Source organism: Lepidochelys kempii, chromosome 2 (genome assembly GCF_965140265.1).
Source record: "Lepidochelys kempii isolate rLepKem1 chromosome 2, rLepKem1.hap2, whole genome shotgun sequence".
Lineage (NCBI taxonomy): Eukaryota > Metazoa > Chordata > Testudines > Cheloniidae > Lepidochelys > Lepidochelys kempii.
In genome coordinates, this window is record NC_133257.1 from 242,971,922 (window position 1) to 243,238,922 (window position 267,001).

The 267,001-nt window shown below is 42.2% G+C and overlaps 1 protein-coding gene across 4 annotated transcripts; it reads left to right on the forward strand.

Annotated features, from left to right (window-relative positions):
- Positions 1–5,194: 5,194 nt before the first annotated feature.
- CCNY (cyclin Y) lies at positions 5,195–233,007 on the forward strand. Of its 4 annotated transcripts, XM_073334457.1 has the most exons (12): positions 5,861–5,950; positions 48,600–48,752; positions 51,061–51,124; positions 153,435–153,509; positions 160,722–160,756; positions 179,622–179,722; positions 183,068–183,103; positions 186,587–186,644; positions 186,749–186,868; positions 204,823–204,989; positions 212,108–212,270; positions 230,494–233,007. In XM_073334457.1, exons 3-12 carry the CDS (start codon positions 51,106–51,108, stop codon positions 230,608–230,610), a joined length of 891 nt encoding a protein of 296 aa, XP_073190558.1. In that variant the 5' UTR covers positions 5,861–5,950; positions 48,600–48,752; positions 51,061–51,105; the 3' UTR covers positions 230,611–233,007. The 4 variants fall into 4 exon arrangements, with proteins under 4 accessions (XP_073190557.1, XP_073190558.1, XP_073190560.1 ...); XM_073334459.1 differs by lacking the exon at positions 51,061–51,124; XM_073334458.1 differs by lacking the exons at positions 48,600–48,752; positions 51,061–51,124 and adding an exon at positions 136,020–136,113 and having other exon boundaries at positions 5,865–5,950.
- The last annotated feature ends 33,994 nt before the right edge of the window (positions 233,008–267,001 follow it).

Here is a 267,001-nt window from a genome sequence, read left to right on the forward strand (position 1 = left end):
AATTCAGCAACAGCATGATGAAGAAATTCCCATAGACTGGTATAGGAATAAATTCCTACAGAAATAGACTCTAGAAACTGAGAACTTTGAGTCCGGTTCTGCTACCACCCTCCAGGAGCATCGGACGCGCAACTGACAAAGACTCAGCTCCACTCTCATGCCCAAGTTACCTGGCTGGTAACTTGGCATGAGCAACCTCCAGGCTGGTAACTATAACAAATTTGCAGGACCTGTGTGTGTGTATGAATGAAAGTGTGAATGAATGTGAAACTGAATGAAATGTTATAGCTATAACTGACTGCCTACTCTGATTATTTTTGTATTCACAATAAATGTGACATTTTGTCTTATCCCCTTTAATAAGATCCTGCTAGTTTTTATTTTATTGGTATAACACAGAGACTGAAGAAATTATACCCTATAAATGAAGCATGTCAAAAATTCTTTCCATTATTGAAATTGAATGGTGATCAAATTGTCTTGTCTTAGTTAAGAGATGACAAGAAGTTTCATTTTAAACTTTTATTTTCAAGGGTTTATAAAACTTTGCTCTGGGGCTAAAATTTTGATGTTTTATTGCAAGTAGGACCTCTGTTCACCATTAGGGGGCAGAATGGGATGGAAGTTGTATGACAGAAGTTTCTATTCTAGCTTATTTTCTTTTCCAGATGTAAATTATGAGCCTGGAAAATGTAATCCATTTAAAAAGATATGGTTGCCACCAGTCTATTATTTATAATGCATTCCTACTTTTTCACTTCTGTCTTCCATGTTATTTATTCTACAGACTGAAAATGATTTTGGATTAAAAACTATCTTCCAGATTCTTGTACATCAACAGTGGTACCTGGAGTCAAAAGACTTCTCATTTTAAGCAATACAATGATCCACCTCAGACTGTCCCAATCATTTACAAGTTTTCATGAACGTTATAGGAAGATCTCAGAGATCAAACCTTATGAATCCCGATGGGTTCCATCTTCATAACTTGACAGGAACCCTCCTTATTGAAGCCCACTCCCCTTCCTGTGGGATAAGCTGTGTAGTTATGCAGGAGTAAGTGCCATATAAGCCTAGTCAGCTCCAAGCAGGCCAATCTTCAAAGGCCTGGGCCTAGTGTTGAGGGGCTTTATGGTTGTTCTGCAGTAGGCAGAATAGAGCTGTTCACAGAAGAAAGAAGCTCATGCTGATCTCTGATCAAATGAAACACACAACAGATCTTCCTTTGAAGTCAATGGAACTTAACCAAGTTACTAATGGTTCAGGGAGCAGCTCTGACTTTACTGTACCAAGAGCTATCAAATAATAAGATTTGCATCATGCATTAGTCTCTAAGGTGCCACAAGTACTCCTTTTCATCATGCATTTGATGTCACTAAAATAAAGTCATTATAATTGAACATCCAAGAATATCTTTTTGACATTTATTTCACAGGTGTTTTGGGTTCAGCTCTTGTGTAGCACCAGCAGGAGTCCATTATCCTGTGGCAATGTTCTCTTCCCTTGACATTATCTTTTAAATACATAATGTAGCACCAGCCTCTTTTATCAATAGACTGCCAACTAAGTGAGATTTGAGGGTGAAACCAAGAAGAATACAAGTCAAGATAAAATTGAGAACACAAGTAACCAAATAGGAAAAGAGAAAATTACATTAATTTGTTCAAAATGTCTTGTACATTTTTAAAGGCTGCTTTTTAAATGTCTAGTTTTAATTGTTTCAAAACTCACCTCCAGTAACAACTTTTGATTCTTCTGTCTTCCATCTTATCTAGTAGGAATTTTGTATTCAATTCTAATAGAAGGTGCCTAACTCCAGATTTACACATGCACAAACTGTTTTTAAAAGGTGCTGAGACACTCTCATTAAAGGGATGAATCCAGCCCATTGCATTTAATGGCATATCTCCTGCAGCAGACGTTGCATTTACTTAGCGCCAAGAGAAACAGATTGGCAAGAGTGAACACACTCTGTTAGTTACTAGCATGTATGGCTAGATGTATGTCTGTGAAATATTTCTGTTTTGTTTATTTAGGTACCATTTTATAAGTGCTTGTTTTTGGCCAAAGTTTCTTAGTGTTATAGATGAAAACACATACAATATATAAAGTTATACAAAGAACCTAGTGTGCCAGAAATGAACTAATACGTCATAATGTTATGAATACTGTTATGTAATAATTGTTAGTGAGGGAAAATTATAGTATATTGGGGGAAAGTGTAATGTTTATTATATGCCTATAATGCTCAAATTCAATGGGTGTGTACAGGAAGGTAACCCACTGGCTTCCCAGATAAGAATACCCAGGCACACAATCAAAAGACAGTAGCATCCATCAAGGCTCCAGGCTGAAATGGCACAGCTGTTTTGCCAGGGTGGGAAAGGATCAAAAGAGATCAAAAAGGACTACAAACTGTTAAAAAGTGTCTTGATCCCTGTGAAGAAGGTGAGGGACTGTCCAGACAGTATCAGTGAGTTCTGACAAGGGAGGCATACAGACAGAGAGAGGCTCCATGGAAGAGATGATAGAAAGCCAGTCCTAACTAGGGTTCTCATGTGGAAGACACCTGCTAGGCTGGACATGTGTAGTGTGTTTTACTGTTGTTAGGTTTTCTCTAATATGCTTTTGTTCTAAAAAAATAATACTTTGCTTGAAGAAAACTATTTGATCAGTGCTTACCACTGTCATTGTCCCAGAAGGTACAGAAATATAGGGTCTGAACCTAAGTCAGACCTGCTAAGGCAACCATGGTAAGTACCAGAGGACGGCAACCCAGGGCCTGGTCTGTGAGTGGGAGAATTGCATGATTCCACCTAAGCCAGATGATAGCGAGAGGTTTGAGGCTGAAAGGTGGGTGCACTTGACAGGACCAGTTTAGCTCAGTCACTGTGACACCTGGCTAATGATGGAAAGTACTAGACATTACAGTGCACAAGCTAACACTTTTCCTAAAAAAGGAAAACAAAAAGTTTTAATTTCTGTTTCTTTGGATGAAACTCAGACATTCACTCCCAATGGAAGAAAATAGGAAAGATGCTCCCATTAATATGTGTTACTAAAGTAAAGTACAAACAGCCATGGGTAAGTAAACAAATAACTCATCAAAAGTTGTGCATTTATAAAGGTTACACACCTTTTTGGGTGCTACTGCAATATTGTCAACCTCAAGCATTCAAATATGAGTCAGGCCTCATAAAATTGTAATTGGCTAAAAGATGAGATTTACTTTTAAAAAACTGGATTCTTTTCCTCTGCTTTCTGAGCCTCTAGGGTGCCTTAGAGCATGTTATCAAAGATTTTTATGCAACTATGAGGTCCAGAAATGTACTTTTTAAAGGATGAAAGCTGAAACTCTCATGTAATCACATGACTCCAGGAGTTGAGGTTTTAAGAACAGTACCAAATCTCATGAGACTACTGCTTTGAGCCACCACAGTATAAAGCCACAAGACAAAACTCTTTTCATAACCTGAGAAGTATAGGTTTCTTCTACCAATGTTGGCAATCCAAAGTGTTCAACAATCATGAATCAGGCCTCCAAAAATCATGAGATTGGCTTAAAATAATGCGATGTTTAAAAAAATAAATAACATTTGGAAATCTACAATTAATTTCTTCTAAACACTCGGCACAGCAATCAATCAACAATAATTCATATAAAGCACAATCTCCGTCTTGCGTAGCACGAAAACCGAGAGTAGTCACTCTGCTGTTTGGGAAAGCTATGAATATAGAGACAATGGAGTGTAGGAAGACAGCACTGCATTGGTTACACTCACTTCATGTTCGGGAGATTATCTTTGTCACCTTCAGGGCTAGAAACAATTTTATGCAAATTAATACTTAAGAAACTGACGGCTTAGAATACTATTTGCCAAAGAAAGTTTCCTACTTGCCATTGGTGAATGTCTGTCGCGAGGTGGAGAGGCAGAGGATGTAATTTGGATTAGGTGGCTAGCCCCTATAGTTTGATCAATCATAAATTATAAAGGGCCTATTTTCTGGTTGAGGTTTGAATGGAAATGACATCTTAAGAATGCATCCGATGAAGTGAGCTGTAGCTCACGAAAGCTGATGCTCAAATAAATTGGTTAGTCTCTAAGGTGCCACAAGTCCTCCTTTTCGTTTTAAGAATACAGAGGCTCTTGTGAGTTTTCTGTCATTTGGGGCAAAAATAGCGGAAGAACAACCTGTGTGATTTCCATGCTGTCAAACCTGACCCCTCGTCCTGATTCACTCCCATACCCAAGCTCCAGCTCTGTGCCTAACTGGACTGTCTGGCTGGCCCATCTCTATTACTTTCAGTTTGTTCTGTAAAAAGAAAAGGAGGACTTGTGGCACCTTGGAGACTAACCAATTTATTTGAGCACAAGCTTTCGTGAGCTACAGCTCACTTAAGCTCATGCTCAAATACATTGGTTAGTCTCTAAGGTGCCACAAGTACTCCTTTTCTTTTTGCGAATACAGACTAACACGGCTGCTACTCCGAAATCTGTTACAATGGGAGTCCTGCACGCCATTGACCAACACTAAACTTAGAGCCAGGGGGTGCTGCTGGGGCACCCCCAGTTCCAGCGCCCCTGAAGCCCCTTTTGGCCAGGAGAGAATCCTGAAGAAATAAGGGAAGGGGGGGGCCGTGAAGAAAATGGGCTCAGGGGTGGGGGCGCTGATTCTTGCTTTGCAGAGGAGAAGCAGCGGGCGCATGAGCTCTGCGCAGGGGGCATGAATCTGACGGCGGGAGGGAGAAGCAGAGAGGGGGTGAGTGCGACAGACAGGGCGGCCGGAGGAGTGAGAATGGAGGGAAGCGGGGGAGAGAGGGAAGCGCGGCGGCGGCGGCGGCGGGATCACTCCCCCGCCCCCAAGCGCTGCCCCTGCCAGCCGCACCGGCGTGTGAGGCCGGGGCGGGTCCGAGTCTGCCCTCGCCGAGAGGCCCGGCCCCGCCAGACCGGACCTCGGTCGCAGTAAGAGCCGCCCAAGGAGCTGGGGGCCGCTGTGGGGAGCCCGGGGCTGCCTAGGGGGGGGCTCTTCCCGCAACCTGGCGGGCCGGGGGCGGGGCCTGGGGGGAAGGGGCGGGGCGGGGCCAAGGGGCGGAGCCTCGAGCGGGGCTCGGCGCGGGTGTGCAGCGGCGCGACGGGAAGGCAGCCGCAGATTGGACAGGCGCGGCCTGCCCCCGCGCGCGCGCTGCCTGCCCCCGGCCGCTCTGTTCCCTTCCAGGGCAGCCGCCGCCGCCGCGGGAGGAGGGGCTACAGCCCTGCGCCTGGGGCTTCCCCTCTCCCGAGGCGCAGCAGCAGCGCCCCAGCTGGGCGCACCCCGGGAGCGGGCGGCGCCGCTGCACGCGCCCCGTGTCTCCCTACCCAGCCCGGCGGGCAGGTGTTGCCGCCACCCGCTTGAACCGGAACCGTTTTTGCAAAGGCAGCCTGGGAGGCTGCGGTGCCGCCGCGTGCGCCGGGGGAGTGGATCCAGCCCGCTCCTGGGGAGGCGGAGGAGGAGCGCGGCCGCTCCGCCGCTGGCAATGGGGCTGTGCCTGAGCCACGCTTAGCCGGCCTGTGCCCTGCCTGCCGGGGCAGGATGATTTAGCTGCTGCGCCCTCCGCTCGGCTGGACGTGCTCGGGGCACGGCTTCTTGGATGAGCCGCCGCGGGGATCAGCCGGGGAGCGCGGCTGGAGGGAGCAGCCGCCACCGCCTCTTCCTCTGCTGCTTGTTGTTTTCTCCGCTGCTGCCCATGGCTTCTCGCCCCCGCCAGTGACGGGCTCCCCCTGCATCCTCCCGCGCCTGGCCCGGCGGCGAAGGAAGATGGGGAACACCACCTCCTGCTGCGTCTCCTCCAGCCCCAAACTACGCAGGAATGCCCACTCCCGGCTGGAGTCCTACCGCCCGGAGCCCGAGCTGAGCCGCGAGGACACGGGCTGCAACCTGCAGCACATCAGCGACCGGGAGAACATAGACGGTAAGAGAGGTGTGGGGGCTGCTGGGCTGGGGAGCTCCCGGCAGCTAGGGCAGCCCCCCCCCACAGCCCCGCTGGGCTGGGGAAATCCCCTCTATCTCCAGCCACAGGGGCAGCCCCCGGGGAAAGGCATCTCCCACAAGCACAGGAATTGCCAAGTGGGGGACACTCGGCTGTCCTGCTCAAGGGGGGAAACATGGAAACACCCAGCCCTCCCTCTCCCCCCCCCAAACACCTTGGGAGCTCCCGTCGCCTCTTCCTTGCCGCTCAGTGTTTACTCACTTCTGTCCCCCGAGGGAATCTCTTCTCTCCCCTCCTCCTTTTCCTGGGTCTTTCGGTGATCGCAGAATATATAGCGAGACAGAGGGTTTGTTTGGGTTTTATGCCTCCATCCACAACTTCGAGGTCTTTGGATGCCCCTATACTTGTATAGCACAATGCAGCATTATTGACCCCATACTAATATGTCATGATGTAGCTCTATTTGTGTGGATTCCACCTGTGCAAGTATGTGGTACACAGTGTTAGGATCCTTGTGTGGATTCTTGCAGTGTACATTGTGCTATGGCATTATTTATCTGCCCTTTCTTCTGATTTGAGGCCTTTATAGTTCTCCCACCTTAGCATTGAATGAAAACCTGGAGTACTATTTACCCCAGACCATACTTTCAAGATCTTTGTGTGTATTTGCCCCCTCACCCAGCGTGGACTGATGTGACACTGTTTACGCTGGTCCACAGCTTCCAGATCCAATCCACTCAACTGTTTGAATTTCAAAAGCGAATTTTGGCCCACCCAAATTTCCTGAACAAAGATGGTCCGTGGACTCAACTGGTTATCTGTTGCTATGTGCATGCCAAAGCCAATCCTGGTTGAGGGATAAAACATAAAGAAAAACCCAGATAGTTATGGAAGTGGGAGGAATTTATCTTGTAACAACCTTCAGTTCCAGTGACTTATTTCCTTCCATTATACTGATGATGAGGCATTGGTATAATGGAGTGATGAATATTCTCTTTCTGCAGTATTATTGGAAAAACTTTATTTTCATTGACTTAATAATGACCAATATCCTTTTGTGTGCTCTGGTTAATTAGAACCTGGCTTATTCTTAGGTGTGATTTTAATGTTTAAGTATAAACTAGTTTCTGATTAGCTGAAATAGTTCTAAAACTTAAGTGGTAAAACATCAACTTTCTCATAGTTTGACGTGAATTTCCTTTGGTAGAAAGCCAAAAAAGTCACATTGGCATACACTTAATTTTTTTCAAAATTTTTTCATAGATTGTGATCAATTGCAAACTTTGTTTTAAACCAGTTCTCACCATTGGCTAAAATTTAGCTCTTAATAATAGAGTAATTTTACCTCAGATTACGATTATTTCTTTTAATTAAGTTACATTCTGGAATTGTGACTGTTGTCTTTAAGACATTTTTGTTTCCACAGTAGCAGAAGTGGACTGTAAAAAAAAAAAAAAAAGTGTAATGGTCAGGTTTGAGAAAACTGGGGAAGATTTCTGAGCCAGTTGTTGACCTGTGAATGGCTGATTCTTGTAACACCAGTGTTGTCCAGGTTGGCAGTGAACACCATTTTGCATGATGGTATGGATAATATCTAGTCATGTTTCACATCAGTAGGAAGAGGTCTTGCTCTATAGTTTTAAATGAGAGGTTTGGGTTTTTTTGAGGGGTGGGGAGTTTTTCTTTAATGTGGTGACAATACAGAAAGTTCTAAATGTCTTTCTTTGTAAACTTACTTTTTGCCAAGAATTCTCTTCATGGTTTGGTTAGACCAGTGATGCTCAACCTTTCCAGACTACTGTACCCCTTTGAAGCGTCTGATTTGTCTTGTATACCACAAGTTTCACCTCACTTAAAATATGCTTTCTCACAAAATTAGACCTAAAAATACACGTGTCACAGCACACTAGTAATGAAAAATTGGTCTTTTTAATTTTTACCATATAATTATAAAATAAATCAGTTGGTATATAGATACTGTAATTATATTTTAGTGAATCGTATATAGAGCAGTATAAACAAGTTGTATGAAATTTTAATTTGTACTGACTTTGCTAATGCTTTTTATGTAGCCTGTTGTAAAACTAGGCAAATAAGTAGATGAGTTGATGTACCCCGTGAAAGACTTCTGCGTATCCCCAAGGGTACACATACCCCTGCTTGAGAACCAATGGGTTAGACCAATTTTCAGATCAGTAACAGTACTCCATGAGTGGAAGCACTGATGGGATGTGTGTGCATGTTGTCTCTGTCCTAATAAATTCTTGTCAGTTAAAGGACCCTGTGCTTCACCAGTGGAACATAGAAAATAAATACTATCTATCTCTGTTTCATCAGGCTCAGCACTGTGGCAAATGAAGTTAAGTTCTCAGGTGGGGGAGTTGCCTTCAACTCTAAGAGCATATAACAAATTTTATGGTTTGTCTCCTTTGCCTTGCTGTTTGCTCAAATCTTGCTCCTCCCTATGATACTGATTAGGTATAGGGTCAGAGGCATCAGTTTTCATTGAGGAGACTGATGAAGAATGAGTTAGTGTTTCTTTGTTGAACACAATTGGGGATCTTATGGATAAAACTAATTTGAAATACTCACTTTTGCATATCTGTTGTGTTGCAGTCAGATCCACTGGAGGTCTTTGGTCAAAGATGATAGACTGATTACAAAATGTAATAAGACTTCTTTTTCTGGAATCTTATTTCCTGAGACTGGGTACATATTTGTTTTTAGATTGCCATATAGTTTCAAGCAAACAGCTGTGGTGACACAATGGAAAAAAACAACAAATAGTGCACTGTAATAATATTTCTACTGTTTTTCAATAACTTGAAAAAATTTACATGAAACAATGAAGGAACAGTACTGTGGTCAATTCTTTGTGTGTGTGTGAAGAGAGAATAGAAGGTCTTGATTCTTCAAGCATCCTACAAGATATCTAAAATCCGTGAAATATTCTTGAGAGCTATTTAGCTCTTCAAGAATTGGATATTTCTTTGAAAACAAACAAAACAAAAAAAAAACTGGTGGTACCACTGTAAATAAACAGTTTGGGTACTTTGCCACTTTGTTTTTTAACCTGTGTTTCTTGCTACCTGTTACTGCAGCGAGAACATCACTATCAGATACAGTATGTTTGACAGTGACGTTCAAGTTCTGGAAATGCTAATTCACTAGCACTGTTTTTTTTTCTCTCACACAAGTACTAATCCGGAATTGCACATTGTGGTGAGTAGCATGAGTTGTTGTTGTCCTCTACCTTCAAGTCTGCCTTCAGTCCTCTTGTGTTAATCAAGATTTATAGAACTCTACCTTTTAGGGTTGGGCAAAGCAACTTTTGTAAAACTACGCTAAACCTTCTCCCATCTTTAAACCAATCTTAATCTGTTACTAAGGTTTGAAAAATGTAACCTCTCATCTGTTTGTTCCCTGCATCATTGCATGCTTTAGTCCAGGGCAGGACCAAAATGGAAATGCTGAAATGCAGTGAGAGAACTGATTATTGTGGCATTTCCAGGGTAAGTAGAAGCTATGGTATCTTGTGAAAGAGATTCTTCTCTTATAGTTGCCCGCCTAATTTTGTTGAAGAAACTGGTTCTTGTAAAAAATGAACTCTTGAGAGCCTGTGCAAACAGAACCTTTTGAGGTTTGCTAGTCGTTCTGTGCTTTGCACTGAAACCATTGCAAATGCTGTCATGAAGTGAGGTACCAGTGAGTTGCAATTCCAGGACCTGATCATGCAGCTCTTGCAGTGGAGGGGCTTGCATTGTCTTAAATGGAAGTTCTGCCTGAGTAAGGAATGTAGGATTGGGCCTACAGATATACCTGCCTGATGCCGTGTTGTCAAAAAGCATCATTTTTGTAAGATATCAGGAACTCTTCATGTCTGTAAGTGAAGGGAATTTTGGAAACGTTTGGGAACAAACTTCTTTCAGAGACTTCCAAGTGAGAAGGCTAAACTCCTTTTCTGAATGTTTTTTCTGCATGGTGGCCATGTGGAAATGCTTCAAGAATCAACTTTTTGATTATCAGTCAACAACACATTTTTTTGAAGAGTTAAATCCATTGAGTTTCACTGTTAATTAGACCATTATCTTCAGGCACAGACAGAGGCAGTAAGGATAACTGGTTATCTGCTTTGCTGCTATATGCTTCCCAAAAGCAAAAGAGGAATTCTAACATAGAGGTCAGAGGATACCCACTCTTTTTAATGACTGATTGCTCATAGAAACTTTTAAAGTTTATGAAATGGTTTAACCTTTAAAATCTTGCTTCAGGAAAGTTATGACAATAGGCTAAGGCAGTGGTTCCCAAACTTGTTCCACCGCTTGTGTAGGGAAAGCCCCTGGGGGGCCGGGCTGGTTTGTTTACCTGCTGCGTCTGCAGGTTCTGCTGATCACGGCTCCCACTGGCTGAGGTTTGCTGCTCTAGGCCAATGTCAGCTGCAGGAAGTGGCGGCCAGTACGTCCCTCGGCCCGCGCTGCTTCCAGCAGCTCCCATTGGCCTGGAGCAGCGAACCGCGGTCACTGGGAGCCGCGATCGGCCAAACCTGCAGACGTGGCAGGTAAACGAACCTGCCCGGCAGGGGCTTTCCCCACACAAGCGGCGCAACAAGTGTGGGAACCACTGAGCTAAGGACTTCTTCATGAATTTGGATGACCCATTTTTATATCTGTTGCTCATCAGGAGACTTATCCAGCAGTATCCTGGCTACAAATATAAGAGAGAACAGTAGATCACTTAATGTGTCAATCTGGTAAATTGCTGTTATTACTTAGATGACCTTTTTTTTTTTTTTTAACCCAGTCTTTTGCTAGACATTGTCCACTTTAAAATTGTTGTAGTATTTGGTTATTGGTCTGATTAAGACATGTGGGCTGGATTGTGTATTCCATTTGGACATGGGGGTTCTGGATTTGAAAATCGCACAATGGACTCTGTAAGGGGCTCAGGTGTTATGGTGCTGGTGCTAGGTGCTGTTATAAAAGCTAGCTCAATAAAGGAAATTTAGATTACAGATTAGCTGTGGTCTAGACTACATTTATACATGATGTCAGCGTGTCTGTTGTCACACAGACAGATCCACTGTTGGCTTAACTAGTGAAAGAACTGAGAGATTGCTGATCTGAAAAAGGTGGCTCTCAGACTTGATTTTCCTGGGTGGCGCAGATTTTTCCCACAGTAGGCTCTTTGTTTATTGAGCTTTGGTGGAGAGAGGATAACCTCAAAGGATATATGGTATGAGACCACTGTCATAACCTGAAACCGACTGAGCTCGTTGAGCATGGGCTAATCATAACTTGCTTTTGGTAGGAAATACAGTTCTTATTGTAAGAAGTTACTCTGTTCCACCCCTCCTTTCCCCCTTGCAAAATCCTTCTAATGTTGCTGGGTCCCATTTTTCATTGCCAATTGCAGATCAGATAACTGCACCCTGTGTGACTACATCCATAATAAACCTATTCAACGCTTTTTGTGGTGGGTTAATTTTTCTGCAGCTGGTAGACAAACTCTTGAAAAACAATCCACCAGGAAAGCAGTTTATTTGTGAAAATGGGTAGTAGCCATGTGAGAACATCTGAATTAAGATTACATAGTGTGCCTCAGGTGTGCTGGACTCTGAGAATCATGAAGTTTTATATGTTACCAAGTACAAAACTCAAGTGTAGTACGGTTTTATAATCTGTCTGGTTTACTTAATGAAGATTTACTGAATGAGAATGTTCCTTTCAGAGTTAATGGTGGATTGTATCCTGCCCTCATTTTCATTTTTTCCAATTTCACTGACCTCAACAGAATTGCACAGGTATAACTGATAGTAGACATTTCAAGCCAAATTCTGCAATTTTAACTGGTTCGTACTGGGATCTAGTGACAGTGTGGGGGTGGATTCCAAATCCATACATTAAAAAGCTGAAGTCTTAAGGCAGTGATACCCCCTTCTCTGTGAATGACTATTGTGTGATTTTGGTGTCTATATTTAGGATGTCTCACGTATAATTTTGTTCCATAGAACCAGTCAACACAAAGATATACATTCATTTGTATCCAGTTGAGTGCTGATAAAATACAACAATCTTCTGAACACCCAGGGCCACGTTTCACGAAGGAATAGACCCAGACCCACAAAAGCAATTTTGCCACTGTCTTAGTTTAGTTTGGAGTGTTTAGGTACTTGATCTTGCATACCACAGACTAAACTGTTTTTAAAAGTGTAATCTTGCTCACATTAGCACCTCCCAATCTCCCATAAAAATGGGCCATATGATTTTTAATTACTGTAAGTATGACTGATCTTTTGTCTTTACATTTCTTTTGAAAAAACAATGTAGTTTAGTACCCCTAAACTCTGTGCTGGAACACTGGTTCAGTACTGGCTCAGAGACAGCTTTGTCATTTACTGACTTTCTAACAGTATACCTTGCAGCACCTACTGTTATTCTTAGAGGTCGTGCATCTAGATATCGCTGATACCTTAGCCTTTAATAAAACTACTGTGTTTGCATTCAAGCTCCTACACTGAACTTGGCTCCTATATTGCACTTTGCTACTGATGCCAGTTTGATGCTTTCCTTTTTGTGTTGGTTTTTTTCCCCTCCCCCTTTCATCTCCGTGCCTTTTTTCTTTCTGATCCTTCTTTGCCAAGTGACTACCAGCAAACTACCAGGCTTGTTCAAAGCCTGCCTAAATTCTCATTTCTCCCATGTCATTTGCAGGAAGTGAGTTAATTCACACTGTGTAAAATACAGTGCAGACCCGTTTATGCACGGATGTCGGGAGTCAAGCCATCACGACCGCGTGATAATGGACTGCGGGTTAAGAGGGCCATGTTCAAAAAATGTCTAGTCATTCAACCATTTTTGCTGTTAGTGTATATTACTGGCAGTTTGGCGCTCTTGAGGTGATTAAACCAGCAGTTTATACCAGTTTCGTGAGTGAAATAAGCTATACTGGTAAAAGCACACATTGTTGCCACCTGATGGTGTGAAACTGTTGAGCCTGTCTTCCAGCTAGTAGAACCTTGGGAGCAAAAGAGCAAATCAGTAGTAGACCCAAGTGTGACAGGTTGGATCACAGAAACCCCCTGGGAGCTGCCACCTGATGTGCCAAGACTATTTCTGCCCGTGCTTTCCCTGCCCTAGCAGCTTAGGACTTCAGTGCCCTCCCTGGTTTGAGCCAGATCCGCTAGCCTGCTGCAAACAAAGCCCCAGGTCTGAACCGTGTCCCCTAATCGCTGTAGGCTTAACTGAAAGCAGCTTACAGAAGTATTTTTGTCCTTAAAAAGAAAAGGAGCACTTGTGGCACCTTAGAGACTAACCAATTTATTTGAGCATGAGCTTTCGTGAGCTACAGCCGATGAATGCATGCATCTGATGAAGTGAGCTGTAGCTCACGAAAGCTTATGCTCAAATAAATTGGTTAGTCTCTAAGGTGCCACAAGTACTCCTTTTCTTTTTGCGAATACAGACTAACACGGCTGTTACTCTGAAACCTGTCATTTTTGTCCTTGGCACTCAGATGCCCAACTCCCTATGGGGTCCAAACCCTGAATAAGTCCGTTTTACCCTTATAAACTCATAAATCGTTCGCCCTCGATAACACTGATAGACAGGTATGCACAGCTATTCCCCCCACCCCCCAAGTATTAATACATACTCTGGGTTAATTAATAAGTAAAAAGTGATTTTATTAAATACAGACAGTAGGATTTAAGTGGTTCCAAGTAGTAACAGACAGAACAAAGTGAATTACCAAGCAAAATAAAATAAAACCCACGAGTCTATGTCTAATAAAACTGAATACAGACCAAACCTCACCAGTTCCAGTAAGCTTCCTCTTACAGACTAATCTCCTTTTTGTCCAGGTCCAGCAATCACTCACACCCTCTGTAGTTACTGTCCTTTGTTCTAGTTCCTTTCAGGTATCCTTCGGGGTGGAGAGGCTATCTCCTTAGCCAGCTGAAGACAAAATGGAGGGGTCTCCCACAGGCTTAAATAGACTTTCTTTTGTGGGTGGAGACTCTCTCCTATGCAAAGTCCAGCTCCAAGATGGAGTTCTGGAGTCACCTGGGCAAGTCACATGTCCATGCATGACTTTCAGTTTTTACAGGCAGAAGCCATTGTCCACATGGTATCTTGAATGTCTTCAGGAAGACTGATTCATAGATAATAAGGTCAGAAGGGGCCATTATGATCATCTAGTCTGACCTCCTGCACAATGCAGGCCACAGAATCTCACTCACCCACTCCTGCGAAAAACCTCACCTATGTCTGAGCTATTGAAGTCCTCAAATCATGGTTTAAAGACTTCAAGGAGCAGAGAATCCTCCAGCAAGTGACCCGTGCCCATGCTACAGAGGAAGGCGAAAAACCTCAAGGGCCTCTTCCAATCTGCCCTGGATGAAAATTCCTTCCCGACCCCAAATATGGTGATCAGCTAAACCCTGGGCAAGATTCACCAGCCAGATACTACAGAAAATTCTTTCCTGGGTAACTCAGAACCTACCCCATCTAACATCCCATCACAGGCCATTAGGCCTATTTACCATGAATATTTAAAGATCAATTAATTACCAAAATCATGTTATCCCATCATACCATCTCCTCCATAAACTTATTGAGTCTAATCTTAAAGCTACATAGGTCTTTTGCTCCCACTGCTTCCCTTGGAAGGCTATTCCAAAACTTCACTCCTCTGATGATTAGAAACAATCTAATTTCAAGCCTAAACTTCCTGGTGGCCAGTTTATATCCATTTGTTCTTGTGTCCACATTGGTTCTGAGTTTAAATAATTCCTCTCCCTCCCTGGTATTTATCCCTCTGATATATTTATAGAGAGCAATCATATCTCCCCTCAACCTTCTTTTAGTTAGGCTAAACAAGCCAAGCTCCTTGAGTCTCCTTTCATAAGACAAGTTTTCCATTCGTCGGATCATCCTAGTAGCCCTTCTCTGTACCTGTTCCAGTTTGAATTCATCCTTCTTAAACATGGGAGACCAGAACTGCAGACAGTATTCCAGGTGAGGTTTCACCAGTGCCTTGTCTAACGGTACTAAAACCTCCTTATCCCTACTGGAAATACCTCTCCTGATGCATCCCAAGACCACATTAGCTTTTTTCACGGCCATATCACATTGGCAGCTCATAGTCATCCTATGATCAACCAATACTCCAAGGTCCTTCTCCTCTGTTACTTCTAATTGATGTGTTCCCAGCTTATAACTAAAATTCTTGTTGTTAATCCCTAAATGCATAACCTTACACTTCTCACTATTAAATTTCATCCTATTACTATTACTCCAGTTTACAAGGTCATCCAGATCCTCCTGTATGATATCCCCGTCCTTCTCTAAATTGGCAATACCTCCCAGCTTTGTATCATCTGCAAACTTTATTTGCACACTCCCACTTTTTGTGCCGAGGTCAGTAATAAAAAGATTAAATAAGATTGGTCCCAAAACTGATCCTTGAGGAACTCCACTGGTAACCTCCCTCCAGCCTGACAGTTCACCTTTCAGTAGGACCCGTTGTAGTCTTCCCTTTAACCAATTCCTTATCCACCTTTCAGTGTTCATATTGATCCCCATTTTTTCCAATTTAAAGAATAATTCCCCATGTGGCACGGTATCAAACACCTTACTGAAATTGAGGTAAATTAGATCCACTCGGTTTCCTTTGTCTAAAAAATCTGTTACCTTCTCAAAGAAGGAGATCAGGTTAGTTTGGTACGATGTACCTTTTGTAAAACCTTGTTGTATTTTGTCCCATTTACCATTGACTTCAATGTCCTTAACTACTTTCTCCTTCAAAATTTTTTCCAAGACCTTGCATACTACAGATGTCAAACTAACAGGCCTGTAGTTACGCGGATCACTTTTTTTCCCTTTCTTAAAAATAGGAACTATGTTAGCAATTCTCCAATCATACAGTACAACTCCTGAGTTTACAGATTCATTAAAAATTCTTGCTAATGGGCTTGCAATTTCGGGTGCCAATTCCTTTAATATTCTTATGTGGATTGGAGCATTCCAAGATGCATTGCTCCTTAAAAAGAAAAGGAGTACTTGTGGCACCTTGGAGACTAACCAATTTATTTGAGCATAAGCTTTCGTGAGCTACAGCTTACTTCATTGGATGCATACTGTGGAAAATACAGAAGATGTTTTTATATACGCAGACCATGAAAAAATGCGTGTTAATCACTACAAAAGGTTTTCTCTCCCCCCATCCCACTCTCTGGCTGGTAAAAGCTTATGTAAACCTGATCACACTCCTTACAATGTGTATGATAATCAAGGTGGGCCATTTCCAGCAGAAATCCAGGGTTTAACAAGAACATCTGAGGAAGGGGGGCGGGGTGTTAGGAAAACAAGGGGAAATAGGTTACCTTGCATAATGACTGAGCCCCTCCCAGTCTCTATTCAAGCCTAAGTTAATTGTATCCAATTTGCAAATGAATTCCAATTCAGCAGTCTCTCGCTGGAGTCTGGATTTGAAGTTTTTCTGTTGTAATATCGCAACTTTCATGTCTGTAATCGCGTGACCAGAGAGATTGAAGTGTTCTCCGACTGGTTTATGAATGTTGTAATTCTTGACATCTGATTTGTGTCCATTTATTCTTTCACATAGAGACTGTCCAGTTTGACCAATGTACATGGCAGAGGGGCATTGCTTGCACATGGTGGCATATATCACATTGGTAGATGTGCAGGTGAACGAGCCTCTGATAGTGTGGCTGATGTTATTAGGCCCTGTGACCGTGTTCCCTGAATAGATGTGTGGGCACAGTTGGCAACGAGCTTTGTTGCAAGGATAGGTTCCTGGGTTAGTGGTTCTGTTGTGTGGTATGTGGTTGCTGGTGAGTATTCGCTTAAGGTTGTTCCTTAAGTGCTTCTTGATTGGGCACTTAACTTTACGAATTCCTTTCTCCAGGAACTGACCAGATGCTCTACTAAGGTTATTTAGAAATCAAGCCAGTACACGGTCAATATTCATAACTTTGAATACAAAAATGATACATGCATAGAAATAGGATTAATAGATTCAGTAGATCATAACTTTACATAGATATGTTACAAGGCATACGTAGCATAGAACATATTCCAGTTATATATATTCATAAGCATATTTCCATAAAGCCTTATGCGGGGCACTGTCGCACCAAGTTTACTTCCAGTGTGGTGCTTTCCATGGTGCATTAGTATTTCAGCAAGGTGATGTATTTGATACTGTTACCGCATTGTTCTTGCGTTTGAGATCTTTTCACAGCCTTCTGATGGATACAGAAATGCATTATGAATTATTCCTGCTTCTCTCTGTGTGAAGGGAAGAATTTATTACTTTTCGCTGTTGAGAAGCAGTTGTTCGTGCTTTGCAGGTCTTGCATAGGAGAAGAAAAAAAAATAAAAAATGGAGATGTGCTTGATCAGAGAACCCTAAATTTCCTTGCTTGCACTCTGTCTCTAGGGAGCATGACAGAGACTGTAAAAGTGTGTGTGTGTGTGTGTTTGTGTGTGGCAAATGGTGATTTTGTGTTGGGAAAGTATGGGTTGTGGATTTTTGTTTCTCCATTTCTGCACAGTTTAATTGTTTGTAGGGAGTAGTGATGTTGTCCTCCTCTCTCCTTTCCCAGCTCTGTTCTGTTTATTGAGAGGGAAGTAAGATAACAGTGGGATCCATGTCAGATGGATTAGTACTTTGACTTTCAGAGATGTGATAAATCCTATATGGCTTTTTACTTGTTCTGTGGGGAAAACTTTCCTTGCTGCAGTTGAGACTGGTGACCGTAAAAATACAAAACCTTCCTCCTAAATGAACAAGTCAATATTTATTTCCTTTACTATGGAACAATTCAGGAGATAAAGAAAATTTCCTGCTTTACCTCTTTATGCCTTCTGCACAAAAATGATTTTTCTAATGTTCCCTGATTTCGTTAAAAATAAAAATTAGACAACTGGTACCTGTAGGTCAGAGTTTCTCAAACTGGGGAGCAAGCTGCTGGGAGGGAAACATGCAATATATTTTGGGGGCATATGAGAAGCTTTAGAGGAAAAAAACAAACATAGCAGTGAATAACTAGCAAAGCTGATTCCTCCTGGTCCTCATATGGTGCTGTGCATTTTGATGGATTTCTGTTAAGGTTGCATAGCATTATACAAAATCATTGCCATCTGTACATTAATCTTTTTGCTGTGACACAGCTGAGATACTCTGTACCTCAAAGTAGTACACTGTACCCCCCATATTGATCACTGTCATATGATTATTATATGTTTTGTACAAAGTATGCCTTGTGAGGCATCATTTTAAAAGTCTTGATCTATTGAATCTTAATATCCTGGTGAGGTTGTATGTACTATCAATGTATGTGAAGTTATAAATTTATTGCCATATGTGATACTGAAATATGTTTCGTGAGGTTGGGAGACACCCATAGCTGTCCTTTCGGTCGGGGCAAAGGAACAACTAGCCCTGGCCAGACAGGCATTGTGGCCCATCAAGAAGAATCCACTCTCCTCGAGATTTCTGAGAGAGGGGACATACGCAATGAGGGCTGCCTAACCCACGTCACAGCAAGGATCTTTCTAACTGCTGAAAGACCGTGTAAAAGAGGGACAGTGACATCATGACAGTGAATTTCAGCCTGTCTTCTTCCCCCATCTCAAAACCTGGAAGATTGTCTGGAAGACAAAGACTTTGAACTGGGGAGATTGGTCCCGGCTTCGAAAGGGAGTTCAGCCTGTGAATTGAGAACTGTGAGCTGCCTGGAATATGTTAGAGTGAGAGACTCTTTGATTCAAATCTTTCTGTAGAATTTAGATTGTGAGGTTTATCCTTATTTCTTATGTAACCAACTCTGATCTTTGTCTGCTACTTATAATCATCTAAAATCTATCTTTCTGTAGTTAATCGCTTTGTATTTTACCTAAAACAGTGTCTTTGGTTGAAATGCTTGGGGAAATGCATCTCAGATTACACAGGCTGGTGCATGTCCACTTTCCTTTGACAAAGTGGTGAACCATCTAATGAGTTTGCACTGTCAAAGGGAGTCTTGAGCAGCATAAGATGATATATTTTGGGGTTCAAGGCTGAGGGCTTGGGTGATGTGCTGGTGCCTCTCTGTATGATTCATGGGACTCAGGGAACATTCATGCAGTTTAGCTGAGTGTGGGGCTCCACATGTTCATGGCTGAACGATCGCAACTCCTGGAGGAGTTTTGCTGCTTGTTGCTGGCATAGCATTATGTGAGAGACAGCCCAGGCTGGAGAGTGAAGGGGGCACAGAGGTCCCTCAGTTCCAGGTTATACCATGGGGATCCTGTCACAGCAGTATGCATATTTGATTGTAAACATAGACCACATTGCTTTTGCTCTTGTTACAATGGATTCTTGGCTCTGTTTGAATCGGTGCCTTAGTGAATTTCATGTTGATTATTTTTTAAAATCGATATATGGCCCTACCAAATTCACCATCCATTCTGATCAATTTTACGGCCAGAGGGTTTTAAACTGGTCAATTTTCATCTGAAATTTCACCGTGTTGTAATGGGATTGGGGAAGGGGTGTTTGCAAAGTTGTTGTAGGAGGGTTTCAAGATGGCCACCCTCACTTCTGTGTTGCCTTCAGAGCTGGGCTTTGAAGGCAGCACCCTCCCAGGTTCCTGTAGTTAAGAGTAGGTTCCCAGAGGTAAAGGTGGGTATGATCTTCCCTGTTCTGCTGAGAGCGCTCCAGCCATGGGCTTCTAGCTGCTAGTCCAGGGCAGGGACAGATTAAGGCAGGGACTCCTTGCCAATTTGGGGAGCCCCCCCAGGAAAAATGGGTGCCCCAGCCCCAGAAAAAGCCCCAGGGGCTGAAGCCTCGAGCTCGGACTGCCCTGAGCCCCAACTGTAGTGGCAAGGGGGGTGGACGCCCCAAGCCTGGGCTGTCTCGAGCCCCAGCTGGAGTGGTGAGATGGGGCGCAGAAGCCCTGAGCCCAGGCTGCCCCAGTTGGAGCAGTGGGGGGAGGCAGAAGCCCCTGGGGAGGAAGCCCTGGACTCAGCACCTGGAGCCACAGCAGGAGCCGCGGGAGGGAGGGAGGGGAAACAGAAGCCTGGAGCCCAGCTCCTGGGCTGCTGCAGTGCATCCTAATTTCTGCGCTGCCTTTGGAGGTGGTCTGATCTCTGCACCAACAGCGACTGTGTAGGGGAAGGGCAACTCTTGTCCCTGCCCAGCCGGACTAGCAGCTAGGAGCCCCCAGCTCCCAACAGCAGGGGAGATCAGATTTCATGGGGGAGGGCTCATTTCATGGTCTATCACACATTTTTCACAGCAATGAAATTAGTAGGGCCATAGGTATACGTACTTGTGTGGCTGTGGGTGGGGGTGTAAACTGCTACAGACATGAAGAGAGGCATGATCAAATAAATTTGAGAACCACTGGTCCAGGTATGTATACAATGTTGTTGTAGCCATGTCGGTACCAGGGTATTACAGAGACTAGATGGGAGAGGTAATATCTTTTATTGGACCAACTTCTGTTGGTGAAAGACGAGCTTACACAGAGCTCTTCTTCAGGTCTGGGACACATACTCAGTTTCACAGCTAAATACACGATGGAACGGATTGTTTAGTATCAGTAGTTCATAAGGTTATAGATAATCGTGAGACCTCTGGGGACGATGTTTTGTTTCTGCATCTGTGGACTGCCAAGATGTTTACCTCCTAGATGTGTGTAGCGATTTGAGCACCATAAACACCTGAGATACTACCTTGGGTTGGGAATAAGAAGTTTGTTTATAATATTGTGTTCTTCTGTTTAACTTAAAGTATTCATGAAACTAGCTGATTAAAGGAGGATATAACTCCAGTATTTTACTGGGACAGTTGGCTAGTAAAGAAGTCCTCCCTACTGAAAGCAACGAGAGTGGTTCAATGGACAATACAAAACTTAGTTCAGTGGAATCAAGGAATATTGCTCAGAGGAACCCACAAACTTCATTGTAGGAAAAAAGACTGTAAGGGGTCTGTTTTGGATTAGTTGACTTGAGTATTGTGGTTGACCACTGTTCAGTTTTATTTTATTTGATCATTGTTCACTCAATGAAGTAAGGTGTTTCTGTGATTTGGGAAATTATGCAAATATACATACTCACGTCTGACTAAGTGTAAACCGTATACTTTCCTGTGTAAAGAAAGCTTGTATCAAAATAATACATGTTTAGTTAGGAATCTTGACTATTATTGAACAAGACAGCCAAAGGTATATAGACAAAACATGTCCTAAGAGAGACACATTTAGGTAGTCTTCCAGATACTTTACAAACATTGAATTGAACCTCACAACAACTCTGTGGGGTAGAGAAGTACTTTGCAAAAAGAAGTTAAGTGATATGTCTGAGGCTATATAGGGAATTCAGTATCTGAGTGGGATTGGAACTTGCACATTTTTGGCTCCCCGTTCTGTGCTCAGACCATTAGATCGTGCCTATCTTTATAGATTGAGTAAGGTTTTCATTAATCAATAAAACTATTTAACCATCATTTGGTTTGAGCAACTGTGGTACTGAGGCAACTCTGTCCCTTTAAAATGAAATACAGGCTAAAGAAGTCTCATAACCCAAAATCCACACACAATCCCAGAAATGATGGTTAGTATTACGTAGATCAGCAGAAGCTTCTGTTCATAGACAGATGGTTACTCTTCGTTGAACTACGGTCAGTGTATTGCAGTGTTAATTCTAAAGGCTTGGCTATACTGCACCCTAAATCGGTGCTGCTGCGATTGGTGCAGCAGTGTCGATTTAGGGGGTCTGGTTAAGATGCAATGAGCTCTTGTTGACTTCAGTACTCCACTTCCCCGATAGGCAGAAAGTAAGTCGGCAGGAGAGCATCTCCCGTCATCCTAGCATGGTGTAGACATTGCGTTAGGTCGATGTAAGCTATGTCCTTGAGAGGGGTGATTTTTTTTCCACACCCCTGAGGGACGTAACTTACTTTGACTTAAGCGGCAGTGTAGACCAGGCCTAAGGTAGACAAAGGTTGCCTTCAGTTTTCGTTCTAATACATATTTATTCTCTTGGCAGACATGGTAGCTTGGCTGCCCTAGTCAGTAAGGGTAGACATTATTATAAATTGGTCTTATCTTCCTTTATCTTCGCTGAAGTCTCACTGACACTAAATAGTATTACATACATTACACTCCCTCAGTATATAGCTGTTAAATTTAACTGCATTTTAATTTTAGAGCATGTTTGTTTTTTCTTAAATACTGTTACTAGCATGATCAATGACACTAAATTGGGGACTAAGAGCAATTATTGCAAGACAAGATGCTTAATATGCAAGGTCACACACTGTTCTACTCTGTACATTGGGATTTGAAACCATTTTTTCACTTTACTAGGAAGAACAATATTTCATGATGCTAACACAGTTTCAGATTCAGCTGTAGACCGACTGTAGCCTTATACAATACCCAAACTCCGTGGGGTGAGTTCAGGATGCAGTAGTAGCCTTAAGTTGAAATTCCCTGACATGCCTTTTTTTGAACACATTTTGAATTTTTTGGTGAATATTAAATCCATGTAGCAATTAACAATAAATAGGACAATTTTTTAGCCATTTTATGCTAATATAGGCTGAAGAGAAATACTAAAACACTTTTCCAACTATACAGAAACTCAAACTGTGATGAGCTTTGAATTAATTAAAAATGTTCTTTGATACATGCTCTTACTCTGTACATTTTAAGGACCCAGTTCAGATATGTTATGTCTATTTCAAGATGATTTAACAAGGTACTTGATGAGAATAGTTCATCTACACTAAAAAAAAACAAAAAACAACCCCACAGCTGTGAGTCTTATAGCCCAGGTCAGCTGACTTTGGCTCCTGGGGCTTGTGCTGCTGGGTTAAAAATAACAGTGTACACACTCCAGCCTGAGTGGGAACCTGTATGCTGCTATGTTTAGCCCTGTAGCATGAGCCTGTTTAGTTGACCTGGACTCTAAGACTTGCTGCTGTGTTTTTTGCAGTGTAGACATACCGCTGAGCACTCTCGAAAGTGTGGTTTCTGCTGGTGACTCATCCTCTTAGCTCTTTCCCTTTGGATTAAATGTATTGTTAAAAAATGCAAAATAGCTGTCTTTAAAAAAAAAAAAATTGAACTATTAAACCTCAACATTTTATTCAAGTGACTCTGGCAAGTGGCTCTAGGATTGTTTCAGCTTAAAACAAAACATCAACCAAAAAAAAATCCAGTTTCACAAGTGAACAGTGGAGTTTTACCCTCACATGTGCACATACAACAGATCATATTTCTCAGCTCTCCTGGTCTCTCTTCCATTGGGTTAGTTATCATTGGCACTCCCTTCTCTGTAGCTTTTTATCGTTAATATTCCAGCTTGACAAAAATCCACCCAAACTATTATTTTTAGCAGTCTTGGGGTTGGTGAGAGAAGGGAGTAGAAAGTTGACCATTTTAAAGTGTTAAATCATACTGTCTGCAGTGGAAAGTCCTCTCTTCTTTCATGGTTGGCCTTTGGGATAATCCTTATAATGTCAAACATATTGCTTTAGCAAAATATATTTACCATCCTGATACCAGCCACAGAAAGAAGTAAAATATGCAATATATGTTGGTGTTGTAACCCTTTTTTGTTTTGTTTTTTTGCTTGTGTGTCTGCGTGTGTGTGTAACATTTTTCAAAGGGCTGAATGTGAGAAGAATGGGATTTCAGTAATTTAGAAGCCCTTAGAGATCTGCGACACTACAAAACCAGCATGCAGTATGAGTTTTAACCAGTTGTTTTGTGAAATTTTACCTTTTGTGTGAACTGGTGGTTTTTTATTTCAATACTTAAAAGGTTTTTTCACTGCAGTCACTGTAGTTTTCCCTTTCTACCCAAGTAGCTAGTCAAATTTCAGGGCCCTGGGGATGTTCCAGTTGGAAGTAGAAATTGTTGGACTGTTGTTTTCTTTGATGCAGTCATGTTTATTTGAAGGAATGTATAAAGTCTTTCTCTGAGTGCAGGAGAAATCAGAAACCAAAGAAATAGTTACTTAACTTAAAGCCCCAAGCCTCTTTAGCCAACAGACCCAAAAGTGTTCTCTCTATTCCAGGGTTACATAGTGCCCACAGGCTACTGCTGGACTTTCTCTTGCTTTTTGACTCTTTCTTTGTTCTTGTCTCTTCCCAGTTTCTGTGTGATTCCACACCCCCCCACCTGGGCACAATGCCCAGTGGAACCCCTTGCCCACAAGGTGTTAGTTTTTGGGCATATTCTGTTAGGCCTTGTTTTAGGTGTGGCCCTTTAAGTGTTTCTCTCATTTGTTTTAAGTGAAGGGTATATTCACATATCCTCTTGAACAAGGTTTTTAATTCAGCTCACAAAATGGTTTCACCCAGCTCATAACAGTACAAATTTTGCACCCCATGAAATTGTCTGCTTGGCAAAATTGAATGTTTAAGTTAAAGGGACACAGTCAGGTTCCATTTAGCTGGAGATGGATACTTTTTTTTTTTAAAGTAAGCTTTTAAGAAACTTAGCCAGGTTATTCTTAATATTCTAGTTGACAGTTATTTCTAGAATAAATACTTGAATTGCAGTGTGTGCAATCCAAACGTTAAGGCATTGTGGTAGGCCATGAGAACCTGAAAGTGAACTTGAGTGACTAATGTATTTTTTTTTTTTTTGAGAGCCTGACCTGTTCCATTACTGAGAGAAGAAATAATTAATGCTTAAATAGTATCACTACTCTTCCAACCTTCTCTTAGAATACAATGGTCCTTAACTCCGCAGGATGCTATAAAAGGGTGTTCTGTTTAATGTGTCACTTCCAAAGATACTGTTTCTGTCAGTGCAGCACCTTTCTGTCTACTGTGCTGTAGTGTTAGCAGTATAATCTTGAGACCTGGTCTGGGATGTGAAATTGATCCCTAATTCTCGTATTATCAAAAGGTAAATAGGATTGTCTGTCTGATTAACCCCCTCTGTTCATGCGTTAGTTTGTATATCTCTATCATACTCCCTTTCCAAACTCATCCTAATCGTCTCTTTCTCTTTACAAGGACATCTTTCCAAGTCTCTCATTTTTTCTCATCACCCATCTCTGGATCATATCTATTTCTGCTATACCTTTTTTGAGATACCATGAGCAGAGCTGAACATAGTAGTCTAGGTGAGAGTGTATTATTGATATATTTTGATGGCATTGTAAATTTCAATATTGTTTTGTAGTCTTATGCATCCTAACATTGTTTACATTTTAACAGCTGCTGCTCATTCCTGGTTCCTATTGCTCTTGCAGGTTTTATTGCAGGGGCAATGGTATTGATCCTTATTTTCTCAAGTCTATACAACATCAGATCAAACAGCTGTGTCTACGGTGATAAGAATTCATATTTTTGATCTTTGGTGCCTTCTGACATGAAATAGTATTTGTATTTTGAGCATACACTTTCTCTAGTAACATATATATGTGAGTAATCTGCTTCGTTGCTATGCTTTAAATGGAATTTAGTTGTTTTCTTCCCTGGCTTTAAGAAGTACTGAGCCGTGTAGGCTGCTTTCCTCTTGTTAAAAAAAAATACCAGCAGATACAGTCCATTAGTAACAATGTTAAGACCTGCAGTTCATGGAACAAATGTCTCAATTTCTGTCACTGTCATTGGTGCTCTGCAAAACTTTAATACCTCCAGCTGTAAATCTTCTCTTGCTACATATTTTTGCATTTCTCTTTTAATGTAAATGAGAAATCTCATTTCCCTATTGGGACCCCAAACCGATCCATTTGGCAGTTACATTGCAAAACAGGTTACATTGCTGAGATGGGGAAGTTTTTTCTTTTGTCCCCTTCTTCCTCCTAAAGGGAGGTAACTTACATGAGTGTGTTAAAATAAAATTGTTGTGGAAAGTTGCTGAAATTGTCTGTGCTGTTGCCTACGCCTACCTGCGGTTACAGTGTTCTGTTGATCTCATCATCCCGACAAGCAACTTGTTCTGTGTAATCATACTGTGCTAATCAAACAGTGGGGGGGAATGTCACATACTGAGTCAGCACACCAGCCAAACTTTGATAGTATAGTCAGCTGTATAGCTTGGCCTGTCTTATTTACTTGACAAAAACTAGCCTAGACTGCAAGAATGTGTGCCAACCATCTTGGTCCCGTGTCAGTTTTAGGAATGGGTTTTTAATCTTCCTTGCATCTTGGTGAAGCAGTCAGTGCAGGTACAGCAGGAATAATTTAAGACATTCAGTGTTTGCTAACTGCATTATCTCAGACCATGATCTCAGTCGGAAAATGGTACAAGGAATTTGGCGTGCAAGTCCTCAAATCAGCAAGACGCACAACCATGTACTCAAGTCCATTCCATTATACAAAACACTTAAATGCATGCTTACGTCCGAAAGCACTTCAGCCTGTGCTTAACTCTCAGCAAAGAGTGGGACTTAAGCACATTCTGAAGTGCTTTGCTGAATCAGGGCATGCGTGGGGATAATGTTGGCTAAAACCATTGTGTACTCTACATGGAGTCCTGCAAGATGCTGAGCAGGTGAGCATATGTAACATGAAACTCGTAAGTAGTCCCATTGACCTCATTCTGCTTTTTAATTTAGTGTTCTGTTTCATTCAATGTTCTGGTTGCAAAATTCACATTTCCTAAACTTTGTTACAGTGTTACCTATAAGAGAGTGCCAGCAAATACCACTGGTATTAAAATAGCACATGATAACATTTACTTTGATGGTATTGTCTACATTTGAGGTTGTTGCAATGAAGAATGGAAGCAAGGAGAAATCTAGTTAGATTGGTCTACAAACATAAATCAGAACCATGATTGGTTGGTTGGTTCTCCAGAAAGATCTGTACATCAACTTTAAAGAATACAGTCATAATGTTTGTGTGCTTATAGCTGAAATAGATACAGATCCAGGCCCTGATTCAGAAAGGCATCTTGAGTTTCAGCATGTATTTTAAGTCCCATTGAATCTTTCCCTTCTTTGAGTGATTGCACATGTCTATTCCCCTTCAGGTATGTGCACACCTAGTATGCTGTTGTCAGAGACTTTTTCCTCAGCAGTACTCGTCAGGGTGGGGCTTGTGCCCTCTGCTGCCTCGTGATGGTATAAAAGACAAAGCTGCCCCCAGTTACCCCCTTAGTTCCTCCTTACTGCCCGTAACAATTGTTGGAGCATCTTGTTTTGCCTTTACAAGCTTTCCCAATTTGTCTGTTTTGTAGCAGTTGGTACTCATTTAGCTGTAGTTTTTAGTGTTAGGTAGATTTTAGCATTAAGTTTTCCTTTTAGAGTGTTACGCTCTTCAGTTCCTTTGGTGGGTTCTGGTAGTGGAGCATGCTTCGGTCACAAGGCTTCAAGCCTGTCATTCCTGCAAAAGACGTTGCTGGTAAGTGACTCCCATTCCAGGTACCTGAAGTGTCTTGGAGAGTCTCAAATTTGGGATAAGTGTCAAGTTAGTAGGGACTTCAAACCAAGGACCACAGAGGCAGAGTTGCCAGACTTAAATTTCTACTGATGCAAGCAGTTCTGCACCCTCTCTGAGCCTTCCCACTCTGAAAGGCTGCCAAACACATGTGGTTCAGTTAGGAGCATTTACCCCTGTGTTGGCTGACGCCGGGTGCCAGTCTGCTTCCCAGGCACTGGGGAAGAAACACTTCAAGTTGCTCTTGAAGGATTCAGCATTTAGGGGAGAGAACTCCATCTGTCTGCAAGCTTGCTGACCTTTGGTGCCAGGAGGCTGAGTGCACTTGAATTCAAGGCACGCCCCAAGGAAGTCATCTACTTGGGCAGATCTGTTGACTCTGGTGCTGGCACCGTTGAGACTGGCCCCTGAAGTAGCACTGTTTGAGCCCAATGGTGCCGCCTGTGGTGTCCCACCAGCAGGAGGCTTTCTCAGTGCCATCAACTCTAGAATCTTATGCTGTGGCATGGGACTTACTGAGTCTGTTGGTAGCAGTTTCACCAGCAGTTGAGGAGTCGTCTTGCACGGAACCTCTGACTGTGGGTAAAGCATTGCCAACCGCTATGACCCAGCATGTGGTACCGGGGCACCTCCGGATCTGAGTGCTTCATCATTCAGTGCTGTACAGAGGGAAGCTGGCAGTGATCTTTTTGATGCTGTCTTCTCCGGGCTGTCAGCACTGATCACCAGCGCCAAAAGGAACAGTCCCCCCAGGTCAGAATGAGCTGTTGGCTCGTGTCTTTCAGTTGCATCTCATCCCTCACTGTTCCCCTCCAAGGACTTACCGCTACTGGTAACCTCTGGAGGGGCCCATCTTGTCAAGCCAGTAGAGATCCATGGCCTGGAAGGAATTGGGCACTAGGGCCTTAGCCCAGTGGCTGTTTTGGAATCCTTGGAATTTCCACCTGCCTCCAGGTTGTCTCTATGCCCTCCCGACTCTGCTTCTTTGAGCAGGTAGCAAGACCCACCCCACCAGGTAGAGTTGGAGGCCGGGCTCAGTATCGAATAGGAAGGTGTTACCGCTCAATTGCCAGAGGAGTCTCCACTGTGCAGATCTTGGCTTCATACTCTTCTTCACCTGACAAGGCAGTGGTGTCAGAAGGCTTTGTGTGATAGCTATAAGGCCCATCAGAACCTTTCAAAGAGGGTGGCTTCTGCCTTGAATATCCAGGTGGAAGAGGTTTGTGAGTTGTCCCACAGATGTAGTGACATTTTGGTCACCGTAGGACCATCTCAACTGGCACTTCTGATTAATGAGGCTCTCCTGGAGCCCACCAAAGTACTGTGGCCGACTGTACTTTCCCTTCCACCCACATCACAGTGGGTTAAGTACAGGCATTATGTACCCTCCCCCAGTCTGGGCTGCAATAAATCATTTTCTGGAATATCTGTAATCCATAAAACAAAGTCCTGGCCATCAAGGTCTATCTAGCAACTGTCTTGGCTTTCTGTCCTCCTGTAGCCAATTGGCTCATTTTATCAATCATTTATTGTGTGATGTTATGATTAACTGTCCTGTCATATATAATCATTGTATGCTAAACAGATTTAAATTGTAGGATTATAGAAGCATAAGATTGATTAGTATTTAGGTTGGATTAGATATCTAAGTAAGTCGCGCTGAAACGCTGAGGTCTGTAAAATGTCCGCTTTGCCATACTAGGCCATAGGCTTAAGAAATACTTGACATAAGTGACCAAAGAATGACCCTATGCCACAAGATAATGGGAAAAGATGTGCCAGTGGGTGGTATTGTGAAAAATTCACTGCAAGATTAATTTTTGATTACAAGACACCTGGTAGTCCCATTTTTCTAACACTTGCCCAAGTTGCAGAGTGCACTATGTGCATAATTGTTAATGAGAATAAAAGGAACTACAAATAACCTATGAAAAATGGGTACCCCAATAATCTTGGGGGACAAATAAGGAAGTACAAATAAGGAAAAAGAGGATGAACACTTCATTCAAATGTGTAGAGTGTAGTGTAGTCAGAATTAGAAGATAAAAGAGGGCTACCAGATTGGGTAAAACAAGTTCCCTATGGGAAAACTCCAGCAGGAACCATCCCTCTACTGATGATCAATTGGCAAGGCAGCCATCAGACTCTAAGAAGTTTAGGATGTGAGTATGATTATACTTGTGCATAGGTCTTTATAGGATTTCTATATGCATGGGTAATCATAACTTTAATTGTAAATTTAATAAAACGTGTAAAACAGACTAGACGTTTTACTTGTGAATGTATGTGTAGTCACTGTCTTTGGTCTTTGTGTTCCTAGAGGCTCTAAATCTAAAGCAGGTAGCAGAGGTGACTTTCAGTCTGAGCTTGAAACTTTAGCCACCAGAGCCGAACCTGTGGTGGTGTAATACAACATTACTAAATTCGCTCTAAATAAAATAAAAGGCTACACTCCGATTGAAGATTGTTCTGTTTTTTCCAGTTCTGTGTTGATCATGTTTTTGTAGTGTTTGGAACTGTTATACCCACAGGTGGAGAATCCTGTTCCCCCATAGGATTTAAACTTGATGTCAAAGCTAATGGGTCCTCCCTTTGAACCGCTAGCTATCTGTTCCTTGCTACATCTTTCAATGAAGTTAGCATTTTTGGTGGCAATCAGTTCAGCCAGGAGAGTGGGTTAACTTCATGCTCGAATGTCTGGACCTCCATATATGGTTTTCAATGACAAGGTTTACCAGCGTCCCCATCCGAAGTTTCTTACAAAAGTTGTGTCTCGCTTCCAATTCAATCAGGCAGTATACTTGCCTTCTTTCTTCCTGAAGTTCATAAGGATGCGGAGACAGTGCACGCTTAGGATATCAGGAGAGCATTCTACTTGGACAGGACTAAGCTGTTTAGATCAGCCTCACAATTATTTGTGGCAGTTGCAGATAGGATGCAGGGACTCCCAGTCACTTCTCAAAGGATCTCATCTTGGATATCCTCCTGAATACACTTGGGCAATGTAGTTCCACCAAGTGGGGTAATGGCATGTTCAACAAGGCAGTGGCCCTTCTAGCTTAAGTGTCTATCCGACATAGTTGTTAGGTGGCAATGTAGTTTTCAGAGCATACTTTTGCCTCACATTATGCCATCTCTTAGCAATCTAGAGATGATGCCAGATTTGCATTTGTGGGCCTCCAATTCTTCCTCAGCTAGACTCCGATCCCACCTCCAATCAAACTGCTAGTGAGTGAAGTGGAATGGGCATGTAATCACGCAAAGAAGCAGAAATGGTTACTAACCTGTTGCTTAACTGTTTTTCTTAGCGATGCATTGAATGTGTTTATTCCATGACCTACCCTGCTTCTCTTCTGTATCAGTGTCTGCTCAGTAAGAAGGAACTGAGGGAAGCTGGAGGTGGCTCTGCCTTTAATACCATCATGCAGCAGCATGGGGCTGCAGTGTTCATGTGCTACCCTGATGGGTACTGCTGAGAGTCAAATCTCTGACTGCAGTGCACTGGACATGAACACACATGAAGCGGCATGGACAAGTGCAACACCTCTCGAACAGCAGCAGTTATGGAACAAGTTAGTTACAGTTTCTTAAGCTCTTCTTGGCCATGAAGTCTAAAAAACACTTGATGCCATGGTGTGGACAGTACTGTTTCATCGAGTACATCCCCGCTGCAATAGAAGACCTGTGGCATGACTGCAGCTGGCTCAGGTCGGCTGAGTCGTGCTTGCCAGGCTCAGGCTGTGGGGCTAACATTACTGTGCAGATGTTTGGGCTCTGCTGGGGCTGGGAAATTGACAAGAAAGCCTAGCTCCCCAGCCGGACTGCTGCCCAGGCTCCTTGCATGGAGTCTGGCTGCGCCGAGGCTCCCAGCTCCGAGCCAGGTTCCTCCCCCTGGGCTCTTGGTTCACCACCGGTAGCACAGCAGCCAGTTGGACTCTGGGTGTGGGTCTCCCCACTGGAGGCGGGAAGCCCCGGATGGCTTAACAGGGAGGCGAGAAGCCCGGGGGGAGCTGTGTGGAGTTAAGAGCCTTGGCTCTCAGCCCCCTACACTGCCCCTCTTCAGTAAGTGGAACCACTTCTAGTAAGGACACGCACCACCGACAGAAGGAGAGTAGTGTGGACACTTTCTAGGTTGACTTAAGGTTGTAGTGTAGATATAATGTCTGTGTTCAATATTTCCAGCTTCTTTGTTACTTTGGTTGAGAGGGTTCATTATTACCTTAATGTGCAGGGTGTTGACCCAGCAAACTATCAAGGGTTGGGAATTACCTATGGATGAGTTGTATTATTTTATTTAGTCTTATGATCCTGCTGTTGTCATACTTACCCCTTTAGCAGGGTGTGTCTAAGTGTGTGTGATTTTCAGGCTTTGGTAATTTTTTTGTTTTGTTTTTGTTTTTTTTAAAAAAGCTCAGGCAGCAGTAAAAGGAGAATTGCAAAATTACCTATTCTTTGCCTTTTAGGAAGATGGAAGATAAAGAAAAAGGCCAGGCAGCATTGAGAATGAAAGCTAAAGGAGATTCTCTCATTAGCTTATTTGGCACATACAACATCTGGATCTTGGAAACAAGAATCAATTTCAAGTCAATATTTATTCTCCTTTGCCAGTCTCTAGCATGAAAATATATTTTTAAAGGGCGTCTTGATACTGAAAACTAACTTTAAAAATAATAATAGACCTTTGTTGTTCATAACTGTTGCTAAATGCATTGTGCATGATAGTAACAATATTTGTGACAGAATCAAAAGCACTTCATTCTTCCAACTCTTGCACTGATGATACAATATAACTCCTGAATTCTTCTTAGTATATTTGTGAATCTTCTCATTCAAACAACACTGAAGGGAAATTAACAATTATTGTTAGGAAATGCCCTCCGAAGGGTGGTCTTTCCAAATTAGGTTTGAGGCTTGTTGGTGGGGAAACACAGAGGCCGCTTGCATTGCTACTGCTCATGCTATCTCTGTTTTGTTGGAATTTCACCCTCCCTGGGTTCATTTGTTTAAGCACTTTTCACCAGCACTAATGCTCACTTAAAACTTGGCTTGTTTAGCCTTACCAAAAGAAGGGTGAGAGGAGATATGATTGCTCTCTATAAATATATCAGAGGGATAAATACCATGGAGGGAGAAGAATTCTTTAAGCTCAGTACCAATGTAGACACAAGAACAAATGGATATAAACTGGCCATCAGGAAGTTTAGACGTGAAATTAGACAAAGGTTTCTAACCATCAGAGGAGTGAAGTTCTGGAATAGTCTTCCAAGGGAAGCAGTGGGGGCAAAAGACATATCTGGCTTCAAGACTAAGCTTGATAAGTTTATGGAAGGGATGATATGATGGGATAGATCTTCAACTATTAGCGGTAGATATGCCCAGTGGCCTGTGATGGGTTGTCAGATGGGGTGGGATCTGAGTTACTACAGAGAATTCTTTCCTGGGTGTCTGGCTGGTGAGTCTTGCCCACATGCTCAGGGTCTAGCTGATCCCATATTTGGGGTTGGGAAGAAATTTTCCTCCAAGGCAGATTGGCAGAGGCCCTCGGGGTTTTTCGCCTTCCTCTGCAGCGTGGGGCACATTGTTGGAGGATTCTCTGCACCTCAAAGTCTTTAAAATACGATTTGAGGACTTCAGTAGCTCAGACATAGGTTAGGGGTTTGTTACAGGAGTGGGTGGGTGAGATTCTGTGGCCTGCGTTGTGCAGGAGGTCAGGCTAGACGATCATAATGGTCCCTTCTGACCTTAAAGTCTATGATACTCAGCTGTTGTGAAGTAGGAGGTCACATGCCTCGTAGCTGCAGTAGGCTGAGTATACTGCACGCACCAGCAGCTCCTTGTATCTCTCTCTTCTACCCCATGAGATCCCTGTGTATCACCCTCACATGCCGGCTCTGTTTCAGGGATGACTCCCTGCAACTGTCTCCTATTCCCTCCCAGGGCTTCTGTGTGCTGCCCATACCAGTGTTCCCCAGCGCTCGATGTGCTCTCCATTTCCTCCCCAGCCCCATGCTAGGAGCTCTGTGTGTTCTGGTACCCCATTCTGTTCTCTCCTCCTGCACGCTATGCCAGGAGCTGTGTGGGCACCCACATTGCCTCTCGTGTTCCCCCCATTGTGATGTGTCTGGGAGAGAAGTCATTCAGGGTGTCAACATGTTAAGCTCTAGTGGGAGGATGAGCAGGGGTATTGGTATGCTGGAAAGTATTAATGGATGCAATCAACCCGTTGTTCTGTAGTTGATTGCAAAGGTGCTTGTAACTGTGGCTGTGCTAAACAGATGTCAGGGGCTCCATGTGTCCCTCACAGTATTGCCAACTTCCAGAGATGAAAAATCATGAGTCGGACCCCCTAATATTGTAAGATTTTTTTTTTTTTTAAAAAGATTGGATTGTGTTTTTTAGGTCAGTCTCTTGATTTATTTTATTTTATTTTTTTTAACTCCCCCTGCCCATCCCCAGGGTGTGTGCATGTGACAGTTACTGTTGCCCACTCTCCCACATGTGCTGGGTAAGGTGATTTTTGGCTCCAGCTGCCAGAGCTCTCCCCACTTCACATTTACCTGTCTCCTGTCCAGCAATTAATTCTGTCCAGTGTCCCAGCCCCCATCGACCCCCACTGCCTTCAGTTCACCCTCTCATCACTCACCCCATCTGCTCAGAACCCACCATCAACACAGCCCTGCCTCACCCTCCTCACTTCAGCCCACCTGCAGCAACCAGGACATAGTTCAGCTCTCCCAGCCTCACCTCTGCTCCTTTCAGAGTACTTCACCCTCCCCAGGCCTGGGGGGCGAGGGGTGGGCTACAGTGGGGTCCTCTCTCCCACATCTAGGCTGGAAGGGTAGTGGCCTACAGCAGGAGCCCTGAAGTGCGGGGCTGACAATGGGAGCCCCTCCTTGTGGGGCTGAAAAAAATTCCTGAGATTTGATAACTCTCTTGTGAGATCATGAGTAAAGCGTAATTCTACTTAGGAATGGTGTCTCTCACAATAAATTTGTGAGAGTTGGTATGTCTGTCCTCATTTTCCCCTCTTTGTTTTTCTGCTTCCCTATCTCTAAATCCACACGGTTCTCTTCGTTGGTGCCTTGAGCATTCCCTGAAATTCTGGAATTGATCAGATGTGGCATTCGAAAACTACTGTGTTACAGATAATCAGACAAAGGCAGAAATGACTTCAAGCTGGGAGTAGGGCTTTCGTAGACTAAATTGATTTATACCACCTGAGGATCTGTCTTGTTACTTCACCATTTCTATTAACAGTTTAAAATATGTCTCCTAATTAGCATGGAGTGCTTTGTGCAGAATAAACTCAGGTTACAACGAAAGAAATTTCTTCAATAGGTTGCTAAAGGAAATGTGGTGTTTTAAAACAATAGGCTAGCCAGACAATACACTTTCCAGCATGTTTTCTCAATTCCTTTCCCTTAAGTCATGACTTTCGCCTTTCATGTGCTTTTACTCTGAAAAGGCTTAGGGTTTGTCTACGCTGGCACTTTGTCGGCAAAACTTTTGTCATTTGGGATGTTAAAAAAACACCTCAGAACAACCAAAGTTTTACTGATGAAAAGCGCCGGTGTGAACAGCGCTCTCCTGCCGACGAAGCTGCTGCTGCTTGTGGGGGTGGAAGCTTTTCGTCGGCGGGAGAGCTCTCTCCTGCCAACAAACAGCAGCTACACTGTGCGCCTTTTCGCAGCAGGGGTGTAGCAGCACAGCTGTGAAGTTAAAAGCCTCATAGTGTAGCCAGAGCCTTAGTTTGTTTTATAATTGAATATACTGCTGCTTTTCTCACAGATCATACCCCAAGTTTTTTCCCCAATGGGCAGGCAAATGCAATGAAGTGCAAACATCATGTCAAAATAGGAAATTCCATAAATTGGTTTGTTTTCTAAGGTGCCACAAGTACTCCTGTTCTTTTTGCGGATACAGACTAACACGGCTGCTACTCTGAAACCGAGTTTCACTAGTTATCTAGGACTCTTAGTTGTTGACTTCACTTCAGAGAGCTAGAGATAAAGCCTAGAGTAAAATCCTTGTTTTATAAGAAAAGAAGTGATCTCCGTGTTATGGACTAGAAGACATCACTATTTAGAAAGCACCACATCTTTATATACAGAACACTAGGAACTCTGGGATTTGATTGGTGACTGTCAAGGCATATGGATTCCTAATGTGAACCCATAAATTAAATAGAGCTGCAGCCACAGAGATTTATTTTTTTTGTTGCTTTTCTCTCCCTGCCTCCACGAGCTGTGCAGTCCTGTCTTCCAACTGCTCTGTAAAAAGAAGAGAAGACAAACAAGAATGGGATAAAGAAAAAGAGCCTCTCAGGAGTCAATGAGCAACATAACCACGTGTCCCACTGCTGCTGGGTCCTTAATCAATTGTGCATTTGAAAGCTGGGCACAGTCACCAGTCTGGGCAGAAGGTCATTTGGACATCTCATGAGCTCTCTATCAAAGCGTGAAGGACGACAGGTAGAGAGACGCAAGTGGAACGTGAATGCAGAACCATAGGCTTTCTTAGGGTCGCTTGTAATGATAAACTCAAGCCCAGAACAGCATCTTCACTGTTGAATTTCATATTAAGTAGATTGAGCTTTCCTCTGTCGAGCCTACTGTAACTATATCTCATTACCACTTACAATGTCACTTAGTCACTTTCCTAATAAACTCAGGGTAGGGAAATTTTGGCTCTTTTTTTTATAGTTTTCCATAGTGACAAAATCATCCTTCAGAGTTGCAAGTTTTGTTTCTTTCCCTAGAAAGTATACCGAGAACACATCTCAAATCTGGATTTTCCACTGCATAGAGTACTCATGTTTTTGTATTAACATACTAATGAGATTGGACTTTGACTTCTAGAAAAAGCAAAACTCCTGTTTATCCTCTCCTATCAAGGAAGGGGAAAAAAACAATGGTTTTTTTAAATAAATGCTGGGAATGCTATATTAGGGAAGACCCTTACAGAAGTGAAGGGAAACAAAGCATTAAAATGGGGTTTCCTTTTGACACTGTAGCAAGAGTATGAATAACAGAAAATGGGGAAATTTTGTGGTGGTAAATTTGTAAATAAACAAATGGTAATCAAATACAAAAGCACACAGGCATTAGCATTTGAATGGGAAACTCTTGGAAAGGTACTGGGGATGGCTTTAACAACAACAAAATGTTGGGCAAGATGTATACTGTGTTTTCTCACCAGTTACATACTTTTCTCTCCAGGTGCACTGTTTCTATACAAAGTCTCTATGTTAAATTCGTGCCGCCATCAGTCAAGTAAAGATTCAACTTGGTAGTTCAGGAAAACCCAATGAATATTGGGGTGGGGAGAGGAATAGAAGAGGCAGCTCCTTTCCCTTTCCAGTGAACAGAAGTCCAGGGAAGGGCAGAATAGTAAACACACATCATAATAACAGGAGGTTGCGGTATGGGAGGGAGGGAGGAAAAACGCACACAGATAATGCTCCCTTCCCTGCAGTCAAAGGGTCCTGGAGGAGGTAGGGAGCAAGGATTTCATGTTTATCAGGTTCTTATTAGCTTGACAATGATCCAGATGATGGAGGCTCCAAGTAGGCTCCAAGGATAGCACTCTGATAGGAACCACAGGGTTCTCATCCTTTCCAGCAGAGTGGTTGGAAGCAGTGGTGGTGGCTGGACTGGCCTGTTTACCAAGGTGTTGCCACGGGTCAAAGTAGTGGTTGGACTCTTCTTTAGATTTAGCTTCTGTTTCATAGGTGTGAATGCATTCCCTCCCTCCCCTTCTTAAATCCTAGTTTAGAAAAGGCCAGCGTGACCAGATGTGGCTTCTGCCCCATCCCAGAGTTAACTAAAGATTTTCTGGGATTAGCACACTTCATTTAGGTTAATCTGGGTTGTTCTGGGTATTTCTTGTGCTTGGAGTTCCATGAGGACTTTCTTTTCTTTTGTGGTAACTGTCATCCTGAAAGAGACCCTCATTTCACCAGGAGAAACTAGCTGTGTAACAATTTGCTAAGAGTTCAAACATTCACTTATAATTAAAGTGCTTATGTAAAGTACTACATCAACCACTTTGGAGACTGAACTTTGCTGTTCAGCCACAAAATGGGTGCAGCATAGGGAGGGTTTGTTGCTTGCTTTTCCGCAGACCATGTTGGTTTGCCCCAACCCTGACTTGAAAGGACCGTTTCTTGGGGTGATGTAGTTCAGCCTCCAGGAACATCCAGTCTTTCGCTTCTCTACTCAGACTGCCTACAGAGTGTGTGTCTATGTATGTTGTAGATACCTGCCCAGTAGGAACTGTCCTGAGACCAACAGTTGTTTCCCATGGAGTAGGCAATTGGGTAAATAGTGGAGGGGGATGAGGGATGTTTAAAAAGCACTTGTGTTAAAATGTGTGTTTAATTTTCTGTCTGACCTTGAGCTGAAACCCCATCTTCTTATAAGAAGAGATTTCCTTACCTCATGGCTGTCTGTGAAGGGAAAAAAGATGAATTCAGAACACAAAACTTCCATTAACAATTTAATCTCTGCTGTGCTATTGTGGGTGTTGAAGAAGAGGGTCGATACATTGAGAAGAAAATCAGACAGGAAAGCATGTCAATAAAGAGCCAAGTGAAAAAGCCCTTTCCAGAGAGTAGATGGTCTTACATATATTGGGTAGCTGGATAAGTGGAAAGGCTTTTATGAATTAAAAAATGCTTTTTGTTGGAGGCTGTGGATAGAGTTCACCAAGAGGCACTGTAAGAATCTGACTATTGACCTCAAGTACAAGCTTTTATATTCTATGCTACTTTACACAAGAAATAGGAGTGCTAAGCCCAAGGTCCTTGGGCAAATCCTGTTCTCTGGTTTACATTCTGCCTAATTTATATTTACCGTGTGTCTTCTTCTGTTGGATTAACTTCTGTTGGTGAGAGAGATGAGCTTTGGGGCTTACACAGAGCTCTTCTTCAAGTCAGCATGCACAATAGCTACAGATGGCACTGGTAAAAACAATTCATTCTGCATATATGAATCCTAACATCTTTTTACATATCATATTGGTACTGGGCGGACATGAGTGAGTATACTGTACTTTGTCTGTTCACTACCATTGGTTTTGGGGGGCTGGGGAACATAAGGAAAAATAGGGGGGCAGGGAAAAAAAGGGGTTGCAGTTGGAAGAGGAAGCATATCTGCCTTATGACAACTAAGTGCTGCTAACTAATCTCACATATTTCTGAGCTTTCATAGTTGTGTGGCCACATAGAGATAAGAACGTACCGTAGCCCTCTAAATCTAGTTTTGTTTTATTTCAGTGGCATGAAAGCAAAACCGTGAGAATGAAAATAGTATTGTAACAGTTTGATTTATCTTGCAAATTGATACTAAGTTTTTAATTTAGGAATAAAGTCTTCCTTAATCAAAATAAAGGGTCTTAATATGTATGTAACACATAAGAACTAATCTCAACTAATTTATTAACAGCACACTTAAAAATCCAGACTTATTGCAAATAGCTTTTGAATATATTCACCAATTTTAACTGCATCTCCGTCAAGCGTTTTCAGAAGGACACAATCAACCTAAAATCTAGTTAATTTCAAAAAGTGAAATAAGTCTTTTTAGGTACTGCACATGCCTCACCCACCTTGTTTCTAATATTCTGGGACCAACACAGTGAATGCAGTGTTGTTGCAGCTAACTTATAAATGCAGTGTGTGTTAATTCCCCCTCACCTCTTCAAATACCTGAGTGGCATGGCCTTACCTCTGAGACTAGCAACATTACATTGTTCAACTATTTGAGTAGGTGGCATTTTGATCATGAGTTTGTCCACTGGTTATTTGGGTCACATGGAGTCGAGAGTACTGTTTGCAGCTATCATAACCATTCAGTCTCTTAGTAGACAAGATTTTTGGAAGGAAGCTTAATTTCTGTTTTCTGGGCTCTTTTTGTCTGCCACAAATGTGATCTGTAGAGGATGAAAACTTGACTGCTGGATGTGCATGTGTGTGAACCAGTGAGAGAATGTAATGTGAGTGCGGACGATTAAAAATTAGGGAAGTTAAATAATTTAGTGAAATTGGTCACTTAATGCATAAGCCTAGAATCTAGTTTAGCCTGCTACCTATCCCCTTCCAGCACCACTGCTATAGAGTATTAAACCAAAGAAAGAAGTAGCAGGTTGCTTGTGGGTTTGGAGAAACCTTCTGGTGCAAAGGGGATATTTATTATCCTACCAAAATAATTTACTAAGCCAATATTGCTGGGATGAGAAACAGGAACTTGATCATTAATGCAATTTCCTTATGGGTATCGAAAGTATAAGTAACTTGGCTGTTTCTTTGTGCCCTCTGAGGCAATAAAATGATCCAGAGGATTCAAATTTATAATTTCATTGCCTTTTCCATAGAATACATTAGTTTTATAATGTTTTTATTAAACGTTACTCTCAGGCTAAGATATATATGTAGATTTGGTATTTTTAAGTGTTAAATTTATATGAAAGACTTTCATTGTATTTGCATTGATCAACAACATTATTAGGATAATTGTTTTTTCTTGTGACACACAATGGCTAGCCTTTTCAGCCTTTTGCTGGGTTCTGTAAAACACAGTCTGTTCTCAGCACTCTTTCAGCTGGATTCTAACTTTGGGATTGTTAGGAAATGAACAAACAAAGCTTCAGGATTAACACTTGTCTCTCTATGGGAGCACCAACCTCCTGTTAGGAGTGCTTGTGTGTGTTTTGTGAATCGGTATTTTTGCTTGTGTTGGAAAAGGCTAATCCCTGTTTAACCCAGACCCTTAAGAGATTATTTTCCTTTACTGGATTAATTATTTACAGACTTTTAAACACTTTACATTCTGGCAAATCCTGAAGTCTGATGCTAATTCCAGATAAATAGATGATATGCACTCTTTTATGTGAACACCATAATCCCTTTTAAGGCAACCTGCTTTTTTAATCCACAGGTACCCCTCAGTGTCTCTCTACATTTGCTCTTAATGTGCAGAGAAGCTGATTCTAATAGATAAATGCTCATATAATTAGAACCATAGCAGAATGAAGCCTGATGACTTATTTTACTGTCTGCCGCAATATGTATGTGGTGGACAGAATTTCTAGTGGCACCTTAGAGACGAACAAATTTATTTGAGCATAAGCTTTCGTGAGCTACAGCTCACTTCATGGAATGCATCTGATGAAGTGAGCTGTAGCTCACGAAAGCTTATGCTCAAATAAATGTGTTAGTCTCTAAGGTGCCACAAGTACTCCTTTTCTTTTTGCGAATACAGACTAACACGGCTGCTACTCTGAAACCAGAATTTAAAATGATGTGCCAGTATCTTAATTTCAGTGGAACTAATATTTAGAACTGTGATTTTAAACTGCACATAAGTAATGTCCTTGGTAAAGTTGTGATGTTAGGAAATTGCATACGCATGCTGCGCACTGGAAATGTCTGAAAGATTTCAAAGTGACGATGTGTCATACCTGTAAAGTAGCTAACCCATTTCTGCAGCAGTGTTGATCCTTTGCATAAAATTTGCAGTAAGCAGCTTCCTTTTCTTTTATAAATAGTGGGAGTGTGGGCACAGTGGGAGTATATATTCACATACTCATCCCCAGAGTCTCTGAGAGAGCAGAGAGAATGAACATGGAGATTCTTTCTCCAGCTCATAGTTGATGTGATAGGGAAAAGACACTTGCTCTGCTTCTGTCTGTACTGTAACTGTTCAGTCTCTAGAGAATTTCAGTCTCAGGGACTGTCAAGCCACAGGGCTGGCCTGATAATCCTGTGGGACCTTCAGCAAAATGGAAGAAGTGATGTTTACACCTTTGCAAAATAGTGGTGACACAGCAGTCTATCTGATGTGATGCACATGGGCAAAAGGGGAGCAACCACACTGGATAGTCCCATCTCCAATATTGTCTTTTGTATTTTGCAGTCAGAGAATGCCCCATTACATAAGCGTTGTCAGTCACTGTTTTACTGTAGTAGACTCAGTACTCCTTTTCGTTCTCTGCCATTTGGGCATGCTGAGTTATTGCCTCATTTCTTTTGGAAACTAGTTGGGGATGGGCCCAGAACAGAGACACTGTAGAATACTTTTCACACGATGCTCTCTGCTATTCTGCCATGACCTGAGGCGCCCTTCCCTTCAGACTGAATGTGCTGTTTTTACATCATTCCCAGCCCATTCTGGGACTGACTGGAAGCAAGAGACAAAGAGCAGGAATATGGCGTTGCTACCCCAGCCTTCTCTTAGTCTTGCCTTTTGCCTTTCTCCTACTGTTTTGCATACTTCTGAAGGCTTTTAACTTTTTTTCCTAACTTACGTAAGGTGAGTTCTTTCTTTTTGCCACATCTACTCCCTAAATGCCTTTTCTGGATTAAGAGTTTTTCTGTCTGTGATTGACCAGAAATGATGATGATGATCTTGAGGGAATAGCTTTTCTGCTTTGGTCCAGAATGAGATGTCAATCTGGGAGTGGGGTTGGACAAGCATTGATTTGGTGGTGTTGAAGTGATTTCTGTCTGAAACCTCCTTTAGCATCTCCCATGGCTTAACCTTCATCAGAGAAGATTGAGATGTGCTCTGATGTTTACAAAAACAAACCCTAAAGTTGTTGCTCCATTCTGAAAGGTGAATGGAACCAATAAATGAGAGATGTTACCAGACAAGCTGTATCCGAGTGGAGAATGGACTCCTTCATGCAGCTGCACATTGTCAGGCTTAAGGTGAATATCTTAATTTATGACTGATAGGTGTATTCTCAGATGTCAGAGAGGAGTTCAAATGTCTGGCATGAGGAAAACAGTGGATTCCACCTGATGACAGTTTACAGGTTTTTGTGATAACCTGGTTATTGAAAAGTAATGTACCATTCTTCTTTTTTTCTCAAGCCAGGTTTATATTTTGGGGAGGCTTTAAGGAAACAAAAACAAAAGAACAAAACAAAAACCCTAGTTGAGGATTCCAAAAAGCCAAAGTCTGGTACATTGAATATGCAGTACCATACATGGCTTTCTCAAGGGCTTACTCACCTACGTTTGCGTTCTATGAGTTAGGGTTAAGGACTTCTGTTCCGAGCTAAACAAAATTTACCCTCAGTCAGAACTTAAGGAAGAATCTGTTGCTTTTTTCAATTTTGTAAGATATGGAGCGATCTCTGTGTGAATAATGTGTGAAGTTAGCATCTACTTCACATCAGAATTTGTTTAATTCAGGGCAAGCCTGAGGCACATGCAGAAGGGTGATCTAATTAATCTTTCAGTTTTGACAGCTATAAAGTTTTACACAGATTGGTTAATCATGGACACTTTATGGTGTATTGCAGCACTGAGGAAAAAACTCATTTGAGAACTGGTTAGTGAAAGGCAGTTCATGGCATAAATTGTATTCTAGTTTATTATTCAGGCCTGACATTGAGGGGCAATGTATGAACTACATAAAAATCCTGCCACTTCCAGGCTTGCTGTGCAACATAAGCATGTGCAACATTGTAAGAAAACAGTTCATGTCGTGATTTCTGACAAGGCAGGCATGTATATAGTCTTCGTGCGACTGTTTGTGAACCTGGGAAGTATTCATTTGAGAAACCCATGAGGAGGTTACAACAAAAGAGGAAGATTCTGATGGATTTTCCTCTTATAGAAAACAGTGGTTGTGCAGTGAAGTGGGGAGTGGTATAATGTTTCTTGATTTAATAAAGGAACTGTAGGAAGTTATTCCTACTGGTCTGTTTCTATATTGGACTTGTCCAACAAGAGATTTCCATAGGAGGATTTGTTGTATTCTGAGCTGATAGTGTGGATTAATGAGAACTATTGTGTATTGTCCCTTCTCACTACTTTGAGAACTAAATGTATTTGTCCTATACAAGGAGCTAATACTAATAACAGATTTTCACCCCTCTATTTAGTTTACTCATTGGGTTTGTAAAATTAATATTCAATATTAAAATTAATAATATCCACTAAACCCATTAGGTTTGTAATGTTTTGAGTATGTAACATTTTTGTCTTCCTAGCCATCTATAAAGGCCTGACCAAGTCTATTGGAGTCAGTGAAAAGATTTGCATTGACTTCAGTGAGCTTTGGATCAGGATCTGATGGTGAAACTTCTAGTTTGTGACTACAACTTACAAATTATTTCCCCTCTCCCTCTCATTGTTGTGTAGAGTCCTGTAGTTTTTACAAAACTGAGTTTAAGTAATTGGATTTGAGAAATCACTTAATAAGGGATGGTATATAATTCATTTAAAAAAGTAAATAAGGATCTGACTTCATTAAAAAGGAATACTTTAAATTTGGTATCTGTTCCCAAGAGGCCACTGGAATTACATGATGCAGCACATTTAAAACTCTGTCTCTTCTGTCTTTGCTGCAAGAGGTGCTGGATTTATAGATGTCTGTGAATGTATGTATCTGCAAAAATATTTTGATCAATTTAACTTTGTGGGTGCGCAAAGAAATGATGATCCCTTTTTCCATCTCCTATATAAGACAGTAATTCTTTACTTATCAACTTCTTTCTAAGATGCTTTACTAAATACCTTCTCATCGTCTTGAGGGAGCATGTCCATGGTTTTAACTTTTTTTGCTTTTATCTTCAATGTTGTATTTATGACAGGTTTAGTATTTTAATACCACAATTATAATGGTGTATATTTTAACTCCGTAGTCAGGCCTCTTTTGCTCTGAGCATTTAGGACTTGCCTGACTGATCAAGCATGCTTAAGATGACTCCTTAGTTTGAAACAAACTGCAGAAATTCCTTTATCTCTTAGGGATTGATTGATTGAATGTTGATGAAAACCCTGAGGCCTTTTTCATATGCAAGTGTCTTCTCTTGTCCTAGGGTGGAGGTCAGCGCTGGCCTGTATCATACACTTGGAAGACTGTAAATATAATGCCCTTTTAAATGGGAACATACAATGTAAACAGTAGGATATTTGACCAAAGAAGCTGTTTTTTCTCAGAGACATTTAGAACTCTTCTGCTTCAGCATGTTTGTGGCCAATGTGTGACTTTTCTTGCCTGTAAACAGTCCACTCCTTCAGTGACAGGTTTCAGAGTAGCAGCCGGGTTAGTCTGTGTTCGCAAAAAGAAAAGGAGTACTTGTGGCACCTTAGAGACTAACCAGTTTATTTGAGCATAAGCTTTCGTGAGCTACAGCTCACTTCATCAGATGCAACCGATGAAGTGAGCTGTAGCTCACGAAAGCTTATGCTCAGATAAATTGGTTAGTCTCTAAGGTGCCACAAGTACTCCTTTTTCTTTTCACTCCTTCAGTGTTTGCTCTCCCTGTTGGCATTTACTTTCCTCTCAGACTGGAATCAAGCCAGGGGGTGATTGGCTCTTTGGAAGTATTTTAGTTATAGTTTTTTTAAAAATTTGCCCTTCCTTCTCATTTATAGGAAATTCCAGGACTTACATGGTGGAGAAAGAGTGAGGGAAGTATAACATTTTTACTCTTCTCTCCCCCCCTCCTTCTTTTTTTGCCTAAGAGGTTATGGGATTGAATTTCTGCTTTTCTGCTCTGCAGATGGAATCTTTCTCCTCTCCACCACCAACTTTTGCCTAGTTCTTTAGTAAGTTCAGTTTCACCAACAGAAGAAGAGTGCTTTCCTCTGTCTAATAATTTTTAGTCTCTAAGGTGTCACAAGTACTCCTTTTCTTCAGGAGATAATGTTCTGCAGTGAGTGTAGGGAATCTGCAGGCAATTAGGCCACCCTAAACAGAGGTAGCAGGGATGAATGTGTGGGGTTGTGGGGAAGTTTGCTGTGTATGGGGAAGGAAAATCTAGAGAGGATGTTTGAATGACATTGAGCTGATGTAATGGCAGCTGGATGATGGCCAGCATTCCTAGACTTTGTTGTGGGAAAGCAAGTAGTAATGACATGACTGAAGGCACTAGTCACGGAGGCAGTATTGGGGTGAAAAGAGGGGGAAGGAGAAGGAGGATGTTGAAGGTTGGGAGAAGACTGCGTTGAAATATAAAGAGAGAACTAAGAGAAAAATGAGATGTTCTGCATTAACTCTTGCTTGTATTCTAGCTTCTCCTGAGTCCCCTTTGCTAATATTTGCAGGTGGTATGTAATTCAACGGGAAGGATACTCAGGATTCTTAAATATTACTTATGTCAGAAAGATCGTGTGGTCAGGATAATCCAAACCAGTAGGCCTGGGGCTAGAGATTTTAGTCTGCTATTCTGGAATGGCAGCTGTGTGAACAGTACCACCCACCCTGCTCTCTGGCTAACAGGAAGACCTGGATGGGTGGCTATCTTGCCTCAATGACTTCAGCAACAACAGTAGCGCCAGCCAGGTTTAGGCAGTGAGATGCAGCTGAATGTTAGGTACATCAGAGGAGCAGCATGTGGGGGGTGAATGAATAGGTGGTTTGGGGATAGGAAGACACCAGAGTTGTGTGTGTGGGTCATTGGGAGAAGGGGGGGAAGAGAGGAGGAAGAGGATTGTAGGTGCTAATCAAGGAGGGCAGTCTCTGAAGAGAGAGGGGTTAAACTTGGAAGGGGGTGCTGCAACCCTTTGATCGTTTCTGAGCAATTCTACATTATGATTAAAGGTGAAGAATGGGAGGTAGTGCACAACTGAGGGCCAGAATAACACTGGGCTATTCTGGTCCTACTTGTGGTGGATATGGGTGCAAAGTGGGGCAGGGGGAGGAGAAGATATGTCACTAAAGCACACAACTTTTTGAACTATCTGCAAAATAATCCCGGGCTGGTTATAAATTCAGGCTCTGACGTGGCAAAAAACTTGCATAACTGAAATAAATTAAGTAGCTAAGGGGCATGCCATATTTTGACCTACAATCCAGTTTAAACTATCTTGTTTTTTATTAATTAATTTAATTATTTGTGGAGAAAAGACTGACAATACTAAAGCTTTTGCTTGAAAGGCTTTCTATTATGTGTGCTCAGTCAGACCTTCTTGAAAGAAATTCATTAAGAATGTGTCTTTTAGGCTGTCAGATCTCCATTTACAAGGAGATGTTCAGAAGTTTTGTAGAATAAATATTTTTAATAACATTCATGGTCTTAATTTGGGTGTTATAGATCTTAGGGGTGGGCAAACTTTTTGGCCTGAGGGCCACATCTGGGTATGGAAATTGTATGGTGGACCATGTATGCTCACGGAATTAGGGTTGGGGTTCAGGAGGGGGTGAGAGCTCTGGCTGGGGCTGTGGGCTCTGGGGTGAGGCCAGAAATGAGGAGTTCAGGGTGTGGGAGAGCACTCCAGGCTGGGTGTGGGGGGTGGGTGAGGGCTCTGGCTAGGGGTGTAGGCTCTGGGGTGGGGCTGGGTATGAGGTGTTTGGGGTTGCAGGAGGGTGCTCTGGGCTGGGATCGAGGGAGGGAGGTCAGGGCTGGGACATGAGGTTGAAGCCATGGGAGTAGCTCAGGGGTGTAGGCTCCGAGCAGCATTTACCTCAAGCAGCTCCCAGAAGCAGCGGCATGTCCCCCCTCTGACTCGTGGTCAGAGGAGTGGCTAGGCAGCTCTGTGTGCTGCCCTGTCTGCAGGCATCACCCCTGCAGCTCCCATTGGCTGCAGTTCCTGGCCAATGGGAGCTGCAGGGCCGGTGCTTGGGGCAGGAGCCAGATGGGACACATGCTGCAGCTTCTGGGATCCACGCGGAGCCGCTGCCTGTGCACGCAAAGCAGCCCCCAGCCCTGCTCCCCGGCTGGAGCGGGTCAAGCCCCAGACCCTGCTCTCAAGCAGGAGCTTGAGGGACAGATTAAATCAGCTGGCGGGCCAGATGTGGCCCGTGGGCCATAGTTTGCCCACTTCTGATCTTGCTAGTTCTTGCATGTTGGAAGAAATAGAAATCAAAAAGTAAAGCAGGGAGCTTTGTTATCCATGTTTATTCCTCTTTCTCTTTCTAGCTAGAGCTGGGAGAGTGTCAGCCTTCCTTTGCCTTAGATGAGTTCTTTCATTAGATTTTGAGTCCATCTGTTAGGGATAGCTGGCCTATGGTGATGGGGAAGAAGAGTTTTCAGGGAAGAGAATGAAGTGAAGAGGCAAGCTTCTAATTTGTGTGGCTTTCTCCCAGTTTCCTTAGACTCTTTTAGCATATATTCCATTAGGTCCAGAAGGACAAGAGTGCTCCATGTCAATCACCCATTATCAGTATCTCTTACTACTTTGTTGTCAGGGCCAAGGGTGCAAAAATATAGGCCATTCCCCCCTTGCTAACGTCCCCAGTACAGTTTTGCTCAGACCATGGTGACACTTTCCCATCTCATCCATCAGGACAGACTGAGTGTCTTTCATCTTCCCTTTTACTCCTTGCTGTTTAATGTGAAATGTGTGGTAGACTTGACAGTTGCCTAATAGGTTACCCACATATTTAATCAAATGGCGGTGGGGGGGGGAGAATTCTTCTCCACAATATGTTGCATTCATGGGTAAGGCATGTCAGCTCCCAACAACCAAGCACTCCATTCTTCAGAGCCGGGGACAAAACTGAAACCTGTTTCACTCTTGTCTGTTAAATGAACTTCCCTTGCATAAATCTCTGTGAATGTGAGAGTCCCCTGCCCCCTCTTCCCTGCCCCATGGGTAAAATTAACAAAACTTGAACAATAAGATTTAAACATTTTATCTAAAATGGAATGAAAACTATTCAAAGATAGAAAAATCCTAATTAAGATAAACACTTGAGAGGATGTCAGGTTAGTCTTTGTTGCATGTTTTTAAATTTTATTAGTTTTGTTGAAGTCTTAATTTTTTTAAGCCTAGGTTTTGTTATTTACTCTTCATTCCTGCTGGTTTACCATATGCAGTTTAACTAAAGTGGCATTAATTATAAACCCAGCTAATTATAACCCTGAAGGCAATGAAACGATGACGGTTGTTTTAAGGAATTGAGACCAAATGAAGGCATGGTGTACTGTACAGAAACTAGCTTCACTGTGAGGTTTCCAACACTCTTTCCTACAGTATCCTTATTCAGAGAAGCACAATATTATTCTTTCCATACCCTGTACCAGGAACTGCCCAGTGTTGCCAATTAAATAAATTGAATTTAGTGATGTTGGGTGATGTTTTCTAGGGACTTGAGCTGAGACTGCCACGCTTACTTTATTTTAAACTTTGCAGTGGACTCTTAAAAGTGAACTATCTATCAACCCTCACAGCTCCCATATGGGTCAGTAACATTTAGCTTTTTGATTATTGAGCCAAGCTAATCCAGAGAAGCTAGTTCCAATTATTTTTCTTTTTCAGATGGCTGACCACTGTGCTTCTGTACTCATGATTGCTAAATGAGTCCTAACATGCTTTCTCAACACTTTGAAGTGTGAAGAAAAATCAGTGCTATTCTAACATTTACTTCTGTAAACTTAGAATTTTGGGTCAATGGCTCACAGCTACATAAAGGTAGGTGGGCAATTGATGCTCTTTGGTGACCACTACTTTTTTTTTTTTTTAATTAGCAATTATTATAGATGTTGAATGTTAAGTGTCCCTGTGCAGGAAAAGAGAAAAGAGACTGGTACTTTTTTGTGTCTAAAAATCTTTGATATGCTGTGTCAAGTTTCCTTCCCCACTCTGAACGCTAGGGTACAGATGTGGGGACCTGCATGAAAACCTCCTAAGTTTACTTTTACTAGCTTAGGTTAAAACTTCCCCAAGGTACAAACTATTTACCCTTTGCCTTTGGACTTTCGCTGCCACCACCAAAGTCTAACACCAGTATTATTATTATTAGGAAAGAGTTCGTTTGGAAACGTCTTTCCCCCCCAAAATCCTCCCAAATCTTACCCCCTTTTTTCTGGGGAAGGTTTGATAAAAATCCTCACCAATTTGCATAGGTGACCACAGACCCAAACCCTTGGATCTTAAGAAAAATGAAAAGAGCATTCAGTTTCTTAAAAAAAGAATTTTAATAGAAGAAAAAGTAAAAAAGAATCACCTCTGTAAAATCAGGATGGTAAATACCTTACAGGGTAATTAGATTCAAAACATAGAGAATCCCTCTAGGCAAAACCTTAAGTTACAAAAAGACACAAAAACAGGAATATCCATTCCGTTCAGCACAGCTTATTTTCTCAGTCATTTAAACAAACAGAATCTCACGCCTATATAGCTAGATTACTTACTAAATTCTAAGACTCCATTCCTGTTCTGTCCCCTGCAAAAGCATCACACAGACAGACCCAAACCCTTTGTTTCTGCCCCCCTCCAGCTTTGAAAGTATCTTGTCTCCTCATTGGTCACTGTGGTCAGGTGCCAGCGAGGTTATCCTAGCTTCTTAACCCTTTACAGGTGAAAGGGTTTTTCCTCCGGCCAGGAGGGATTTTAAAGGTGTTTACCCTTCCCTTTATATTTATAACGTGCTGTTAGACTGTGACTTAGCCACTTGAGATTTTAATTCTGTTTTCTTTCTAAATTCATTTTTTTCCTCTCAACGTCTTCAGGGGTGCCCTGGTCACTTTGTTATTTCAGCATGAGTTGTAGACAGCCAGCAGACTTTGATTTAGGAACCTAACTTTCTGTTTCCAAGTTTGAAAATGTGGCTCTGAATGTTTCTGGTTTAATGAGGTTAAACTGAAAGCATTAGGTATGGCTTAAGTTTAAATATTATAAAGGTTGTATTTTAAAATAATTTAATTTTTCTCTTTGGTAAGGCATATAACAGTTTTCCTATATTTTATCTGGACAGCCTGGAAAATGAATCTCATGGGTGGTTTTGTGGCCAGACAGTTTACTGTGCTTAGATGTGTCCATACGGGAGGAGTTAAGTATGCACAATTCTCTTGATTCTGAGATGGAAAGCTATGTCAGGAAAGCTTAGCACATTGTCCTGTTCCTGTTGAATGGGAGCAGGATCTAGCTTTTGGCTATAATATTGTGTTTTGTGTGTTATCTGTCCAGTAATGTCTTCTATAAATGGTTTGCTTGACCAAATACCTATATAGAATAAACGGAGTAGAAGTACAGTATCTGATAACTTTACAAGATAACCAAGTTTTCTTGTTGCAGTCAATTTAGTAATATATAATTGACTATAAAAGTCCCTTGATGCCCTCTCCAACCTGGGAATTTATCTCATGTCCACTTTATGTACTGATGGAGATTAATTTCCAAGAGGTATAAAACAAATATCAGGTGTGCAATTGAGAAAAATGACAAATTGTGCCTTCTGTGCATAGATCATCTTGCTGGACATAGGCATGCTGTCAAAGTGGGATGAAAGTTGTCCTAATCATGGCAATAAAATAATACCTCTGTTTGCCTTGGGTGATTATTATAAAAGTATCATCTTTGAAATATTGGTGGTATACCCAGAAATAAGACAATATGTGCTGCAAAAAAAAAGCTTCAGATACAAGTCTACAGTGTGTTGAATGACCCCCTTTGTGTTGCAACCATGTACACAACTAAGTATTTAAGTAATCAAAATAGAACCTACACTTACTCTTCCAGCTTCCTGTATTCCTCCTCCCCCCCATCAACAACAACAACAAAAAAGTGGCTGCTCTGATAACGTTTTAAAAGAAAGATACCCTAATCAACCTTATAAAAAGCGGTCATGTTCAAAATGAAAGACTCCAAGCTCATTGTCTTGGAGAGTTTGAAATTTGGAAGACAGATATGGGAAGAGGAAGGGGAAAGAGTTACCTTGGATGATGCTTTTTTATCTTGTTAATCTGTTCTTTGTATTCTCCTTAAATTACTCTTTTAGGGACTTGGAAGTGGAAAATATATGGGATAGTACAAGAAGTATCAAATGAAAACAGTATTGAAAGGTATTCAGTTAAGCGTATTCCATTGTACATAACCTGAATTTGTGCAGATGTTCCGAATTCTAAGGATTTGTGCACATATTGTAGGTGTGGGCTAAATAAAGTTATATATGAGATCATTTAGATAAGGAGAGAGAATAATTATTTCAGGTTTACATGTGTCCTGTTTTACTTCTTATGGAATAAGGCTAAATATAAAATCTTTGTAAGTCTAAGTAGAATACATTTCTTTGTATTGTATTATTGGTATTTTATTCCTCATTAACATGGGAACATTCTAAATGTATTCCTAAGCATAATTCCATTCCCAAGTGCAATCCTTGATTTTATATTCTTGTTCTCTGATGCAAGATTTTGAGCCTGTGTCTGCACTATTGAAGTTGTGTGGGAGTTTTGCCATTTATCTCAGTTGGAGCAGGACTGGCCTCCACAGCATTATTCTGTTCTATAAAGGGAGGTGGATTGATGTTAATTTACCATGAAGAAGAAGATGCTGCAGAATTTATTACCCTCACAGCACTCGTCTTCTGCTGTTGCAGCCATGTGCCTCTAACAGCTTCATGTTGATTTTGAGAGCTGCTCAAAATGTACTGTTGTGTGGCGGAACCAGTCATAACATCTGTAATTTTGGATCAAATGGTTTGTGTTCCTTTACTAGCACTGTGGGGAATGCCCTGTTTTTGCAATATGGCATTTTTCAGTTTGATCTTGTAATAAACACAATGGTTATGAACCATTATTCCAAAGCTTGATAGTTTAATCTTTTTGTAAATTGCTGTCTCAGGAAATAGCTTTGCCCTGTTTGGCATCCCAGAATACATGAATGACAACTACATAGAAAGAAATGTGCTGAAGACATTATGCAGTTTTTCTATCTTTGGTTCACCTTTTTTTAAAATTAAAGGCCTGGATAATTCCCTTCACTCTGTGCTCCCATCATAGACTTTATGGGAGCAGACCATCCCCAAGATAGGTAGTCTTTCAGACTACTGTTCTGCAGTGGGTTAGGCTGTCTTCACGGTGCTCTTTTGTCACACGTTCTGCACGCGTGGCAGCCTCTCAAGTTTGAAACCCTACCTCCCCAGTGAGATAATGTATCGGGGGATCCTCTTGGAGTCTTGGAAATCCCCTTCCTCAGATCCCTCTCCCGTTGTGTAAAGGGGGCGCTGATCTGCGTTGAAGTACTTCAGTGTCCTCATTTGTTGGGTTCCATTATTTAGCTGGCAAGGACATGGCTTTAGAAGGGAATGACGAATGTTATTTATAAATCCCCAGAATAAATAATCAGTACAAGGTGAACAGTTTTGGCATTTTATATTTGTAATATTTTAAGTGAGATTTTCACACTTGTGAAAGGATTTGGTTTAACCACTCTGGAAGACAAAGTTAAAATATTAAAAGAACAGGTACAGCACAGTCATTGGCACTGCTAGCTTTCCTCATTGTCCTTGCAGTCCTAGATCTGGAGAGACCACCTCTAGCTCTGGGAAAGATAGTTGGGTTCTATTGTCCGTTTCGTGTTGTGGATGGTGGTGGTTCTGCTATGAGCATTTGTCTACCATAAAATGACTGATGCAGTGAACAGTGCTGACACCTCCAACTCATTTCACCTTCACTAGGCCAATTATCAGCCATTAGAGGCAAGCAACTCCTGAACGTTACCAACATGGTTCAGGTGTAGATAAGGGACCTAGAGGCCAAAGGCTTTGTCTGTACTTGTGGATGTTGTCAGCTTCACTCCAGCAGAAGAGATAACATTGCTAACAGCCCAACTTATATGCTAGGGTGACTTGCCAAAAATGAAACCAGGATGCTTTGTAGGAGTGCATAAAGCCATCTCTCTGTCTTTCACGTCTGTTTCTTTTTCTCATCAGATGGGGCTTTGAAATAGATAGGGATCCTGATAAGTGCACCTTACGTAGCTGATTGTATATTTCAATTCCCTGTCTGTTCTAAAGGGGTGAGCGCACACACAGGGGATAGAGTACGTCATACATGTGTGCAATTATGAAGAAATCCAGCTTTTCAGATGTTTCTTCGGCAGGTTGCCCAGCAGGGAAGTTGGTACTTTAGCAATGTTGCTACCTTGTTTTGGAGAGCTGATATATTTTTTAACATCCAGATGGTGAAAAGTAGAATATAATTCAATGCAGAAAGCTCTTAAAGCAACAGTATGGTTGCAGTAAGAGAGAAAAGTCAGGAAAGGCAAAAGTGAAGGCTCCTGCAACAGGGTTAATTTGACCATGTTTGTGCAGCGGCATCATTTTGTATTCCTGTTTTTTCTTTTTAAATGTTTTTAGTTTTAAATGATATGTCCTTTTGTTTTTTAGAATAAACTTGTGCAGTATGAATAAGTTAAAGCCTCTGTGTGACCCTCTTGCTTATCCTGGTGTTATATTCTGCAACCTTAATGGAGTTTTTGGATGGAGATATATATAATTTATTTTTTTTAAAGGGGAAAGAAATAGACTGTACTTAATAATGATTCTAGCATTCAGTTTTTTCACCTATGCTTTGGAGTTCATGTCAATAAGGTGACTGGGGTGCGGGAGAGAAGTGCCTTCCACTTCTGATGTTATTGCTGTCATCTGGCTGTAAACACAGTTACTGCAAGGCTGGGTCGCAGATCAAGGCAGCAATGTGTGGGTTTACCCTGTGGTACATCAGCCCTGTCTTTCCAGTGGCAATAGAAATTTGTAGACATAAAATTTAAACAAAACTTAGAACTTTCCCCTCTTCAACACAGTCACCCTCTCCTCTCCTCCCTTCCCTCTCCATTTAGTGAAGGCAAGGCAGAGTTTTATTTTTCTTTTGTAAAATTTTGCGGTGTACTTAATGATACATTTGCAATATCTCTAATACAGGGATGCCTAACCTGTGACCTAGGGGCCACTTGTGGCTAGTGACAGCAGCTGTTCTAAGGAGATGTGCATTTGATTACAAATGTAAAATGCATTCTCGGAACTGTATTCTGTGATTTTTAAACAGAAGAATTTGAATCACCCCATTGCTACAGGGAAGAGGAAGAGATACTATCTATCACTGCTTCCCTTGCAGCCCTAGACATAATTTTTGGCCTGAGCTGGGGGGGAGGAGGTATTGTTTCATGGTCTCTGTGTGTATATAATGTCTTCTGCAGTTTCCACGGTATGCATCCGATGAAGTGAGCTGTAGCTCACAAAAGCTTATGCTCAAATAAATTGGTTAGTCTCTAAGGTGCCACAAGTACTCCTTTTCTTTTTGCGACTACAGACTAACACGGCTGTTACTCTGAAACCTGCACTGCCACTGGCAACCTGCTGCGTTGTGGAAGGAAGGGAGGAAGTGTGTTCTTCCGGGCTGTGAAAGGAAGCCCCAGGGAAACTGGCTCAGCTGGCTGTGCCTGAGCCTGGGGAAATAGTAGAAGTTTTGATTGTGGCCCCTTGAACTTCTTGAAATATGTTAGGCCCTAGACTGCAAAGTTCAGGCTCTAATGCTAATTGTCCCTGCAAAAGCCTGAAGGGCAGCTGCTGCTCATTTGGGGCTAAGGCAGAAAGATTGTGCTGTGATGTCTGAAAGGGGACAGGGCTTTATAATCTTCTGCTAAAATCGTAGCTCAGGCTTAGAAACAACCGTAAAAATCATGTTTTAATGTGTGCTTAAACAAATTTATCCCAAACCTAGCAAAACTTAGTTTTTAACTTAAACAGGCTTTGGTATGGCTGTGTCTTTCTTTATATGTTAAGTGTGTCTTTATTGCAACCGTTGTTTGGAATTCTGTGTTGCAAATTTGTTTTTTTTTTTTTTTTTGGTATTAACTGTATTTTTTTCTGTCACTGCACAAACCCTTATTTCAGAGGCTTAGCTATATTAACAGGTGGCTGAGCTTTCTCTTAATCCTTTCTTTCAGATGAAATCTATCCAGATAAGTCAAAGTAACCTTTCTAAGAAATTAGAAGTGATTGCCAGGATAAAGAAAGGCAGTCTTAGGAGGTACAACAGAGTTGCAGTTGATAGGAAGAATTAGGCAGCCAACCAAAACTACTTGAAATAATTCACAAATTATGCAATACTTTGAAGTGGTTTGTTGAATTAAAAAAAACCCCCAAACAACCCCTCCCCCGCAACCTTACACAATGTTAGGAATTGTCTTGAAGATTCTTTTGGGTAGTTAGGAAATTAACTTCTGTATATTACTACAGAATTACAATAGGAGATGATTTCAAAGACCTGGAACCTGCTCTCGCTATTAATGTGTTTTTGCTCTTACAGTGATTCTTCCTGAGAAAAGCAAACAGACATTTGTGTTTGTGTATTATATTTAATCTAACTTTCCCTTATTCCATATTCCCTTATTCCCTAAATCAGTCCTCAATTCCATAACATACAAACACATGTCCTCACCAAAGCAGCATTATCATCAGAAACACATTATATTCCTGATTCATTGTTTTTCTAGTAAACTGTGTAACCAGTTTGGGTGTAATATGAGTTTTATGTTGCTTCTTTACTTGTTGGTGATGGTGGTGAATCTGCCACCCTGACACATTCTCCTTCTCCATGAGCATTCCCATTTGTATTAATAAGACAGTTTGTTTAGTGAGGTATTTCTGCCACTTCATTGTATTAAGAAGTTGGTCATAAGACATTTTCCCCTATATTTCTCTCCAATAACTCTCCTGTGGCTACACTGAATTTCCCCTTTATTATTATTGTCGCTTATTGATTTCTGGAATGTATTTTTCTCCCCTCAAACCATTACAGAATTAAAAGCTGCATACCTGTGAGGATCTCTTCATCAGTCACTATCGGAATGAGCCATTGTTCAGGTGGAAGTTACCAGCCACTATAACAGCACCAGTACCACTATGCAATAGTTTAGGGATGCAGTTGAAGCCTGATTGAACTTTTAAAGATGCAGAATAAAATTACCTAGTTGGAATTTAACCAGAGCACTAGGCCAGATCTCCCTCTTGTGTTAATTTTTCAATTGCAGTAGCCCTATCACATCCATCATTGACTACTGGGTGGGATGGGAAACAGAAGCTTCATTTTGAAGACTGTGTATCTGTCAGGGGCAAGTCCATTTAGTGCTGCTGTTGTGAAGAGATGGCTTTGTAAACAGCGTATTACTTCCTTACCTCCCATGTTACTTCTCCGACGAAGTCAGTTTCCATTAATCACCTTTGTGCCACTTCAGGCCTGGGTCACTTAGGCCACTTACACAGTATTCGTGCACTAAACAGTATACTGCACTTACACAGTATTCGTGTGCCCGCTTACGCACCTGATGTTTGCATACATCCTTGAAAGGGAAGTTGCACGAAGAGCCAGAACATAGATGAATTGCTTTGCCCTATCAGAGCTTCCACATAGAATGTCATATATTTCCTGGACTTCCAGGAGCTAACAGTGTTTATAGTCGGAGGGTAGGGAGGGGAGTAGAGACTGCAGCCAGACATATGCCTTTCTGTCAGACTGTGGGCTAATTGACACTACACTGGCTTAGCCAAAACAGCTATACTGTTATAGCTATATCGGCAGAGCCTCCTAGTGTAGTCAGTGTCCGCTGAGAGAAGAATTTTTTTCTCCCAGCATAGTAACACCATTTCCCTGAATGATACTAGCTGTGCCAACAGAAGCATTCTTCTGTCAGAATAGTTGCATCTACACGGGGAGTTTTGCTGGCATGGCAGTGTCTGCTAAAGGGGTGTGTGTGTTTTAAACGCCCCTGCCTGACATAGCTCTATTGGCAACACTTTGTAGTGTAGACCTGGCTTGAGTATTGCTGCTGTGCACTATTAAATAGTTGTCAGGTTTTAACTCAGAGGCAGCTACATTGCAGCGTTGGGCAAAATAATTTAATCCTCTCTATCAATATATATTTAAAATCAGTCCTCATGTGAGTGGGTGCAACTCCAGTGCAGTCCCTACTTCTGTCTAGGGCTGAATGACTCCTGATTTGTACAGTCACTTAGCCACGTGGGATTCTTTGAGATGAGATGTGCTATAAAAATGTACAACTCCATCAACTTCATAAAAAGAGCATGCACTTTTGTGTGGGTTTAGTACTTCACTGATTGGGTTTTCATGTTCTGCATGGTTGAGAATAAGATGCAGCTGAGAATGAAATCATATGAATTCTTGTATATATGACAAACTGCAGCTCTACGGAATATACATTTCATTCATTTTCCTTTCTAAATAAGTATACAAAGCTTCATTGATATTCAAAACTGGATGCTGATGCCAGAGTGAGTTAACCATTTAATGTGCAGCCACAGCGTTCTGGCACTAGGCCGAATCTCCTTTTCTCATTGGATAGTTTATTGGTTTAAACAACATAAGAGTCAAAGGATGGTGACTTGACATTTTCTTGTTTTGTTCTGGAATGCTTTGCTGCTTAATTTCTCAAGAAGAATGGTTGAAAAGGCTGAGTCAAGATAAAATTGCACATAAAAAAAATCTCTACCTATGTTGTTAATGTGTATTTACATTATTAAAATTGAAACGTTATAAAAATCTAACTCTTTCCCTCCATTCTCTTACTTTGGCATTTCATATGTTTTGGGCAAGGAAGTTATACAGGTTAGTTTCATTTCTTTTTGTGCTTTGCTTCTAGTTATTTTCATTATCTGGCTTTTGTACAACACCTTGCAAAATACACTTACCACTGAGTAAGTAATGATTTTATCTGATCCAAAACTCTGTGTGTGTGTGTGTGTGTATATATATATATATTTTTTTTTTGCCAAAACCATTATAGTGTAGGGTGGATGAGTAGGTTTGGTGCATGGGATAGCAATACCATAGTGCTGTTCGTTCGGTTTCACAAGGCTACAAGTGAATAAATAAAAAACAAATTCTGGACCCAAATTGAATTGAAGGTATTTGTTTTTAATAAAACTTTTTGAAAGGGGAGGAAAATGTAGCACTGATCTGGACATCAAGTAAAAGCAGAAGTTGTCATGTGTCCCTCACTGCTGTTTTATGTACCTAATGACCTATTCCAGTGGTTTTCAACCTTTTTTCATTTGTGGCCTCCTAAACAATTTAGAATGAAGATGCGGACCCCTTTGAAAATCTTAGATGTAGTCTGGGGACCCCCAGAGGTCTACAGACCACATGTTGAAAATCATTGACCTAATCAAATGTATTTGTGGCTGGAGTCCTGTCAAGTAAAGAGACAGATGCATACAAATAGACTGGAGAATCTGGGCTTCCTGGTGGGATTCCAGAGTGTTTATCTCTTGCTTTTTCAGTGTTATCAGGAGGATTAGCTTTAGGAGACAGAAATGAGCTGTACAGTACATGTGTTGCGATATTTGTTTGAATATGCTGTATATTATGTGTTGTATTTGAGTCAGTATGTGCTGTCACACATTTCTGTTGTTCTATTTGGCCTTGGCAATAGAGGGGAAAGGGTGTGCTCCATTGTGGAGTAATGTTTTTCCGTCTCCAGCTTGTCTCCAGGGAGAGGCGTGCCTGTTGTGAGTTTCCTACAATTACTTCCTTTAAATAATTGTGAAGTGTTGTGGGCTGCTGAAAGCTGTTTATGACCTTTTAGAGCTGCTCCTTCACAGTGACTAAACTCTGCAAATCTGATATGTAACTTTTTTTTGTCTACATACATTGAGTTTTCTTCATAAATTAACAGTGGAGTTAATAAGATGCCATAAACATGGCGGTTATTTGTAATGTGTGGTGGGGATGTCATGGCTTTGATTTGTGCATCCTGAGTAGCCCAGCGATAGCTCTGCGGAGCCAGTCTGTTTCAATAGAGGCTATCAGACTCGGCAAGTACTAATGCTGGCAGAATAACATTCAGTATCTCTTTACTTTCAATCTTTATTCAAACAAACACACGTTCACACTATGCCAGTTGTTGAGGCTTTCTTGAGGCTTGGTATGAAGTCATCTCAGCTTCCTTCAGCTAAATGTCTCCAGATAGACGTGTACCGTAAGGGCAATATGAGCATCCTCGAACATAGCTCTGTCTTCTATGGCCTTTCCATACTTTCGACCTGCCAGTTGTTTCTGCTGATCTCATCTCTCTTACCTCTGATGGCAAATTTGACTGTCTCCTCTCTGACTTTGTCCATGTACACCAGTGCCCCGCTTCTCCAAATGTGCCTGAACAAAACCCCACTCACATAGAGCTGCATTGCTGTCAGCCAGAGTCTCCAGGGATCTAGAGACTGGTTCATTTCCTCCTGCACTCCTCCATCCTAAACATTGTTAATGGGGAACACAATTCCTGGTCTGTGGCAGAATTCTTATGGTCTTTTGAGGAATTGGATAGCATTTTTCATGCCTGTGGGTAAACACACTAAGCCCTATTAGCTATTTCTAAAGCCTTCCTCCCGTAACACTTAGGGCTTGTTTTTACTGCTGCGCTAAATCGGCGCTGCTGAAATTGATGCAGTTGACGTTTACGTACGTCGATGGGAGATCCACCTCAACAAGAGACAGAAGCTATGTCGGCAGGAGAGCTTCTCTGACTGCCATAACGCACTGTACACACCGCATTAAGTCAATGTAAATTACGTCGCTCAGGGGTATGGTTTTTTTACACCCCTAAGCAACGTAACTTACATTGACTTCAGTGGTAGTTTAGAGAAGGCCTTAGAGACAGCTGACAGTGCTTCGTCTGTCTGCCAGGGTGATTCCTTTGGTTCTAAAATCCTACAAGTGGTAAGGAAAGCCCCACCTCAGCTTGGTAGGTTATGCTATGTCCATCTGTCCCTGCATGTCTGAGACTTAGAATGGGAGAAACATTATCTATAATGAGGGAAAGTTACGGTAATTCCTTTATCCTCCCATTCCACATCCTGCCGCCTTCTCCTCTGAGGCAGCTATGCCACGATGAAAGAGAGACTAAGGAGGATAAAATACAAAGAACCTTTTCTTTAGGGTTCTGGAAATCTCATTGAAGGGAAGTGGAGCAGACTGGTGCCTTTAATGTAGAGCTTGACTGACCTTTTGCCTATCTTTTGTACTTATATGGTCCCCAGCACTGGAGTAACTGAATGCTTCACACTGTTTGTAATAAGAACAGGAGTACTTGTGGCACCTTAGAGATGAACAAATTTATTAAAGCATAAACTTTCGTGAGCTACAGCTCACTTCATCGGGTGCATAGAATGGAACATGTAGTAAGAAGATAGATAGATATATCTATCTATCTCCACACACACACACACACACACACACACAGAGAAGGTGGAAGTTGCCATACAAACTGTAAGAGGCTAATTAATTAAGATGAGCTATTATCAGCAGGAGAAGGCTGTTACTCTGAAACCTGTGTTAGTCTGTATTCGCAAAAAGAAAAGGAGTACTTGTGGCACCTTAGAGACTAACCAATTTATTTGAGCATGAGCTTTCGTGAGCTACAGCTCACTTCATCGGAGTATGCATCCGATGAAGTGAGCTGTAGCTCACAAAAGTTCATGCTCAAATAAATTGGTTAGTCTCTAAGGTGCCACAAGTACTCCTTTTCCTTCAGCAGGAGAAAAAAACTTTTGTAGTGATAATCAAGATGGCCCATTTAGACAGTTGACCAGAAGGTGTGAGGATACTTAACATAGGGAAATAGATTCAATATGTGTAATGACCCAGCCACTCCCAGTCTCTATTCAAACCCAAGTTAATGGTATCTAGTTTGCATATTAATTCAAACTCAGCAGTTTCTCCTTGGAGTCTGTTTTTGAAGCTTTTCTGTTGCAAAATTGCCTCCCTTAAATCTTTTACTGAGTGGCCAGAGAGGTTGAAGTGTTCTCCTACCGGTTTTTGAATGTTATGATTCCTGATGTCAGATTTGTGTCCATTTATTCTTTTGCCTAAAGACTGTCTGGTTTGGCCAATGTACATGGCAGAGGGGCATTGCTGGCACATAATGGCACATATTACATTGGTAGATGTGCAGGTGAATGAGCTCCGGATGGCGTGGCTAATGTGATTAGGTCCTATGATGGTGTCACTTGAATAAATATGTGGACAGAGTTGGCATCGGGCTTTGTTGCAAGGATAGGTTCCTGGGTTAGTGTTTTTATTGTGTGGTGTGTGGTTGTTGGAGAGTATTTGCTTCAGGTTGGGGGGCTGTCTGTAAGCGAGGGCTGCTCTGTCTCCCAAGATCTGTGAGAGTGAGGGGTCATTTTTCAGGATAGGTTGTAAAACATCGATGATGCGCTGGAGAGGTTTTAGTTGGGGGCTGAAGGTGACAGCTTGTGGCGTTCTGTTGTTTTCTTTGTTGGGCCTGACCTGTAGTAGGTGACGTCTGGGTACTCTTCTGGCTCTGTCAATCTGTTTTCACTTCTGCAGGTGGGTATTGTAGTTTTAAGAATGCTTGATAGAGATCTTATAGATGTTTGTGTCTGTCTGAGGGATTGGAGCAAATGTGGTTGTATCTTAGAGCTTGGCTGTAGACAGTGGATTGTGTTGTGTGTCCTGGATGGAAGTTGGAGGCATGTAGGTAAGTATAGCGGTCAGTAGGTTTCTGGTATAGAGTGGCGTTTGTGTGACCATCACTTATCTGACATCAGGAATCATAACATTCAAAGACCGGTAGGAGAACACTTCAACCTCTCTGGCCACTCAGTAAAAGATTTAAGGGTAGCAATTTTGCAGCAGAAAAGTTTCAAAAACAGACTCCAAGGAGAAACTGCTGAGCTTGAATTAATATGCAAATTAGATACCATTAACTTGGGTTTGAATAGAGACTGGGAGTGGCTGGGTCATTACACATATTGAATCTATTTCCTTAAGTTAAGTGTCCTCACGCCTTCTTGTCAACTGTCTCAATGGGCCATCTTGAGTATCACTACAAGAGTTTTTTTTTCTCCTGTTGATAATAGCTTATCTTAATTAATTAGCCTCTTACAGTTTGTATGGCAACTTCCACCTTCTCTCTGTGTGTGTGTGTGTGTGTGTGTATGTATATATATATATATATATATACGAAAAATATACGAAAGACCACGAAAGCTTATGCTCAAATAAATTTGTTAGTCTCTAAGGTGCCGCAAGTATAATAGGTTAACTTATCTTTGTAGTGTAGATATAGTCTTAGTGACTTGCCCAAGGAAGTCTGTGTCTGAGCAGGGATTTGAACCTTGATCTCCAGTGCTAGACTAGTGCCTTAACCTCCTGGACTATCTTTTCTCTCTGCTGCTTGATTCCTGAAGCTATGTATACATTACACATATGGGCCACAGTTCCTGTCTGAAGGCAGTGGGAGCTACAGGTGCTCAGCGCCTCTAAAATCAGTCTGTATCCATCCTTCAGTGTCTCTGTTCATAGAATTGATAGAAAGGACTAGGACAACAGGAATTGTTGGTCTAATTGATCTTCCCTCTGCACTCTGCTCATTGGGATGGATGTGCCTTGTTAGCTATTTGCTCTTGCCAAATGAAGCCACTGATTACAAGTGTCCAGCTCATCAACTCCCCATCTATTTTCAAATCTCATCTGAAAGCATATCCATTATCTCGGTCTCTGTACCTCTTGATTTCACGCATTCTGCTATTTATTTTAACTTTCATTGTGGTGGTCAACTCTATAAAGCATTTTGGGATAAAATAATTTTAATGGCAGGTGCTATAAAGAATGAAGTTGTATTTTATTCTTTAGACATATTAGGCCTTATTCTGATTTCGCCTCGACGTTAACCCGTTAGTAGTGTTTCTATTTAGAATAAGGCCATGTCCATGCTACAGCCCCTGTAGCCACACAGCTACAGTGCTACATCTATGTGCTGTATCACTGTAGTGTAGACAGTTCCTACATCAGTGGAAAGGGTTATTCCATCTGTGGTGTTTGATCCATCTCTGAGAGACGTGATCACTAGGTTAATGGAGGAATCCTTCTATGATCTAGCCGCATCTACCTACCATCGATCTAGCCGCTGATCTAACTATGACACTCACGGTGCAGAATTTTTCATAGGCCCCAAGCGACATAGCGAAGTTGACCCAAGTTTTAACTGTAGACTGGGTCTATATCTGAGAGGAAAATCATCCCCATTAAGTGAAGTTTTAGTTTCATTTTCTCCCTTTTATATCCAGTCTGGAATGTGTTTGCTTTTTGCCTTTCTTTGCTGAAAAGCTTTTTACGCCTAGTCTAACATCTGGAGACCGTTCAGAGGATTAAATAAATTATCTCCTAACTTCAGTGGTTCTCTTGACCTTATCCTCTCTCATTTTCCAATTTTACTCTTGTGATCTGTTCCCTTTGGTTTCTTAGTCTGTCTTAAGCACTAGCAATAGAGAGAAATCTGCTTTTGGAATAACATTGGTTCTTATCTCTGCAGAGAAGCATGTTTTGCGCTTCAGTATTTAGTTAAAGGACGCCTGAAGAGCAGTGAATGTGACATTACTACTGTAAGTGTGCTTGACATAAAAAATCAGTTGACAGAGGCAGTTTAAGGAGGAGATTGAATATTCGAATTTGCTTTAATAGTGATATAAGTGATTTAAAGAAAAAAAAAAGTTTGAGAGGGCCTTCTGTGTTGTTGAATATAGCCAAGGCAGGAGGCTTTTAAGATAGGACAGGACATTAGGGCTTCGCATGGGCTCTCAGTGTTCCTGACTATTTGATCAGGACTAAAAGCAGGAAGCTTGGCTTCTGTAGAAAATGGATGGACCAATGGATACGTCTATATGAAAAGCAGTAGTGAAGTGGAAGAATTGATTTGAATTAAATTACAGCAATACACAACATCAATATTTGAAATTATAGTGAGTTAAAATCCCCCAAACCCTAGTCCAGTGGTTCTCACAACAGATTTTTTGGTCGCCTCCGAGTGCGGCCACAAACTCTCACTGGTGGCCGCACTGATGCTTTTTCCTAAAATACTTAATTAAATTTAGGGGAAAAAATTAAATATGCAAAGATTCACATCCAAATCATTGTAATTTATGTTAGTAGGATTTTTTGGAAGATTCAATAATAAAAATAGTGCTGCCCCCTTGCCCGCCGCCCCGGTCTTAATGGGACCTGGGGCTTGCTGTGAAAAGTAATATTTATGTATTTGTTAATATCACAGTCTGCTTTGTAGCTACCTGGGAGGCTATGATAAGTGATATTAACAAACACACAAGTATCACTTTTCACAGATAGCTAGTAAGTCTGCTGTGAAAAGTAGTATCTGCATGTTTGTTAATATTTTTCTCAGCAAGCCCCAGGACCCATTAACCCCTGGATGGGGGCAGGGGGAGGGAAGAAAGGGGTGGCAGCAGGCAGCGGCCGAAGGCAATGGCGGGGGATGGATGCAGGGCTGGGGAAGGCAGCGGGGGCCCGGGGCAATGGGGGTGGGGCAGGGGCGATGGGTGGTGAGCCCCACTGTTGCATGGCCAGAGCCAGAGCCTGGTGTCTGCTGCCATGTGGCCAGGGCCAGGACTCAGTGCCCATGGCCAGAACCCGGAGCCAGGAATAGGACCTGCATGGCTGGAGCCAGGGATCCTGCTGCCATGCAGCCGGAGCTGTGGGTCAGTGCCCAGGGCTAGTGCCTGCTACGGCAAAGCCAGAGCCCGGAGCTGGGTGCCGGAGCCCAGGAGTGCGTGGCTGGAGCTAGGAGCCAGCGCTAGCAGCTGTGTGGCCAGAGCCAGGGGTCGGCACACAGGGCCAGCTCCTCTCACTGTGTGGTCGGAGCCCAGGAACAGAACTGTGGGTCAGCGCTTGCTGCCATGCAGCTGCGGCAGGGGATCAGCGCCAGGGCTCGGGCCGTGTGGCTGGAGCTCAGGGCCAGCGCCCGCCACCACGCGTCCGGAACTGGGGGCGAGAGGCCGACTGAAGCCAGAGCCGGGGGTTAGTACCTGCTGCCCCATGGCCAGAGCCAGGGGTTGGCGGCCAGAGCCCTGCGGTTGGAGCCCGCTGCCTTGTGGCTGGGGCTGGCGGGGTGGTGCCTGTGGCCAGCGCCTGCCACTGCATGGCTGGAGCCCGGGATTGGAGCTGGGAGCCAGCACCTGCTGCCACGCAGCTGGAACCAGGGGCCGGAGGCTGAAGCCCGGCAGCTGGAGGCCAGGGCAGCGTGGCCAGCGCTGGGGGTGTGTGTGGCAGTACCCGCTGCTTCACGGTCAGAGCTTGGGGTCGCATGGCCAGGTTAATCAAGTCCTGCTGCTGGAACATGCTGCCCAAACCCCTCCCCCCAACCTGGGTCAAAAACTCACTTTTCTCCTGCAGTGTTGTGCCCCACCTCTCTTCAGGGCGATGCATCAAGGAGCTACAAGGAGGGAGGAAAAGCAGCCGATGCTTTGCCGTTCTCCCCCGCATCACCGCCCAGGAGACTGTCATGGCCGCACGAAAAGCCATGGGTGGCCACATGCAGCCACGGTGGCCGCATTTGAGAAAGGGTTTGGGGGGTTTAACTCACTAAACTTCCAATAATACTGATGTTGTGTATTGCTGTAATTTAATTCAAATCAATTCTTCCTCTTCATTACTGCTTTTCATATAGATGTATCCATTGCTCCAGCCATTTTCTACAGAAGCCAAGCTTCCTGCTTTTAGTCCTGATCAAGTAGTCAGGAATACTGACAGCCCATGTGAAGTCCTAACTGTGTCCTATCCTATCTTAAGAGCCTCCTGCCTTGGGTATATTGAAGGACACAGAAGGCCTAGTCTAACGCCTTTCATTGCTTCTGTTCTCTAGTTAAGGATGCATCCGATGAGGTGAGCTGTAGCTCACGAAAGCTTATGCTCAAATAAATTGGTTAGTCTCTAAGGTGCCACAAGTACTCCTTTTCTTTTTGCGAATACAGACTAACACGGCTGTTACTCTGAAACCTGTAGTTAAGGAGTATGTTTGCTGTAGCTTTGTTGTTGAAGTGCTGTGATGTGTTAGTATCTGTTACAAGTAGAGCTAAAACCTTGATCTATCACGTAGTTGTCACTAAAATGCTGTGCCTGCCTCCAGCATAGAGGGAATACAAATAGTCTTTCCTATGTTATATTGTTTCTCTGAAGGCAAAAAGATGCATTGAAATTCCCTGAGTAGCACATTATGACATTGCTAAATGGTTTTCTATGTCAAGTAGAGAGATACTTATACAATGTTCAGAGGAATTAGGCAATCTTTTCAATCCATTTATCAAAGCATTTGTATTGCACAATTCAAGTCCATTTCTGCAATAAGAAGTGTTGGCTTACAGCTTTTTTAAATTAAGAAGCTACTAGGTAGGACAGACAGACACTGCTGCAAGACAGAAGTTTGCAAAACCATTTTTTCTTCCCTCTGATAGGAAGTGATGTAGAGTCTTCCTCAGAACCCTCTATCTATGATATTCAGAGTATATCTTAGGCCTGATCTAAACACACAGTTGCACCAGTGTAAATAAAGGCGTGATTTGAAACTGATTAGTTAAATCAGTGGAACTTTGTGAACAAATGTTCTTAAATTGTTTTTTTAAACCTGGCTTATTTCAGTTTAGCCTGCACTCTGTAAATTTGCAGGGGCAAATTAAATTGGTAGAATTCTATGCACACAGGAGATTTTATCAGTTTAACTACACCAGTTTATTAAACTAGTAAGAGATTGTGTGTGTTTGTAGATAAGTCTTTAGATAATGTCTATGATAGTATCCTTTGCTTTTGGAAGGATATTTGTGTTTTGGATGAAAATGGATATTTCACAGAAACACCCCCACACCAGAAACACAAAAAGAAGAAAAAATGCAGTGGTTTTTGCTCAATTTACAAAAGTCAGATCTGAATCTAGGTTTACAGCTCCTCAGTGTTTGGGAGTGGCAGAATCTGGGGCTCTAGGTCAGTTATTTTCTCTCCAGCAATGAAACTGTTAAAATGAGTCTAAGAATCCAAGAAAATCTCTTATCTATATTGTGTGTGGAATGAGAGTGCATTATTTTGCTGGTTTGGGAGGGCATCATCTGATACTGGTCATGTGTGCTGACAGCACTGAATCATTGTTTGTATGTCTGTAAACGGGAATTATTATATAAAATCTCAAATGCTCTCAAATGAGTGCTTATGCAGCTTTTGGTAAAGCAAAGGGAAGAAGGTATAGTAAAGATTGCGCTGGATTTGTGTATTTTATTTTTATTGAGTTTATCACTTGCAAAAGATTCCGGCTGGACTGTGTGGATGTCATCTTTCATCACCATATCAGGTTCAACACAGGTAGCAGCAGTGGTAGCTTAACCCGCTGGCCCACAAATGGGTGACAACTCTCAACTGCATGGGAATCATCTGTTCAGGGGAGAGGGAAATTCACTTTCAGAAGTTGACCGTTTTTCTGACCCGCTGACCAGGATGCCATTTATAATAGAAGTCGTGTGATAAGGGTTATCTGCTAGGAAGTCATCTGAGAGAGACTGTTTTCATGATTGCTTGGTGCCATTTCTGCAGAGGTATATTATGCATTGTAATGTTTACTGCTGGTGCCTCTTCCTCTTGTCTGTTGAGTGAACAGACATCTTCTAAAAATTGTGGCCTAGCATTGATGCTGCTGGTACTAGTTTTGATTTCACCTTGGCTGCTAAGCAGCTATTTCAGGGTTACAGCTTCTGAGCACTAAGAACACAGCTTGAATTTGAATAAGTGAACTGTTAATTTCTCCTCACAAATAAATGGGAAATACTAACATCTAGTTTTCCCCTCTTTTAAATGCAAATCTGGAATATGAATTTTCAGAAAAAAAAATAAAACGGGGCTAAACTTTAATTTTCTTGACATTTTTAAGGCATTGTGGTTGCTACATGAATATCAACTGCATTTGTTTTTGTTTTGGTGCTATATATATGTTTTCTAAATTTATTATGTTGAAGCCAGAGCAGGTAGACTTTGCATGGCTTTCCTTTCTTTTCCCATTCCCTAATGCAAAACATTCTCCAGAGATTTATTGTGAAATATACAAATTTAACACAAATTCTTGGTTACCCAGTCTTGCACTTGCCTTTCTTAACACAGCATATTCTGATGTCTTGTCAGCTGCTCTGTTCACAAAGAACCATATCATACTGCCATGTGCCCCAAAACCACAACTCTCTCTTCAAACGAAGGTTTTGGAAAATGTCTTTGCAGCAGGCGGGTAGTATTTTGCCTGAAACATATGTCAGAAGGTGTTGATACTACTGGGAAAAGGGTTAAGTGGATTCAATTGACGCAGGCCTAGTCTACACTAAAAAGTTAAGTTGATCCAGCTATGTTGCTCGGGTGAAATCCACATCCCTGAGCGACATAGTTAATACACGCTAACCCCCTGCGTAAACAGTGCTTAATAAACGGAAGAATTCTTCTGTCAGCTTAGCTACCATCTCTCGGGGCAGGGATTACATAGACCACTAGAAGAACCCTCCTGTTGGCGTAGGTAGTGTCTACACCAGAGGTCCCCAATCTGTGGGGCACACCCCCGTAGGGGGCGCTGAGGAACATTTGGGGGTGTGCGGTTGGGACCTGGGCCAACCCCCACTGGGTGGTGGGGAGGGAGTGTCACCCTGCTCGGCTCCTGGCCTCGACCCGACTACTGGCCCTGTGCCCAGGCTCTTGGCTTTGGCCCGTGCCCAGGGCTCTCTTCTCCCAGTCCTGCACCTGGAACTCCGCATTCACCCTCAGCTACGGCCCTGGCCTCGACCCCTTTACCCTTGTTTGCATCCCCCATTCATGGAGCCGCGGCCCCGCTACTGGCCCTGGGGGGTAAGGAGGGCACAGATGGGGTAAGGGAGGGGCATGAGGTAAAAAGTTTGGGAACCACTGGTCTACACTGACGTGCAACAGTGGCACAGCTGAAGCCCTGCAGCTGTGCTGCTGTAGCGTTTCAAGTGTAGACAAACCCTTTGCTTTAAGATGGCTTGTTATCCCACTTGGGTATAAAGGAAGGTGGGAATGGTTTTCTAGAGAGAGGCCGCCGATGTGGATTATCAATTGTGGGGCTGTTTTTTCGTAATGTGGACACGTCTGTTGGGAACTGGACTTACCATGTCATTTCATTTCACGTAGGTCATTGAAACGGCACCGGATAGTAACAACTTTTTGGTCACTGTTTACTGTTACAGTTTCAGGATAACTGCACCTGTATTGGAGTAACTATTTATTAATAATCCTGCAGTATCTAAAAATATTGAGGTTAATTTAGTCTTGTAAAAGGTCACTTGAGAAACTATTACAGAAAAAGAAGCCTTATGGGAGCAGGACTGAAGGTAAGATTTGTGATTAACACATCCCTGTGTCCGAATCCTTTTTTGGAATTTAGTTCTTTACTTGAACAAGTTTTTTACTGACTTAGGGTTGTATGTAGTTTAGTATTTGTTTCCATTTAGCTTCTTTTTGCCTTCTTGCCAGAATTCTGAGGATGGAATGTTCTTACTATCCTCTGACCTGGCATGTATTCTTCCCTGTAAAGATCCCTTGTTAATAGGGCTGTCAATGAATCACAGTTAACTCAAGCGATTAACTCAAAAAAAAAAATTAATCATGATTTAAAATAATTGCGATTAATCACACTGTTAAACAAGAGAATACCAATTGAAATTTTATTAAATATTTGGCATGTTTTTCTGTATTTTTCATATATATTGTATTGTGTTGTAATTGAAATTAAAGTGTGTATTTTTTATTACAAATATTTGCACTGTAAAAATGATAAAAGAAATAGTATTTTTCAATGCCCCTCATACAAGTACTGTAGTGCAATCTCTTTGTTGTGAAAGTGCAATTTACAAATGTAGATTTTTTTGTTATATAACTGCACTCAAAAACAAAACAATCTAAAATTTTAGAGCCTACAAGTCCACTCAGTCCTACTTCTTGTTCAGCCAATCGCTTAGGCAAACAATTTTGTTTAGATTTGCAGGAGATAATACTGCCCTCTTATTTACAATGTCACCAGAAAGTGAGAACAGGAATTTGCATGTCACTTTTGTAGCTGGCATTGCAAGGTATTTATGTGCCAGATATGCTAAATATTTGTATGCCCCTTCATGCTTTGGCCACCATTCCAGAGGACATGCTTCCATGCTGATGATGCTTGTTTAAAAAAAAAGAAAAGAAAAGAAAAAAGTGTTAATTAAATTTGTGACTGAACTCCTTAGGGGAGAATTATGTCCCCTGCTCTGTTTTACCTGTATTCTCCCATATATTTCATGTTATAACAGTCTTGGATGATGACCCAGCACATGTCGTTCATTTTAAGAACACTTCGACTGCAGATTTGACAAAACGCAAAGAAGGTACCAATGTGAGATTTCTAAAGACAGCTATAGCACTCAACCCAAGGTTTAAGAATCTGAAGTGCCTTCCAAAATCTGAGAGGGACGGGGTGTGGAGTACGCATCAGAGTGTGGCTCTTTTAACACTTCTGAAAGCATAAACTACAGAACCCGAACCACCAAAAAAGAAAAATCAACCTTTTGCTGGTGGCATCTGATTCAGATAATAATGAAAATGCAGCAGTCCTCACTGCTTTGGATTGTTATCGAGCAGAACCGATAATCGGCATGGACGCATGTCCTCTGGAATGGTGGTTGAAGCATGAGAGGACATATGAATCTTTAGCACATCTGGCACATAAATATCTTGCAACGTCAGCTACAATAGTGCCATGTGAACACCTGTTCTCACTTTCAGATGACATTGTAAAACAGAATCCTAGAATATCAGGGTTGGAAGGGAACTCGGGAGGTCATCTAATCCAACCGCCTGCTCAAAGCAGGACTAATCCCCAACTAGATCATCCCAGCCAGGGCTTTGTCAAGCCTGACCTTAAAAATATCCAAGGCAGGAGATTCCACCATCTCCCTAGGTAACGCATTCCAGTGTTTCACCACCCTTCTAGTGAAAAAGTTTTTCGTAATATCTAACCTAAACCTCCCCCACTGCAACTTGAGACCATTACTCCTAATTCTGTCATCAGCTACCACTGAGAACAGTCTAGATCCATCCACTTTGGAACCCTCTTTCAGGTAGTTGAAGGCAGCTATCAAATCCCCCCTCATCTTCTCTTCCGCAGACTAAACAATCCCAGTTCCCTCAGCCTCTCCTCATATGTGTTCCAGTCCCCTAATCATTTTTGTTGCCCTCCAGTGGACGTTTTCCAATTTTTTCCACATCCTTCTTGTAGTGTGGTGCCCAAAACTGGACACAGTATTCCAGATGAGGCCTCACCAATGTTGAATAGAGGGGAACAATCACGTCCCTCGATCTGCTGGCAGTGCCCCTACTTATACATCCCAAAATGCCATTGGCCTTCTTGGCAACAAGGGCACACTGTTGACTCATATCCAGCTTCTCGTCCACTGTAACCCCTAGGTCCTTCTCTGCGGAACTGCTGCCGAGCCATTCGGTCCCTAGTCTGTAGCGGTGCATGGGGTTCTTCCGTTCTAAGTGCAGGACTCTGCACTTGTCCTTATTGAACCTCATCAGATTTCTTTTTGCCCAATCCTCTAATTTGTTTAGGTCCCTCTGCATCCTATCCATACCCTCCAGCGTATCTACCTCTCCTCCCAGTTTAGTGTCATCTGCAAACTTGCTGAGGGTGCAGTCCACGCCATCCTCCAGATCATTTATGAAGATATTGAACAAAACCGGCCCCAGGACCGACCCATGGGGCACTCCACTTGATACTGGCTGCCAACTAGACATGGAGCCATTGGTCACTACCCGTTGTGCCCGACAATCTAGCCAGGTTTCTATCCACCTTATAGTCCATTCATCCAGCCCATACTTCTTTAACTTGCTGGCAAGAATACTGTGGGAGACCGTGTCAAAAGCTTTGCTAAAGTCAAGGAACAACACGTCCACTGCTTTCCCTTCATCCACAGAACCAGTAATCTCATCATAAAAGGCGATTAGATTAGTCAGGCATGACCTTCCCTTGGTGAATCCATGCTGGCTGTTCCTGATCACTTTCCTCTCATGCAAGTGCTTCAGGATTGATTCTTTGAGGACCTGCTCCATGATTTTTCCAGGGACTGAGGTGAGGCTGACTGGCCTGTAGTCAGCCTTACCTCAGTGAGATCCTCCTTTTTCCCTTTTTTCTGTAGAAGATCCTCCTTCTTCCCTTTTTTAAAGATGGGCATTACATTAGCCTTTTTCCAGTCGTCCGGGGCTTCCCCGGATCGCCATGAGTTTTCAAAGATAATGGCCAATGGCTCTGCAATCACATCCACCAGCTCCTTTAGCACTCTCGGATGCAGTGCATCCAGCCCCATGGACTTGTGCTTGTCCAGCTTTTCTAAATAGTCCCAAACCACTTCTTTCTCCACAGAGGGCTGGTCACCTTCTCCCCATGCGGTGCTGGCCAGTGCAGTAGTCTGGGAGCTGACCTTGTTTGTGAAGTGGGCAGTGTGATCTCCTGCAAATGTAAACAAACTTGTTTGTCTGAGCGATTTGGTTGAACAAGAAGTAGAACTGAGTGGACTTGTAGGCTCTAAAATTTTACATTTTTAAATTTTTGAATAAAGTTTTTTTTGTACATAATTCAACATTTGTAAGTTCAACTTTCATGATAAAGTGATTTCACTACAATACTTATATTAGTGAATTGGAAAATACTATTTCTTTTTTTTTTTTACAGGGCAAATACTTGTAATCAAAAATAAATATAAAGTGAGCACTGTACACTTTGTATTCTGTGTTGTAATTGAAATAAATATATTTGAAAATGTAGAAATTGTCCAAAAATATTTAAATAAATGGTATTCTATTGTTTAACAGGGTGATTAATTGCACAATTAATTTTTTTAATTTTGCGATTAATTGCTTGACAGCTCTACTTGTTACGAATTGGATTTTGGCTCGGAGGCCATACTCATTTCACCCTTTCCTTCCATAGGCCATTTTAAAAATGTTTTCCTCCCCTTCTCCCTCCCTTTTGAAGCAGTTTCCAAGTCATTATAGCATTTGCATTTGTGTCTGTTTTGAAAGACACTGCCCAACTACATTGTCTTATATTGGTGAGCAAAGAGCAAATACATTATGTCTACATGTCTCTTCTTCAGATGCCTTCCTAATGTACTGATCCATTTAAGTCTTCTGGCATAATAAGGTACTACTGAAAAGTTCTGTCCATATAAAATCTAATTCTGTGTATGCTTTAAGGTACTAAACAAGATAATGTTTCATTATCAAGGCCTTGACGCTAAGACTGTTAGAGTTTAGGACTGAATGCTAGCTGCCCTACAGTTAGCTCTGAATTCTTCTAAGTACAATCCTGTGTACCTCCTTCTGAAAGCAATTGGTTAAGTGAATTAATTTTAGATTGTGCTCCTGACAAAAGCACAGACTTAGCCTGCAGTCAGCATGTGATTCTGTCTTGTTTGTACCAGCAATATGTGTGCAAAGCAGAGAAAAAATCATTATTATAACATGGGACTTGTAGTTTTTTCCCCCAATGCCTGCATTTCTGCTGTAATTTAATTTTTCCCTTTCTGTTCAACATACTTATGTGTTGAGAAAATACCTTTGTCAGAAAAAGATGCTACAGTAGTGTACTCATTAGAAATGTAGGTAGATATTTTTGTAAAACATAAGGCTAAAGAACTATTTGGCAATATTTATTCAACATTAACATGTTAAACACAAAAAAACCCCTAATTTAGTTCAATGGTTAGCTTTTCATTTTCATTACCGGTTAGGAAGTACAAAAGTCTTTGTTTCCACATAAATGAGAGAAGATGGGGAGGGGGAGAGATTTAAAAATGGTTCTTCAGTCAGTGTTCAAAGTCCATCTTTATTATGGATTAGGATGGTGCCTCCATGGGAGTGCAGATTATACCACATCCACCTACTCAGAGGTTCTTACACCGTCTTCTGAAATGTCTAGTGCTGGCTGCTCTTGGAGACAGAATACTGGGCTAGATGGCCCATGTGTCTGAACCAGTGTGGCAATTCCTGTGTTCCTAACCACTGGCTCAGGTTGTCCGTGAAGAACACCGTTGCTAGAATATCTTCAGAGCATTCTCAGTGAGGGGAATTCAGCTGTGGTGTATCTCTGGCTTGAAATGAGTCCAGGATTGTTAAATGCTGAAGGAATACTGCAGAGCAGTCATTTTGGGAGAATGGAGTAATGGCTGGGAAAATCTTGCCTCTGTGGGGTTACTTTTTGGGAGTGGGGTGGGCTAGAGCTTTTGTGGTAGTTTGCTGCTGCCTTTGTTTGGGTTGTATTGTTAAGTAGTGTCTGAGTAGGAAAAGGGCATTTTTATGTCATAAATCAAAAGAAATTATTATTCAGAGCTACTGCTGCCCAGGAGGCTCCAATGTACCTATTTATTGATGCTCCCATCACCTAGAAGGGCTAGGAAGCTCTTTTCAGTTACTTTTCCCCATAAGGACTTTGAAAACCATAAACTCATGTTACACAGGAGCCAATGAAAAGAGATTACTGGTGGTTGTGGTAGGAACTGAGTGGTAGAGTGGAACTGTGAGATTAGGATCAAGGAAACCCCTCTGAGAGAAAACATGTTGTTGTTAGAGCTGGTGAATAATTTTTTTTTTTTCTGGTTTGGCTAGTACACTGAAAAACCAGGCAAATGATTTGGTTCAGTTCCAAAAATGGCTGTGGGAGACCCAGGTTTGAATCCCTACTCAGGAGCAGGGACTTGAACTCAGATCCTTCCCCCACAGGTGAGTGGTCCAACCACGAGGCTAGACTATTGGGTGTTCTGGGCTGAGTTGCTCTCAATCTCTCCTGTTGAAGCTATTCCACTTTCTATAAATACTTAAATATTTATTGGGCCAAGGAGAAAGAGACTGAGAGCGATTCTCTGTCCTGATGATGAAGGCACTCACCTGGGAGGTGGTAGAAGTGGATTCATATCCCTCCTCTGAATCTCCCTCCACGTCCCCCAGCCGAAACTATTCAGGTCAAATTCACAAGTAGTTCTGGATCAGCGGAAACTGCTTTTTTGCTGAGTAAACTGTTTATCTGAAAAACTTGACCAAGATTTATCTGCCATGCTGTTTGAGGATCACAGGGGCAGGTTTTTGATACCTGTACTGATGTTGAATGGTACTTTGCTTCACAAGTAGTCCCACTGACGTGAGTGAGGGGTTTCTCTGTGGATGGGTATCAGAATTGGGCGCACACTGATACTTTTATGAAGAGACTGGAGAAAGCCAAACAACTTGCTTTTAGAGCAAGAGCTTGAACTGTCTTGTGCTTGATTACGCATGTTTTTGAGAGCAGGAAGTTCTGTGGCAATTGGAGCAGCTACAAATGGTCAGAGTAGCCCCAGACATTTTATTTTATTGCAGACAGGTGACAGGCTATGATAAACCTGTCAGCTAAGAACTCAAAGGATTGTTTTGACTCTCAGCACAAGGGTGGGGTAGGTATATCACATATATGTGCATGTTACATAAAGTTGGTCTCTATTCTTGCTTTCTACTAGCTGTTGTGTAAGTAAAATATTCCTGTCTGCCCCTGTCTCTACTACATCTTGCTCAAAGGAGGTAGGTTTGGAGAATTGTAGACAACTGGGCCTCTTTTGTTGCTGTTTCCTGGAGAGTAGGGAGAGCCCTGGCTGTATATGTGGGAGGGGTTAAAGGCTTCAGTTCTATAGTGTGTTCTCCATACCTGATGAAGTACCCTTAGGGTATGTCTACACTACGGAATAAGGTCGAATTTATAGAAGTCGGTTTTTTAGAAATCGGTTTTATATATTCGAGTGTGTGTGTCCCCACAGAAAATGCTCTAAGTGCATTAACTCGGCGGAGCGCTTCCACAGTACCGAGGCTAGAGTCGACTTGCGGAGCGTTGCACTGTGGGTAGCTATCCCACAGTTCCCGCAGTCTCCGCTGCCCATTGGAATTCTGGGTTGAGATCCCAATGCCTGATGGGGCTAAAACATTGTCGCGGGTGGTTCTGGGTACATATCGTCAGGCCCCCGTTCCCTCCCTCCCTCCGTGAAAGCAAGGGCAGACAATCGTTTCGCGCCTTTTTTCCTGAGTTACCTGTGCAGACGCCATACCATGGCAAGCATGGAGCCCGCTCAGGTAACCGTCACCCTATGTCTCCTGGGTACTGGCAGACGCGGTATGGCATTGCTACACAGTAGCAGCAATCCCTTGCCTTGTGGCAGCAGACGGTACAGTACGACTGGTAGCCGTCATCGTCATGTCCGAGGTGCTCCTGGCCACGTCGGCTGGGAGCGCCTGGGCAGACATGGGTGCAGGGACTAAATTTGGAGTGACTTGACCAGGTCATTCTCTTTAGTCCTGCAGTCAGTCCTATTGAACCGTCTTATGGTGAGCGGGCAGGCGATACGGACTGCTAGCAGTCATACTGTACCATCTTCTGCCGAGCAGCCATGAGATGTGGATGGCATGCAGTCCTTCTGCACCGTCTGCTGCCAGCCAAAGATGTAAAAGATAGATGGAGTGGATCAAAACAAGAAATAGACCAGATTTGTTTTGTACTCATTTGCTTCTCCCCCTTCCCTGTCTAGGGGACTCATTCTTCTAGGTCACACTGCAGTCACTCACAGAGAAGGTGCAGCGAGGTAAATCTAGCCATGTATCAATCAGAGGCCAGGCTAACCTTCTTGTTCCAATAAGAACGATAACTTAGGTGCACCATTTCTTATTGGAACCCTCCGTGAAGTCCTCCCTGAAATACTCCTAGATGTAAAGCCACCCCCTTTGTTGATTTTAGCTCCCTGAAGCCAACCCTGTAAGCCGTGTCCTCAGTCGCCCCTCCCGGCGTCAGAGCAACGGCAAACAATCGGGCATCTGAGAGTGCTGTCCAGAGCAGTCACAATGGAGCACTCTGATGGGGCTAAAACATTGTCGCGGGTGGTTCTGGGTACGTATCGTCAGGCCCCCGTTCCCTCCCTCCCTCCGTGAAAGCAAGGGCAGACAATCATTTCGCGCCTTTTTTCCGGAGTTACCTGTGCAGACGCCATACCACGGCAACCATGGAGCCCGCTCAGGTAACCGTCACCCTATGTCTCCTGGGTGCTGGCAGATGCGGTATGGCTTTGCTGCACAGTAGCAGCAACCCATTGCCTTGTGGCAGCAGACGGTACAGTACGACTGGTAGCCGTCATCGTCATGTCCGAGGTGCTCCTGGCCACGTCGGCTGGGAGCGCCTGGGCAGACATGGGTGCAGGGACTAAATTTGGAGTGACTTGACCAGGTCATTCTCTTTAGTCCTGCAGTCAGTCCTATTGAACCGTCTTATGGTGAGCGGGCAGGCGATGCGGACTGCTAGCAGTCGTACTGTACCATCTTCTGCCAGGCAGGCAAGAGATGAGGATTGCTAGTAGTCGTATTGTACCATCTTCTGCCGAGCAGCCATGAGATGTGGATGGCATGCAGTCCTTCTGCACTGTCTGCTGCCAGCCAAAGATGTAAAAGATAGATGGAGTGGGTCAAAACAAGAAATAGACCAGATTTGTTTTGTACTCATTTGCCTCCTCCCCTGTCTAGGGGACTCATTCCTCTAGGTCACACTGCAGTCACTCACAGAGAAGGTGCAGCGAGGTAAATCTAGCAATGTATCAATCAGAGGCCAGGCTAACCTCCTTGTTCCAATAAGAACGATAACTTAGGTGCACCATTTCTTATTGGAACCCTCCGTGAAGTCCTGCCTGAAATATTCCTTGATGTAAAGACACCCCCTTAGTTGATTTTAGCTCCCTGAAGCCAACCCTGTAAGCCGTGTCATCAGTCGCCCCTCCCTCCGTCAGAGCAACGGCAGACAATTGTTCCGCGCCTTTTTTCTGTGCGGACGCCATACCAAGGCAAGCATGGAGGCCGCTCACTTTGGCAATTAGGAGCACATTAAACACCACACGCATTATCCAGCAGTATATGCAGCACCAGAACCTGGCAAAGCGATACCGGGCGAGGAGGCGACGTCAGCGCGGTCACGTGAATGATCAGGACATGGACACAGATTTCTCTGAAAGCATGGGCCCTGCCTATGCATGCATCATGGTGCTAATGGGGCAGGTTCATGCTGTGGAACGCCGATTCTGGGCTCGGGAAACAAGTACAGACTGGTGGGACCGCATAGTGTTGCAGGTCTGGGACGATTCCCTGTGGAAGCTTGCAACGCCAGACAGCTACCAGTCAGTTGGGAATCAATTTGGAGTGGGCAAATCTACTGTGGGGGCTGCTGTGATGCAAGTAGCCCACGCAATCAAAGATCTGCTGATATCAAGGGTAGTGACCCTGGGAAATGTGCAGGTCATAGTGGCTGGCTTTGCTGCAATGGGATTCCCTAACTGTGGTGGGGCTATAGACGGAACCCATATCCCTATCTTGGCACCGGAGCACCAAGCTGCCGAGTACATAAACCGCAAGGGGTACTTTTCGATAGTGCTGCAAGCTCTGGTGGATCACAAGGGACGTTTCACCAACATCAACGTAGGATGGCCGGGAAAGGTGCATGACGCTCGCATCTTCAGGACCTCTGGTCTGTTTCAAAAGCTGCAGGAAGGGACTTTATTTCCAGACCAGAAAATAACTGTTGGGGATGTTGAAATGCCTATATGTATCCTTGGGGACCCAGCCTACCCCTTAATGCCATGGCTCATGAAGCCGTACACAGGCAGCCTGGACAGTAGTCAGGAGCTGTTCAACTACAGGCTGAGCAAGTGCAGAATGGTGGTAGAATGTGCATTTGGACGTTTAAAGGCACGCTGGCGCAGTTTACTCACTTGCTTAGACCTCAGCGAAACCAATTTTCCCACTGTTATTACTGCTTGCTGTGTGCTCCACAATATCTGTAAGAGAAAGGGGGAGACGTTTATGGCGGGGTGGGAGGTTGAGGCAAATCGCCTGGCTGCTGGTTATGCGCAGCCAGACACCAGGGCGGTTAGAAGAGCACAGGAGGGCGCGGTACGCATCAGAGAAGCTTTGAAAACCAGTTTCATGACTGGCCAGGCTACGGTGTGAAAGTTCTCTTTGTTTCTCCTTGATGAAACCCCCGGCCCCTTGGTTCTCTCTACTTCCCTGCAAGCTAACCACCCTTCCACCATTGCTTGCAGAGGCAATAAAGTCATTGTTGCTTCACATTCGTGCATTCTTTATTCATTCATCACACAAATAGGGGGATGACTACCAAGGTAGCCCAGGAGGGGTGGTGGAGGAGGGAAGGAAAATGCCACACAGCACTTTAAGAGTTTACAACTTTAAAATTTATTGAATGACAGCCTTCTTTTTTTGGGGCAATCCTCTGTGGTGGAGTGGCTGGCTGGCCGGAGGCCCCCCCACCGCGTTCTTGGGCGTCTGGGTGTGGAGGCTATGGAACTTGGGGAGGAGGGCGGTTGGTTACAGAGGGGCTGCAGTGGCAGTCTGTGCTCCAGCTGCCTTAGCTGCAGCTCAACCATACACTGGAGCATACTGGTTTGGTCCTCCAGCAGCCTCAGCATCGAATCCTGCCTCCTCTCATCACGCTGCCGCCACATTTGAGCTTCAGCCTGCCACTTACTCTCTTCAGCCTGCCACCTCTCCTCTCGGTCATTTTGTGCTTTCCTGCACTCTGACATTATTTGCCTCCACGCATTCGTCTGTGCTCTGTCAGTGTGGGAGGACAGCATGAGCTCGGAGAACATTTCATCGCGAGTGCGTTTTTTTTCTTTCTAAGCTTCACTAGCCTCTGGGAAGGAGAAGATCCTGTGATCATTGAAACACATGCAGCTGGTGGAGAAAAAAAAAGGGACAGCGGTATTTAAAAAGACACATTTTATCGAACAGTGGCTACAGTCTTTCAGGGTAAACCTTGCTGTTAACATTACATACATAGCACATGTGCTTTCGTTACAAGGTCGCATTTTGTCTCCTCCCACCGCGTGACTACCCCCTCAACCTTCCCCCCTCCCTGTGGCTAACAGCGGGGAACATTTCTGTTTAGCCACAGGCAAACAGCCCAGCAGGAATGGGCTCCTCTGAGTGTCCCCTGAAGAAAAGCACTCTATTTCAACCAGGTGACCATGAATTATATCTCACTCTCCTGAGGATAACACAGAGATAAAGAACGGATGTTGTTTGAATGCCAGCAAACATACACTGCAATGCTGTGTTCTACAATGTTTCCCGAGTACGTGTTACTGGCCTGGAGTGGTAAAGTGTCCTACCATGAAGGACGCAATAAGGCTGCCCTCCCCAGAAACCTTTTGCAAAGGCTTTAGGACTACATCTAGGAGAACCGCAAATGCCAGGGCAAAGTAATCCTTTCACATGCTTGCTTTTAAACCATGTATAGTATTTTAAAAGGTACACTCACCAGAGGTCCCTTCTCCACCTGCTGGGTCCAGGAGGCAGCCTTGGGTGGGTTCGGGGGGTACTGGCTCCAGGTCTAGGGTGAGAAACAGTTCCTGGCTGTCGGGAAAACCGGTTTCTCCGCTTGCTTGCTGTGAGCTATCTACAACCACCTCCTCCTCCTCCTCCTCCTCATCTTCTTCATTCCCAAAACCTGCTTCCGTATTGCCTCCATCTCCATTGAAGGAGTCAAACAACACGGCTGGGGTAGTGGTGGCTGAACCCCCTAAAATGGCATCCAGCTCATCATAGAAGCGGCATGTTTGGGGCTCTGACCTAGAGAGGCTGTTCGCCTCTCTGGTTTTCTGGTAGGCTTGCCTCAGCTCCTTCAGTTTTACGCGACACTGCTTCGTGTCCCTGTTATGCCCTCTGTCCTTCATGCCCTGGGAGATTTTCACAAAGGTTTTGGCATTTCGAAAACTGGAACGGAGTTCTGATAGCACGGATTCCTCTCCCCAAACAGCGATCAGATCCCGTACCTCCCGTTCGGTCCATGCTGGAGCTCTTTTGCGATTCTGGGACTCCATCATGGTCACATGTGCTGATGAGCTCTGCATGGTCACCTGCAGCTTTCCACGCTGGCCAAACAGGAAATGAGATTCAAAAGTTCGCGGTTCTTTTCCTGTCTACCTGGCCAGTGCATCTGAGTTGAGAGTACTGTCCAGAGCGGTCATAATGGAGCACTCTGGGATAGCTCCCGGAGGCCAATACCATCGAATTGTGTCCACAGTACCCCAAATTCGAGCCGGCAACGTCGATTTAAGCGCTAATCCACTTGTCAGGGGTGGAGTAAGGAAATCGATTTTAAGAGCCGTTTAAGTTGAAATAAAGGGCTTCATTGTGTGGACGGGTGCAGGTTTACATCGATTTAACGCTGCTAAATTCGACCTAAAGTCCTAGTGTAGACCAGGGCTTAGTGAAAAGACCAGCCACTCTGGGAAGATCAGAGTCTTAGCCCTGATCTTCACTAGGACTTCAGGTCAAATTTAGCAGCATTAAATCGATGTAAACCTGCACCCGTCCACACGATGAAGCCCTTCAGTTGGACTTAAAGGGGTCTTAAAATCGATTTCCGTACTCCACCCCTGACAAGTGGATTAGCACTTAAATCGGCCTTGCCAGGTCAAATTTGGGGTACTGTGGACACAATTCAATGGTATTGGCCTCCGGGAGCTATCCCAGAGTGCTCCATTGTGACCGCTCTGGACAGCACTCTCAACTCAGATGCACTGGCCAGGTAGACAGAAAAAGAACTGCGAACTTTTGAATCTCATTTCCTGTTTGGCCAGCATAGCAAGCTGCAGGTGACCATGCAGAGCTCATCAGCAGAGGTGACTATGATGGAGTCCCAGAATCGCAAAAGAGCTCCAGCATGGACCGAACGGGAGGTACGGGATCTGATCGCTGTATGGGGAGAGGAATCCGTGCTATCAGAACTCCGTTCCAGTTTTCGAAATGCCAAAACCTTTGTCAAAACCTCCCAGGGCATGAAGGACAGAGGCCATAACAGGGACCCGAAGCAGTGCCGCATGAAACTTAAGGAGCTGAGGAAAGCCTACCAGAAAACCAGAGGGGCGACCGGCCGCTCCAGGTCAGAGCCCCAAACATGCCGCTTCTATGATGAGCTGGATGCCATTTTAGGGGGTTCAGCCACCACTACCCCAGCCATGTTGTTTGACTCCTTCAATGGAGATGGAGGCAATACGGAAGCAGGTTTTGGGGACGAAGAAGATAGCTCACAGCAAGCAAGCGGAGAAACCGGTTTTCCCGACAGCCAGGAACTGTTTCTCACCCTAGACCTGGAGCCAGTACCCCCCGAACCCACCGAAGGCTGCCTCCTGGACCCAGCAGGCGGAGAAGGGACCTCCAGTGAGTGTACCTTTTAAAATACTATACATGGTTTAAAAGCAAGCATGTGAAAGGATTACTTTGCCCTGGCATTCACGGCTCTCCTGGATGTACTCCCAAAGCCTTTGCAAAATGTTTCTGGGGAGGGCAGCCTTATTGCTTCCCTACCCCCCCATGGTAGGACACTTTACCACTCCAGGCCAGTAACACGTACTCGGGAATCATTGTAGAACAAAGCATTGCAGTGTATGTTTGCTGGTGTTCAAACAACATCCGTTCTTTATCTCTCTGTGTTATCCTCAGGAGAGTGAGATATCATTCATGGTCTCCGGGTTGAAATAGGGTGCTTTTCTTCAGGGGACATTCAGAGGAGCCCGTTCCTGCTGAGCTGTTTGCCTGTGGCTGAAAAGAAATGTTCCCCGCTCATAGCCACGGGGAGGGAGGAGGGTTGAGGGGGTAGCCACGCGGTGGGGGGAGGCAAAATGCAACCTTGTAATGAAAGCACATGTGTTATGTATGTAATATTAATAGCAAGGTTTCCCCTGAAAGACTGTAGCCACTGTTTTATAAAATGTCTTTTTAAATACCGCTGTCCCTTTTTTTTCTCCACCAGCTGCATGTGTTTCAATGATCACAGGATCTTCTCCTTCCCAGAGGCTAGTGAAGCTTAGAAAGAAAAAAAAAAAAAACGCACTCGTGATGAAATGTTCTCTGAGCTCATGCTGTCCTCCCACACTGACAGAGCACAGATGAATGCGTGGAGGCAAATAATGTCAGAGTGCAGGAAAGCACAAAATGACCGGGAGGAGAGGTGGCGGGCTGAAGAGAGTAAGAGGCGGGCTGAAGACGGGGCTGAAGCTCAAATGTGGTGGCAGCGTGATGAGAGGAGGCAGGATTCGATGCTGAGGCTGCTGGAGGACCAAACCAGTATGCTCCAGTGTATGGTTGAGCTGCAGTAAAGGCAGCTGGAGCACAGATTGCCACTACAGCCCCTGTGTAACCAACCACCCTCCTCCCCAAGTTCCATAGCCTCCAGACCCAGACGCCCAAGAACGCGGTGGGGGGGCCACCTGCCAACCAGCCACTCCGCCACAGAGGATTACCCAATAAATTCATTAAATTTTAAAGTTGTAAACTTTTAAAGTGCTGTGTGGCATTTTCCTTCCCTCCTCCACCACCCCTCCTGGGCTACCTTGGTAGTCATCCCCCTATTTGTGTGATGAATGAATAAAGAATGCATGAATGTGAAGCAACAATGACTTTATTGCCTCTGCAAGCAATGGTGGAAGGGTGGTTAGCTTGCAGGGAAGTAGAGAGAACCAAGGGGCAGGGGGTTTCATCAAGGAGAAACAAACAGAACTTTCACACCGTAGCCTGGCCAGTCATGAAACTGGTTTTCAAAGCTTCTCTGATGCGTACCGCGCCCTCCTGTGCTCTTCTAACCGCCCTGGTGTCTGGCTGCGCGTAACCAGCAGCCAGGCGATTTGCCTCAACCTCCCACCCTGCCATAAACGTCTCCCCCTTACTCTCACAGATATTGTGGAGCACACAGCAAGCAGTAATAACAGTGGGAATATTGGTTTCACTGAGGTCTAAGCAAGTGAGTAAACTGCGCCAGCGTGCCTTTAAACGTCCAAATGCACATTCTACCACCATTCTGCACTTGCTCAGCCTGTAGTTGAACAGCTCCTGACTACTGTCCAGGCTGCCTGTGTACAGCTTCATGAGCCATGGCATTAAGGGGAAGGCTGGGTCCCCAAGGATACATATAGGCATTTCAGCGTCCCCAACAGTTATTTTCTGGTCTGGGAATAAAGTCCCTTCCTGCAGCTTTTGAAACAGACCAGAGGTCCTGAAGATGCGAGCGTCATGTACCTCTCCCGGCCATCCCATGTTGATGTTGGTGAAACGTCCCTTGTGATCCACCAGAGCTTGCAGCACTATCGAAAAGCACCCCTTGCGGTTTATGTACTCGCCGGCTTGGTGCTCCGGTGCCAAAATAGGGATATGGGTTCCGTCTATGGCCCCACCACAGTTCGGGAATCCCATTGCAGCAAAGCCAGCCACTATGACCTGCACATTTCCCAGGGTCACTACCCTTGATATCAGCAGATCTTTGATTGCGTGGGCTACTTGCATCACAGCAGCCCCAGCAGTAGACTTGCCCACTCCAAATTGATTCCCAACTGACTGGTAGCTGTCTGGCGCTGCAAGCTTCCACAGGGCTATCACCACTCGCTTCTCAACTGTGAGGGCTGCTCTCATCTTGGTATTCATGCGCTTCAGGGCAGGAGAAAGCAAGTCACAAAGTTCCATGAAAGTGCCCTTATGTATGCAAAAGTTTCACAGCCACTGGGAATCGTCCCAGACCCGCAACACTATGCGGTCCCACCAGTCTGTACTTGTTTCCCGAGCCCAGAATCGGCGTTCCACAGCATGAACCTGCCCCATTAGCACCATGATGCATGCATAGGCAGGGCCCATGCTTTCAGAGAAATCTGTGTCCATGTCCTGATCGTGACCACGCTGACGTCGTCTCCTCGCCCGGTATCACTCTGCCAGGTTCTGGTGCTGCATATACTGCTGGATAATGCGTGTGGTGTTTAATGTGCTTCTAACTGCCAAAGTGAGCTGAGCGGCCTCCATGCTTGCCTTGGTATGGCGTCCGCACAGAAAAAAGGCGCGGAACGATTGTCTGCCGTTGCTCTGACGGAGGGAGGAGCGACTGACGACATGGCTTACAGGGTTGGCTTCAGGGAGCTAAAATCAACAAAGTGGGTGGCTTTACATCAAGAAGTATTTCAGGCAGGACTTCACGGAGGGTTCCAATAAGAAATGGTGCACCTAAGTTATTGTTCTTATTGGAATAAGGAGGTTAGTCTGGCCTCTGATTATACATGGCTAGATTTACCTCGCTGCACCTTCTCTGTGAGTGACTGCAGTGTGACCTAGAGGAATGAGTCCCCTAGACGGGGAGAGGGGGGAAGCAAATGAGTACAAAACAAATCTGGTCTATTTCTTGTTTTGATCTACTCCATCTATCTTTTACATCTTTGACTGGCAGCAGATGGTGCAGAAGGACTGCATGCCATCCACATCTCATGGCTGCTCGGCAGAAGATGGTGCAATATGACTGCTATCCATCCTCATCTCTTGCTTGCCCGGCAGAAGATGGTACAGTACGACTGCTAGCAGTCCGCATCGCCTGCCCGCTTACCATAAGACGGTTCAATAGGACTGACTGCAGGACTAAAGAGAATGACCTGGTCAAGTCACTCCAAATTTAGTCCCTGCGCCCATGTCTGCCCAGGCGCTCCTGGCCAATGTGGCCAGGAGCACCTCGGACATGACGATGATGGCTACCAGTCATATTGCACCGTCTGCTGCCAGAAGGCAATGGGTTGCTGCTACTGTGTAGCAATGCAGTACCGCATCTGCCAGCACCCAGGAGACATAGGGTGACAGTTACCTGAGCAGACTCCATGCTTGCCGTGGTATGGCGTCTGCACAGGTAACTCAAGAAAAAATGCGTGAAACGATTGTCTGCCCTTGCTTTCACGGAGGGAGGGTGAGAACGGGGGCCTGATGATATGTACCCAGAACCACCCGCGACAATGTTTTAGCCCCATCAGGCATTGGGATCTCAACCCAGAATTCCAATGGGCAGCGGAGACTGTGGGAACAGTGGGATAGCTACCCACAGTGCAACACTCCGGAAGTCGACGCTTGCCTCAGTACTGTGGAAGCACTCCATCGAGTTCATGCACTTAGAGCATTTTCTGTGGGGACACACACATTTAAATATATAAAACCGATTTCTAAAAAAACGACTTCTATAAATTCGACCTTATTCCGTAGTGTAGACATACCCTAAGGAGGTAAGATCAGAGATAGTAGGAGCTGCCTGGATAGATGAGAGGCTGAGAAGGAGGGAAAGATCAGGCCTTAGCCAGGCCTGCTGGGAAGAAGATTGGAGACACGCAGTCTTGGCAGAATTTAGCATTAGGCAGGGCAGTGAGTGGAGACTGAGAAATGACAGGGGAGTAACGGAGGAGGAGAAGGACCTTGGAGTATTGGTTGATCATAGGATGACTATGAGCCGCCAATGTGATATGGCCATGAAAAAACCTAATGCAGTCTTGGGATGCATCAGCCGGGGTATTTCCAGTAGAGATAAGGAGGTGTTAGTACCGTTATAAAAGGCACTGGTGAGACCTCACCTGGAATACTGTGTGCAGTTCTGGTCTCCCATGTTTAAAAAGGATGAATTCAAACTGGAACAGGTACAGAGAAGGGCTACTAGGATGATCCGAGGAATGGAAAACCTGTCTTATGAAAGGTTTCAGAGTAGCAGCCGTGTAGTCTGTATTCGCAAAAGGAAAAGGAGTACTTGTGGCACCGTAGAGACTAACCAATTATTTGAGCATAAGCTTTCGTGAGCTACAGCTCACTTCATTGGATGCATAAAGTGGAAAATGCAGTGAGGATGTTTTATACACGCAGACTATGAAAAAATGGGTGTTTATCACTTCAAAAGGTTTTCTCTCCTGCTGGTAATAGCTATCTCTTATGAAAGGAGACTCAAGGAGCTTGGCTTGTTTAGCCTAATCAAAAGAAGGATGAGGGAGATATGATTGCTCTCTATAAATATATCCGAGGGATAAATACCGGAGAGGAAGAGGAAGAGGAATTATTTAAGCTCAGTACTAATGTGGACAGAAGAACAAATAGTTATAAACTGGCCCTCGGGAAGTTTAGGCTTGAAATTAGACGAAGGTTTCTAACCATCAGAAGAGTGAAGTTCTGGAATAGCCTTCCAAGGGAAGCAGTGGGGGCAAAAGACCTATCTGGCTTCAAGATTAAACTTGATAAGTTTATGGAGGAGATGGTATGATGGGATAACATGATTTTGGTAACTAATTGATCTTTAAATATTCATGGTAAATAGGCTTCATGGCCTGTGATGGGATGTTAGATGGGGTGGGATCTGAGTTACCCAGGAAAGGATTTTCTGTAGTATCTGGCTGGTGAGTCTTGCCCATATGCTCAGGATTCAGCTGATCACTATATTTGGGGTCGGGAAGAAATTTTCGTCCAGGGCAGATTGGAAGAGGCCCCGGAGATATTTCGCCTTCCCCTGTAGCGTGGGGCACGGGTCACTTGCTGGAGGATTCTCTGCATCTTGAAGTCTTTAAACCATGATTTGAGGACTTCAGTAGCTCAGACATAGGTGACAGGTTTATTGCAGGAGTGGGTGGGTGAGATTCTGTGGCCTGCACTGTGCAGGAGGTCAGACTAGATGATCATGATGGTCCCTTCTGACCTTAATACTATGAATCTATGAGATCAGTGAAGCTGGAGACAAAAATACAAGAGATGCGCAGCCATATTTGTTTGGGAAGGTGAGAGAAGGGGCTCCCACTCCCAACCCCTCATTCCCTCAGTGTCATGACTACCATAATTTTCCAAATTGTGTTAGCCATCCTTTTGTGTCTCTACAAAACCCCAAAAGTAATTTCACAAGTGCCAGTTTAAACACTACATTTGAATGGTAGCTGCAGTCCTTGGGCTTGTCTACACTGGCAAGTTTTGTTGCCAAAAACTCTCTTTTGGCGACAAAACAGCAAGAGCATACGTACTGCAATGGGACTTGTGTCGCGAAAAATGCCTAGTCTTAGCAACAAAAAGCTTCCACCCCATGAGAGACTTTTGTCTTCCCCCCCATGTATTGTTGACGAAGAGCCCGTGTAGATACTGCTGATTGTTTTGTCGACAGAACTGGCTTCTGCCAGTATCCAACAATGCCTGCTCTGATGGTTCTGCTCCCTGTTTTGATCTCTGCTGCCCCTCCTCTTTCAAAGCTCTGGGAAGTACCTGTGTGCCGCTCCTCCATTTGGGGAGCAAAGGAAGAGCAAAGCATTGGAATGCTTCTGTCCTGCCCTGCACTGGGAACACAACAGTGGGCAGATTGCTGCTGCAGGGGGAGAGGGGGACAGACTGCTGTGCTGCTTTGCCATGCCTCAGCACAGAGAGCTCACAGAGCTGCTCATGATGCTGCCCTTGGCAGCTGAGGGAGCTGTGGGAGAACTTGGAGAGAATCCCAAGATGCGCAGCCATCAGCTCTTCCTTCCCACAAGACTGCACTGTGGGATACATACCCACGGTGCATTGCTCACCCTGTCGATGATGGTGTCCCCAATGTGGACATCTGTCGATGGAGGGAGCAAATGTGAACGCCCTTTGGCGATTTTTGTTTTGTTGACTTTTGGGTGTCGACATAAGTTTTGTCAACCAAATTTGGTCGTGTAGACAAGCCCCTTTTTCCTCAACTAATCAATTTTTTTCTTTTTAATCTCCATGGTAGAATGTTATGCACAAAGTGGAAGCTAATAGCCTCTTTTACCAAAGGAATAGAGGTGAAGGTTGCTTTCAATTACTGTATAAAATATATTTTTATACCATTTATTTTGTTTTCTCCTTTTACTCTCAGCTTTGTTTCCATTTTTCACTCTTGCCTTCCATACAGACCCCTGTTTCTGACTCCCCCGTCCCCCCATTTGCCAATGAACCACCCTCTCCTTTGTATTTCTTTAACACACTCTCCATTCACGAGGCTATTTTAAACTGCCATCTTCCACTTTTTGGTAACTGTAGTTTTTTAAAAATTAAAAAAAAAAACATAACACAACCCTTACCAGCTAACACAGCCACATGATCTTACTGTTTATGACCCTTGTACTTCTTCTACCCAACGGTTTTTACCATCTGAGTGAGCATGGCTCCCTGTAAAATAGAAATATTTTGTGTGTTTTCAGGACCATTTCTGACATTCTGATCAGTTCTACAAAAATCCATGTGGCGGTTCTGTTTTTGTAAACCCTTGAAGCCTCTATCCATCAGAAGGCCTCCAGCCAGCTGAGCTGGTGATATTGACAGCAGGCTGGCCAAGCATGTGTGTGTCTCAAGGAGCACCCTCACAATTCCTGTCACATGTAGCAACCCAACTCAGCCCTTCTCCCAGCACAAACCCTTGAGCCAGTGCTGTCCTTTATGTATGATCAGCCTCATGGCTGTCAGCGTCGGGAGTAGTGAGGCGACAGGTAGCTCAACTGCTCTGCTACAGAATGCAGACTCTCCTGTCAGCATAATAAAACCACCTCCACAAGTGACAGACGCAGTGTTGGTGGGAGAAGCTCTCCTGCTGATATAGTGCTGTTCACACAAGTGCTTATGTGGGTGTGATTTATGTCACTCGGGAGGTGGTTTATTCACACCCCTGAGCGACATAAGTTACACTAACATAGCCTAAGGCCGTGTTTACACTCCACAGTTATGTCTACAGAAGTCAGGTTTCATCGACGAAGCAATGGAGGCATACACACACTACAATGTTCCTCCCGCCGATTTAACTCTCCTGCTACGCCGACAAAATAAAACCACCCTGACAAACAGCATAAAGTTTTTTGCGACCAAGTTAGTGATGTAGTGTCAACATAGACACTGCACTTGCTTATGCCACCCTAAGTGGCTTCCAGTAGATGTCCCACAATTCCCATCATGATCTCTCTGGTTAGCAGTTTCTCCTCTGCTGCCCTTCACCCAGGTATACAGGTGTGCGCCCCTCCTCCTTTAATGACCCGGGAATTTTTGAAATTCCCTTTCCTTTTTGCTTGGCATGGAGAATTCTCATGGCATCTTCCTAGCTGACTGCAGTTAGGGAATCCCATTGCTGCAAAGCCATCCACTATTTCACGCACATGGCTCAGAGTCAGTCCTTCACAGCAGGAGGCGATTAATGACCCTGTACATGTGCTTCACTGCAGCCCCCACAGTGGACTTTCCAACTCCAAACTGATTCGTGAGTGACTGACCTGTTGCAGTCTGGAGTTGCCAGCTTCCACACAGCAGTCGCCGCTCACTTTTCCACTGTTAGGGCAGCTCTCATTTTGGTGTCCTTGCACAGCAGGGCAGGGGCGAGCTCTACACAAAGTTCCAGGAAGGTGGCTTTGCACATCTGAAAGTTTTGCAGTCCCTCATCAACCTATACCTGCATAACAATACGCTCCCACCACTCAGTGCTTTGTTTCCCGAGCCCAGTAGTGACTGTCCACTGTGTGCAGCTGCTCCATGAATGCCAACATCAAGCTTGCATTTTCTTTCCATGGCACACAGCAGGGCAAGCACTATGGATTCCTGTTCAGACTTGCAGCTCATGAGATACTGCAGGATTAGCTGTGTTGTGTTCATCATGCTCATCACAAGACAGGAGAGCTGTGCAGGATCCATGCTTTCAGACAGAGATGGTGGGCCCATAGTTTACATGGACAGTTGAAAAATGGTGTAAAACCTAGTTAGACGCCCATGGAGTGATGGGACGGAAAAAATGCATCATGAGATCATGGGGTGGTGAACCCTCTTCTCTCCCCCTCCATGAGGGACTGCGATCCATTCCCAGAACTCCTAGTGCAGAGGTGGGCAAACTATGGCCCGCGTCCTGCCTGGGCTTTGAGCTCCCGGCCGGGGAGGCTAGCCCCTGGCCCCTCCCCTGCCATCTCCCCTCCCCTGCAGCCTCAGATCGCCATGCTGCCAGCGCTCTGGGCGGCGAGACTGTGTGGCGGTGGGGCTGGCTCCAGTGGGGCTGCTAGTCCTGGTGCTCTGAGCGGCATGGTAAGGGGATGGAGAGTGCGGGCATTGGATAAGGGGCAGAGGGTCCTGGGGAACAGTCAGGGCACAAGGAGCAGGGGGCAGATGGTTAGGTGTGGGATTTTTGTGGGGACCTGTCGAGGCAGGGGTGTGGATAGGGGTTGGGGCAGTCAGGGGACAAGGAGCTGGGGGGTTGGATGGATCAGGGGTTCTGATGGGGGCAGTCAGGGGGCAAGAAGTGGGAGGGGGTGGATAGGGGGCAGGGGCTAGGCTGTTTGGGGAGGCCCAGCCTTCCCTATCCGGCTCTCCATACAGTTTTGGAACCCCGATGTGGCCCTCAGGCCAAAAAGTTTGCCCACCCCTGTCCTAGTGGGAAAAGGTGGTGAGTTGCACAGTTGGATAGCTACCCACAGTGCACTGCTGTCTGGTGTGAGAGCACCAATTGTGGATGCGCTCCGCCGACACAAGGAACGTTGTGTGAACATGCACAAGCTATGTGATTACAGCTGTTTATGATCATCGACATAACTTAAGTTGACTTAATTGTAGTGTAGACTTGGCCTAAATCTGTGCTCTTCCACATCTCCCTAACTGCAGATGTGAGAATGCAAGTGTAGCACAGAGAGAGAGAGACTGTGTGTCTGGGAGACTGAGGGTGAGATGGAGTACACTGAAGTGAGGAACAAGCAGAAGAGAGAGACCAAACAGGAAGAAAAAGCATAGAAAATATAAGAATAGAAACCAGTGGCAGAAATTGGATGGAGGCCAAAGGAGAAAAATCAAGAAGTAAATTAGACTTTGAAGCAGGAATGAATTAAAAAACAAACAAACAAAAAAAACCAAAACACCCCACAGTACACAAAAAACTGGACTTGCAGATACAGGACAGGAAATGCACTAAAGGGGCAGAGACTGGAGAAGACAGTAGTGAGGCGGCAGAGATAAATGCTGCTTCTTTGACATTGCCTTTCCGGTAACCCCACTCCCCATGACTTTATTCTGAAAGGAGAGAGAGTGGGGGTGGGGCTGGAAGGAGAAGAGAGTGAGGTGTTGCTTGAATGAAGAAGTGAGGTTGAGTGGGCATGCTTTTACTCTCCCCCAAGAGTAGCCAAATCTCTCTTCGCACTCTTTCCCTTTAACTTAAGGGCTCACATTCAGCTTCCACACGTACAGCTGGAGGTGAGCAAAACCACAAAAGAATGTGGTTGGGTGCAGGGAGGAGGAGAACTGGCTCTGTGGCCTGCTCTTGTCTCCTCACACCTCCAACTCTGTAGAAGTTCTTATGCGGGGATCCAAATTTCATGACTGGAGAGGGGTCAGGACTGAAAAGTGAGGATGAACTCCAAGATTACTTCTCACCTCTCCCATCTCCAGGCTATGGATCTCTCTCTCCTGAGGAGAGTTTTGTGGGCGGCACTTATTGAGGGACTACGGAGAGACTCTGTGGCCATATGGGAGCCTACTGCAATATTGCCAACCCCCAACGTTAAAAAAATCATGAGATCAAAAACCCAAAACCTCTGAATTCTTTTAATTTGTTTTCTGTTTTCTGAGTCATTATGGTGCACTTGGAACATGTTTTCAAGGTGTGCCCCCCCCCCCAAATCTCCCTGTAACCGTGAGTAAGGCTACAATTTAGTCAGGGATATTTTTAGTAAAAGTCATGGACACATCGCGGGCAATAAACAAAAATTCATGGCCGGTGATCTGATCATGACTTGCACAATTGCTGTGGGAGGGTGCATGGGATCCATGGCACCAGGTGCCGGGGCTGCAGACCGTGGCTGACGCAACCAGCCACACTGCTGCCCTGGGACCAGTGGACTGTGGCTGCTCTGGCTGGTTGGCTGGAGACCGCTGCCCAGGGCTGCAGACTGCAGTGGCTCCGTCCATCCCGGGACCGCTGCCGGGGGCCTTTGGAGCAGCAGCTGGTGTGGCTGTCCCAGGGACTACCTGAGCAGCTGGCCCTGGAGCCAGCCACACTGGCCCTGCAGAAGTCATGAAGGTTGCGGAAAGTCACAGAATTCGTGACTTCTGTGGCAGACATGGAGCCCTAACCCTGAGGGCTAGAAACTTTTTATATTTTTTTAAATGAAAGAACAGCTGATTTTTCTCTTATAGGCACAGCTTCCAGGAACTGGGGCTTGAAGTAAAGCACCAAATATCAAACAGATCTTGATAAAATGTTGAGAGTTAGCAACAAAGCATTGCCCCCTGCCCCCACTCCTCCCACCCAAAGTGCTCAGGGTGAATCCTGGACATTACCATTTTTCTGACCTCCCCACCCTCCCTGAAAGAAACATTGGGAAAACTTATAATGAAATGCTGGCATCAGTGAAGTCAAGTGGGAGTTTTGTTGCTGCCTTCAGTGGGGCCAGGACTTCATCCATGGAGTTTCTCCTCTCATCTCTGCATAGGGGATTACTAGTCCCTTAGACAGTAAATTTTTTCTGGGCCAAGCGTGTTGTCTTTCACAAGTCTATAATGCACTTATGCACATTTATTGAGATTTATAAACAACAATAAAGAGCCTATTTTTTAATACCGTGGCTGCTGTCAGCTGAATCTAAATAGTAATAATTTAAACAAATAATCAAATCCTTTTCTTTAGGAATAATGTTCATGCCTCCCAAAGTTTAAAAAAAATACATTTATATTATATTGATGTTAAACTTTCACAGAAGAAATCTGCAAAAAATTTGACTGTTCATGAAACTTTCCAGGATCGAAGAACAGATGGATCACAAGTTAAAGTGAATAATGTGTTCTAAGCACAGTGTCCAAAAAGTAATTTCTCCCTCCCCCTCCCCCCCCACCTCCGAACTTAAAGGCTGCATTGTGGTGGTTTGGTTTTGTTTTTGGTTTTTTAGATGTGTGCATTTTGCTTTTGTTACCAGAGAATTCCAAGTTTCATAGATTCACTGATGTGACTTGTCATTTGTTAATGTATAAGACATGTTATGATGGTTACCAGCAATGATGATCAGTCACACAAAAGAAAACCAGCTGCTTCTAGTTAAATTTTGTTGATATAATTAAAAGTAAAGACCATTCACAGGTTAAGACGAATGGGCCTTTATGTATTGGTTCCTGCTGAATATGAGAATGAATATGTAATTGCTGTTCAGAGTGAACATTTGGATTAAACAGCCTGATACAGTTTACCTCAATTCTTTAATTCAATTGGAACATAATTTTGCCTGCATCATAAAATTATTAGTGCTGAAGGACATGTTTTAGGATTGCAAAGGGGCACTTAAGCTAATTTGAATTAGAAATGGAAAAAACCGATTACATAATTGAGTCAGTTATTGGTGGATTTGAAAGTATAAACACAATTTTAGGAATCGGAAATGACGGGCTGTACTCCAACCTCCCAGGACATCTTCTGTTGTGCATATTCATTAACAGACAAATGGCTTCTTCAGGCCTTGGATTTTTAGACTAATAAGCCAGGGCAGACATGAGTTTTATCAGGAAACAAACTTTGAACAACCTTTGCTATCTTGGTTGGAGTAAAGACTTTGTTCTACTAAAAGTGATAGGTAGAGTAGATTAAAAGAACGTAAATAACTGTCTTCTAACATGAGGCATTCTTATCCTTTTACATACAAAGAGTTCATAGAAAACTTTAAAGAGCCTATTGATCTATTGCATGTCCGTAAACCTGATAACCTAATGGCTTTGGCTGTAGCAACTGTATGGTATCTCACTCTGGAAATACTGTCAGCCATCTCTAGCTCTGTTGCTCCCATTGAAATTATTTAATAAGTGTATTATGCATGTTCTTAATTCACTGATGTGAGGTAGTTACCCAGGGATCAGAAACAAACCTAGTGGATAATGTCTTGTTGTGCAATCTGGGACAACATTCTTTGTTCGCAGTCATTTGGGAGGCAGAAGCAGCTAATTGAGTCTTCCTCACTAACCTAAACTGGCCAGGTGAGATTCTGCCCAAATTAATCATATTCGTGGGCAAGGCAAATATTCATAGGATTGTCTGTCATGACAAAATCATCAGGAGGCCGCAATTATTATAATCTGTGGATCCCACAATTCCAGAAATAAACGTAAGTCTCTCTGAATGCCCTACAAGCTAGCTTTGCAGGGTGCTAGATGGACTGCTTGACCATGTTGCAAACTTCAGGATAGCTGATAGCAATAATTGCATTTTGCTCTGTCCCTACCATTGTAGCTATTGCCCAGAAATACAAAGATGAATAAAGCTGCATCTCCCAGAAGCTTATGTAATCAATCAGTATATCCTGATTTTTGTCAGGGGGCGGGCGTTATTTAATGGGAAATGTTGTTGTTTGCCATGAATTAATATCAGGGAACCTATAAAAATTAAGGTTTCAGAGTAACAGCCGTGTTAGTCTGTATTCGCAAAAAGAAAAGGAGTACTTGTGGCACCTTAGAGACTAACCAATTTATTTGAGCATGAGCTTTCAAAATTGGTTAGTCTCTAAGGTGCCACAAGTACTCCTTTTCTTTTTATAAAAATTAATTAGCTCCTGAAAGAAATGGTGGTTTACTTAGTGAAATATTGCAGAAGTTATTCTGGGGGTCATAGTACCATGTGATCTGTCAAAAGCCATCTTTCAAGCATTGGCAACATTTTTACTTCATTTTAAGCTGCTGCTTATAAATGTTTCAGTTTCTTCATGTGTACTTTAATATCAGACTTCTGACATTCTTCTGTGCATTCCCAGGAAAATTTTGTATTTAGCTTCTCTTGGTTAAAATTGCAACTGTTATTTGAATTCTGTGCCACATGGGTTCCAACTGCAAGCGAGAGCTTTTGGGTGGCCTGCTGCACTCATCATCATTCCCAGTTGCATCACAAACTTTATTTTACTCCTTAAGGACCTGCACTGAGGAATCCCATGGGAACATTGCCATTTATTTCAGTGGAGATAGGATCAGACCCTTAAAGTATTTAGGTAATAATGAATGCTCTTACCCAAAACTTGAGAGCGTGCAAAGGAGGGATTTTTTTCTACCAGGCCAGCTAACTTCTAAAGGCCCGATCTATACTTCTGTTAAGAGTGAAAGAAAACACTCTCATTGTCGTCATTAAGAATTGGATTTGGTCCTAAAATGGACTGTGTTAATCCTTAGACTAGTAAATCTGACATAAAAAATACCCAGACCTTGAAAAACTGCATTCCTATGTAAAAGAGAGATCTCCAGATCATAAGTAAGAATTTCTTTCTGATATGAAATGATATGTTAAATTACCTCAGCCATTATTAAATGAATGATCTAGGTCTCTCATTCTATTAAGTTTTGGAATGACTCTGCCATTTAAATGGGAGATGGCATTAGGTTAAAAGATACACACAAACTGGTAAGAGTAAACAAATGCCTCCATTTTCCTATTAGAGAGGTACAGTAGTTTTTATCAGGATTGTGTAATTTACCACACCTTTTTCTTTAATGCTCAGACTGTGGGCTGCTTGGGATAAAGTCATAGTATTGGTATTTAGTATTGATATTTTTTTTTTAATAAAAGACTAAGGTAAAGACTTGGAAGTAAAATAGCAAGAGACATTCAAACCATTCCACTCCTCCTATCACATCTACCTATATAATTGATTTCATTTTATTTATATGTCAAAAGACAAATAAGTTGTGGCAAGGAAACATTTCAACATCTAGATAGCTATGTCCATTGTTGTTGGGAATGATGTGTGAATTTGCCATAAAAAGGTTTAAATGAAAAAACAAAACAAATCCACAATATGCAGTGCTGGTTTGCATGAGGCCAGTTAGAGCATGTTGTAAAAGTGAATTAAAGTGCAAACACTCTCCTTTCAGGACAACGGTTGCATTTACAGATTTAGGTGGTGGTGACTGTAGTTACTGGCAAAAAAATATGTTTACCATGAATATCTCTGTTAGTAAATGTTTGGGTTTATAACTAATTTTAATGGAAATATAAAAAATTTTCAGAAGCATTGGTAAGGTACACGTTTGAGTCTGATGTATAGGCTGGAGTGATGCTGGTAGGAAGAAAATAACAATCCAAGAACTTTTCCCATAGAACCCCAGTTACCTTCAGATAGTTCTGTCTGCAGCTGTGGAGGTCATCTTTGACTCCACTGTACTTAGATGCCCAGATTGCTTTGATAGCAAACAAAACCCACTTCCATCTGTTGCTGGTCAGAGGACTGCCTCTTATCCTTTTGGATAGAGTGTAAGCTCGTCTACTGCAATTTCCTTGATCTAGGAATGAAGCCCAATGCCCCAAGGAAATTCCATCTGGTTCAGAACGTGCTGGCTTGTCCACTTTCTTACACAAGTTAACAGGAACATACATCCAGATCTGGTTGGTGTGATATTCCCAGAATAGCCCTCTCAAACACTTCATCATCCTCACACTTACATATATATCACTTTTTTAAAAAAACAAACAAACAATAGCCTAAGTTTGCTGGGCTACAAAAGATTTTAGGGGTATTTTTGGTGTGTATTTTCTTTTCCGTGAAAGTTGCTCAGATACCATGGTGATGAATGACCTCCTCAAAACCTAGGTAGTTCCTAAACCTGCTTCATTCTAAGCTGATGTCAAATAGTAACTTTAGTTCCTTTCTCTTTAAGTTAGTAAATAGGACTAGCAAAAAGATATGAATGTGACATTGCTTCTTCATAGGGCAAAACAGATGGCCAATGGTATTTTTATGATTTACACACAAACTGCATTAAAAGAACAATAGTCAGGTTGCAAAGTTAAGAAGTGCCAGAAGTAAGGTTGCTTATGCAGCCTTCATTAGGTCCCAGTTTGTATGCGCATTATGTGAGTTTTCAATTACGTGACCACCTACTATTTTTCCCCCCGAGGTCCCCTGCCTCATTTTCATGTAGTATTTTTTGTTTTTGTTTTTTTGGGTTTTTGTTTTTGCATCTTCCTAGGTTTTTAAAGAATAAGCTGAAAAAACAAATTCCATCTTGTAAAATCATATTGACACTCTCATGCTTCACCAGCTGTTTTGGAATCTTTAGATCCACCGCAAAGGCCTCTGCCACTTAAGCTAATGGAGTAAGTGATAGCAGTAGTAGGTTGTTATCCTGTGTGTGGAACAGCACACTGGAGGGGTAGGAGACACTTTGGTGGTGGGTTTGAAAGATGCTTGACAGCGGAGGAATGTTGACTTCAATTTCAGGCTCAAGGGGAGAGTGTGGTTTACCAACTCTTCTGCCTATTTCTGCCAAATTTGACCCTTTTTCTCCTGCCCCCCTCCAGCCTTACCCTGACTCATTCCTGTCTCTCATTTCCCCACCCTGGCTCAGTCCCATTTTCCTTGCACAGCCAGTCTAGTCTCCCTGTATTGTGTCCTGGCCTCCACACTTTCCCACATCCAGTCCCAGTCTCCATGCCCAGCCATTCCCATTTCTCCCTTCCCAGTCTGGCTTTCTCCTTCTGCACACTGACTCCGAGTCTCCTTCCTCTGACTCTTCTTCCAATCTCAGTCTCTTCCCTTCCCCCCAGTAAATACAGTGGTATATAGTATTAAATGTAACATTATTAAGATTTTATAATCTGTCCAGCCTAGTATTCAGTTTTCACATGCAGTTGATGATATTGTCAAGCATCCAAAAACTGCTGCTGACACCTTGATTATCACAGCCCCATTTTAACATATTTTAGTTTTGAGAATCTTCTTTTTTTTTTTTTTTTTTTTTTTTTTTGAATCAATGGTTAGAGAAACTCTTAATCCAACAAATGAGCTGTGCTTGGAAAGATTTCCGCAAAATTTTAAAAGTACAAATTCACTTGGTGCTCATGCTGTATGTTTCAACACAGTTGGTTATGATGTCATTAATTGTATTACAGTTGTTTCCAGAGGCTCCATTCCGGATTAGGGGACCTATTTAGACATGGTACAAATTCACTGGAAGAGATAGTCCCTGTCATGAAGAGTTTACAAGGCAGTGCTACCGGCAGATATAACCAACAAAGAGAGACTGAGGGAAGAAGAACAAAGCTGACCAGTGACTGAAATGTGATTAACTGATCTAATAATGACAGGTTTCAGAGTAGCAGCCCTGTTAGTCTGTATTCGCAAAAAGAAAAGGAGTACTTGTGGCACCTTAGAGACTAACCAATTTATTTGAGCTTAAGCTTTCGTGAGCTACAGCTCACTTCATCGGATGCATTCAGTGGAAAATACAGTGAGGAGATTTATATACACACAGAACATGAAAAAATGTGTGTTATCATACACACTGTAAGGAGAGTGATCACTTAAGATGAGCTATTACCAGCAAGGGGGAGGGAGGGGGGAAGAGAACCTTTTGTAGTGATAATCAAGGCGGGCCATTTCCAGCAGTTAACAGGAACGTCTGAGGAGCAGTGTGGGGGGAAATAAACATGGGGAAATAAGTTCCTGTTGAGTGCTGGAAATGGCCCACTTTGATTATCACTACAAAAGGTTTTCTCCCGCCGGCCCCACACTCTCATCTTAAGTGATCACTCTCCTTACAGTGTGTATGGTAATACCCATTTTTTCATGTTCTGTGTGTATATAAATCTCCTCACTGTATTTTCCATTGAATCCATCGGATGAAGTGAGCTCACGAAAGATAAAATAAATTGGTTCGTCTCTAAGGTGCCACTAATACTCCTTTTCTTTTTGAACTAATAATGTGCACATTTAGCTGGCTGAGTCAAAATTAAGATTATAAACAAACCAGAAATAACCATGATATGAGTGAATCCATGAACCCTACCAATCATATGTCCAGTGGGTGAAAAACGCATTCTTTGATACGGTTGGGCCATCCTTATCTGAATTATTTTTGCTGTTAAACCCAGTTTAGTGGTGTTAATAGGTCTGATGTTCTCTAATGTTGCAAGATGGCATTTTAATTTTCAGCGTGAAAAGCCAGGCTTTTCTTTTTTAATTTCAACATCTTTTAAGTTTTCTCCCTTGAGAACTTGCTATTTCTTGAGAACATTTAAATCCAGTTTAACATGTCTGTGTTTGAATTCTACTTTGTAGAAAGATGGTTGTACTTGTCAGCACCATGGCTGTTTTAATTAACTTGCCTTTGTTGCAGTCACTGTGGGACAGAGCCAGTATGTTGAATCGGAGGTTTCAGTCCCAAGTGCTGGAGTGACTTTTTTTAATGCAGATTTTTGGGTGTTTGTGTGTATAGTGATATGTATATATAATGTCTGAAATATGTAATAATTTGCTGAGGTATAAAAGATTATCTGAATGAATTTGAGATGGCCTGGGGAGGTGAAGCCAAGATTCAGTTATGAAGCTAATCCTAAACTATTTTTGATTTAAAAACCACACAAACCATCGTCTTTTATGTCTTGTTACTGGAGAACTTTTTAGAAAAGTTGTAGAGAATTTTGAAAGCATTTTTTGGAACTATTTTATTTTTATCCAATCTCATGTAAAGCCACATGACTTAATTACCAGAAGCTTAGCTGTGGAGGGGTCAGAGAAGAAAACTACAGAAAACAACCTGAAGTAACTGAATTATCTGTGATCTTCCAAGTGTGTATAAACTGTTAGGTTCCATGCTGATGATCTCCCCATCCCAATGTGATAGTTTCTGTTTCTAGCTTTACAGGTCAACGAGGTAATGGATTTTAAACTGTAAGAATTTTATATCTAGAGAAGTTTGTGCTGGCCCAGGATGACTCTGAGTTGTCTTGGGCCTCGGGTCAGTATAGTTTAAGATTCCATGTTTGGGAGAGAGAAGAGAACATGTATTTAGGAGGCTGATTATTTTAAAAGAAATGCTGCTGAGGAGTTTGGTGTTTTGGAAGAGGGAGATGGACTGTTAATGGGTAAAGGGCACATGAAGTGACCAGAGGTGTATAATAAGCATATTTATTACTTCCAAATTTGTTCATGCATGTGTGTGACACACAGTGTTTATTAATTTTGTCTTATGTCCCTTCCAACCCCATTGTTCTCAGCTGGATTTGGTCCAGAGCCTTCAGATAGAGATCCTTTTAAATATGATAATTTTTATAACTTCTTATTTCTCAGAGCTGGAGAAATCTGGGTACTTTCTTAGGCTTTTTCTTTTGCAACTTAATTTCTTTTTTCTGTTTAAAAAAATGAATGCAGTAAAATGTCTGTTTCCCAGTGGTCCACTCATCTGTGTACTCCTGTAATTTAATTATTTAATGTTTGAAAAGCAGTTGGAATATGTAAAGAAGTTTATAAGAGTTACATCTTTTTTCTCCACTGTGTTTAGTTGATCTACTAGCTCTTTTTGTCTGGCTGGCCGATCTTCCTTTTGGTAGATCTTACTACTTTCTTGTAGTGACAAGCTTGTTGACCAACTAAATACAATGTAGTTCATCTGCTGTATAATTATATTCCAAACTACACTGTACTTTTGGTGTGCAGTTTATTTGTAGAGGAAGGTGTGATATGAAAAAAATAGGGATTTTAAAATTGCATTTATGCACTAAATTCTGTAACTTAGACTGCAAAACTGTCCTGTAATTAATAGCACATATAGATGCTAAACTGCGTGATCAGACATCTCCCCTTCACTGAACAATAATGTTCAAAATTTCCCCCTTTTCTTAACATCTAATGCAAGGAAGATGCTTGAGTTAATATATGAATACAGTAGCAAAGATGATAATTGAAGAAATAAACTGTAAAGGGGGAAAAAAGGCAAAGGTGCAAAAAGAAGAGAATGTTTATAAATATTTGGGCCTTTCCTCCGGAGAAGGGCAAGTTTTCAGCAAATGTTACTTACTGGTATTACCTTCCCATTCATCGACTGTATGTCTCTATTCCATTTGATTGTGTCCCTGTCTTGGGGCAGAAAACCTTAACTGTGATGTTTTATGCTCAGAATGGTGACATTTTCAGTTCTTGTTAGCCTATCATAAACATGATGATTAGCACATTGGAAAAAAGAATTATCTGTAACATATCAGACTCTTAGGCCATGTCTACACTAGCACTTATGTCGGCAAAACTTTGTTTTCACACCCCTGAGTGACAAAACATCCCGCTGAGTGACACAAGATTTGCCAGCATAAGCGCTTGTGTGCACAGCGCTATGTTGTTAGGAGATGCTCTCTCACCAACATAGCCACCGTTGCTCGTTGAGCTGGTTTTATGATGCCAACCTGAGAGCTCTCTCCCATTGGCATAACGTGACTACATGAATGATCTTACAGCGGCACAGCTTGTAAGTGTGGACATGGCCTTAGGTCGTCAAGTGGGATACTTTTTCTTCAGGCCAATCCTTGAGGGTTCAGAGCAAAGTGGAAAAACCTTTCTTAATCTAGTTGCACGGTGCTGTACATGGCAAGTCAAGGGAACACCTTTCTAACTTAATTTGTAGCCTGAAGCAAGAGACTTATTTACTGTTTTCATTGCTTGCGTAACAAATATTACACTTAAAATTATCCCTCCTGGTTGCAGCTGCATTGCATTTATCCAGTGCGAATGGAAAATATGTACAACATTCTAACTGGCTTAATTGGTTATATCAGGTGTCACACTAAATTGTGTCTGAGGTTAGTTAGGACTTAAACCTTAAAGGTGGTTTTGGAATAATCCTAGTTGGCCTTATAAAATGATTGCCATTAAAATTTTTTCCAAATGCTTCTACAAATGGTTAGCATTAGTATAGTATTTACAGTATATATCCCCCAGAGGTATTCCCTGTACTAGATATGGGAAACATCACAAACACTGCTGTAACTATAGCTATTTGCAAAGGCAAAATTGTCAAGGCTCTCATCTAATAGTTTCCTTTTTGATCGTTCTTTCCTGTTTTTTAACTTGGGGCCCCTTCCCAGTCACCAATTTGTTTTAGATGTTTTTTATTTTGGAAAAACGGTTGTGATGTTTTTATCACTTTGTATTTTTTATTCTCTTTTGCAGAATCCGTATGTTTTGGCTGTGCCAGGGATGCTTTATAAATAATGAAATAATTTTATTATTATTAATAATAAATACTTTATTAGTAGGAGATTAAACTTTTGGAAAAACCATAGGATCTCAGAATGAAAAATCATTCTTAGGGAGTTTTTTCAACAAATGTCATAATGCTTTAGAAATACTTTTTTTGTTGTTGTTGATAATAAAGATCAAAATAACACTACTTTCTGACACTCCAGAGAAAGTGTTTTTATTAACAAGCCAAGCTGTTAAACTGCTTCTGTACCTTTCTGTTAATTGTGTGTTTTGTTCCTTCTCTCTCCCCCAAAATACAATGATACAATGTTTGGAGTATTATTCCACTTAATATATCAAAGTATTTGTGTAAGCCACTACATTATGTGCACAAAGTACAGTTGCGCCAAATGAACCTAAAGATCTCAGAGGATTTCAGTCCTAGGCCTGGTCTAAACTTAAAACTTCATTTGACGTATGTTGCTCAAGGGTTTGGACTTTTTACATGTTTGAGACCTTGTCTATACTACGGGGGTAAGTCAACCTAAGTTATGCAATTCCAGCTATGTGAATAATGTAGCTGGAGTCGACGTAGCTTAGGTCGACTTATTGCCGTGTCTTCACCACTCTGGGTCGACGTGAGATGCTCTCCTGTTGACTTACTTACGGTACTCCACCAGAACGAGTAGCGGAGTCAACAGGAGAGCCGTCTGTGGTCGATTCAGTGAGTCTTCGACTCCTGGTTCATTGATCGCCACGGCGTCGATCCCCAGTAAGTGTAGACTTGCCCCCGAGAGATGTAGTTAAGTTGACCTAAGCTGTGGTGTAAACATAGCTAAGTTGACAGAATAATTCTTCCATTGACCTAGCTACTGCCTCTTAAAGGCACAGATAGAAAAACTCCTTCCATGGCTGTAACGAGTGTCTGCACTATGTCGTCACAGCAGCATAGCTGCAGAACATAACTGTGCTGCTGTAGTGTCTGTAGCGTAGACGAGCCCTTGTCTTTTTTCTTTGTAGTGGCTTTCTTTGCATTTCAGGCACTTAGGTCTCTGATCTATAAGGTGCAAGCTCTGATGTATGATTTGGTTTGTTTGGCTGAATTCCAAAATGTTCACTGTCAAAGGCATAGTTTGAAAGCCCATTAAGTCAATGCTTTGTTTGGCAAAAGCCCACAAACCCTGTATGGCTGTAGAGTTATTGTGGGGAAGCCAATAATCTTAAATATGATATAGGATGAGGGAGAAGAGTTTGTGTTTTGATGTTAGGCAAAGGCAGCTTTTCCCCTCTTTAAAGAGACTCGAGAGGCCTGTACACTGGCTCGAGTACCATTTTTCTTGGCTGGGCATGTCATGAATATAAAGGGAAGGGTAAACAAAAAATCCCTCCTGGCCAGAGGAAAAACCCTTTCACCTGTAAAGGGTTAAGAAGCTAGGATAACCTCTCTGGCACCTGACCAAAATGACCAATGAGGAGACAAGATACTTTCAAAAGCTGGAGGTGGGGAGAAACAAAGGCTCTCTGTCTGTGTGATGCTTTTGCCGGGAACAGAAGAGGAATGGAGTCTTAGAACTCAGTAAGTAATCTAGCTAGATATGAGTTAGATTCTGTTGGTTTAAACGGCTGAGAAAATAAGCTGTGCTGAATGGAATGTATATTCCTGGTTTTGTGTCTTTTTGTAACTTAAGGTTTTGCCTAGAGTGATTCTCTGTTTTGAATCTGATTACCCTGTAAGGTATTTACCATCCTGATTTTACAGAGGTGATTCTTTTTACTTCTATTAAAATTCTTCTTTTAAGAACCTGATTGTTTTTTCATTGTTCTTAAGATCCAAGGGTTTGGATCTGTGTTCACCTATGCAAATTGGTGAGGATTTTTATCAAGCCTTCCCCAGGAAAGGGGGTGTAAGGTTTGGGGAGGATTTTGGGGGGAAAGACGTTTCCAAGTGGGCTCTTTCCTGATTATATATTTGTTAGATGCTTGGTGGTGGCAGCAAAAAAGTCCAAGGGCAAAAGGTAAAATAGTTTGTACCTTGGGGAAGTTTTAACCTAAGCTGGTAAAAATAAACTTTAGGGGGTTTTCATGCAGGTCCCCACATCTGTATCCTAGCGTTCAGAGTGGGGAAGGAACCTTGACAGCATGTTAGGCAGCATATTGATCTCTTTAGCATTCATTAATTCACCACAAAGTGGCATTTTACAAAAACTGCCTTAAGGCTCCCCTAATTGCTGCAAATCTCAAATTCTTCAGACATTAATTTTACTCCAGATGCTACCTGCCTTCTAGGAAAGGAAAAGATCCTGATGTTGCCTTTCTCTCCTGTCTCCTGTTCAATATGTTGTCCCGTTTGGTGTCCAATTTCTGAAGAAAGCTTTATGGGCATCAGGTCTTGTAGCAGCTAGGCTTAAAGGGCTTTTTGATGTTGTGGGCTTTATCCAGATGACCCCCCAAAAAACAAACAAACAAAAAAAAACAACCCACTGGCAATGAGATTCACCTTAGCCCAGGGGTGGGCAAACCTTTTGGCCCGAGGGCCACATCTGGGAATAGAAATTGTATGGTGAATGCTCACAAAATTGGGGTTGGGGTGAGGGCTCTGGTTGGGATGCATGCTCCGGGATGGGGCCAGAAATGAGGAGTTTGTCCACCCCTGCCTTAGCCGCTTGCATTCTCCTGGTTTTGGAAATCAAGAAAATTAATGTAGCTATCTGCCTTATTGTTGCACCTGGAGTTACAGCAGCAGAGCAACCAAATGAACTGTGCACTTTCAAAGCAGCCAAACTGAGTTTTTCCTTGTACTTTGTTAGGTTTTATGATGATGTATTCAAAATACCTAACTTTCTGTTAAGTTTACTCAAATTGTTCATAAAGAAATGATTCATGTGGAGCCCTCCAATATGCAAAGTGACAAGCATGTTCATTATTTGTGGCATTTCATGGTACAATAAGAGAAACCTCTCCATTTAAATTTGCTATTTATAACTGTTCACACTCTAAAAAGGATGATTGTGGTAAATAAGATCTTGGACTTTTATGAGAACTTGTGAACTGAAATTTGGTTCATTGTTACTTGCCACATGTACTTTTAATCTTTTAATTTTTCTAAGATTAATATGCTATATCTGTGTGAATCTGGAGTGACGACACGGAAGTTGTAATTTAAAGTCAAATTTGTCCGAAAGGGCAAAGCTTTTTGCATATGATTATCTGAGCTGTAATGGGGAAATAAAACATAGGCAGATATTACATTTTTTGCATTATTTCACGATGACTTTTGTTAGAGACCTTATTCCTTCACTCTCCCACTTCCCTGGTCCTTCTCGCATGAACAGAGAGCAACAATACCCAAAGTCGAAGGTGTAAACAATTCGATGTCTATTGGGATGAAGTTGCAGGAAGCTTCAATCCAAGTTCCTTTTTCCTTATTTTCGAATCCCAACTTACTTCCTGTTTGCCCCTAATTTATATAGTAATATTCTTAGCTATACCTTAACCAATCATTTTACTGAAATTTATCTAACCAATCCAAACATACTGTAACATGATTAGCTAACCAATTATATTCCACCACCTTAATTAGTTTACACCCAGCAAAATTAATTATACAGCAGACAGAAACAATCACAGAACGAGACAGAGACCATGCAAATAAACAGCAGCAAAGTGGGAACAATAATGACAAAACAATACAGAAGTGAGGATTTCACAACTACATCTCTAAAGACATAAGGGTTTCCCAGCTGTGTCTATTGATAAGTGAGTTTTTACCAGACAGAAAACTATCAAACTCAATTTCCTTTTACATCTTCTAGGTTCTTCCCTTTCTCTGGAGGTGATAGATCGGATCACCTTCCTAACAGCCCCATATTGACTAGTTTGGAATGTGAGGATGTGACCATTCGCTTCCCAGCTTATGGCTGGTCCCACTGCTTAGCCAAAGGCATTGGCCTAAGAACAGGGCCTCAGACTGTCACAGTGAGAGAAGGCCCTTACACGGATTCTTTCTTATATACCTCTATTACTAGCTAAGTGATAAGAATACACCTAAATTCTTTAAAGTATAGGCCTTTACAGGCAGGCCTGAAGATCTATATCCTAACAACTTTATTTATGAACCAAAATGAACAACTTTTGCAGGGTACCTGTGTATTTAATTTAGACCCCATCATTTTATATCTATAGTTGGGATTATGTTTTCCAATGTGCATTACTTTGCATTTATCAACATTGAATTTCGTCTGCCATTTTGTTGCCCAGTCATCCAGATTTGTGATATCCCTTTTTAGCTCTCCGCAGTTTGCTTGGGACTTAACTATATTGAGTATCATCTGCAAATTTTGCCACCTCACCATTTACTCCTTTTTCCAGATCGTTTATGAATATGTTAAATAGGACTGGGTCCAGTACAGATCCTTGGGGGACACCGCTATTTACCTCACTCTCTTCTGAAAACTGACCATTTATTCCTACCTCTCGTTTCCTATCAGTTACCAATCCATGAGAGGACCTTCCCTCTTATCCCATGACTGCTTACTTTGCTTAAGAGCCTTTGGTGAGGAACCTTGTCAAAGGCTTTCTGAAAATCTAAGTACACTATATCCACTGGATCCCCCTGTCCACATGCTTATTGACCCCCTCAGAGAGTTCTAGTAGATTAGTGAGGCATGATTTCCCTTTATAAAAACCATGTTGACACTTCCCCAACAAATTGCGTTCATCTGTGTATCTGACAATTTTGTTCTTTACTATAGTTTCAACCAGTTTGCCTGGTAGTGAAGTCAGGCTTACTGGCCTGTAATTGCCGGGATCACCTCTACAGCCCTTTTTAAAAATTGGCATGACATTAGCTATTCCCCAAGTCTTTTGGTACAGAAGCTGATTTAGATGATAGGTTACAGACTACAGTTAGTAGTCCTGCAATTGCACATTTGAGTTCCTCAGAACTCTTGGGTGAATACCATCTGGTCATGGTGACTTATTACTGTTTAGTTTATCAATTTGTTAGAAAAACCTCCTCTAATGACACCTCAATCTGGGACAGTTCCTCAGATTTGTCATGTGGCTCAGGTTTGGGAATCTTCCTCACATCCTCAACTGTGAAGACCGATGCAAAGAATTGATTTAGTTTCTCTGCAGTGGCCTTATTGTCCTTGAGTGCTCCTTTAGCATCTTGATCATCCGCTGGTTGTTTAGCAGGCTTCCTGCTTTTGATGTACTTAAAATTTTTTTTGCTATTACTTTTTGAGTCTTTGGCGAGCTGATCTTCAAATTCTTTTTTGGCCTTCCTAATTATATTTTTTACATTTTATTTGGCAGTTTATGCGCCTTTCTGTTTTTAAGGATGTCTTTTTGCCTCTCACTGCTTCTTTTACTTTATTTAGCCATGGTCGCTCTTTTTTTGACTCTCTGTTTTTTTTTTTTTTTTTAATTTAGGGTATACATTTAAGTTGACTCTATTATGGTGTCTTTAAAAAGTTTCCATGCAGCTTGCAGGGATTTTACTTTTGGTACTGTACCATTTTAATTTCTGTTTAACTAATCTCATTTTTGTGTAGTTCCCCTTTCTGAAATTAAATGCTACAGTGTTGGGCCGCTGTGGTTTTCCCCGCCACAGGGATGTTAAATTTAATTATATTATGGTCACTGTTACCAAGCGTTCCAGCTCTTGGACCTGATCCTCTCCTCCACTTAGAACTAAATCAAGAATTGCCTCTCCTCTTGTGGATTCCAGGACTAGCTGCTCCAATAAGCAGTCATTTAAGGTGTCAAGCAACTTTATTTCTGCATCCCATCCTGAGGTGATAGGTACACAGTCAATATGGGGATAGTTGAAATCCCCCATTATTACTGAGTTTTTTATTTTAATAGCCTCTCTAATCTCTCTGAGCATTTCACAGTCAATATCACCATCCTGGTCAGGTGGTCAGTGTACAGGTACAGAGAAGGGCTACTAGGATGATCCGAGGAATGGAAAACTTGTCTTATGAAAGGAGACTCAGGGAGCTTGGCTTGTTTAGCCTAACTAAAAGAAGGTTGAGGGGAGATATGATTGCTCTCTATAAATATATCAGAGGGATAAATACCAGAGAGGGAGAGGAATTATTTAAACTCAATACCAATGTGGACACAAGAACAAATGGATATAAACTGGCCACTAGGAAATTTAGATTAGAAATTAGACGAAGGTTTCTAACCATCAGAGGAGTGAAGTTTTGGAATAGCCTTCCGAGGGAAGTAGTGGGGGCAAAAGATCTATCTTGCTTTAAGATTAAACTCGATAAGTTTATGGAGGAGATGGTATGATGGGATAACATGGTTTTGGTAATTAAATATTCATGGTAAATAGGCCCAATGGCCTGTGATGGGTTTTTAGATGGGGTAAGATCCAAGTTACCCGGGAAAGAATTTTCTGTAGTATCTGGCTGATGAATCTTGCCCATATGCTCAGGGTTTAGCTGATCGCCATATTTGGGGTCGGGAAGGAATTTTCCTCCAGGGCAGATTGGAAGGCCCTGGAGGTTTTTCGCCTTCCTCTGTAGCATGGGGCACGGGTCACTTGCTGGAGGATTCTCTGCTCCTTGAGGTCTTCAAACTACAATTTGAGGACTTCAATAGCACAGATATAGGTGTGAGGTCTTTTTTAGGAGTGGTGGGTGAAATTCTGTGGCCTGCATTGTGCAGGAGGTCAGACTAGATGATCATAATGGTCCCTTCTGACCTAAATATCTATGAATCTATGAATCTATGAAAATATATCCCTACTGCTATATTCTTATTATCTGAGCATGGAATTACTATCCATAGAGATTCTATGGTACAGTTTGGTTCATTTAAGATTTTTACTTCATTTGATTCTACACTTTCTTTCACTCCCCCACCAGCACAATCTGTTCTGTCCTTCAGATGTATTTTGTACCCTTCTATTACTGTGTCCTATTGATTATCCTCATTCCACCAAGTTTCTGTGATGCCTGTTATAGCAATATCCTAATTTAATACAAGGCATTCTAGTTCCCCCATCTTATTATTTAGACTTCTAGCATTTTTATATAAGCACTTTATAAACTTGTCACTTTTTAGCTGTCTCCCTTTACATGATGAATGAGCCTTTTTTTCATTTGACTAAAAAAACAACAGAGAGTCCGGTGGCACCTTTGAGGTGCCACCGGACTCCTTGTTGGTTTTGTGGATACAGACTAACACGGCTACTCCTCTGATACTTGGTTTTATTTGACTGTTTCTCATCAGATCCTATCTGTATTTTATCTTCCATACTCTCCTGCTTACTAGGATATAGAGAATCCCCATTAGTAGATCCTCCCTTAAGGGAAGTGTTTTTCCAAACCACGTGCTACTCAGCACCTGTCTGCTTTCCCCCAGCCCATAGTTTACAAACTGCTCTTCGACCTTCTTAATTTTAAGTGCCAGCAATCTGGTTCAATTTTGGATGAGGTGGAGCCCATTCTTTCTGTATAGGTTCCCTGTTTCCCAAAAGTTTCCCCAGTTCCTAATAAATCTAAAAATGAAAGAGAGATACTGTTAAACACAGGCATATATTTTTTCACCAAATATCTTCCTGAATTAACTCAGGCCCTAAAAATATAGCTCAGTAAAAGCAACACATAAGAAACATCCTCATTAGACGCCTGAACATATCAAACTTTGCTTTCTCACAGAAGATCTAGATGGAAACATCGTAAGCAGGGAAGGATTTTTTTTCCCCCTCACCAAAGAAAAGAGGAAAAATATCCAGATACTTTATTTTTAATTGTGCTTGCACTGACAATTGAAAAAGATCACTATAAACTCCCCCTCCCCAACCATTAAATATCTTCCTGTATTTACAATAATTGTACCCTCAAGTTAATTTTAACAGGCCATTAGGATCTAACTAAGGAAAAACTCTAAGACTGTAATAAGAACAGGAGTACTTGTGGCACCTTAGAGACTAAGAAATTTATTTATAGAAAGGATACAGTGGGTAATTCTGTTCATGGGCTTCTGGTAACAGGAATAGGCAATGTAATCTTGCTAAGCACTAGTCCTGGGCCCCAAGAGCCAGTTTGACACCCAAACTGCCAAGCTTCCTGTCTCCAACCCAAGGAGGTGGTTTGTGCAGTTTTTCTGCTTTCATTGGGAGCTTTTCTGTCTATCCTTGTTCTGCTTTCCTTTCTCCTTCCTACCACCCCATTGGTCTGTGGAACCATGATGCTTCTCCGGACTCCACCTCAATCCACTGCACAGGGCTGAGGCCGTCACTGGTGGCTTGTTCCAGAGCCTCCTGCCTCTCAAGCTGCCAGCAGCAGTTTCAGGAGGGTTACAAGTGCTCAGCTGCTACTGCTGATTTCTTTAAAGTGCCAATTCACAGGAGAAGCTTGTGGCGAGCTGCCTGCAGTTAAGTCTTTACCTGTCACCTGTCCCCAAGTTGACCTGCCTGCTACCACCACCTTCTCCATCTAGCTTTTGGGCTGCCAGGGGCTCTCCAGCAGGATCCCTCCACAATCTCATTGTGGGGGATCACAGGCCTTGAACTTGAGCCCACAGGTCCTCAGGCAGTGCTCAGGCCATGAGTGCCACACAGCAGCTCACCTGAATAACCAGGGAAGGGTCCAGTGAAGGGCAAGCGTGCAGAGGGCCCCACCCCCAAATACGGTTGCCAACCCTCCTGGTTTTGCCAGGAGTCTCCCGGAATCAGGCTCTATCTCCTGGAGGCTACTGAAGCCAAACTGGGAGATTTTAGGCCGCTGAAAGTCTGGTGGCGCAGCAGGGCTAAGGCAGGCTCCCTGCTTGCCCTGGCTCCTTGCCACTCTTGTAGGCGGCTGACACGTCCCTGTGGCCCCTCGGGGGGAGGGGCCGGGCTGGGGACTCCGCACGCTGCCCCCGCATGGAAGTCCGCAGCTCCCATTGCCAGGAACTGTGGCCAATGGGAGCTGCAGGGGCAGTGCCTGCAGGAAGAGGTAGCGTACAGAGCCCCCTGGCCTCTCCCAAGGGCTACAGGGATGTGCCTGCCACTTCTGGGAGCAGTCCAGGGCCAGAGCAGGCAGGGCCAAGTCACGAAGAGGACACTGGTTCCTGGAGTAAGAGAGGGGCTACAGAGCAGAGAGAGCAAGAGAGAGCATGCAACCGTGGGAAGGGGCGCGTCGACCTTGCAAGCTAATCCCCAGAGTAGCCAAGAGAGGCTAAACCTAGTGGTAAGTGGAGCACCCGGTGACACTCAGCAAGGCAAACATCTGCATGCATGTGAAAGATTCATGTTGTGTACTGCATAGCATGTCAGGTGAAGGGGGAAACACTACCACCATGGTGGAGGGGCGATGTATGCTGAATTTGAAAAGACCGGCACAAGGGCTATTAGAAGAACCAGCTATGGTCCTATTCAGCTGAGGGAAGCCTTAAAAAGATCATTTTAACAGTCACAATAGTGTTTTATCATGCTTTTATAAAACTAGTTTGCCTTTGAGTGCACAGAGCCTAAACACAGCTGGGTTACAGATTTCTTTTGTGAATTTTGTAATGAGGCTCTTATGCATGGTGTAAACTACTATACTCTGATATATATATATATAGAACTTCATTGTGTTCAAAGACACAGGAAACAAAGTGAAAGTGCAAATACACAAGGCAACATTTTTTTTAGTAGTACTGTAAGATGGGTTTTTTAAGTATGGATTACCAAGTAAACAAAAAACATTAACGTTTGTGTATTAAACATATTACAATGTTTCATTCATATTAGAACTCATGGAGTGCATCATGGCTGATCCTGTGGTTGGTGTAGGTGTGGTCACGGTTCTCCTTGTTTTCCCCTGGCATGGAGTGGTAGGGTTAAGGGTTCTAGCCATGCTACCACCTGTTATGCTATGGGGGGCATAGAGAGCATGGAGTTTTCCATGGATTGGAAAGACTGCTGTGTCTGGAGTCTTTGGACATGCAGCTCAATAATGCTCTGCAACATCCACGTTTGTTGCTTGAGCAAACCCATAACATCCCCGCGCATTTCCCAAAGCACCTTTTGGTCTCTTTGCCTTTCCTGCAGCAACTGCTCTTTCCATTTTCATTCCTTCTCCCTGGTGTTGACCATTTGGCCCACCAATCCCTGTGTTCACTGTTATCAACTGTAGAGCACTGGAAGATCTTGCAGAACATATTATCCCTGTTCTGCTTTTTTCTTTGGATCAGGATCAGATGTTCAAGAGGTGTAGAGGGGCACCTCTCAACACTAGAGGCTGCTGATTAAAACATACAGATGCAGCATTAGATTTACAGTCAAACGGAAAAGGGAAGTTAGTGCAAAACTCCCTTACATTATTCCCATAAATACCTTTAATAAGAAATTCTGATAGTCACTTTAGTGTCAGAGAACCTCTTTACAGCACCACTCTACATCTCAAGCCACAGTGAGCACAGCCCAGGGGAGGAAGGGGAGGAGAAGAAAGGTTCAGGTTGCTCTGTTGCATGGAAGGTTTAGAGGCTAGGCGCCCATGGGTACGAGTACAGGGAAAGTGCAGTGAATATTGCCAATACTTTCATAGGCAGTGGTGATTTTGGCAGTTCTCTCCCTCCTGAGGATGACAGAGAACGTAGTGGCTCCTGGCATCCCAAAGCCACCTTTGCCGTATGCTGCTAGCCTGTTTACTACAATGGTGCCAGTGTAATTTATCCCAGAGTGGTGTGGGAATGCCCCTTATCATGGGGGGAAGAAACAATGCTACCATCCCTAGAAATGTTTGGGAAAGGATATCAGAGGTTTCTCCATGAAAGTTTAATCGAGATTGCTCAAGGGACATCCCTGTTCAGATATGCAAAGTAGCCCGCACAGGGAGAACTGCGGTCCACCCTGCCGAGGCCAACAATAATAAGACACAGAATAAAAGCGAGGATGCCGCCTCTACATTTCTGCTACCTGTATCCAAGCACAGGAGAATGTGGACTGTGTAATTCAGACTGCCATACTATTTTTTTAAATTTATTTTCTAACTTTTTTAAAGTAAAAGGAGCAATCAAAAGTCATTGCCTTTGTTCTCTAAATGCATGGACAGGATGGACACTGTTTTTAAATGGGGAAGAAGTTATGGGCAGGAGGTTTCAGGCACCTCAAAGGTAAAAAAACGCTTTGAGGAATAACGCAGGTATACACTTACCCAAGGTTCCTTCTGCTTCATCACTGGCCTCATCTGCACTCATTTGGAGGAACTAGCTTGACTCCAGTTTCAAACAGCTCCTGGCTCACTGCATGGTTTCTGTCTCTCTCCATTCAACCCATTCACTGTGCACAGCAGGGATCTCTGTGTCAAGCTCCTGCAAAGCATCCACAGTCACATGCAGGGTGCTGTAGGGGTCCACCCCAAGTACGGCATGCAGCTTGTTGTAGAAGTGGCAAGTCTGCGGAGCTGCCACAGACTTGCTGCCTTTGTCACCTTCTGTTATGTCTGCTGAAGTTCCTTGCTGTAGGTGGTACTGCTGCTCATCTGTTGTGCCCCAGCTTCTACATCCCCTGTGCAATCTTTATGTAGAGGTGTATATTTCTTTGGTGGTTCCTTAGCTGTGCTTCCACAGTCTCTTCACTCCACAGGCCAAGGAGATCCATGACTTTTTTTCCTTTTGCAGGCACGGATGTACCTAGCAGCTCTGTGTGCGCGTGGAGCCGGCATGCTCAGATGCTCACAAAGGTGGTCTAGTTAGTAGGTGTGTTCACCACAGGGGGCAATCAGTAAAAGTTATTTCAAAAACAAGCTCGTGAGTTTAACGTAGGGGGAGAGGAGGAGAATTCCAGTGTCTGTGACCCCTGAGGAGTAGAGTTCAAAATTGTGACCAGAGCAACCACTATCACAGGGACAGGGGCATTGTGGGACAGCTGTTGGACTGTTAGGGCTGACACTGGTAATGCAGAGTCTACACTGGCACTGCATCAACAGAAAATAGGTCAACTGTGACTGTGCGTCGTTCAAGGAGGTGGTGAATTGCATCAGTGTAACAGGATGCTTACGTCAGCAGGAGACAACTTTAGATGTAGAACAAAACAAGTCAACTTTGGTTGACCTAACTTTGTAGTGTAGATCAGGCCTAAAACTGGAAAAACTTCAGGAAATATAACTAGAAAACAACACTGGGGTTACTTTGGGCAGCGGGGCTAAGGCAGGCTCCCTGCCTGATCTGGCCCCACTCTCGGAAGCGGCCAGCATGTCCCTGCGGCCCTGGGAGGGACCAGAGGGCTCCGCATGCTACCCCTTCCTGCAGGCACCGCCCCTGCAGCTCCCACTGGCCGCAGTTCCTGGCAATGGGAGCTGCGGACTTGCTGCGGGGGCAGTGCACGGAACCTCCTGGCCTGCTTCCTCCCTCCAGGGGCCGCAGGGATGTGTCAGCCACCTACAGGAGCGGTAAGGAGTCAGGGCAAGCAGGGAGCCTGCCTTAGCCCTGCTGCGTCGCCAGACTTTTAGTGGCCTAAAATCTCCCAGTTTGGCTTCAGTAGCCTCTGGGAGATGGAGCCTGATTCCGGGAGATTCCTGGTGAAACCAGGAGGGTTGGCAACCCTACCAGTGTATGGCTTCATGAGCCAAGCAAGCCAGGGGTTGGCACGGTCCCCGAGAATCACTACTGATAGTTCAACATGGCCAGTGGCAATGGTCAAGGAAGATGGTCCCTGCTTGCAGCTTTTGGAGAAGTCCTGAATTCTTAAAATGTGAGCATTGTGCACCTTGCCTGACCAGCCCACTTTAATATCACGGAAGCATCCCTGGTGATCCATCGGTGACCGCATAACCATGGAAAAATATCCCTTTCTGTTTATGTATTGACTGGTACTGTGTGATGGTGCCAGAATAGGCGTATGCATCCCGTCTCTTGCCTCACAGCAGTTAGGAGATCATATTACTGGTATTTCTGTCTACTATTTCCTACACATTGCCAAGAGTCACAGGCCTCTGTAGCAGGAGACGCTTAATGGCCTTGAACACTTGGGCGATCATGGCCCCTGTCACCGTGCCTTTGTGGGTCACATCTGAAAATACCAAATTCAAGACAAACTGCTCAGAAATAGGGCAGACACACTTCAAAGCTGGTGGTTATTCTCGACTACCAACAGAAGTAAACTTCTCTTTCACCACACTGTCTAACGAAGTCAGAAAAGCAATCTCCGTAGGTATTCCAGTCCTTGGATCATGACCAAAACCACCGGACTTAATGATGAGTGGTTATTTAAAACCAATTTTATCAACCAAAGGGTTCTTCTGCTCTCAAAAGACCAGCCACGTACCCAGGTCAATATATAACTCGGATCTTACCCAATAATCATGCTGTTGCCAATCCTTTAGTACCGAATATCTAAAGGTTTATTTATAAAAAGAAAGGTGAGAGTTAAAATTGGGTAAAGGAATCAAATACATACAATAATTGCAAAGTTCTTGGATCTGGCTTGGAGTAGTGATGGAATAAACTGCTAGCTTGGTTGCGTCCAAATCATTGGAAGGTCCTCAATCCCTTGGTTAGAATGCTCCCATTAGTACAAATTCATAGTCCAGAGATCAGAGCAGGAAAGAGGCAAAATGGAGATGCTCTCAGGGCCTTTTTGCTAGATCTATCAGTATCCACTCATCATCGAACATCTCTTCTTTTTCCTTGCGTGCCCGGTTATAAGTATTAGTTATGGAAGTTCTACAGATGCCAGGAGAAGTGTGTCCTGTATTAGCCGTGGTCATGAGAGTTGTACTGAGCTGGGCAGGGTCCATGTTTCCATTAGGAAGATGGTGGAGACCAAAAAGTGGTGTGCTGGACTATGGGACTTTTAAAAATGATGCAAAAATTATGGGATAGAACAAGCATTCTGGGGTGGAGAAAGTGGTATCATGGGAACTTGATCCATGGTTCTCTGAAACCTGTGGGTGAATTGTTAGTATCCCACAAAACTGCAAAAATGTCCTTCAAGGCATTACACTGGAGGACAGCATGGGGCACACTGGGATACCTACCTCAGGTGCACCATGTTCTCCATCAGTGAAACTATTCGTGGTGATTACGTGCAGTGCCAGTGCAAGCAGCCAAGCATGCGTACATCTCAGGATGTACAAAAGTCTAATGGATGTTCACTGCCGTTACTGATGTTCACCAAACTTCGTAGTGTACACATGGCCTTAGAAGCATTCTCTCAAGTTTCAGCATTAAACCGGTTAAGTGGTTGTTTCCTGGAGAGAGAAATTTGCATATTCCAGCCCCCTGAAGTAAATGAAGTTAGCCAGCAGTTCTCTCTGGATTGGCAGAGGGCCATTCCCTGAGATAATCCATTAATGAGTAAAACAGAATTGGTCTAATCTGAGGACATAGGAGTTTCACTCTTAAAAACTAGAGGTATGTGTTTCAGGGTTTATCTTTTTAACACGAAACAGATTATGTGCAGAGGAACCAGACCACTACCAAAATATTTTGAAGAGTCCTTTTTCTTTGTCACCTGTTCATGAATTTTGGTACCATAATATTAATTATTTAAATAGTATCATTGATGTTCACCACGCTCAGAAGATGGAAGCAAAAAGTAAAGGTTCCTGTCTGACAGAGCTTATCAAGTTTGATCGAAGATAGAAACAATGAAATGACAGACATCACAGGGTGTAGGTAGGACTGTGGAGGAGAAGAGGAGAGGGGTAACAGCCCTTGAAAATTGGTAACTGGCAGTGAACAGGGGGATGAAGCTGGTATAAACTTGAAGGCATTGAATTGGTAAGACTGATGGAAGAAGTGAGTGTTGACCTTGCTAGGATTGAGACTGAATTCAAAGTATAATTTACTCCTGGGGAAATTCTGCACTGAAAAATTGAAGTCTTTGCACAATATTTTAAAATTCTGCGAAGTTCTGCGTACTTTATTTATCAAAATTACATAATCACCGCAGTTTCAATTATTTTGGTAATTTATTTCGAAATACCTGTCAGCAAGTATGTCTGTAACAATACAGACAACAAAAAAGATTCAGGAAATGTTTTTTGACAAATAGATTCTTTGTTAGGCATGTTAGAATCATAGAATATCAGGGTTGGAAGGGTCCTCAGGAGGTCATCTAGTCTGACCCCCTGCTCAAAAGCAGGACCAATCCCCAATTAAATCATCCCAGCCAGGGCTTTGTCAAGCCTGAACTTAAAAACTTCTAAGGAAGGAGATTCCACCACCTCCCTAGGCAACGCATTCCAGTGTTTCACCACCCTCCTAGTGAAAAAGGTTTTCCTAATATCCAACCTAAACCTCCCCCACTGCAACTTGAGACCATTACTCCTTGTCCTGTCCTCTTCTTCCACTGAGAATAGTCTAGAACCATCCTCTCTGGAACCCCCTTTCAGGTAGTTGAAAGCAGCTATCAAATCCCCCCTCATTCTTCTCTTCTGCAGACTAAACCATCCCAGTTCCCTCAGCCTCTCCTCATAAGTCATGTGTTCCAGACCCCTAATCATTTTTGTTGCCCTTCGCTGGACTCTTTCCAATTTATCCACATCCTTCTTGTAGTGTGGGGCCCAAAACTGGACACAGATGAGGCCTCACCAATGTCGAACAGAGGGGGACGATCACGTCCCTCGATCTGCTCGCTGTGCCCCTACTTATACATCCCAAAATGCCATTGGCCTTCTTGGCAACAAGGGCACACTGCTGACTCATATCCAGCTTCTCGTCCACTGTCACCCCAGGTCCTTTTCCGCAGAACTGCTGCCTAGCCATTCGGTCCCTAGTCTGTAGCTGTGCATTGGGTTCTTCTGTCCTAAGTGCAGGACCCTGCACTTATCCTTCTTGAACCTCATCAGATTTTTTTTGCCCAATCCTCCAATTTGTCCAGGTCCCTCTGTATCCTATCCCTGCCCTCCAGCGTATCTACCACTCCTCCCAGTTTAGTATCATCTGCAAATTTGCAGAGAGTGCAAACCACACCATCCTCCAGATCATTTATGAAGATATTGAACAAAACCGGCCCCAGGACCGACCCCTGGGGCACTCCACTTGACACCGGCTGCCAACTAGACATGGAGCCATTGATCACTATCCATTGAGCCCGACAATCTAGCCAACTTTCTACCCACCTTATAGTGCATTCATCCAGCCCATACTTCTTTAACTTGCTGACAAGAATACTGTGGGAGACAGTGTCAAAAGCTTTGTTAAAGTCAATACAGAAGTCTGTTAATACAGAACTTTGAGTAATTTATTTAAACTACAATACAGAAATGTATTTCACACACCCATCAGAAGCAGTGTAAAGGCTCAGGGGAGTCGGGGGTAGTGGAGGAGCTGAGGAAGAGGGAAGTAATTGCTGGGAAGGAGCCTGAGGAATGAACCTGAAGAGTTGTTGGGTGTGGGTGGGAGAAGTATGAAACTTTTTTTTTTTTTTTGTGGGGAGGGATTGTTAGGGAATTGGGGAGCCTCCACCATGCAGACCCTGGCTGAAACCTAGTCTCTCCCATTCAGTCAAGCATGTGCCTCTGCACCCCCATTCAGCGAGCCAGATGTGCACATATACCCATGTGGCCCTGCTTCTCCACTCTCCATTCAGCCCCTGGTTCAATGTTGTCAGCCTACTAGCTCATGTGCCCCAACTCCAGTCTATCCCTCCCACTAGTCCTTCTGAACCCCAGTCTGTGTGACACCCCAGCAGCTCCATGTGCCCCTCTCTGCCCATTTCCCGCATATCCCATACCTTCTCAACTGGCCCGGCGGGCAGCATATTATGAGGAAGGCAGCCTCTGCCACCTGTCTCTCCTCAGCTGGCTGCTCCGGCCCATGAACCCACTGCCCCCTTTTCTGGTGCCACATCATCCCCTGGTCGTGAAAGGTGTAGTTGCAGTGTGACCCTTCTCATAGCTGCAGGGGGAGAGGGGGAAGGGTGAAATCTTTGGGAGATATTAATTGTGTGTTTGATCAATGGCACCAAATTCCCCCAGGAGCATATAACATACTTTGTTTTGACTATCTTTGGCAGAAGATAAGTCTAGGAATTTGTAGTGTTGGAATGAGAAAGAATGGAATAAGTGGGGAAAGAGAAATACTTTGGCCAAGTTGAATCTCAGAGTGTCTCTCTGGAAAAACACAGCTCTGACTTAATACTAAGCAGCATTTTACATACATTCACAGCATTAGCTAAGCTATAATACACTGATCTGTGTTCTTGTTTGTTTTATTTTAAAGATTTCTTTAGAGAGACTCGGGGCTGGTCTACAATACCACTTAAGTTGATGTAACTTACGTCACTCAGAGGTGTGAAAAAGACCTCCCCACCCCGCCCCGAGTGACTCAAGTTTCGTTGACTTAAGTGCTGTCCACACTGGCCTCATGTCGGCAGAACGTGCATTCCCACGGACATAGCTTCTGCCTCTCGCGGACGTAGTGTAATTTTGCTGATGGGAGAGCACTCTCCCACTGGCATAGCATGTCTTTACCAGAGGTGCTAAAATGGCACAGCAGCATTGACGCAGCTGTGCTGATGTAGCACTGTAGTGTAGACTTGCCTGCAGACAAGGATAGAAAAGGTTAAATACTTTCTAAAAATCAAACTAATTATTTCTCTGGAGATGGTATAGTTTGAAAAAGTTTATGGAGTATTGCTAGTCATTAAGCACCTGCATTCAAATGTTGTTTTTTTTTGTATTCACTCCCGGAATTAAATTCTAGGGGTAGAATTCATCAACCTGCAATCAGCCTCTGAACCGCTAGACAGCTCTTGTAAAGAGTGGCTTCCAGTATTCAGTTTCACCAGTGCTGTGAATAATTAATGTGGGTATTAAAAATACACACCGATCACTTCCCCCCGTGAATCTACAACATCGTAGCCTGTTTGCAGACTTATGGAGATGTTGTCATAACCTCAGAATCTTGGCTTCCTTGTGGAATGAACATCTTGGGTTTGGGTTATCAGATTGCTAGGTGCTCAGATTCTGTGGGAAGGGGAGCCATACAAATACCTAGATTAGTATTTTTAATAATGTATCAATCAGAATTTATTTTCCTAAGCCATTTTTGCCATTGTTACAGTAACATTCAAATTGAATTGTTTCTTCAAAGTGAATAGGAAAAGCACGAAATAAAACGTGTCTGAAAACTATAAATAGGTATATGGGGAAAAGGATTGTCTTTATTAGTAGAAAATTGCAGTGGCTAAAATGGATTTGTCTGGATAATTGGCAGATTAATTTCTATATAAAACTAATTTAAAGGAATGCTGTGAAGTTGTCACCATGAGGAGTCCAATGAGAACAGTCATTCTTGGCAGATGAAAGAAAGAGAAATGAAGAGATCTGAGGCCATGTATTAAACTTTTTTTTGAACTTTTGAAAATTTGCATAATAAATCTGCTTGCTTTCTCTATTGGCTGGATGGCAATGGTTTTCTACTCTCATATGAAAATGTGTATTTCTGTCTATTTGCGTAGTGTGTCAGTTCGATGATGATATTTTCATGCTATCTCTTTATGTGGATTGTAGAGTGACTCTGAAATGATGTGCATGCTTGGGCAGACAAAGCAATTGGTGAGCATCTTGGTAGCCATAATAGTGGTATGACACTTTTCCCTTGTAGCTAACACTTGATTATTTCTGTCCTCTTCAAAGGCTTGGAAAGCTGAGTATTGTGTGTTGCTATGCTAATCTATTAGATGCAGCCTTCTCAAGATCATCGGTTTTATTGCACCAAAGCGTATGCTGTTCTTGGTGTTGTCCTTGTAGTGCTTTCCAGGGCGGCCTTGATTCTGGTGTCTTTGTGACAATTCTCCACAGAAAATTTTTCTGGGGAGTCGATGTTCAGGCATCCTAATGATGTGTCCAACCCAGCGTAGTTGGCCTTTTATCAGCATGGCCTTGATGCTTGTGGCATTTGACTTTTGGAGGACCTCCGGGTTGGTAATTTTGTCCAGTGGATCCCCATAATGGTACGCAGAATCTGCATGTGGAAGGCCTCTAGCTGTTTGTTATGCCATTTGTATGGTGTTCAGGTCTCTCAGAAGTAGAGGAGAGATGAGAGCACAAAAGCATTGTAAATTTTTTTATTTTTGTTGAGAGGCTTATGTTGTGGGATTTCAGGACTTTGATATGTAGCTTTCTTAGTGACCAGGAAGCTTCCTGTATCGTGTTTTTGATCACTTTGTTAAGAGATCCATCATGGGAGATGTAACTACTGAGAGAGGTAAACCTGCCAGCTTGCTTTTGTTGAGTTCCACTAATGGAGATGCTCGGGGGGATATGGCCTGGAGCGGTGAAGATGACTGATGCAACACCACAGTTTTCTCCAGGCCGATTGTGAGGCCAAGCTATTCGGATGCTTAGCGAAATGATCTGCGATGCACTGGAGATCTCTCTCTGTGTGCGCTAGGAGGGCACAATCCTCCGCAAAGAGTGCTTTTCTCAGTAGTAGTTCTGTTACTTTTATTTTGGCTTTAAGCCTTATGAGACTGAAGACTGAGCTGTCATGTCTGTATCTGATGTATATGCCTCTGTGGAGCCTATTTGTAGCATGGTTGAGAACTTGGGTGAAGAAGAGGTTGAACAGTGCAGGGGCAAGGATACAGCCTTGTTTGACTCCATTTGAAATGGGAAGGAGTCAGTGAGATGGTCATGAAAAAGTACCTGACCTTGCATTCCCTCATGGAATAAATGAATGATCTTTACCAAGTTTGCTGAAGATCAATAGTCCTTCTCTATTGACTGTATCAAATGCTGTTGTCAGATCAATGAAGACGCTAAACAGATCCAGGTTTTGTTCAATACATTTTTCTTGTATTTACCTGACACTGAAAATCATGTCTATGATGTTACAACCAGTTCTGAATCCACACTGAGCCTCGGGTAGATTGGCTTCTGAGATGGATGAAATCCGTTGGTTCAGGAAGAGACAAGCCAAGATGTTTTCCAGCGACAGATAGGAGAGATATCCCACGGTTATTATCACAGACGCTTTTGCTGCCTTTATTTTTAAATAAAGGAATAATTATAGCATCTTTGAAGTCTTGTGGCATTTCTTCATTCTCCCAGATGTCAGTAAGGATCTTCCGGAATGTTGTTGCCACCTTTGGACCAGCAGATTTATATATTTCTGCTGGTATTCCATCTCTGCCTGAGGACTTCGCTGAGCTGCTTATACTGATTGCCTTTTCTGTTTATTCAAGTGAGGGTAGTGAGTCAAGGTGGTGCTCAATAGGCTTTTAAGGTATCTTGTTAATAACACTTGTTTCAATTGAGGATGGTCTGTTAAGTAGCTGACTGGAGTATTCAACCCATCTCTGTTTCATGCCATGTTTTTCTTCGACTGTCTTCCTGTCAGCCATCATGAGTGAACCTGTGTCCACAAACCCAAAGGTGGGATAAGACCTATCTTTGATCTCAACAAGTTTATCAGATATTTGAGATTCCATGTGGTCATCCCGGCAGCTGTTCTCCCCCTGACTAGTTTGTTGCCCTGGATCTTCAGGATGCTTATTTTCATGTGACAATTTGAGGTGTCTGAGGTTTGTCATTGCAGGTCAGCACTATCAATACATTGTGCTTTCTGTCGCTTGTCTGTGGCTCCCAGTATTTTTACCAAGTGCGTGACCATGGCAACAGCATACCTCAGTTAGAGGGGAATTCATGTCTAGCAACTGGTTAGTGAGGCAAATGCAGAGAAGTCCTCCTCTAATGTCCAGTTCACACTACATCTCTTTGTGTCTATTCTGTGCCTCATCCTAAACAAGGGAAACTCAATATTGGTACCTACTCAAAGAATTGAGTTAATTGGCACTCTTCTAGATTCTATGAGTGCAAAAGCTTTTCTGCCAAACGAACAATTCTGAACAATTCGCTGCTTATGTCTGGCATTGCAGTCTGAACCTTCAACCATGGTCCATGTATGCCCCAGTTTGTTAGGCCATATGGCTGCATGCATGTACAAAGTCCAGCGTGCAAAACTGAGCCTTAGTCATAAGCTGTAACTCGTTTGAAGATGGTTTGTTATCCCAGTTGTCATTCTTTGGAGAGGCTGGTCTGAGTGCCTCTGAGAATGCTAGACTCCTTACAGTGGTAGATGTTTAGTGCAGTGTGTGCCAGGGTGCTCCATTTTCCCTGTTCCCTACTAACCAGGACTACAGCCACCTATGCCTCCTCTACAGGCTGGGCAGTTCATCTAGAGACATTGACAATTAAGGGGCTATGGTCAGAACAGGAAACTTCCCTGCATATCAACATCCTTGATCTGCGAGCTATTTAAAGTGCCTACCAAGCCTTTCAGAATCACAACAGGGACTTGGCGGTTTACATAATCACCGACAATACCACCACAATGTACTGTGAAGAACCAGTGAGAAGATTGCTCTAGCCAGCTTTGTCAGGAGGCAACGAAACTTTGTCTGTTCTGCATCGAGGAGAGCATTATTGCAACTGCCTGTGTGGAATGAATGAAGGGTAAGGCAGTCTTTACACAAATGGTTTCCAGGTAAATAATGTGCTGTATTACAACCGCTTATGATATAGCTCAGACTGTGCCTCCATGGAGATTGCAGGGCCCGTTTGACAAGAGCTCAAGTGACATTGATTAGCATTCCTCAGTGATGTTTCAATTTTGGACATTGTAGAACTGGCACTTGGTCCTCTTTATATGCTTTTGCCAAGTGCTGTGCTATCATGACTGCTTTGAGATCAGATGCAGACGTTGGGAAGTCAGTCCTGCAGTCATTGTTTAAATAGATCCTGAGACGCACCTCCCACGTGTACAGCTTGTAAGTCACTTAAGTGTAATACACATCTGCAGCCACTCGAACAAGAAAATGGTTGCTTACCTGTTTGGTAACTGTTCTTTGCGATGTCGGTGCAGATGGGTATTCCACGACCCACCCTCCGTCCTCTCTGCATTGGAGTCTCTCCTCTTGTTGTTCTGTGCAAAGAAACTGAGTGGGACCGGGGCACCACCAATCTTATAGAGCCAGGGAAGGGGGTTAGGGCCACAGTGCTAGAGCACTCCCTATACAAGTACTAGTAGGCAAACTTCTCCAGTTTCGATGCACTGGGCATGCACATACCTATGTGGAATTCATGTCTGCACCCATATCATGAGGTAACTAACCTGTTTTTTATCCATTGGCGGTTGGATTGAGACCATTAAAATAACTTCACAGAGGGTTTGTCTATGCTACAATCTAAACTCATGGCTAATAGAACTTGAATTGGCAGCCCCTGGGTTTGTTAACCTAGGGCTTGTGTCTCCACTCATTTGTAACCTTGGATTAGGAATTGTTGAACCCTTGGTCCCAGCCTAGGGCTTCAGTGTCTACACTGCATGAGGGCCTGAGTCCAAACACCCACATACCAGACTTCCCAAAATGTGGCTACTCTAGCCCGTTGTTTGTGCTGCAGGGTGGGAAAACGTCACTGTCGGCCACTTGACTGTTCAGAGGACAAAGAAAGTTGGTTCGTGTGATTGTGGAATACTTCTGGTGACTCCCAAAGCTGCATCTACACTGCAAAGCAGTAGGGCTTGAACCTGGGTCCCAGTTTGACCTCAGATCTTCCACCCCTCTGGTTCTGGATCCCTGGGTTAGCGCAATTTGTGTATAGATGGAAGTGAGGTTAGGCTTGAGCCTAAGTTTGAACCCTGGGCTTACTTTTCAGAGTAGACCTACCCAGAAGGGGCCAGAACCTCAGCTAATATAAATTAGTACAGATCCATTAACTTGAATGAAGCTGTGCTCATTTACCCCAGATGAAAATCTGGTTCAAGATTTTTTTTTTTATTTAAATAATTTAAATCTCTCTTCTGCCCTTTATCTGGTAGTCCATTTTGTAATATATAGAATGTAAGGGCTCACTTGTAATCTCAGATACATTGATATGCCTTTGAGATGTATGCAGCTGTGCTTTTGAATACATAAGCAGTAGGAGATTTTTCAGGCAAGACTGCAGTTCCCTCCCACGTATCTGGAGATTACATAATCAGATCTTGTGCGTGTTTCATGCAACTGGAAAATAGGGACAAATTAGAAACAGCAAAGTGAAATTAACACTTCTAGTTATTTAAAGTAAAGCTGGGAGCTGCCAGAGGGTTGCAGTATTATTATCGGGGAGACAGTGAAGATGAGGGATTCTTTTGGTGGAGAACAGTGATTCCAGATTGGATTCAGACTATGGTCCAGGTGGATGAGGACAAAGGTGATTTTAAGTCCTTTGTTCTTCTACAATCCTGTGGTAAACCAGAGTACAGTCTGGTCTCCAGCATAAATTAGAACAGTACTGTGTCCTCCTTGCCAAACTTGGTAAAATGCTATTTATTTGCTTCCATGTGTTGAGAGAAGGATAATGCATCAGCTGGGGGGAAAGAGGAAATAGTTAACTATGTTTTTTGAACAGGAGGACCTCCTGAGCTTTTTCATTTTAAAAGGTGACTTATTACTAGGGAAGGTTGAATAGCTAAATAAAAAAAAATGTCCTAGTATTATTCAAGTAATTTCATTAGAATTTGTCAAATATGTTCACCAAATAGAATCTCACTAGCTGTGGAGGTATCAGAGAGTACCAAAAAAGTGTTAATTGAATAAATTATTTGTCAAATAGCAGTAAAAACTGTTGAATAGTCTGTTTACTTGAATATTATTTGATCAGCTGTACCTAGCTCATCTTTGCTTTTGCTATACCTTATTGCCTTCTCTGGCTTTGCTCCACTTTTTTTTTTCTTTTCTTTTTTCTATGATAGATCATGCTGTATCTTTTCTTGAGTTGTCTTAAGTGTCTTTTTCTTTTTCTTCTCTCACTCACTCTTCCCCATCTTCTCTCACTCTCTTTTTCCCTATATTTTGTCCACTACTGCCTCTCCTGTATTTTGTCTTTTCATTTATCTCCCTCCACAATCTGAGTTTTACATTTCTCTTCTCTAATTTACCCCATTAGTCTCTCCATCCCTTTCTTATGCCCATCCACATACTCAGAAACTGCAGGACACTACAAAAAATATAGGCCCTGCTCTCCAGAAGCAATGCCCCGTCCAGCTTATGCTCCACCATACAAGTGAGATCATGAGATAGAAAATATTGCAAAAAATCATGGATGGTTTCCAAATCTGTGTATTATTTTTTTAAATCAAAATTTTCCATTGTTCTGACGCTTTTTACAAAACTTTTTTTCAAAATAGCAGCACTTGTAGTCATCTTACAAAAGAGGCATGTATACTTTTAAAGATAGTATTGGCTTGTGTCCAAATGTGTGTTAGTAGGTGGAAGAGTTGAATGTCTGACTTACTTACCCATCTTTAATCTCAGAGTGGACAGGAGAGATATGTGTTACTAAATGGAAAGTGAGTGTTATTCGGGCCAGAAAAATTGGAACACTTTAAATGCCAAATGTCTTTAATGTGAGGCCACCTTGTCATTGCTGTCAATGGGCAAATGACTGGATTGTATATTTTGGTTTGGACTCTTTCTATATCACCTCAGATCTAGCTGTGTTTTGGGTGCTGTGGTTGAAACACAAGATGTCAACAACCCTTTTCCCCCTTCCTTCCCAGAATTGCCAGTTGTCAGGTCAAATGCATGTCAAGTCAATGTTCTAAGGCTGAAAGTCTGTACAGTGCAATAAAACTGTTCTTGGAAAGTTGACACTTCTAGGCCTATGGAGGAGAGTGATTTAGCGTAAAACTACTTAGCCATGTCACCTCCCACTCGCTCAAGAAGGTCCCAGTAGTTCCTTCCAAAGGGGAGCAGTGGGGTCAAAAACTTAACTGGTTTCAAGATTGAGCTTTGTAAGTTCATGCAGTGGATGGTATGATGGGACTGCCTGTGGTGATATGTGGCCCATTGGTGACTGCCAGTAGCAAAAATCCCTAACGGCTGGAGACAGGACACTAGATGGGGAGGGCTCTGAGTTACTACAGAGAATTCTTTCCCAGTTATCTGTCTGGTGGGTCTTGTCCACATACTAAGGGTCTAACTGATTGCCATATTTGGGGTTGGGAAGGAATTTCCCCCCAGATCAGATTGGCAGAGACCCTGGTGGTTTTTAACCTTCCTCTGCAGCCTGGGGCATGAATCACTTGCAGGTTTAATCTAATGTAAATGGTGAATTCTTTGTAACTTGAAGTCTTTAAACCATGATTTGAGGACTTCAGTAACTTAGCCAAAGGATAGGGTCTATTTCAGTGATGGGTGTGGTGAATATGCAGTTCAGACAAGATGATCACAGTGGTCCCTTCTGACCCCGTGAATAAAGGAGTCCTCCTGCTTTGTGCTTGATTAGACCAGGTATTCCAGTGACCCTGGAAGGGAGTAGAGCTGTCAGTATCTAGGATTGTAATCATTGGCCCTCCTACTCTGCCTTATGAGTGTTGGTTTTGGGATCACAACTTATTGGGGTTTTGAGAAGTTGATTTGAAGTTCAGCTAACTACCTGGCACCCATTGTCGATAATGGGATACATGCTAGGAACGCCTGAATCCCCACATCATGGAACAAAACTTACAAGTTTTTGTGTGTAAATGCATGAAGTTGCAGTTACTCCATTTAAGAAGATTGAAAGCACCAATACATGTCCAGTAGTGTGTACACTGGAACACTCCAGTGGACTTTCTTGTGCTAATTAACTGCCAGTCCTGATTTAAAGGAAAAAGTCTGAGAAGACCTAAAATGATAACGTTCTGTCTTGAATAAAAGTGTGTTACTGCATTTTATCTTTATGGGGCAATTTCTGTATTTAAAGGTGCTCAGACAGGAGAATTTCACATCCATTTAGTACCTGGTTAAACATCACTTGACCCGTTGATGCTTGCTAAACGCATTCCTATTAGGTGGAAGCACTGCTGTGACTCTGGCTGCTGTTCACTGTCGTTAGAGTAAATTGGTTCTCTTGGAGGAGAGTGGATGAAGCAGCCATTCTGATTAAGTGGGTACTATATTATAAATTCTCTTTTTCAGTGTAATTTCTGTAACTTTTATTGGACTCTCTCCTATAGGTAGAGCAATGGAAACATAACAAAATAAGAGAACACATCAACATCTATCATCAATGAACCTCATATATTTTCTGTTAATAATTAGGCTGTTAGCATATGAGTATTTCTGGTTTTGGTTAGCGATTTATATCTTTGATCTTGCCCAAACTTGCACTTTTTAGATACTTAATTTTCTACTGTCAGGGGCAGGCAGTTTTCCAGAAGCAGGTAATTTTAACCAGTGTGTTGTCTAACTACCATTTCTCTGTTGTTACTATCAACATTGGATCATTGCATCATTGGAGAAGTACAGGTCTGAATTTGCTTGCATAGATATATTCTTAGTGAATATTTTCTTTGTGATCATCTTTATAAATAATATAAAAGCATTTAAGCATCGATATTGAAAGAAAAATAGCTGAAGGAAATTGAACTCCACATTGCGTGAAAAATATAGAGGTAAAATAACCTCTCTTCTCCTACTCTATTCCCCTGTTTATGCATCCGAGGATCACGTTAACCCTTGTGGTCACAGTGTTGCACTGGGAGCTCAAAATTCAACTGATTATCCACCTCGACCCCCAAATCTTTTTCAGAGTCACTGCTTCCCAGGATAGAGTTCCCCATTCTGGAAGGAGAGTGATCACTTTAGATAAGCTATTACCAGCAGGAGAGTGTGGTGGGGGGAGAGAAAACCTTTTGAAGTGATAAACACCCATTTTTTCATGGTCTGTGTGTATAAAAACATCCTCACTGCATTTTCCACTTTTATGCATCCGATGAAGTGAGCTGTAGCTCACGAAAGCTTATGCTCAAATAAATTGGTTAGTCTCTAAGGTGCCACAAGTACTCCTTCTCTTTTTGCGAGTACAGACTAACACGGCTGCTATTCTGAAACCTGTCATTCTGGAAGTATGGCCTACATTCTTTGTTCCCAGATATATACATTTACATTTAGCCATATTAAAATGAATAGTTTGCTTGCGCCCAGCTTATCAACTGATCCAGATTGCTCTGTATCAGTGACCCATCTTCTTTATTATTTACCACACTCCCATTTTTTATGTTATCTGCAAACTTTATCAGCGATTTGTTTTTTCCTAGGTCATTAATCAAAATGTTAGGTAGCACCAGGTCCACAGGGGGACCTCACCAGAAACATACCTGCTTGATGATGATTCCCTATTTATAATTACATTTTGAGACCTTTCAGTTAGCCATCTTTTAATCCATTAATGTGTGCCATATTAATTTCCTATCTTTATAGTTTTTAATCAAAATGTTATGCAGTACTGAGTCAAAGTATATTATATCAACACTTTTACCTTTATCAACCAAACTAGTAATCTCATTACAAAAACATAGCAAGTTAATTTGACAGGATTTATTTTCCATAAACCCATATAGATTGGCATTATTTATATCACTCTTCTCTCATTCTTAATTAAACAAGCCCTGAATCAGCTGTTCCATTATCTTGCCAGGAATTAATTTCAGACTGATATGCCTATAATTCCTTGTTCATCCTGTTTACACTTTTAAAATATTGGTACAACCTTAGCTTTCCTCCAATCTTTTGGAACTTCTCCAGTGTTCCAAACATATTAAAAATCGGCAATAATGGTCTAGTGTGCTTCTCAGCTGGCTCTTTTAAAACTCTTGGATGCAAGATCTGTTTTAAAAATGTCTAACATTAGTAGTTGCTGTTTACTCCTCCTGAGATACTTGTGAAATAGAAAGTGTGTTATATGATATGACTCTCTCATTTTTCCCCAAAATACACAATCGAAATATATATTGAACACTTCTGCCTTTTCTGTATTATTTAAAATTCTACCATTTCCATACAGTAATGGGTCAAAACCATTGTTAAGATTCTTTTACTTCCTAATACACTTCTTCTTGTCCTGCTGGCCATAGATTTCTCCTCATATTACTTTGCTTCCTTTATCAGTTTTCTGCAATTCCTAACTTCTGATTTATATTCATTACTAACAACTTCTCCTTTCTTCAGTTTGTTATATATTATTTTTTATAGCTGCTTTCACTTCCCTTCTAAACCAGGTCATTTTTTAACCTGTATGTTTTCTTCTTTGATTATGGCTGTCTGGGTATCTAGTAAAGTGTTGTTAAACAATTCCCAAATATCATTCACAAATTTCTGATTAAATTGGTCCTCCCAGTTGATTTGGCTCATTGTATTCAGCATTGCAAAACTGGCCCTTTTAAAACACCAAGTATATATATCACTGGTCTGGACTTTATTCTGCTTACACATTATAAGTGTGATGAAGTCATAATCACTTGTAACTAAGTTACCATTAATTTTCAATTTTCTGATCAGTTCCTCTTTATCTGTCAAGACAAGGTTTAATGTAGAATTTTCCCATGTTGGACGCAACATTTTTTGAGTTTGGAAACTTTCATCTGTAATATTTAGAAATTCCAGGTACTGGCAGCATGAGACCTTCAGCATATGTCACCCACATTGACGTCCCCACTGATCACACTGCTTTTTTCCCCTACACATTAAAGATAGGTGCGTAAAGAAGTGGTCAGTCCTGTTCCTTAGTGATTTGGTGATCTGTGGCAGACACCAACTAATACCTCATCTTGTGCTTTTTATCTAGTAAGACACTGATCCATAAGCATTCAAGATATTTTTCTTGTAAGTTATAAGTGACTCAGAAATAGGTAATGCCAATTTTGACAGAGTGCAACTTCCTCTGTCCTTTTGCTCACTCGATCGTTCCTAAATAGATTAGGACCATTGATTTTTAACATTCTAATTGTGGGAATCATTCCACCTGGTTTCACTAATACCAACTAGATCAAATTTATGCTTAAAAATAAGCATAAGGGTCATTGGTGATGATTGTTAAAATGTTTTTCTAAAAATATTATAGTACAAGATGGTTTGTCACTAATTTTGCCTACAACCAATTTGCAGTATACACCGGCATAGTCTCTAAATATACTCTCTGGTTCAGCAGCCCATGGTATGGATGTGAGAACATGTAGCTACCCATAATAATTTATGAATACTGTATTTTGACTGTTGGTGTGGTGGTTATTATATGCCTATTAATTCACTAGCAGGTTTTTCAGGAAATGCACCCAAGAAAGGGGAGATGAATCCTGATATTCCCCTCTCTGCAAACACTTGAGGAACAATGCAAAGCAATTCACTTTGATGCCTTTACTCAGTCCCCAGCTGGGCCTGGAGACAAGTTTTACCCAAAAGTGACTCAGTCCCTGTGAGAGCTGGGAGAATCAAAAGCTTCAGGAGGGTTTAATTAGACACATGCCTTTGAGGAAGGACACAGCTGGATAAAGTGGAGAAAATGACCTTCAGATGTTAGGGGGTTTTGAGGAAACTTATTGTGCATAGAATCATAGGATCATAGAATATCAGGGTTGGAAGGGACCCCAGAAGGTCATCTAGTCCAACCCCCTGCTCGAAGCAGGACCAATTCCCAGTTAAATCATCCCAGCCAGGGCTTTGTCAAGCCTGACCTTAAAAACTCCTAAGGAAGGAGATTCTACCACCTCCCTAGGTAACGCATTCCAGTGTTTCACCACCCTCTTAGTGAAAAAGTTTTTCCTAATATCCAATCTAAACCTCCCCCACTGCAACTTGAGACCATTACTCCTCGTTCTGTCATCTGCTACCATTGAGAACAGTCTAGAGCCATCCTCTTTGGAACCCCCTTTCAGGTAGTTGAAAGCAGCTATCAAATCCCCCCTCATTCTTCTCTTCGGCAGGCTAAACAATCCCAGCTCCCTCAGCCTCTCCTCATAACTCATGTGTTCCAGACCCCTAATCATTTTTGTTGCGATCATAGATCGCTAATGTTTTGGGATGGTCATACTTTAGGTTAGATAGAGGTGTGTAAGCTCTGTTTAAAAAACAACTCCTCTTTTTTCTCTTCTGCTTTGCTATTCTTACTGTTAAGATTAAACAATACTTGTTTTAAGAAGGCTGTTTTGGGTCACTGTATTCATCACTGGTCATGTGCTCCGACAGGAAATAACTGCAGGTACCCAAACCCAGTGGACCTGTTGGGAGTAATCCTGGGCAATTCGCAGGGTACTGTGCCAGGAACCAGGTCTAGGAGTGGGAGAATTGTGGGACTGCACTCTGGGAGAGATGCAGGCATGGGGTCTAACATGTGGGGGGGAGGCCAGAGAGGTGTCAGAGGTACAGCTCACCCTGATCTGTGACAGTGAAATATGCCATGTATTGCTGTGAAGAACTTTATCTGTAATCCTTTTCAAAGAAAAGACCACCTTCTGTCAGTTTCTAAACCTTCTTCCATTGAAGTAAGGAGCAAAACTTTTACAGTTGACTTCAGTGGGAGTAAGGTCAGGCCCACAGAGAGGTGCACATACTGTTCATATGCACAGCACCATTTGTCAGACTTCCTAGTACAAAATCTAAAGGAAATACGTTAGGTTTTTTTAGGACTGTCAAGTGATTAAAAAAATTAATCGCGATTAATCGTGCTGTTAAACAATAATAGAATACTATTTATACAAATATTTTTGGATGTTCTCCACATTTTCAAATATATTGATTTCAGTTACGATACAGAATACAAAGTGTACAGTTCTCCCTTTATATTTATTTTTTATTATAAATATTGGCATGGTAAAAATAAAAAATAGTATTTTTCAATTCACCTAATACAAGTACTGTAGTGCAATCTCTTTATCACAAAAGTTGAACTTACAAATGTAGAATTATGTACAAAAAAACCTGCATTCAAAAATAAAACAATGTAAAACTTTTTAGAGCCCACTCAGTCCTACTTCTTGTTCAGCCAAACAAGTTTGTTTACATTTGCAGGAGATAATGCTGCCTGCTTCTTCTTTATAATGTACCTGAAAGTGAGAACAGGTGTTCGCATGGCACTGTTGTAACCAGCATTGCAAGATATTTAAGTGCTAGATGTGCTCAAATAAATTTGTTAGTCTCTAAGGTGCCACAAATACTCCTTTTCTTTTTGCGGATACAGACTAACATGGCTGCAACTCTGAAACCTAAAGATTCATATGTTCCTTCATCTTCAACTGCCATTCCAGAGGATGTGTGCCCATGCTGATGATGGGTTCTGCTGGATAACAATCTAAAGCAGTGCAGACCAATGCATGTTTATTTTCATCATCTGAGTCAGACGCCATGAGCAGAAGGTTGATTTTCTTTTTTGGTAATTTGGGTTCTGTAGCTTTCGCATTGGAGTGTTGCTCTTTTAAGACTTCTGAAAGCATGCTCCGCATCCTGTCCCGATCAGATTTTGGAAGGCACTTCAGATTCTTAAATCTTGGGTCGAGTGCTGTAACTATCTTTAGAAATCTTACATTGGTACGTTCTTTGCATTTTGTTAAATCTTCAGTTAAAGCATTCTTAAAACGAACAACAAGCTGGGTCATCATCCGAGACTGCTATAACATGGAAATATATGGCAGAATGCGGGTAAAACACAGAGCAGGAGATATACAATTCTCCCCCAAGGAGTTCAGTCACAAATTTAATTTACGCATTATTTTTTTTAACAAGTGTCATCAGCATGGAAGCATGTACTCTGGAATGGTGGCCAAAGGATGAAGGGGCATGTGAATATTTAGCATATCTGGCGTGTAAATACCTTGCAATGCTGACTACAAAAGTGCCATGTGAACGTCTGTTCTCACTGTCAGGTGGCATTGTAAATAAAAAGCAGGCAGCATTATCTTCCGTAAATGTAAACGAACTTGTTTCTCTTAGCGATTGTCTGAACAAGAAGTAGGACTGAGTGGACTTGCAGGCTCTAAAGTTTTAAATTGTTGTGGTTTTGAGTGCAGTTGTGTAAGAGAAAAAATCTACATTTGTAAATTGCGCTTTCACGATAGATTAAACTACTTTACTTGTATGAGGTGAATTGAAAAGTACTATTTCTTTTGTTGTTTTTACAGTGCAAATATTTGTAATAAAAATAAAATAAAATAAAGTGCGTACAGTACACTTTGTATTTGTGTTGTAATTGAAATCAATATATTTGAAAATGTAGAAAAGCATCCAAAATATTTAATAAATTTCAATTGGTATTCTATTATTTAACAGTGCGATTAAATCTGCGATTAATTGCGATAAATTTTTTTGAGTTAATCGCGTGAGTTCATTGTGATTAATTGACAGCTCTAGGTTTTTTGGCCTTTCCAGTCATTGCACGTTGGAGCACTCTCACTGCCAAATTTGAGCTGTTATGAAAACAAGAAAAAATTATAAAAAATCCTTTCCACAAAATATCGATTTGTTTTTTTACCTCAATTAAATTCTGGATCCTTTTCATTTATGACTTAAATATTAATTGTATTATAAAAGCAAAGACTATTCGGTATCTATACTACATGAAATAGTATGGACAGGATCAGAAGAACAGTGCCATATCTGTTCTCTGGATTTGATTTTCCAGATCTCTGGGTCAGGAGCATAATCTTTCATGAAAACCTCTGTATTACAGGTTTCAGAGTAGCAGCCATGTTAGTCTGTATCCGCAAAAAGAAAAGGAGTACTTGTGACACCTTAGAGACTTAGATGCATCCGATGAAGTGAGCTGTAGCTCACGAAAGCTTATGCTCAAATAAATTTGTTAGTCTCTAAGGTGCCACACGTACTCCTTTTCTTTCTGTGTTACAGGCCGTTCTTTAATTTCAAAGCTTTAAGGCCGTTGCCTCCAGATTCTCACAGTTGTCTGAAAATATTAAATCACTAATTTATATTGCCTAGTTTATTGCTCTCAGCTAAATGAGAACATTTTCTCACTATATAGCAGACCACACTACCCTGCATGCACTAGTTAATCCATCCGAAGCGTGTTTGCTAGTTTCTTTCCAATTTCAAGGCACACTTATATCTTGATCAAGTGCTGAGTGGACCCAGCAGACAGAAATTTTGTAAGGAATTCTAGGCCTGAATTGACACTTAGTCTGATGTAAACCAGGAATAATGCTACTAAATGAGATTATACCTTTGAAAAATTCATGGGAGTGGATCTTAGCATTTAAACTACAGTTCCTCAAAAACCAGTTCTTGTTTTGAAATGTAGGTCACAGTGCATGTAAAGCCCTTCAGACTATTGTAAGTGGCATGTTCATTTAGTAATAAACAATAAATAGGACATGAGAAGTTTACAAATATTTTGAACCTTTATAATCAATATTTATATCAGAGCAGCATGTAGAATACTAGATTGTACAGATACTATTTTGGGAGATAAAGAATCAATGCGCAAGAAAACCACTGACAGCTGTCAGTTGTTTTTTTTTAAGTTTTGAACAGAACGTCTGCAACATTAATTCAGCCCTCTTGTGCATATGCATTATGATAGTCTTTAATTACAAGGTGTCACTCTGATTTTTTTTCCCCGTGACAGGACCCCTGTCTCATTCCGTACAGAGAGTGGACCTGCTCTGGGGATGAATTGTAGCAAAGGAGGACCCCGTCTCAATCACTGCAGAAGTTAGAAGGTGTGTAGCAAATGACGACAGGTTTCAGAGTAACAGCCATGTTAGTCTGTATTCGCAAAAAGAAAAGGAGTACTTGTGGCACCTTAGAGACTAGCCAATTTATTTGAGCATAGGCTTTCGTGAGCTACAGCTCACTTCATCGGATGCATACTGTGGAAACTGCAGAGGCAGTGAATTGCAGAAAGAGAAAAGATAGTCTCATGCTTAAGGCCGTGGCATGTTGCCGTGGATAATTGGATTCTATCACTGCCTCTGCCACAGAGTTCCTGTGTGATGCTAATCAAGTCACTTAACCCAAACTTGTGTCACTAATTGTGTGTTTTCCATTTTCTGGGTTCCTGACTTTCTGGGTGCCTAGGGTCTGTTTTTTCAGAAGAGCTGAGTTCTTGTCCTTGCAATTGAAGCCAATGGGCTCTGTGCTTTGAACATATAAAGTGCTGTATAATACTTAGTACTCTGAAAAATCAGGTCCTCAGTATTACCCAGAATTAATGGATACTTTTTGTCCCTAATCTCTGTACCTCAGTCCACACACCTCACAGGGGAGTTAAGAAAATAAATTAATGTTTGTGAAACACTCAGATACTATCGTGATGAGTGCCATATAAAAGATCCTGAGGAAATTAATAATTCTATCTATAGAGCAGGGTCTGAACAGTGTGCAGTAAGTAAAGCATGGAGGTCAGACATTGAACAGTAAAGGACTCAAAATATTGAATAGCTGCTCATTAAGTGAGCATCATCCAAACTGTGCACTGAATGAGGTAGGGGTCCTGTGCAAAAAAAAAATTGTTTGGTCATATAATTAAAGATTGTATCAAGTCTTATATATTAATAATGTATACACTTGGACTGAGGTTGAGATGGAAATAGGAGACAGACTTGTTGAAAGTCTCTGGGTAAAGATAAGGAGGTAAAAACCAAGGATGATGTCATGGTGGGGGGGTCTACTACAGACCACCTAACCAGGAAGAAGAGGTGGATGAGGCTTTTTTTAAACAACTAACAAAATCATCCAAAGCACAGGACTTGGTGGTGATGTGAGACTTCAGCTACCCAGACATCTGTTGGGAAAATAACACAGCAGGGCACAGATTATCCAACAAGTTCTTGGAATGTATTGGAAACAATTTTTTATTTCAGAAGGTGGAGACAGCTACTAGGGGGAGGCTGTTCTAGATTTGATTTTGACAAATAAGGAGGAACTGGTTGAGAATTTGAAAGTGGAAGGCAACTTGAGTGAAAGTGATCTTGAAATGTTCATGATTCTAAGGAATGGTAGGAAGGAGAACAGCACAATAAAGACAATGGATTTCAAGAAGGCAGACTTTAGCAAACTCAGGGAGCTAGTAGGTAAAATCCCATGGGAAGCAAGTGTAAGGGGAAAAACAATTGAAGACATTTGGCAGTTTTTCAAACAGACATTATTAAGGGCACAAGAGGAAATTATCTCACTGCGTAGGAAAGATAGGAAGTATGGCAAGAGACCGCCCTGGCTTAACCAGGAGATCTTCAATGATTTAAAACTCAAAAAAAAAAAAAAAAAAAAAAAGTCCTACAAAAAGTGGAAACTTGATCAAATTACAAAGGATGAATATAAACAAATAACACAAGTATGTAGGGACAAAATTAAAAAGGCCAAGGCACAAAACAAGGTCAAACTGGGTAAGGACATAAAGGTTAACAAGAAAACATTCTACAAATACATTAGAAGCAAGAGGAAGACCAAGGACAGAGTAGGCCCATTACTCAATGAGGGGGGAAAGACAATAACAGAAAATGTGGAAATGGCAGAGGTGCTTACATGACTTTAGTTTCGGTTTTCACCAAGAAGGTTGGTGGCTATTGGACATCTAACATAGTGAATGCCAGTGAAAATGAGGTAGGATCAGAGCCTAAAATAGGAAAAGAACAAGTCAAAAATTACTTAGACAAGTTAGATATCTTCAAATCACCAGGGCCTGATGAAATGCATCCTAGAATACTCAAGGAGCTGACTGAGGAGATATCTGCACTATTAGCAATTATCTTTGAAAAGTTATGGAAGATGGGAGACATTCCTGAAGACTGGAAAAGGGCAAATATAGTGCCCATCTATAAAAACAACCCGGGGAATTACAGACACGGTAGCTTAACTTCTGTACCCGGAAAGATAATGGAGCAAATAATTAAGAAATCAATTTGCAGACACCTAGAAGATAATGAGGTGAAGAAGTAACAGTCAGCATGGATTTGTCAAGATCATATTGTGTCAAACCAAACTGATAGCTTTCTTTGACAGGGTAACAAGCCGTGTGGATGGGGGGAAGCGGTAGATATGGTATATCTTGACTGTAGTAAGGCTTTTGATACTGTCTTACATGACTTTCTCATAAATAAACTTGGGAAATACAGCCTAGATGGAACTACTATAAGGTGGGTGCATAACTAGTTGGAAAATCATTCCCAGAGAGTAATCATCAGTGGTTCACAGTCAGGCTGGAAGGGCATAATGAGTTGGTTCCTGCAGGGATCGGTTCTGGATCTGGTTCTGTTCAATATCTTCATCAATGATTTAGATAATGGCATAGAGAGTACACTTACAAAGTTGGTGAACGATACCAAGCTGGGAGGGATTGCAAGTGCTTTCGAGGATAGGATTAAAATTCAAAATAAACTGGAGAAACAGTCTGAAGTAAATAGGATGAAATTCAAGAAGGACAAATACAAAGTAATCCACTTAGGATGGAACAATCAGTTGCACACATACAAAATGGGAAATGACTGCCTAGGAAGGAGTACTGCGGAAAGGGATCTGGGGGTTATAATGGATCACAAGCTAAATATGAGTCAACAGTGTAACACTGTTGGAAAAAAAGCAAACATCATTCTGGGATGTATTAGCAGGAGTGTTGTAAGCAAGACACGAGAAGTAATTCTTCTTCTCTACTCTGTGCTGATTAGACCTCAACTGGAGTATTATGTCCAGTTCTGGGCATCACATTTCAGGAAAGGTGGAGAAATTGGAGAAAGTCCAGAGAAGAGCAACAAAAATGATGAAAGGTCTAGAAAACATGACCTATGAGGGAAGATTGAAACAATTGGGTTTGTTTAGTCTGGGGAAGAGAAGACTGAGAATACATAAAAGGTGGTTACAAGGAGGAGCATGCGGAGCAATCCTACAAAATTGTTGTTCTTAACCTCTGAGGACAGGACAAGAAGCCATGGGCTTACATTGCTGCAAGGATGGTTTAGGTCGGACATTAGGAAAAATGTTAAGCACTGGAATAAATTGCCTAGGGAGGTTGTGGAATCTCCCTCATTGGGGACTTTAAGAGCAGGTTGGACAAACACCTCTCAGGGATGATCTAGATCAGGGGTGGGCAAACTTCGGCCGAGGGCCACATCTGGGTGGGGAAATTGTATGCAGGGCCGGGGCAGGGGGTTGGGGTGCAGGAGAGGGGGCGGTGTGCAGGGATGGGCTCAGGGCAAGGGATTGGGGCAGAGGAGGGGTGCGGGGTGTATGAGGGGGCTTGGGGAAGGGGGTTGGGGTGCAGGAGGGGTGCAGAGTGCAGGAGGGGGCTCAGGGCAGGGGTGCAGGAGGGATACAGATTGTGGGAGGGAGCTCAGGGCAGAGGGTTGGGGTGCAGAAGGGGTGCAGGGGGCTGCAGGGGGCTTAGGGCAGGGAGTTGGGGGCCGGGGTGCAGGAGGGATTCGGGGTGCAGGCTCCGGCCCAGCGCCGCTTACCTAAAGTAGCTCCAGGGTGGCAGCAGCGCACACTGGGGCCAGGGCAGGCTCCCTGGCTGCCTGCCCTGGCCCCATGGTGTGCCGTGCCGCGCCGCTCCGCTCCGCTCCAGGAAGCGGCCAGCACCACATCCCTTCGCAGCCCCTGGGGCAGGGGTGGGCCACAGGGCTCTGCATGCTGCCCTTGCCTCGTCTCCAGGTACTTCCCCCGAAGCTGCCATTGGCCGTGGTTCCCCGTTCCCGGCCAATGGCGGGGGAGGGGGGATGATGCCTGGAGGCAAGGGCAAAGCATGGAGCCCTCTGCGGTGCCTCCTCCCCCCCTCCCCCCCCGGGGCCCCAGCTGGTTCTGAGAGTGGTGCGGGGCCTGCAGCACCAATGGGGAGGCAATCCTGTGGGCCAGACCCAAAGCCCTGAGGGGCCAGATCTGGCCCACAGGCTGAAGTTTGCCTACCCCTGGTCTAGATAATATTTAGTCCTGCCTTGAGTGCAGGGGACTGGACTAGATGACCTCTCGAGGTCCCTTCCTGTTCTGATTCTATGATTCTAAGATTGCACAGGCAACCGTAATTATGGCATTTCTTAAATTCTGAGTGCTTGACTTTGCAACCTTAAGAAAGTTCTTTTAATATAATTTGTGTGTAATATATAAAAATGTTGAAACTTTTAAGTCTGTTATCACATGGCCCTGCAGAGCAAGTACCATTGGAAAGGGGAGATTCTCAGATCCCGGCAGGACTGATTGCTTTCACTTAACCCTGGACTATCTGAAGACAGACTACATTTCTGCATGTTTATGGATTGAAAACTATTTTCATTTGCTTATAGAGGCACATTGGGGCTCAGCATAACAAAGTCACATGGCTTTAAAGGCATTTTTTGTTTTCAAAATTAGTACCAAGAGCATTTCTTAAAAAAAAAACAAAAAAACCCACCCTCAATTATATCTACAATAGTTTTTTCTGTAAATTACTTGTCAGATACAGAATACATAATGGCGTGGTGTATAGACATTTTATCAGTAGGAGTTTAGAATGGTCACATTACTCATGAGTGGCTCGGTCAATGTCAAGATTTTGAGAGCTAGAGGAAAGAACTGGGTGTGAGAGTAAAAGGAGAAGAGGGACATGGATGGATGAGTGAATGAATAGGAAACTGAAAATATCCCCATACCATTGCTATAAAGCTCCTATTTAGATCTGCAGAGTTGCAAGATATCTGCCTAGAAATAATTACTGATCCAGGACTGAACATTACTTTTCCTGGGCATTGGGCCAACGTAATTTTGGGAAGAATTCCATGTTTGGGGGAAGAAGAAAACATTTCTATAGGAGTTGAATTTAAAAATAACTGTATAAAACTTTGTGCTTGTTGAAGCCGCTCCCAGGTTTGGAGTGCCAGAATAAGTCTCAGTGGAAATTGATGAGTGGGTAGAGTGTTAGTGATTCAGTCAGAAATTCACAATAACTAAAATTTGCACATGGCTCTGCATTTGAGCATATTGAAATCACTACCTTCTATATGACTACCAGATATGTAGTCGCCACAAAGTGGGATCTCCCCAGTCCATACTTGCTACTTCCAAGAACAAAAAATATGAACCGAGATTTTCTTTCACTGAGATTTTGATCCCTTAGTCAGCACAGCCTCTTCCCCACTCTTGCTCCCCCTTTTTTGCCTGGTATAGAAAGCATGTGGATCTGATTGAGCAGCCTGGACCTCCCAGGTCCCTTTGAACAAGCATGAGAGAGTGAGGTGTTGGGGAATCCCAAATTTCATGGGGGTGCTGGGATGTGACACCCTCAGTGTCCTTAGTCCTAGTAAGATCCAGAGGGGTATTAAATCCCCTCACAGTTGGATGTGCTTGCACTATGTATCTGAACTAGAAATGTGCTGAGGCAGTCTGACATCCTTTTGTGGGTTAAATGTGTAGCATTGTTGGCTAGGTTACAGCCAGCATTGTTCATGGAGTCTGTAGTTTAAAACCTCTTTTGGTATCTGGCATTTAAGGTATTAAAACATTGACTGGCAGGTGAAATAATTTGGTGTAGCAACAACTGATCGTTTTAAGTCTGTCAGGATATGATTGTAACTGCAAGTTTATTTTGTGTCTTTAGATTATTATTTTAAATGAGAGGGCACTGTGCTTCATGTAATTCACGTCTCTCCTTAAAATACACCTCTTCATAAAATCACACCTTCTTTCTGTCCTTCCTTCTCATCACTTCCAGTCCCTCCCTCTTCTGAGCTATTTTCTGTTGTTGCCTTTAAATTATAAACTCTTCAGGTTGGGAAACCTGTTCTGTAAAGACCCTTGTAAATGCAGTGACATACAAATGCTTTATAAAGTATATACACAACTGATGCAATCCTATTAAAAGAAAAATAGTTTAAGGGGTGGATAGACCATTAAATTCCTATCCTGAATCTGCCTCCATGCAGTTCACCAATCCAAATTCAGTTGCAAGATTCGTCGATTACAAGGCCCGTAGGAGTCACTGGGATCATCTAGTCTAGGCTGTTGCGAGACACAGGCTGTGGACTTCCTTGAATTAATTCCTATTTGAACTCAAGCATATCTTTTAGAAAAACTTGCAATCTTGATTTAAAAATTGCCACACATGGAGACTCCACCACAATCTTTGATAAGTTCCAATGATTAATTACCCTCACCGTTTAACTATTTTCATCTTATTTCTAGTCTGAATCTGTCTTGCTTCAACTTCAAGCCACTGGATCTTGCCCTTAGCCCTGCAGCTGCATTGAAGGGGGGATCTCACAGGATAATAAGAAAGTGGGGAGGAATGATGGAGTTAGAATAAAGCTTTCAAATGGATCGACTTTTTCAAACTTGTGTTCATGATATTTAAGATGTAAATTGTTCCAACTGGCAGGCCTGCAGCTCAGATCATTAGGGGCTATATGAAATAATTATCATTTCAAGCTGACTTAAAATACAGTGTTAATTACATTTTCAAACAAGAAATACTCCCCCACTCCCCGTTTTGGGATTTTGTTGTAAGTACAAGTTTTACAATTTTTAGCAAAATCTTAGCAATTCACCTTTGAACACCTCTACTGGGGATTTAGCTTTCTGTAGCAAATGCGGAACAGATAGCTCAAGACTCTTGTTCTTCACTAGTTCACATTTTTCCTTAATTATTGTACATTAAATAGGGTTAGACTTAAAAACAAACTGACATTTATATTTTTATTAAGGAGTATGATGGGTAGTACATAGTAGGCAGGACATTGAGTCAAGACAGAGTATATTACACTGATAGCATGAAAGTATATGTTGTGATTCATTCAATTACATTAGTATTCATCCTTCCAGTATTTTATTTTCTCGAGGTTACAGATTTCATTATTTTTGAGTTCCTTTAGTGGAAGCAACATTTTTCTTCTTACACTCACAAGCCTTGGAAACAATATTTTTCCTGTGTACTGGTGGGTATATCCATGTATTTATTATATATAAGGCTACGATTATGTTACAGAGGTCACGGAATCCGTGACTTCCAGCAACCTCCGTGACATTGGGGGCCCCCAGCTGACTAGCCCTGTAATGTGAAAAACTGCTGACCGCATGCGCTAGTAACAGTAACATCTGCTGAAGCCAGCAGCGGGGGACCCCTGCAGCAGCCCAGACACAGGAGCTACTCAGTGGCCACGAGCAGCGAGCCCCACCCCCGCAGCTCCCAGCGTCCGGCCACAGCAGAGGGACTCCGGAGCTGCTCAGTGGCATCTGGAAGGTCCCCCTATTGCTCCCCAACCGGCGGTGGTCAGGAACCCTTCCCTGCTCCATCTTTGCAGGGGCAGTGGGGACCCTTCAGGTCCCTGCTGTTGCAGTTGGGGGAGGGGCAGGGTGCTGGACCCTCTTCCCTCCCCATTTTAGTAAACAATTTTACAAAACCTTTTGTAGTGGTAAACACCCATTTTTTTTCATGGTTTGTGTGTATGAAAAGATCTTCTGTACTTTCCACAGTATGCATCCGATGAAGTGAGCTGTAGCTCACGAAAGCTTATGCTCAAATAAATTGGTTAGTCTCTAAGGTGTCACAAGTACTCCTTTTCTTTTTGCGAATACAGACTAACACGGCTGTTACTCTGAAACCAGCCTTAATTATGTATTAGGCACCTTTTAGCATTTTTACACAAGCATTTTCTCTGTCATGTGGGAGTTTGAGAAAGAGAGGTGCTCTTGCATTAATGGAAAGCTGCCAGAGGAGTCTTCTGTTCCCATAGCACAGAATGGTTGGTCTCTAGGATCATGCTGATTTTTCACTTAATATGGAGAAATCACTTATTTCCTTCTCTTTTCTCAGAGAGAAGAATTAAATTACTCTTTTCTGATGGTATCATTTATGTAGATGCGACTATAAACTTTATCATCATTTACAATTAAAAGTGACAGGTTTCAGAGTAGCAGCTGTGTTAGTCTGCATCCGCAAAAAGAAAAGGAGGACTTGTGGCACCCTTTTCTTTTTAATTAAAAGTGAAAAGCTTTTGAGTTCAGTACTGGGATATTCCAATGAGAATTCATCATAGAATCAGAGAAATTAGATGGAAAAAGACCTACTATTTATTTCCATGTCCACAGGTGCCACCCCCGCAGCTCCCATTGGATGTGGTTCATGGCCTGTGGGAGCTGCGGAGCCAGTGCTTGGGGCTAGGCAGAGGCAGCGCAAGCCACCTGCTGCCCCTCCACCTAGGAGCAGCAGGGACAGGTCGCCGATTGAGGGGAGCCACCGGAAGTGAGCGCCCCCCCAGATCCGGCACCCTGAAACACCACCTGCTCCCCAACCTCCTGCTCTGAGCCCCCTTCTGCACCCAAACTCCCTCCCAGAGCCCGTACCGCCTCCTGTGCCACAACCCCGCACCCACTCCCGCACCCAAACTCTTCCTCCCTCTTAAGTGGAATTTCCCTCCCCCCCTTCCCCCGACATGTCGGGTAAAAAAGCTTTTACTGTAGTTTCCACCATCACCAAGGTGCCCCAGTGTGTGGAACAGAGCAGTAAATAGATATGGGCAGTTTTCTCAAGCTTAAACCTAGAAAAGACAGAATGAAAGTCGAAGGAGGGGAAAACCTTAACCTCAACTACGATCAGTGGTATTGGACTACAGATTGCCACAGTGGCTTGAAACCTTGTGGTCAAACTGGACTCATTACTGCTCCTGGACGTGCCATTGTCATAGTGACCAGGAATTTCTCCTCCTCTCTCACTAACAAACTTGCATCATTCTCCCTCAGATGAGAACCTAGCCATGGTGATCCATGCTTTTGCCTCCTTCAAGTTAGGTGACTGCACCTCCCTTAACATGGACTAAATACAGCTTCCACAAGAAAGCAGAAGACTTACAACCTGCTTTATATTCCACAAAGATCAATTCTGCTGGTTGTCAATTCACTCCAGAAGGGAATTCCTGCACCTGATTCCAATCTACAGTCCCCTTGAATGACTGCAGCCTGGCTCCCTCAGAGGTCACCTTACCTTCTGCAACTCTCCAAGATATCTATGCTCCGTGGGGACAATGCTGCTGCAGAGACCTCGTTTTAGACCCTCAAGTGCAGGAGCCAGAGTCTTCTCAATAGCAGGACCCTAGCTCTCGTGTAGGAAGAGCCATACTAAGCCCAAGCCTGGCTAGGTCTGAAATGAAGTTTAAGATGCACCTTTTCCATTTTCTTTTTTCTCCGGGAATCATTCCTACTTAATGAATTTTAAAAATAAAGTTGAACATACATATTTGTACTCTCCTGTCGCGTGGAGGAATGTAGAGAGAAAACACTAGTTGCACTAGTTTCTTTGGCTACTTCTTTGCTTTGTTCAACACTAAGACCCTGATCTAGCAAATCACTTAAATATGTACTGAACTTGAAGCATGTGAATAGTCCCATTGGCTCCAAAGGCAGTGTATTCCTCATTTGCTTGAGTGTTTTGCTGGATTGTGGCCTTAAATGCCTAGGTAATCGGTTCCGTATACATGCAATGTTGGCTGAAACTTGTTTTTTTTGAATTGCCATCCTTTATATTGTAATCTAGGAAATGGCTGTACTTATAAACTGCTGCAATTACATGTTCTAGACACTGGCATATGATTTGATCTGATTATTTGGGCTTTGAAAGTTGGGGAAACTTCTCAACAGATTGGGTTAATTCCCAGAGCTCGATTTGCTATTGCATAATTTTAGAAATCAACTCCAAAAATGGTATTTTGAAAGATTCCAGTTAGAAATGCTGCACAGTAGAGTGAGTCATTCAGTTTTTCAATAGGCAGATTGTATCTCTGCACTGACTTCTTTGCATAAATTATAGAGATTTTATAACCCAATACAAGAAGGAGATCTACAAGAGCTAGGAGTGTTTTTTTGTTTTTTCCCTATGATTTCATTTTTAAAAAATCTTTGGGTTTCTGTTTCTTTTGATGGCAGGAGACTGATTAGGGAGATCATCACTTGGTGTACCCATTTAACACTCTTTGACCTTATGTTTCTGCTGTCATGAGAATATTCCCTTAAATGGCTAACCAGTATTAAACTAACATAAGCAGCCCACCAGAGTGAAGAAGGCAAGATAGAAAAACAACAGACATATCTCAGGCATTAAGGACCAAGTTGAGATTATGTCTAGATCAATGTAAGGAGACTCTCAATTCCTACTTGATTTCCCCCTTGATCCAAGGGACAAGCAATCTGTGGCTCTTCACCAGTAGCAGATTACTTCCATCTCCAGTCTGCAACTTTGCCTGTATCAACTCACTTGCACTGGCCGGCATGTTGGGAAGTGGAACCAAGAATCCAGCCACTACTTACTCCTCTCTGCTCACCATCATGCAGGAGAAATAGCACCTCTTCTGAGCCAGCTTCACACATGCACCTAGAGAAGCAAGCACAGACTGCACAGAGTAGAGGGGGTGTGGGGTAGGGGATAGAGAAAGGTCTTATGCCTCCTTATTCCCTTGTGTGGCAGCATAAGAGGAAGGCACTGTCAATGCTCATTGAAGTCAGTGGGAGTCTTTCTGCTGACTTCAGTGTGCACTGAATTCATGCCTATGTTTGCATGAGGTATGTAGTTTGGGCATTCCTGCTGTTGTGTGCTCAGCACTGAATTTGTGTGAATATTAATTGATGTACATTATTGTCTTCCATTTTGACATACTTCAATGAAAATTAACAATAATACATAGCACTTATGCAATACTTTTTATCTTCTAAGTACTATGCCTCATCACCCCTGGGAGGTGGGTGTACAAGTAATATCAGATTACAGATGTGGAAATTGAGGCAGAGAGGTTAACAGAGTTGCCTAAGGTGTCAGAGAGAATCTGTAGGAGATCTGGGATTAGAACTTGTGTTTTTTGGCTTTCCACCTTGCTTAGACCTCTGTCAGACCTTTCTCTAACCCAAAGGTTCTCAAACTGGGGCTTGTGGTCCCTCGGGGTCGAGAGGTTATTACATGGGGGGTCGTGAGCTGTCAGCCTCCACCCCAAACTCTGCTTTGCCTCCAGCATTTATAATGGTGTTAAATATATAAACAAGTGTTCTTAATTTATAAGGGGGGTTGCACTCAAAGGCTTACTATGTGAAAGCGTTCACCGGTACAAAAGTTTGAGAACCACTGCTCTAACCCTAGTACATAAATAACTGTGAAAATTCATTAAAAAAACCAAACACTAATTGACTGAGGCTGTATCTACACGGTGAGCTAGGAGTGTGATTCCCCTGCTCGTGTCCTCACACTCATGCTGGCTTGAGGAGTGCTAGCACAAGTCTGAATAGCAATGTAGCCATGGCGGCATGGGCACCAGCAGCAGCCGTGGAGGCATGGCTGAGGTGTGCTGGGTACAGACGTGTGGTGAGTACTTGGCACTGCTCAGCTGTTCTGCCGTTGCCTGTGCTACCATGGCTGCACTACTGTTGATAATCTTGCTAGCTCTCATTGAGCTACTGCGACTCTGTGGGTAATCACACCCAACTCGTGGTGTAGTTTTACCCTGAGTGTGTGACCTTACCAGTTCCGAGCCTCAGTTGTTCGGTCTGTAAAATGATATCTATGGATACGATACAGGTGGTAACTATTATCCTTCACCAGCTTACGATTCAACATGAAATAATGGGCAGAACATTGCATCAAGAGGGAGGTAAGTAATTTCATTGTGTTTTATAGCTGTTCAAATATAAAACGTGTTTCTATAGGTCATGTTCAGTAACGTTATTTTTTTATTGTCACAGCATTGTTAAGGGAGTGGGAACATGGTGAATTTTATTTGCTGAAGAATAAGAAACAAGGTCTTATTTTTCTAAAATTAAATACGATGTTAACACTGCTGTCTATTCCGAGAGCCATATATAGAGTTTTTGAAACCAGGTAACAGTGTTGATTTTCCTTTTGCAACACAGTGAAAGCTCTGTGTTCCTCAGAAGAAGCTAGTTGCTAGGATACTTGTCCTTCATCCTCTTGTGGGGCCAGTGTTCTATCTGTCTATGCTAATGAGTTTAAGGAATTGTGATATGTCTTTAAAACTGTGCCAGAAAAACCACCTCCCCTTTTTTCTTGTTTTATTTTGCCCAATGCTTTCTGACCATGAGTTTTAAAACTTAGATCTTTAGAACTTAGGTCTTTCTGAAGTAAAGAATGAGGCAGAGTCAGATGCAAGTACAGAAAGTTTACTAACATGTCCTAAGCTTTTTGGGTTTGCTGAGATTTTCTACTTCGAACTAAACCCTGTTTCTTTATGTTGCTATACCTGAGAGGAGATGATGTTTTGATCATCATGTCTTGGATTTAAACTCCCAGTCCAGGCTTTAAATGGCCTGAAATGGAATTGTTTCACAAACTACTTCTCTGTGATCAGAAGAGACCTTAACAGCTATAATCCTTACGGTATGTTTACCCTGCACCTGGGAGCATGCTTCCCAGCCCAGGTAGACAGACATGCACTAGCTGTACTCAAGCTGGCGTGCTAAGAACAGCAGCGTGGGTGTTGTGGCACAGGTTGTGGTATGGGCTAACTACACGAGTTCACACCCAGGCTATTGGGCAGCTTTATGCTCGTGCCACTGCCCATGCTGCATTGTCCACTCTGCTATTTTTAGCAGGTTAGCTCTAGCAAAGCTAGCCCACGTCGGTCTACCTCTGGGGTTCTCAAACTTTTGTACCAGTGACCCCTTTCACATAAGTGCGACTCCTCCCCTTATAAATTAAAAACACTTTTTAATATATTTAACACCATTATAAATGCTGGAGGCAAAGCGGGATTCTGGGTGGAGGCTGACAGATCGAGGCAAAGCGGGATTCCGGGTGGAGGCTGACAGCTTGCGACCCCACCATTTAATAACCTCGCAACCCCCTGAGGGGTCCCGACTCCCAGTATGAGAACCCCTGGTCTACCTGAACTGAGAAGCATGCGGCTAGCTGCAGTGTAGACATACCCTTAGGGACTTCGGTTCTGACCATTCTAGGGGCCAAACCTATATGACCTTCCTGTAGTCACCTTTCAGATTTTGGAATGGCTGTGTATGTTCCAACTTCCCTCAGAGAGCTCAGGTAAGACTTGCCTCTCCTTTTCTCAGTATCATTCCCACAAAAAACTGCTTTTAAGACAGCAAATCAGTCAAGGAATATGTCGTGTTTTCTTGGCACAATGCTATGCCAGGGAAGAATACAGTCTTTGGTCTGATTGCATATTTTTGTAATTGTGGTGGTGTTCAGATACCACAGTGGGAGGTGGATTATTGACCGTTGTGGGATCTCATGTTGTGGAGGTGCTTGAGGAAGAAATTGTTTGGCGTAAAAAAGATTTTGGGCCCAAATCCTGCAAACATGTAGGCACACGTATAGTTTACTTATGAGATGAGTCTGTGACCATTCTCAGGCTACGCAGGGCTGTGAGTCATCTTGTTACTGCCTGCCTCCAGCGTGAGGGAGTCTTGCTTGTGGTAACTGGGTCAGTTCCCTAATGCCAGCCAGTCAGGCACTCTCCTCCGGGCTACGCCAGCCCTGTCTTTGTCTTGCAGGTTAACAAGAGTTGTGCCTCAGTCCCCAACTCCCTTGAAGCGTTTCCCTGATTCAGAAATCCCAGATCCTTTGCACCCAATAGAGCACTGTACCTCCCATTACCAGTTTCACCTTAAACCCCATGCTCCTGTATAGCATACCACACTTGTGAGTACTTATGATAAAACAAAAGAAGGTTTATTTAAGAAAGAATAGAGATTCAACTAGAAACTAGAGAATGTGATGAAAACGAAAGGTTATAATACAAAACAAAATAACAAAACTTAAACTAGGGTCTACACTTATTAAGAGTTGCCTTTCTTAACTGATAAAGTATTTTTTCCTCCCAGAGTTCAGTCTCTTGCAGAGTTGGCTGGCTTTACAGGAGCTTTCATGAAAACACCCCTGCTCCGAGATGTTTTCTCAGTGAATGGATTCAGAGTGCCTCTCCCCGCTCGGTGTTATACTGAAACAGTCTTTTGTCTCTATTAATAGACAGAGATTCCCTGTCTGATGTAATATTCATTTTTTTTAACTTCCAAGTGGTTTTGATTGTTTGCAGTTGTCCATTGGTTTTGGAATGGAGCAAGGCTTGACAGTTATGCTTTGTACAACATTATCGGCTAACTAGGGAGGTGTGACAGTTCCTTTCTGTTTGAATGGGCCATCCCTGAGACATATTATCCACTAACTTTTACTGCAAGGTCATAAAGCATATTTTCAGAATAGTTACATTGTTCTTTCAGTATTACCTATTATAGCCCCTAGGGCTAGCTTGCCTTTATTAAAATATGCCTTTATTATACTCTGCAGTAATGCAAGGAACCTACAGGCCTATATCCTGTAAGACATTGGCTTCAGCAGTTAGCACAAGGCTTGAGACCTATGGACTTTGGCACAGATAAACAGCCCAGTGGTAACCCCTAAGTTTTGAGGAACTGGCAGTAGAGTGTAAGGGGGAATTTTGTCCATAATGACATCAGCCAACCACAGGAACATGAGCTAACACCAGATTTTGGAAACTTTTGAAAAGAACATCCAACCACAAGACTGCCATGGCAACGAATTGACATATATGATAAGAAGTTGAGATAATTAATAAACTCACCAGAAGAGAAGGGCACCTCAACATTAGTAAATTGGGGAAATACAAATAAGGAAGAGAGGGAATACCCTTACTGAATATGCATTAAGCGTAGTGATGTCAGCGTAAGATATGAAAGAAGTTATATTCCAGCCCAGGGGCAGTAGGAGAGAGAGATGTAGTCCTTGGGATGTGCCACATGATGGCCACTGGTGATGAGGGGGAAGGTGATGGCGATGAAGAAGATGATAGCTAACTTTTCAGGTTGTTCTGCAAGGGGATGGTGTGAGTATATGGCTGTGCAGATGTACATTCTGTAGTATCTCTGTCTACCTTACTGAGTTTGAGTGCTTGTGACTGAGCTAAATGTATTAATAAACTATTAATAAATAGAGAGGAGTTCCTATAGTGTGAGTGTTGCAACTGTGCAGATGGGGGTTCCCGACTGTGGAATAATTTGAATAATACTGGGCCTGATCTTGGGACAGGAACCTGGAAACCCTCAAAGTGATAACTGGGAATTCTTAAGTAATCAATATAATTATTACATAATCTATAGATCAGGCTACACCATACATACATCTCGCAATGACTGAGTCCTGATTAAGTCACAAGCTGTCTGTAGATACCTTACATGTCATTCCTTATTGATACATATCCTGTAAGATGTGTTATGTGTAATGAGTTTGTCGGGCCTGACATGAGAGTTGATTGCAGCCGGGAGGGGGGCGGGAGGGGGGGCTTCTGTGTCATGGAGTCCCAGTAAGCTCACTAGAGTTTGTGCATGTGAGTAAAGTTATGCTTGCGTTGGCAGAATCAGACCCTTAGTTTATATAGCTATATAGACCTGATAACTCTCTGAAATGGTACCAAAATGTTGTCTTCTGTAATGGAAGCTGCACCGGTATTTTCCCCCTTGTGGTACACTCCAGGGGCTTCCTCAGGTTTCTGTCCATTTATCCTGTCTCTAGATGGGGACTATTCTCTCACTCCTTCTGACTGGGCTGCACAGCCTCTTGCCTTACACTGTGATTTCCCGAGCAATCCAATTTGCCTAAAAGCCAGTGTCAGTGTTCCCCCCGCCCTCTCAGTGTGTGTGTTTGTGGGTTGTGAACAGTGTATTGCCAGCAGTCACAAGTCACCACACAGCTCTTCCTCAGCAAAATACATTTATGCTTAAGATTAAAAAAAAAAGATGAAAGAAAAAAGAAAAAAAAAATCCAGAGCCTGAAAACTTCTTCACAAGATGTAAATCTTCATCCAACAGTGATGCGCCAATAGTATGTAAGCAATTTACAGTCTAAAGCAGTGATCGGCTTAGAGATGTGGTCATCGGTTTTTCTTTCTTATATTTCCTGAAAACAGTGTCTGAACCTGTGCCAAAATATCCATATTTGCTGAAAAGACAAGGGGCTGATCTTATGGCCTTAGACTTGAATAAAAGGAAACACCTGGTTGCTGAAGTGCTATGTTTAAATGTCAGAGTTCAGCTACGTGTTAGGGAGATTGCTTTGACTGATTTTACATTGCTGTGATGTAAACAGAAGTTACATGGAAACCTCTACAATAGGATAAAACCATATTGGGTTTTATTTATGACTGTACAGAAAATGACATATTACACAATTTTAAAGTATTGATTACAAAATGAAATGCATGTTGGGTTCAGGTTAGTGGGTAATTATCTTAGCAGCAGCACCACCCATCTCATTGCGGGTCATCTGATGGTTTGTTTTTTTTTACTTCTCCAGTGCTGTTTCTAAGTAAGGTATGGAAAGCCACATGAAAAATGTTATTTGTAATCATGCACTATTGTTCAGAGTTTCTCAGCGAAATAAGATGGCCATCTCAGAATCTTTTGGGAGGGCGTTAATCTTGCCAAGGAAAATAATACTTTCTGGAAGTTCACATATGTTGTGAAAGGAGGAAGTAGGCTGGTACTGATTTAATTTGTAACCTGGTACCACAGGGCATCCTTATGATTATCTTGGTGCATTCTTTTTAGAAATGAAGTTGCCACAGCAGGAAATATGCCATTCTGTGACGCTTCCTGTGGACCTCCGGGAAAAGTTCATTTTCCAAAAATGTAGCCTTTTTAAATGCTCTGTTCTAATTGTTTAATTTAAACAGCAGTAGTTGCTTATTGTAATCACATATAACAGTGGAAAGCCATCTACTGTCTGCATGGTTCTACATAATTGTTTTACAGTACCTAATTCTCCTATATTACATGCAAAAGGCTCTATTCCTGCACTTGGTGAAGTCTTGGGGGTGTGGAAGGGAAATGAATGAAAAATGTACAACTCTCGACTTTGTATTACAAATGTCTAAAAGCTGCTTGTCTTACTTCAGTCCAGGAGAAACCATTGCACCCAAGGCCAAATCCTACAACTCTTTCTGATGCAAGTAGTCCTCACTCCAGTGGGGCCCATTTGTGCAAATAAGGGCTAAAGTCTGCTTGTTGCATTGGGTGATTACAAACCTTTTAACATATTGTAATTTTGTTTCTTCCTTTCAAGATTTGAACATGGAGTTCAACCCATCGGATCACCCACGGGCCAGCACAATATTCCTCAGTAAATCTCAAACAGACGGTAGGTTACTGGATTTACTACAGTTTTCTCTTTTCAGATTATTTCTAAACTTTGCATGCAGTAACCTATATTAAGTGGGGGGTTTCGGTTTTGTTTGAATTTTTGCCCACCTTCAGGAGAACAAGACACAACAATGGCAGATTGGTTTGGCTAAATGTAATTGGCCAGGTCCTTAGCTGGTGTTAATTGGAGCTATGCTGATATACACACACTGAGGATCTGGCCCAGTGGCTTATTGTTAGTAATTAATGCACAGTAAGATATGATCCTGTTTCTTTTATGCAAAACAATAAAATCTAAGTTGACTTCAAAGTGATCCTTACCTGTGAAAGGACAACAGGATCAGGCCCATAGTTATCGCTATGTTCTCTAATTTATTTGAATCCTAACCTATTGAATTAATTTAAGTGTCAGAAGGTTGTTAAAAGGTGTGGGCCCATCCTGCAAACACCTGTGCACATATAGAAGTTGACACCTGTGAATAGTCTTGTTGAGTAGACCCCATTGGACTACTCACATGCATCAAGTCGTGCACATGAGTGGGTTCATGATTGGGGTTTGTTGGACCAGTCCCACACATTAATTCATACGAGTCACTATGTTGAAATCGTTTGGACCCATGGATATGCAGAGAGATTCACACAGGGCCTGAGGCAAAGCCCGCTGAAGTCAATGACAGTCTCTCCATAGCTTTAGGTCAGACCCATGAATAAATGGTTACAGAATTGAACCCTGTAGCATGTTGACTATTACAAGTTCAAAACATACAGTGGAGCTACAAATACTAATAACGTGTAAAAGAATTAGCTTCTTTAAGTGTAAACCTTTCAGTACAGTTGTCTTTCAGAACTAAACAGAAGGAGCCAGGTTCCCAGCTAATGTACATCCACATAGCTTAGTTGGACCAATGGCAGTTTAGACCAGCTGAGGATGTAGTCTGATGTCTCCCCCAGACAGGTTGAAAACTGTAAATCCCAGTTCACATGAGCCCTTCGATGGGTTTTAAAAACAAATAAAAAATATCCCTTTATTTTTATTGATCAGCATGGTTTGACAGTATCTTTCATTTATCTGGAATTTATTTTATTTATTTTTTTACTGAGAGACAAAAATAACCTGATAGAAATTAAGCCTGTGTTTTTAGAGAGCCTCTTGATGTAATTAGTGGAATGGAAGCCACTTACTTTTGGCTAATTGAATCTACAATGTCTAGCTTGAGTGATGTTAGTGTTTTGCCAGAAGTAGACGTGAATAATGAATACAAAGCACGTCATTTTCTACCCAAACTTTCCAAGCAACTTTTCTGTTGTTGTTGTGCATTCTCTGTGCTCCTTGTTCGGGGCATATGAACTCTGTTTTAGACTTACTGAGTAAATGATACTTTACTGAGATTTTTATTCAGCTAAGTGCACATTTGTATTTCAGAAATTCTAGTGACCTCGTTTTTTAGTTGTTTGTTTTCTGGTAGTTTTTGAAAATGTCTACAGAGACTATGCATTTTAGGCCCTGATTCTGCAGTGGGTTATGTGTGGGTACTCTTCTGCCCTTGGAGGCCTACTGACTGCATCTGCAAGATTGGAGCCTTAATCAAAAGGCAGCGTGGTATAATGGGGAGAGGGCAAGAGCCAGGAACTTGTTGCTCTGCCGTTGATTTGCTGTGAGGTTTGGGTATGTCACTTAATCACACGCACCATGCCTCATCCTTCCCTGGGCTTGGCAGTCTGTAAATTGGGTATGGTGACACTTCCTTACATCACAATGGTACCGTGAGGATTAATTAGTTAGTGTCTGTACAGCATTTTGAAAGTGCAAAGTAATATTTGAATGCTAAATATTGTTCTTAGAGCTGGCTGAAAAGGTGAAAATTTTTCACACAAAGTTAGATCTGAAAACATTTGATCAGCTCTAATTATTATAATGCTTTTATTAGTGACTGATTTTTTGTAATTGTAGGTTATGAGAAATTTTAGAAAATGACAATTAATTTACAAAATCTGATTGCTTTCAGCCCAGTTAGTTGTTGAGTTATGCAGCTTCTTCCAGCTTAGAGAAAAGGAAGGAATTTATTATTCTCACAAAACAATGTCAACCTTGCTGAACTGCCTTAGAAATTTACCAGCTGAGGTATAAAACCTGCTCGTCAACCTTCTGAGTTGATGATAATGAAAAAACAAATGACACCTTACTCGCCTGCCATATGAAACACTGTCCTGAAAATACTACTGGGTATAGTGCCCAGAACAATCACATTTCAGTGGGCTAAACAGCATCAGTAAGCACTACACCTGGTTGTATTTCAGGCCCATTTAATATATGTATCTGCTCTGTAAGGATAGGAGAAAATATTCAGTAATGTTTCATGATGCCAAACTACAATAACATGGTTTATATAGGGGGTAAGCAGAGTTATCATAAGATTTGTCAGATTGCGTAGGACCCTGTACAAATGTTCAAGTCATGGTAGTGTATACTGCATCTAAGAACTGAGGCCATTTAAGGCCCAATAAATGTTAATCAAGGTGCCAGATGGTAGGCTCAGAGAACTGCTTATGCAAAAAGTCTTTCATTTTTTATCCCTCCTCTTCACAGGGACTGTTCAAGGTGCTAAGCCTGGTGACAATCTTCCTAGCATGTTAGGAGTACCACCTTTGATATCTTTAAACTTAATTTAGAACTCATTAAAAACAAAAAAAAAGCTTAATAGAATCGTAGAAGTTTAGGGTTGGAAGAGACCTCAGGAAGTCTAGTCCAACCACCTGCTCAAAGCAGGACCAACCCCAACTAAACCATCCCAGCCAGGGCTTTGTCAAGCCAGACCTTAAAAACCTCTAAGGATGGAGATTCCACCACCTCCCTAGGTGTAACCCATTCCAGTACTTCACCAGCCTCCTAGTGAAATAATGTTTCCTAATATCCAACCTAGACCTCTCCCACGGCAACTTGAGACCTTTGCTCCTTGTTCTGTCATCTGCCACCAAAGAGAACAGCCATGCTCTATCTCTTTTGAACCACCCTTCAGGTAGTTGAAGGCTGCTATCAAATCCTCCCCTCACTCTTCTCTTCTGCAGACTAAACAAGCCAAGTTCCCTCAGACTCTCCTCGTAAGTCATGTGCCCCAGCCCCCTGATCATTTTCGTTGCCCTCCACTGGGCTCTCTTCTTTCTGTAGTGTGGGGCCCAAAACAGGACGCAATACTCCAGATGTGGCCTCACCAATGCCGAATAGAGGGGAATAATCACTTCCCTCAATCTGCTGGCAGTGCTCCTACTAATGCAGCCCAATATGCCGTTAGCCTTCTTGGCAACAAGGGCACACTGCTGACTCATATCCAGCTTCACATCCATTGTAATCCCCAAGTCCTTTTCTGCAGAACTGCTGCTTAGCCAGTCGGTCCCTAGCCTGTAGCGGTGCATGGAATTCTTCTGTCCTATGTGCAGGACTCTGCACTTGTCCTTGTTGAATGTCATCAGATTTCTTTTGGCCCAATCCTCCAATTTGTCTAGGTCACTCTGGACCCTATCCTACCCTCCATCATATCTACTTCTCCTCACAGTTTAGTGTCATCCGTGAATTTGCCGAGGGTGTAATCTATCCCATCATCCAGATCGTTAATAAAGATGTTGAACAAAACTGGCCCCAGGACCAACCCCTGGGGCATTCCGCTTGATACTGGCTACCAGCTAGATACCAAGCTGTTGATCACTACCTGTTGAGCCCAACGATCTAGCCAGCTTCTATCCACTTTATAATCCATTCATCCAATCCATACTTGCTGGCAAGAATACTGTGGGAGACCATATCAAAAGCTTTGCTAAAGTCAAGATATATCACGTCCACTGCTTTCCCCATATCCACAGAGCCAGTTATCTCATCATAGAAGGCAATCAGGTTGGTCAGGCATGCTTGTCTTTGATTAATCCATTCAGTAAGGGTCCCACACTTTCCCTGACCTTTTTCTTGTTGCTAACATACGTGTAGAAACCCTTCTCCTTACCCTTCACATTCCTTGCTAGCTGCAACTCCAGTTGTGTTTTGGCCATCCTGATTACACCCCTGCATGCTTGAGCAATATTTTTATTCTCCTCCCTAGTCATCTGTCCAAGTTTCCACTTCTTGTAAGCTTCCTGGATGGGATGTGTGTTGGACTGGAAACAAAGGGTGTGTATATGCTGCACACACTGAGTTGAAAGTGGAGGCTGTGGTTAATTCAGGGTTTTTAAAGTCAGCCTCTGCAATAGTGATTTCCCCACCTGTATTAGTTAGGGGAAACTTGATTGATTGCTACTTCAGTGTGTTGGAAATCCCCCTTTTCATTAGTTAGATAGAGCTGTCTCCTTCCTTCACTTCCATTAGGTCCTTACTGTACCAGCATTGCTGACTTTAGCAAGTAATTGGCTTCAAAGGAAACCCCAGTTTATGGGATGAGCAGGAATGAAACCGACTGTGCTCTGTTTTTATAGGTTTCACAGTAACAGCCGTGTTAGTCTGTATTCGCAAAAAGAAAAGGAGTACTTGTGGCACCTTAGAGACTAACCAATTTATTTGAGCATAAGCATCCGATGAAGTGAGCTGTAGCTCACGAAAGCTTATGCTCAAATAAATTGGTTAGTCTCTAAGGTGCCACAAGTACTCCTTTTCTCTCTGTTTTTATGTAGACCAGCCCTTAGATCAGGACCAGTCAATTCCCTTGTTCCTCTAACAAGAGGAATCGTAGCTGTATTCCTGTTCTAAATTATTTAGGAACTCTCAAAACATGAGAGGCTTTGATCGATGTGTAATTATTAACCCAGGGATATTGCCTTTCATCCTTTTGAGGTCTACCATTAACACTGCTTATGCACATTGCACAAAGGAATACTAAGAGAGCACAATAACAAAAAGGTGTTTTTCTCCCCCATTTTAATCCTGCATAATTTATTCATCCTACTGTAGTAAAAATGCAGTTTTAACAATTTGAGTGCGCTTGCAAAAATGAGAACAGGTTATTTTGCCTTGACATTTAAAGAAAATTAAGAAATTTTGGCAGCTTTCCCATCTGTTAGTATGCCTGACGAAATCTACCCAGGATGCAAGTTTTGTAAAAAGCGAAAAAAATGTAATAGAAAAATAAATAGGGACTTAGAGTCTGAACTTCGAAACTGTGATTTCAAGTCTGTTCAGCTTCATTTCATCTTAAACCACCGTTCTTGAAGCCAGATACTACAACTGTAGCAGTCTGCGGTACTATATGCTAGTTAATTAGAATGGGGTCAAGTTCTGTGGTTTGCACAGGAGCACTTTGCACTGCTTACACCACACAAAGTGCCCTTGGGCAGCCGGTGAAGAATTCCCTCTGCACAAGGACTCTGTTGGTGAAAAGCTGGCACAAGTGGCTTTGCCATCTCCTGTACCAGATGTCCTTATTCCTAATGTGAAGGGGGTTTGTTTTGGGTAGAATAGGAAGGAAGTGTGACAGAGTGGAGTTCTGCTGTGCCTGATGCTCCCGGCAAAGGTTTCTTGAGGGATCATACACCTTGCGTCAGTGCTGGGCAGCGCAGAATTAGAGAGTCCTGCCTGACTCTCTGTGGTCCTCCACTGGAGAATAAAGCTCAATGAAGTTTACTTTCCTTTGGGAAAAGATGAGGAAAAAGATCAATTTGGGTCTCACAAGGAGAGAGAATCTGCAGAGTGAGGGGTGTGTCTGTGTCCGTCTGTCTAGCATTGGAAGATGGTAAATGGCATGGGTGAATGAGCAGTAAGTGCAATACTTCAGCAACTAGAGCATCATACAACGGTGAGGGCACCAAATGATGTGGAGGGTGGGAGCAAGAACATGGAAAGAGAAGAGTGGGGGATCAGGAAAAGCCGATAAACTGAAATATTGACACAGGGCTCAGAGGCATTTTGTCACTAATTTTGTTGCATGCCACAACATGCAGTATGAACGCAGTGAACAAAGTTATGCTCCTAGATATTTAATTGTGTGCAAGTAAAGTTTTGATCAAGTACAAAATAAATTTTGCCATTATGAAATTACATCTGTGCTTGGTAAAGTGTCTGCCTGCAGCTTGTGAAAATTATTTACATCACTTACATTGTATTACACAATAGAAAAATACTTTGGCCTGGTGTTAAGTAACTAAATGATGGTAGATATTTTCTTAGATTTATTATTTACTTAATTGATGGAATAACACCCTGACCGGAGCTTCAGAATAGAAAGAACAGCATTTCAGCAGAAGGACGAGCAAGCTGCTTAGCTGCTTACTAGCTAATCAGAATCCCCCCGCTGTGTTTTGAAAACTGCACAATCAAATACACTTAACAAAATAAGTGTTCTTTAACAGCGACCCGTTAACAAGGTTGCACATATGAATACACTGAAATCGTGCGTGTGAATACGTGCAGACATAGAATCAAAATGTGTAAAAAGTGTTTAAAAAAATCCATACGTAGTATTCCTCCCAGGGAGAGGAAGTGAGAAAAAGAGACTCTCACATGACTGATGCTAGTTGTGTCTCTTAAGGTGCTTCTGGAAGATGCTCAGATACCACGGTGGTGGGCGTAGTGTAAGAGAGAAAATAGAGAACAGGACCAAGCACACCAAAGTGCCTTTAATCACCTATGGCATTAAACCATTTTTAGTTTAATTCCACAATTTGGTTGATATGTTACTGCAGCGTTATCACAGTTGTTGAACAGAGCTCCACAGGCTGGCTAAGGGATGAGTCAATAGGAAAAATATTCACAAAAATTAAACCAGTATATAAAATCAGTTGTAACATTAAAGTTTATTTTAGCTTGCTCCTTTGCTTGTAAGCATTTTGTCTGATAACAGTGGGCCTGATCATGCAGCGGTTACTCATGTTGAGTAGGAGTTACTCATTGAGTAGTCCCATTGACTTCAGAACAACTGCTCAGGATGAGTAATGGCTGCAGAGTTGCACCAACTGATTTTAGGAGGCAGAGTTCCAATGCACGCAGTCATAGTGAAATATCCAAACAGATGAGAATTTTAATCATCCAGCACAATGCAGAATTTAAATGCCTTTAAGTGTCCAGGTATATGAGATGTTCCTTCTGTGCTCAAATAATGAGTGAACTTGGTTAGTGCAATAATGATGTTACACATAGATACCTTCCTACTTTTGATCGTAAAAATGGTGTAACAGAAGCTTAACTGAGACAAAATACAGTCATATAATATTTCTATTACATTTTATGTTTTTGCAGTGAGAGAAAAACGCAAGAGTCTCTATATAAACCACGTAAGTGAAAATGTCTCCCTGTGCGGCTTCATACACATTGTTGTCTATATTATGCAGAACTAAGAGTCTTTGTAAGTAAATCCCTTGTGTGTGAGAGAGTATAATGTTGCCTCTGGGGACTGAACCATGGACCTCAGTATGTAAAAGCATGGGCCTTCACTATTTGAGCTAAAGGGCCAGTTCCATTAGCTTGGAATTAGTAGCATTCACACAACCCTGTATATGTGGCATGGCCACTAGAAGGGACAGAGAGCCACACTGTGTTAGCGTGGGTCACAATATTATTTCAGATTAATATTTTTTTGAAAAACTCGGAACTTAAAAATGTGCTTGCAGTGTGTAAATTTATATTATGTGGAGAGTCTGTAGAGTATCACTATTATTTTTGAAAAGGGCTATTAAGGTCCAAACTGATAGGATGCATTGCAGAACATATATGTAATATATGGTAAATGTTGGAGTAGTTAGATGTCTTAATATTTATCCTCTACGTTTTTCTTTCTTCTATTCTTTTCAAATGAATACATTGTGGGGCTGCTGCCGGTGACATCAAGAGCAAAACTCCAGTTGACTGTGTTAGGGACAGGATCAGGACCTTTATTATCATTCTCTTTATTACCTTAGCACCTTAGGAGCTTTATAGATCAAGGATTATCCCCAGTGTAACCAGCAATATTGCCAACCCCAAATATTCAAAAATCGTGAGTCATGTCCCAATAAATCATAAGATGTGTCAATAACATAAAATTGGGAGGTTCTTTTTATATGCCTCCTGGTTTCTGAGCCATTAATGTGCACTTGGGTCACATTTTCAAGGTTTTCTCTACCACCATGAGGTCTAAACATTTAATTTAAAATAAATAAATAAAATAAAAAGCTGAGTTGCTTATGTAATTTCAAGAGCTGAGGCTTTAAGAAAAACAGAATATGGAAGGCTTCAAAATTGCGAGATTTGACAACACTGGACCAACCAATATTTTTCTCCTAAAATACTAGTTTTTATTGTTTACCTGCATATGAGAATAGTTTGCACTGAAACTATTTTGAAAGTCATATTATAACAATGCACAGTATTGGAGTCCTGTAAATTTACTGATATGTGCTGAATAACTGTCAGTGAGCACATTAACACAAAACTTATTTTTTCTTCTTTTAAGTCCTCATTGTCCAGACAGGTAACACAGCTAACTGTCTCCTGACTTGCTTTGCCACTGCATCACTCACAATGGGTGGGTTTCTCATCCCTACCCTGGCCCGTTTACAACCTGTAAAAGGGCTAAAGTAGAATAAAGAGGCTCTAAAAGCTTATCCCAGCTGGAGGAGAATTCCTCTGGTAAAAATGAAGACAGGCTCTGACTTTACATACTTGCCACTGTTGCTGCGGCTTCACTGCTGTTGTTAGTCAAGCGAGCTTTGGTCTAGCTAGATCTTGAATATGTCTAAATATGCTGCAACCACTCCTCCCAATTGCAGTGAAGACCTGCGCTTAGGAGAGCAGCACAGAATCTCGCCCCACATTTTGACTTTACAGTTACTGCAGAACCTTGCCAAAGCCTTGAGAGAAATCCTCTTTCTCCCCCACTCATCCAAAGTGTGTTTATATAAAAAAGTGTGTGTGTGTATTTTTCTGGTTTTTTAAGTTTTCCTATTTTATATTCCAAAGAAGAAGAATAACGAAACTTTGAAAAATGTGTGGTATTAATTTTTAAAAGGACTGAAAACTGATCCTTTTAAGGCTGACAGCATGCTCCCAGGGGGGTTTTATGATAGGTGTAAGAGTATAGTGCATGACCAACCATCAACTGTATGTGGGACTAAGCAGCTGCAGCAGGACAGAATGATGTAGAGCCTGAAAGATGGAATATTTTGTTATGGTAATTTGCATGTCCTTATTTCCCTTCTTACTGATGGCGTTCAAAATGTTAAATAAAATTCCTACAACTTGATCTTTTTTCAGGCTTGGTTAAATGAAATTAATTTACAAACTCCAGGTGTATGGAAATTAAAGATTTCAGATAACTTCTGGATACCAGTCAGGTGATTTTCCTGTGTAAAATATCATTTCTGGCTACAGAAGCAGCTGCTTGACACTACAGTGTTGACAAGTCAGTAGTACTGTGTGTGTGCAGTATGCATGTACAGAAATTGCTTCCTGCTAGACTTGTTCAGCACCCAGGCAAATAAATAAAGAGGAGGAAAGATTAACAGGGCCCAGTTATCCTTGTGCTTGAGCCCTTCTTATCTTGAGTGCAACAGTGACTTTCAGTAAGAGATGGCTAAATAATTAGTATCAGATCTGCTGAAGGGGGCGGAGAGGGGAAACCTGGAAGTGGTCTTAGCAACTGGTTCGTTATTGACAGCAGTTCTGGAAAATGCTATGCTGGAGACTTGCTAACTCAGAATTCCTAGGCAGAGCTACAAATATCCAGGATTGTTCTACTAAGACATGTGCCAACATATTCACCCATGTGATAAATTCTAAAGTGTGCTCAGCACGAATGTTTTAAATGGTTGAAAAATAATCACAGTAGAACTAATGTGAATGCTTCAAAAAAACTGCCATCCCCTTTACTAAACTGGATTTTACTTTGTTTTATTCTCCTTTTATAGTTTAGTAAGTTAAACGGTGTTACATGGGCTACTTGCCAGACTTCACTTTGACCAAAAGGTAAAGCAGAAGACCGAAATGGTGGCATGAAAAGGCTACACACAGGGTTAAAACTGCTACTTTTATGTAGGGGAGGAAAAAGTGTTTACTAGGATTCCATTAGTGCTTAAGGTAATCCTCCGTAACATAATTGAATATCAGTGTTCTACCTTAATGTATTTTTACCAATCCCTATCGTAAATTGGAAAACTAAAGAATTTTCTTGACAGCTGTTCCTTTCTTGCCGAAAAATTCCCCTAACTACGAGTTTTGTTCTTACAGATGAGTAACCACTCCATAGGAGTTAGCTATGCTTCATATGCTTAAGAGCATAAGGGCCAAGTGGCCTAAATGTTCAGAAGTGGCCCCTGATTTTGGACATTCCTCAGTTGTGGAGTGCTGCTGAACTTCAGAAACTTATGGCTTGATTTTCATGGGTACTGAATAACCGTAACTCAAACTGATGTCAGGAGTAGCTGAGGGTGCTCAGCACCTCCTAAATAATCAGGCTTCAGATTTCTAAAGTTGGGCACCCAAAATTGGAGATCACACTTGCAAATGTTGCTTGGGTACTTCTAAACATAGTAAACTAAGGTGGCTCCTAGATTTTTAAGGGCAGAAGGAACTATGATTTTTAAGGCCAGAAGGAACTGATCTCCTTATTTGAAGTGAATGGGAGTAAATAGCTTAAGATGCTGCAATTTGCCAACAGCTTAATGTGGCAAATTATAGACAATGTTTAAGGGTAAAGCAAGTATTGTTCGTGTACTCTATCGATTACTTAGTCTCTCTGGCACCAGGCTCATCTTTCTATGCTTATTAAGGCATGTTTGTAAGAGGAGTTGGCTTTGTTTGGCACCGTAATAAGTAATCTGTTTCCTAACTGACTTGCCCACATGTGCTGCAGGGAACAGGCAAGAGGACATAAACTCTGGGTGGTTGTTTTGCTTCCCTTGTACAAAAGCTGCTTGTCACAATACAGAGGAAAACGCTCCTTTCTTGCAAGTTATTTCTCTCCAAGATCATTGTTAGGTTTTAAAATTTCTACCTGTACTTATTCTCCTTCTGTGACCTGTAACCAGGAAGATTGGCACCTAGAATATTGTTATTTTCTGTACAGCATTTTAATAGTTTGAGCTAGTATAGTCGCTCTCTATCTTTCCAGACTACTGTACCTGGTTCAGGAGTCTGATTTGTCTCACTTAAAAATTACCTGCTTACAAAATCAGATATAAAAATACAAAAGTGTCACAGCACACTACTACTGAAAAATTGCTTACTTTCTCATTTTTACCATACAATTGTAAATAAATGAATTGGAATATAAATATTTTGCCTGCATTTCAGTTTTTAGTATATAGAGCAGTATAAATAAGCATGAAATTTTAGTTTGTACTGACTTCACTGGTGCTTTTTATGTAGCCTGTTGTAAAAGAAGGCAACTATCTAGATGAGTTCATATACGCCCTGGAACACCTCTGAGTACCCCCCGCCCCCAAGGTACATGTACCCCTGGTTGAGAGCCACTGATTAGTGTTTAAACGTCTCCTGTGAGTTCAGGTATGACAAGTAAGCTGCAATCAGAAAGAGAAATCTTGGGAAACACAATTTTTCTGTACAATTTTAGTTTTTTATAATAAAACATGTCCGTTTTTACACAAAATGTGATTGTAATTCAGGAGCTTTGTAGTTATGGCTCCTTTTTGTTGTCATATTTAGCAAACTTGTCACAGTTTCCTGAAATAGTTTTCTGGCAGTTTAGTTGCAAGGTTATCAAATGGCCAATTATGCTTCTTTTGATCTGGTTTCCTGTTGTCTCTTCCCTTCAAATGTACCTTTTCAGCATAGTCACTAGCATGCTCTCTTTTATAAAGTACTTCTGCTGGGTGAATCATTTCCATTTACCCAGACACAAACAGTGGGATCTAGAATTACTGCGATTTACTGAACTTTGTCTGGTGTAGGTAGCTGCAGAGTTTTTATTGTACCTTGTCATTAAGTGGGCTTGAAGGATCCAGCAACTGTGTTAATGTTTTTGTTTGTTTGTTTGTTTGTTTAAAACCAATTAAAATAGAGGGATGATTTCTCTGGTGTAGCAGTCTGTCTCACACCCTTCCCCAAAAAGACACTGAGATGACTTGATTTAGGATTGTGCTGAATCCCACATACCACTCCAATGCTCACCTAAGTGGGAATTTTCAGAATAAGCTGCTAACAAGGGAGGTAAGCCACCTTGTATCAGCTGTTCATGTTTTCCTCCAGCCAATTTTTATCTCAAGCATTTGCAGCAGATTCTGTTTTCCTTTCGGACTGAATTGATGATCAAGATTTTTGTTACATCTTTAATGCTTCTCCATTGTTCACTTGTCTTTTAATCTGCTATCTGTCTCAATTTACTAAGTGTGTGACTTAGGTCTGGTCTACACTACAGACCTATATCAGTGTAACTACGTTGCTAGGAGTGTGAAAAATCCACATCCCTGAGCAATGTAGTTATACCCACCTAACCTCCACTGTAGACAGCACTATGGCGGCAGGAGAGCTTCTCCCGCTCAGATAGCTTCTGCTTTTCGGGGAGGTGAGTGAAGTATGCCGACAGGAGAGACCTCTCCCATCAGTATAGAGCATCTTCATTAAAGCACTGCAGTGGCCTGGCTGCATCATTGCAGCTGCGCTGATGCAGCGTTTTAATGTAGTCTTGCCCTTTGTCAAACGACTTGAGGGGAGAAAAAGATGCTTGCATTTCCTCTTCGCTGAGGGAGTGATGACTTCAGTATCTCCGCCTTCAGAAGGAAGGCAAACAGGAAGGTTTATTTTATTTTTTGCAGTACCTGACTTGGGAGGAAGGGGATTTTTGTTTTCTCTGTCAAGTTGGATGTGTAGAATTTTTCCCCCCTGGAGGTCATGAAAATGCTCCACTTTACAAAGATCTTTCTCTCTTCTACTCTGGCAATACACATTCTAATCTTAGTAGTTTTAGGAGCAGTAGCATCCTAAAAATAAACCTTTTTTCCATAAGGGAAATATTTCTAAAGGAGGAATTATCCTCAGTGGAAGAAGATACAACATTTCTCTTAAGCATCTTTTGGATTCTAAAGTTTGGATCACCCTTATGCTTTGTAAGAACAAGATGATGCTGGAGGGGATTGCTTGATGGTCTTAACGTTGACTTCTACCACCTAGACTCTCTGGAACTACAGGTTCAAATCCCAGCAGGCTTTTCTCACCTCTTTATCCTTCCAAGGTGGATGGACTATGTTCCACATGCAATTATGCTGCGAGTGTGTTGTCCTGAACAAAATTTCATCTCTTTGCTATTGTGTACTTGCTGCCACTGTCCATTCCAGAAATGGATGTTTTCCAGTGCCCTGATCCTTTAACCTGATCCACACAGGTAGACTCTTGCACCCATGTGAAGCCCCACTAACTTCATTGGGATTCTGTGTGATTGCAAGGGTCTTGTCTGGATCACATTGCAGGATCCACTTCACCGGGGTACCTGTGCTTAAAGTTAGGCATGTGCTGAACTGGGGCCAGAGTTTGTAAAGCAGTTTGATTCTTTGGGATGAAAAGCAGGATTTAACTGAAATATTACTGTTGATTTATTATCTGGAATGCCCAAGGCCAACGATGACTGTGGAGGTTTATAATGCCAGTTCAAATATTGTGTGCCTGTCTCCTTAAGATTTTTTTTTAGTATTACTTACTGGGAGATGAATTAGAGACTACTGAGAGGCTACTGCACTTTCTTCTGTATAGATTGCCTAATCTGCTCTTTGCTCCTTTCCTGTGCAAGAGGCAGATCTTCTCCTCATCCACTTGCCCTACCAACCAGGAGACTGAGTGTCATTTTGATGTGAAATGAAAAAACTTTGTGAAGGGTGAGATATTAGAATGTAGCCGTCAGTTGTGTTTGACTCACCATTTTTAAAAGGGGAAGAGTAGCACATGTAGTAGTTCCTAAAGAAGTTACTGAGTGTTTATTGCTGTACTGGAAGTATAGCAAAGGCCGCCTTCTGCTGTTGCACGATGTAACCACTTACATGCTATGTAAACTTGGGTCTCTGACATGCTGTTAGTTCTCAAGGAGATCCTGAGTCTCTAAAACCCGTTGCTAGAATTGGATATGTGTTATCAGTAGTTAAGGAAGGCCCTGTGTATGCTACAGAAACAAAATTTATGAACTGTTAATAAACTCATTTGGAGCTCAACTATGCTCTCATGTGGATTGCATAGTCTGTGTGTCTGGGGCCAAACTATACTACAGTTGGGTTCAAAAACTGTGCTTACACCCCAGTAAAGACCTAGGCTAGGGCACTGTTTTTGAACCAGGTTAAAATGTGGGTCAGCCTAATAAGCTAAGGATGGCACCAGACCATGTGATAGGATGGTTATGTGCAATGGAGTTGAATAATTGGTTAAACTGGATTGTGTTTTGTAGTGAAGACGCCACCATTATCAAAGTACAACTTAGGGCTTAACTACAGTTACAGCAGTGCAGCATCAAAGAAACTACCTACACCAGTGGGAGAGAGTCGCCCATTGGGATAGGTACTCCGCTTCCCCGAGAGGCAGTAGCTATGTCGATGCGAGAAGCTCTCCCATCAACATAGTGCTGTCTACACTGGGGTTAGGTCAGTATAACTATGTCACCCCCACACCCCGGGCAACGTAGTTATACCGACATAAATTCATAGTGTAGACCAAGCTTCAATACAAAGAGAGTTTCTCCTGCTGCTTCTGTTCATTGAGACAACTATAAGCATCTAGCCATTCATTGAAGGGTTCGGTCATATTGTGCAGCATGCTACGAGTCACGGTATTGTGTAGTTTGACTAATTTTGGCTAGTTTCTCTCACTGACGCATAAAATCATGTTGCTTCAGTGAAGAAAACGGGTATCAGAACAGAGACCATGTTTACATTGCCACTTATGCTGACAAAACTTATGTCACTCTGTGGTATGAAAAAAACACACCCCGAAGTGACATAAGTTTTGCCGGCATACGTGGCAGTGTACACAGCAGAATGGCTGCGGGACTCCAGCCGACATGGCTGTCGCCAGTCGTTGAGGTGGTTTTATTGTGTCAGTGGGAGTGCTCTCTACCATCAGCATAGAGTAGTTACACAAGTGATCTTACAGTGGGACAGCTGCATCAGCACAGCTGAGCCACTATAACTCACTAATGTAGACATGGCCTAAATCATAGCCTGACGCAATGGAGAGTCCTCAGAATAGGCTTTGTCCTGTCCTGTTTGAGTCAGAAACAGTCCCAGTCTTAACCTCTTGCTGTAAGTTGGCTCCTGACATTCCTTTACACGCCAGTTTTGCCTACTTGTTTTTGGATGTCACCAGCCTCTACTTTCCTGGAGCTGATGGCAGATAAATAACTTGCAGTGCCTTTTGGTTTAAAAACACCGACAAAAAACAAAATCCTGCAAATCTCATTTTAACTTTTTCAGTCATTTTTAAATCAGGCCCCAGAGGGATTTATCCTTTTGCACTGACTGAATATGAAGCAGTTTACATTTTGTCTTGTCTTCTCACAACAACAACAACAACTGTGAAACAATCTGCAAAGCTTGTGATTTTTGTCTTTTTTCAGCGAGCATCGGTCTTACAGCTGTTCTGGTTTGGGTAAGACACCTTGTGTTTAAGATCTGAACAGTTCATACAGAGAACTATAAAAAATAAAAAACATAAACACAGAGAGAGAGAAGACAAGGTAGGTGAGGTAATATCTTTTATTGGATTGGAAGTTATGAAAGTAACAAGGTGGAATATGGTGCCAAATAGAGCAACAGTGTTCCCTTAGAGTTACGAATGTCCTGTGACAAAACAGTTGATTTTAACAGCTCGAAAAGCTCCTGGCTGAAATGAAAGTACTTGTTACAGCACCTGCATATTTTATAGGAACATTCTAAAATATTCAGGTGCTGTAACAAGTCTAACACATTTCTCCGCTTTGTATGCCTCTTCCTTACAAATCTCATTAAATACACACTGTTTTATATGCCAGCTCTGTCCTCTAACTAAATTTGGTAAAACGTTGATGACCCTGACCTTTCATGGAGGAAAGAGCTAAAATCCTCGCCAGCCAAAGAAATCTGCATGGACGCTTCAGAAGCACATCTTTTTGACCTGTGAAAATAGGACTCCAAAGCAATTCTTTACCCGTTCCTTCAACCCCCATTTGCTGATTGTGGCTTGGGCCATGTCTACACTACGAAAGTACTCCGATTTTGCAGAAGTCGATTTTTGGGAACAGATTGTATAAAGTCGAGTGCATGCGTCCACACTAAGCACATTAATTCAGTGGTCTGCGTCCACAGAACTGTGGCAAGTGTCGACATTCCAAGCGGTGCACTGTGGGTAGCTATCCCGCAGTCCCCGCTGCCCCTTGGAATTCTGAGCTGAGCTCCCAATGCCTGATGGGGCCAAAAATTTGTCGCGGGGGTTATGAGTAAATGTCATCACTCAATCCTCCCTCCCTCTGTGAAAGCAACAACAGACAATCATTTCGCGCCCTTTTCCCTGGATTGCCCAAGCAGACGCCATAGCACTGCAAGCGTGGAGCCCATTCAGCTCACCGCAGCAGTTATGACCATTGTAAACACCTCGCGCATTATCATGCAGTTTATGCAGAACCAGCACCTGAAAAACCAGGCAAGGAGGTGACGGCTGCGTGGTGATGAGGACCGTGGTCCCCAGCAATTTGAAGATCATGGTGTTACTGGGGCAGGCTCATGCCATGGAACGCCGATTCTGGGCACAGGAAACAAGCATAGTGTTGCAGGTGTGGGATGATGCATAGTGGCTCCGAAACTTTCGCATGCATAAGGGCACTTTCATGGAACTTTGTGACTTGCTTTCCCCTGCCCTGAAGCGCAAGAATACCAAGATGAGAGCAGCCCTCACAGTTCACAAGTGAGTGTCAATAGCAATGCCAGACAGCTACCGGTCAGTCGGTAATCAGTTTGGAGTGGGCAAATCTACTGTGGGAGTGCTGTGATGCAAGTAGCCAATGCAATCATTGGGCTGCTGCTATCAAAGGTAGTGACTCTGGGAAATGTGCAGGTCATACTAGTTGGCTTTGCTGCAATGGGATTCCCTAACTGTGGTGGGACTATAGACGGAACCTATATCCCTATCTTGCTACTGGACCACCAGGGCAGCCAGTACATAAACCGCAAGGGGTACTTTTCAATGGTGCTGCAAGCACTGGTGGATCACAAGGGACGTTTCACCAACATCAACGTGGATGGCCGGGAAAGGTTCATGACGCTCGTGTCTTCAGGAATTCTGGTCTGTTTAAACAGCTGCAGGAAGGGACTTACTTCCCAGACCAGAAAATAACTGCTGTGGATGTTGAAATGCCTATAGTTATCGTTGCCCTGGCTCATGAAGCTGTACACAGGCACCCTGGACAGTGGTCAGGAACTGTTCAACTACAGGCTGAGCAAGTGCAGAATGATGGTAGAACGTGCATTTGGACGTTTAAAGGCGCGCTGGCGCAGTTTACTGACTCGCTCAGACCTCAGCGAAACCAATATTCCCGTTGTTATTGCTGCTTGCTGTGTGCTCCACAATCTCTGTGAGAGTAAGGGGGAGACATTTATGGTGGGGTGGGAGGTTAAGGCAAATCGCCTGGCTGCTGAATACGCGCAGCCAGACACCAGGGCGGTTAGAAGAGCACAGGAGGAAGTGCTGCGCATCAGAGAAGCTTTGAAAACCAGTTTCATGCCTGCTTGCAAAAGAAATAAAGTCACTATCGTTTAAAAAACATGTATTCTTTATTAATTGATTATAAAAATAGGGAGATAACTCACAAGGTAGCCCAGGTGGGGTGTGGGAGGAGGTAGGAAAAGGCCACTTTAAAACTTGTTGAATGCCAGCCTTCTGTTGCTTGGGCTGTCCACTAAGGTGGAGTGGTTGGGTGCCCGGAGCCGCCTCCCCCCCGCGTTCTTGGGCATCTGGGTGAGGAGGCGATGGAACTTGGGGAGGAGGGAGGGCGGTTAAACAGGGGCTGCAGCAGCAGTCTGTGATCCTGCTGCCATTCATGAACCTCCACCAGACACCAGAGCATGTCCGTTTGATCCCAGCATTGCATCATGCCTCCTCTGATCTTCCTGCCGCCACCTCTCCCTCACGTTCATCAGCCACTGTCCTGTACTCTGCTATTGTGTCCCTCCACACATTCTGCTGAGCTCTGCCAGTGCCGGACGACTGCATGAGCTCAGAGAACGTCATCGCACGTGTGGTTTTTTTTTTTTTTGCCGTCTTATCTGAGATAGCCTTTGGGACGGAGGAGGGAGGCTTGAAACATTTGCAGCTGCTGGGGGAAAAAAGGGAGTGCAGTATTTTAAAAGGTACATTTACAGAGCAATGGCTATACTCTTTCACGGTGAATAACACTATTCAAATTACATAGCACATGTGATTTTGGTACAAGGTCGCATTTTGCATCTTATACTGGCCATGAATGCATCCCAAGTTCTCAGGGCTACTTAATGGTTAAAAAATGCTTGCTTTTATAACATGTATTATATTTTAAAAGGTACACTCCCCAGAGTTCCCTTCTCCGGCTTCGTTGGCTTGGGAGGGTATTTCGGTCAGGGTGATAAAAAAGATCGTGGCTGTCGGGGAGAACGGTGTGCTGTGTGCCCTCCTCAAGCTGCTGCTCCTCCTCCTCCTCCATCTTCCGCATCCGCAAAATCCTTAGGCATGGCGGAGAGTACCCCATCATGGGAGTCCACGGACTGGGGTGGGGTAGTGGTGGCAGCCCCCCCTAGAACTGCATGCAGCTCAGCGTAGAATGTCTGGGGCTCTGTCCCGGAGTGTCCATTTGATTCTTTGGTTTTCTGGTGTGTTTGTCTGAGCTCCTTAAGTTTCACGCGGCACTGTGTTGCCTCCCTGCTGTAGCCTCTGTCCCTCATGGCCTCAGAATTTTTTGAAATGTTTTGGCATTTCGTCTTTTGGAACGTAGTTCTGATAGCACGGATTCCTCTCCCCATACAGCGATCAGATCCGGTACTTACCGTTTGGTCCATGCTGGAGCTCTTTTTCGATTCTGGGACTGCATGGTCACCTGTGCTGATGAGCTCGCCTGGTCAAACAGGAAAGGAGATTCAAAGGTTCCCGGGGCTTTTCCTGTACACTTGGCCAGTGCATCAGAGTTCAGAGTGCTGTCCAGAGTGGTCGCAATGGTGCACTGTGGGGTAGCTCCCAGAGGCCAATACCTTCTAATTGCATCCACACTAACCCTAATTCGAAATGGCGATGTCGATTTCAGCGCTAATCCCGTCGTCGGGGAGGAGTACAGAAATCGGTTTTAAGAGCCCTTTATGTAAAAAAAAAATGGCTTTGTTGTGTTGATGGGTGCAGGGTTAATTTGATTTAATTCTGCTAAATCCGACATAAACTCGTAGTGTAGACCAGGCCTTAGAAAAGAACCTAATGCTATTTGAGGTCTTCCTTTAGCTGTAGGGCCTAGGTTTCAGTTTCTGGAGATCTGTGGTATTTTATTATAGAGAGGGAGGGGCTAGCCTCCCCACAATTGAGATAGCAACTACTGTCCCATTAATGTGCTGATTTCAGTCCAGTTTTACCCCTTGCTCTCCCCTTTCTGCAAGTCATGCTATCACAATTTAAATGTTTAGGAATCTGGTTTATCTTCGACCTAAAGCAGATCTATTTCTTAGTAATCTACTGTGCAGAGCTTCGGACAAGCATCACCAGTAGTGCTACTGGTCCCCTCCTAACATCATGTACATCAGTAAGTAAAAAATTGTAGTACCACATCTAGAACTGTTCCCTAACCGGACTCAGAGCTCCCTCTTTCTTCATCCCTTTGATCCTGGCATTTTCTTAAAGATGGGTTGGGACACTGCTTCATTTTACATACCTTATGGTGAGCTGTCATATACTTCTGGATGGTTAAAAGCTAGAAATCAAGCTTCAACAATCAATTGCTGCCTGGAATATGAACCTTGTTTTTCATTATCTTTGTCTTCACTGCTTTGTCTGTAGGTCAGTCTTCCTGTTTTGTCTTTAAATACTAGAAGCTGTTACTTTAGCACCTAGCGCTGGAGCTCACTGCCCAGTTTAGGCTATTTTTCTTTCCTGATACTCCTCAATGTTTTCTTTTAAGACTGTACCCAAAATTAACTCTGTTTTTTACATGGTCATACTTTCCACCTGTCTACCCTCCTGCCTTCCCTAAAGAGTGGCTTTGACAAACCCTAGATGTGGTTAGGACCTCGTAGTTCCACCTCCATGTAACACCAGAATTTAGGGTTACTAAATCCCTCTTTGTGGGTCTTTCAAGGCCACAAGAAGGGACAAAGTGCCTACTAGATCTGTTAATCTAGGCAAATACTGTGCTCATCTCCGTGGATCTGAGCCCTTGACTAAATGGATCTGACTATGCACTGAATTGTGTTTATATAGCCAAAGGGCATCCATGTCCTCTGCTTGAGACATCTTGTTCCTCTGGTAGGCTGAAGTACTCCTGCTGAGAGACCGTCTTGTTTTAGGAAGCCACCTGATGATCTGCTGGCACATTTATCATTTATGATATTAGGGTGAGTGGCTTCTCACAGATTCATTGGGACCGTAGCAGTTCGATGTTACTTTTAATTGAAACGTTTTTGGCACCTTTTTGATAAAACCCATGTTTTCCATGGGTGTTTAATTTCACCATGAAATGAGTTATGTGCTGAAATAGCAGAGAGAGTCTCAGCTCAGGAACGAATTATCAGGGCAAATTACAGGTTCTTCCACTATATGTAAGTGTGAATCCCACTGTGAGTAAGCTTTCGTCTTGTGTACAAGATCAGAATTTTTTGAATAGCAGCATCCTTCAGGGTCATGCCTGCACCCCTGTGCTCCTGTATGAAAGGAGAGAGGGCTAGGGTGGTCACGATCTGCCTTATCACCTGTGGCAGCAAGATGGAACCCTGTGAGTGTCTGACCTGCTAGGTCTTTTTGCCTTTGGCTAAATTTCTTCACACTCTTCATAAAGCCTTCAGAACTCTTCTGATTCTTTGGCACACAGCCTCCATGAGTGATATTGACCTATCTGGATGGAATATTTACAGGACAAACTTCCCCACACAGGGCTTCTCAACATGGCAGATTAGAAACCTGCAGGCTTCAAGCTCTACCCATCCTGTGATGGGCTAATGACATTGAAAGATGGACAAAGCAGATGCCTCTTCAGCTTAGGGAGATTCCTGTATACCAAGACGTTGCTCATTGTGCCTTTCGTTCTCCATAATAATGCGTAAGTCATGAGACGCTCAGTTGAAGCCTCACCTCCTTGGAGCAATCTATGAAGGTCTCTTTGGATCCAAAGGGGACGAGTGCCAGTGTCCAGGCAGCAGACGAGCCAGCTTCATCCTGTGCCCGGCCTAGTAGGCAGGTGATTGTAAAAAGAAGATGAGGAGAGACCTGGCATTAGTGCCACTACCAAAGTTGGCACCATAAACACCCCTGGAACTGAAGCCGATGCCAGCACTGAAGTCCAGCTCTGAGAGGCACATAAGCAAATGCCAAACAGAGCTTTGTGTCTCTCATAAAGACAGGCCACCTAAGGTCTCAGGGGAAAAGCCACCAAGCCCCTCATGGTGTCAAGGGCTGGTGATAAGCAGCAGCCTATGGCACAGAGAGAGTCTTCTCCAGCACTGATCTGAGCTCTGGCATTGCAGCCTGTACCACTGGGGAAACCTGCTGATACTGATGCAAGATACCTGCTGATACTGATGCAAACCCTTGTACTGAGAGTGCGGTATACCGTGGCACCACCCCACAGAGGTGGTTTGTGCCTCTTCTCAGTCACCAGGACATATGTTCTTGCCATCTTCAAGCAAAGGACACTCTCTGGAACCTGTGGTCAGTATCACTGATGTCTGCCAGCTCTTCCTCTGGGCTCAGTCACCTGTGCAGCAGGAATGGCATTGGACTGGCTGATACCGAACAACCCAGCCATACTGCTACAGCATGTGCCGTGGCTCTGTTGGACCTACTGGGGTCTTGCCTCACCGGCCTCTAGGAGCTGCTCTCCAGCAGATTTGAGGAAGAGGTCACTCCTATCTGCTTTTCTGGCCAGATCACCAGGAAGACCCAGACCCTGGGACAGAGCAACAGCAGCATCCTATTTCACTATCAAAGGAGCTGTTACCTTTGTCAGCCAGTGAGGCAGTGCCTTTGGCACCGATTACTCCATGTCATTTCAAGAGCTCCTTATAAGAATCCTGAGACTCTAGAGTTGGAGACTTTAGTCTTGGAGAAATCTCAAAGGTTTTTGACATTTGACAATCCCCAGCTCGACCAGATACATCCTTCCTATAAATGAGGGGCTGCTCAGCCCAGCCAAGGCCTTGTGGCAGACACAATACCAACTGTAAAACAGGTAGAGAAATGGTGCTAGGTCCCTCAATCTGCGTTGGAATATGTTTCTGCCCCCACCCCAACCCGGGTTGTCTTGGCAAAATACAAACATTTTAAATCAAACAAAAGTACTTCTAAGGCTAAGGACCCAAAGGGGCTTGAGCTGTCTGGGAGAAAATCTTACTGCTCTATCTCTTTACAACTCTGAGTGGCAAATTCCAAAGCCTTACTGGCCAAATACAACTTTTTTGACTTGGGACAGAGTGAAAACCATTTCTCTCAACTCCTGCATGACTGGAAGGAGGAACTCTGGGATATAATCAAGAAAGGCCAAATGGTGGCCAAGATGGCTTTACAGGCAGCACTTGGAAACCTTTGACACTGCAGCCAGATTTATGGCCACAGTGGTGACTGTTCAGAGCATCATGGCTCCAAGCATCAGGCATCCCTAGGGTTGTATAGGCCACAATCAAGGACCGGCCCTTTGAGAGCGTGGAATTATTCAGCAAGCACACTGACAGTGCTCTTCACTCTCTAAAAGATTCAAAGGCCTCTATACCCTCCCTGGGGATTTACTCTCTGGCCCCCATGCCACAAGCCATATGTCCTCAACCCCAGTGCCATCCTATGACTTCTGGCAAGCTGAGGACCATACTACGAAGAAGTTGAGCTACAATCGGGGTTGCCAGTCTTCCTTCTCCTCTGCGGTGCATCCTGTCTCTCTGGCATGTCAACAAATTTGATAGGACTGTTTGGAGCCACAACAGATCCACTTCTGAGGGCACCACTTTCGGAAGCACACTTCCCCATTCCACTGGATGTAGTCTGCCACAACATTGGATGAATAGGTGTTAGGGATCATGGCCTATTGCCTGGGCTGTTGTCCTTCGCTCAAGTTGTAGAGAACTCCCTTGCCTCTGCAGTTGTTAAGGCTTGTCTACACATGGGTTATTCAGGAATAGGTATTCCCCTTTCAATTCACACCCTATCTTGTTCCTGGATAACTTTAATGTGTATCCAAGTACAGCTGGCCAACAAACTGTTCTCCTGTCTTATGAAAACTCTTGAGATGTTGAAAAATTTCCTGATCTGCATCAGGTCAGAACTGAGACCTTCTGATGTTTTTCACAAAAAGAGGGAGAGCAAGACTCACCCTGGAACAGTCAATAGCCTAGTAGTTAGGGCGCTTACATGGGGTGTGTGAGACCCAGGTTCAGGTCCCAGCTCTGCCTGAGTCAGACGCTGATTTAAATGTGAATCTCTCACATCCCAGGTGAGTGCCCTAACCAGTAGGCTATTGGCTATTCTGGGGCAAAGCTCTCTTTCTCTCTCTCTCCCCCTTTGTTTTTTTCCAAAAATTGCAAACCTTTCCTGACAAAAGTTTAGTAGAAACTGTTACATTCTCACTTAAAGTTGTGCTTTCAATAAATCACCATTTTCCAACAAAAAAGTTTAATCCAAAAATTCCAAACCAGCTCTGTAGACAAGCCCTTAGCTTATTGGCGAGGCTCTGTGCCTTCCAATGACCTCTTGCATAGACCAGGATGACAAAATGTGGAACCAAATGTGTCTTTCCAAAGAGGGAGTTGGGAAAGACAGGGAATCCATTCTTTGGCATAGCAGTGGGGTCAGATGGCATTGCAGACTTGGAATTGGAAATGTAGCTCTCTCTTTTATGGGTCCGATGTTCATATATGCAGAATAGTGGGTTCCTGTATGGTACTTTCAGAAATGTTGTGCTTACCAGCGCCATGCTAGGGCTTTGGTTTAGTACTTACTCAGATTAAATGTAAATACTGTTTACTTGTGTAAGCGTAAAGTGATGGTGGTGTTATGACATTGCTTTTCGTTGTTACTTATTACAGTAGAAAAGTCTACTGATTGTATTTAGTTATTCCAATCCTATTTATCTTAAATTTTATAACAAAAATGTTCTTTGACATTTAAAAAGTATAATTGGATTTTTCAAAGCCTTTTGTTTTGGGGGTGGGGTTATGATACTATTCTGTCTGTACATGTTCATTTTGTTCAGATACCAAATAAGAGCCACTGCGAATGAATCTGACTTACTCTGGTTTTATTCCTGTCAGAAGTGAACATCATGGTTGTGAAATGTACTGAAGAACCTAATATAGAACTATGAAATAGCGGATGATGGGACAGAAGTTGTAAATCACGTGAAGCTTAGTCATTTCTTCCACATCTCGCAGTACCAGATAGTAATAGTATATTTTACCATGTTATCACACTGAGTGCTTTCACTTTTTTTACCTCATGTATTACATATGTTAATAGCTTGGGTATAGATGGATTAAAAGTTCTCAAATTAATGCCAAGTGTATTTCTGAACTCCCAGGTGATAACCTTTCCATAGTTAAGGTTGCAGGTAATTTTCTGCTGTATACCAGATTTTGCACCCTTTCCAAGAAAATGTAAAGCAACCTGAAAATGTATAGGTGAAGTCAGGGGCCTGGATAGAGTTGTGGGGAAGCTGCAAAATCATTTGAACAAAGACGTCCCAAGATGTGCATTATAAAAACCTGATCTGTTTCAAAGTTGCAAAAGTCTTCTAATGCTTTTGCCCAGACATAGGGAAAAAACAGGAACAGAAATGCATACAGTTTTTATCACTGGAGTCGAGTTAGTGCATGTTACCAAAGAAGGTCCAGAACTTAAATGGGAAAAGTTACTAGACCTTAATTTTAGAACTAGAGTGAGATAACAGAGTGCTGGTGATGCATTTATAGATCACAGGCACATTGCATAGACTAGATCTGGAAAGGAGCACTGAGATGGGAGTCAGGATACCATGGGCCAGATCCTCAGCTGCTACAAATCGGCATAGCTCCATTGATTCAGTTGTCTCTCTGATATTGCTGACCCAAATCTCTTCCACTTCGTCACAGTGCCAGGCAGAGAGAACAGGCCAGGGAAAACCAGTGGAAAGTCATTAACTGGGGGCTGATAATGGAGATGGTTAAAATTTTTCTTTAGGGAGGCAAAGTGTAAGCTACTTTTTACCAGCTAATGGAAAGGCCATTGGTGAAGGCCTTTCTTGAGCTTGGCATTCTTGCTAGCTATCACTCAGTTTCAGACTGGCTCCCTGTGGCCACTGCTCTCCACCAAGTCCAAGTGCTGCTCAGATAGTGGTGAATCAGGGCTGAAGTTTTGTAGGAAGTAAATTTTCTAATTAAAGAAAAATTCATTTTTGTTTTCATATGTTTTATCTAGTGTTCCTCAGACTGACTAACCTATATTTTCTCATACTTTTAAAATGTTTTGTGGGAGCTTTTTTGCTCTAAGCCTTCTGTTCGCCAAGATATTTTCCCCTTGATTTTCCCTTTCTCCCCCATTGTATAATCTTCAGTGCTTTATTCTTCTTTCCTCTCTCAAACTCTCCCCATTACCTGTTTCATGTCCATTTCTAAATCCCCTTTTGTCCTCTCCTTTCCATTGATGCACGCTCTCCTGTTCTTTTTGAAATGAGGACCAGAGTGCAGAACTTGCTCATGTTTGCTTTCTAAATGTGGATGCTGAAAGTGTTTGGGAAGGCAGGTGGGGTGACACAGAATGAATTCTCGGGTAGGTGTTTAGATCACTTGAGGCTTTTTGTGCTTTTAAGAAAGAACCATTGGGTGGGGAAGGGATCATTTTGATTTTTATATAGGATTGTTTTTGCCATTTCTAAATTTCTTCAAGACATGATCAACTTTGAGAGAGTGATTTCTCTCTCTCTCTCTCTCAGCTACTTCTTAATTGTGATGTCTCCTTGGAAAAAGATTTTTGTATTATATAATTGCTATTATTCTTTTGCATTTTATTTCCTAGCATCCTCCTGGGCAACTGAGAAGGAAATACAGTTCCTGCTCCACTATTTTCCTGGATGACAGCACAGTCAGTCAACCAAACCTCAAGTATACAATTAAATGGTGGGTGATGTTAAATTCTTTGACTTAAACATATATTTAATTATTTCTGAACAACTGCTAAGCAGGCACTGCAGAAACCAAGCTACAAAATAGTGGGGGTTTTGTGTGTGTGCAGCCATATATGGATGTACTGCAGAGGTAATGGCTGGGATTTTCTAAAGGTTTTTTTTTTTTTTTTGTAATAAAGATTTTTGATGCTCAGCTCCTTCTAGGGTCATGCCATAACTATCTGCACTGCACATGTTCTCACAAGAATGGAGTGATCAGGGATTTCAGCTGTACTCGTGATGAGTGAACCAGCCTCAGATTGGTTGGTTTGCTTTGGATGAGCACCCGAAAGTTAAGATACCTATTTGCTTATCCAGTACTTGTGAAATCTGATGAGATTTCCAGAACTTCCTGCTTCTTTCGGGATTGAAAATACAGTACTTCCAGATTTGGCTTCCACATTCAGTGCAGGCAAGTACTGCACAGCAATGAACTGACAATGGGCAGCCTTGTGTAGGGAGTGCGCCTCTGGCTCGTCTTCACGTGGATTCTCAGCACAGCTAGGTTAGTTACCATCTTTGCTAGAAAACTTTTACGTTTAGATCATGTGGAAATGCAGCTGGTGTTTGGAGCATTGTTCTTTCCTCTACGTTCTGTACAGTGGAGGGAAAATGGAAGACTAGATGGCCAAGCACCTTACATTCTTTAAAAATTTAAAAAGAAAAGAAAAAGTTGCTATTTGAATCCTGCTCAGATTCCAATCATCTGTAGTATCTCTATTGTTGGGTATACCCATTTAATGTAAAGTGTGTTAAATCATGATCCATGCTGCAAAGGTATTTACATAACAGACCAGACATTCAGATGAGTATATAGCATTGGTAGTCACTAACGCGTTTTCCATGTCTGTAAAAAGGCGGTTGCCTTATGCTGCCCTCGTGTTTTTTTTTTTTAATTTTTTTATTAAAAATATCATTAGAAGAACCAGAGGACAAAGGGGCAGCATATAGGCCACTTCCAGTTCCTAAACGTTGCTGAGCTGGGTCCCAGCCCTTCCTCAGTTTTTGGGCCACTCTAGTAGTGCCAAGGGATTTAAAGCAGCCTCCTAGATAAACTTGAGGATACCCCTAGTTTAGAGGTATCCTCAGATGGCATAGGACTGGCTCCCCAGTGTAGGGGAAGGAGTGTGTCAGGGACAGGAGGGCGCAGGGCCAGAGCAATGTGCAGTTTGGTAGTTCAGGTGGGAGGAGTGACTCCTTTAGAGCCATTATCCACCAGTGTAAATAAAAGTAGCCCTTATGCTGCTTTAACTTTTATAAAGGGACTGGATTGGCCCCTGGCAAACTCCAGGGTTGGATGGGTGGAAAGTTGATGGAAAGCTACTTAAGTTCACAAGCTCCTCCTATCCCAAATGCACTGACTGCTGATCTGATCCAAGAGATTATTTAAAAACACACCAACATCCTAAATTAAAATATTGAGGGATCTGACCAAAGTTAGGAAATGCAGACTCAGCCCTCACTCTACTTCATAGGTTTCCAAACGGTGGGTGTTTTTCCAGTTGGTGGGGTGATGTTTTGTTACGAAGCCACCCTTTAAGGGCAGCAGGTAGAGCTGTGCTTTCAGGTGTCCACATGCCACTCCACTGAAGTCAAATGGAGTTACGTATATGTTCCTGAGGGCAGAATTTGGGCTGCATTTTTAGTCTTAACTCACAGCTTCCTGAATTTTTTTCAATCACATCAAATTATTAATTATCTTTCCTTTTTTTTTCCTCCTGTGGGTGGACATGTGTTCAGTAAGCAAGGTGCACTGTCCAGGGAATATTTAGTACTTTTTAACATCTCCTTTTTTAAAAAAAGTTGCAATTTTAGATATGATCAAGCCATTTAAATCTAGGCATTTCTAATGCATCTGTCACCAATAGCTAAATTCTATATTGCCAAAGCAAAGTACAGTTTGCAATATATGACATTTACCTTCATCCGAGCAAAAAAATTGTATTTTCTACCATATTCCTGTTTTTCGGCTGCTTGCCACCTAGAATCATTTAAAATTCCACTGAGAGAAACACACAGTATAGCTGCAACCTGGTGTTTTCTCAACATGTGGGGTGTCTGATGCATCACAGTTGTCTTACAGAAGTTCGGAGCGGAAATTGTGAAACAACCGATTAACTTTTTTAAATGGAGCCTTTTAGGTCAGACTGATTAAAAGAAAATACTATACTAGCATGTAACAATGAATCATTGACAGAACAAATTGCCAATAAATGGGAACAATAAAATCCCTCCTCCCTCTTTATTCCCCTGTTAGTTCTAGTGGCTCCTCAGGCTGTCAGAACAAGTAGTTAGGTTGGCGGTTCTGCTTTGTCATATGGTGTTTACCTCTGGCACCTGTGGGTTTGTTCAGAGCCAGGAGCTGAAAACTGACAAATAATATGAGGAAGCTATATTTTTCTTGTTCTCGGGTGTGAATTAGATCAGTGTGTCATATTTGCACACAACTAAAATTTGAACTGCCTGTGAAGACTTTCACATTTAATTTCTGAGTTTGACTTTCAAGTAAAGAGAAAATATAAAGGCTTGACTGAGAGCAAGAAAAATGCATAATGTAATATGTTAAAATAAAATAAGTAACTTATAAATTGGTGCAAAATGAAAAAAAATTGGAGCTTGGTATTTCAGTAGCTAACTGGGGAGACAGCCAAAACGTAATGGATTTAAAAGTAAAAATCACACAAGCCACTACAGGAGAAGTAATTCACATAACTTAGCAGCATTAGCAAAACCACTGATCTACAAATGCAGTAGATAATAGGCTGAAGGTCCATGGAGGAGTTCAGGCAGGGGTCTCACAAAAACTCGTTTATTAATGACCAACCTCTGTTTTACGTACCAGAGAATATCCAATCCTTCTGAGGCCTTATCTTGCATCTTTCAAGTCATTGAGAGTTTTGTCATTGACTTAAATGGGAGTAGGCCTTTAAATAGAAGGTACATTATGGAGTACAGGAGATGAGGGGTGAGAAGGAAGACAAAATTTTCTGGAAATGTGAGTGACTTGATATATGGAGTATAAATGTTCCATTTTATCCACAATTTATCCACAGTGAAAAGTGGACACTGTCTGCTGAGCAAAATACTCCTAACTCAGTTTCTACAGTGTTTTTTACTACCATTGAATCCTGGACAGCAAAATATGTTAATGATCATACTGGTTATCTGGGCTTTGTGCTGTTTTAAATTTATATAGCTGTGTGTGTGTGTGTGTGTGTGTGTGTGTGTGTGTAAAAAAAATATATTTTTAATCCTAAATCTGATTCCAAGGCCATTAACTCTATATTTTGCTTTACAGTGTAGCTCTTGCAATATATTACCACATCAAAAACAGGTATGTAAACAATGAGTCTCACATTATAAAAAACGTTCAGTGTTTCTTTTTAATTTTTTTCCATAGCCTGTAGCTTCTCCTACCCCTGGAATAAAGAGATTTCTCTATAGATCACACTGCTTTTCTGGGAATAAATTGAGAGTTTTAAAAAACAATATTATAATGATGACTAAGTGTGGTTCAGATTCGTTGTAGTTTTAGAAAACTTCGACTTCTGTTTAACAATTTTAGTTACACACACACACAATGGTCACTTACTAATAAAAAAATGTGAGTACAAATTACGACACACACATCTAAACTGTGTCCTGCTGTGGCTTCTGTTTTGCCCTTTGGTGAAGGTTGCTGTAGGAACCATTGGGTCAGTGAGTAGTTAAGAATTATCAATAGTGATGTGGCATGAAATAAAAACTCATATATTGGGCAATGGGAGTGGCATTATAAATAAATTAGTAGCCTCAGGAACAAAATTATTCACCAAAGTAGGTGTGCCAATACCAGGTAATGTTTGTTTGGTTTTAGCTTGGGTGTGGTAATTAAAAGGTGACGATTAGGAAAAGGATGAGAGAGAGAGATCTAGAAATTAACTATTCACTTAAACTGTTAAAGAGTTTAATTTTGTAAGTTGACTTTTTTTTTTTAACAATTCTGTTTTCTGAGAGCACCCTTTAAATAATCTTTCCTGAAATTGTCAGAAGGGGTTTTCAGCTTCCCTATTGATGATTGTTTTTAAACAGGTCTTTTCATTAGCAGAGGAAATGACTTAGGCTCCAGTCCAGCAAAACACTTAAACATGTGCTTACATTCAACCATGTGAATAATCTTGTTGACTTCAATGAGCCTACTCACCTGCTTAATGATAAGGATGTACCTAGGTGCCTGGGTGGGTCAGGGCCTCACTTAGTGTGGCCCAATTTTGCATTAAAGCCAGACTCTGTTTGCACGGGTGTGAGGGTCTACACTATCAGGTACTTGTGTAGCCTCTACAGGGAAACACTTAAACTAACTTTTTATAAAAGTGCTGTAAAGGCCTGATCAAAAGTCCATCAAAGGACTCCATAGATTGCAATGGGCTTTGGATTGGGACCTAGAAGTGCAAAGTAAACAAACCGGAAAAAATAGATGGAGAGTGGAAATTTTAGCTAACTTCTTTCAGTTTATAGTAATCTGAACCTATTCAGAGTCCCACAGTCTTCAATGAGATTGTAGCTCTTAACTATAGTAGGTAACAAGATGAGCATGGGTAAAAGTGTTTACAGGATTGGGGCCTGAGGATCATGTCATGAATGTGATACTTGTAACATTCACCCTTCTTGGTGAGGGTTAGGTGAGTAAATGGAGCTGGTTGCCTAGGATCACTTTTTTTAAAGTGACACAACCAAACTAAAATATTTTCTGCTCTTGTTTTGATTTTGTACCTAAAGGGTGTCAGTGTCAATAATCTGAGATCTATGTGCACTGAATGTTTTCCTGTTGGAAAGCTTGATTGCTTCTTTCACTCTTCTGAGAGGTGAATTTATCAAGAAAGAACTGCACTGTCTTCTGTAGCTGTGCATTGATACACAACATGTTGTAAATGCGCCCTCTGCTGTACTCTTCAGAAACCGTTCTAGAAGTGAAGCTCTTGAAATCTCTATTACATTTTCTTAAAGAATAGACATGAAGTGACTGTCTGTGAGTCAAGATTAAAGGGACAATTTGAGGACAGCACTCTGTTGTTCATGCTACTGTAACAGTAATAATTTTTTAAAAGTTCAGTTTCCCAGCTACACAACCAAAAGTGAAGCATCAGTGTATATAGGATTTATCAATACTTGGTTGTTGGGGTTTTACAAGCACAGTCATGCTCCCATAGAAGTCAATACGAGTCTGACTGTAATGGGAATTGAATCCAGACCCTTGCTTTGCAACTGGATAACCTCCATGAATTTAAGTCCATCAATGGCTATTAGCCAGGATGGGTAAGGAATGGTGTCCCTTGCCTCTGTTTGTCAGAGGGTGGAGATGGATGGTGGGAGAGAGATCACTTGATCATTACCTGTTAGGTTCACTCCCTCTGAGGCACCTGGCATTGGCCACTGTCGGTAGACAGGATACTGGGCTGGATGGACCTTTGGTCTGATCCAGTATGGCCATTCGTATGTTGTTAAGAAACTATTTAAGAAATATTTCATTCATTCTTTTTCTGTCCAGCACACCAGATTTACTCAAAACTAGATTACTTTCTAACTTCCCGAACTCTAATCAGGTGTTACAATCACATTTTCAAGAGAAACTATTGATAGATCAGATCAATCCTCGCTAAGTTTTCCCATAGTTAACCCAACTCTCTGACTGTATTGTTGTAATTGTCATCCCGTCTTCCCCCAATTCCTTTTCCTCATTGTTTGTTGTTCTCTTTTGCATCTTTCATTCTATTTAGATTTTTTGCTCTATCAAGCAGGGACCATGTCTGTCTTGTTTGTGAAATGCCTAACATGCTTTTGGGTGCTCAGAAAGCAAAACAATAACAAAACACTTCAGATTAGATAGAAAATACTTCAGTCCCAAGAGACAAAAATACCAAATGTTATTTTCAGTGAAGAAAATAAATGCTTATCATATCTCATTCTTCTGTTTAACAAAGTATTGACGGCCAAGCAAATGCTTTCTCGGTGGGCTGCAGCTAAAGCACGGAGGAAGGAGAAAGAGAGAATCCTTTTCTCTTTCCTTCGTAAAGCGCCAGAATTGTAATACCCTTCCTCACCACTCATTCTAGTGGACTATATGTAGAGTAAGGTGATACCCTTACTCTCACACAGTATAAGAATGTGGCCCAAAGTATATATCTTCTTAGCTGATGAGGAATTCTTTGCTGCATGCTAACTTCAGTTACAGTAGGCTGAGATGTTCATCCCATTTTAAGAAAATGTTTATTTCGTGCATTAGAAGGTTGCAAAGCAGAAACCTTTAATTTTCAGGTGCTGGGGCTTAAACCTATGTTGGGCACCAGTTAAATATATTTTGTGATCCCAGATCCCCACGGAACATCCAAGCTGTAACTTCCCTGAATGCACACAGTTCAGTACAGATAGAAAGTACATTCAGCAGTCTCTGTTCAGGAGAAGCCCGTGACCAGAATAACAAGGATGCATCGAATAAAGATTAAACTGTAATTAGAAATCCACATGGAGCAAAGTCCTGAGTTTTGACCGCTGCTGTTGCTACAACCTTTTTTCTGATCATTAATATTTATTCCAAAATTACACAAAGTTCTTAACTTAAATAAACCAAATATTGTTATTAATGTCTGTGGAGTTGCATCTAGTGTCTTGCTGTTCTTCAGTAGATGGGATTTGATTGTAATACCAAAGTTTAACCGTCTTACAACCAAGATGGTCAGCACAAATAGTGCTACAATTAATGATGACTTGTTTTAGTTTGTGAAAGGCATGCACAGTCTTATGCTGGCAGAGAAATTACAGTGTTTCTCTCTCTTTTCAGGGACACAGACGGAAGGATGCTCTTAGATATTTTTGATGAAAACCTTCACCCCCTTTCGGTAAACTCATCTACCTCTTCTTGTCTTTCATGAGACAGTCTGCTGCCTTGCCCTGTGCTTATGTGTTTGACTCAGTCACCTGTTTGAAAATATTTCTTCCCCAGAAATCCGAAGTGCCACCAGACTATGACAAACACGACCCAGAGCAGAAACAGATTTACCGCTTTGTTCGGACGTTATTCAGTGCTGCTCAACTGACTGCTGAATGTGCCATTGTCACCCTGGTAAGTGTCTGTGAAATTACATCAATCATTCAACAGATCCACCATTGTTCCTTGAGCTTGTTTCTGTGCAGCTGTACAGAGCTGGACGTTGTTAAGGAGTTTGTTCTCATCACACTTTTTGTGGAGATGAAGGAAGTTATTTGAGTTATTTTCTTGGAGAATACATTATTGAAGTTATTACTGAAGTTTTACAGTCATCTATATAGCATGTGTCACGGTCAGGTTTATATCTTGCTCCCACAGCGTGATAACATTACTGGCCACCAGGCAATATAATACTCAGGTGGGGTAAGTGTCTTGGCCATGTGGGAATTTTAGATACTGAAACCATTCCACTTTGGTCAGGTTTACTGTGTATCATTATAGCTTCCAGCAAAGACTCTTTGACAACTGTCAGTAGCTTAATGGCATTAGTAAGAGTTATGGATGCACAAGGGCTGCATGAGTGACTGGAGCATGTTGGAGGCTGCTGTTTTTACTTGTCGTGTACATGACTTTGAGGGGCATGTCGGATCAGTGAACAATTGAATAGCTAAGGATGAAGTTTATCTACCTAAAAATAGAGTGCTAAAGATGAAGGGCCAGATCCGCAGCTGGTTTAAATAGGCATAACTCCATTGATTTCATGGGCTAATGGAGGTAGTCCGATTTCCGCCAGCTGAGAATCTGGCCTGAAATTTCTATCCTACTGACCCTGGTGAGTCTCTTCAGGTTTCAGACACAGTTTTTGCTACATTCTTGGTGTAGGGTTTAAAAAACCAGACATGCTGGTTATTTTCACCTCTTCAGAGTGAGTTTGTAGGACAGTTTTTACCAGGTTTATTTTTGGGGGATAGGAGGTGAAATTGGAGAGGCAGAGCCTTGACATTTGACCCCATTCTTCCTCTTTGACAGTCCCTGAAGTGTTGTATCTCTTAAGCCCTCCCTCTCTTTGATAGAGAATAGCCAGTGGGTCTGGCTCCCTCCAGCGTCTGTCAGTACCACTCATGCTGGTCAGTAGGAGACATGAATATGGGAAGAGTCATGCAAGGTTCGCCCCCTAAAGCCCTTGCTGTTCTGGGATGGGTATTGGAGTGTGCTCCTAGTCAACTGCTTGGCCCAGCCACTATCCATAGTTTTATACAATGAGATTATTGCTCTGTCTCATGCAGAAATAGCACTTAATTTAAAGAGCTTACTATCAAATACAGTGGAACACTCTTACAGAAACTCCTGTTATCCAAATTTACATTCTGTGAGCCGTTGTGATCCCTCGTTCTAGTTGAAAAGACAGGCTTTTATTATGCATAGCAATAATGTAGCGACTGGTTCGCATTAGGCTGTCACACCACTGCTCCGTGTTTCCATAGGAATCTTGTTAATGTGGTCACCTTTGAGGAGAAAGAACAGTCCTCCATTCCTGTTGTAGAGAAATCGTTAAAAATAAAACCCCACAGCTAACTGATTGGATTTTCATCAGCAGTTAAACATGCTGTTTGAATTAATTGACTATTCTTTTGTCTTAATTAACGAGCATCCCTCGTGATTGGAAGCTGAGACCTGAACTCAAGTGACTTGGGTTCTCTTCCTGGCTGTGCCTCTCACGAGTTGTAGGAGCTTCGGCAAGACATTCGTGGCCTGATGTTCTGAGGTGCAGAACACCCGCAGCTTCCAGTGACCTCAATGGGAGTCGCACATGCTCGGCACTTTTCCAGATCAGGCCGTTAATCTGCCGGAACTCCCGTACCACTATCTGTAAATACCCACCTCTGTAACGTGCTTCCAAACCTTCTTTTAGAAGTATGACACAGTAGTATTTTTAATACCACGTTATTCATTAGCTACATATTCTCCCTTCATCTCTGATTTCCGTTTCCTCATATGTCACCATTGCCATCAGTGGGGACCTAGAAATGGATCTCTCTGACTGCATGGAAAGTAATCTGCTTTTCTTTTCTTTTTTAAACCCTCCTAAGTTGGCTTTGCTGACACATTACAAACTTTAGCCAAAATCTGCCAAGTGCTTTGAGTTTTGAGAAGTTGACTATGGGTAGAAACCAGCCTCCCCTGCACAAGCCTGTGTTTCATTGCAGTCCGATGTGGGAACAGACTACAATCTGATCTGCCATCTGCCACTCATTCCTTCTCGGGGGCCTGCCCACACTCAGGCATGCAGCATGTCTCCAGGAAAGCAGATCACAATGCCTCTTAAGTAAGAGACTTGAATTATTGGGTTTTTTCCAGTCCCTCTTTAATATATCAATATATTATTAAAACATTAACAAAGATCAAAGTATGTTGGGTGTCTTGAGGTGAATGCACTGCTTCCCCCTTGGCATGCAGGCATATCCTGGCGATGCTGCCTGAGAAGCATGGACAGCAGCAATGGTGGGTTAGATTGTAGTCTGTACACCTGGTGAAAGAACTGAGTGAAACGAACCCCCATCCTGTGTTGTAAAAGCTGCTTTCCGGAAAAAAAAAAAACCCACAAAACGAAACTCCATTGTAATGTTCCAGGTCAGAGGTGGGCAAACTTTTTGGCCTGAGAGCCACATCTGGGTATGGAAACTGTATGGCAGGCCATGAATGCTCATGAAATTGGGGATTGGGGTGCGGGAGGGAGTGAAGGCTCCGGCTGCAGGTGCGAGCTCTTTGGTAGGTCCAGAATTGAGGAGTTCAGTGTGCAGGAAGGGGCTCCAGGCTGGGGCACGGGGGGTTGGGGGGAGTGAGGGCTCTGGCTGGGGGCGTGTGCTCTGGGGATAAGGGTTTGGGGTGCAGGAGGGTGCTCCTGGCTGGGACCAAGGGGTTTGCAGGGCAAGAGGGGGATCAGGGCTGGGGCAGGGGGTTGGGGCATGGGAAGGAGTCAGAGGTGCAGGCTCAAGTAGTTCCCACAAGCTGCGGCATGTCCCCCTGCTCCAGCTCCTATGCGGAGGCGCAGCCAGGCAGCAATGCATGCTGCCCTGTCTGCAGGTGCCGCCCCTACAGCTCCCACTGGCTGTGGTTCCTGGCCAAGGGGAGCTGTGGGGGCAGCACTTGGGGAGGGGACAGCACGCGGAGCCTCTTGGCTGCCCCTATGTGTAGGAGCTGGAGGGGGGACATGCTGCTGCTGCTTCTTCCAGGAGCTGCACAGAGCTGGGCAAACCCGCGACCCCTCTCCCCAACTGGAGCGCCGGAGCGGGGCAAGCCCTGGACCCTGCTCCCTGGTAGGTTCTCAAGGGCCGGATTAAAATGTCTGAAGGGCCGCATGCAGCCCCTGGACCGTAGTTTGCCCACCCCTGCTCCAAGTGCTTAATTAAAACATTTCAATTAAAGCCTTTAATATTACAGCAAAACAATTTATAATTAAACAAAAATATTTAATTTCCACAAAGCCCTCCAAAGCTGCGAAGAGATTTCTTGTACTGATAGGTGAGGAAATTAATATCTGAGGTTGAGACAATTAAAATACTAATTTGCATTATTTATTTTCAGAATAACACCACACAAACAACAATAATCGAAAGAATAAATTTTATTGCTGATTAAAACTCATTTAAATAACATTTTCTGTTTTGGTGAATAGCTGGCTTGTGCTCAAGCTGTGACCTGGCTTTATGGAAGGAATACTGCGTAAATGTTCTCTTCCCTCTCTAGGAGGTACTTCCATCCTTGCTGAAGCCTAGCGATTGTCATCATTTTCCACCAAGCATATCTGCAACACTGTTCTCAAGGTTCTGTGTTGCTGGTTGGGTGGTAGTGGCACGATCTAGTAAGGTCACTGTTTAATTGGCTACCTCAATATAAGTGCTCAGTATTAATATTATCCATAACTCAAGGAAAAGGTGTCTTCACTAGTTATTTGTTGTCACTTTGTCCTACAAACACATAAGCAGTCTGATCACTAGAACTGGGGAGGAAGGATGGTCTATTGGACATCAGTTCTGTGCTCTGCCACAGACTTCGTGTGTCACCTTGGGCAAATCACTTAATCTCTCTGTGCCTCAGTTCCCTATCTGTAAAATGGTGGTGATAGCACTTCCCTGCCTTTCAGGGCTGTAGTGAGGATAAATACATAAATGATTGTGAGATGCTCAAATAATATGGTAATAGGGGCCAGATGAGTACCTAAAAGAGCCTAAATTATTTTTTTAAATTTAGATGAATATAGATAGAAGAAGATATTTGTTGGTGCCTGGATCACATTCAGCATTTGTACCATGTTCATCTCCACAGTATGCCACAGTGATGAGAGTATTGTAATTACATAAGGGAGTCTACGTTTGCCATATGAATTTAACTAATCCAACCAAATGTTCCCAAGTTCTCCTTATCCTGGAAACAGTCAGGTTTCTAACAGTAGAATAAAGAGAGCACTGCAGAACTGCAAAGAGAAAGTTCATCCCACCTGCAGTATTTCCTCAGAAGGAGAGTCTAATGCTTAGGGATTTACTTTGTCTCTCTATCAGGTATTCCTCCAGGACAGTTTCATTATAATTATAGGATCTCACGTGTGTGTGTGTACACACGCATATGTGTAGAGCAAAAAAACTTGCCCTCCCTTTACTGCATTTACATCGCGTATTCTGACTTTTAACTGCTAGTGAAAATTTGTTTAATCTAAAAACATTTGTTTGACTTGCTAAATTGATGTATGGAGGAGAAGGCTGTTTTTCTTTCTGTTTATTGATTTTGCTGGGTGTCTGGAAACCATTTTCACCAGATAGGAGGGGATTTTCTTGAGAATAGAAAGGTGTCCTTTATGGAACGGAAAGCCACATTGTCCATAGTGTGACAGCTCATTGTGAATCACGAAGGAGGTAGCAGAGCTAAGAGGAAGGGGAGGAATGGGCACTAAGTTAGTGAAATATGTCCCTCCACCATATTCTTTAATCTGTCCTAGTGACATGAATTCTGCAGCTATCACAGCCCTATTGAATATCTGACAAACTCAAGATATGAAAACCCTTCCACGTGCTGGCCACAATTCCTCTTGCTAGTGACAATCTTATAAAAGCTATCCTGAATGCTTATTTAATAAAATCTTGTCATTTAAAAAAAGTAAATGGCCACAATGCTATTCTTTATCTTTTGTTTAAGTTTGATACCCTATTGTGTCCAAAGATTCATGTGGCAGCATTAGGTTATTATCTGACATAAAATCTGCTCCATATTATATATCAATACTAAATTCACTGTCTAGGAAATTTAAAATCACTACCTCCCATTTCTTTTTTGGGCAGTGAGACAAAGCCAAAAAATTCCTGTTAGGCTCAGTTCTCTATTTTCCATACAATGTCACATACCTAGTGGTGATTTAAGAAAAAAATAAAACAAAACCCAAAACCTGCTGATCTGCAGTAATGACTACAAATGCTTTTCTTTGGAGCTGTGCACTTTCCTAACTAGTAGCATCTGTGACCATGCATAATTACCCAAGAAAACAAAATGGAACTGTGTTGACTTCTGCTTCAGTAGAAATATTGCAAAGAAGCAAAATTTAAGAGAATGGGGGGAATCTGTTTTGGGGTTTTTTTTCCAAAGGAAAAAGTACAAATTCACTCAGGGAATGTGGTTTTATTTTTAGACTTCTGAGTTAATGATCTTGATCTTCCATTCCTTGTGAACCCAGAACTTCCACTTAAGTCAGGGGGAATCCTGGCTGTGTTAGGAAGGAACAGTGAGGCCCAGTGTACAAGGAGAGTGGAAAATAAATATCCTATAATAGTCTGAGTGTCTTTTAGCTGCATCTTTCTTTCCAGGAGAAACTGGATGAAATTTTGAGGCAGAATCAGAGGTTATGAGCACTGGAGTTTCTCCTGATTCACCTAAGGTTTGATGTTAAATATCTGGTGTTTGTTGTTGTTGTTAATAATAATAGTTTTTTATTTTTGGCCACCTTTTTCAGAGATTTTTGGAGCTAACTACTTCACTACTTTTCACATTTGGTCTCTTTTCAAAGTTGGACAAGCAGAAGCAGTATCATGCCAGGATATCCTCTTCTACAAAATGGATGGCACCAGGTCTGTCTGGAACATGTTAGGTGCCCAGCTGAGCAAGTGCAAAGCATGAAGTTGTTTTTGGAGAGAGTCAGCAGGGAGCTGGCTAATCTCTTAGAACAGAAGCTTGTGGCAGTTCAGTGGCTGCATTCGAGCCAATAAGCTTCTTTCAGTGCCTAGCAAAAGTTACCTTAGTGCCAGTACATACAATAATCTTTCCATGCAAATCCCTTTTCAGTTTCAGACATTGGGATGCACCAAACTTTTGTACTTGTGAAGAAACAGATGTATTTATTCCTTTTTACTTTGTTGATGTATGTTGGAATGGAAACTGTGCCTTCATGTGTTATGTGGGGGATGATAACATTTAGGCCCCAGTCTCACAACTGACAGTGTGTGGGCAGATTACCGTGCTCACAGGGACCACCACTGGAGCAGATTGGGGTCCATAGAGGCACAACTGCATGCTACCAGCTGCAGGATTGGAACCTTAAACAGCATAGGCTGGACTCTCTTTACCAATGTAAATTCAGTGATTCCTCTAAAATCAATGAAGTTTTGCTAGTAAAATTCAGATCAGAATCTGACCCACAGTACTGAAAAAACGTCATGAGAAAAGGCTCTGTTTCTACCTTTATGATGCTAAATCCTTCATATTTCCTTCTCTGCTCAGGTTGATGGCTGATGAGAAATGAAGTTTTTTTGGCGGAGGTCTTGCTCCTACTGCTGGTATTTTGTCTGAGAATTTTATAACATTCTGATACTGCCAGCTGATTTCCATCAGCTCAGTCAGCCATAGGTTGGCTGCCCACTTGCTCCTTTGTGCTTTCTCTCTCTCCCCCCAGAAACATTCAAGAATGGCTGACTTTTGTATTAGAAATATGTAATTATTAATTCTGTCATCTGCTACTCTGTTATCTTTTTAAGGTGAGATAGTTAATCAGGGATTTCATTTTCCCAGTGGTAGTCACTGTGGTATAAATTTTTCACATGTAACTAGCCATTTTGACTGGACAGTAAATTTTAAGCCAAGTAAGTACATTTCCCTTCCCCCCCCCATCTCCAACCCTTTCTGAGCAGTTTACATGGACTGGGTTGGATGATGTAATGAGCATTCTGAATCTACCCTTTAATTGACCCCACATCTCTTTCAGAAAAGAGATCATCTAGTCTAAAAGAGTACCTCTGCTACAGTTTTCATAATACCTAGTTTTCACTGTACCCAAATCTGCAGTAAATTTGGTTTTGACATAATTAATCTCTACTGTTACCACTTCATTGCTCCACTGGGCTCTTGTTTAAATGTTTTGAGATTTCTAAAGTTCTTAGATGAACATTTTTTAATTTGGGCACCTAGATGCATTTAGGCATCTGAGTAAAAGTGGCTTGACTGTTTTTTTTTCTTTCCCCAGAGGGACTAAAGCAGGTAGTGCTCAGCACCGCTGGAAATTGGCCACTGAATCATTTAGGTGCCTAAATTTTAGGCACTCAGTATTGAAGGATTTTCAATGGCCTGAGCCCTCAAGTTCCTTCAGTTCTTGTTGACTTCAGAAGGCGGTCAGCACCTCACACGTTTGGGCCTTGTGTGAAGCTTGTTCCAAAATTAAATGCTTTCAGTGCAGAACTGTGTAGGTCAACAGAGTTCTTGCATTTTGCAGAACAGGAAAGGAACACCAAATTACTCCTGTTTTCTTACAGCTGCTCTGTCACTGAAACATCTGATCTGCCACACAAACAACTTGTCTGAATCTTGCCAGTGTTGCAATAGAGATGGCAATTTCAAGTTATTTCTTTTCAGTGCTCCCTACGTAGCCTCCATTTTGTCCGATGATAAAAACAGCCATTAAGAGTAGAGCTGGTTGGGAATTTTCCATTGGAATGATTTTTTTCAACAGAAAATACAGTTTCTTCAATATCAACGTTTCCTTTAGGAACATTTTTCAATTTTTCAAAAAAAAATAATGTGGTTTTCCATTGGGAAAAATCAAAATGAAATACTTCATTTTGCGTTAGTTCAACCTGAATTGGAACATTTTGGTTTGTTGAAATTACCTAAAAAGGTTTTATTTTGAGTCAGTTTAACATTAAGCTGCATTTTTCCACTGTGGTGCATTGCTGATAGGACTTGCAGTGCAGACCCTTTTCTCTCCATTGGGCTGGCTTCTACTGGGGACTACATCTCCCTTAATACAACATGGTCTCTCCTCTTGCAGTCTGTGTGGTGTATTATGGAAGGCACAGGAGTACAGATGCATCATAGGACATGTTGTCCGGCCAGGAAGCCTGGCCTGTAAATGGGAATTGAATATCTGGATCTCGAACCGTAACTCCTATGAAGCAGTTGCTCATACTGGGGGAAGAGCAGTTAAATGCTGAACTGACTAAAAACAGTGTTTAGGGTCAGTTCAATAAGCCAAAAATATACATTTTGATTTGGGAATATCTAAATATTTTGTTTGGACCAGAAAACATTAAGATGAAATGCTTTGATATTCCCGAATAGAAATTTTTTTTCAATACGTCTTTGCACAAAAATTTTGGTATTCAATATTTTGTCCCAATTTGGGAGGCAAACAAAATTTGAAATATTGGAATTTCCCATGGGATGGCAATTCTGAATTTTTCCTAGCTCTCATTCAAAGCAAAGAAATCAATACCATTTTGGTTTCAGTCTTCTCCAGTCTTGAAGTATGTAATAAATATTATTCAACTATTAGTGTGTCATCAGAAAGGTATTCGCAGCTAGGAAAAATCACCTAAGCAGTTTAATGTATGGCTAAAATATTAGACTGCTAATGTCCTGAGTGTAACCTCCAATCCGATATTTGGTGTAAATTCTGTGAAATGGCCAAGAAAAAGCCAGAATTATTACTATTCTGACTGAGATTTTAGCTTCAATTCTGTTATTTTATGTTTGTATTATTAAAAATGCCCAAAGATTGCTTACACGATACACCCAAGAATTTCATTTGTGGTTACAGTGAAATACAAAGATGCCAAGTTTTCTACAGGAAAATCTGTTGTATGTAGCTGGTGCTTGACATTTTCAATGAACAAATGTAATACAGACATGCAGATAAGGCCAGCTTAGGTGGCAAATACATCAAGGAAGTTTTTGTTTTTGTTTTTGTTTTAATATAAGGACCAGTGCTTCTGGAGTTTGGGGGCACAGCATATTTCAAAGTAAAAAAAATTTTAAATGAGCATTACTTAAGATTTTCTACAGCAGAGCATTCAAGTAACCAAAATATGTAAACAAAGTTTTTTTTAAAGATTGAAGTGCAGTTAGTGTTTAAAGAAAAAAAAGTGTGTGTGTGTGTGTGGCAGGGGTCCAACCTGTTTTGCAGCCTCAGATAATAAAAGCAAAGTCATATCTTGTTTGGCCAAGGGCCACCAAACATTTTCTATCCTGTGGTGTTTGTTTAAATAAGAACTGAGCTCACTATATGGCAGTCTTGTTACCAATCAACCTGAGAGCCAAACTGTAGACTCCATAATCATGCTTGTTGGAGTCTTGTGGCCACACTATTTGTGATTATAATTGGGTAAAGATGGGGTTTGGAGGCTCTGAAAATACTGAGAGGAATGGGAAAGTGAACTGGGGTAAGCAAGTGCTTTTAGTTTTTAGAATCCAGCTCCGTGAATGTTTAGCTAGGGAAGCATTGTGGACTTCCATCTGCATAAACCTAGTGTCAGAAAGACAAGTCCCTAGGGATCAATTACATGGAAATAAAGTGCTATTCCAGAATGTCTGCAATCTGTTAAGGCAGTAGTACTATTTCTAAAGATGGATCAAACTCTCTTAAGTGGGTGAAAGTAATTCATGGCATTTAACTCCTGGCTTCTGAACACCATACATGGTAATTATATTGTATTACTTATGGTTCTGTAACAGAAAAATCTACTGAGATAGTCACGTGGAGATGAGTCTTCAGTAAAGATGACAGATTGCTTCTCCTGATTCTTTCAGGTACAGATTTATTTCCTCCAATGTTCAGATGAGTACATTTTATAACATACTTCCCTAAGATGAACTTTTTAAATTCAGATTTAGTCCCCTTTAATTTAGCAACTGATCCTAAAGACAGGAAAATACAGAAGGTCTATTACTTTTGTAAGTTAAGGAAGAAGGAGAATTAGAACATAATGAGCTTAGCAAAGACATTAGAAAAGCACAATAAATCTTAGGTCTATTTGATACAAAAATTGGATTGAAATTAGTGAGCAGATCTGCGTTTACCCGAGTGCTAAATGTGCAGAGACGTAGTTGCACAGATGATGTGAATACCAGTGGGAGCTGCACAAGTAAATACCCAGCATTTGTTTTTCTTGAGCCTAGAGCCATTTCTTGGCTTGTGCCAGCAGAAGCCAAGTTTTGGTCCCACGCTGCCAGTGAATCTGCTTAAAATTAGGGCTACAATGGTGATAATCACCCAAAAGCCTTGCTCTGTAAATGGGCCCAGAGCCAGCTGGAATAGCTCCAAAAGTTGGTGCTGATTTAGCATCTCTCACCAGGAACTTCCACTAGCCAGAACATTGCATTGTGTCTCCTCAGCAACACAGGCTACCAAGGGAACAGCAGACCCATTCTCTAATTTCTACACTGGCTTCCTGTACAATATTGAGTCAAGTTCAAAGTCTTGATCCTTATTTTCAAGGTGCTTCATGGTCTGGGTCCAGCATACCTAAGAGATGGCCTGAAGCACTGGGATGAAGAGGGTAGCCAACAACTCTGTTCCTCTGGCACAATTTAACTCTCTATCATAAGGGTAAAGCTCATCTGTGCAGGAGACAGAGATTTCTTGGTCTGAGTCTGTGGAAGGAACTCCCGCAGAAGCGAAGGACCATTACAGACCTTCCAAGTGCCAGACACACTTCTCAGATCTGCCTTCTCTAACGTAAGTGCATAATAGCTTGTACATTGAAAAAAACCAAAACCCCACCGAAACAGAGCACTAAGCTGCACACACAGTTCTCCCCTTAGAGACAGGATAAGAGAGAAAACCAGCCAAACAGGACAGATTGCTTAATGGGCTACTAGATGGTGCTTAAATACTATGGAGATGAGGGTAGTATAAGAATAAAATAGTGTTCTCTGGAGTCCTAACTTGATTCTAAAGCTGCAGGCCCCTGGAAAGGGTGCTGGCCATGCTTCCTTCCCCAAGGAGAATTACCCCTCCAACCTAAATGTGCTCTTATTTATATTAGCTTGTTATTTCTAGTCTATATTCCCTGTATCCTAAATAATTCTTCTTTCTTCTTGGTATTTACACTCTTCAAATATCTGTATCTCATGTCCTTAATCTTCTCTGAGCCAAGCTATACATATTTAGCTCTTTGAATATTTCCTAATATTTCCTCCCCTCTCTCTGATCATTTTCCGGCCCTCCCCCCGCTTCTGGCAGGTTCGCGGGCCCAGTGACCCCGGCAGGAGCAGGATTTCCAGCACTAGGACCCTGTCAGGGCAGCAGGTGGTCAGGATGTTGAGTGCTGCTTGGCTCCTACTTAGCTGAAGCTGCTGCTCTTGCTAAGGATTGAAAAGGTTAAAGGGGGCAAATTGAGGGGGATGGGCAGGGTCTGAGCAGAGGGTGGAAACTGACTGCAGGCCAGGGATCAAACAGCTGGAGGCAGAGGCAGGAGGGAGGCTGTCATAAATATAAAGGGAAGGGTAAACCCCTTTGAAGTCCCTCCTGGCCAGGGGAAAGCTCCTCTCACCTGTAAAGGGTTAAGAAGCTAAAGGTAACCTCGCTGGCACCTGACCAAAATGACCAATGAGGAGACAAGATACTTTCAAAAGCTGGGAGGAGGGAGAGAAACAAAGGGTCTGTGGGTCTGTCTATAGTCTGGGTCTTTGCCGGGGATAGACCAGGAATGGAGTCTTAGAACTTTTAGTAAGTAATCTAGCTAGGTATGTGTTAGATTATGATTTCTTTAAATGGCTGAGAAAAGAATTGTGCTGAATAGAATAACTATTTCTGTCTGTGTATCTTTTTTGTAACTTAAGGTTTTGCCTAGAGGGGTTCTCTATGTTTTTGAATCTAATTACCCTGTAAGATATCTACCATCCTGATTTTACAGGGGGGATTTCTTTATTTCTATTTACTTCTATTTTTTATTAAAAGTCGTCTTGTAAAAAACTGAATGCTTTTTCATTGTTCTCAGATCCAAGGGTTTGGGTCTGTGGTCACCTATGCGAAGTGGTGAGGCTTTTTATCCAACATTTCCCAGGAAAGGGGGGGTGCAAGTGTTGGGAGGATTGTTCATTGTTCTTAAGATCCAAGGGTCTGGGTCTGTAGTCACCTAGGCAAATTGGTGAGGCTTTTTACCAAACCTTGTCCAGGAAGTGGGGTGCAAGGTTTTGGGAAGTATTTTGGGGGGAAGGACGTGTCCAAACAGCTCTTCCCCAGTAACCAGTATTAGTTTGGTGGTGGTAGCGGCCAGTCCAAGGACAACGGGTGGAATATTTTGTACCTTGGGGAAGTTTTGACCTAAGCTGGTAAAGATAAGCTTAGGAGGTTTTTCATGCAGGTCCCCACATCTGTACCCTAGAGTTCAGAGTGGGGGAGGAACCTTGACAGAGGCTGATGAGCAAAATTCGGGGAGGGAGGTAAGAGCCAGTGTTCAGGCCAGGGCTGAGGTGCTGTCAGATGGTGGCAGAGGAGGTAACAATTACTGTGATGGGATGATCCACCTGCCCTGTTTGCAAAAATAGGGTGTGGGCAGAGGAGCTTCCATGCTTAGGAGGAAGTGTTCAGAAAAGAAAAATGAAGATGTCCTGGGCTGCTTATGATATACAGTTAGGGGAAGCAACAATAGAAACAAAGAAAGTAAACACTGCACAGGTAAAACATACCTTAAGTTTTTAGTGAACACTCAGAGTAGATAAAACACCCTGCTCCCTCCTTTAGCTGTGTTTTCCTATTACTGCGACCTATCCTTACTTGTTGCGGCCCCAGCTTGATTCAGTGGTTATTACAGAGAACAGAATAAGGAGCCTCCCTCTGATCCATTGTAATAATGCTCCATTCGCTGGCCAGCAAGGTGCGCTCACACATCAGGGAACTGACACCTTCAGGGCAGACTGGCCCAGGATGCTGAATACCACTTGGCTTTTCTTTTAAAATGCCTCTAATTCTGGGCAAGGGACAATTTTCAGTTGTGCCCCAACAGATAAAAAATACAGGACATTTACAGTACAGGTGAAGTGTACAGTAGGGAAATCCACATTAAGCACAGATCTGGATTGGGGCTGCCGGTGAGATATGCACTGGCGAAGAAGCATGTCCACTGTATCCTGTACTTTTAGCATTCTAGGCTGTGACACAGCCAGTCTATTCCTGACACCCGTCTTTACGACACCGGGGCCATCACCTGGGTAATATGTCCATCTAGCCACTATAACCCTGGCACTGGCATTTCTCTCACTGAAGCACAGCATACTCTGATTTCACAATCACCACAGCCATATACTTTCTTCTGTCGCCACACTTAGGTGAGAGGGGCCTCGCCTGGCCAGAAGTCAAGTGTCATAGAACCACAGGGTTAGAAGGGACTGCAAAGGTCATCTAGTCTAACTCCCTGTCAAGATGCAGGATGCGTCATGCCTCTGATCAGCTGTCACAACATAGATTCCCCAACTGAATGATACTTCGCAACTGGCCTTCTATAAACAAGCCATTCTGCTATAGTCCTTCACCTTTAAAGGGGCATAATCACAATTTGCTTGGCAGGTTTTTAGGAGGAGAAACGATCAGTTATAAGCCAACCATAAATATTGTACCGATAAGCAAACGATCAGTTATAAGCCAACCATAAATATTGTACCGATAAGCAAACGATCAGTTATAAGCCAACCATAAATATTGTACCAAGAGCAAACTCTTCTTAGAAAAATAAAATCACAATCCAAAAGGTAAAAAACAGAAATATTACAATGTTCCCACCCCTTCTATAAAGGCCAGAGAAAGGGTGGCCTCTGCTTACAGAGAGTCAGATGCTTTGTTGGTAATTCAGTTGCTAGATAATCTACCTCTGAGGTAAATTCGTTCTTTGTTTACTCTTGAGTCCCTTTTATTCTCCTACGTGTCATCGAGAGAGGTGGCTGTTTATTCTAGCCAGAATCTCACTGTGAGGTGGTGGAAACCAGTATCACCTTTTTATAAACAAATACAATTATGTGTCTTTCTGAATATGTTTCATGCCATTAAGTCATTGCAGTATCCATATTTGTTACAATTATTTTCAGTCCGTGTTTTTTTTCAGTACCTATCAATGAGTTTATTTAAAGGTTATGTAGGAGGATACTAAAGGAATGTTAAAGGATTGTGTGACAATTAATGTGGCACCTAAAAGAATTGTACAGTAGCTTTTATTGTCTATGTACTGTACCAATATGCAAAAATAAATGTCGTCAGATGTCACAAGTGTGGTGCTCTGCTCTGTCCAATATTGATAACGGTCGGCTGCGTGCGTGTGTTCCCTCTGTGTGCTGCCCTGGCTCTGCACAGATCGCTACACAGCAGACCCCGAGAGAACCCCCAATGACCACAGACTCTGTTAAGGTATGAAGACACCCTGCCAGGTTTATTGTCAAATGAAGCACAGTAATAGTTTCCCGCAGACTCCACAGGACATACTACGAATATGTGCCCCCTTGACAATGGACCCAGCTCAGTCAGTGGCAGGACTCTCCACTGCTCCCTAGGCCGGACAAAGACATCTACTCAGGGATGCATTCTTATACACAGGTACAAACAAGTTACACATCACTTCTGACGTATTGAGGTACAACCCCTCTGCCTGTTGGGGTGCTGCCTCTCTCCTTGTACATGTTGGTTCGAACCAACAAGTCTATCCATCATACTATCTTTTTGACCCTGTCTTTTAGGATGGGTCAGCCTGTTCCTCATTATTTCTGTGGAATGTATTCGTGCCGGAATGTTCTGGTGCCATCCTGACACAGGTTTATCCTATTAGTACTTGATACCCTTTAGGTATGTGTATACGTCCAATTAGCAGCCGCCTTCATGCCACCTTTTGTGAGCAGGGCCTGCCTCTGGCTCATAGCTTAACTTTGCTTTGTTAGCGAAGTCTTGACCATTACTTTAGTTCAGGCCTCAGACCGGGCCTCTGATACCAAGGGTTTATGTTTCAGGGCCTCATCTTACTACAAAATGCATTATCATTACTCTGTAATATCCTAACTCAGATCATCTAAAAACTAATGGTAGGGAGGTAAAATATGCTTGCTTGCCCAAGACGCTAAAATGCCTACTTACAGCTCTGTCATTTTCCTTGCTCTTCTCTCAGCTCCCTCCAGTTTGTCATTACTTTTCTGCTTCTGCCCAGAACTGAATACAATATTGTGGTTGTGATTAAACTAGAACTGTATAGACAGGGACTGTTACCTCCCTGTTAGATGTGATACGATATGACTCTCTATAGGAAGCTCAAAATGGTATTAGTTGAATTTCCTGCTATCTCTTTGCCGGTTCAAATCTAATATGTTGTTCACCATCACAGTGGGGATCAAATTCAGGGCTGACTTAGAGCAAGTGTAACTCTAGTGACTTCAGTGGAGTTGCCCCATTTTACAACACAGCTGAGTTTGGCTCTAGGCCCCTTTGGCATTACAGTTTCCATAAGTTTCTCCCTCCCACTGAATATCTGTCCGTGTTTTTGGATTATTTTTCTCCTAATGCATTACTTTGCATTTTCCTGAAATTCAGTCTCCTGTTTAACTCAGCTCACAACAGGACATTCCTGTTGGTTGTGGCTTGTTCGAACCAGTAAGCAGATTCACAGTCTGCATTATGAACAACTGTAATTGTGTAATGCTCTTTACGCTGGCAGTTCACTAAGTGGCAGATGGAGTTCAAATTGGCACTATTGAGTAGTTTGGGCTCTGGCTACATGTGAAACATTTTTCACCACCTTCTTTTCAGAGATCCCATCACTGGAGGTTGCTTTTAGCAGGTTGATCGTCATATTGGTGGGCCCTGGAGTGTTGAAATTATTCTTCTTCAACATCCAGATCAGTCCTCTTTCTTCACTTTTACCTTTCTGGACACATCTCTTCCCTAGTGTTGGATTTGCCACCTTTTTTGTATAATTTTCAGTGGGTGTTTGTTGTTCTCTTAAAATGTGATTTAATTATAGTATTTATTTTTATATAGCACTGGGAGTGCTTACATGAGCAGAGCTCCAAAAACAAATTTTTATTTATAATTGTGTTGTTTTTAAAAGATTCAGTAAAGACATACAAATTCATGAATTAGTCAGGTCTGAGATCACAGGACCTCATGTTATGCTGAAATGTAGTTGCTTCTTTCTGTCTTTCTAAACAGCAACAAACTATTGAATTTTGATTGAAAGCTCATGCTCAAATAAATTGGTTAGTCTCTAAGGTGCCACAAGTACTCCTTATCTTTTTGCGAATACAGACTAACACGGCTGTTACTCTGAAACCTGAATTTTGATTGTTATTTCTTTTATGTCAAATTGTAAATACAGTAATCTGAGATGATTAAAAGTTTCACCACAATAAGGGTCAGGTGCTCTCCCTATTTCATGTCTGTGCAGTTACAGAAGTAATACCAGTCTTTGTGCTTATTTGAAAACAACGATATTTCCATGAATTCCCGTTTCCTTGCAATTGGGTGTTAGCAGGCAGTTAGAAAACCAGTCATGTGTCTGTGGGCTAGATGTTCAATCTTTTCAAAATGAATCCCTAACCAAAAAGTCAGTGAAAGAAGTGGAAAAGTCAAAATTCTCTGGCTTCACTGTATTAGCTTTATGTGCAGTTTGAAGTAATGTCCATTGACCAAACCTTTAGTGTGACCTGAATGGAAATAATACTACCCAGACACACAGGGTGCATGGTAGTCAGTCCCCAAATGGTAGGGTAATATTTAGTGAGTTAATGTGGCGTGAAGTATTATAATAAATATTGTGTCTTCCATTTAAACCGAAACTTGTAGTCATGCACTTAGGAATTAGATGTGCACAAAACTTACACACAACGGAGTAGGTTTCAAACTCAGCAAATTATAGCTAAAGATTAAATAGCCCAGCCAGCTCCTTCACCACATGCTGATTTAAGGATCTTGTGAGGTCCAGCTTCACTTTTCTAGGTGCTTGCTGTTCTTGGTATCACTTAAATCTCTAGAGTTTCTTATTTTCTGAAGACGTTAACATTACCCGTGATGCCCTACAAATCCTTATTGTTTTGGGTAGCATGTTTATTGCTTTTCATTTTTTTTGTGTTTAAGGATATAATGTAAAAAAAATAACCAAAGTCTTTATTAGAATGTTTGGAAATAATCTCTGATCAACAGAAGAAATGTATGAAATCCTTTCACTGAGACTGTATCTGATGTTTCTCCTTGGTGACAGTGGCATAGTTATAATGTGTGGGACACTGTAGGCATATATAGATTCATAGTCCATTTAAAACAGTATGATATAAGTAGGACAATTAGGATCCCATCATTCTCAAGGTGCAAATAAGCTTCTTAAGTGCAGACCACTGTAACAGAGGTGTTCTGTGTAATTTTCATAACGTGTAACTGTTTTTATAAGTGTATATTGCTTGATTGATTCTCCAGGATTACACCCATGGTTTAAGTTGTCGTATAATTGTCCGTGCACAGCATTGTTAGCCTGCCCTTGTTTTTTTCACTGTTATGTCAAGACATTCAAATGCTGATTAATATGAGTGGATTCATTAAAGACAATTGCAAACTCTGCTTGTTTTCTTATGTCAAGATTAAGATCAGAAAGGAAAGAAGTCATAACCAAAACATAGATTGACCAGATCCAACCTTTAATTTAGTTTTGCATGAATGGATTAAATCCTTCTTTCCTTTCCAAAACAGACTTGACGGGATCAGATCATTGAGTTAAAATAGGTGGAACGGATTGTTTAGAATACATTTTTTCCCTAATATTTCTATTAAGTAGAAGAATATACTAAGTTTTGGTTATAACATGTCTTCCCAGGTATATCTTGAAAGACTGTTAACTTACGCAGAGATAGATATTTGTCCAGCAAACTGGAAGCGAATTGTACTGGGTGCAATTCTACTGGCATCCAAAGTTTGGGACGACCAGGCAGTGTGGAATGTGGATTACTGCCAGATCCTGAAAGATATCACAGTTGAGGACATGTGAGTTCCATATGTTTTATCTCAGTCTATGGATGCCGAAAATTTTGTGTGTATGTGTTTGGTGTTTCTTATACTCCCTAACAGACTTTATTATGTAAAGTTAGTGCACTCCAGACTATATCTAGAGACATGGAATGTTAACAGATTCTGATGAATTTGTTGGGACTGTAAATACAACTATGCCTGTTGCTGATTGCTCTGTGGGATTGTAGCATTTTTGAAATGGTGTCTACTGCACTTGTTTTGCAATTTATTGTTCTAGTAAAACAGAATTGTTACAGCACTGTTTTTAAAATATACATTACTATTGGGATGTGTGTTGGTGCAAGAGTGGCAAATAATGGGCCCCCTGGATGCTTAAAAACTGTTGTTGAATAAAAAGAGGAATAATAAGCCTGCAGTTCTTTACCTGTGTCTTTTTAAATAATATTCACTGCCACTATTGATTCTGCTTGTGGACAGTGGTCCACAATTTTTGGATTTGTTATACAGGATGATGTTTTCTGCATTACATCAAAGTCCATTAGTTGCCTCTGGCCCACAACCGATACAGCCGTTGCTGTTCAGAAATACTGGCTTTAGTGGGTTTGTTCCTTGTCTTCCCACGTTAGCTTGCAGGGTGTTAAAAATCACAAACACAATTTGGAATGGGAAATTTTCCCACTTTCCCCCAACCTCTTTCTGCATCATACTGTGATGCTATAGTTTTTTGTCTAGGAGGATAAATACCAGTTAAAGATAACACTAAATCTTTTTAAAAGGTATAGTCCAGCAGTAAGAGAGGGGCCAGCCAAGAAAGCGGAATTGTAAGCACTATATTTCCCAGTAGATTGTTGGGGGTGAAATTTTGGTAGGTTAGGTATTGTAGACACTTTTTTGTAGACCTCTGTGGAACATGTAGGGATGCTGGAAAGCATAATATAGTTACATGACATGCACCATGTTCAACCAGAGGTGCCCTGGGGTATATGTGAGAATAGCAGTGGAGCGGTAGAGGCTGGAGTCATTATGCCAGCATAGTGCTAATTGGGTAGAATGCCTCCAAGAGGCCAATGCACTCAGAAAACAACAGTTCTTTAAAAGCGCAGTGTGTATTCCCCCAGTATTGGTCTTCAGGTTTGCGTGAGAACCAGGCCACGTGTTCTGTACCACAGGCAATACTAACCAATTCTCTGGTATTTAGAGCAACTGCTTCAGCATGGCTGCTGCATCCTACGCAGGTATGCTAGAGGAGGTAATGTGCTCTCTGCACCATCCCCAATGCTCACCAGTGCACCTGCACAGGGCAAACTACAGTTTGCTCCTGTACATGAAACTATCTGTGTAGGTATTTGTGTAAAATGGTTTTCCATTAGGGAATGGATGTAAAAGCTGTGGGCGCTGTTCGTATCATATATTTTTCCCTGAGGGGCCAGGTTGTAGAGGATTAGCTTCTTTAGAGAAAGAGGGGGGGTGTTTACTGAGATTGTTTAAATAGGATTGAGAACTTTCGCTGATGTTTTGTTGGTTTAATTGTTTATATCCTATGAATTAATACATGCTCAGAGTAACATAATGAGAGTTTTATAAATCTAAAATCAGTAAATTAAATGTGTTGCTTGGTTGTCAGCAGAAGTTGAACCCAGGGCCTCTAGGCACTTTTGAAAATCCCACTGGGCACCTATCTTCATCTTTAGGCACCTACACCTTTAGCAGTCTGGCCCTAATCCATTAACTGTAGGCAGTAGCAAGAGGCTATCTGCTGGGAATCAGACATATTCATATACGCTTATTTGTGTGCCCTCTCTACAGCCAGGGATGGGGAGAGCTCTATTCAGTGCTTTCAGCTGCCTTTCCTCAGGACATGCTGTTGTAGATTGCTTCTGTTTTTAAATAATTTTCAGTTTGAATATGTTTTTTAAGAAGTTTTTGATCCCTAGCTATTAAATAATTAAAAAGAGAGAGAGAGAGAAGGAAAAACTGATTTATGATGACTGTCGAGGCAAAAAGCTAATACCTGAATTTTGCTTCCTTACATGTTCTTGATAATTATATAACTCATAAACTATGGCTATTTTTCCTGTAATGTTTTGTGGTAATTGTGCTTTTCTGGAATAATATTAATATGATTAATATTCTCCAAAAAGCACAAAAAAGAACACTTTAGAAAGAAGACGTTTAAAAAAATATAATTTTTTCTTCCATTGATCATTTTGGTGCAGCATTCATAATCTTACCAAAAATGTAAAACCCAATGGGAATTTTTCTAATTAACTGTTGGTAAACCAAGCAAAATCCCAATTAGATATACTGTTTGACATTTTTATAGTAGCTTTTATACATTTGAATGTTAACTTTACGTTTGAGAATTATTGTAACATGAGTGTCTGGTCTATGCTCTAAATCATGTTGACGCATAACCATTAAAGAGACTTTGTATAGTTGGTGTGTCTAAGCTTTTCATTGGGGGCTGGGGGTGAGAGAAGGGGAAAGGAGAACAAATGTTTATACAGACAGCATATTTTTTTAAATCTCAGATTACAGCCTCAAAGCAGTGAAGGTCCAAGATTATTGCTCAAGCAGCCCCAGTTTAGTTTCCAATTAGTTCTGACGGCTTGTCAGGCTTATGGCTGGTCTCAAAATTATCTATAAATGAAAGGATAGATGCTAGGATTCAGCTGAGTGCTTTATATTAAGCATGTTGGGGTCCCTCTGGCTGGTAAGAGGTTTATAAAATGTGACCTATCATTACTGGAATATTAAGAAAGTTTGGTCTAAATCAGTATTAACTGGCCATTTCTAATGAGGGCTTACTGTCGTGGGCCAAAAATAAATAAATAAAACCTGATTGTTCTGGTAAGTCATACGCACATCCAGGAGGCATGGGGAAAACACATACCCACATGGCACTGATGTGGGAAATATGGCAGATGCCGCTTTGGGTATTTTTTTTAATTCAACTTTTACCATTAAAAATAATCAGTAAAAGATTGATGCCACTTCTAGTCCAACAAAATCAGACAGGATAAGATTTGAGAATACAAAGTATAGATGGGAAAGACCTACCAGTGCTAGGTCACCTGATCCACCCCGCCTCTGTAGAATTGTTCCATGTTGTACATTTTTGCAGTGTTTTCTTGGCTATTTTGAGTTTTTTCATGATGGATTTCGCGAAGCTACTCTTTCTCTGCATGGTCTTGTTCCCGTGCTCCTGATATTTGGGTTCTGAGAATTGCAGTAAAGACCTCTTTTCACTCCTTCTGCAACTTAGCCTCTGATGAGCATATCTCATTTTTTAAAAAATGGTTTTGAAGTTGCTGTGTTTTTCCTGCATAGATTGGAAAGGCTAAGAGTTAAGTGATCATCTTAAGTGATCACTTTCCTTAGTGTGTATGATAACACCCATTTTTTCATGTTCTGTGTGTATATAAATCTCCTCACTGAATTTTCCACTGAATGCATCAGATGAAGTGAGCTGTAGCTCATGAAAGCTTATGCTCAAATAAATGAGTTAGTCTCTAAGGTGCCACAAGAACTCCTTTTCTTTTTGCGAATACAGACTAACACGGCTGCTACTCTGAAACCTAAGAGTTTTGAGTGGCTGTAATGAAGGCTGATCGTGTTCCATGATATTTCAGACCATTTACCTGAGACGGGTCATACATAAGGTGATGGAGATTGTCAGTTTTAGCATCACTTTGAGTTTGTCAAAGGTGCATTTGAAGAGGAAGAATTTGAAGCTGCACTGGAAAGGACATAATGTTCTGGTGTCAAGAGAAAGAAAAGGTGGATGGAATGCATGATGGTGCTGTTAAAGTCAAACTTCACCGATCTAAAAATGTTACCGACCTTCTTGATTATCCTTAAATCCTATCTGTCTTCTGAGGACTAGCCAAAGCTCTGCTCCTGCAGAGCTTATTGGCTGGGCAGGACTGAGCTCCCCAGGGGACTTTGTCCTTAGGCCCTGGAACTCCTGTGTAACTCGGTACTGCAGAGCATCTTCGGTCTGTTCTTGCAAACTTCTTGTAGTCCTCATGAATGGAGCTCCAAAGCCAGCAGTCTCAGGGAAGCCTGCTGGCTCCCTATTCGATGATCCTGGGTGAGCTGGCTCTGCAGGCTTTGAGCTCTTAGTTCAGGGGAATACCAAACACCTAAGCACAGAATTCAAAGCTTGCTAAACCAGCTTCCATGATTATGTATATAGCTAATTCATCCAAAGGCTTTTCAAGTAATTGGGATTGTATTATGAATTTCTACCGTGCCTAACACTGGGCAGCCAAGGGCTTTAAATATTGAAATTAACACACACAAACACAACACAGCTGTTAGTCGAAACATTCACCCTATACCCTATCACAATTGTTAAAGTGTCTTTCAGACAACCAGTGGTTTTCAAACTTTTTTTTTCTGGCAATTCAGTTGAAAAAAATTGTTGATGCCCGTGACCCAACAGAGCTGGGGATGAGGGGTTTGGGGGGTGGGAGGGGCTCAGGGCTGGGGCAGAGGGTTGGGGTGCGGGGTGAGGGCTGCGAAGTGGGGCTGGGAATGAGGGGTTCAGGGTTAGAGGGGGCTCTGGGCTGGGGCCGGGGGTTGGGGTGCAGGAGGGGGGCATGGTTCTGGGCTGGGGGTGCAGGCTCTGGGGTGGGACTGGGGATAAGGGTTGGGGCAGGGGGTTGGGCTGTGGGAGGGGGCCAGGGCTCTGGGGTGGGGCTGGGGATAAGGCGTTTGGGGTACAGGAGGGGGCTCCGGGTTTGGGGGGGCTCAGGGCTAGGGCAGGTGGTTGGTGTGTGGGAGGGATCAGGGCTCTAGGGTGCAGGAAGGGCCTCTGGGTTTGGGGGGGCTCAGGGCTGGGGCAAGGGATAGGGGCATGGGTTGTGACATGGGCTTACCTCAGGTGGCTCCTGGTCAGCGGTGTAGTGGGGGTGCTAAGGCAGGCTTCCTGCTTGTCCTGACACCATAGACCATACTGCGCCGCAGAAGCGGCCAGCAGCAGGTCCAGCTCCTAAGTGCGCAAGCAGCTCCACGTGGTTCTCGCCAACAGGCACCGCCAAACTAGCCAATGGGAGTGCAGAGCCCGGTGCCCCCCCCCGCCTAGGTGCCAGACCTGCTGCTGGCCACTTCTGGAGCACAGGAACAGTAATGTGTCGGAACAGGTAGGGACTAACCTGCCTTAGCCAGGCAGCTCGGCCGATGGTACTTTTATCGGCCCAGTCGGCAGTGCTGACCAGAGCCGCCGTGACCCAGTGCTTTACATTCCGTGACCCACAGTTTGAAGACCACTGATCTAGACCATTTGGGGCTTTATAGATCAATACCAACACTTTGAATTGAAGCTAGAAGCAAACAGGGAGTTGATGTAGAGAATTGAATTGTAGGTATATAAATGCATTGGCTCACACCACTCAGAAATGTAGCTGTGTTCTGTGCTAGTCTGAGCTTCCGGGTGAACTTGATGGGTAGCCATAAGTACAGCACTACCAACTCTCCACAATAGATTACTGTAAATTAAATTACATTAGCTCAAATGAGGAATGTGTGTATGTTTTGATAGGTGTCTATAGTTTTGCTAGTCAGTTGCCGATGATCTACTGATGTTACCTGGAAATCTGGAAGCCAAGATGTAGTCAAAAGAAGTCTGAGGCTGTGTGTTGTTTCGTCAAAGTTGGGTATATTCCTCAGTAGATGGACAAACTCTCTCTCTCTCTACCTCAACAAGCTTCATGTTCTATATTATTCCTCCAGACTTAGCTTGGAGAAAGTCAAATCTTGTATTTTGCTGGTAAACTCTTCAAATGTTAAATTTTATGCCAGTGTGGATTTTCTGTAAAACTTGTACTATTTTAGTGCTACTAGAGAGCTATTAGAGCAGTGTCAGAAAGTTAGGCCCCCATTAAGTTTTTAAATGGGAATATTGATATGTATCAATGTCTAAAAACTGAATGTGGGAATTGAATAGAAAGTGGGGCTATATTGTGGAAGCAAGGTGACAGCCTCTGTATTAAGTGAGAGGAGAGAAATAGTTAGTTGTCGTTCATTGCTGCTGTAGGTGACATTTTCCTCTCTCGGCCTCAACTATTTCCCTTCATCACCTGTTGCCCACTTTATATCACGCTGATCCTGTGCAATCAACATGTAGCCTAAATGTATCACAGCAATAAACACACACGTGCAGATTTTAATTCTGCAGTTTCCATATAAAATGTAATACCTGCTTTAGAGTAATCATGTACAACATTGATCCCTCATTCATTTTTCTTAAACATTCCAAAACGTATTTTGTAGTGGCCGTTTTCAGTATGACAACCTACCTTGTTTACTTTGCATGCCTGCATCTCAAACAATATGGAGAACTGTGCAATATCATTTATGAAAATCATCAATCCTTTAACGTCAATGGTATACTGCAGTGGTTTTCAACTTTTTTTTTTTTTTTTTCATTTGTGGAACCCTAAACATTTTTGAATGAAGGTGCGGACCCCTTTGGAAATCTTAGGCGAAATCTGCAAACCCCCAGGGGTCCGCAAACCCCCAGGGGTCCACAGACCCCATGTTGTACACCACTGCTCTATGGTAACAAGAATCTTACATGGACCCTTAGACATGGTCCGCAGACCACAGTTTGAAAACCACTGATTTACTGGCTTATTTCCATTCGTTTTTGGTGTGTGATAGGCAGTCAGACAACCTTAACTAAGACTTTACGAAGTATTTTGTGTGGGAATATCAATAGTCTCTATTACTAACAGTTATGTTGGTAAACAAAGCTGTCTTGTTTTATTGTTGCCCAGTATGAATTTTGCTTACATGTATGGGGGAAAGTAACCTCATTTAGTCTGATTGGAAGCATACATAAAAAAGACGGGGAATTATGGGGAACTGATTTTTTCCTGATTAATTTAAAAATGACAGTGGAAGCTGAAACGAGTAAATACTTTTTCAGAAAAACTATGGTTTAGAGGATGTTCCAGCACTTGGGAGAGATGTCTGTGACAAACTGAAACTAGTTTTATTCTCTCTTGGGAGTAAGAAGTATATTTGGGTCAATCTGTTGTAGTTTGATGTAAAGTATATTCAGATGGTGGCAGGAGGTTATACACACAGTCTAAAATATATTTTCACTTTTATTTTCTCGTTAACAGGAATGAGCTGGAGCGCCAGTTTCTTGAGTTGTTGCAGTTCAACATTAATGTTCCCTCCAGTGTTTATGCCAAGTATTATTTTGATTTGCGTTCCCTGGCAGAAGCAAATAACCTGAGCTTTCCTTTGGAGCCCCTCAGCAGGGAAAGGGCATATAAACTTGAGGTAAGATGGTTTCCCTTCATGTTATTGCAGAGTTGAGAGCTGATGAGACATCTAGGAGTGTTTTTTGTTCAAACTATCATTGGTGAAAAATCAGAATCTCATGTACCCAACGTTGTATTATTGCCCTTAGCTGTTCTGCAAGTGCTCTCATTTTTTGTGGCTCTGTGGACAGGTTTTTGGGCTGAATGTGCTTCCTCTTGGCTTGTTTTGTAATGTTTTTTCAACTCTTGTAGACTGGTTTCAATGCAGTGAAATGTTAGTGGTTATGTTAACTGACCATCAGAAAGTACCTTCAAGTTTTACAGTATATTTTACATTGACCTTTGGTCAAAGATCAGCTGTTAGACAACCAGTTTTTACTGATTCTTTTGGTTGCATGAGACCTGTTTCATTCTACATATTTGTAACGATCTGGATACTGACAAGTACTTACGGAAATTCCCATTCCATGCACATCTGTCTCATTCTCCTTACTCTTACACCAGTGTTACTCCATTGATTTCAATTGGGTTGCTCCTTAATCTCATTAGTGCGAGAGGAGAATCAAGCTCATTTTGCTATTAAATTGTCAGACCTCATGATATGTTCTTACAGGACCTGATTTATAAGAATACTTGAATGTGTCATGGGGCCTGATCCTGTGAAGTGTGGCGCATCCTAAATTCTCATTGATGTGCATGGTGTTTAGGGACATCAGACCAGCTGAGTATTTTGCAGGAGTATCTCTTGACCCTTTGTTTTTTAGGTTTTAAAATGTCATTAACATCATTACATGAAAATGTATATACGTTACTGCTAATTTGAAATCTGCCATTGATTGATGACTAGTCTTAATTTCCCTTCCCCTTAAGAATACTACTGCTTTGCACCGGAAGTTCTTTATCTGAGGATCTCAAAGCTTTCCTTGCATTCAGACTCTCCATGCTCCTGAGAAATATTCAGGCATTACTGTCCCTATTTTCAGAAGGGAAAACTGAGCCACAAAAGGTTAATTGATTTATCTATGACACACAAGAAATTAATAGATGGACTGGGAATTGGAGTGGTTGCAAATTGGTGGGGAGAGAATTCATGAATATTTTAGCAAAATTTCATTTCCGTTTCCACTGAAAAATTTGTCAAAATGTCCGAACCAGCTCAAGCTGACAATATAACTGTTCCCTAGATAACAGGCCACTCTAATGTGTACAAAGTTATTTACGCTAGTGATTCAAAAGTATGAAAATACTGTCAAGATACTAATCGTATGTGTAAAAAGATAGCTTTGTTAAATGTTTAGGTATCTGTTTCTGATAATGAGCTCTATAATGTATTGAACTAATGTAAATTAGTTTTGCATAGAAAAATGTAGGTGAGAATTTACTGGAACAGGTTGCCCATGTCTGTATCACACAAAAGGTAAAACGTCTGGATAAAGCCTTTTTAATTTTGACTATAAGCTTGTGACTGTTCTCTCAGACTCCAGAAAAGAAAATACTTAATAAACTCTATAAAAGAGAGGGAGTTGAAGCACTATAAATACATCCGCATAACAGAGGCAGCTCATACTGTCTCTTAGCATTTATGGATGATTTTTTATTCCCTCTTTATCTAAAAGCAGATCAAGAATTAATTTGTACCTATTGAGGAAAATAAATATTTAAAAGATAAATAGAATAAGATCAAAAAGATAGCAATCTTAATACATGTATTTGGGCTGATTTGTAGTGCAGGTGCAAAGCAGCTCTAAGGCAGTATAGCTGGTCAACAACCCAGAGGAGGGGAGCCCCACAGTGATGTAGACCTGGTGTAATGGCTCTCGGACTATGCGCACATCCTGTGACTGGGAAAAGGGGGACATGACTGAGGCTTCCCTGCTGCTTGACAGTCCCTGGCTGCCATAATGGACCCTTTGTTTACCAGTGTCTCTATGTAATTTACATCAGCCTTTATTCTGCTCTAACTTATTCACAGGGACGAGCCCAACATATAGCCAGCCAAGAATCAGTAAAGGTGTCTTAAAGTCATTGTTGCACCACTGACCTAAATGTGGTGTTTGCTTGTCAGCCATGGCCAAGATTCTGAGCATTGTGTTAAATCAGTGAGCTGATCTGCAGGTTGGGTAACCTGAAATCAATGGAGCCACACCAGCTGAGGAGCTTGCCTAATACGTTTTGAGAGAAGGAATAAAGTCTGTGATTATAGACAGCAAGTTAATAGTTAACGTGTACCCCCCTGATAGAATGATTGACCATGAAAATAGAAACATACTCATTCAATTCTAAGATTTAAATAAAGCAGCTTCTTCCTTTGAGAAAAACTAAATCTGTCACTGTCTTTTAAAGAAAAGTGGTATTGCCAGTATCAATCACTATAATACAATGCAAAGGTAGGCAGCACCAGAGTAACTTATACTCTAATAAATTTGTTAGGTGCCACAAGTACTCCTTTATACTACAGTAGTGTCTAGTGTGTGTTTGAGAAGCAAGAATATCAGATCTGGCAGGGCAAAACCTATGCTCTCCTGTCAGATACTTCATGCGTCTGACATGAAAACAAAATAAAACAAAGAAAGGAATTTGTAAAGTGAAATCCTTCATCAAATTCAAAGGCTGGACAGGATCTATCAGCAGTAACCTTTCTTTGAGAAGAACCATGAGGTTAAAAACTTGTCTGAATCATTAATACTTGATAGACTTTCTGGAGTAAAATATCTCACCATATTTTATATATCCACAACTTGACACTGAGTAGAGAGGCTTTGTCTTTCAGTGATTAAATTCAAACAGATTTTTCTTGCCAAGGTACAGGATATTAGTAGGCCACAGTCAGATTGAAGGTAACAGTCAAAGCAATCTATCCAGTGCTCTTCTGGCCGAGAATCTATACTTTTTCCTATTGTATGCATTCATAGGAGGTAGAAGTGGGACCTTTAACCTTAGGTTAAATCATCCAGACAGTCTATCTGCCAATGCAGGATTGTTCCTTACAGCGTATCTTCTAGTATGTTTTGCAGTCTAATTTTAACTATGCCAAATGTTGAGGCTTTTACCACTTCTCTTGAGAGATTCTTTCACAACTTAATTGATTTTAGTTCCAGGAAGCTTTTCGAGATACCCAGCCTAAATCTTCTGTTTCTTAATTTCCTCCTGTTACCCACCTAGTCATACTCTTACGCAGCAACCTAAAAAAATCTTCTTCATCATAATTGTTTACACCAGTCAAATAGTTATGGATTTTTGTTGCCTCACATTCAGTCAGGCTTTGTAATTTTGGATGAGTCTGCAAAGCACTTTACCTAATTCTAGTCCATGATCACAGCACTACAGCCAATTCAACACTAAGGATTTTGGAAAAACTGAGTGAGAGAATTCTTTGGAACGCATTCCCAACTTAACTGATGCATTTTATATAAATGTTTGATTACCTGTATTACTGAACTGCCTAGGAACCAGCCAAAACCAGGGCCATGTTGTGCTAGGCATTTTACATAGAGAAGTACACTGACTGCCTGGAAGAGCTTACAGTCTAGATATACCTGACAGAGAAAGAGTAGGAGAAAGGGATATAACCTACGAACAGAGTAATGACAGGTTTCAGAGTAGCAGCCGTGTTGGTCTGTATTCGCAAAAAGAAAAGGAATACTTGTGGCACCTTAGAGACTAAGAGAGTCTCTTAGCTCACGAAAGCTTATGCTCAAATAAACAGAGTAATGTCTTTTACATTCCCTCCACCAGCTTCCTGTTGCAGAAGTGGAGGTTGGCTATTAGCTGCTGGCTACAAAGTTTTCTTGACCAGGAAGATGCGTAGAAATGGACTTTTTTAATAGGCAGAGATTCTTCTTTCCACTTCTAGCTCTCACCAAATTAAGGAGGGCTCCTCTGTCACTAGCTTCTTCATGCCCAAAGTGTTTACTGGCTGCTTTTTGGCTCAGAAAAGGTGACTAACAAATATATTTAAATTCTTTTTTTTTTTTAATTTCCTCAAACATCAGTCCTTCCAGACCACTGTTCTTTTAATTTGTTTGGAGGGGTTTTTGTTTGTTTGTTTTTATTGTTTGCTTTTTTTTGTGTGTTATATATGAAGTCCCTCTAGTTTGTCAAAATATTTCTGGTAATGAGGTGACCAAATCTGCATACATTCATTTCCAAGTGGATGGCAGCGGAGCCTTAGAGAATGGAAAGTATTTCCTCCCTGCACTGGACGTGATTTGCAGCCCAAATTCACACTGGCAGCTTTGGGGTTTGTTTGTTTTCTTGCCAATGACAATGTCTTGTCCAGAATCATAAACCTTGATGAAGTGTGTACATTTATAACACTGGAGAGAATGTTCCTGGCTGATCACATGCATTACAACCATGCCCAATAAAAGACCATCTATTATCTTAATTGTTGGAGGAGAAGGTATTTATATTTGGTTTTGTATTTGTATTATTTGTATGTGTAGAGGCTTGTTGGGGCTTTGTGCTGGGAGAGAAGCTGAGCCCTGATTAGGGGGCGGGGCTTCTCTGACTAGGGGTCCTATAAAGGCAGCCAGCCAGTCAGGCAGCGGCACAGACAGCTGTAGCAGCACAGGAGCCAGCAAACAGAGCTGTAAACAGGGGAGTTTCAGGGGGAGTTATTTTGTATTGTGGTGCTTGTTTGGGGTTTGTTTTTGCTGTGGGTGGTGGTGTTTTGGGTGTGGTTTGTGTTTCCCAGATGAACAGGATTTAGGTGGGAAGGCTATGACAGATACAGAGGCAGCAGTGGGAGCGACCCATTTAGTGGAAGACACAATAAAGATGACTGGATGTGGACGCTGCGGTATGTACATGATCCTGGAGGGGGCACCTGGTAAGAGTTTTGTCTGCATGAAGTGCCGTCTGACAGAACTGATGGAGGAAAAGATCCGAGGTTTGGAGATGCAGGTGGAAAGTCTGGTTGAGTTTAGGAAGGGGTTTGAGCAGATTATGGAGCAAAGACATGAGGTATCTGAAAGGAAAGCTCAGACTTGCAGATGGAAGCAGGACTGAGGAATTCTGAGGGGAGACTGGGTGAGGAAAGTGGTCAGTGGAAGCATGTGACTAAAAGAACCAGGCAGAGGAAAAGACGGGCTAGTGAAGGAGAAATAGAGCTCAAGAACAGGTTTGCAGAGTTGGAAAATGAAGAAGGGGCTCAGCAGGTAGTCACTGAAGGTGGAAGGGCAAGGAAGAAGAGAAGAGTGGCTAGTCCTATAGGAAAAGGGGAAGAGTTAATGGACACTACACCAAATATGATCCCCAGGAGGATACAGGATGGGTTGAAGAGGATTACAAGGGAGAATAGGAATGGAAAGAACTTGCAGCCAGAGAGAACAGGGGATAGACTGGAGAATAGCACTGTCACCAGGAAAAGGCAGGTCTATGTGATCGGGGACTCTTTACTGAGAAGAATAGATAGGCCTGTAACCAGAGCTGATCCAGAGAATAAAAGCATGTGCTGCCTTCCAGGTGCTAAGATACGGGATGTAGACCTGAGGTTGAAAAGGATCCTAAAGGGAGCGGGAAAGAATCCTCTAATTATCCTTCATGTGGGAACAAATGATACGGATAGATTCTCACTGGAAAGTATGAAAGGAAACTATGCTAGGCTGGGGAAGATGCGTAAGGAAATTGAGGCTCAGGTGTTTCTTAGTGGGATTCTGCCTGTTCCTAGAGAAGGGCAACAAAGGTGTGACAAGATTATGACTATCAACAGATGGCTTAGGCAGTGGTGCTATAAGGAGGGCTTTGCAATGTATGGCCACTGGGAGGCATTCAAGGGCAGAGGACAGTTCTCTCTGGATGGACTTCATCTGAGTAGGGAAGGAAATAGACTTCTAGGATGGAGGCTGGCACAACCGATTAAGAGAGCTTTAAACTAGGAATCTGGGGGAGATGGTTGGGAGATGTCCAGGTAATCTCCACGCCGGATTTTAGCATTGAGAGGGAAGAAAACGAAGTAAGAAAGGATACAGCCGTGGGTAGGAGAATGTATATAAGGAGGAAGGGCAGTGTGGATGCCAGTCTAATAAGTTATACTGGCTGTGGAATGACCATGCCTAATAGGGTACAGAATGTGAGTGAGGCCAAACAGCAAAAATTAAGATGCTCGTACACCAATGCGAGGAGCCTGGGTAACAAAATGGAGGAACTAGAGCTACTGGTGCAGGAAGTGAAACCAGATATTCTAGGGAGAACAGAAACCTGGTGGAATAGGAGTCATGACTGGACTACAGGGATTGAGGGGTATGTGCTGTTTAGGAAAGACAGAAATAAAGGTAAAGGTGGTGGAGTAGCATTGTATATCAATGATGAGGTAGAAAGTAAAGAAATAAGAAGCGATGGAATGGATAAGACAGAGTCCGTCTGGGCAAAAATCACATTGGGGAAGAAAACTACTAGAGCCTCCCCTGGGATAGTGCTTGGGGTGCGCTATAGACTGCCGGGATCTAATCTGGATATGGATAGAGTCCTCTTTAATGTTTTTAATGGAAACTGCGTGATCATGGGGGACTTTAACTTCCCAGATATAGACTGGAGGACGAGTGCTAGTAATAATAATAGGGCTCAGATTTTCCTAGATGTGATAGCTGATGGATTCCTTCATCAAGTAGTTGCTGAACTGACTAGAGGGGTTTCCTTTTTAGATTTGCTTTTGGTGAGTAGTGAGGACCTCATAGAAGAAATGACTGTACAGGAAATGTTGGTTCAAGTGATCATGAGCTAATTCAATTCAAACTGAATGGAAGGATTAACAAAAATAAATCTGCAACTAGGGTTTTTGATTTCAAAAGGGCTGACTTTCAAAAATTAAGGAAATTAGTTAGGGAAGTGGATTAGACTGAATAATTTATGGATCTAAAGGCAGAGGAGGCCTGGGATTACTTTAAATCAAAGCTGCAGAAGCAATTGGAAGCCTGCATCCCAAGAAAGGGGAAAAAATTCATAGGCAGGAGTTGTAGACGAAGCTGGATGAGTAAGCATCTCAGAGAGGTGATTAAGAAAAAGCAGAAAGCATACAGGGAGTGGAAGATGGGAGGGATCAGCAAGGAAAGCTACCTTATTGAGGTCAGAACATGTAGGGATAAAGTGAGACAGGCTAAAAGTCAAGTAGAGTTGGACCTTGCAAAGGGTTTTAAAGCCAGTAGTAAAAGGGTCTATAGCCATATAAATAAGAAGAAAACAAAGAAAGAAGTGGGACCTCTAAACACTGAGGATGGAGTGGAGGTAAGGATAATCTAGGCATGGCCCAATATCTAAACAAATACTTTGCCTTAGTCTTAATAAGGATAAAGAGGATCTTAGGGATAATGGTAGCATGACAAATGGGAATGAGGATATGGAGGTAGATATTACTATATCTGAAGTAGAAGCGAAACTCTAACAGTTTAATCTAAATCGGGGGGCCCAGATAATCTTCATCCAAGAATATTAAAGGAATTGGCACATGAAGTTGCAAGCCCATTAGCAAGAATTTTTAATGAATCTGTAAACTCAGGGGTTGTACCGTATGATCGGAGAATTGCTAACATAGTTCCTATTTTTAAGAAAGGGAAAAAATGTGATCCGGGGAACTACAGGCCTGTTAGTTTGACATCTGTAGTATGCAAGGTCTTGGAAAAAAATTTGGAGGAGAAAGTAGTTAAGGACATTGAGATCAATGGTAAATGGGACAAAATACAACATGGTTTTACAAAAGGTAGAACGTACCAAACTAACCTGATCTCCTTCTTTGAGAACGTAACAGATTTTTTAGACAAAGAAAACGCAGTGGATCTAATTTACCTAGATTTCAGTAAGGCGTTTGATCCATGCCACATGGAAAATTATTAGTTAAATTGGAAAAGATGGGGATCAATATGAAAATTGAGAGGTGGATAAGGAATTGGTTAACGGGGAGACTACAGCGGGTCCTACTGAAAGGTGAACTATCAGGCTGGAGGGAGGTTACCAGTGGAGTTCCTCAAGGAGCGGTTTTGGGGCCAATCTTATTTAATCTTTTTATTACTGACCTCGGCACAAAAAGTGGGAGTGTGCTAATAAAGTTTGCGGATGATACAAAGCTGGGAGGTATTGCCAATTTAGAGAGAGACTGGGATATCTTACAGGAAGATTTGGATGACCTTGTAAACTGGAGTAATAGTAACAGGATGAAATTTAATAGTGAGAAATGTAAGGTTATGCATTTAGGGATTAATAACAAGCATTTTAGTTATAAGCTGGGGACGCATCAATTAGAAGTAACGGAGGAGGAGAAGGACCTTGGAGTATTGGTTGATCATAGGATCATTATGAGCTGCCAATGTGATATGGCTGTGAAAAAAGCTAATGTGGTCTTGGGATGCATCAGGAGAGGTATTTCCAGTAGGATAAGGAGGTTTTAGTACTGTTATACAAGGCACTGGTGAGACCTCACCTGGAATACTGTGTGCAGTTCTGGTCTCCCATGTTTAAGAAGGATGAATTCAAATTGGAACAGGTACAGAGAAGGGCTACTAGGGTGATCCGAGAAATGGAAAACCTGACTTATGAAAGGAGACTCAAGGAGCTTGGCTTGTTTAACCTAACTAAAAAAGGTTGGGGGAGATATGATTGCTCTCTATAAATATATCAGAGGGATAAATACCAGGGAGAGAGAGGAATTCTTTAAGCTCAGTACCAGGGTGGACACAAGAACAAATGGATATAAGTTGGCCATCGGGAAGTTTAGACTTGAAATTAGACGAAAGTTTCTAACCATCAGAAGAGTGAAGTTTTGGAATAGCCTTCCAAGGGAAGCAGTGGGGGCAAAAGACCTATCTAGCTTTAAGATTAGACTCGATAAGTTTTGGAGGAGATGGTATGATGGGATAACATGATTTTGGCAATTAATTGATCTTTAAATATTCATGATAAATAGGCCCAATGGCCTGTGATGGGATGTGAGATGGGGTGGGATCTGAGTTACTACAGAGAATTCTTTCCTGGGTATCTGGCTGGTGAGTCTTGCCCACGTGCTCAGGGTTTAGCTGATCGCCATATTTGGGGTCGGGAAAGAATTTTCATCCAGGGCAGATTGGAAGAGGCCCTGGAGGTTTCTCGCCTACCTCTGTAGCATGGGTCATGGGTCACTTGCTGGAGGATTCTCTGTTCCTTGAAGTCTTTAAATCACAGTTTGAGGTCTTCAATAGCTCAGACATAGGTGAGAGGTTTTTCGCAGGAGTGGGTGGGTGAGATTCTGTGGCCTGCGTTGTGCAGGAGGTTGGACTAGATGATCAGAATGATCCCTTCTGACCTTAATATCTATGAATCTTGTAAATCATGTGTTACAGAGCTCTTTTTACAGAAGCTGTCTATTTGAATACATAATCCTATTACAAAAACCTGACATTAAAAGTTAATAGAAAACGAAGATTTTGTAGAAGAGGGTTGATTTTCTTAGATCAACAGAAATATAACTCATAGTTCTAGTGTGTTACGTAATTAAAATATAAATTTAAACCCTAGCTTTCCAATTTCTTTCTTATTGGAATCTTTATTCTTCTCATCCCATTTCTGAAATTTATTTCCAAAGTGAACTTAAATTTTACAAAACATAAATTATGAAGGTTTGTATGTCCTGTGAGACCCTCATAAAATCAGAGTTAATTTTGCTAGTGGATATAACAGATTAAATATTAAATGCCTTGTCTGCAGAAAATTGTTGCCTTCCTGAATACAAGTTACTTTGGAGTTAATGTAAGGACAATGCTTTTCTTTTGTGTATATCGTATTTAAGAATGGCCATACTGGATCAGATCAGTGGTCCATCTAGCCCAGTATCCTCTCACAGAGTATCAGGGTTGGAAGGGACCTTAGGAGGTCTAGTCCAATCCCCTGCTCAGAGCAGGACCAATCCCCAATTTTTGCCCCAGATCCCTAAATGGCCCCCTCAAGGATTGAACTCACAACCTTGTGTTTAGCAGGCCAATGCTCAAACAACTGAGCTATCCCTCCCCCCAACAGTGGCCAATGCCAGATTCTTCAGAGGGAATGAACAGAATAGGGCAATATTGAGTGATCCTTCCCCTGTCCTCCAGTCCCAGCATCTGGCATTCAGAGGCTTAGGAACACCCAGAGCATGGGGTTGAGTCCTTGACCATCTTGGCTAATGGCCACTGATGGACTTATGCTCCGTGAACTTACCTTATTCTTTTTGTAACCCAGTTATGCTTTTGGCCTTCACAACAACCCATGGTAACGAGTTCCACAGGTTGACTGTGCGTTGTGTGAAGAAGTACTTCCTTTTGTTAGTTTGAAACCTGCTGCCTGTTAATTTCATTGGGTGACCCCTGGTTCTTGTGTTATGTGATGAGGTAAATAACACTTCCTTATTCACTTTCTCCACACCAGTCATGATTTAATACATCTCTGTCATATCCCTCCTTAGCTGTCTCTTTTCCAAGCTCAGCTGTCTCAATCTTTTTCATCTCTTCTCATATGGAAGCTGTTCCATACCCCTGATCATTTTTGTTGCTCTTATTTGTACCTTTTCCTATTAGGAATACTTGGCATTGTTTTCCAGTGTGCATTACTTTGCATTTATCAACATTGAATTTCATCTCCCATTCTGTTGCCCAGTCACCCAGTTTTGTGAGATAGTTTTGTAACTCTTCGCAGTGTGCTTTGGACTTAACTATTTTGAACAATTTTGTATTGTTTGCAAATGTTACCAGGTCACTGTTTACCCCTATTTCCAGATCATTTATAAATATATTGAACAGCACTGCTCCCAGTACAGATTCCTTGAGGACCCTGCTATTTACCTCTCTCCATTCTGAAAACTGACCATTTATTCCTACCCTGAGTAGAAATGCTTGATTTAATTCCTAACCCAAGTAGGTTTATAAGCCAAAATTGACTTTGCTTCAGCGGCAGCTTGAGAAAGTGGCTTCCAATGTTGATTGTGTGACCCCTCCCAAATCTGGAAAAGCTGCATTTAAATACAGGATTGTTAAAATCCTAATCGTGTTGCACATCAGTGAGAATTCCCGTGTGAGAGCAAGGATGCAAAATATTATCAGGATCTATTCAAACCCAGTTTTCATCTTATCTGACAGAAAGCTAGGACAGAAATATTTCTGTCAAACGGACAATATTGAAGTAATTAATTCCTTTAGCTAAATGATGGGTTGCTAAGGATTATGGACTGATTTGGCAAGCAAATGGCTGAGCGCTCCATCTCAGGTCCACTTACTTTCTAAGCCAGTCTTTTGCCATGGTTAAACTATTTCCTCTATTTGGTTTTGAAACAGTGCTGTAAATATTTTGAGTCCGTTTGGTTTCTATTTGATATAAAATGTGGAAAGGTCTCATAACCCAAATCTCATTCTTACTAAGGACCTATAAGTGACTTGGGTTATAAAGTGTTGTTTTATATAAATGTTCTGTTCAGGTGCACTAGGAGAGAGAATAACCTCATTTGCTGCGATCATGTCTGCATATATCTACAGAGCCAGTTATATAAGGGGCAAAAGCTCCTGAAGTGTAGAAAACAGAACATTTAAAAATAGTTTCAAACTGATGGAGAAGGGAAGACAAGTACTTGTGTGTCTTTTTTTTAGAATGGCAAGTGTCTTGGTGAGCAACAAATAAGAGTATTATGGCAAAAATAATACCTTTCAGAAACGTCATGTGGGCAGAGATTTTACACATGCATCTTGTTTCCAGCAGACCCCAATTTGTATGTCACGATTTTATTTCATCAGTAAGGATAACTTGTGATGCACTGCAGACAACAGGAAGGTGACTTTCTCTACTGTCTTGAGATAATTTTGTTGAAAACTACTTATAGTTTTGGTGTATAGAGGCAAGATAATTAAGCCACTGATTTGGGACCCCATTAATAATGAATTAAAGGAGGGTAATATAATTAATGTCAGTCAACATGGTGTGAAGGTATAAGGGATACCACTGAACTGAGATCAGAGGCCAGCAGCTGACTGACTGGTTGGCTGATTAGCCTCACTCATTGCACCAGGGAAAAAGACCTGCAGCTTACTTGGCTGATCCTCATAAAACGAAGAGCAGGAAATTGAGAGGGAGACCTGCAATACCTGCCAGAGGCTGGAGCTACTGCCCCCAGAAACAAAACAGACAGAAAGCAGACTGTGCAAAGTCCTATTATCAAAAAGGCTGAGGTAAGAGCCATGAACTTATTGGTTGATGAACTTACAGGGGGTGAAGGACAGACTTAGGGAAGTTTTGATCTTGTTTTGTTGAGACTTGAAATAAAATAAAAAGGAAACACGACTGACCCTACTGGAAACTGCCTTCTCTAGACTCAGTGAGAATGTTCCAGGCAGAATTCCCCTGGGGAGGGTGCTGGCTCGGTAAGAGCAAGCTGGGGTCCAGCCGGAAGAGGGAACTATAAGACGGGCCCCAAACTCGTACATGTGGGTTAATGGAAAATAGATCCTGTCAAACTGTCATTGCGTTATTTTTTTTATGAGATTACAAATTCGATTGGCAACGGTACTAGTGTTGATGTAATAGACTTAGACATCTGTAGAGCTTGTACCTCACACCATTTTGGTTAAAAAACAAAATTTATGTGGCACACATTAAATTGATTAAAAACTGGCTAGATGACAGGTCTCAAAATATAATTGTAAATGGGGAATCATCACAGAGCAGGAGTATATCTAGTGGGGTTCCACTGGCATTGGTTCTTGACCCTACCCTATTTTATATTTTTATCAATGACTTGTCAGAGACCATAAAATCACCACTGACAAAGTTTGCAGATGCCACAAAGATTGGGGGAGTGGCAAATAATGAAGAGGACCGGTTACTGATACAAAACCATCTGGATTGCTCTTAAACTGGGTGCAAGCAAACAATATGAGTTTTAATATTGGCTAAATGTATACATCTGGGAAAAAAGAGTGTAGGCCATATTTATAAGATGGAGAACTCTATCCTGGAAGACAGTGAAAAAGATTTGGGGCCATGGTGGATAATCAGCTTGAACATGAGTTCCCATTGCGATTCTGTAGTGAAAAGGGCTAATCAGCCCTCGGTTGCATAAATAGGGGGATATCAAGTAGGAGCAGAGAGGTTATTTTACCTCTGTATTTAGCACTGGGCTGAACCACTGTGTCCAGTTCTAGTGCCCACAAGTCAAGAAGACTTAACAAGAAGTTGATAAATGGGAGAGGGTTCAGAGAAGGACCATGAGAATGATTAAAGGATTAGTAAACATGTTTTATAATGACAGGCTGAAAGAAATCAATCTATTTAGCTTAAGAAAGAGAAGGTTAAGGGGTGACTTGATCACAGTTTATAAGTACCTACATGGGAAACACATACTTGATAATGGGCTCTTCAATCTAGCAGACAGAGGTATAACACAATCCAAAGGCGAGCATTTGAAGCTAGACAAATTCAAACTGGAAATACGGTGTACATTTTTAACGGTGAGGGTAGTTTAACCATTGGAACAATTTACCACGGGTTGTGGTGGATTCTCCATCACTAGCAATTATTAAATCTAGATTGGATTTTTTTTTTCCAAAAAGATCTGTTCTAGGAATTGTTTTGGAGAAGTTCCATGGCCTGTGTTATACAGCAGGTCGACTAGGTGGTCACAATGGTCCCTCCCTTCTGGCCTGGGAGTTTGACTCTGACATCCTCTCCCTGGTGGCCCATTTCTCATTTAATTATTTCAAGTATTTGCTTTGCAGCAATTTGTCATCCAGAGAGATGGGGAGTGTATTACTCAAAGGATGGATGCATCCTTGGATCATGAGACTTTGAGGAAAGAAGTTTTTCAGGCTCATTCTCAGGCATTTCAGAGGGGGAGAAGTCTCACCACATTCTTCCAACAACTTAATTTTGCCAAGCAAAACAAAACAGGAGACAGAGCTCATGTACAATGTCCTTCTGCCTTCTTTTCTTTTGCTCCTCAGTCATTTCCCTGTCCTTTTTCTCCAGTCTCCTCATTCTCTTTCTTGACTACCTATCTTTGGCTCCCTTCTTTAGGTACCTGCCCCCTACAACTTTAACGGAAGAGATAAAGAAGCCTTTATGTGTTCGCCACTACTGTCTCTGGCCCTGATCCAGAAAAACGTCAACATTTTGGACAGCTCTTAATGCTTAAGAGTGTTCCTGAATCGGGGCCTCTGCATGTAAACCTGGTGCTTGGCATCAGAATGATGAACCTTAGCTCTGCATGGCTTCCCCAACATGTATCATGTATTTGGAGAGTATGGAGGACTGGGTGCAGATTATTGTGCACCCTACTCATCAGCTACAATCCTGACCCTGAATGTAGAAAAAGAGTTTTGTAAACCAGTTCTGGAGTTAGAATTTTTAAAGTCTGTATGATCTTATAGTACCTCCACAGGCATACTCTCCTGTGTGTCACATGCGTTCATTCTCAAGTTGGCTAAGGACAAAGTGAATGAAACAGTCTGCCTCCAGAGCTGCTCTAATGAGTCTCAAGGAATTTTGTGTCTCTTTTGAGGCTAGAATAATCTTTGGACTTCTTTTTAAAGGATGTTAAATTTTCTTGTGTATACAAGGTCTCTTCTGGATTAAATTATTCTTTAACATCATCTGTATTTTCTTCCACTGATTATATAAATTACCTAGCTAACAGGGCCCTGTGTCTCCTGAAATGAAGGAATGATGCATTATCATTGTGTTTCATAAAAAGATCCCATGGTTCTTCAGATAGGCTGATAAATTTTGGCTCTCAGAGCAATCCCTCCAACAGAGCATTTGTCATGCAGAAAACGTCTTTCTTGTAATAGTAAATTATTTAAAATAAGAAAAAACTGTTTCCTATGCTCCAAAATAAGGTTAGCATTTATTTAATAAGTATGTCTAAGGCTTCTTCTATACTTTTTCACCGAATAAAATATTGTGCATTATTAAAGAATTAGATTGAGACCGAAAGTGTAGGCATGTTCCACAGGCTGGGAAAAGGCCATTGTCTGAACCCAAACACATCTTATTCCTTGATAAAATGATCAGGAAGACCAAACCTAACTAAAAGCAGTGACGGCCTCAGGAAGATGGATGTTGTAACAAGTCAAGGGCCCTAAATCTTCCCCCACAAATTTTCACTGATGTTACTTCATTGAAGTCAATAGAGTTTATACCCTGTAAAACCAGTGTAGGTGGGAGGAGAATTAGGCCCAAGACGTTTGGAGAAAGACAGATTTTAAGACTCATTTTTTTCCTCTTCATTATGTGCAATTCAGAACAACAAAACTTCAGTTTTAATCACCACTCTCTTTGGTAGTGTTAAGATTATTTTTGGTATAAATATTACTTTTCAGTAAATCTCACTGAAAATCCAGTAAAAATTTCATAGACATTTCAGTTTTTGTAGATTTAAAAAAAAAAAAAAACTTTGGTTTTTCAATAATCAAAATCTTCAGTCACAAAAAAACCCTGAATTTTTTCCATTTAATTTTATGTCAAAAAGTTTGGTTTTTTAATCAAGCTCAAAATTCAGGAATTGTTGACCACTTTTGCTTTAGAATGACTTAAGATAGTAGTATATATCAGGGTGGGAAGGGACCTCAGGAGGTGATCTAGTCCAACCCCCTGCTCAGAGCAGGACCAATCCCCAATTTTTGCCCCAGATCCCTAAATGGCCGCCTCAAGGATTGAACTCACAACCCTGGGTTTAGCAGGCCAGTGATCAAACCACTGAGCTATTCCTACCCCCGAAAGTATTCATAGAATCATAGAATATCAGGGTTGGAAGGGACCTCAGGAGGTCATCTAGTCCAATCCCCTGCTCAAAGCAGGACCAATCCCCAATTTTTGCCCCAGATCCCTAAATCGCCCCCTCAAGGATTGAACTCACAACCCTGGATTTAGCAGGCCAATGCTCAAACCACTGAGCAATCCCTCCCCCCATAAATGGTTTGAATACTGTAAAAAAAAGGAAACATTTCTCTGTAGGGGCCCAGCTCCACTATGAAATTGTACCGTGATTTACTCTAGATTTTTCTTTTTTTTAAAAAAAAAAAAAAAAAAAAAAAAAAAGTCCAGGGACATGATGATGACCAGGACTGACTTGTCAGCGTAGATAAGGAGGAGGAGGGTCAGCATCATGACAGCTAGTCACAGGGTAATTCCTCATGCCAGTAGTGTTTACCCATGACTAGCTGACATGATGCTAAGCACAATTTAGCTTAGTCTGCAGTGAGCATTTTGTCAACCCGTTCAACTAGATTTTTAATAGTATAACTAGGATTCGGGCTGGATTAATTTTTTGTGGGCCCGGCGCCAAACATATTTATAGGGCCCCCTAGGGAATGATTATAAAAGGGACTGGGGGCAGAAGCACAGCTGGGCAGGAGCTAGGGTTGGTCCCTGGAGCAAGGGAGGGGCCGGTGGTAAACTGCAAGCGCAGCAGGATTGGGGAGGAGGTAAACAGGATCCCCCCCACCTGCCCCTGCCCACATAGAGCTGGTACCTACCTGGGTCTAGCCCATTCTCTTCGTCTCTCTCTGCACTGAGCTGCCCCTTCTCGTGCACCAGCAGGACAGTCCTCTTCCAGCCCTCTGGGGTGGGTGTTGGGAGTGGGAGGAGCAGAGGCTAATGTGGTTGGTCCTATAACCAGACTTATAGTTTCCAGTCAGCACTGCTAACCGGACACTCAGGTCCTGTTTTCTACTGGAGTTTCCAGTCTAAAACTGGATAGCTGGCAACAGGGCTGCCAGAAAAGCCTGAGATCGGGGAGGGACAAGCAATCATTTTTAAAAGTGAGAGGGCTAAGCCTGAAGCGGTGGAGGGGGGGAGTGGAGAGTTGCTAGTGGGCAGGGCCATGTCTGCTGTACTGCCCAGGTAGGTTGGAGACTGTGGGGATCAGCTGACACAGTATCCCCAGCCCAGGTGATGTGACAGCCAGGGGTGGATTTAGAGTGAGTGGGGCCCCCCAGCTTCATTTTTGGGGCCCATCCTTAGGACCCAGCCAAGAAAAAGAACATTCTCTCATCTCCTCCTGCCCCCATTTTTCATTTTTTTTCTTCCTCCTCCTCCTATAAGTAATAGCAAGTAAATGGAAATAAAGTGAGGTACCTTGATTGTTCTTGTATTCTGACTTATTTTTCCACAGACCATTTGAAAATCGCGGAGGATCTCGACGGACCACTTAATGATCTTTCCAAATATTGTAAAAAAAACAAAAAAACATTGGGGTGCGGGGTCTGGCCAGGAGCTAGGGTGAGGGAGGGGGCTCAGGGTTGGGGCAGGAGATGCGGTGTGGAGTGCTTACTTGGGGCAGCTCCTGTTTGGTGCGAGGGGTGCAGGTGGGAATGTGGGGGTGTGTGCAGGACCTTCCGTTTGGTGCTCAAGATAGGAGTGGGGATATGACAGGTTGCAGGAGTCAGGGCAGGGGGCTGGGGGGCATGAGGAGGGTGCAGGAGTCAGGGTAGGGGGCTGGGGAGGTGTGTGGGGGTGCAGGATTCAGGGCAGGGGAGGTGTTTGGGGGGAAGGGGGAAGGGCAGGGGGCTGGGGGAGTTTAAGGGGGGGTGCAGGGGTCAGGGCTGGGTAAGTGTGGGGGGGTGCGGGAGTCAGAGCAGGAGGCTGGGGATGTGTAAGGGAGGGTGCAGGGGTCAGGGTGGGCAAAAGGCTGGAGGTGCGGGCTGAGGTTGTGGGGGTGCTCACAGCAGGGGGCTGGAGAGGGTATGCCCTGCCCCCTCCCTCAAGGCCCCTCCCTCTCCTCCTGCCCAGAGTGGTGAGCGTGCTGAGGCTCTGCTTTTCCCTCTGCCTCCTGCTGGCAAACAGCTGATCAGGAGCAGGGGGGAGGGGCGGGAAGGTAGCATTCTGGGGGAAGAGCCCCAGCACCGGCAGCACCAATCTTGTGTCCCCACAGGAGAGAGTGGTGGGCGGAGAAGGCAGAGCCGGGGCCCCTTTGGAGCGTGGGCCCAGCGGCGCCATGGTAAATCCAGTACTGACTAGGATTACACTTCCTAATGAAGAAAAAGCTTGTGTGGGTCTCTGTTAACCTTCAAAAGTTAACATTGTAGACTGTGGAACTTCCCACCGTGTTTATCCTTTTCCAGAGGAATGGACTGTGTCAAAAGATTATTTTTTTAAGAGTCTTATCTGCATTGCATCATAAAGTGACACATGGTCATCCTGCCACATGATAAACCTACCTATATATAAAAAATAGCAGTATGCGGTTCTGTTATTTGTGTAGTGGTGACCTCTTTGACCTTCCCATAGGGCCTGACCTTTCTTCCCCTTTTCATCCTCAGGCTATCTCTCGCTTGTGTGAAGATAAGTATAAAGACTTCAGGAAATCTACAAAGAAACGGTCAGTTAGTGCTGACAATCTGACTGTGGTTAGATGGTCCCCTGCCATCATCTCCTAACAATGGAGTCTGGGATATTTCGACAGAAGGACTGTTTCATCCATCCAAATTTTTTGGAGTGTAATGGGGGAAAGACAAGACTTTGGGGTTTTTACTTTTAGATCCGTCAAGCTGCCTTTACAGTGCCTCCCCCTTGTGTAGCACATAAGAATAAAAAATTGAGAGGAAGGAGAAATCAGTACAGTATACAGGAGAGGAGATTGGAAGCAACTTTCTTTTTTTTTTTTTTTGGTCACTATTCCTCACAGCTTTACCCTTTTTCTGAGGAAACAGCTAGTCAAATGCTTGGAAGAGGAAACAAAAAAAAAAAAAATGGAGTAGAGGCAGAAAGAGATTAGGGGACTGTGCCATTTTTTTAATATTCTGTACTCTTCAGCAGAAGTGACGGCATGAAACCAAACCACATGATAAGTATGGCTGTGCACTATAGGAATGGAGTTGAATTATTTCTTCATAAATTATTCTCCTTCGTATCTTCTCTTTTTTCTATTTTCCTACTTCTCTGGGTTATTTTTCCAGCTCTTCTGCACAGCAGCAAATACAAAGTCTGTATCTACAGTAGCACAAACCTCTGAAAAAATAGTATTGGTGGGTTTTTTCATTGCACTTTTCTCCGTGAGCTGACTTATTTGCATTATTCTTCATAATCGTTATGCATATGTTATGTTTTATATTCCTTTTATTGTACTTAAAAATATAACTTGACCATAGTGCTGAACCAAAAGTTTATACTAAGATCAGATGATCATTCGTAATTTCATTATGTAGTTTATTTATAGTATATGTAGGTGTGTGTGCCTTCCTGGAATCATTTATATTTCCTTAATATAAAGATAGGGTTGTGGAAGGATTCAGTGATGATGAGACTTGGGCCAAATTGTTGAAATTTCCATCAGATCTTGTAGTCCTTTTTGCAAATTTTCATAGCATTAGAGGTTTAGAAGAATTCATTATATAAAAGACAGAGTTTTTTGTAGGGCCCAGCTAGTTCATTCCTTCACCTCCAGATCCATTGTTGCAAGCAATAGCCTCAATTTTTATATGTTTACTTTAAATCAAAGCTAGTTTGTTTGTATAAAATAAAAAACTTTAAAAAAAATTGTTCCAGTGAAAAGGCTCATAGAAGAGCAGAATGTTAATCTTTACCAAGGTATTATCACAGGTAGATTGAATTGGGAAAAAAAAAAACTTTCATTTTTCAGTGTAGGTGCTTTCAGAAATTTAAACAAAATTCAAACTGTGAAGACCATTTTCTGCTATGTTGATTATTGTACTCTTCTGTTGTTATTGGTTTCCTTCTCCTCTTGTGCCTATTCCCTCATGAGAGACACAAGAACCTTTTATATCAAATAATGTATCTATGTAAAAACATTTGTTTGCTCTATAATGCTCGTGAGTGTCTGATTTTATGAAGATTTTTTGCACGTTTTAGAAAGACACAGTTGAAAAATCTGGGTTCCCTGAATTTTTTTTCCTCAAGTTTCCTTGAAGTGAATGGCAGCAGACTTCCTGTATTTGACTTGCTTTGTGCACTACTCCAGTAAACGATAGTCCATATTAGTTTTATTAAGCCCCTTAGGGCTTATAGCAGACATACGAGCTCATGGATACATGTTCCACTCCCAGTGCAGTGCTGATCAGATGCCTTGAAAGTGGAGAGGCATTGAAAGGATTGCAGTACTAATACCAGAGTTTTCTATTAATATTCTAAAGTGATATGTATAGTATGAAACATTAAAGTCTTGCCCATAAATTCTCCTAGTGTCTTTCAGGGCATTAAAAGTAATCTAATTCTCATCCTTTATCATTGTGCCAATGCATCAGAACTGTGAGTACCCAGGTCCATTTCTTTTCCTTGAACATCGAATGTAAAGCCCACTCTTGAAAATAGAAAAAATGTAGAGCATTTGAAACTCCATTCAAAATATAGCTAAGGGGGCATTTTCCTAGCATTTGGACTTTGAGATCCCTGCCAAGCATAAATTTAGGTTTTACCGATCTGTAAAATGATTTGTTTTATCAAAACTTTGCAAAACAATTTTCTGTTAACTTTATAGCAGGAATATTAGTTTTATCCATATTTTTTCAGTGATAGAGATATGAACTCTGAACTATGTAAAGATCTCCGTGCATCTACTATAATTTTTGTGGAGTTTATTAAACTACTTTAAAGATTGTATAGTCTATTTATTGTATGTATGTACATACAGTCTGATTTAAAAAAAAAAGTGGATTCCGTAAAACCCGGCTCAGTCACGTTTAGACTATTGAATATTGTTTTAGCCTTGTGCACTGGACTCTACCTCTGTATAGGAGAATTTTCCATATCCTTAATTAGTACTGATTCTGTGATTAACTTGGTTGTTTCTTGCACTAAGAATTAAAAAAAAAAAAATCTGCTCTGTGTATTTTTTTTTCTTTAGTTTCAGTTTTGCAGTCGGAATCACTTACACTTAGGTGGGCTTTTCTTTCCCACATGGTTATGGAATGCTTTGCTTTCTGTTCTGGTTTGTTCTAAGTCTGCTACAGACACATACAACGATACAATACTTATCGATAAATCTGAGTATCATTTGTTTGCAAGGTATTCAATTCCATGTAATTAAAAATTGAATTATTATTTAGGATTACACTGTGTGTTAGTGTAGTTTTTGAAATATCATTGGATTGCAAATATCATCATGAGAGGGGGAAGTGTTCTTTCAGAGAACAAACCAAAAAGGCCAAACTGTGTTTTATCAATGCAAATGGGTTGTGGATTTGTTTTCAACACCTACAATATCAATTTATCATTTAAAAATTTTGCTGGGGTATTTCTGGATTTATTATTTAGCTATTGTCTTAGTCAGAAACAGAATGGAGTTGGAGACTTCATATAAGACCTTCTCAACTATCACTGTCTTAATGAATTGTATACTGTTTGGGGCCCAAGGGCCCTTGTGTTATAGCCTAAACAGTGGGAATTGGGAAAATGTTTGTAGAAGACATCTTGTAATGGTTTTTCTGTGCACCCTTTTACAGCCAGAGACTGCATAGAGAACAGCCATCCCCATTCCTCCCCTCTCTAAACAGCAGTTGGTGTTGCAATTGATGAATAACTTCAGCCATTGTATTTGTCCTTTGGTAACCACTCTTCCTTGAAGCTTTATTTTGTCAAGTTTTTAAGAGTTGGAATCAATGTATAAATAGATTTATATGGAAAAGAACTGTTTAGCAGCAAAAAGACCTACAGATTTTTCAGATATGTATATATATGCACACACACACACACCCATCCCTTCTGTTAATAAAAATATGAAAATTCTCGGCTGACTTTTCACTGGTTGGTATTTTCTGCCTCTTTCGGAGGCTGCATGTCCTGGATCTGGTACAGTCAAATCATGTTTCAAGGACCAGTGACTTGAATAACCACATGTATGTTGTTAGTGCAGCCATTCTCCTTTTTTAACACTTCTTTCTTTATCCTCTGCTTTGTTTACTAATGCTAGATAAACCTTGGATGTGGCATACAGCCTAGAAGTTGCAAAATCCTCATCAGAAGTTGAAGAGCTTCCTAGTGTAGTTTTTTGTGTATGGAGGCAGATGACAAAGTGATATTTGGCTATCTACAGAAAATAGCATTATGTGGGAGGGGGTACAGAAATACAAAAGTGGAGAGCCTGAGAAGACAAAGCCATAACAGATGAAGCAACAGAAATTCTTTGCAGTCACACATTGCTCACAGATGTTACATTTTCTAAACTGCAGGTGGAAATGCCTGCTTGGAACTAAATTGATCTCTGTTTGTGTTCTGTCATGGAGAATTTAGCAACAGCTCTTACCTTAACAACCATTTAGTAGTGCCTGGCTAGTGTATAGAGATCGATATACACCATCCCTGTAATATAAATAGTTAAATACATTTTTCCTCCAAGTGTTTATGGTTATTACGACGCATGCCAGCATATCCCCGTTGTGAGCTGATCCCACATGCTGTCATGAGTATATTTTTGAGCAAAGAACTGGTGTTTGTATGTGAAAAGCCAAAAGTGTTCATACAGAAACTAAGCATAATTATTTCAAGTGTTCAGAGCCATAAAAGGCAACGGGTGTCTTTCTCTTGAGGAAACAGCTTCCCTCCCCTCCAGCGTCCCTCCCGCCGACTTAGGTATATCACCAACTACATTATTTGCCTATCCCTGAGAGACCACAGAAGAGGAGGTGGGAGCTGGAACTGGCATAGAACTGAGGTGCTGACATAGGATGTGCCTTGTCCATTGTCAGGGGCAATAAGTTTCACTGGAGATGAAAAGATCAAGAAGAGAAGCAGTTGATCATAAATAAACAAGAGAAGACATTGTAAGCAGAGATGGGTAAGGCCAGAAATTACCAGTCTAATCATCTAGGCTGACCTGCCTAACAGGAAGCCTAGAATTTTACCCAATAATTCCTTTAGCGAGACCATATTTTCTGGTTAAGCTAAAGCTTATCTTTTAAAAGGCTTCAAGCTCTTGAACTAGTCTCCCCACCACCACCCTTTGTGTATGGCACAGATCTATGGTATGACTTCACGGGGAAAAAAAAAAAAAGGCTGATGAAATTCTGATATCAGAAGAGCAGCTGCTCTTCTGCATTTTGTTTTGCCTCAAGTGTGCAAACTCATGTATAGCACTTCTATTTACTTTTGTAACATTACTAGATCCTTAGGCAAGCTGAAAGCAGCCCCAAGAGAGCAAGCAACAGCAGGAGACCAATTCAAGCTAAGTACTTGACAGAGCAGTATGAATAAATTATGTTTCTTGCAATGATGAATCTACCTAACATTGTAGTTCATAATAACCACCTGTAATTATTTGACTCTGTTCTTTTTAAGTGCATTTTCTCATGTACATTCTCCCTTAGCAATATCTCTGGTATTGTAGTGCATACAAAAATATGAATATTAAAAACTAAAATCCTTTCTAATGTTTCAGTGTGGAGCTGAGCAAAGCTGCTTTACTACAGAACAGATTCCAACTTTTTAATGACCATAAGCCTATAAATTCACTACTTTTTTTTCTGTCGGCATAATTATTTCCCTGTAGGAGTAAGCCAACTGGCTGTATCAGTCATCCTGTTAGTGCTATGTCAAAATGTACATGTCTGTTTGTTTTTTCTGTGAACAAAACAACAGGTGGGTCATTGTCACATTACAATGGGATCTCTTTACAAATAAAAGCAAGCAGAAGAACCATTTCTTGAGGCCTTATGCGGGTCAAAGATAAGCCCAGAATTTGAGTTTCACCATTATAGGGGAACTTTCGAACATATACTGTGAATAAGGATTAGCTGCAGCTGGGAATAAATGGAGCAAATTTCATGCCCTGTGCGATAAGTTTGCGTGTTGATAGCTATAGCCTGGTTTGCCATGTCTGCTGGAAAAACTGGGAAGCTGAGTGCAGCTGGGAAGACAGCCCCCTAAAAGCATTAAACATTTTCTCCAGTCACTAAGTTGGAAAGGAAATGGCGATGGCTCACTTCCGTTAATAACAAAGTCTAAATCTACCAGCAGAGTGACAAAGGGTGGGGGTGGGAGGAGGGAGAGAGAGAATTTTCAGCCAAATGAGCAGCTTAACCAAAGCATAAGATCAGTTTAGACTCCTTGGGTTTTTTTCCTCACTCCTGTATCTGGCACCTAGGCTAGATACCATGATAATGGCACATTAAAAATGTCTGGAGTGAGAGAGTCTTTGCCAGGAGCACTCACTGACCATCCCGTGGCATGTCTGATCTGAGGCCTGAGTGGGTGCACAGGGCACAGTCATCTGCATATTGAAGTTCAATGACTGATTTAGAGATAGCATTTGTCTTGGATTGGAGGTGAATGAGGTTGAAGAGCTTGCTGCTATTCTGTATTGGAGGAGCTTGTCAGTGATGAGGATGACAGCAAAGAAGATGGAGAAAAGGTTGGACTGCTGACATCCTTGCTTAACTTTGGTCTTAACTAGGAAGGGGTCCATTCCAGATCCATTGCTGTTGACCGTCACAGACTTGTCATTGGAGGAGTCAGAGGATAGTGGCAAATTTTGGCAGACATCCAAATTTGAGGAGAACTTTCCACAGAGCCTTACTATTGATGGAGTCGAATGCTTTCGTGAGGTCGATGTTGCTTGTGGCACCTTTCTTGAAGTTAGTGGGCAGTGAAGATAGTCTGAATCTGCATTGCGATTCTGGATGGATTTCCTCAGCCAAGGGGAGCAGTGAGTTGAGGAGACTTGTGGCAAGAATCTTTCTAGAGATGGACAACAGGGTAATTCCTCAATAGCTTCCACAATCCAATTTGTCTTCTTCCTTGAAGATGTTCATGATTGTGGAATCCCTAAAATAAACTGGGATTTCTTCTGAATTCCATATCTTGAGGATTAAGATGTGAAGCTGGTGAGCCAGTTCTGTTTCTTCTTTGAAGATTTCAGTGGGGATTCGATCAGGTCCAGATGCCTTACTATTCTTCATTTGTTTGATGACTTTCTTCACCTCGATGAATGTTGGTGGGGTTCTGAGGTCATCCTTCATAGAATGTTGAGAGATTAAGTCAAAAATGCTTTTTATCAGTGTTGGAGTCACGATTCAGGATATCTTTGAAGTATTTCATCAATTGGGCATTGATCGATTCATTGTCCCTGAGGAGGCTAGCTCCATGCCTGGAGCTGAGAGGGGCTAGTTCTTGGTTGCTAGGACCATAAAGGGCTTTGGTAGCATTGAAGAATCCGTGCTTGTCATGGGTGTTGGCGAGTTGTTGGATCTCCTTCGCTTTCTTTTCCCCCCACTCGTTCTTCGTTTTGCAGGTTTTCCTTTGAACTTCTGCTTTGAGTTGATGGTGGACGAACTGCTTCTGTTTGGAGTTGATGTCATTCTGCCAAGCACAGAAGGCCTTGTGTTTATGATCAGTCAGGTCTTGGATTTCCTGATCATTCTCATCAAACCAGTCTTCATGCTTCCTGGTTGAGAAGCCCAGTGTTCCCTCTAACACAGCCTGGATGGCCGATTTGAGTGCTTTCTAGTGATCTTCAGGGCTCTCCATTTTAGGTTTTGATATTCATCGGTTTCTTGGTGACGCACTGCTGGAAAAAGAAAAGGAGTACTTGTGGCACCTTAGAGACTAACCAATTTATTTGAGCATGAGCTTTCGTGAGCTACAGCTCACTTCATCGGATGTATGCCGTGGTAACTGCAGCAGACTTTATTTATACACAGAGAATATGAAAAAATACCTCCTCCCACCCCACTGTCCTGCTGGTAATAGCTTATCTAAAGTGATCATCAGGTGGGCCATTTCCAGCACAAATCCAGGTTTTCTCACCCTCCACCCCCCCACACAAATTCACTCTCCTGCTGCAGTTTCCACGGCATGCATCCGATGGAGTGAGCTGTAGCTCACGAAAGCTCATGCTCAAATAAATTGGTTAGTCTCTAAGGTGCCACAAGTACTCCTTTTCTTTTTGCGAATACAGATTAACACGGCTGTTACTCTGAAAACTGCTGGAAAAGGTCACATTTAGTTGGGTCTGTAAAAATCTCAATGTTGATCTTCCATCCAGTCTTTCTTCCACATTTGTTGTTTTCGTGTGAGTTTGATGGAAGTGATGAGTGGATAAGGCAATGGTCTGTCCAACAATCATTGTCACCAGTCATTGTTTTGATGATGTGAACGTCTTCACAATCATGAGCACAGACAATGCCTTAGTTGATCAGATGCCAATGTTTAGAGACTGGGTGTTCCCACAATGTCTTGTATTTATTCTTTTGGAGAAACATGGTCAGGAGAAGAATTTCATTGGAATTGGTTTTGCTTCTTCCTTCCTTTCCGATCATGCCTTTCTACAGCTTCGAGTCATATCCAACTCTTAGGTTAAAATCGCAAAGGAGTATGAGCTTGTCCTCTTCAGGGATGGTGGAGATACTTTGGTCAAGGTTGGTATAAAATCCTTCTTCGGTTTCATCATCAGTGTCAAGCATATGCATGTTGCGTGCAGATTCTTGGCAAGTTTAAAGTGGAGTGTCATGAGTCGTTCATTGATGCTGGCTGGTAATTCTGAGAGTTGGTTGATTGCTAAACCAATGCTGTAGATCCATCGTTCTTTTTCCCCTTCCCCTTTCCAGAAAAAAAGTGTAACCACCACTTTGTTCCTTCTGCACATAGGGTCTCACTCAGTGCAGCAGTGTCAATGTCATGTCTCCTGAGTTCTCTGGGCATGATCGCTGTTCTTCACTCTGGCCAGTTACTTTTCAGGTTGTCCAGCAAGGTTTGAATGTTCCAGGTTCCAAATTTCATTGTTCAGTTTTGATCGCAGTAAGGTGATCCCTTTGGACGCAGTTATCCGTTTAGGGGGAGGCGAGGCAGAATATGTTTAAGGCACCTTTTCTGGCCCTCTCCCCATGCAGGATGAGCAGAGTGGATCCTAAAAAGGGCTGTTCAGATCATGGTGGTAGCTGCCAAGTTCCACTCCTGCCTGTCTGAATACAAAAACAACCATCTAACTGCCAGTCCGTCATTAGAAGCCTCCAGTCATCACTGTCCTGCTCCGATTGCCACTTACCAATTGCCACAGGACTTGGATGTGAATATGGAAGATGCCCGTGCATGAATTCTTTTAATGTAGGGAAACTGTTGCACATGGTGCTTGACAGGATGAGGTTCCTACTCCAATGGCAAGGAAACAAAGACAAATCATCCACCTTCATAGTCATTGAGAGAAATTTTCTCTTCGACCACCTGCTCTGCTGTTGAGGACTTGGGGGCGGGGATTGGATTGCTATTCATCTGGAACTGCATCTTCAACCTTGCTGCCTTGAGTGACTCTGCCAGGAGTGCGAGACTCCTGACAGCATTGCTCACAGGACCATGGGAATCCAGGAGGGTGGTGTTCATCTATAGAAAAGAGAGGAGATTTATGACAAAATGACAACTTTCTGGAGATCCCCTGACCTGCTTATTTAATTCTCCAGGAAAGGAACTGTACTTTAAACAGAATGACAAATTCCTTTTTATTGATACCAGCTAGACGCTGTATTGCATCATACTGGAAATGTGTGGCCCCCCTCACCCGCAACAGAATTGTGGTATAGTAAAATATGGACTGTCTTAAAATGAAAAAGCTTTCACACTACCACACACATAAGAGAAGCACCAAAAAGAGGGGTAGGTGTTTAGAAATTTGGTCAGCCTTTCTAACACACTCAGGGGAGGAGGGCTCTCCAGCTAGCAAGCCAGATTTGTTAGCCAAGTTCTTCAGATATTAACGTGATCCCAAATAAGCACTGTACAATGAAGTATGTTAATGTTTTATTTTAACTTTGCCTTAATAAAAAGTATCCGAAGGGTAGCCGTGTTAGTCTGGATTTGTTAAAGCGGCAAAGTCCTGTGGCACCTTATAGACTAACAGACGTATTGGAGCATAAGCTTTCGTGGGTGAATACCCACTTCGTCAGATGCAACCACGAAAGCTTATGCTCCAATACATCTGTTAGTCTATACGGTGTCACAGGACTCTTTGCCCCTTAATAAAAAGTTTCAAAGAAAGCAGCAAAATGATCTTTGAAAAAAACGAGAGGTTGCCCAAGGGAAAGACAGAAGCGAAGCTGGTAATTGGCATCGGCAGAAAGATGAGTGGCTGAATTGTATAGGGAGGAGGAGGAATTTAGAGTGTATATTTAATAAAAAAAAAAAAAACTAACAAGGTGTGTTTCTCGTCAACCTTATTACTTGTACTTTATATCCCCTTTCTTTGTGTTTTCAGATTGTAAAAGCTTCAGGGCAGGAACCAAATATTCCTCTTGTGTTTGGAAAGCACTGATATTGTATTGGTATCTGAAATGTGATCACCACCACCAAGGCCCAGATTTTTATAATTAAGGCCAGCACCCACAAATGGGACTGGGTTTTCTAAAAAGTGGAGCTATTTAGGCACCTAAATGTAGCCAGATTTTCAGAAGTGCTCCCCAGTCTTTGTTCTGAGTAGGAGCTATTAGGTGCAGAGTACTTAGACAATCTGGCAACTTCTTTGAGATGCCTAAATAGCTCAGCTCTTACGTTCATAGTCACTAAGCATAAAGAAACATGTGCAGATGGTATCTGTGCTGGCAGCATCATTGTATGTTTGAAGACACAGATTTGGCTGCTTGGGCAGCACACAAGTTGATTTAGTCTAACGTGCTACTTGTGGTAATGGCCAATACTTGAAGCTTCTGGGGTAGATGGGTGCTGGGGGGAAATCCAATAATGATGCTATATTCATGCCTTTAATCCAGTAATGCTCATTCTGGAATGCTACTCAAATGGGTGTAAGCAGTGGTAGAAGATTCTGTCCTCTGCCTGGGATCATTTTGAACCCTCAAGCATGAAATTTAATTAGACCGATCACTCTGTGTTCATAACTTTAAATGTTGTTAGTAATTAAATTATTCATTACTTTAATAACTTCTACCACCATATTTCTTTTTTTTTCCCCTGAAGGAATGAATTCCACAGGTTGACTATGCTGTAAAAGGGAGTATTAATGAATGGAGTCTAAATATGCTGTCTTCTAATGAAGCTAGTGAGTGATTCTAACTTCCAGACAAGAAGACTAAAATAAAATTTTTCACTATGCCCTGCATATTTGTGAGTTAGAGGCCCTCCAAACCTTAACTTCAGTGGGTTTTAAGAATATACAAGTGGCTAAGTGCTTTGCTTAATCAGGGCCTAACTAAGGATAAATATGATAAAACAGTAATATTGCTTTCATTCTGGTCACATCCCCCTGAAGCTAAAACAAAAGTTTGAAAAGCAACAAAAATGGTAAGACATGCTAATGATGGCTGATCATGAAGAAAGAAGAGTTAAGAAAATTCCAGGAGCTAGAAGCTAAACAGGTCACAGCCTGATGCATTAGAAAAGAGAAACTATCTGAAAAATTCAATACAGAAAATTAACACAGAAACATCTCAAATCTGATTAAATCAGAGAAAGATGCTTGGAACAATTTAAGAACCAAAAAGGCTTGTGCATGCTACAATTTCTAATCTTATCAATTAACCCAGGCTAGAACCCCATTACAAACGCACGCCCCAGGTGGGTTGTGGAACTCATCTGTCTGCATAGGGAAAGACTGGCCTAGTCTCACTGTTCATGGAGGCCTTCCTGCTTAAAAGTGAAGAGCTGTCCTCAAGTGCATTGAAAAATACTGCGGTATTCTGAAGAGGAACATATGGTAATTGTGATGCTGTCCTGCTTGCAAGATGAGGCATGAATCTTTAAGGAATCCAGGACTTTTTGAGGGTGGAAAGTGTTTAGTTATCCTTGACCAGATCCCCAGGTCTGCAGGTAAGAATTAAAAGCACTCAGTTAATATCAAAGAAAATTCCAAGCTGCCCTTTTGTTATTCCCAGCTGAAATGCTTGTGCAATACGGAGTAATGTTTTCTGGGATGACAAATGAGCACTTTGTTTTCTTAACAAAATTCAGGTGGAAATAAATGTTTAGCATGAACACTAATGACACATATGCCTCCTAAATGTGAATGAATTTAAGCAAACAGAGGTACTTAACTTTAGATCAGGGATGGGTAAACTTTTTGGCCTGAGGGCCACATCAGGGAAAGAAATTGTACAGCAGGCCATGAATGTTCACAAATTTGGGGTTTGGGTGCAGGCTCTGGGGTGGGGCTGGGGGTGAGGAGTTTGGAGTGTAGGAGGGTTCTCTGGGCTGGGACCAAGGGGTTCGGAGGGCAGGAGGGGGATCAGGGCTGGGACAGAGGTGCGGGAAGGGGTGCAGGTTCCAGCTGAGGATGCAGGCGGGGATGGGGATGAGAGGCTTGTGATGCAGGAGGGTGTTCTGGGTTTGGATCAAGGGGTTTGGCGGGTGGGTGGGGGATCAGAGCTGGGGCAGGGGGTGCAGGCTCCGAGCAGCACTTATTTCAACTGGCTCCCAGAAGCAGTGGCATGTCCCTTCTCCAGCTCCTACGCGGAGACGCGGACAGGCAGCTCTGCACGCTGCCCCATCTGCAGGCAGTGCCCCTGTAGCTCCCATTGGAGTGCATAGGAGCCGAAGCGGGGCCATGCCGCAGTTCCAGGAGCCGCGTGGTGTGGCCCTCAACCCAGTGCCCCAGCCGGAGTGCCAGAGTGGGGCCATGCTGCGTGATGCGGCTCCAACCTAGCACCCCAACCAGAGCAGGGATTAGCCAAATGGTGCAGCGCCTGAGCTGAGCCATGAGGTGCAGCCCTGACCCAGCACCCTGGCTGGAGCAAGGATGAGTCACCTCATGCAAGCCCTGACCCTGCACCCCAGCTAGAGCGGGGATGAGTCGCCTGGTGTAGCCCCCAACCCCGCATCCCGGCCAGAGCAGGGCTGAGCCATGTGCTGCGGCTTGCGGGCCGGCTTAAAATGGCTCATGGGCCGGATCCGGCCTGCCGGCCATAGTTTTCCCACCCCTGCTTTAGAGAATCTTGATGTAATTCATTGCAAAATCAGTCATTTTGTTCACACTCTTATACCAGGCCTTTTGCAGCCCCTCGTGTGGGGCTGGTGCATCCTTTTGCCCTGCTGATCCCTGGGTGCTGGAATGGGGCCAAGGGGCTGTAGGCTGAGTGCAGTTTGGAACCAGGCTGGCACAAACCCAGCACTTTGTCACACACACATACCCCCTCATTCCCAGCTGTGCCCAGTGCTCCTGGAGCACAGCTGAGAATCTGGGCCTCCATTTGATTGTGTTACATTTTTGCATAGTGATTCGAGTTCCTGGCTTTGTCTAACTTGTATGTGACAGGTAATTCCAGCTCTCAATGGCCCCAGCAAAGTAATAGTCTTGTAATAATAAAAGTTGCTGGAAATGTTTTCCTGTAGTATCCGAGAGGAACATGGATATCCTCATGCAGCTCCCAGCCTGACACCTCCTTTCAAAAAAAAATTGTCAAGGAATTTTTTGATCAGTTGACCATTTGACCATTGATCAGTTTGACCATTACAATTAGTTTGTAGTTTTATTTTCTGCTCCAGCCCTTCTTATATCAAGCTGCAGCCAATGCTGGATTCAGATTTAACTCTGAGGGGATGGGGTATAAAAGGAAAGAAAGACTATTGGGGGAGTGGGAGAGGAAAGAGGATCTAGTGATTAGGGCCCTACCCTACAACAGGAAAGCCTGTGCACTGCTCCGCTCCACCAGGGTGAGGGGAGGAATTTTCTCCTCCCACGCTTCTGAGATGTAATAGCCTCTGTGAAATGGGTAGTGGAAGGAAGATCTTAGCATCAGCAAACACTCTCAACTCCTCCTTCCCCATTTTTCCCATTACCTTCCCCAGCTGGAATTACTCCTGTAGGCTAGCACACAAAGTCCCACATGGAAGTGAATTCCATGCTACCCAGGAGTGTACATCCCCGGCATACTCCAGAGAAGCTCCCTGCCCTAATGTAGTGTAGCTGCACTGTCCCCAGCCTAGCGGAGCCTCTGAGGAGGCTTGGGTAGGACAATGTGCATCTACAGACTTGACTTAACTGACAAACCTCCTGCACATACAATTTGCAAATGCTCCTAACTTTGTCAAAGCAGAACCCAGTATAGAACCAAGTGTTAGTCCTCACTGAGGACTATGTTGGTGCTATGCTTTAGACTTCAGTCTCTGATTGTGCCATGTGTGACATATGCTTAAGTATTTTTACAGAGAGAAGCATTTTTCCTAGTCTCCCATAATTCAAAAATGACAGAAGGGGTTTACCTCAGACTTTATACACACACACAGTTCATCTTTCTCTAACCTGAGACCCAGCTTAAGAAAACTTCAGCCTGAGAGATTTTTTTTTCTATGAAGTGTAAGTTTGTGTGTGTGGTTAGAATGGCAAGTATTTTGCGGCATTAACAGTTGTGATGTCCTTGTGATTATACTGCCTTGTGAAGAATTAATACAAAATAACATTGCACCAGAAGATAGAAGAACTGGACTATAGCTCTTTATCACATCGTACCACTATGCAAGTTCACAGTGCTGCATTTTTAAGGGCAACAGTGGATCACAAAGTTGTTGCATAAGATATTTTGTGAGTTAGGATTGGCTGACTGAAAGGAAGGCCATGTAGAATTTTTTCCATTCCCTTCATTGGTCACCTGAGTAGTAATGACCCAATGCTGAATCCTAATTAAAATATTTTCCAGTACGTTTGCCCCATAAGAAATCCCAGATCATTAATTCACAGCACTCTCTTCTGCCATCCTCTCATTACAATACACTAGCCTTTGAAAAGGTTTGTTGTTAGCTGGTAGCTGAACCAAAATATTTTGCACATTAAACTGTAAATATAATTAGAACTTCTGTGTTTGCTTCAGAACTTTGGGTCCAGCTGTGACATTTTCCTTTTAGCTTTGCTAGCTCTCTTTTCCTAGTGCTCTCTAAATAAGGACCTGAAATGTATTTTAAATGAAGCATGACACACGGTCTGCTACCAGACCAGTATCTGATTCCCTCCCCTCCCACACTGCAATGGGACCTTTTTTGTGTGTTTGAACTAGATCTGAAGCTCCCTTAGCTTGAGCCTTTTGAGTACTACTAGCATTTAGATAAGGAATTCTAATTGCAATTGCTGCTAATGTATTGTTTAATATTCTTTGAATCTGTTATTTGCACTCCCTAGGAATACATTAGTCTGATACTTACCTGTTCCTAATAGGAAATGAGACCACTCCTCCCCCAGATATACCATCCAGCTTGTAACATGAACACATTATCTGGATAAATTACCCTCCTGGAAAAAATCTGAAAACTGAAGCATCACAATTTCTTTAACAACTTCCGTTGAATCGTGGAAGTCAACAAATGGCTATGCAGGTGGTATCGTAGAGAAGGCTTTGGATTCTTTGACCATGGGATGGTGTTCCAAGAAGGAGGAGTGCTAGGCAGAGACGGGCTCCACCTAACGAAGAGAGGGAAGAGCATCTTCACAAGCAGGCTGGCTAATCTAGTGAGGAGGGCTTTAAACTAGGTTCACTGGGGGAAGAAGACCAAAGCCCTGAGGTAAGTGGAGAAGTGGGATACCGGGATGAAGCACGAGCAGGAGAGCGCAAGACGGGAGGACTCCTGCCTCATACCAAGAAAGCAGGACGATCAGTGAGTTATCTTAAGTGCCTATACACAAATGCAAGAAGCCTGGGAAACAAGCAGGGAGAACCGGAAGTCCTGGCACAGTCAAGGAATTTTGATGTGATTGGAATAACAGAGACTTGGTGGGATAACTCACATGACTGGAGTACTGTCATGGATGGATATAAGCTATTCAGGAAGGACAGGCAGGGCAGAAAAGGTGGGGGAGTTGCATTGTATGTAAGAGAGCAGTTTGACTGCTCAGAGCTCCGGTATGAAACTGCAGAAAAACCTGAGTCTCTGGATTAAGTTTAGAAGTGTGAGCAACAAGGGTGATGTCGTGGTGGGAGTCTGCTATAGACCACCGGACCAGGGTGATGAGGTGGACGAGGCTTTCTTCCGGCAACTCACGGAAGTTACTAGATCACAGGCCCTGGTTTTCATGGGAGACCTGATATCTGCTAGGAGAGCAATACAGCGGTGCACGGTGTCACGGAGTGTGGGGGAGTCTGGGCCCTGCACCCCGCTTCCTGGGATTCACTGAGACTCTCAGCCAGCCAGTAAAACAGAAGGTTCATTGGACAATAGGAACATAGTCTAAAACAGAGCTTGTGGGTACATCCAGGACCCCTCAGTCAAGTCCTTCTTGGGGGCAGGGAGCTTAGACCCCAGCCTTGGGGTTCCCTGCGTTCCACCAAGCAGCACAAAACTGAAAACAAAACCCCTCCAGCAGGCTCTCTCCTGCAGCCTTTTTCCAGTTTCCCCAGGCAGAGGTGTTACATTCCCCCCTCCCTTTCCTGACTCAGGTTACAGGCTCTCAGGTATCCCATCTCCAGTGAAACTCCCCTGCCACATTCCCAGGACAACACTCCCCGCTCTCTGCTGCGTCACACACAGACAATCCAAGAAGCGTTTGGAAAGTGTAGGGGACAATTTCCTGGTGCAAGTGCTGGAGGAACCAACTAGGGGCAGAGCTCTTCTTGATCTGCTACTCATAAACCGGGAAGAATTAGTAGGGGAACCTAAAGTGGATGGGAAGCTGGGAGGCAGTGACCATGAGATGGTCAAGTTCAGGATCCTGACACAAGGAAGAAAGGAGAGCAGCAGAATACGGACCCTAGACTTCAGAAAAGCAGATTTTGACTGCCTCTGGGAACTGACGGGCAGGATCCCCTGGGAGAATAACATGAGGGGGAAAGGAGTCCAGGAGAGCTGGCTGTATTTTAAAGAATCCTTATTGAGGTTACAGGAACAAACCATCCTGTTGTGTAGAAAGAATAGTAAATATGGCAGGTGATGAGCTTGGCTTAACAGTGAAATGCTTGCTGATCTTAAACACAAAAAAGAAGCTTACAAGAAGTGGAAGATGGACAAATGACCAGGGAGGAGTATAAAAATATTGCTCAGGCATGCAGGAGTGAAATCAGGAAGACCAAATCACACTTGGAGTTGCAACTAGCAAGAGATGTTAAGAGTAACAAGAAGGGTTTCTTCAGGTATGTTAGCAACAAGAAGAAAGTCAAGGAAAGTGTGGGCCCCCTTACTGAATGAGGGAGGCAACCTAGTGACAGAGGATGTGGAAAAAGCTAATGTACTCAAAGCTTTTTTTGCCTCTGTCTTCACGAACAAGGTCAGCTCCCAGACTACTGCACTAGGCAGCACAGCATGGGGAGGAGGTGACCAGCCCTCTGTGGAGAAAGAAGTGGTTCAGGACTATTTAGAAAAGCTGGATAAGCACAAGTCCATGGGGCTGGATGCTCTGCATCCGAGAGTGCTAAAGGAGTTGGCAGATGTGATTGCAGAGCCATTGGCCATTATCTTTGAAAACTCATGGCGATCGGGAGAGGTCCCGGACGACTGGAAAAAGGAGAATGTAGTGCCCATCTTTTAAAAAGAGAAGGAGGATCATCCAGGGAACTACAGTCCAGTCAGCCTTACCTCAATTCCTGGAAAAATCATGGAGCAGGTCCTCAAGGAATCAATTCTGAAGCACTTAGAGGAGAGGAAAGTGATCATGAACAGTCAGCGTGGATTCACCAAGGGCAAGTCATGCCTGACTAATCTAATTGCCTTCTATGATGAGATAGCTGGCTCTGTGGATGAGGGGAAAGCAGTGGACATGTTATTCCTTGACTTTAGCAAAGCTTTTGACATGGTCTCCCACAGTATTCTTTGCCAGCAAGTTAAAGTAGTATGGGCTGGATGAATGGACTATAAGATGGATAGAAAGCTGGCTAGATCATCAGGCTCAATGGATAGTGATCAATGGCTCCATGTCTAGTTGGCAGTTGGTACCAAGCAGAGTGCCCCAAGGGTCAGTCCTGGGGACGGTTTGTTCAATATCTTCATTAATGATCTGGAGGATGGCGTGGACTGCACCCTCACCAAGTTTACAGATGACACTAAACTGGGAGGAGTGGTAGATACACTGGAGGGTAAGGATAGGATACAGAGGGACCTAGACAAATTAGAAGATTGGGCCAAAAGAAATCTGATGAGGTTCAACAAAGACAAGTGCAGAGTCCTGCACTTAAGATGGAAGAATCCCATGCACTGCTACCGACTAGGGACCAAATGGCTAGGCAGCAGTTCTGCAGAAAAGGACCTGGGGTTATAGTGAACAAGAAGCTGGATATAAATCAACAGTGTGCCCTTGTTGCCAAGAAGGCTAACGACGTTTTGGGCTGTATAAGTAGGAGCATTGCCAGCAGATCGACGCATGTGATGGTTCCCCTCTATTTGACATTGGTGAGGCCTCATCTGGAGTACTGTGTCCAGTTTTGGGCCCCACACTACAAGAAGGATGTGGAAAAATTGGAAAGCATCCAGCAGAGGGCAACAAAAATTATTAGGGGACTGGAACGTATGACTAATGAGGAGAGGCTGAGGGAACTGGGATTGTTTAGTCTGCAGAAGAGAAGAATGAGGGGAGATTTGATAGCTGCTTTCAACTACCTAAAAGGGGGTTCCAAAAAGGATGGATCTAAACTGTTCTCAGTGGTGGCAGATGACAGAACGAGGAGTAATGGTCTCAAGTTGCAGTGGGGGAGGTTTAGGTTGGATATTAGGAAAAACTTTTTCACTAGGAGGGTGGTGAAGCACTGGAATGCATTACCTAGGGAGGTAGTGGAATCTCCTTCCTTTGAGATTTTTAAGGTCAGGCTTGACAAAGCCCTGGCTGAGATGATTTAGTTGGGGATTGGTCCTGCTTTGAGCAGGGGATTGGACTGGATGATCTCCTGAGGTCCCTTCCAACCCTGATATTCTATGATTCTATTGTACATCAATATCCTTTCACCACAGCCCTTCTATTATATAACCTGCACTGAAATAAAAACCTCTGACATCATTATGACTTCTTCTGAATCTAGGAAGATTATAAAAATCTTCAAATTATTATACCCTAAGGACTTGAGACAGGGCCCTCCCCCATAAAGTGAATCAAACTAGGGAGTGACAGGAAAGACAGCTTGTTCAGACCAGTTGAAAGCTTACACAGAGAGAGTTTCAGCACCTTGTTCTATGAAGTAGTGGTGAGGAATTTGTAGCCTCACACAGCTCCCAGCTCATAAATGCCTTACCCTTAACTATGCAGGCTTGAAACCCCTATAGTAATCTTACTGGAAACAAGTTACCCTCCTGCTCCCCCTTGTGGAGAATTACGACACTATTATGGAAATGTATACTGCTCTGAATGGTCAGATTATATACTCAGTATATACACATACAGTCTCAAAGGCATGATTATATAACACCAGTATCAGAACCTGGCAAGGACGTGTTAGGAGAATGAAGCTATTTATCTTTCCGTGTTTTCATAGCTGACTTTACACTTGGATGAGTTGGTTGTATACATAAGTGCCAGCTCCAGGGCTGGGGCCTGGGGAGGGGGGGTTTGAGTACCCCCCTGGGCCTGGAGGAAGCCGATGCCTATGGTTCTGTACATTACAGTGAGATCCTTGAGTCTCCCAATAATTGCTAGGTGTATGTCTGAGTTTCAATGTCACAAACGTTTTTTTTAAAAGCAAGCAAATCACACCCATATTCTGATACTTGTAGGTATAACCGTGGCTTTCGGGGGATGCATCAGCAAAAGATAAGGTCTGGGGGTTTTTAAGTTCTGGCTCAAAGCAGACCAATTACCCAGATGAACAGTATTAGTGTCATGTCTTCTGCTTTAAGTTTCAGTGGAACCCCTTGGAAGGTGAACATTTTGTCAGCAGAATTGCCTAGCAACCACCATTCTGAAGAACACAAACACTTGTGAGAGCACTACAGGTAATGTTAGTGTGCTATGGGAATGTCACTTGTGTTACAGGAGCTGGACACTACAAATCTGGTGGGATGATTCACAGGGCTGGAATGTTAAAACCACTGAATGCGTTCCATTTAGGAACAATGGAATAGGCAGAAGAGGCATGAGGGACGCTACACAAGAGATGCCATTAGATTTACTGACAATTTAGAGGGCCAGGACATGGAATGCTTATGGCTCAATGTTCTAACTGATAAATCACAACATGGGGTATTGGTGAGAGGCTGCTATTGACCACCAAATGTAATGAAGGAACAGGATGAGCAGCTTGTTAAACATCCATCTTCAATGTGTAGAAAGAAAAATTGGGGGAAATATGCTGGAGGTCTCGTGATGCCAATGGTTTCTAAAAAATAAAGAAAACTTTCTAACAGAGTATTCTAACTGACTTGGGATAATTCTATATTAGACCTTGCCTAGGTGTGAGTGATCACAAACTATTTTCATTTGCTATATGCAAAAAGAATATAGTCCCATCCAGTAATATATATTTGGCACTTTTAAACACCAGTTTCTCAAAGCTGAAAACAATCCTGAGCCAGATAGAGTGGGAGGAAATGTTTAAACATAAAAATGTGAATAATGGGAAATTGTTTAAAAATAATTCATTTGTTCCTAATTCTCCTCAAGCCCCTCCACACGCACAATTTCACAATCACAAAAGACGACTTCTTGGGTTAAAAAAAAAAATCCTTGTTCAGAGGGAAGAGTTAAAGGGACAGCAATAAAATACATAAATGGAAAAATGGGGAAACTGATAGCAATGAGTACAAATCAGCAGTTAGAAAATGCAGACAGATGAAAAAGGAGGCTAAAGAGATCTGTGAAAAATCTATGGCCAAATAGGGTTAAGAACAATAAGAAATTATTTAAATATACCAGGAACAATCTAAATCCTAGCAATTTTATGGATCTGATATTATACAAGAATGGTAAAATTATCAATTATGATGCAGACAAGAAGTATTCAATAAATTTGGAAAGGAGCAGGATGATTATTAACGTAATAATGGAATCTTTTCTGTTCTATCAGTAGTTAAGGAGGATGTTAAACAGCAACTAAACAATTTTAAATCTGCAGGGCTGGGCAACTTGCACACAAGATTATTAAAATAATTGACTCGGGAGTTCTGAGGCATTAATTCTTTTTTTTTAAAACAAATCTTGGAAAATAGGGAGAGTTTCACAGGACTAGAAAAATGCTAATGTACCAATATTTGAAAAGGTATATGGTATAACCTGGGAAACTATAGGCAGGTTCGTCTGACATTGATCCTGGGCAAAATCAATGAAAAGGCTAATATGGGATACATAAAGAAGATGGTACCATAATTTTATGGAAAATAGGTTCTGGGGTTACCTTTTGATATCTCAAGTTTGGCTGATAGAAGTAACTTGTTCATGTAACTGACTTATGTAAGTCATTGGACTTGAGGCTTGTGTACAAGATGCTGGCAAACCCCACTAGAGGGGTGTGATTTGTAAAGCTCTCTAACATGTTGTGCTCTACCAGCTCCATGTAGCCCTGCTGGTGCACTCTAAAAGGTACCTAGTTTGTGTTAATGCATAGCATTAATGCACTTTACACTTTCCTCTGGCATGCTTTGTTGTGCCATGTACACAAGCTGTTGGTCCCACATGACATTCTGATTAAAAATAAAAACAATGTAGTATTATCGATCTCAAAAACTAATTGTAAATGGGGAAGCATCATCCAATGGGCTGTTTCTATTGGGATACTTCAGGGATCTGGTTTCATCCTAATGCTATTCATTATCTGCATCAATGATTTGAAAGCAAATATGAAATCATTGCTGGTAAAATGTGCAGATGACACAAAAATTGGTGGAATGGGGCAGGTCAGTTACACCAGGATAGTCTGGTAAAGTGGGCTCCTTTGCACAGCATTTATATACAACCAAATCTAACATCATACATCTAGGAAGAAAGAATATAGGTCACACTTACAAGATGAGACAGTATCCTAGAATGCAGTGACTCTAGCTCATGGTAGATAATCAGCAGAACATGATCTGCCAGTGGGATGCTGTAGCTGAGAAGGCAAACATTATCTTTGAATGTTTTATCAGGAAACATCAAGTGGAAGTAGGGAGGTGGTATTTCCTCTGTATATGGCATTACTAAGACCATTCTCTAATACTGTGTCCCGTTCTTTGGCCACAATTCAAAAATGATTTTTAAAAATTGGAAAGAGTTCGGACTAGGGCTGTTAAGTGATTAAAAAAATGAATCGCATTGTTAAACAATAATTGAATACTATTTATTTAGATTTTTTGGATGTTTTCCACATTTTCAAATACCGGTATATTGATTTCAATTACAACACAGAATACAAAGTGTACAGTGCTCATTTTATATTTATTTTTGATTACATGTATTTGCACTGTAAATAACAAAAGAAATTGTATTTTTCAATTAACCTAATACAAGTACTGTAGTGCAATCTTTATCATGAAAGTTGAACTTACAAATGTAGAATTATGTACCCAAAAAACTGCATTCAAATATAAAAGAATGTAAAATTTTAGAGCCTGCAAGTCCACTCAGTCCTACTTCTTGTTCAGCCAATTGGTCAGACAAACAAGTTTGTTTACATTTGCAGAAGATAATGCTGCCAGCTTCTTATTTATAATGTCACCTGAAAGTGAGAACATGCGTTTGCATTGCACTGTTGTAGCCAGCGTCGCAAGATATTTACATGCTAGATACACTAAAGATTCATATGTCCCTTCATGCTTCAACCACCATTCCACGGGACATGTATCCATGCCGATGACGGGTTCTGCTCAATACCCATCCAACGCAGTGCGGACCGACACATTTTCATTATCTGAGTCAGATGCCACCAGCAGAAGGTTGATTTTCTTTTTTGGTGGTTTGGGTTCTGTCGTTTCTGCATCAGAGTGTTGCTCTTTTAACACTTCTGAAAACATGTTCCACACCTTGTCCCTCTCAGATTTTGGATGGCACTTCAGATTCTTAAATCTTGGGTCGAGTGCTGTAGCTATCTTTAGAAATATCACATTTGTATCTACTTTGTGTTTTGTGAAATCTGAATTGAAAGTATTCTTAAAATGAACATGTGCTGGGTCATCATCCAAGACTGCTATAACATGAAATATATGGCAGATTGTGGGTAAAACAGAGCAGGGGATATACAATTCTCCCCCAAGGAGTTCAGTCACAAATTTTATTAAGGCATTTTTTTAACGATCGTCATCAGCATGGAAGCATGTCCTCTGGAACGGTGGCTGAAGCATGAAGGGTGTCACGGTTCCTCCCCTACTCTGAACTCTAGGGTACAGATGTGGGGACCTGCATGAAAAACCTCCTAAGCTTATCTTTACCAGCTTAGGTCAAAACTTCCCCAAGGTACAAAATATTACACCTTGGACTGGCCGCTACCACCACCAAACTAATACTGGTTACTGGGGAAGAGCTGTTTGGACGCGTCCTTCCCCCCAAAATACTTCCCAAAACCTTGCACCCCACTTCCTGGACAAGGTTTGGTAAAAAGCCTCACCAATTTGCCTAGGTGACTACAGACCCAGACCCTTGGATCTTAAGAATAATGAACAATCCTCCCAACACTTGCACCCCCCCTTTTCTGGGAAATGTTGGATAAAAAGCCTCACCAATTTGCATAGGTGACCACAGACCCAAACCCTTGGATCTGAGAACAATGAAAAAGCATTCAGTGTTTTACAAGAAGACTTTTAATAAAAAATAGAAGTAAATAGAAATAAAGAAATCCCCCCTGTAAAATCAGGATGGTAGATATCTTACAGGGTAATTAGATTCAAAAACATAGAGAACCCCTCTAGGCAAAACCTTAAGTTACAAAAAAGATACACAGACAGAAATAGTTATTCTATTCAGCACAATTCTTTTCTCAGCCATTTAAAGAAATCATAATCTAACACATACCTAGCTAGATTACTTACTAAAAGTTCTAAGACTCCATTCCTGTTCTGTCCCTGGCCAAGACGACTACAGACAGACACAGACCCTTTGTTTCTCTCCCTCCTCCCAGCTTTTGAAAGTATCTTGTCTCCTCATTGGTCATTTTGGTCAGGTGCCAGCGAGGTTACCTTTAGCTTCTTAACCCTTTACAGGTGAGAGGAGCTTTCCCCTGGCCAGGAGGGATTTCAAAGGGGTTTACCCTTCCCTTTATATTTATGACAAAGGGGCATACAAATATTTAGCATATCTGGCACGTAATTACCTTGCAGTGCCAGCTACAAATGCCTTTCTCACTTTCTAGTGACATTGTAAACAAGAAGAGGGCAGCATTATCTCCTGTAAATGTAAACAAAGTTGTTTCTTTGTGATTGACTGAACAAGAAGTAGGACTGAATGGACTTGTAGGCTCTGAAGTTTTACATTGTTTTGTATTTGAGTGCAGTTACGTAACAAATAATTCTACATTTGTAAGTTGCACTTTCATGACAAAGATTGCACTACAATGCTTGCATGAGGTGAATTGAAAAATACTATTTCTTACGCTGATAATTTTTACAGTGCAAATATTTGTAATAAAAATATACACTTTGATTTCAATTACAACACAGAATACAATATATACGAAACTGTAGAAAAACATCTAAAATATTTAATAAATTTCAATTTGTATTCCATTGTTTAACACTATGATAGGGAATCCCTGTCCTGAGGAGAGTTGGACTCTCTGGGCTCCTTGTATACTATCCTGTCCACCCCAAGCCAGAATCATAGCTTCTGCAGGCATCATATGGTCATTAGTCAGGTGCTCTATTGTCAGACACATAGAAGAATATAAATTGTTGCACAAAAGTCCCTTTGTGTAAAGGGAAATCATGTTTTACTAATCTATTCAAGTTCTTTGAAGGGGTCAACAAACACGTGGACAAAGGGGATCCAGTGAACATAGTGTACTTAGATTTCCAGAAAGCCTTTGACAAGGTCCCTCACCAAAGGCTCTTACGTAAATTAAGTTGTCATGGAATAAGAGTGAAGATCCTTTCATGGATTGAGAACCGGTTAAAAAACAGGGAACAAAAGGAAGGAATAAATAGTAAATTTTCAGAATGGAGAGGGTTAACTAGTGGTGTTCCCCAAGGGTCAGTCCTAGGACCAATCCTATTCAACTTATTCATAAATGATCTGGAGAACGGGGGAAACAGTGAGGTGTCAAAGTTTGCAGACGATACTAAACTGCTCAAGATAGTTAAGACCAAAGCAGACTGTGAAGAACTTCAAAAAGATCTCACAAAACTAAATGACTGGGCAATAAAATGGCAAATGAAATTTAATGTGGATAAATGTAAAGTAATGCACTTTGGAAAAAATAACCCCAACTATACATAGAATATGATGGGGGCTTATTTAGCTACAACTAATCAGGAGAAAGATCTTGGAGTCATTGTGGATAGTCTCTGAAGATGTCCACACAGTGTGCAATGGCAGTGTGTAAAAAAAAAAAAAAAAAAAAAAGCAAACAGGATGTTAGGAATCATTAAAAAAGGGATAGAGAATAAGATGGAGAATATCTTATTGCCCTTGTATAAATCCATGGTATGCCCACATCTTGAATACTGTGTACAGATGTGGTCTCCTCATCTCAAAAAAGATATACTGGCATTAGAAAAGGTTCAGAAAAAGGCAACTAAAATTATTAGGGGTTTGGAATGGGTCCCATATGAGGAGAGATTAAAGAGGCTAGGACTTTTCAGCTTGGAAAAGATGAGACTAAGGGGGAATATGATAGAGGTATATAAAATCATGAGTGGTGTGGAGAAAGTGAATAAGGAAAAGTTATTTACTTGTTCCCATAATATAAGAAGTAGGGGCTACCTAATGAAATTAATGGGCAGCAGGTTTAAAACAAATAAAAGGACGTTCTTCTTCACATAGCGCGCAGTCAACCTGTGGAACTCCTTGCCTGAGGAGGTTGTGAAGGCTAGAACTATAACAGGGTTTAAAAGAAAACTAGATAAATTCATGGAGGTTAAGTCCATGAATGGCTATTAGCCAGGATGGGTAAGGAATGGTGTCCCTAACCTCTGTTTGTCAGAGGGTGGAGATGGATGGCAGGAGAGAGATCATGTGATTACCTCTTAGGTTCACTCCCTCTGGGGCACCTGGCATTGGCCACTGTTGGTAGACAGGATACTGGGCTGGATGGATCATTGGTCTGACCCAGTATGGCCATTCTTATGTTCTTATTTAGGTTGCAAAATCAATCACTGGAAATGCCAGAATTGTGGTTGTTTCTGTAACCACAATTCAGCCCTCTTTCTGTAACCACAATTCAGCATATATGTTATGACAGTTTAATTTCATGAATGTGTACAATATTTTCCACAGGATCTGCCCGTTGTTGATTAGCCTCTTGAGATAACCCCAATTAACTGTGAGTGCTCTGGGCAGGGTTATGAAGAATTCTACCCTTGAGTGGCAGTGCTCATCCCAGCTGATAGGCATGTCTAAGGTAATACTTTTTGAAACTATATTAATATAAACTCCCTAGAGGAGATGTGCGCTGCTAGTAGAAACTAAAATCCTAGATAGAATATATATTTTTAAGAAGTTACCATAGGGATAATTACTCCAACCAGGACAGGCTAGGCATTTTAGAACTCACAACTCAAAGAATTAAATTTAAGCATAAGAGAGAAATAAACATTATGAAATGCGTAGACCTGTCAAAAAAATAAAGTAGCTTGCTGAAAGAATAAAATGAGAGAGAATATATGTGCATTGCCAGAAGTATCAAGAAGTAACAACAACAATACTACAAGTATGTGTTGGGAGGTGAGTGTGGAAGACTGAGTGTGTGTGTGAGAGAGAGGAAGAGACATGCATCTCCCATCCCAGCCAGAGCTGGGGCCAAGAGAGAGGCACCTCTCCTCTCACACCAGCCCTACATGCCTCAAGTTCCCCCAACCCCACATCACCTCACCCTACTGTCCCCACCCTCCGCATTCTCTCCACTCACCTGTGTGCATGGCTGCTGTGCAACCCTTGATGGCCTTGTGTGTAGGCACGCACCTTAGAGGGAACACAGGTGAGGAGCCCAATTCCCATTGAAAGTCAATGGAAGTTAAGTGTCTGACTGTTTTTTTTTGTGCCGTTGAAAATCTCCACTATATGTTTAGCCCCCTCAGAGGGGAACTTTGAGACAATATAGAGCACCTTCAAAGAACTCGAATAGATTAGTAAAACATGATTTCCCTTTACACAAACCATGCTGACTTTTGTGCAACAATTTATATTCTTCTATGTGTCGGACAATTTTATTCTTTACTATTCATAGAATCATAGAATATCAGGGTTGGAAGGGACCTCAGGAGGTCATCTAGTCCAACCCCCTTCTCAAAGCAGGACCAATCCCCAATTAAATCATCCCAGCCAGGGCTTTGTCAAGCCTGACCTTAAAAACTTCTAAGGAAGGAGATTCTACCACCTCCCTAGGTAATGCATTCCAGTGTTTCACCACCCTCCTAGTGAAAAAGTTTTTCCTAATATCCAACCTACACCTCCCCCACTGCAACTTGAAACCATTACTCCTTGTCCTGTCCTCTTCTACCACTGAGATTAGTCTAGAACCATCCTCTCTGGAACCACCTCTCAGGTAGTTGAAAGCAGCTATCAAATCCCCTCTCATTCTTCTCTTCTGCAGACTAAACCATCCCAGTTCCCTCAGCCTCTCCTCATAAGTCATGTGTTCCAGACTCCTAATCATTTTTGTTGCCCTTCGCTGGACTCTCTCCAATTTATCCACATCCTTCTTGTAGTGTGGGGCCCAAAACTGGACACAGTACTCCAGATGAGGCCTCACCAATGTCGAATAGAGGGGAACGATCACGTCCCTTGATCTGCTCGCTATGCCCCTACTTATACATCCCAAAATGCCATTGGCCTTCTTGGCAACAAGGGCACGCTGCTGACTCATATCCAGCTTTTCGTCCACTGTCACCCTGTCATAAATATAAAGGGAAGGGTAAACCCCTTTGAAATCCCTCCTGGCCAGGGGAAAGCTCCTCTCACCTGTAAAGGGTTAAGAAGCTAAAGGTAACCTCGCTGGCACCTGACCAAAATGACCAATGAGGAGACAAGATACTTTCAAAAGCTGGGAGGAGGGAGAGAAACAATGGGTCTGTGGGTCTGTCTATAGTCTGTCTTTGTCGGGGATAGACCAGGAATGGAGTCTTAGAACTTTTAGTAAGTAATCTAGCTAGGTATGTGTTAGATTATGATTTCTTTAAATGGCTGAGAAAAGAATTGTGCTGAATAGAATAACTATTTCTGTCTGTGTATCTTTTTTGTAACTTAAGGTTTTGCCTAGAGGGGTTCTCTATGTTTTTGAATCTAATTACCCTGTAAGATATCTACCATCCTGATTTTACAGGGGGGATTTCTTTATTTCTATTTACTTCTATTTTTATTAAAAGTCTTCTTGTAAGAAACTGAATGCTTTTTCATTGTTCCCAGATCCAAGGGTTTGGGTCTGTGGTCACCTATGCAAATTGGTGAGGCTTTTTATCCAACATTTCCCAGGAAAGGGGGGTGCAAGTGTTGGGAGGATTGTTCATTGTTCTTAAGATCCAAGGGTCTGGGTCTGTAGTCACCTAGGCAAATTGGTGAGGCTTTTTACCAAATCTTGTCCAGGAAGTGAGGTGCAAAGTTTTGGGAAGTATTTTGGGGGGAAGGACGCGTCCAAACAGCTCTTCCCCAGTAACCAGTATTAGTTTGGTGGTGGTAGCGGCCAGTCCAAGGACAGCGGGTGGAATATTTTGTACCTTGGGGAAGTTTTGACCTAAGCTGGTAAAGATAAGCTTAGGTGGTTTTTCATGCAGGTCCCCACATCTGTACCCTAGAGTTCAGAGTGGGGGAGGAACCTTGACACACCCCTAGGTCCTTTTCTGCAGAATCGTCCACTGTCACCCCTAGGTCCTTTTCCGCAGAAAAAATTGTTTCAAATAATTTTCCTGGTACTAACGTACCAGTCTGTAATTGCCAGGATCACCTCCAGAGCCCTTTTTAACTATTGGCATTACATTAGCTATCTTCCAGTCATCTGGTACAGAAGCTGATTTAAAGGACAGGTTACAAACCATAGTTAATTGTTCCGCAATTTCACATTTGAGTTCTTTCAGAACTCTTGGGTGAATGCCATCTAGTCCTGGTGACCTGTTACTGTTAAGTTTATCCATTAATTCCAAAACCTCCTCTAGTGACACTTCAATCTGTGACAGTTCCTCAGATTTGTTACCTACAAAGAACGGCTCAGGTTTGGGAATCTCGCTAACATCCTCAGCTGTGAAGACTGAAGCAAAGAATTCATTTAGTTTCTCCACAATGACTTACAGATGATAAAGTGTTCCTTTTGTATCTCGATCGTCCCCACTGGTTGTTTAGCAGGCTTCCTGCTTCTGATGTACTTAAACATTTTATTACCTTTTGAGTTTTTGGCTAGCTGTTCAAACTCCTTTTTGTTTTTTTATTACATTTTTACATTTAATTTGGTGGTGTTTATGCTCCTTTCTATTACCTCACTAGGATTTGACTTCCACTTTTTAAAAGATGCCTTTTTATCTCTCCCTGATTCTTTTACATGTTTAAGCCACAGTGGCTCTTTTTTAGTTCTTTTACTGTGTTTTTTAATTTGGGGTATACATTTAAGTTGAGCCTCTATTATGGTGTCTTTGAAAAGCGTCCATGCAGCTTGAAGGGATTTCACTGTAGTCATTGTACCTTTTAATTTCTGTTTAACTAACCTCCTCATTTTTGCATAGCTCCCCTTTCTGAAATTAAATGCCACAGTGTTGGGCTGTTGAGGTGTTCTTCCCACCACAGGAATGTTAAATGTTGTTATATTCTGGTCACTATTTCAAAGTGGTCCTGTTATAGTTACCTCTTGGACCAGATCCTGCACTCCACTTCTTTAATATACATATATACAACACACTATTTCTTTAACATATATTTTTTGTATGGTTTATGTGACGCTGGCAGACCAGGTACCAGCTCATGCCAAGGCCCCTAGGCTCCAACTGAACACTGAAGAATGCACAGTTGGAAACCAGTCTGGCTCACCTATGTGTTAGTATTATATTAAATAGGTATTAGATTTATAAAAATGTGTTTAGACTTTATGAAATGCTTGTGGGATGCTGCATGTATTAATCTCACTTAATATCTGTACCCCATGGTATAAGTGTTTGAATTGTAAACCTCTGTAACTGTAACTCACCAATCAGGAAAGAAGCCTTCATTAATGTAAAGGCTGGCTTCCTACAGCATGTGTTAAGTCCTGCACACAAGAAGGCTCACTGAAACCAAACGAACCACTGTGAAACATCAAAGGGCAAAGACTTTGCTGATTGCTCCCTCCACCCCCATGAAGAGCAGCCTTGCATGAAGACTTGTCCTATCACCTTGAACTCTGCGGGAAGGAAGTAAAAATCCCTGACAAGAAGAAACTGGGTCTCTATGCTGCTTGGATTTTGGGAGAGCAAGATTTCTAAGTGTGAGCAAGGGAGCCCAGCTGCTTAGCGTGCATTAGCCCTAGAGGACTTATAGAGTTTAAGACTGTAACTTACTGTGTGTGTGTTAACTTGTTTTAAAGTTGTAAATAACATTTCTTTTTCATAGTTAATAAATCTTAAGTTAATTTATTATAGGACTGGCTACAAGCATTGTCTTTGTGTAGGATCAATTGACCTGGGCTAAGTGACTGGTCCTTTTGGACTGGGAGTAACCTGAACTTTGGTGTAAGGGACCATCTATTACAAAGACAAGCTATATCAGAATACCAAGGGGGACTGTGACTCCATGGTTAGGCTGTTCTAGTACCTGAGGAATTCATACTGGATACTTGGTTGGTGAAGTTTAAGTATAGAACTCACAACCAATTTGGGATTTGTGTACCCTGGTTCGCCGCAGTCTGTGCTGAGATTGGTACCTGAGCCACTCCAGACAACTGACAGTTTTATATAAGGTTTGTGTGTATTTTTTACTTTATTAAAACAGTACATTAACATCGTTCAAGATTTCAAGTTCAAAAGTAAAAAAGTATAATCAAGCTCAGGCTAAAGAAATCTCATCCTTATGCTCATCCTGCTAATGATCTCCAGTGTGGCCAGTGGACGTATATGATGAGATAGCTCAAAGAAACCAAGTATTGAATCACAGAATCATAAAAATGTGTAGGGCTGGAAGAGACCTCAAGAGGTTATCTAGTCCTCCTCTGGTGCTGAGGTGGAATCAGGTATACTCCTAGACTATCCCTGACAGATGTTTGTACAACCTTTTCTTAAAAACCTCCAGGAATGGGAATTCCACAGCCTGCCTTGGTAACCTATTCTAGTGCTTAACTATTTTTGTCAGAATTTTTTCCTAATTTCTAACCTAAATCTCCCTTAATGCAGATTAAGATTATTACTTGTTTTCCTACCTCTTGTGAGCATAGAGAACAATCTGTCCCCATCCTCTTTATGACTAGAACATTTTCAACAAAGGATCTGAATGAAAATTAAGAAGAATATTAAAGTGTTCCTAAAACAAAAATAATTAAACAAAAAACAGTGGAGAACAATCCAAACAAATGATCTCTCATTATGACGCAATGTGATAAATGAATAGACTGGGCCTGTTGTGTATTGGAGGAAATGCTGCTTTTAGGAAAATTTTCATTTTGTGCAGCACAAGGTCTATCCAGCATTTAAAGTTTTATTTTGTGGGCTTACGTGAGACTTATGTGAGGCATAGGTTTTATGCTGGCCTTTTGCACAGGGATGAACTTAATTGGTTGTGAAGAAATTTCTTTGCATCCAAGAAGAAATTGACACCCAGTAGTATTCCTATACATTCTGAATTTTACATTCTAAATAAAATAAGGAAAGAACCTGCTACCATATTTCTTATTTCTTCAGTCTTTAATTTACACATTTGCCATTTCTCTGTAGTGCCTGGTTTTCTTTGCTTGACTTGAATGACCATCTCACTACAAATCATTTGTCTCTAATGTAAGAAAAAGCTGTCTCAGTCCTCAATAATGGAGACAACAGTATGGGTTTTGTTTCTTAAAATGGTTAGCCATGAAATACAAGAAGGTGTAAAGAACTCTATTTTAATTCTAAAACGGCTGCCTGTGTGTTAAACCTGATATGACAGATTTATTTACCAATGTCCAGAACCAACACAATAACCTCTCTTGTTGAGAATGCTGAAAACAGTAATCTATTTGCTCTCCACAAACCTGGCTATGTTTAAGGAGTTCTGTTTCATGGTATATAGCCAAAATATACAGCACTGAGTGGTAAATTTAGTTAAAGTGAGATATTCCACATACTAATATACCCTCTATTCAATATTATAACCTGTTTGATTATTTTTAGTATTTAAGATGTTTATATCTTATTTTAACTGTTTCCATGGTATTGATACCTCACACGTATAAGTACCAAAAAGAAAAGGAGTACTTGTGGCACCTTAGAGACTAACCAATTTATTAGAGCATACGCTTTCGTGAGCTACAGCTCACTTCCTCAGATGAGGAAGTGAGCTGTAGCTCACGAAAGCTTATGCTCTAATAAATTGGTTAGTCTCTAAGGTGCCACAAGTACTCCTTTTCTTTTTGCGAATACAGACTAACACGGCTGTTACTCTGAAACCTGTCATTGTATAAGTACCAAGATTCCCTTATAATGTGAAAAATCCTTCCAGAAACAATGCCAATAGAGCCAACTAAAATTAAGTAGACTAAAGGAATCTCTTAAATCGTATTATGGTCCTTGCTTAGTTTCCTGATGCTCAGATATGGTCTATTGTTGTGAGATACGAGCATACCTCCCAGTCATGCCAATGGGATTGGTGTGTACAGAAGGAATAACAGATCTGAGAATCAGTAAATTAAGCAAACCACACTACTATGACTTGGTGAAGATTTGCAAAGCCACAAATGGGAACTGTGTCCAACTAGCATTGACTTTTAATGAGCTGTGGGCTTACTTCTTCTTTGTAGCTTTTGAAAATCTGTCCCTCAGGTGTTTTGTTATCCTAGTTCTGTTTATTACTTGGAGGTTGTATTTGGTTGGTCTCTGGCTGGTTACAGAGGGACTTGACAACTGTGAAAAGTGCTGTATAAGGAGCTGATCCTGAACTCCCTACTCAGGCAAAAATCAAAAAAGCTCAAGAGCAAGGCTACTCCCCTCTCTGAATTCAAACCCCCCTCTGCTGTGGCACTGGCAGGAAGCCAGCTGATTGCACTGACATATTTGTGGAGTAACTGACAATACCTGTAAAAGGATAAACTGGAGCCATTCACTTTCTTACCAGGCCAAGGCCAAAGACCACTTTGCTCCTTCTACCAACTTTTTGCACTCTTTCCCTTGCCTTTTGTCTATATTTAGATTCTGAGCTCCCTGGGTCAAGGACTGGGCCCCCTATTGTGTTTGGAAAGTGCCTTCTGCTGCAGTGAGCTGTAGCTCACGAAAGCTCATGCTCAAATAAATTGGTTAGTCTCTAAGGTGCCACAAGTACTCCTTTTCTTTTTGCGAATACAGACTAACACGGCTGCTACTCTGAAACCTAACACATAGTGGGCACTAATAGAAACAAATAAGAGTCCAGGATCAAGCTGGTGGTATAGGGGTAAAAAAATGGGTGGGTAAACTAAACAAACCTAAACGAGTCCATATTACCCAAATGAGAAGTGGGTAAACACTATTCACCCACATTTACGCTCACCTACAGTACTGAATCAAGCCCAGAATGTGTTCAGCATTTTGAGCCTCAAATGCTTGTTTACTGTATACAAAACATAATCACAAAGCTGAGTGTCATGTAAACAGTAGTCACAAAATAGCCTAGTCCCTGTCTGTACCAGAGATTTTTGAACTGATGTAGATACACTGGTGCAAACCCTCAGTAGATGTCCTGCTACGCATTTCAATAGGAGTTGGGTGCCCAACCTGGTTAGGTGCTTTTGAAAATGTGCTAGGGGGCCTACCTGCATCTTTAGGCATTTAAATACTTTTGAGAAAGCTGGCCCCAAGATCCTGATTCAGCAAAGCACATGCTCAAGTTCCACTGAAGTCAAACTTAACAGTGTTTAAAGTTAAGCACATGCCAAAGTGCTTTGCTGAATAGAGATGGGTTTATGTTCTTAATTTCTTTGCTGAATCAGTGTCTAAAAGAACTGCTCCTTGGATAGGGTATTATCTTAGAACACAAGCTTCATAAAGAAAGATGACCTTTCCAAACAGTTACTGAGAAGGCGATTTGCCTTGAGGCAAAATAGGAATCAGAATAGATAAAACCCCAGTGGGCATATAGCTAAAACAGTCTCAGCTTTTAGATTTACTAAATACGAGAAGAGGAAAAAAACAAAGTACAGTACACTGTATGTACCTTGTGTGCCAGATAGGTTTCTTAATAATTAAGCATGGGTGAACCCGTTTGTGTCAAGGATCAAGCCCAACCCCTGTCCAGACTTGAACTGTTAATTCACACATGCATTTCCCCCATAGCTTTCTGGGAGCAGAAGGGTCAGTGGCTGCACCAGATAGCTCCCTGAAAGTAATTGATGTGGAAGTGGCTAATTGTCCCTTTCTGAAGACCCAGTAAAGGATTGAAGCTCCAGGAGATATTGGACTGGAGGTGATGACAAGAGGGGAAGGTGACTTCCCAGCAGACATACCTCCTTGTGGCATGAGTAAGGTTTCCTAAGTTGTTTAGGCAAAGAGCTTGAGTAGAGTAAAGAATCAGAGGGGTAGTCGTATTAGTCTGTATCCACAAAAACAATGAGTCCGGTGGCACCTTAAAGACTAACACAGATTTATTTGGGCATAAGCTTTCGTGGGTAAAAAACATGGGCACGCATCTGAAGAAGTGGGGTTTTTACCCAAAACTTAACTCACCAATCAGCATTTTGTCTTGTTTTTCTGTAGCAACTTGCGCCTTTCTTCTTTGTTTTAGATGCCACCTTCCAGGCACCAATGGGCTGTGAAAGAACTCTCTAGGACATAGTAATAACGTATCTGGTCTCTGATAGGTTTTGTATTTGCCTATGCCTATGCCGGTGGGAGCCGTGATCGGCCGAACCTGCGGATGTGGCAGGTAAACAAACCGGCCCGGCGTGCCAGGGCTTTCCCTGAACAAGTGGTGGACCAGAGCTGAGAACCACTGTCCTATGCTAAGAGCTGAATTCAGCTCTGCAAAGTGTTTTGGGATACGTACAGCTCACTGTGAACAGAACAGGAGTAATCCGCATTTGAGGGGAAAGCATCACACAAGTCAATTAGCAAACCTACCCAACATTCAGATGCCATATGAAGTACACAGTATGAATCCCATACATGTGTAATACATGTTAATGTGTGTACTACACTAGTTAAGCCTGAGCTGCACTGAGTCCTCCTCACCCAGAGCCTAAGCACAGTCTTTACATTACATTATACATTCTGCCACATTGATTAACCTTTAGCAGAGAACATGACATGGGTCCGCACAGGTAGGTCTGTATGCAACCATGGATTATTGTTTTCACCACTTCTGCCAAATGTTGTCCATTATTAAATATCATCCTGATATGTGCACAACTGTTTGCACTCTCAGTAGGATACTCACAGGAGTGGCGTCACTCATGTAAGTGTTTGCCGGTTCAAGCCCTGAATTTGTTGTAAGTGGTTTTAAACTCAGACAGCAGTTGTGGATTTGAAAATAGATTTATTGCACCTTCTTGTATTTCATTGCTGACCCCTTCAAGTGAGGGCTGTGCTGTGGCTCTTTAAGGAACTGCAAGGGAAAAGAGATGAAACGACTGCAGGATATTACAGTGATGTTTCACCTGTAGTCACCTCTTTTTTAAAAAAATACATAGTTTGTTCACGTGGGCTTGGATCACAGATTTCAGCACTCAGCTTTGCCAAAATTCGAGGATGATCAGATATGGGAATAATCCAATCTCTAAATTATTTAGCTTTGGTATCTATTGACAAACAGGATCCTAGGGAAGAGTACAAGGTGAATAGTAAACATGAGGGATCATACATCTGGAAAAGACACCTTCAGCTGTGTGGAAAAATTCTCATCACTGCTTCACATATTTCATGAATTAAGGGAAAACAAACTGTTTCTGACTCCAGTTATTTGGAAGACAAAAATATACATTTTGAAAATGAACGATAGTGAAGAATCAGCTGACATTTTACATAATTCCATAGGCAACATAGAAATACCACATGGCACTGAGTTTTATATTTATGGTTAAGTGTATTACTGAGGTACCTCCCAGCTACAGCTGAGATCAAAGCCCTAGTTTGCTAGGCATTGTATGAAAACATAGTCAAAGGGCAGGTTTACACTATGGGGCCAAATTGACCTACGTTACACAACTTCAGCTACATGAGTAACGTAGCTGGAGACGACGTACCTTAGGTACACTTATTGCGGTGTTTACACCACAGCGGGTTGACAGGAGAAACTCTCCTGTTGCCTTACCTTATGCTTCTCATTCCGGTGCAGTACCGGAGTGTGATCGGCAGTTGATTTAGAGGGTCTTCACTAGGCCTGCTAAATTGACCCCTGGTGGATCGATCACTGTAGTGTCAATCCATGGTAAGTAGAGACAAGCCCAAAGACAGCCCCTGCCTTAAAAAGCTTAGTAACTTGCCTAAAGTCACACAGCATAGTAGTGATAGAGCAGATTAGAACACAGGTCTCCTAACTGTGCCCTATCCCCTCTTCTCTAGGGCAGAGATTACAACACAGTTCATAAGCCTACAGGATAATGCTTTATTTTTAAAAAGAAAAATACACCTACCCATCTCAGCACATCTCCCTGTCATGGAGCCATTGTGCCCAGATTTTCTCATCTGCCACAGTCAAAAAGGATGGCAGATGGGGTTTTAAGGAACAAATATGCTTATTCTTCACATACTGTTATAGTCTATCATATTAAAAGTGGCTAAGGACATTTTAACTTGTGATTATTTGACATGATGAAC

Excerpts from the sequence above, each read along its gene's own strand:
- CCNY (XM_073334456.1), top strand. The coding sequence starts at position 5,797 with ATGGGGAACACCACCTCCTGCTGCGTCTCCTCCAGCCCCAAACTACGC. Across the intron at positions 5,951-153,434 it reads CGACCGGGAGAACATAGACG|ATTTGAACATGGAGTTCAAC; the intron begins GTAAGAGAGGTG and ends CTTCCTTTCAAG. Across the intron at positions 186,869-204,822 it reads AATGTGCCATTGTCACCCTG|GTATATCTTGAAAGACTGTT; the intron begins GTAAGTGTCTGT and ends ATGTCTTCCCAG.